General features: G+C 37.2%; 1 protein-coding gene across 2 annotated transcripts; it reads right to left on the reverse strand.

Annotated features, from left to right (window-relative positions):
- Positions 1 to 1,004: 1,004 nt before the first annotated feature.
- Positions 1,005 to 147,757, reverse strand: LOC149805451 (ATP-dependent RNA helicase TDRD9-like). 2 transcript variants are annotated; one of them, XM_089950041.1, is made up of 37 exons: positions 147,499 to 147,757; positions 135,488 to 135,581; positions 132,160 to 132,345; positions 123,403 to 123,624; positions 115,453 to 115,575; positions 112,833 to 113,072; positions 99,957 to 100,060; positions 96,771 to 96,826; positions 89,933 to 89,990; positions 89,075 to 89,159; positions 88,350 to 88,407; positions 86,746 to 86,850; positions 84,698 to 84,795; positions 82,996 to 83,127; positions 82,057 to 82,219; positions 72,464 to 72,527; positions 70,140 to 70,203; positions 66,097 to 66,198; positions 65,387 to 65,500; positions 64,634 to 64,741; positions 56,006 to 56,109; positions 53,293 to 53,370; positions 52,041 to 52,160; positions 45,984 to 46,092; positions 43,194 to 43,301; positions 39,162 to 39,308; positions 38,491 to 38,580; positions 38,067 to 38,189; positions 34,060 to 34,191; positions 27,306 to 27,470; positions 26,138 to 26,208; positions 22,963 to 23,169; positions 20,344 to 20,482; positions 15,198 to 15,313; positions 10,565 to 10,631; positions 8,393 to 8,556; positions 1,005 to 5,570 (listed from the first exon to the last, which is right to left on the reverse strand). In XM_089950041.1, the coding sequence occupies exons 1-37, from the start codon at positions 147,672 to 147,674 to the stop codon at positions 5,444 to 5,446; spliced, it is 4,419 nt and encodes a 1,472-aa protein (XP_089806167.1). In that variant the 5' UTR covers positions 147,675 to 147,757; the 3' UTR covers positions 1,005 to 5,443. The 2 variants fall into 2 exon arrangements, with proteins under 2 accessions (XP_089806167.1, XP_089806168.1); XM_089950042.1 differs by lacking the exons at positions 1,005 to 5,570; positions 8,393 to 8,556; positions 10,565 to 10,631; positions 15,198 to 15,313; positions 20,344 to 20,482 and having other exon boundaries at positions 22,959 to 23,169.
- Between the last annotated feature and the right edge of the window lie 140,601 nt (positions 147,758 to 288,358).

Raw genomic sequence — 288,358 nt, forward strand, 5'->3', positions numbered from 1 at the left:
AATTGGAGCTGACTCAGAGCTATGGAAACCCGATTTAGATAAAGTTAATAACAAGTCAAATATCTTTGTATTCTTTAGATTATAACTCTTCTGTAGAGTAGCTGCTAATGAACTTGAACCAGAAAGTATGTGCTTCATAAAACAAATTCAAGTAATCAGAGGTTATATACAGTAACAATTCTCTCTCCAAGATTGCGTACAGTAAAAAGAGTCCCTCAAAAGGACTGGCACACAGTAAAAAAAAAGAAGAAAGAGTCCAACAAAGGGACTGGCATAGAGTAAAGAGTCCCTCAAAAGGTGCATGCAGTAAAGGAGTCCCTCCAAGGGACTGGCATACTACTGGCTGAAAAGATTTCCATGAATCCAAAATAAGACTATTTCTTCCTTCTAATTACTTAGTGTTGAAACCCCTCCACAGTGACAAGATTTGCAAACTGACCACTGTGGTAACGATATTGTAAGTATTCAGCACCATTTTCATTTAAGACTGCCAAAAATCTTTACAAGTCTTTCTGTGAAAGCCCCATGGCAATAAAAGCATCCATTTGGTGCAGATATTATGTTGAATATAAAAGGTTAAGTTTGTCACAATTATCCATACTTTTACATTTAAATGTAATGTCTTGCCATCACTGAAATAGATGGAGGACTGCAAAACTGAATTAAAAGCCTACAGTGGGTCATATAGGTGAATGAGATGGTGCCCAGTTATGGTTTATGTCAGAATAACTTGAACCCACTACACATTATAGTATAGCAAAAATAATTGATAAAGCAGGATATAAAAAGTTCAATTAGACCTATTGCATGGAAGCCAAAATGTAAGACATGACAACGAAGACATTACTGTCTGACTTTCCAAAATACATAAATTAAAGAAGAGAGAAAGAGAGAAATCAAGAGACTAATCTATTATTAGACTGATTGCAGTAACAGATTGACCTTAGTCTCTCTTTTCCTTCTATTAACTTTTAATTTTATACAGATACAGAAAAAGTGCAAAGAAGGAAAACTATAATGTTTATTGACCGAACTTGTCAAATAAAAAACTTCAATAACATGTTTACAAGTAAAATGCACTTTCTGTGCCTTACAATTAAATCCCTCATCTTGCAATAATATTACATCATTATACTATTCTAAATGATATGAAACATACTGATGTACAAACGATGAAATGATGTGCTGGCAGATCTGGCTCCACCATGTTTTAGGAGTATTCAAAGCAGATCCTGATATATGCTGGCACAATGTGCAACTGCCAATCAGGATCTATGTTGTTAGACATGATTATTACATAAGTATATACAGTACACTAAAGTACAGCATTCAGCCAACAAAAGGAGCATCTAGCTAGATTTACTAGTACATGATGCATCAACATATCTTGGTCTATACTGTCTACCTACATTCAAAAGCAGAATAGATCATAATGTGAATGGATGGCAGATCTTGCTCCATGATATTTGTACTTGGGTGTGTTCTCTACACAAACATGAGGTAGTAATTTATAAAGAGGTCTCTTCCACTCAGATGCCTCTGATTTTATACTGCAGACAATCTTATGGTAATTGTTTTTTTTAAGAACTTTTCATCTAACAATTACGATAATTAATGAAGAAACATAAATCAGTATACTAATACACAAGATGCATTACTCTTTATTCTGCAGCCTAAGAATGTGAAAACAATTTTAATGTGATCAAAATGCCACACTGCCTGCCTGCCTGACAGTGAGTTGCTAGATGTTACCATGACAACAGTGTGTAATTTTTTTATAACATGATCATGTACTTGAAATGCTTAATTACATAATTATTATCAACTCAATCGATGAAGAGGATGATGTGCATAAATATTATTTAATGCTGGATTTCCACACTTTACCAAGACTAAAATCCCACCTAATTAAAATACGAGATGTAAAGGACATGGAACAAAAAGATAAAAAATAATAATAGAAAATAGTAATAGTCTTATGTAAGGCTGCAAAACTTTAAAAAAAACTGAACAGTTTTCTCGTGACTGTTTTTAAAATTGTTTTACCAGATCCTTTGTTGCAACAGGCAGTGGGCATTCAACAGTTCAGATAGTACCCTTGCAAACACTGTCAAAAAATAATGCTACAGTAATGAAAGATAAGATATTTCCAAACAAAGCTGTAAACTTACCACTGTTTATCACCTATTTTTATGACAGCTAGAAAGTTATTTCTTGCTCTTGCAAGAGCAGTGTGCACTGAAAAAAAACAAAAATCCCTGAACGGGACTGATGCTCTAATTTGTCCAAACAGAATGTACAGGGATCCAAGCTAAGACTCCATTTTAACTGCTGAGTGTTGAAACCACCCACGATATTTTTGAGCTGTAACAAGATTTTCAAGATGGTCACCTTTTTCATTTAAGTTAAACAAGTACAAAAACTGTGTACTCATCCCACATTTATAGGGAGCACCTTTTGGAGGAGCAGTGCTACACAAGTTGTACTATGGATGGATGTATATAGGCCATCAGAGCAGTGCTACCCAACTTGTACTACTGGATGGATGTATATAGGCCATTAGAGCCTTGCCAGCAAACTTGTACCAATGGCTGGATGTATGGCAGGCCATTAGAGCCTTGCCAGCAAACTTGTGCCAATGGCTAGATATATTCAGGCCATCAGAGCAGTGCTACCCAACTTGTAATTATGGATGGCTGTGCCAATGGATGGATGTATGGCATGCCATCAGAGCCATGCCAGCAAATTTGTGCCAATGGATGGATGTAAGACAGACAACAGGCTATCTGAGCAATGCTAACAAGCTTGTGCCAATGGATGGATGTATGACAGAAAATAGGCCACAAAAAAGCAATGCTAACAAGCTGGTGCCAATGAATGGGAGTTTGACAGAAAATGGGCCATCAGAGCAGCGCTAGCAAACTTGTGGGAATGGATGGATGCATGACAGACAACAGGCCATCAAAGCAGTTATTACAGACTTGTGCCAATGGATGGATGTATGACAGACAACAGGCAATCAAAGTCGTTCTGGTCCATGTTCAATAGATCAAAAAGAAAAAGATGATTCACTGCAAACAGGCAAACTGTACATAGAAACATCCTATATTGTTAGGAATACAACCTATACTTGTTTATTACCTTTGATGACATATGAATTTCAGTTTAGAATTTCCAAGACTTGATGTTACATAACAAACATAAATTAATAATTACTGTAAGAAAAACAACAATACAAATTTTCTGTCTGTCTGTACTTTTCACTGGAAATAGGAGAGTGTAGTTTTGTTAAGGAAATGGCTAGGTGACAATGGTAATATAGTAAGTGAGTTATGGTACATTTGTAAAGGAAGACACTAATGATAACAGAGAGCACTGAAATTAAAAACTTGATGTTTTTTCATCTATTCAAAGATCCATAAAAAATGTAGGTCCAACATTTATTGGCCATACTTCAACTAAACTAAGATACATGAAGTGATAAATAAATTCTGCTCAAGTTATATCAATATAGAACTGCACATAAATTTTTTCTTGGAATCCAATAATAATAATAATAATAATAATAATAAAAATAATAATAATAAAAAGGGAATTATTGTGTGGGAACAAAATGGGTGGGTCAAATAATTAGAGGTCATAATTTTACTAAATGATAATGCATATCAAATGCTGAAAAATCAATCTATATACTCACATTATAAGTTGATGTTTATTACTGAAAATTCAAATAATGCATAGTAGTGGTCATCTAACAAAAAGAAAATTGGATAATTCTATGGTAATGTTGGGAACTCTAGATCTTTGCAGCACATAAAAATACTGTCAATTCAAATATTTTTACAATTTCATGCAACTTTTGCCATCCATAAATTATATATATATATATATATATATATATATATATATATATATATACACACACACACACACACACACACACACACACACACATAGTATGCATAGTGTTTTATCTGTTTCACAATGATATTCATCACACAGTATTTGTATTTAGTTATCTGGATTTTAATAAGAAATTATTACTGGTAAATTAAATACTATCCACCTCAAATAAAGTGAAGTGTCCATCAATGTTATTTACCATGGGGGTTTACGAACAAGTATATTGATTCCATTTTCATGCAAGTCTGAACAACCTGTATTTGTATTAATATTTAGGTTCTGCTGTAAAACACCATGTTTGATGCAACAGAATATTTGTTTTCATTTGTATTTTCCTTTTCTTACATTAGATTTAATTCCTAAGAGCTATTTTCAAAGTTTCTGCCAGTGCCCGTGGCCTGACAAGCCCTTGGCATGTAAAGGCAGCCCTCAATTTATTTTTGAGTTGACAATCCTTTTGATTGAGCCATGAATTTAACACTTGTTCAGTGCCAAGTAGAGTTCTATAACTTCCTATGCATGTCTGACCTTAATCCCTTAGCTTGTAAAGGAAGCACCCTCTTTGTTTTCTCATGTAACAGCTCTTTAATGGAGATAATGGTTTGATAATTGCTCAGTCTAGTATTCTAATTCAGGTTTCTTTTTTAAAAGTTGTATAAAAATTTGCTTCTTTAAGCAAGCCATCAATAGACTCAATGTAACTGCTATTGGCATAATAGAATCGGCAAATACATTTTGGGATCTTTCATATTTCAAAAGCCTTCTTCTTGGTGACCTATATTTCTACTGGCAAATTATTCCCTGTCTGTGTATGCCAAGCCCATTTCTCTGAACAGTAAATTCTGACCTGGCATTAACAGTCCCACTGCTTTCTTCCATAGTCAGTTAGGTTGATCAGTGCATGCTGCATGTGTACTGATGCTTATACTGTTGGTATTAATTCAAAGGTAGGTAGGAATAACTCAAAAATACAATTATGAAAACAAGTTTACATTGTATTATCATAAATAATGGTGAACATTTGTATTAATGTATATAAAGCAATGTATGGGAACAAAATGAAAAATGATTGTGAAAACAATGAAAGTATCTTTTCACAGCAAAATGATCTGCCCATGTGATGCAACGTAAGTACTGTCTGTACTGTATGAGCTGCCCATAAGTAAGGTGCAATACCCAAATGGCAGGTCAGTTTGAATCAATAGTAAACAATAGTGTGTTTATACACCTGTATGAGGTAATAACGGTTGACTCCTCGCACATTTATCTGGAGCACTTTTTGTCAATTTAGAAAGAAATGATAAAACTTAAAATCTGTAGTTAATGAATGAAAACATTTGACATTACTTGTGTAGTTATGTACATTTAAACAGGCCAACCACACTGGTATTAGTCCTTTGTTACACAAAATGAATTGAGAAAGTAGCAGAAAACTGCATAGTTATAACAGAAACCCAACAGACTATAAGCATGTCAACATCTGTGACAAATGAATATAATGACATCAACAAACTGTCACTCCAAATGGTCAGCAATAAAATCACATTTTGTCCAGTTTGTCTTCCTGATCTTTGTGCTTCCGTGTCTCCAAGTGAAATGCCAACAACTGAGTGGTGGTACAGTTTACGCCACACAGTTCACAGCGTGTGGTATTACGCTTAGTGTTGCTGAAAGAGTGAGAAAAAAAAAGTAGAATCAAAGTGAAAAATGGGTGCCTCAATCAGGTTTACAGTAGTCCCCCTCTTATAAGGCCACCCCTAATGCAGCAGGGAAGTGGCCTTATAATGCGGGTGGCCTTTCTTGAGGGGGATGACAAATGCGAATAGTAAATACATATGGAAAAAAGTCACAAGTACATTTAATTTAAAATATTTAATATTTTAATTAAAAAATCACATGCATGATGTGAAATAAATGTAGAACAAACTTTGTCATCATTTGCAAAAGAATGCTATGAATAACCATTGATACAGTTTTAAAACTGTCTTTATAATTATGCTACAGTTCACATCACGTCACTTTGTTGGTAACAGTCTAAAAAACAAACCAGTCTCATCACATTAAAAATGTCCTTGCTGTCATATCCCCTGCATATATCGTTTAGTCTTTTGTTCCAATCTTCGACAATTTCATTATTAACTTCAGCTGATTCGCTGCTAATGACAGAACACTTGATATTGTGTCGCACTTGAAATCTGTGCAACCATCCGTTACTTGCGGTAAAGTCGTCATATCCCAGTTCAACTGACAAAATTTTTGCTTTTTCTTGTCTTTCAAATCAGGATACAAACGCCTTATTGGCTCAAACAATCTTCCTTTCTCCGTCCATTTCACTTTTCCACTTCTGCAGAATTGTTTAATTATCTTTCACGTTATTGTTTATCTGAGTCTTCCCGACGTTAGTTTTCTGCAAGGATCCTCTATGACCCCCCCCACCCCCTTGCCGTCAGTTGAATTACTTTCACGTTCTCCTCTAAACTGAGAATTTTTATTTTCCTCGATGATATTTTGATCTTTTTGCAGTAAGTTATTCATGTTGCCAACTAAAATACTGATAAAACAATTTTGTATGCATCTAAACAAATTGCCGTGTGTTTTTAAAGGAAGTGATCTTGTCACGTGATTCGTTAGTCGCAGTCTGGTACCCTATTGTTTTTATCCATTTCTTGAAACTAGGTGAGAGAAGCCAAAACGGCTTCAATATGTACCATTAACATCACGCAGATTTGACCTCGCAGCCGCTAGGATTCGTAATTTTGACAATTATTGTCAGTAGTAATAGCCACTGATTACCAGAGTGAACAAGCTCAACATCTTACTAAGGGAAGCCATAAAGGCTATTAAACCATTTTCCTGCTGACTTGGGTATTGTACATCGATACTGCCACTTCTCAACTGTTACTATTGTTCAATAATTGTATTCTTAACAATTATCAGTGACTAAACCGGACATCTTATGATAACACAGCAGTAAGGCTAATTGGATTACATGTACGTACCCTTTTGTATGGATTAAAATTTGAGTCTTTCTCGGTTTTTATGTAATAAATTTGGCTTCTCGTGAGGCGTAAATGATATATTAACCTTAGTGGTAAATGTACTTTACTCAACACTTCTTTCAGTAACGAAAACCTGACATCGGGAAACAGAAATCGGATTATTTAACACACGTTATGAATACAATACTGGTTCTGGATACATATTCAAATAAAATGCGGCCGCTTGTGAGGGGTACATTTTATGATTTTGCACTAATATGCTGGCCGCTGGTCGCGTTAGCCGGGTGGCCTTTCGCGAGGGGTACTTTTGAACACAAACTCGTCGGTGCCAATGGATTCTGGCCGTAAGGAGCGGGTGGCCGCTGGTCAGGGGGGCCGTTCAAGAGGGGGACTACTGAATTGTTACTTTATGACAATTTGTATTGTTATAGGAAGCTGCACCTCCTCATGGTTTTAACAAAATTCAGAAAAGAGCTATATATCATTCCAGCAGTTTCTTTAAGAAACATCGGACCTTTTGTACCAATATCCCTAAAAATTATATTTGATAAATGACTGTACAAATCATTTGCCCCCAAATGTTTATGAGATCTAAAACCACTATCAAATGCTTAAGGTAAATGGCAAAATGAAAACCTGAGCCCTACATCACTGCCAGCCACTCAACCACCACCCCAAACCTTTTAACTTTAAATGCAACACAAAAACTAACTCCAAACTGAGAGTAGTCAAACCCTCCCGTAATAGCATAAAACATATGGTAAAAGTTTTTAATATACGTTTATGATGCACTCAATAATATTTTACTTCAAAGCCAGTGAGATGGAGATTTTATCTGAAGAAAAGAAAATTTATTTTATAGCTTTCCTTTTTATAAATTATTTTTACGATTAATTTAAAATACATAATTTATTAAAATGCAAAACATTGCTATTTCCTTCTTTTTTACCACTCTCATTACCAAACAAAAATATGCATATATATATATATATATATATATATATATATATATATATATATATATATATATATATATGAATGAAAATGCAATAAACCGACAACGAACAGTGCAGAGCTAGTATCTAGCTAGACTGAGCGCTTTTGACTCATTAATGAGTCTTTTTCAGAGGCAAATACAAAACATAGACAAGACAAACAAATAAAACAGAAAACTTTACACGGTTGTTTCTACAGGAATTCAACCTTTTAACTTTATTATGTTTCAACTAGTTTATTTCTGCCTGTTGCTGATACTGGAAAATATTTGTATTCACAAAATGGATTGAGAAAGTAGCAGAAAATGTCCATATAAGGCAAAGGAAAAATTCAAAGTCATTCCAACTGGAAACCAAAAAAATTCTGGCAAATGCTCTGTGAAGAAATAATAAAGGTCAGCAAAAACAGTGATACTATAAGATAAAGTTTTTGACCAGTGAGGATTGTAAGAATTGAGTCCAATTCAACTGACTGCTACAGTGCTATGTACATACCTCTTGACAATTTCTCTCAACATCTTGGCATGTTTTTTAAGGGGATTCTCTTCCTGGCAATCTTCCTCCACTTGTACTACTATTGCCTTGTGCAGACTAAGCAGGTCTGGGCAGTCTGCTATAGTCCCTTCCAAACCGTGCTCCAACCCATCCTCAGGATCAACCTTCAGTTAAACCATTCAAATTTCAGTTAATCTATTCAATAGCAGTCCTTTAAATTGCCATGAGAAAAGAAACAATTAGTCTGATTCAAAGCATTTATTCTTCTCCTTAAGTATAAATTATTAGTATTTATCTATTTAACTGTTTAAGATAATTTAGTTATTCATAATACAATTGTAATTTGATCTGATGGAAAATTTACATCGTACAATCAAACATTTATTATCCTGACGTAAGTTTCATTCATAAAACTAGTCACCCAGGTGACTGAATTTTGGTCAAAAAGTTACTGTGAATAGAAGTGTCAAGATTAAATAGATGTGAGAAAGCATACTATTTGACTGTATACAGTATGTATCAATAATTAGTAATTATTAATTGCATGTAGACATTTGACACAACTAAGAGTGGAGAAAGTAGAAAAAACAAAAATTTTATTAAGATACTTTAATTAAATACTAAAGTTGATGACCAAACTGTACGTCATGTAAAATGAAACAAGCTTGAAGTCTATGAAGAAAGAATAAGATGCAAAGGAGAATCATTTTGTGTGTGGTTTTGAGAACACTAATATTGAAAGGCATTTATCATGAAATACTACTAAATCATAACTGATCATTGATTGATGGTTTATTTCACAGGCAAGGAATACAGTGCCTTTGGTTGACAGTTATGAGTCTTTAATCATGTTTCATTAACCTGGTATTTCAGTGGCATTTGCTTTGTGAAAATCATGTGTAAGAATGAACTTTCTCCCTTTGTATCACACTCTTGATCTCCTTTCTTGTCCTAATTACATTTACATTTACTATAAAAAGATAATTTAATTATTCATAACACCAATGTAATTTAATTGCAAGAGTACTCAATTGTGTTTTTCTTTAAAAATTTCTATCACTTTTTCTATGCTGGCATTGTGATAGTCAAATTAATCACATTTACTGATACATGTACATTGTAAAAAGTTAAATCTGGTTGTTTATGTACTCCATAAGAGCAAATACTCAAGATTGACGTGGTAAGGCAGCTGGAATTTTAATGCAAAAACTTCCAAATTTACCCCTCACAAGTGGACACATAATGTAGCTTACACAAAGAAATCTCAGTAATATTGATTGTTTTCTAAATTAACACAGACATTTGTTCCAATATACCAATTAAGTACATAACCTTGATCCATACAAAATGGTAAGTAATCCAATAATTCTTACTGCTAAGATCCTTTAAGGTCAGATTATTTTCTCCTGGATAGTCACTGGCTATTGTTATAAATGATAATTATCAAGATGACAAAAGATAACAACTGAGAAGAACTGTACTGTTCGGAATAAGTCATTGTGATATCAGGTTACCACAGAGATAAAATGGTATGCTGACCATAATGGCTTCTCTCCCATTGATTACAAAATGAATCTGAAAAAGTACCAGCCTAAAACCAGTCAGTCACATGAGAAGTTCACTTCTTTTGTAAACACCAAGTACTTCTGTGTAATAAAAACAAAATGCTAAGGAAAGAATAAGCAGCTGCAAAAAGTGCAATTCATCATTTGCACTTTCAGTCTGGACATAAAGTGCCAGCAATTGGAGAACCCTTTGGTCACTGCTGAGAGTGATAAATCTGCAATCAGAGAGATTCAAATAAACATCATCAGTTCTACATGTTGCTGCAGTGGGAAAATGGAATGGATGGAGAATGTAGTTACAGCCAGGTGTTTGTACTCTGCAAAGGTAGATTTACACCATGACTGATGATTTAACTTAATTATTTTACAAATCATTAATAGAAGTTTTATCACATCGATTACATAACCTGTCTGTGATTTTGATATTTCAATATTAAATATTCTTATTGACCACCTTTCATTTCATGATCTTGCTCAAACTTTCTCAGGTATATTATTAGTCATGAAGTACATGTTTTGCATTGGTCAATATTCAACTTCTACTGTGATACGAGCACTTAGGTAAGCATCTGAAGAAAGCATTAAGATAATAAAGAGCAGGAACTACCTGATTCCACATGAACGGCCTGTCAAAATGCTGCACATTTACTGACTCTCTTCTCCTCTGGACAAGGCTGTAGCAAAATGACACAATAAAATACTAATTAAAAAATATGTTTCAATTCATTAGCAAATTACAAAATAACATATAAAACAAGGTATGGTTTAGTTCAAATGACAGAAATTTTTTTTCAGTAAATGTCATCATGCCTAAGTGGATTATAACGAAAACTGCACAAAAGTATTGTTAAATTTTTCTCAAATCATTAATTTAAAGTTGTCTTATTATATAACTTAATATTATTTTTAAACCCAAGAACAAAAGAAACCATTGTGTGCAAAGTGATTTGTTGATATGTGCATCTTTAAGTGATGACTGTATTATCACCATAAGATTCACTCTAATCCATCAACATGACATAGTATATGTCCACCCCATGTTTAACAGACTCTATCAAGATAACTGAAATTTTTGTGGAGAAACCATTTTTCTTCTTTGGTCACTGACAAACTGACCTTTACCCTTTTGACCCCAAAAATCAACAGGCTTCTTCCTTACCCACGTGCAAATTATCCCCAAAGTTTAGTCCAGGTATGTGACATAGAACTAATGTATTGTGCTTACACCATTTTCATTCTTTCTGAGACCTTGACATTTGACCTTTTGACTCCATAATCAGTAGGACCATACTTGACTCCAAGTGCAAAGCATTTGCAAAGTTTGGTAACTGTAGATGGTGGAAAACTAGAGTCAATGTGTGGAAATGACACTGGTTGTTGTTGTTGTTGTGGGGTTTAACGCCATTTTTCAGCACACGATTGGCTATTCATGGCGGCCAGTATTAATGGTGGAGGAAGAACCCGGGAAAACCCTGGAAAGAACCACCGACCCACGAGAAGCTACTGGCAAGCTTTCTCACATACCCGCATTGGCCGAATCCGAGACTTGAATCCACGCAGACAGAGGTGAGATGGCAGTGATCCGTAACGCAGAGCGCTTTAGACCACTAGGCCACTCGGGGCCCCGGAAATGACACTGGTAACAGATGGATGGACCTATGGACATTATATTATTAAATGCTTATGCCTTATGGCAGGTGTATAAAATCAGCTGTATTAATAATGCTAAAATTGTTGTGCTATACATTGCATTATGCTACAAAACAAAAAGGACAATAACTTTTACAGAAAGAGCAGGAGCAAAATGATATGTTGATATGAACAATTTCAGGTGATGACTATACAGTAAAACCTGTCATGAGCGACCTCTGCTATGAGCGACCACCTGTCATTTCCGACCACAATCGTAATGCACGGATCGATTTTACTATATAAATGCTCTGTTATGAACGACCACCTGCTGAACGTGACCAGCGACCGCGATTTCTTGGCAAAATATGCATTTTGACACTGCTATGAACGAACGCATCGCCAAACAAACAAAACAGATTGACACCACTGACCGTAACTTAATCCTTTGTAAACACTAGAGCTCGGGATAAATGTAGTATGCAAACAAAGTGCACATTAAATAACATTATAGTTGAACAACCATATATCGAGATAAACACCTCTAACCATCATTTAATCCTTTGTAAGAAAGACTGCATAAATAGTAAATATTGCTCTAATAAAGTATTTAAAAAGAATTTGTCTTGCTACAGTACCAGTTTTGTGAAATTTACAACTCTAGCATACGGTGTCATTTGTAAACTGCAGTAAACCAGACTAAAGTACATGTCACTAACCGCCATTGTAGTGCCAAAGTCAGGTGAATAGCCAGTAAGAGTAACATCAAAGGGAGTAATGATGGATATACGCAGTCAATTTAGAGGTTTGTATTTTTTCTTTATCTTTATGAAAACTCACAAAATGCCGGTAGTCCTTATGTCCCAGTGAGAAATCGTTTGAAAGGGCTTCAGTGTACGTTTGAGTACATCATTTGTCTTTCCAGTTAATCCATAATGCCTGATGGGTGAATGAGCTCATTGTCTTTAATACTAGTAAGTGAGAATCATTTCCGGATTTTTTAAAATTATTTTTTATTTCTTTTGTTAGTGTTTCACCAAGCCACCATCTGTTTACCTGGGTGCAGATGGTCACAACCTTTGTTTATCGAGCTATAACGCTGTTGATTTAAACTTTGTCTCAGAATGAATGTATTGTTTCTTGATGAGTTAATTATGTCTTTTGGTTTCATTCATTGGTACATAATATATATTTATTCCACATTTCCCCAAAACCTGATCAAAACCGATAGTCTTTATAACGTCAACACTAATAACAATGGCAGAACCTCTGCTAAAAAAAAGAAAAATTTTAAAACTGGAAGAAAGGATTAATGTCATTGAAAGAAATGAAAAAGGGGAGACCACTCGCAAAATAGCAGTCAGCTTAAGCGGCCAGTATTAATGGTGGAGGAAGAACCCGGGAAAGAACCACCGACCCACATTTAAAAGAGATTAAAGAATATGCTTTACAACATGATCCCAAAATTTTGTTTCTTTGCTCAGAAATGGTGATACATGTTCAGACCAAACAGCTGAGTAAAAGATGTCAACAAAGAAGTATAATGGATTTCTTAAAAAAACAAGTGAATAAGTGTATAGAATAAGATATATACATATCTAACTGTTCATTTTTTGTACATATTAATGTGATGTTGAAATATAAATTTTATTCTCGTTGTTTGATAGATATATATCTTTATTATATAAAGATATTTTGAGAGGAATGCATGCAATATTTAACAAGATTTATGAATAAAGGATATGATACATGTACAGTGAGTATGGGTATTATTTATTTTTCAACAATGCTAACTACTGACCCTGAAAACCAGTCCATTTTCACACACCTCTTATGAGAGACCACCTGTCTTGAGAGACCGCTTTTGGTTGGCAGAAGGGGCGGTCTCTCATAACAGGTTTTACTGTAATACATACCAAGTTGCATGGCAACCCATCGAAAAATGCAGGACTAGTTCCACTAATAAGATTGTATCAGCATTAAGCGCCAAGACAAACACTGCCATAACTCAAACCGGAATCCCTCAAAATAGACTGATGTTCTACTGTCCTCAATGAATTTCCAAGGAATTCAAGATAAGACCATTTTTATCTTTTATCTATGAAGTGTTGAAGCCAGCAATAATACTGTTCAGCAATAAAAAGATTTTCAAATTAGTTCCTATGGTGGACATGTCTTATGTCAGAGTGGCATAATTTTCATTTAAGATCAACAAGACATCAAAAACAGTCATCTTCTGGTGGAAAGCCTATATGGATATGCCTTTGTTTTGGAGGAGTAACAACAGCATGATTTTCAAGATGGATGCCATGGAGGCCATATTGGACATCACTATGGCATCAGTTCAAGGACTAACCAGACAATACAAGAAGTGTTGGTGAAAGCATAAAATCGATATGACCGGACAACAAGGATAAGTAGCAATAGCAAACATTTTCAAAATGGATATTGTGGTGGCCATATTGGATGACAGATCACTGCCATGTTTATTTATGACCAAGCAGACATCATAATAAGCTTTTTACAGAAAACCCCATGTTGATACAACCAGCCATACTGAATACTGACAACAATATTTTTGAGATGGCCACTGAAGTCGCCATATTGGGTATGCAGGCATCAGTATTTTTGCTTATGACCAACTAGACATTGCAAGAAATTTTCTGTTAAAACCCCAGGGCAATATTACTTTTTGTTCAGTAGAAGAGGTAATAAAAATTCAAATATGGCTGCTGTGGCATGATATTGGCACCATTTTCATTTAGGACCACCGAGACATTATAAATAGTCTTTCAGTGAGTGAAAACCTCAGAAGGAACAGCGATAACAATATTTTCAAGACATCCATTGCAACGGCCTAACTGGACATCAGATCAGCACCATTTTCATTTAAAACACCAACCAGAGAATATAAGAAGTCTTTTGGTGAAAACCTCATGCCAATATGCCTTCCCATTCAGGAGAAGGAGCAATAAAATTATAATCCAACTGGCACCCTTTTCCTTTCAGCCCAACTAGACATCATAAGAAGCCTTTATGTAATGTTGATATGATCATCCAGTCAGGAGTCGCAATGACAAGATTTTCAAGATGACACTTCTTGCAGTCATAATGTACATCTGAGCAGCACCATTTTCATTTAGGACCAACCAAACCATAGGATGAATGTGTGTCAAGTCTCATGACAATTCAAAGTAATTCCAATGGAGTAGCAATATCAAACTTCTGGAAATGCATGACAGAAAAAGGACCATGGATGGATGACAAAGGACCATGGATGGATGACAGACAAAGGACCATGGATGGATGACAGACAAAGGACCATCCCATAAGTTCTTCTGGTACATGACCAGTAGACCTACCAACTGATTTGTCAATCATCAACATGCACATCTTCATGCAATCATCATTCTATTTATGAAATTTCATGGTAATTCGTCCAAAACTGCGAGACTAGTGCTACCAAAACTGCCTGTCAGCCAGCAAGACATCAGGATTACTATACATCCCTACCTGTATGTGAGGTGAGGGTATAACACGATTCAAAATTTCACCAAACCAGTGTTTTGTCTTGCCTTGACAATTATACAAGTTATTTCTAAGGTACTCACTCAAGTAGTTTTTGCCTTGCAGGTTCCTGGATTTTGAAGATTGCCTCCTGCCCCCAGCTGGCAACTGATCCCTGACTCCCTACAGCAATGTTGATAGCCATCCTCACAGCATTTATCTGCAATTTTGAACATCACACATTAACATTTATTTTAAATTTATTTAATTAAAATGTTAACTAGCAATGGAATCCATCCACACATACCCAAATGTTTTCTGCACCCAGTGGCCACACAGACAGTCATATGCTTGTTAAATCCTAAAAACCACAGAGACAGTCACATGCTTATTAAATCCCAAAAGTCACAGTCACATGCTTTTTAAATCCCAAAAGTCACAGTCACATGCTTATTAAATCCTAAAAGGCACAGTGAGTCACTTGCTTGTTAAATCCTAAAAAACCACAGAGACAGTCACATGCTTGTTAAATCCTAAAAGTCACACAGTCACATGCTTATTAAATCCTAAAAGGCACAGTAAGTCACTTGCTTGTTAAATCCTAAAAATGACAGTCATATGCTTGTTACTGAGTAATGTACCAACTTTGTGATATGTCAAATCTGCTGCATGAGAAAAAAAAGTAAAATGAAATTTAAGGGTTTATCTTAGTCAATGACCTGGATCACAAGTTCAGGTCAAATACAGGGTCTGAATAAGAGGTGACTTATCTAGGATTATACATGATAGTCATCCAATCAACAGCAAGAAGCAAAATGCTTTCTACTAACCCTCTATGTAAATTTGACAAAATCCTGACACATGATTTTTAAACACCACAGTTTCTTGATCAGCTGATATAGTTAAGTTTCTCAGAGATGTATAGGCTGGCTATTTCGAGGTGTGCAAGATGATTCCTGTCATGCAACTTTGCAATAAACAGAGGAACTGAGTGCTTATTTTAAATTAAATTATGAAACAAGCGGAAAATTTCTATCTTTTTCATAACTTTAATGTGAAATAAGCACAAATGTAAAATTCTATTTAGCACACAATAATAAATACAGATTTTGTTTGATGCAGAATGTATGTAGTGAAATGACTCCATGAAATACCTTACACAACATGTCACATACATAGAATGCTGATATTGATATACTACCATAAAATTTAAGTCATTAAAGGTTTGACATCACCGAAGCAGCAATAAATCACAATATTTTCTGTGGTTTTACTTTATGATGATACAGGCTTACACTATCGATACTAGACGATGAACATTTTCTAGTAGTCTAACTATGCCTTTGAAGGCTGCTTTTACATGTACAAAATAGGTCTTCTTACACATGCTATATCAACTTTATTAGCTGTTACACACCTCTTTTTAAAAATACAAAAAAAACTTCAGTCTCTCATGCAACAGCAGCTGTTAGACCTTGCAGGTTTAAACGCATCACAACACCAAATTCCTTAAAAAGTTTGTTCTTTTGTTTGAGGATATTTTTGTTGTTGTTCTAGGGTTTAATGCCATTTTTCAGCAAAGATAGGCTATACATGGTGGCCAGTATAACTGGTGGAGGAAGAACCCTGGAAAACCCAGGGAAGAACCACTGACCCACGAGAAGCTACTGGCAGGCTTTCCCACGTACCCATGCCAGCTGAGCCTTGGACTTGAACCCATGCAGACAGAGGTGAGATGGCAGTGATCCAGAACGGTGAGCGCTTTAGACCACTCGGCCACTCGGGGCCCACTTTTGTTTGAGGAAATCAAGCATGTTAGTTCAGATAAACCAAGACTACCTCACCTGTGTTGGCACTAAATCGGACACAAGATATAACACTAAAATTCTATCATTGATTACAAAGCTCACCACTACTGGTATGAAGACTGTAATAATCTTCAGCAGGCACTGTAATCATTAATTAACATGCAGAAATTTTTTTCATAATAAAGCGATCATGACAATGACATGCATATCCTTCCAAATGGGAAAACATTATAGAGAACAATATAAAAGAACAATATTTTTTATCGTATGAAAGTAGAGGTAATATAATAAGTTGACAAGAGTCCACTGAGTGGACTAATGCTCTACAGTTTCAAAATAATTTTGAGGAATTCAAGATAAGACCATTTCTTCGTCATTCTTGAATGTTGAAAAGATCTCTGATATTCTTGTGTGACAAGATATTCAACCATACTCCATGTAAGATTGGCACAATTTTCATTAATAGGACAAACTAGACACAATTAGAAGACTTTGATGAAAACCCATTTTGATTTGACCATCCATTCAGGATAATTAGTGATAAGATTTTAATATGTTCATTGTCTTGTGGTAGTGATATGACTTTCTGTCTAGGGGTTAGTAAGATTTTCACAATGGCCACTGAAGCAGCCATATTTGTATCAGATCAACACAATTTTTCTTTAAGACAAAACCAGAAAAAAATAACAACATAAGAAGTCTTTAAGTGAAAACACCATGATGATATAACCAGCCACTGTGGTGGCCATGCTGTATGTCTGGGCAGCAGCAATTTTATTTAGAACCAGTTAGACAATATAGGAAGTCTTCTGGTGAAAATCCATTCCATATCACTTTCTGTTCAGAAGGAGATGAGATAACAAGATTTTCAAGACGGCAATGATAGGCTTGCGATCAGCACCATTTGTATTGAGGTTCAAGTAGACGTCATAAAATATCTTTTACTGAAAACTCGATGTTGACATGACCATCCATTCAGGAGGAGCAGTTAAAACCAGATTTTCAACATGGCCCCTGAGGTAATGGTCACTCATGTAGTTGTGAACTAAATGCAAACACTTAAACTTTGCGAATAACAGGTGAAATATAGGTCACAATGAGCTTCTTCTGATGTATGAACAAGGGGTAGTAGTAGAGTTGTACGTCATCATTAGTTTCATGACTTTAACATGAATGGTGCCTGAGAAATGAACAATGACAAGTCGGAGTAGTGTAAAATATTTTTAGATTGACCTACTTCTACAATGAAGGCATTATGATACATCCCCTCACCAAGATGCATCCTCTTTCATGATTCTACAATGAAGGCATTGCTTATGATACATCCCTTCATCAAGATGCATCCTCTTTTATGATTCTACAATGAAAGCATTGCTTATGTAACACCCCTTCACCAAGATGCATCCTCTTTCATGATTCTACAATGAAGGCATTGCTTATGATACATCCCTTCATCAAGATGCATCCTCTTTTATGATTCTACAATGAAGGCATTGCTTATGTAACACCCCTTCACCAAGATGCATCCTCTTTCATGATTCTACAATGAAGGCATTGCTTATGATACATCCCTTCATCAAGATGCATCCTCTTTTATGATTCTACAATGAAGGCATTGCTTATGTAACACCCCTTCACCAAGATGCATCCTCTTTCATGATTCTACAATGAAGGCAATGCTTATGATACATTTCTCACCAAGATGCATCCTCTTTCATGATTCTACAATGAAGGCATTGCTTATGAAATATCCCCTCACCAACATGCATCCTCTTTCATGATTCTACAATGAAGGCATTGCTTATGAAACATCTCCTCACCAACATGCATCCTCTTTCATGATTCTAGATAGGTCACAATGTCACCTTGGTGGTCATGAGCTAAATACAAGAACTTAATGTGTGTGTGTGTGTCTGTGTGTGTGTGTGCATGCATGTATGTCTCTCTGGGACTTTTGTCTGTAGACCTGAGTGGTCTAATTGTGTAATGATACCTTAACGATATTAAAAATTGTTGGACCTAGTTAAAAGATTTGCTTCTTCTCTGTCTCTAGCAACAATGAAGCTGGAAGTTTGGTTGCACTGTCAGTGTGCTTTGCTTCTGAATTAACTAACAATGTTCTTCTCTAAGTAGGTGATATATGATGCCATTGGTGACAGATCCAAGGTATAAAAAAATGCCATGATCATAAAAAATGAAGTTCCCTTGATACTGCTAAGCTAGTTAGAATACATTTCTACAAATAAATTATTTCATCTGTAATGAGCATTTTATTCACATATAGTGCTTTTAACACAAATTTAACTTTGAAAAAGAAAAGAAAAGAATTTAAATTTTGGGTCCAATCTCTATCAAGATTGATGTAATAAATATATTTGTATGTAGAGTGAGCAATTAATATATATGACCAATACCTGAATGCAAATTTTCTGAGGCTGCAATCTTGACCCCAAGATTAAAATGGCATGAATATGAATGAATTACCTTAGCTTCATAAAGATTCATGTCAAATATAAAGAAAATCCATCAAGATGTTTAGGGAATACAATCATATGAAAAGAACTTGATGCAAAACCTGAACACAAATTCAGAATGAATGTGACCTTGACCCCAGTGTCACAGAATAGAAAGCAAGCATATTGCTGAATTATTTATCTTAGCTTCATACTGATCTAAGCCAATATAATGAACATATATCAAGGAGTTTAGGAAATATTAAAAAATGAAGTCTTTAACCAGAACCGTAACACAAATTTTCTATAGGACTAAGATTTTGACCCCCAAATTAAAGGGTGGGTAAGCATATTAAAGAATAAATTGTCTGAGCTTCATAATGATTTTTGCCAAATCATTGATGGAGATTAAAAATATATCAAAGAAAAACTTGAACTAAAATCTTAACTGTTGATGGCAATGCTGCCAAACATGGCTTGCTTACCAGTAAAATGGTCTTCACAAAAATGATATCTGTCACAAGTGACTAGACCAGAAGCCCCAATGTATGCCTTACCATTGCTCTCTGTGTTAACTTGAATGAACAAATCAAATTCTTTTTATACAGAAAATAGTTCATAATTCCTGTAAGATACAATAAGCAATATTTCTGTTATAGTGCCAGTGCCTGAAATAACTATTACAGTTCTATCAAATGGGAAGAACAAACCACCTGTGTATGTCCCATTCACACTGTAGCAGAAGCCCATGGATGAAGTAAACACATCTGCTTGACAACTATGCAATCAACAGTATTCAATAACAGCTCATTGGCTAAATTAGTGAAACATATAAACATAATTTTAAAACCCAATAAAACCCAATTTTTCTAAAGAAATTAGGGAGAATTCTTCCTCACTGGCATATCCACAAATTTAAACAACCACAAAACTAATGCTTTCTGTAAAATCCTGAAAAATGATATCCATGAAAATGAAAGAATGCAAACCTTCTGAATATCATCAATGTCTATGCTGACATCAAAAGGAATTTCCATATCATGATCTTGAAACACAGGAAAGCCAGTCACCGGATCTGCACCAAGACCGCAAAGAGCACCTATGTAACGAGTCTTCTTGGCATCAATCCTAAAGACAGGAAAATTAAACCAATTAACACTGGAAGCAGCATTATAATACAATGTGTCTCATTAACTGTGCTATGCTTTGCTGATAAAGCCATGAAATGGCTTCTCAGATTGTCCCAGGCCCTTGAAAATCCCCTTTTCCATTGCCTGTGACAAGTTCATGGAGTTGTTGATAAAGCCACGAAAGGGCTTCTCAGATTTTGTCAGGCCCTTGAAAATCCCCTTTCCCACTGCCTTTGACAAGTTCATGAATTTGTTGATAAAACCATAAATAAAACTTCTCTATTTGTGCCAGGTCCCTGAAAATCCCCTTTCCCATTTCCTGGAACTATTTCATTTCAACATAAGATGAATTTTGATGTTTTTCTTTTGGTAACTTTCCATCACTAGCACTGTCAATGCCATTTTGTATGAAATATGCAGTGAATTTATGTGATTTATTTTGTTCTTTACTAAAGATGCTAAGTCAAGGAATAGAGAAAATCTGAATGGACAAGTACCAGTAACAGGGTTCACACAGCTTTGTAAGTAAAAAACTCAGGGACTTTCACAAATGTGTGTAATAATTTTCCTAGACTTGAGTCACAAAAAATAATTTTTACAACAAAGTGTTTTTCTCTTTAATTTTTTTCCAAATATCTCTAAAAGAAAGAGCCTCAAATTATGGATGGAACATATACTGATTTTTCTCGCCCACGGTCTAACATACTGAGTTAAGAATCCAAGCTACTGTTGAATCAATACTGCTGATCAACATATTTCAGAATATTTTGCCGTGTAATAATTGGCCTTCCCATAAAAATTATGGGTCCATAATGGCTGAGTGGCCTAAAGGCTTACATTTAACAATTGCTGCCATTTCACCACAGCCCAAGTTGTTTGAGTCTTGGGCTCAGTCAATGTGAGAAAGCTACTAGTAGCTTCCTGAGGGTTTGTGGTTCTAACCAGGGTTCTCCCAGTTCATCCTTATCTGTGATGAGGTGTGTGTGTGTGTGTGTGATTTGGATTTTTAATGTAGCTTTTAAAAAAATTCAGTCATATCGCTACGATGTCTGCAGTGTGACCATTCATAGCACTGGGGCATCATGCTGCAGTCACATTATCCTGACACCAGGCTGACCAGTCCTAACACTAACCTCTTAATGCTGAGCACCAAGTGAGGCAGCTGTTAGTACCATTTTGTAAGTCTTTGGTATGGCTTGACTGGGGATCAAACCCACAACCTTCCGCATCCAAGGCAGACATTCTAACCACTAGGCCAATACAGCGGTCTCTGTGGGGAGGTGTGTTAGTGTTTAATAGCAATGTGATGGGGGTAAATATTCTTCAAATTTATTTTCTTTGTCATATACATTCTTCAATCACATTAATATTAGGGGAATAGCTATAGGAGGATGTTCATAAACATCCATCCAACCTGTTCTACAGGTACCCTTTGAGGTATAAATGGCTGGAATCCCTGTATAAAGGATAAACTGATTTTCTAACATAACATCAAGACAGCAAAACCCCAAGTCATGTAATGAGTGATGCTGCTACATCAAGAAAAATCCATATGAATCCAGTGAATGCACTTATACCACTCCCATGGGGAAGTTGTGCTGACATCAACTAGGTCTGGTGGTCATCTGGGCAACAGTTACTGGTCTCACCAGTTTCAATTCTTGTATCTGTGATGTAACATCCTAACAGAGAAGCTCATGATGGTTGAGTGTGCATAACAGCTAATGCTTCTATAATGTCTCAGTTTGACAGCTGTCACTTTTGCATATGTCAAGTAGATGACTCATTAGGTTCATTTTGTCATGCTAATAAATCTATGCCAACAAAGATAATAACAGTTATTCTAATAGATACCCCCTTCTAAAAAATGCCCTACGCCCATCTTTTCCACACAAAAAGAAATTCCAATCTTATCGAGGTTTATTGTTGTGTATATATCCATTGTGGTATGTTCAAATAATAAAAACTATTAGAAAAATCCAAAAACTTTTCTGTCAAACAACGATGTACAGTATTCAATCCATCTACCACCCCCATGACATCTTCTGAAATAACCATGGTAGCTTTCTTGGCAAATAGTTCTCTGCATACAAAGATGGATCAAATTAAATCCTTCTGTAAGTTTAATTCCATGAACAGTAGACATATATGTTAGATAATAAAGATTGTCTTTTATACTGTGCATGTATTAAAACATCTAAATTATGGTACCATACACATTATCTTTAATCTCCCTTCCCCTTTAAGAAAATCCTCCTAGACTTCTTGCAGTGGGACTGGGGTGGGGATGGGGTAGATATTCTGTCCTAACTATTGATTTCTAGTATGGATTAGGAACAAAGTGTACTGTAAACTGTTTCTGTATTACTCATTAGTAAAACTAGATAATACTTAATAAATACAAATAAAAACAATATACTCTCGTTATACTACCATGGCCAATACGTAACTTGGCATACAATAATCTCAGTGTATTACCTTATTTCTGCCATGGGACTGAATAGCAAGCAGACTAGTGCAGGAAGACCAGGTATGAGGGGCATGATGGTGCTATCCCGGGCAATCATCGATGTCCCACTGGGGTTTAGTCCCACATAGCCTGCCACCATCATTCTTTGATGATGATCCTGGGGCTCGTCATCAATGGCAACAGAGTTAACGCTGTCTGGATCTATTTTCACATTCCTTGAGGGGAAAAAAGTGAAAAATTAAGCAAACATGACCAAGAGCACTGTCCCATCACTCAAGATCACTAACTGCTGGCTCTGATTCATAGCTCACTTTTTAGCATGTGTCAGATCAAGTAGCATGTGCTGCACATGACTGATGTAGAATGAACATCTCTGAAATAATGGTACTCATTTGAAAATTAAAACTAAGTTAGTTACACAAATTTATATGGAATGTCAGAAAAGTTCATGCAAACTTGTTTTTGTTACTCTATTTATCTTACACTCATATGCAAAATATTTCCAACACTGCATTTTTTAAAACTTTTATCACTTGAATCATATATAAGTACTCAATGTGCTTTATTATGCATCAGTAGAAAGAACAAGCTTGATATGGCATAGGGATAGAGAGTCCATCAAAATGAGAAATCCTCATAGACTATACAAATGAGATGTACCCTATAACTCAGAACAAAAGACAAGTGCAATCTTGAATTTATTATACACCCGTCACTTTCTAAACAATTTTAGCTTTACTTGGCAATTGAAATTCAAAACAAATTGAAATTCATGGAGACTGAATAATATCAACAAGCTGACATACTTCCCCCAAAGTTTTGATCTGGGTATATGATACAGAAATACAGAATGAACATCTGTACTGAACACCAGATCAACCATGTACAATTAAATAGGTATACAGTAAATGTAATGTAATAAAATATTTCTGTCCAGTGTTAAATTAGCAATCTAGTAATGGTACCATATATATCTGCTTGTAAGTCAGATCCAATTGCAAAGTGAACAGACCCAGTTCTGCTGTTGCTTTATTTTATTTGACAGGACAAATCAGTAGAACAAACGACACAAACCATGACCTGCTGGCTCATTAGGTGATGGCAGCTGGACTGAGGTATATATGGCAAGTACAATTTGCATGAACAGTGGAAAATTTTGCTGAGTTTACACAGTACAGTGGAAGTTAAACAATATTATGCATATATCTAACAGGGCTACACCAGATACTCTGATACCCAAGTAGGAATTAGGTACATCTTACACTCTAGTCCAAACATGTGACACGAGTTCTCAACAAAAAAGGAAACAACTCTTGACAATATGGAAGACACTTAAGATTTTCTTCTTGCTAAAGTAAATTTTACTTATTTAGTCTGAGGCTCTTACTCTTTGTTGTACATCACGGAGATCAGTAGAACAAACAACACAGACAATGACTTGCTGACACATCATGTGATGGCACATCTGGGTTTATACTGTTCACATTTGGACTCGAGTATATATGGTAAGCATGATGTACATGTACAAAGGAAAATTTTTGCTGCTGTTTTAAACCTCTGTCTGACCAATGTTTGCAAAGAAAAAAGCCACAGAAATTTTTCAGTATATTTGGAACTGATTTTACTAATCAGTGTAGTAGAAGTTAACTGACACGATGCTTAGGATACTCTAAGTATGAAACTAGGTATATCTTAGACTCCGGTCCAAATATGTGACCCAAATTCTCGACAAAACGAGGTGACAATTTCTGACAATACACAACATGTTACTAAAGATTTTTTCTCACTAAAGTAAATCTTACTGCATCAACAGGGACTCTTATTCTTTCTTGTACATTGTGTGTATATGAAGTATGTATACAAAAAAATGTGTATATCTATGATTCATGCCAAGTATCATGAGAACTTGTGAAATCATTTGGGAAATATATGCAACTTAAAAACCTTGACAAATTGCAGTCACAAAAGTAATTGGCTATCTCTCACTTCCCACTATTGTGGGTTTTATCAAATATACAAAAATCTGAAACATTACTGCAATAGCCTCAAAAACCATCCACACATTCATTTTTCAATCTTAAGTAGTTTTTACTTAACTGTGCTAACAAGAATTTTGTCCAAAAAATGTGTGTAAAATCATTTTTAAAATTCCTGCAATGGCCTTAAAATCTAATCAGACAAACCTACACTAGGCATAAAACTTCTTCCTGGGAATGTTCCTGATAGACAATTTTTAAAGTCACATTCTATGATGTAAACAGGCTGATAAAACTAATGTTACAGGCCAGATCTGGCTCCAGGGCTATAGGTTTCACATGCCTGAACAATATATTAATAAAAATATGTCAACCAAATTTTGTTTTTCAATCTAAGTGGTTTTACTTAACTGCAAGTAGACATGATCTAAGAGATAATTCTGTTGACTTGTTTGACCATAATTTCAATGCAAGTCTATTTGGCCACTTTTACAACCTGAGACCTGATTGTTTGTGTGGCCTAAGTGGATGCAGGTTTAAACCCCAGGCGTGTCATGGCAAAGACTTTTAAAACTCGTATTAACAGCTGTCTCACTTGGTGCTCAGCATTAAGATGTTAGTTAGGACTGGTAGTCCTGGTGTCAGGATAATGTGACTGGGTGGGACATGCCACATGCCCAGTGCTAAACATCACTATAAACTGCCACACAGTAGACATTGTAGCTATATGTCTCTGACTAAAACTGTTAAAGCTAGGCTACCACCCACCCCACACACACCCCCACACACACTTGAGTCCTAAATTTGGTAGCTGTTGCAACCCAATGGTACCCATAAAAACTCATTCTAGATGTGTTTGGCTGTTAGCAGTACAAAACTGAAGACCCCCTTTTGATCAGCAAAACTGAAGACCCCTAGGGACCAGCAATCCAAAGACCCCTAGTGAGAAGCAAATCTGATGACCCCTAGGGGCCAGAAAAATTGCTAAGTTTTCAGAGTATATGCAAAATAATACAAGCCAAAAGGAGTTCACAAGTTAGAAGTTTATAATTTGAAGAGTCTGGTACTCAGAAGTAACAAGTTCCACTGTGATCACAATTTTGGGATTCCAGAAACATTTTGGGCAATTTATGAAGTAAGGTACTTATGACATTAGGAAAGAGGCAGATCATTAAATTGAAAAGATCACTGGACAGAGAGTACCTACCTTAAACGACCAACATTTGTGATACTGTAGAAGTTCATTTCATACGGGTTATTTGGTCCATTCAGGTTTGCCTGTAAGAAAGAATTTTTCAAAGAAATATGGATTATCTTTCAGATTTTCACAGGTAACATAATATGAATCAATATATATTATTTTGATGGTATAGTCTTGGGCTCAGTCAATTAGGGTATTTGAGAAAGCTTGCAAATATCTTCCTGTGGGTTGGTGGTTCCTACCCAGATTTACCTGGGTTCTTCCTCCACCAGTTATACTGGCTACTGTGTAGAGCCTATTGTGTGATGAAAAATGGTGTAAAACCCACAACAAAAACATTCTGTTGTCCAAGCCAATCTTTATGTTATAAAACATTATCTATATCAGAACTGGTTCAGATCTGTAAACAAATTTCTGGGTAGACTTATCACCAATGACAGTACACATTATGTTACAATATCTATATCAGAACTGGTTCAGACCTGCAAACAAGTTTCTAGCTGACTTATCACCAATGGCAGTATACTTTATGAAACAATATATTAGATCTGGTTTAGACCGGTAAACAAGTTTCTAGCCAGGCTTATCACTAATGGCAGTACATGATGAAAATACTACAATAAACAAAAAGAAAACAAGGTCACATATGCAACTCGAGTTCTTTATTTGTAATAGAACACTGACACATCATGCAAGCATTATTTATTGGCAAGCAAGGATATCATGCAAACCAGTTTACCTACCTAGTCCACTTCCAATATGTAATGTACTTGCTGGGTGCATCACTACATAATTATGATAATAATGGTATTTAAATTTTACTCACAAAACATTCATGAAACTTTATCATTTTCATTAGTACAAAAATTATCTGGACAGAGAGAAAAGTTTATTTTTTGTGTCTGGATATTTAGGTCAATGATGGTACATTTGGATTTGCTAGCATGGCAGATAAATCAATCCCTTAGAAACATAAATTATTTCTGTCAATTCTGCAATAAGAACAGGATTTCAAAATTATAAATATTAAAAAATATATACAAACTCTGAAGCCAAAATTCTCAAGATAATAAACAAAACAAAATCATTTTTTAAAATTACAATTCTGTCATAACTCATGAAAACAAATTAAATGACAACCTTTTTTCAAAGTCACATATGCATATGAGCTTACCCTAGAGCCTCTTTTCTTGCTTTGTATTGGGACTCTATTTGTGGTGTCCATGGAAACTGCCAACCAATCATAATCCCCTTGTAAGCAGCTGTCTTGCTTTGCACTGAACTCATCAGGTTTGTTCATTGCATAGGAAGCCTCATTTAGACGTTGTTCATGATTTTGCTGCAACAAATTCAAGTTCTTAGTATTGAGTAAATCTGTCTAAACAGGACAACTCTTGAATCAAAAGATTGTGTCTGTACTAGAAATATGTCCTTTATACAGAAGTAGATGACAAAAGTGATAGGATTTATAAATTAACTGCAGTTGTGACCACACTGGATATAAGAGAAGCACTATTTTCATTTGGGACAAACCAAAGAATTTTGGTAAAAACCATTTGCCAATATTACCATCAATTCAGGAGATTTCATGACAAGATTTGCAACATGTTCATCATGCCTGCCATATTGGATTTCTGCAGGGCATAGTTTTCATTTAAGATCAACTCATAAGAAGACATAGTGGACATATTTGATGTCAGATTGGCATAATTTTCATTCAGGACTAACTAGACACTGTAAAATGTCTTCTAGTGAAAAACCAATATTGATATGGATTTCCATTTGAGAGAAGTGGTCAAGAATTCTTTGAAGATAGCTGCCAAGGCAGCCATATTTGAGGTTAGATCAGCCCCATTTTCACAGATGACCAACTAGATAAGATAATTAATCTTCTGCTGAAAACTCCATGCCAATATCACTTTCAGTGGGGGGATCACTTGTAACATTTTCTTTTAGGACTAACTAGACATCACAATCAATCTACTGGTAGAAAACAATAACAAAACAATATGTTAATATGACCCCCCCACATTCTCAGTAACAATAAAAGATTTTAAGATGTCTACCATGGTGACTATACTTAATGTGTAGATATTGCTCTCAAATGTCACTGGACATCCAGTCTTAATGAAGTGTACCAAGTTTACTTATGTCAAACATACAGTCTCTATAGCGGTGATAAGCTGAGCCAATCAACTGAAACAGCACCTCACCAATAAGCATAGATCTCTCATTATCAGTCTTACAAGAGATCTTGATCACATAAGCCAATATTCAAAGTTTGATCAAAACTGGATAAGAAATAAGGCCTCCAGACTGGTAACAAGTACAGCCAATCAAAATCAAGATCACCTCATTAAATATGCCTCAATGTTCGTCTGATCCAAGAGCTTGATGATGTGTGATAGCAATAATTTTTGATGATGTGTGATCAGCAATAATTCTTGATGATGTGTGATCAGTAATAATTCTTGATGATGTGTGCTCAGTAATAATGTACAGAGGACTAAAGACAGTAATGGATTACTGTTGGATTCAACATTACTCAAGAGTTCAGGTGGCATAAAACAGGTCAGTTTGGTATCAGTACTTAATATTTGTAGTTTTTCAGGTGCGTGAGCTGCCAATGTTAAAATGTCAAAATGTAAAGGTCCAAAATTCAGTAATAGATGGAAATGAGAATTTCAGTGGTTCTAATCAAATTCAAAAGGACAAGAATATGCATTCTGTCATTCCTATAAAGTTAGTTTTTAGGGAAACATTCCATATTCAACCCTGACTGAACCAATCTTGATTAATTATGGCAATCAGTCACCAGCCAAATTCTACTCACAAGCAGGAAACAATTTCAATTTAAAACAAAATAAATTATATGACAAACAGGTCTGATATTTGGAGTATGTATAACCATCACTGATGCAAGTGTCAACACAAACATCACTTCTAGCTGGGGAATGTACGAGACCACGGGGTCATCCTTCAGGGGCATAAAGTTCAGGATCATGAGTAATAACTTGGAAACTATTGAGATCCCCACCTTTAACTAAAGATACACTGTATACTACATATATACTATATATATATATATATATATATATATATATATATATATATATATATATATATATATATACATACATACATATAACTACATATACACTTACTGGACATGATAGATAAATTCAGATATACAACTAACATTTGACTCAGTCTATTCTTACAATTCCTTCCTTCTTCCTCAGACTTACTTCCTCAGACTTGACCCAAGTGGAACAGATTTTGAGAGTGGATGGGACAAAGTTGGTCAGTTGGGGACAATATGTGTTGCAAACACTGCCTCTGGATCATGAAAAAGTAGTGTTATGTATATCTATTCTGTGTGTTTCACTTTTGGCATGTCTTTGTAGATTGCATGTGCTATAAATAGGCATTGAATTTTTAAAAAATTAATTGTTGTTGTTGTTGTTGTGGGGTTTAACGCCATTATTCAGCACACGATAGGCTATACATGACGGCCAGTATTAATGGTGGAGGAAGAACCTGGGAAAACCCCAGGAAGAACAACTGACCACTGAGAAGCTACCGGCAAGCCTTCTCACATACCCACATTGGCCGAATCCTAGACTCGAACCCACGCAGACAGAGGTGAGATGGCAGTGATCCATAACAGAGAGCGCTTTAGACCACTCGGCTACTCAGGGCCCCCAAAATTAATTGTAACAAATGAACCTGTGTACATGTTTGGGGTGATTTCCCATTAGCTGGTTCAGGCAGTGCTTCTGTTGTTATGTGGGATATTCTGACATAGGCCATGCAGGAAGTATGGCAATATGGGTTGAGTTAGAAACTTTTGCAATGTTGAGCTGTAAAAGGCTATATAAGGACAAGAGTTAATTATTTCCTATGTTGTTTTAATATTGGTCTGCAGATATGTTTAATGTTGTGTTTAGATATAATTTGAAAGGAAACATTTCTTGGATTATTCAGAGGACTTACAAAGTGCTCATATTACTGTTTGGACTCAAATATTATTCTAGGACTATTGTGAATATATTCAAAGGAGTTAGTTTAAGATCACAGAGTCAGTACAGCAGGTATATAATGACCTCTTGTAGCTCGGCTGGTGTGATGCTCAATTCGTACATAATGGACAATTAAGACTGGTAAAAATGTTAAACTCTGTCAAGTATGACTAACAACTGCATATATGCCAAGAACAAGCAACACTTGACACAAATGTGGCACTTCTAACAACATAAGGAATAATCACTTGTGTTCAATGTTGTGTAATCTCTGCTTTTTCTTAAAATACTGCTATAGTACCAGTGTTATTAATGTTAACAACTCAAATTTTGGACTATGTTCCATAGTAGCTAAGACAGGAAATAGAAACAAATAAATGTACAAAACATATACTCGCTTATATGAACCACTGCAAACTGCACATAAAAGATCTGCCATTGCATAATGTGTTGGCAGATCTGGGTTTGTGAAATCTGTTAGGAGTAATGAGTACCACAAACAACACAGACCCTGATCTGCATTCACATTATGTTATGGCAGATCTGTATCTTTGTTGCTTGTACTTTTGACTTGACTTTCAAGTGATTACATTTGGTACTAACATCCATGATGACAAAAATTTATATACTGACAGCACAGCACATGCATTATCCAATTTAACCGAATTATAAGTTTGGTATTATGAGTAAGTGAAATTTTCAAGCTCCATCCAACTCTTTGTAAAATTCCGTAAAACGTATATAAAATAAAAGGTAAAGGAAACACATTAAAACTCTTAGTACATCTCAGTACACCTGGTCAAAATTTGTTAAATAAACTGCATTCTCTGAAAAAGATTCAAAATTCTTTTTCAGCTGATACATTTTCATTAAGTTGCTTCTGTAAGACCACATCAAAGTAATTCTATCTCACAAGGTGGAAGTTGACACTCTGGTCATGGTTCATTCTTCAGGAGATATGCACAAGTCATTTATGTGTGTCCGCTCCAAGATCAGCACAATATCACCACATATCTGCAATATGTTCTGCAAATGGATGCAAGTGGGTTTGATTTTTAGAAGCTTGTTTGCATAGTTCACATTAATTGGGTGATTTCAGGGCAACTTTGGTTGCTTCATCTTTTGTGACCCTTACTACAAATGTGACTAGGCAGCCAATAGTACATAATATTTTTTCCACAATATATGAGCTATCAGGGTTCAGTAAAATGTGGAATCAGTGGTCAAATTTAAGATTGCCATGGTTTTGAGTGTAGAAAGGAAATCTTAGGAGTAATGAGTACCATGATTGCTCCGAATTTAAATGTTTTAGTGTTTGCATTAATATCTGAGGTGATGATAACTGCAAGTAAATTTGTGGAAATTTTATTCGGTGTAGATTTATTCCATCAATTTCTTTGGTTTAACACAGTTCTCACTCCATCTTTCTCAATGTCTAAATGTATTTGATTTAACCAAAAAAATTTAATCAATGAAGGGTTATGTTAGGATTAAGGTCATTAGCTTTTCATTACTGACGTGTTTATATCTTCTGGGTGAATTATTGCTTCAGTGTTAATCTTGACTCTTTCATCCCTTGCCATCTGCTGTTAATACTGCTGACCTTGCCTAGGTAAAATCACACTTGCATTCTTTCAGACGATGGCAATGTGTGTGGAGCTTAGATGTACTCTAACTTCCAAAATCTGGACTTAAAACTCGTAAGTTGCTCCAAAAATTATGTAATCTGAAGTGGTGTAATCATCAAAGAAAATTTCACTTGCCCCCTCACACATACACATGCACTAGCTCTCTTTAAAAAAGGTGAAATGAAGTAGACCTACTTCTGCATTAATGTCATTTAGTTATACCTAAATGACTAAGTCTTGGGACACACTTAATTATTTTCAATTTTTTTAGTGACCTATAAATTATAGCAATTTTTTATGTGCTATAAATTTTGGGATACCTTCAAATTTACTTTCTAATAAGTGACTGATGTATTTTATCGATCATTTGTTATGGGACTATCATCGTGAACTATTACATGGAAATGTTATAAATGAATTTAAAAATCTGTTTGAAAAGTCAATAAATATATTTATTTTTTGTTTTCTAATCCTTTCAACCTAGTTAGAATGTGTAATTTTATTAGACCATGACAAGAACTGAGCATTATCGCAATACTGTGCCCATATTAACAGTAAATTCTTCCTTTTGTGATAAAGATTAAAACAGTTAGTTGAAGCAATACTGCAATTACCTAATACTGACCTGTTACACGGCTATGGTAATTATGCTACTATGGGGAGGGAGGGAGAGAGAAAGAGAGAGAGAATGTACTGAGGTCAAAAAGAAAAGCATGAATACTAGGTTAGAACATTATTAATATGGTTGGTCAGGGGGCAGTTAATTTAGTATTGCAATATGTGCACTGCATCTCACCCTGCTCAATTCACTTTTGATTTTACAAGGTTTAAATAATTACCTGGCCTGGACTGCTATCAGGAAACAAAAGACAAATCAGTCAATTATAAACAAAAGGAAATGCCAAAACAATCAGCTGGCCAAAATCTAAATTGGAATGAATACTGTGTGGAAAATTACAATTTGTTTATAGCTGAAGCACAAAACTCAAATAATAATAATAATAATAATAATAATATTAATAATAATAATAATAATGAGGACTTTGTATAGCGCCTAATCTTTTGAAGCTCTAAGCGCTTTACAACATTAGACAACATGTATAAGATAAAAAACATATAATGATATGATTACAAAAACAAACACCATGAAACTAGAACACATTAAAAAACATGCTGAGAATATTTAAGGTAGGAAACATTATTAGGTCTTTAAGTTTGTTCTTGCAGTCGAAATAAGTGAGTTTTGAGAGCACTCTTGAATGTGATAACTGTGTCTTTGTGTCTAAGTTCAGTGGGCAATTTATTCCATGTTGCTGGGCCCTGGTATGCAAAAAAAACACTGTCCATATGACTTTGTTTTCATAGTGGGAATAATAGACAAATGATGACATGTGAATAAATGCTGGTTAACTGCTTTATATAATTAAAGATGTATGACTTTTCATATAATTTATATCACTTTCTTGCATCACTTACATCTCTGAAAAATGGTAACTCCTGAGCATGTGAGTCAAAATAAATAAAATAACAATGGATGTCTAACTAAAATGTGACTTGAAAGAATGCGATTTGGTAAAAATGATGAATAAATCAAAATCTGCATTTAGTATTTTGGGGAATAAACAAGGATATAAGTGATGCAACATACAATTTGTACTGTGCAAATACTGTATTGTACACTTTAGTACAGGTGTCCTGGTAAACTCCAAGTAACCCATGAATTATAAAGTATTTCTTTACTTTTATTTAATTTCATGTCGGAGGAATCAGAAAATATGCATGATGCACAACAATAACATAAAAGTAATCACAAAAGTTTATAAAAGTTTATTTAAGTGGTAAATCAACAAGAAATGGTAACTGCTGTGTGATGTGTGGCAATCTTTACAATTTTATCATGACATTTTTTTTATGTTTCTAAGTGTTGTGACATGAAAAATGCTATATATTTTACATGCATACAAGTCTTGGTCAAGAAAAAAAATGCTATCATTTGTTCCCAAGTCTTAGTCATTTAGGAAAGCAGTATTCAATACATGGTTTCAATACCTGGGATCATGAAAGTAATAAACTAGACATCTAGCATGTATCTCTCAAGTCATGGCTTTAATCTAAGATTTAAAGACATACAAATGTAGTCTCTGCCAGTTTCTCAGATTTCATCTACCTCAGAAGCCACCCTACATGGTTAGTTAGCCATTAGGACGAAGTTAAAAAGTGACACACTATTAACATTTAGAGAAGAATGAAGTTTAAACTAAACAACAGATGTAGCTACCTTTGACAGGAAACTCTCCTCTGCCTCATCAGCAATCTCATCATCGATCATCTTTTGATTGATGAAGATCTGACGGCCTGCTGATGCATCAATTAGCTCCACTCGCAGAATGCCATGAACAATGGAGTAAATCTGTTGGATAGTCATAAAACACTGAATGCAGATGCTTGTCTGAAAAGATTTCTCTACAAGTACAGACATTTCCGCCCAAAACAACCGCTTTTACAATTTCTCATTTCAAAACTTTATTGCTTTTAGGTTCTTTTTTAAATTAAAAAAATAATGACTATCATGAGGTCATTCATTTTTTTTGCATCATCTTTTAAAAAGCTCAACTATTTATCTATTAAGCTTTTACAGATTTTGCCTTTTCACTCTTACTATCTTTTGACTACTTTAGCTAATTTAAAAGAAAAGTTTATACGCTTGTTATCCAAGGTTCATTTTATACTACACATGTATCTAAGCTAATGTGAATCTCGAATTCAAAGGAATATTTTGTTATGGTTCAGTTTATGTAAAAACTAGGTGCAAGAGTGTGCATGCAGTTCAAATGGTAATGTATGTTAATGCTCGTGTGTGAACATGTGGGGAAAATTTATTCAACCAAATTTAAAATTTATTCTTACATGATCAGTTTTAGCTGGTTTGATGCACTCTACTTTGTGAAGCCAGACATAAACAAGGAAACGGGATCTACTGCAAAGAACTGTCTTTTTTGTTTTAAAAAAATCATATAGCAGGCATTTAGTAAGTAATTATGAACATAACTGATCATGATAGAATCATAATTATTCACTTTTTGATGTGGCAAATGTTTTCTACAGCTCCTCAAAGGGCCTTTTGACCCATGGGTTCAAACACTTACCTAAAGCTCAGTAAATCTTATCTCACAACCCTTGGGTCCATACACCTGTCTCATGCTCAGACATTATTTGCTCATAGCACAGAGAACAGAACCTTTGGCTTTATACATCTCTTTCATGTTCAGTCAATATTAACACAAAACATAGAACTGAACACTCAGGTTCATGCATTTCCCTCAGTTTCATGCATTTCCCTCATGCTCATCCGGTATTAGCTCAAAGCACTGAGAAAGGAAGCCATGGGTTCTTACACTTCTCTCATGTACAGCCAATGTTAACACAAATCACAGAGAACAGAGCCCTTGGAGTCATCCATTTCCGTCAAGCTGGCTGATGTCAGCTGATGGTACAGAGAATGGAACGCTTGTACATATACTTCCCTCATGCTCAGCCTAAGTTATCTCACAGCACAGAGAATAAAACCCTTTGGTTCAATCCACTTTCCTCATGCTTGGCCAATGTCAGCTGATGGGGAAGAGAAAGGTTCAATCCACTTTCCTCATACCTGGCCAATGTCAGCTGATGGGACAGAGAAAGGTTCAATCCACTTTTTTCATGTATGGCCAATGTCAGCTGATGGGACAGAGAAATGTTCAATCCACTTTCCTCATGCTTGGCCAATGTCAGCTGATGGGACAGAGAAAGGTTCAATCCACTTTCCTCATGTTTGGCCAATGTCAGCTGATGGGACAGAGAAATGTTCAATCCACTTTCCTCATGCTTGGCCAATGTCAGCTGATGGGACAGAGAAATGTTCAATTCACTTTCCTCATGCTTGGCCAATGTCAGCTGATGGGACAGAGAAAGGTTCAATCCACTTTCCTCATGCTTGGCCAATGTCAGCTGATGTGACAGAGAAAGGTTCAATCCACTTTCCTTATGCTTGGCCAATGTCAGCTGATGGGACAGAGAAAGGTTCATACACTTTCCTCATGCTTGGCCAATGTCAGCTGATGGGACAGAGAAAGGTTCATACACTTTCCTCATGCTTGGCCAATGTCAGCTGATGGGACAGTGAAAGGATCAATCCACTTTCCTCATGCCTGGCCAATGTCAGCTGATGGGACAGAGAAAGGTTCAATCCACTTTCCTCATGCCTGGCCAATGTCAGCTGATGGGACAGTGAAAGGTTCATACACTTTCCTCACGCTTGGCCAATGTCAGCTGATGGGACAGAGAAAGGTTCAATCCACTTTCCTCTTGCTTGGCCAATATCAGCTGATGAGACAGAGAAAGGTTCAATCCACTTTCCTCATGCTTGGTCAATGTCAGCTGATGGGACAGAGAAAGGTTCATACACTTTCCTCATGCTTGACCAATGTCAGCTGATGGGACAGAGAAAGGTTCATACACTTTCCTCATGCTTGGCCAATGTCAGCTGATGGGACAGAGAAAGGTTCATACACTTTCCTCATGCTTGGCCAATGTCAGCTGATGGAACAGAGAAAGGTTCAATCCACTTTCCTCATGCTTGGCCAATGTCAGCTGATGGGACAGAGAAAGGTTCATACTTCCCTGATGCTTGGCCAATGTCAGCTGATGGGACAGAGAAAGGTTCAATCCACTTTCCTCATGCCTGGCCAATGTCAGCTGATGGGACAGAGAAAGATTCATACACTTTCCTCATGCCTGGCCAATGTCAGCTGATGGGACAGTGAAAGGTTCATACACTTTCCTCATGCTTGGCCAATGTCAGCTGATGGTACAGAGAAAGGTTCATACACTTTCCTCATGCCTGGCCAATGTCAGCTGATGGGACAGAGGCAGGTTCATACACTACTCTCCTGCTCAGGTAATGTTAGCTCACAGCACAGAGAAAAGTCTTAGAACTATTTGGTTCAATACACTTCAGTCATGCTAATCCAATATTAGCTTTCACCAATGACAATAAAGCCATAGGTCGATCCACCAATGACAATGAAGCCATAGGTCGATCCACTTCTCTCATGTTCAGCCGATGTTAGCTCACAGCAATTAGAATATAACGCTTGGGTTCATCCAGTTACCTCATCCTTGGCCAATGTCAGCTGATGGCACAGATAATAGTTTATACACATCTCTCATGCTCAACCAATATTAACTCACAGCACAGAGAATGGACCCTTGGGCTTACACACTTCACTCATGCTCAGACAATGTTACCTCACAACACTGAGAATAGAGCCCTTGAGTTCATCCACTTCCCTCATGCTTGGCCAATGTTAGCTCACGGCACAGAGAATTGTTATTACTCTTCTCATTTGCTCAGTCAATATTAACCCTTGGGTTTATATACTTCTCTCATGCTCAGTCAATATTAACCCTTGGGTTTATATACTTCTCTCATGCTCAGCCAATGTTGCATCACATCGTAAGAAAATAGGATTATTGGGTTCATACACTTCCCTCCTGCTCATCCAATGTTACCTCACAGCAAAGGGAATGGAATGCATGGGTTCATACACTTCTCTCAGGTTCATGGACATGGGTTCATGCACTTCTTTCATGCTCAGCCAATGATAGCTCCCACTGCTGAGAATAGAACCCTCAGGTTCATTCCCTTCCATCATGCTTGATCAATGTCACCTGATGGCACAGAGAATGGTTTAAACACTTCTCTAATGCTCAACCAATATTAGCTGGAACCTTTGGGTTCATATAATTTGCTCATGCTCAGCCAATGTTATCTCACAGCAAAGAATGGAACCCTTGTGTTCACACTCTTTGCTCTTGCTCATCCAATGTGAAATATTTACAACAACACAATTACTGAGCTCACATCAAAATACCCAAACAAACAGCCTGCAAGGTAAAGCTATTGTAGGTCAAAAAACAATTATTATCTCCCTGGGTGTCATACACTATGATGCCAGAGCACTATTCATGCAAATATTAAAACTGTATAAACATTTTACTTGTTGTGTCCTATGACACTGAAATAACAAGTGATGATGTAGTAATTTAATGATCACAAATTACAAGCTTCACAATAAATGCTAATTTTACAAAAGCAGACACTGTTAAGAACTTTCACACAAAATTTTAACAGTTTTCATTCTATAACTGCCATTGGACATAGCATGACTTTGCCTCAGTATATAATACTGCAGATGAGACATATATACATGTCTACCAATCAATTAAGATCACTGAAAAACCCACCTGGGCACATATTCTTGGTACTGCTATCAAGCTCCTGAAGATCTCCAAAGCCTCCTGTGTCCACTTGCCATCTGGACATTTGATTGGAGATGGCCTAAGTCCCTTCAGGCGACACTCTACTGCCTATAAAAAGGAGTTAGTAACAAATTTTCTAAAGGCTACTGTAATTTTTTTTTTAAGTTTTCAAGTTATATGACATGAAATATATTTCAACATACTGAACATCAGAGTTAATTGCAGGAATTTCTTTTACAAAATTGATATATTGGTACTCTTGTATACATCAACATACGTTGACTGGCATGAGCTCTTTATCTGGTCAATTGTGTGTGTGTGTGTGTGTGTGTGTGTTGTTTTATATTTATTTTTACTGTAAAAAATGGACTTATTAACTAAAAAGTAATTCTTTCAATAACTGATGTACCTGAAAAGGTATCTGAAGAAGTTCTGATGGAAGTTCTCTCAGTTCCTCTTTTGGAAGTTCTGTAGAATTGCCATAGTCAACAAAGAAAACCTAAAGAACAATTCAACAAATGATGATGCCAAATGGTGCAAAATTTATTGCTGCTTTAACCATGTATCTTAATTCAATACTGATATGATCTAATTCACAAGGAACATAATGTATCATATTTCCACACCTATATATTCAATAAAATTGTCTGTTTTTGCTCACATTAAAAACTGTACACCTCATGAAGGTATATTATATTTATGATTTACTGATCATATGTTTAAAGGAATTACTTTGTTTTAATTGAAATGAAATTTAAACTTAAGCTTTATATAAAATAATTCTGCATAAACATAACCCAATCTCATTAAAAGAAGTATGAAGATATTTTGAGAATGTCAGAAGACTTGCAATAATATTAGAAATTTAATTTATTTGTACTTAAGAAATCTATGATCTTTAATGCTTAAAATACTTTTATTTAACATCAAGATTTTAATTTAGATGTATTGACTTTGCAGTCTGAAATAAATAATTCCTGTCTTTATCTTCTTATACTATACCCAACAGTCAAGGGAGAGAAAGGATAACATGCATATGAACAGGCAACTCAATGCAAGTTCTCAAAATATTCATTTTACCTCCACAATATCCCTCCAGACATCTTTGCCATTTTCCTTGGAGCATCGTCTGTCCAAAGACTGTACCTTGGCTCTATAGTATTCTACTGTTTCGTCTTTGTAAGGAGCAACACAAAAAGAACCCACTCTCACAGGTCCCCTTATAGGCTGAAATTTTTTATAAAAAAGTTTAAATTGTGCTAAAAAATTTACAAAAGATAATTTCTAAAAAGAACTAGCCACATCAACACCAATTATGTAACTATAATAAAAATTCTTGTTTACTTAATAACCTGAATGGAAATTGTTAAACATTGATTTATTTGCAGTAACTTGCAATTAAACTATGAAACAAAGGGTCTTTTCTAAACTGAAAAGTGACACATGCATATAGGTTATGCTATGCCAGCACCACTACATTAATGTTTTATTCAGGTCTGAGAAAAATAGGACATGTGTAAAAACATGCTCATGGTGTGATCATAAGGCTATGAAGAAAACCTCAAACCTTTTTTACTTTAAGATTCTTGTACTTGATGCCTCCAAGCATACTCTAATAAGAGAAGTTCAAGCCTACAATTGTACACTTCTCCAACATTCTAAACAACATCTTAGAGAAGCTGCAACATTGAAGAGATTTCTTGATCATTTGTGAATGATTTTCTTCTTTGATTTTAAATTCTGTTTCTTCATTAGAAGTTTCCTTTCTGTTTGACTTTCATCTTGGCTTTTGTAGGTTTTACCTACTTGATTAATATCACTTTCAGAATCAGAGCACTAATTGGATCTTGTCACCAATCATGCCAGATAAATATAAAATGAAGCAGAGAAGAACTTGTTGGTCTATCACTAAGGTCCTATGGGAACCAATGAAGCAGCTGGGTGTGATACACACCTGGGTGTTTTTGCCAGCATTCCCTCACATTCGTAATAATTCATATGTACAATTATTTATCAAGTCTCCTTATTTTATTCCAACATAAACAACAAATGTAAGAGCTTGCCAAAAATAACTCTAAGTGTCCTCTAAAGCTTTGATGCATACTCTCTCAAATATGCTGCCTTACTGAATATGGCATATGACTGGATCAGTAGGACACACAGACAGAAAAACTTCCAAGTCATGTAGATGCTTAGGATTTAATAGATTGAGAAATTTACTAGTTCTGCTGAATTGTCACTAGTCTGTTCCACAAATCAATGCAAGACTTGTATCTATATAAATAATGCTTTTATTTCATAGCTCATTTTAGATTTAACTGACACTTATGTTTGGGTGTTAGGTCAGAGCTCACTGCCTATCAAAAATGTCTGGTACTGTTCAAAACTGCACAGTGTCAGCATAGGGTAGTCACTTACTACAGGGCCTAGCAAATTTAAATGATCTTAAATTAAGTCCAATCCACATAAAATTAATAGGAAGACAATTTATCTTCTTTGAAATTGCAAGCATAACATTTAATATGTCTTTAATTCATCGACAGATTCATCAAGCAGAAAGCATGTCAACATTGTTATTATTGATAAAGATGAAGATCTAGGTGATTTCTTTAAAAAAGGAACCTTAACAAAAGTTGTCCAAAAGCACAGAATTAAATTTTTTCCACTTTTCTTGCTGGTAGTGTAGCAGAGAAGAATGTTATCATCATTCAACAAACATCAGCTTCTAAACATGACAAAAATGCACCAAATTTATCAGACAAATACACAAGTTTGAATTCTAAAAGTGTCTGAAAATTATCTTTGTCATCTATGAAATATGAAAATGCATAATTAATGAGTGTTAAAAAAAAATCTTTTAAAAATAAATCTTGCAGTACTGCCTCTGAAATTGAGGATAAATCACCTATGATTCGATTCCCTTCTACTCAACCAGGTCCCTCTGCATGTTATGTGGATGATCCTGATGAGAATAATTTTGATAACAGTCAAGACAGCCTACCTGTATCTGAAGAGGAATCTTGTAACTGCTTTGTATGTCACAAGCATCAGCCACCCGCACTTAAATGTTGTGTCAATCTTGTGATTGTAAAATGGACACAATGTGAAAATTGCCAATGCTAGAAATACCTTTCAATTTGTTGTGCAACATCAGTCATAATGAGACATAGCTTATTTCTTCATCCACATTCAAACAAAGTTAAATAATAATTTTAAAAAAAAATTGTACTGTTGTTATTTATGAATTTCAACTAAACTGATATTTGTATGTTCCATTTTATCACTGGTTCCTTTTGTCTTTGTGGAAATATTCAGCCAGTGCAAGCATGGACATGCCTTCTTACATGTAAGTTAAAATTTAAGTTTATTATAATACGTGCATGCTACCATACCTAAGTTAGGCAAATCTCACAGTAATATTAAGTTGTTTCCCCATGCTACATTATTCTGGGTCAGCCACAATATGCAGTTCTACATTTACATGCTTTGAATGACAGAATTTTTAATAGGAATAGAAAGAGGGAAAGTCACAGAAACTTCACAATTTGTAACCATGCAGAACTAATGACACAGTTTTAATATGCATTGATAACAACATTAAATACTGCTAAAATACAGTATTGCGGGCTACTATGGATTTCAACTGCATTGTCTGACTGACCCAGTTGCCCTTACTGTTAAGGATTGTCACTGATGATGTTCTTTCCTGCTAACTATTAACTATCAGTCATGCAGCAGGTGTCAGTAGCCAGTGCAATGTTCCCATAACCTAAGTATAACATTACTGCAAAGGGTGTTTGTAGCACAGAATAATCTTTTCAGCATTCCTACTGTTGTGCCTTATTTATTTATCAGTTTTGCTTTCCTTTTCCATCTAAAAGAATGAATTAATTAAATGCATCTTTTGATGCATGCAATGTTTGCAACATGTCTAAAACTTAAATGTTTCTCAAGATAGCTCTAAAAAATAAACTCTAGATAGCTGTAAAGGAACGTAACAAGGTTCTTGATACATGTCCAACATATTTCAATGCAGTCATGTAGGTACATTAATTGATTAAAATAAAATACTGTTCTAATAATGTAATGCTAAATGAGTTTTCCCAAGGTTTGTTCATTCCTGATGATTGAGTAATCAGCACCTTAGCTGTTTTCCAGATGGAAATTATCAATTTCTATGGACTTTTACAACAGCCGCCAAGCACTAAATTGTGTCAAGAAAAGTTGACACTGAGTCTAATTGCTGCCAGTACAAGGGTAGTTCACATTTATTCCAATACTTGGCACTTTCACTGTGATATCATAGTATGATATCCAATCCAGTTTACAGTGGATCCCGTCTCAGATGGCCAAGTGTAACAATGTTGATGTAACATACTTCAACATCGATTGTCTTCCATGGTTCAGATTCCTCAGTGTATCCTTGGGAAAGGCACTTTGCTGACATCTTCCTTGCCATGATGTAGGCAATAATATGTTATAAAATTGCTGTTGAAAGCAACAGAACCAACCCAAACCTACTTTGTACATCAGTTTCTCAGAAATAGTATGAACTACCAACAAAGGACAAATTCTACACTATCACTAGACATAATGTGATATGGCACTGCATCCAGAGCTCTCTATTCTTGTTAAGTTTTGATGCATCATTGGAGATGACAATATGATACTGTACTTGATTCAGAACCCTATATTCTTGTAAGATAAGATGAAGTTCCCTTTATGTATGTTAATTTCTAATTTTAGTAATGGTGGCCATATTTAATGGTGGATCAGCGTCATTTTAATCACTTTCAACACCTTAATCCTGGAATGCTTTCCATCAACTTTGGTCAAATTGTGATGATAACATTTTTTATATGAAGGCATTTAAAGGTTTTTCTACTTTTATTATATAATATATTATAAATTCCATGGTAGATCAGCATGATTTAAACAAAAAATTTAAAAAGATTTATGCAAAGATACTTTGCCAAATTTAATCAAATAAATGCTGTTTAGTTGTTTCCAAGAAGTTACAAATACAAATCATGAACAGATGATGCACTACACACATGGACAGAATACAACATAAGCTTATTTGACCTGGTGAGATAAAAACATAATGTTTACCCTCAGGTGTTGACCTCTATTGATGTTCAGAGATTCCTGAACCTTGTACATCTGCTGGTAAGTTTTTTCATCCTTGTACTGGGCCCAGAAATGTCCACAATCCATCACCTAGGAAACAATAAAATTCAAATACATAAATGAATGTAAAATATTTCAGTGGCAAGTATAGAGAGGATATCTGCTTGAAACAGATGAATAATGACTATATTTCATTGAGTGGGTGAAAATACTCAAGATGAAATATATATTTTAATTCACTTGGAGCAATCAGATTTTCTTCATATTTTATGCTCTAATGTCCTGGCAAGCAATATGTATAACAGAAAGAAGTAACTGATTTCTCACTGTATCCTGTGAACTGTCAGTGATTATCATATATGTTCTGCATTATTTTGTGCATGTTAACACAATAAATATCAGCATTAACATAATTCTCCTAATTCAAGGTAAAACAGTGTAAGCATATTGTGGAATTTGAAGCTGGATTGTATACTTACCACCAGACTAAGTGGGCATCTAAATTAAGCTAAAATCTCTTGGCTATAATATTATCATTGTCTACTAATCAGGAAGTGAAAAAGTAATTAGACTATTCAGTGAATTATCAAGTTATTTCTTTGGAAAACCCAGCTATTCACAGCCTAGCTTAAAATAATATGCTGTAAGCTGTTTCCAGCATCAGTGTCAAATGTTGTTGCTGTTGTAGGGTTTAATGCCATTTTTCAGCACAAGATAGGCTATACAAGGCAACCAGTATAAATGGTGGAGGAAGAACCCAGGAAAATCACGGATAGAACCACTGACCCATGAGAAGCTACTGGCAAGCTTTCTCACATAACCACACTGGCCTAACCTGAGACTCGAACCCACAGACAGAGGTGAGATGGTAGTGATCTGTAATGGTGAATGCTTTAGACCACTCGGCCACTTGGGGACCCCAGTGTAAAATGTAGAATTTGTATACTATCCCTGTCAGTGCTGTGAAAATATTTGGGGAATTCAAAAGACAATGGGGGCCCCGAGTGGTCTAAAGTGCTCTCCATTACGGATCATTGCCATCTCACCTCTGTCTGTGTGGTTCGAGTCTCAGATTCAGCCAATGTGGGTATGTGAGAAAGCTTACCAGTAACTTCTCATGGGTCGGTGGTTCTTTCCAGGGTTATCCCGGGTTCTCCTCCACCATTAATACTGGCTGCCATGTATAGCCTATCGTGTGCTGAAAAATGGCATCAAACCCTACAACAACAACAACAACAAAAGGCAATGATTTAAGATGCAATATTTCAGGCTGACAAATACTTTTCCATTCTCTTCAAAAATAGGCAGATACACAAAACATTGACATGTATCATATAAGGTGAATGGTAATTCAATGCAAACAAGCAATACCTGATGCAATCATAATATCAAAACACTGGAAGGCCACTGACAAGTCATTACCTGGCTAACAAATAATATCTTTTTGAAACGTAATTTGGACTGAATGCAGATATGTAAACAGAAATTTCTTAACTGGCATATTTGCAGATTCAGAAGAGCATACATTATTTTACAATAAAAAAAATATTCTTACTTATCACAGTTTAATCATTCAAACGTTTAAAGCAGAAATCAAAGTCCTTTCAATGCTGAGAAATCAGGTACACTTTCAGTTTAAAACTGACTGTAGGTCAGAAGCCAATGTCTCCATACTATCTTTGTATTATACATGTTCTGAGTGCAGAAGAACAAAATATGTATTCATAACATGAATCCCCTCATGATTTTGCATCCCTGGCAAATTACATACTGGTATGGAGAAATATGCAAAATCACTCAAGACTGAAATCTAGGTCACAGTGCCAAACTTTTGATACAGTAGAGTTCTCTCCTTCAGATGCATCCACATACAAATTTCATAAGTATAGGTGAAAATTGGGTCCAAGATACTGTGTTGTGAATGAACAGTTAATACCACACAAATCAATCAAGGATAATAATTAGGTCACACTGACCAAGTTTTTTGGTTTGATTTAGATACTCTCTATGAGCTGCATCCACAATGAGATATAGCTGCATAGTTACCTATTTTTAAGAGTGATGGGGAAATAGAGTCCAACACATTTGGGTGTGGTGGGGCGTAATGAACAGCCGACCAAAGAATGAAGAAACAACTGAATGAACACCTGAACAGATGACTGCATGGAAACTATGCATTTTCAGTCCATTTCCTAACAATTTCACTGAGTTACTAAATAGTATTCTGCTGGAAATAGCATGTCTCTACCATATTTAAAGTGAGTTACCCAACAGCAGTCAGCTACAAAGTAGCATGTCTCTACCATATTTAAAGTGAGTTACTCAAGAGCATTCAGCTAGGAAGTAGCATGCACCTACCATATTTAAAGTGAGTTACTCAATAGCATTCAGCTTGGAAGTAGCATGCCTCTACCATATTTAAAGTGAGTTACTCAACAGCATTCAGCTAGGAAGTAGTATGCCTCTACCATATTTAAAGGTGATGCATGTAGTGTTTCAAATTGTTGTTACTGAAAAAGCATTGTATCTAAATTTCAACACAAGTTTCAGAATCATCTCACCCAAGAATCAAAATAGAGCATCCAACAGATTACCTATTTTTTCAAAGTACATACAATGTATCAGATCCAAAAGAACCATACTCACACAATAGCTTATGACGATACATGTCTCACAATCAGTCTGATGCAGGCTCAACAAAACTAAAATAAACAGAATAACATTTGTAGTGTTGATAACACACTGGTGCTGAAACATTAAGATCAGACTCACCTCTGTGATTTCCAGACAGACAAATTGCTGAGTGGCAGGTGGTGGTGGAACCTGAAAGGCAACTCTCTGTCCTCCAGCCTCCTCTGTTACCATGGCAGCATGAGTCAGTCTAGAATGAAAATTTTGCATAATTACAAGCCATAATGGACAATCCAATACTCTCTATTATCACCCACTGCTGTTTGTGACTTTCCTTGTGTTTCACAAGTACACATAAACAAAAATACACCATCAACAAAAAGAAACTCTGATTGGCTCATTTCAAACAGTGTGAAAGGTCATGTTGGGTCAAAATGTTGAGAAAGGTGATTTTGTTGTTAAATATTTCTCCAAAAAATACTTACCCAATCACATTAACAACAGTAAATTAGTCTTGGCAACCTCTGAAAACAACCCTTCCTAAAAGATGAAAAACATCTATCCGTCTACATATATCATATCATTCCTAAAAGATGAAAAACATCTATCCATCTATATATATATAAATCATATTGATAGAGGGAAGTAACTCCTCTTGTCCAGCTATGTGGTCACCTGTTCCCCAGATGTTTTTTAGTTTAAGTCTGAGCAAAACCAGTAACAAGATGCTTGTGTTTGTGTGGAATGGTAGAAGGGATTGACAGTAATATGATCTAGTATTTTCTGAGAAACATAATTTACAAAAATAGTTATGTTCTGTATCAGATACATTTCCGAACCACATTAACATTAGGAGAATATATAAGGAGCAGGAAATGCTTTAACATCCAACATCTACCCACATCACTCTGTTGGATGACAATGACAGCTCGACTGAGAGGATGCATGTCTCCTAACATGAAGTTAGTTCAAGCAAAGGTTATACATGTGCAAGGGTGATTCCTGTGGTATCCACACATTTGCTGCTGCCTTACATTCAAAAGTTTTGAGGGCAAATCCAGCGAAAGTTGCAAGGTCATGCCTTTGGACTGAAGTTGTGCTGTCAGGAATGGGACATGGTAACTGTCTGGGTAGCTGTCAGTGGCCCAGCAAGATTTAGCTCTCTTTTTTGTGAGGCTGAATCACACCATGAAAAATTAACTGCTTGAGAAAGTAGACCGACTCCACTACATCTAGAATTACATTGCATTACATTTTAGGCCAGGCTTGTGAAATTCGCTTGTATTTTGTCAGCTGGAATCTTCATGAGTTCTACCTGATCTGGCGACAGTTGAGTACACTGATCTAATAACCAACTTTAGCCAAGTGACCACCATTTGTGGGGTTATATCTTGCTTGCTTGCCTTAACCAGTAGGAAGATCCTTTAACAGCCACTGCTGACAATCTTAGTGTGCCTCAGCATATGAGGGTGTATACCAAGCAGCTTCACCCATCTCCACAGAATGAGGAGAGAAAGCAGCTTCACCCATTTCTCTGGACATGGATGGAATAATGGTGAGCTTGGTTATTTCAGCATCATGGGGTGTCCATGGTTTTCCAGGGTACATTTGTCACCAGAATAAGCAGACCATTGATTCACGATGTCCTATTGGAGAGATGCAAATCATCACTAATGAGTTAGCAAGGACACCGAGTCTGACCTGGATGTGTTGGACTTGCATGTTTATATGATAATGTGCACACCAACCAAGGTAATCCCATCAAATAATGCAAAGGTCTAGTGATTGCACCCCAACTCCCATCTGAAAAGGTAGTTCTCTATGATCAAATTTTCAAGCAATATCAAGAACTGTTTTTGTCTGATCCACCCTTGTGTGGCAAGAGTTAAAAATGGCCCTCATTTCCAGGAGATTTGCAATTAGCCACATCTTGCAGTGCCCACTTGCCAATAATGGTGACAAAGTCCAGTACCATGTGTGTCCCCTAACAAAATAAACTGGCATCTATACTGAATGAATTTCTGATTGTGGGTTTTTTAAAGGTGTTCACACGCTAACCACTCCCTGTCTTGTCTTTGAACCTGACATTGCCAAGGTACTGAGCAGATCAGGGAGCTGAAGAAACTCCCTCAACAAAATTTAATATCCTGGCAGATGCCCTCTCTAATACATAAATGATACTGTCAATGGGACAAAGACTAATCAGGTTAATACAGGTTATAAACTCCATACCTAGATGAACAAAATGTTGTGAAATGAAAATATTATAAATCTCAACACTGACTATCCACCCTTAAATGTGAATGAAGTAGAAAAGGAATAGGAGTTTGGCACCCACATGAGATTGACAAGTGGATGGAAGGGATGGCAAATCATTCACAGTTGGCAGGGAAGCTTGGGGGAGCAGCGGTCATGTTTTCTCTCGCCCACCCTCCAGGACAAGCTGGCAGAAGTTAGGAGCATATGGCCACCTATACCTCACCTGGCCAAAATTACTTGTGGTCTTTCTGTCAACAATCATCCCTTCCCTGATATACCCCCCACCCCCAAGGATTGTGCAGTGATAGGTGTTAGCATGGAGAGCTGACTGGGCAACTCTGCGCTGCATATATACTATTTTTTAATGCAGGTGGTGGAGGGCATTCCCATGAAGGCAAAATTCTGTATATCTGTTCAATTACCACCTTAAAAGTAAATTCACTCCTTTCCAGGGTTGAAATGGAATGTTTAGGCATGTCCATGTTGGCCCCCTTGTTGATCAGGGTTGTCCTCCTTCTTTGTGCTCTCCATCCAGGTGTACATCATTCTGTACAGCACTGATGATGCAGAATTGTCATCATGCATTAGAAAAAGGTCCTACCTGTTGGATATGCTAGTGTGGCCAGCCAAATCATGTTCAACACAAAATGTGATCAGGCTGGGGAATGCCAGTCCAATGAGGTCAGTTGGGCTGGGCCAACCAGCTGGACAGATGACTCCAATTGTGGTGCCAACTTGCCATGAACTGGTATCTATATGGTTTGCTAGGTGCAGTCATTGAAGATACGGGTCTGCATGGTCTATGGTAAATGGTAAATAACTTGGTGGATGGTTTGGATTGCAAAGTCAGAAGGTAATCCAGAATACCTGGCTTCAATCTTCTTAAATCCATCCATCTTGCTTCTCGACATTCTAGCTGAAAAAACTTGCTATGGAATGCATATCATCCACTATTCCTTTATAGGTTAGTTATAATCAACTGGCATGCCTCTGACTGGAGTGATCATTCCCATTGGTAGTGTCTTAGGTATCTTCATTATGGGTGGAAGCATTATTTCAATGTTACCATAATACTGGTCAATGATTCTTAATTCGGATGAATGCTTCACACTCTGTGTCTGAATGACTTATAGCATGTCTTTTTTCATGTTCCTTCAATTGCCTTTTTCAGACACTCGAACAAACATCTTCTGCCCCACATTACACAAACACATTTTTATGCAGGCAGGGTATGTCCTGTGGGCTTCCTCCACAACATTAAAAGCACCTGCACTTCTTGCAATTGACTGACATGAGAGAAAGAAGGAAAAATAATACACAAGTGCAAGAAATATACAAATAGCTCAATAGGCAATTATGCATTACCAAGATGAACTTTATCTTTCAGGGAGAGATTTGGAGGCTGTAGAGTTAATGTTAATGTGATTGGGTAATGTGATGGATAAAACTTGACTAGTGTATGCTGTGATTGGTTCAGCAAAATTATTCATGATCAGGAAAACTGAGGAAATCTCAGGAAAGTCAATCACAGATGATAAATGTGTGTAACAGACTTGTGATGATGTGTCTGACACTAAATCATTAAATATGATGCTGCAGTAGACATTTTAAAACTGCCTTTTCCATAAATCAAAATTTCCTTCACTTTAACTCTTATGGTACAATATAATTTTTGTAGTATATGATCCCCCTGCAGTGCACCTGCTTTTAAACTGCTTGTATTTTAATTATAGTACATACTAGATCAACAAACTCTAAAATGAAAAATGACTGCTAAGTCTGAACTTTATTACAAGGATCAATTCACAAAAGTAACTATCATATTTACACTTGCAGATGCAAAAACAGGTAAACATTTCTGACTCAAAACCACTCACCGCTATTTCCAGTAACACTGAAGTCACAGCTTCAATAATCTCATCTACTTCAAAACTTTCAAAAGTACTGTCATAAATTATTGTCATGAAGACTATCACATAACAAAAACCTTTAAAACTTCTTTCCAAAATGCATGTTAAAAATATGAAAGTCTGCTTGTTCCTGAGTCCAATGTACCAATCAAATTTTGTTCGACAACGATTCTTATCGAGCTGAATGACTCAAATGTGCAAAAAGTTGCTTATTTGAATATCGCATATGCTGTGACAAACACGATGAGACCAATACTGATGGTATGACTTACACTGCAACAAGCACTTTACAGGTTAAGCCTAAAATGATTTTATTGAAGTTTATATTAATAAAAAAAGCCAGGACTGCCACAAGATAAAATGTGACAAACCCTCCTGCATAAACTGCAAATTACTTATTATTTCTATCTTATAAAATATTAGCAGTTCTAATTTTATCAAAGTTCAGGAGTCACAAATCTGACGTGAACAATGTGCATAAATATTAAAGGAAATATAATAGGACTTGCAAACATACTTGTAGCCTTCAAAGATTCAAATTCTTTTAAGATTTCATTACAGTTCTCATACGATGAATCATTACTACATACATACACAAGGATAAATGAATCAGAAAATATCGTGATGAAGATATCTCACCTGATAATTGTCATGTGAACAATTACTGAACATTTTTTAAAACCACATTTTCTGATTTCCATAATGCATAAATCTGTGGAAAAATCAAATATTTACTTACTTATTAGGTAAGTTTGTTTTGACAAATCAATAATAAATAACAAATGAGTGTCTAAATTTGTGACATTTCAGGAATGTTCGAATTTTGCAATTTCTTACATAGTGGTAAAAGCTGCAAAAAGAAAGCAATGAAGAAGTGCCCCAACATACAGTTGTATCTTTAAACGATGGATCATAAAAAACATCAATCGTAATATACTAAGTCCACAAAATGCTATGTTTTGTCTGCTCCATTATGGCATCGTACAACCAGAGTGTAATCAACGAACACAAGGCTCACCTCTACGAAGCTTTTAGTAGCCTCCAGTACAGACTGTCAACACTATCATGAAATAAATAAGTTCAGTCTAAAATGATTCTGACAATGGAATATCGGCCCATTTTATAATAAAAATATTTTGTTTTTTTAAATGTTGCTTACATTTTAACTTTCAATTCTTTAATCATCATTATATAGCCAATATTATGATAAAATACAATTAAACTACAGGCATAAAAAGAACACATGTACCTACCTATATACATCATGTGAAAGGGCATAAATGACATAAAAATGTAGATGCACTATAAAGAACTGATAAAAATCGGAGATTAATGCCAGATTTTTTCTTCCAGTTCTATGTTTTATAAATTATTTTTCTTAAATATGCTTCAGAAACTATTCCCTACCAAGGGGTTAGGTGCTATGAAACCCATTCCAAACATTTACCTAGGACCTAGAAAGAAGGGTTGAAATTCAGTAAGGCTGTACATATGATTATGCTTTTATCTGTGTACATCAATGCCAAAGCTGAAAGTTGTATTATACTCTCCTTAACCTCATAGTGGAGAACTACAAACCTAAGTTGCTTGAGCAAGAAAAATAGGTCACTGGTACCTGCTTTTGCCCATAGTGAGTAGTACCTTCCAAGATGAAGTTCCATTACTATATATATAACAGTAAGAGAAAAACTGACATGAATGTGAGAACTTAATTTAATCATTAGAGTATGAAATGCTGATCACTATCACCTCCTTTTGCCTGTCCCTCCATACACCCATAATGACTGTACATATAACAGTGTCAAAGAAACTAAGTCAAAAGAGTAAACAATATCAATGTCAAAATACTGACTAGCTCCTAAATAGCTTGATACTAAATGAAGTAGCCTTGAACTGTCGGTCAAGTTAAAGCTACTTGTGACAAGGTCATGCGAAGTAAATCCTGTAGCAATTTCTGCATGATAAATGTTTTGTTCATTCCCTGCATAACAATGACATAAATAAAATACAAAAATTAACCACAGAATACCTGTGTGTACGTAGTCGATTAGGTCCTGCTACCTTCTCTTGTTCTAGCTGCAACATATTCAGCATATCTCTCGTTTCTTCAGCTGAATACAGCTCAATGGAGATTGGCATTCTCAGCTGTCTGTAAGTAGCAAGTACTGGAAGAACTGTTACATTGCATACTATGAAATTTGTGTATGACAACCAATAAAGAGGTCAATCAACAGTGGTCTGTATAGACAGGTGGTCATTTCTATATACAGGCATACATTACAACAATAGATTAAATTTAATATGATATTTCATATATAGGGAAGACCAGACAAACTCCAATGTATGAAAGACAACAGTAATATGCAGTATACCAGAATCCATCAGAATAAAATATAAAGATCCTAGCCAAAGCTATACTGGGTCAATTCTTACAGGAAAATTAGAGGGAATCACAAATGGTAGTTGTCATGGAAGAGTGTTAGCAAAATCAGGTTAAAGTATACTGAAGCCCAGAAAAACACTGATTTTCATATCATACTCATAGTTAAACCCCTACAGTTGTCCCTGTGAATGGCTTTTACCCCCATTTTTTCTTCAATTTCTTGTATTCTGACATCTTTAAGGCACACACACACACACACACACACACACACACACACACACTTTTTCACTAATGAAGATGCTCTTTGCATTGACACAAACTTATACTTTTTGGATTGATCAAACATTCTAAGTCAGGTTTTTGTTTTCAACCTTGTGAAATTAGTTTTTCAGAGCTAGTAACAAGTGTGAGGTAGTGAGGAATATTTGTAGAACTTAAAGGAAATAACATACATAGAACCAGACTAATACATGAGGAATATTTGTAGAACTTAAAGGAAATAACATACATAGAACCAGACTAATACATGAGGAATATTTGTAGAACTTAAAGGAAATAACATACATAGAACCAGACTCACACATGAGGAATATCTGTTGAACTTAAAGGAAATAACATACATAGAACCAGACTAATACATGTCAGAGGAATATTTGTAGAACTTAAAGGAAATAACATACATAGAACCAGACTAATACAGCAGCTGACTCCCATTATTATATGAAGAAAACAATGATCAGAGATTATGATTTGAGTATTTTTCTGTACCAAATCAAAAAGAAATTATTCTGAACATGACTAAAATAAAAATCTGTATATGAAGATGACTGCAAGATAATAATCTGCCTGTAGATGTAAACTCTCTTTGTCTAATCCATAGTTAAAAATTAATACAAACCTCATTTTTAGAGCCATAAACACTCCTGGGTGAACTTTAGATGTCATATTTGGTTTCCATGGAAACTGAATGTATGCCCTGAAAACATAATATAAACAGAGTAGTTTTCCACCCGAAGACAAAGCTACATATTTGAAGACTGCTTAACTGGTTCATCACTTAAATGATTTTCAGAGTTTGTAGTGTTTCCATTCAGACAAAGAATAATACTCAAACACTGCAAGTTTCAAATATATAATGAATAAATAATACTGAGGTAAATTTATAGCATGTAATGTGTATTTATTTTATAAGTTATAAACCAAATACCAGCAAAGACAGACCAGACCTAGACTTCCAGCATTATCTGATAAACTGAAAAGAGTGGATACAAAGCCAAGTCTTTTTTCACCTTAAATAATCCTGATTTCTAATTAACAGGTTCATTATACATTAATTTCAATCCATATTTACCCATGCTTACTGCAATTTCAAGTGTGAGCAGCATCCAAGATCTGCCATAACATTATGCACCAGCACATCAGGGTTTATGACGTTCACTTTAAATCATTAGTGGAATAAACAGTAGTGACCTGAGCTGTACATTGTGCACTGGCAGATACAGGTCTATACTGCTCTCTTGAAATCACAAGCAGAAAATACAATGTGAAGTCTGACATGGCTTCAGTTTCACCATCAGTGCCACAATTAAAATGTATAACATCGGATTGGTCAATTTATGCCACATAAATTTCAATCAATCAGATCATTAGATTCAACTGTGTAAAGTTGGGTGTGCTTTAAAAATGGGTATTTATAATAAATAAAGAGTGGCTGGATAAACAAAACCGGACTGTACACACCATGTACACTCATGGCATCCAATTTAAACTATTGACTCACAAAGAAAGGATGGATCAACAAAACTAAACTGAATTTACTGTATACACTTGAGGTATCTCATTTAAACTATAGTCACAGTCCTAAAGTTAACATAAATTTCATCACAGCCATAAGGACCAGCAGACTGAGAAATTTATTAATCCTGCTGAATCTTCACTTGTCCTTTCTACAAATGCTGACTAGTGGCAACTGAAACTTTACACCATAAGACTAATGAAATAATGAAAACTACTTGTTCAAAAGAAAATTCACAAGCCTCAGGCTAGCTGACAACCACTAATTTCAAGCCCTATAGTGAAATAATGAGGCTGGATAAACAAATCAGACTGAATATACCATGTATGTACACTCATGGTATCTCACTGAAACAATAGTTTCATAAAAAGAAGTCGGATAAGCAAGAGCAGACCATGTACACCAGGCATGTGTAACTTTCTCCATGGTGTGGACCAGATAAACAACTTTTAAAGCCACACCCTGTGATGTAAAATACCAGTAAACTGATAAAAACCAGGTTGTGGGCTAGATATGCCTGATGTACACTGATGGCATCCTATTTAAACTAGAGCAACACAAACCATAGGTCAGATAAAGAAGACAATACTGTATTAACATGTACACTCATTTAATTTAAATTCAAGTCACAAAAAGAGGTCATATTAGCAATGTACATACCATGTAGAACAGGATGTCATATTAAACTAGCCATATATAAAAAGGTGGGATAAACAAGACAAGATCATACACAATGTCCAATCATAGTCTCCTTAATTCATAAATAGTATTTGGATATAAAAATCCAGACTGTAGTACCAAGTTCACTCATGGTATCATATTTAAACTATAGTCACATAAAGAAAGGCTAGATAAACAAGCCTAGACTGTAATATCAAGTCACTCAAGGTATACTACTTAAACAGTCACATGAAGAGAGGATGGATAATCAAGACTAGACTGAAATACCAAGTCACTCATGGTATCCTATTTAAACAGTCACACGAAGAGAGGTTGGATAAACAAGACTAGCCTGTAATACCAAGTCACTCATGGTATGCTATTTAAACAGTCACATGAAGAGAGGCTAGATAAACAAGACTAGACTGTAATACCAAGTCACTCATGGCATGCTATTTAAACAGTCACATGAAGAGAGGTTGGATAAACAAAACTAGACTGTAATATCAAGTCACTCATGGTATGCTATTTAAACAGTCACATGAAGAGAGGTTGGATAAACAGGACTAGACTGTAATACCAAGTCACTCATGGTATGCTATTTAAACAGTCACATGAAGAGAGGTTGGATAAACAAGACTAGACTGTAATACCAAGTCACTCATGGTATGCTATTTAAACAGTCACATGAAAAGAGGTTGGATAAACAAGACTAGACTGTAATACCAAGTACACTAATGGTATCCTAATTGAAAAGAGGTAGGATAAATAAGACTTGACTGTATAAACTATACACAATCATGGCATGCTATTTTGACTATAGTCAGATAAATAGTGTGATATTCAGACAGAGATCAGAAAAACAAGACCTGACTGTATGTATGACTACTGTACAAGTATGACTACTGTACAAGTACACTCATGGTATCCTACTTAACCTATATTTAAAACAACAGAGGTCATATAAACAGGACAAAAGGGATTGTACAAATTCCTGTCAAACTAGCAGTGTTCATAACTTTAATATTCAGATGGTTAGTAAAGTTTCAGTTGTCACAAATGAGCTAGTGAAGATTAAATAATTTTTTAAGCCACTAGTGCCTCTGTCTGTAAAGAAATTTCTGTTACATTCTAGGCACTGAATAGATGTATATACCGTGTTTCTTCAAAGAAGACAGTTGGACTCTTGTCACAGCACTTAAACTGGTCTTCCAATGCCATCTTATACAGCAAACCTTGATTGGCTGGCAGGCCCTTCACCTGAGATAAGACCATACAAGTTAAGTCACTTCACTTAAGGCAAGACCATAAAAGATAAGTCAGTCTGTTAATGTGTTGTAAACAACAAAGAGTTAAAAAAAAACACCTTTAATATTTAGCTTTCTGTTCCATGAAACATTATCTTGAGTTATAATTTGATATCTCTATGGCACTGCAGTGGTAGTCTTGAATGCGAAGTATTAACAGGAAATTGGTTATTTTATTAAAGATTTAAAATAACTCAGATATGGGGAATTCGTGATTTTTTTTGCATGCGGCATGAATTCATGAATCGCTGAAAAAGTCGTGAAATTTATGCCAAAATCATGAGGGTTGGCAGCTATGCATAAATGCAGTCTGCATTTTCCATATTAAATTATAGTAATCTTAAATTTATTACTTAAACTTTATTGAGAAATATGTACTGGAATCATGTTTATTTTAGGCTGTTTCAAGAGAAATATGTACTGGAATCATGTTTATTTTAGGCTGTCTCAAGTGAAATATGTACTGGAATCATGTTTATTTTAGGCTGTCTCAAGAGAAATGTGTACTGGAATCATGTTTATTTTAGGCTGTCTCAAGAGAAATATGTACTGGAATCATGTTTATTTTAGGCTGTCTCAAGAGAAATATGTACTGGAATCATGTTTATTTTAGGCTGTCTCAAGAGAAATATGTACTGGAATCATGTTTATTTTAGGCTGTCTCAAGAGAAATATGTACTGGAATCATGTTTATTTTAGGCTGTCTCAAGAGAAATATGTACTGGAATCATGTATATTTTAGGCTGTCTCAAGAGAAATATGTACTGGAATCATGTTTATTTTAGGCTGTTTCAAGAGATTTAAGGGGTCAACAAATTTCAAAATAAGCTAAAAGCCCAAACAATTAATAAAGAAAATGAACTCTGATTTTATGTCTTGTACCCCTTAGAAGGCAGAACAGTATGAAAGTAAAAGACTTGAAGTCTTTCTTGTTATCAGTCATTAATAGTTATTCTGACTTGAAAAATTTGTATGGTTATGTTTTCAAACAAGAGACCCAAATGGGCATTAGATTGTTCACCAGGCTGTTAATTGATTCAAATCTGAATGCTATGGCTTCAACAAAGAAAAATGGATTAGCATATATTTTGACATTTAAAAGATTTTGCTATTTATCAATATTGCTCAAATACTGTTCAGCAGTTTATGACAAGTTACTGAGGTCAACTTTGCACAGATCACAGTATATCAGGAGTCCATCCACCACCCTGCAAATCCATCCCTTCAAAGTGAAAAAAGGTATTGATGTTTACGACTTGTTACAGCACTATAAAATGCCATCTGATCACCCAAATTAAAATCAGACTAGAGCGTTCTCCCTTTGAAAGAAAGACTGGTGCCAAATCCCATCATTCATCAGTTACTACTAGAATGAAGTACATGCTCTTCCAGGGATGTAATTGTGGGGAGGGCTTGGGAGTGTATACCTATATTATGACTGGGTGAGCATTATGAAAGAAGTATATTAGTTTCTTTTTAAAATATATTACCAATCAAAAAATGTTTAGAAAATAGTGATCAAAGAATTTACATCCTCTTACCCCACTGCTAACCTATATTCTGAAAATAACATATCACTAGTGTGTTTAGGTCTTGTAAGAGATCTTGTTAAAGGAGAGCAAAGATCAATGATGAGGCACAGTCTTAAGAAGAAAAAAATTGTTGCTCCCACAAATCAGCAGAGTAACCCACATCATTATGATGCTGCAGAGCAACCTGGGTACATAAGTAGCCTGCTGGTATATACCCCAAAAGGTCAAATTAAGACATCTCAAGTCTCTCAGACTGTAGCTGGAGAATGTCTTATAAGATTGTGATCACACAGCCTGAATAATGTCAGACAGCAAAGGAGCAATTTGCTGGACTGGTAATGAGTGGCTGCATGAAAGATCCAACAAACCCACAAATCCAGGGCAAAACATCCCGAGCATAAATATTATCCTTTCCTTCTCTCAATGTCATGAACAAGCAAAATCTCCCTCTTTTGATCTGCTCAATGCATTTCAGATACAACTTCATTACCTTAAAGAGATCCTGAAAATGACCTTGTGAGTGCTCCTGTGAAGAAAAAATTTTAAAAATAAAAGATTTCCCATGAATGTAAGAGTGTTCTTGACAATGAATGCAGGATCCATTATGTGAGAACTAAACCATGGTGACAACCAGTAAGACACGAATTTGACTGTTTTTGCCTGTTAATGTTAGGGTGACCGGAAAATAGGTCTTACAGGAAATCTGAGTCAGCAAACTTTGTAAAGTCACTTTCCTTTTCAGACAATGGGCTAAAGACTTCAGCAAAGACATCTCAGAATTGGTTAGAAGTCAAGAGCAGTCTTTGTTCTAGTCAACATACACCTATCTATTATTGATAAAATGTGTCAGAAATCATCGAACATTAACTTTCATATAGATCAGACTAAAAAGAAATGAAAGTTAGAAATTTATGGTATGAAGCCTTTTAAAGGACTGATGTTTAATCTGCTCCAATGGAATTAATCTTGTTATTTGCCCTCAAAGTAGTGGGATTTCTTACCAGAGCAAGTCTGTCCACTATCTACTGGCAGGAAAGTATCTTTCTGTGGGCTTGTTTTTTTTACATGTTCAGCAGTTTTGGGTTGAGATGGACAACCTACAATCATTGTTGTTGCAGCAGGTATGGAGATGACAGAATTTTGCAAGGTGTCTCTACTGTTCGATTCAAGCTATCATTGTCTCATGATATCTCCCACTTATGGGGACCAATCAAAATTAATCTGCAATCCAATTCTTTGCCTTCTGAATGACCCTGGAAAACAGGTTGATGGTGTTATGGATTTATACAGGTTTAGACCTCTATGCTGGGATGGGTGGGATAAGATCAGATCTGTCCCTGTTGATAACAAACATGATCATTCTGTATGATCACCATCAAACATGGCATTATGATAGGACAGTAGGGGTATTACCTAGTCACAGATAAATATTACATAATAATGTTACAGTTGGGGGGGGGCCTTTGTGGTCTAAGGTTGACATTGCCCAGGGTGGGAGTGGGAGACAAGCGCCCCAATCCTCCAAAAAATGCCCCATACGGCTTGCGTCTCTGACTGCCTCTGTCAACTAAAATCCAGCTCCTGGCCTTCCCGAGTGGCTCAGATTTGAAGCCCGGCAGACCATGTTTTCTACTAACAGGAGAAGGGGTGAAGGCGGCCCACTGGTGCCTTAAAACCAGTTGCTTTGGGTAGATGGGACTCGTAAACCTTGGATGGTAGCTCATCTAGGAGAAGGAAAACTCCGATTCCAAACCTCTGCTGCCTTATGGCTATACCCACTCATGGGAAAGGCTAAGGGAGTAAACCCCAACAGAAAATCCGGAGATGGAGTCCCTAAGGCAGTCTGACATTGACTTCAGTGTCATTCCGGCAACTCCTGCAATGCCGTTGGTGCCAAGCTGTATTGGCATTCGTCATTCCCTTGGGCACACCAGCTGCGTGGAGAGGGGGGATCTGCTGCATGGACAACAGCTGATTCTCCATACCACCCTGCCCAGGCTTCATAGCTCCACTGGAGAGGACACTCCTGTGTCATCATACGGCGTCAGCACAACACGAGAAGTAGCAGTTTACCGGTTCTAAGTCAAAGCTCAATTGGCGTAGAGCTTGGCGCCAGAGGTTACTTCTGATGGTGGGAGAGATCACCAGGTCTCACTGGACAGCTACTGCCCGCCTCAAGCTGGGCAGCCCCCAGTCAGTAAGGTGCTGCCTGCCATGGCCTGCCTGCTTCACTGGGTGCGTGGAGCTTAGAGAACCATCTCGACAAGTGGGCCACAAAACTCCGCACCAGGAAAGATTAAAAGAAGAAACAAGAAGACTCCAACTCTTCGTTTTGCAACCTGGAACATCAGGACCATGTGTCCTGGATTGACCGCTGACCTACAGCAGATCGACGATGCACGGAAGACTGCCGTCATTGACAGAGAACTCTCCTGACTGAACATTGACAGTGCCTGCCTCCAGGAGACCTGACTGGCTCACAGCGGCACCATCAGGGAAGCCAATTACACATTCTTTTGGCAGGGGAAGCCCTCGGATCAACCTAGGCAGCATGGTGTAGGCTTGGCTGTAAAGAACACGCTAATCGCCTTCATTGAACCTCCATCATCAGGTACTGAGAGAATCCTTGCCCTCCAGCTGTCAACATCCTTAGGCCCGGTCAACATCTTCAGCATGTACGCCCCAACCCTCTGCTCCACCTACGAGGAGAAAGACAAGTTTTATGAGGCTCTGGATCAGGCAATATCCAGTATCCCCAACAATGAAAGCCTTTACTTACTAGGAGACTTCAATGCTAGAGTGGGAGCTGACCATGAGGCCTGGTCCACCTGTCTCGGCTTTTACGGAAGGGGCAAGATCAATGAGAATGGTCAGCGACTGCTGGAGATGTGCTGCTCCCACAGCCTATGTGTGACCAACACTTTCTTCAAATGCAAGGAGATCCACCAGGTGTCATGGAGACACCCACGTTCACGCCACTGGCACCAGCTAGACCTCGTCATCACCAGGCATGCAGAACTGGCCAGTGTCCTCCTCACCCGCAGCTACCACAGTGCCGATTGTGACACGGACCATTCCCTCGTGGCCAGCAAGGTGTGAATATTACCCAAGAAGCTGCACCATGCCAAGAAGAAGGGTCACCCACGCATCAACACCTGCTGTGCAAGCAACCCAGAGAAAACACAGCAGTTCATCAGCAAACTGAAGGAAGCTCTCACCAAAGTGACACCTGATGACACCATTGACTCCAAGTGGTCCCATATCCGTGACTCTGTGTACAATTCAGCCATCACAGCTTACGGGAAGAGGGAGCGAAAGAATGTCGACTGGTATGAGGCAAACTGGGAGGAGATGGAGCCTGTGACTGAGGCAAAGAGGAAAGCCCTCCTGGCATACAAGGCTGCACCTAGCCCCAGAACACTACAAGCCCTCAGGATTGCAAGGAACAACGCCCAGAAGACTGCCCACTGCTGTGCCAACACCTACTGGCCGAACCTTTGCAACAGTATACAGACAGCTGCTGACACCGGGGATACAAGAGGAATGTATGAGGGTATCCAAAAGGCGACTGGCCCCCACAGCTACAAGACCGCCCCCCTCAAGTCCAAGACAGACGAAGTCATCACAGACCAGGGGAAACAACTGCAGCAATGGGTTGAGCACTATCTTGAGCTATATGCAACCCAAAACAATGTCACTGGAACTGCCCTGGATGCCATTCCAGAAATGCCTGTCATGGAGGAGCGAGACACACAGCCCACCCTGGAAGAGCTCGGAAAAGCCATCGATTGCCTTGCCTGTGGAAAGGCTCCTGGAAGCAACGGCATTCCGCCTGAAGTCCTCAAGAGCGGAAAACCAGCACTGCTCCAGCCCCTACACACATTCCTCTGCCTTTGCTGGGAACAGGGATACATCCCACAGGACATGCGTGATGCCAACATTGTCACTTTGTACAAAAACAAAGGAGACCATAGCGACTGCAACAACTATTGGTGCATCTCCCTTCTCAGCATCGTTGGAAAGGCTTTCGCCTGTGCTGCCTTGACGCGCTTGCAAATCCTAGCCTCCCGCGTCTACCCAGAATCCCAGTGTGGTTTTCGAGCCGGCAGGTCAACTGTAGACATGATCTTCTCACTACGTCAGCTGCAGGAGAAATGTCATGAGCAGCAGATGCCCCTCTACATTGCCTTCATAGACCTGATGAAGGCGTTTGACCTGGTTAGTCGGAGTGGACTCTTCAGACTCCTGCAGAAGATCGGCTGCCCCCCACGTCTGCTTGCTGTCATCATGTCGTTCCACGAGAACATGCACAGCACAGTGTGCTTCAATGGCGCAACATCTGAAGCATTCTCAGTCATCAGCGGAGTCAAACAAGGCTGTGTCCTTGAGCCGACGCTATTTGCTATCTTCTTCTCCATGCTTCTCCAGTACGCATTCAAAGACTGCAGCGAGGGAGTGTACATCCATACCAGGGCTGACGGCAAGCTGTTCAACATCACCCGTCTCCGTGCTAAGACTAAAGTCACAGAGATACTCATCCGTGAATTGCTCTTCGCTGACGATGCAGCCTTGACATCACACACAGAAGATGGACTGCAGCAGCTGGTATGCCACCTCTCCCATGCTTGTAAGGAATTTGGACTGACCATCAGTTTGAAGAAAACGAATGTCATGGCGCAGGATGCAGACTCCCCTCCCTCACCATCGATGGGTACAACTTGGAAGTTGTCGAGAACTTCACATACCTCGGGTCTAACATCTCCAGCTCACTCTCCATTGATTCTGAGGTGAACGGCAGGATTGCCAAGGCAGCAGCAGTGATGGCCAGACTTAACTGGAGAGTCTGGAACAACCCCAACCTCACAGAGAAGACCAAACTGCGTGTCTACCAAGCCTGCATACTCAGCTCACTTCTCTACAGCAGCAAAACCTGGACCACCTATGCAAGACATGAGAGGAAACTCAACAGCTTCCACCTGAGATGTCTGCGGCGCATTCTGCACATTCAGCTTCCACCTGAGATGTCTGCGGCGCATTCTGCACATCCAGTGGCAGGACAAAGTACCCAACACAGAGGTTCTAGAACGTGCCAACATGAACAGCATGTTCTCCATTCTCAGCGAGAGGCGCCTTTGCTGGCTTGGCCATGTCAAAAGAATGGACCCAGGTCGCATTCCCAAGGACCTGTTATATGGGGAGTTAGCAGAAGGTGCACGACCAACTTGATGACCACATCTGCGCTACAAAGATGTTTGCAAGAAGGATATGAAGATGGCAAACATCAATGTCAACGACTGGGAGAGCTGTGCAAACAACTGTTCCAGCTGGCGCCTAGCTGTCAGGCAGGGAGTTCAAAATGCAGAGGAAGAGAGAAGAATAAAACAAGCTGAAAAGAGAGCTAGAAAGAAGGATAGACAAAAGCTTACTTTGGAGCTACGCCATCGTCTCCCATAGACGGACGGATGCCAAGATGGGGGTGGCATTACCCAGTCCTACTGTATGATCAGTCAAACATGGCATTATGATAGGTCAGTAGGTGTATTACCTAGTAACAGATAAATATTACATAATAATGTTACATTGGGGGGGGGACGTTACCCAGTCCTACTGTATGATCAGTCAAACATGGCATTATGATAGGTCAGTAGGGGTATTACCTGGTCATAGATAAATATTACATAATAATGTTACAGTTGGGGGGGTATGTTACCCAGTCCTACTGTATGATCAGTCAAACATGGCATTATGATAGGTCAGTAGGGGTATTACCTAGTCACAAATAAATATTACATAATAATGTCACAGTTGGGGGGGGGATGTTACCCAGTCCTACTGTATGATCAGTCAAACATGGCATTATGATAGGATAGTAGGGGTATTACCTGGTCACAGATAAATATTACATAATTATGTTACAGTGGGGGGGGACATTACCCAGTCCTACTGTATGATCAGTCAAACATGGCATTATGATAGGATAGTAGGGGTATTACCTGGTCACAGATAAATATTACATAATTATGTTACAGTGGGGGCGGGGCATTACCCAGTCCTACTGTATGATCAGTCAAACATAACATTATGATAGGACAGTAGGGGTATTACCTGGTCACAGATAAATATTACATAAAAATGTTACAGTGGGGGGTGGGGGCATTACCCAGTCCTACTGTATGATCAGGAATCTTGATGACAGCAAGGACATTACATAGCTATTATGTATAATCATATATGACATAGTTGTATAACAGTGGGGGCATTACTTAGTCCTTCTGTATGACCAGTCAATTATGATGTAATGATATCACAACACTTGCATTACTTAATCCTGCTATATGACCAGTCAAATATGATGTAATGATATCACAACACTTGCATTACTTAGTCCTTCTATATGACCAGTCAAATATGATGTAATGATATCACAACACTTGCATTACTTAATCCTGCTATATGACCAGTCAAATATGATGTAATGATATCACAACACTTGCATTACTTAGTCCTTCTATATGACCAGTCAAATATGATGTAATGATATCACAACACTTGCATTACTTAGTCCTTCTATATGACCAGTCAAATATGATGTAATGATATCACAACACTTGCATTACTTAATCCTGCTATATGACCAGTCAAATATGATGTAATGATATCACAACACTTGCATTACTTAGTCCTTCCGTATCACCAGTCCAAAATGAGAGGACCGTAAAGGTGTAACCAAACCCTTATGTATGATCACAGTAGAAAAAAATATAATGATATCACAGCAATAGAATTACCTAGCACTTCTGTATTACCATAGTACAAAAAAATGACAGCTTTACTAGACTGTTTGATAAGTCAAACATGACATAATGATATGACAGCATGTGCTTACACTCTCAAAACAAGTTCACCTTAAAATTATTTGTCAGATCAATCTCTAATATGACTTACCATGACAGTATTTAGAGGGTCACATCCTGACATAACCTTCAAGGACTCTTGTTCATCAATCTCTCCTCGCACAAAGTAGTTTGGATAGAAGGCTGCACACATCACGAGCTGTTAAAAATAATAATATGTATACCAGGAAAGAAGCTAAAGCCCTACTCCTAACACTATATAAAGCCCTACTCCTAACACTATATACACAGACAACTCTACCTACAAACTGACTGTAGAGAGGTTATGACATAAATATTTTTATGTTCAATACATGTTATTTAAGTGAGTTTGCTACCGACATTTTTTAGCCTTTAGTGGCAAGTCCTTGATACCTGATAAAAAATGTCACTTCAAACTCCCATCACAGACACGTAGCTTCCACTTGTTTCTTAATTTAAAAGTGGCAAATATCTTTTGGCCTGAATCTGATTTATCAGGCAGAATGTAAACTGGTGAAAATGTACTATCTCCTATCAGAATGTAAACTGGTGAAAATCTACAGGTCTTTTTAAACATGCATTTCCATTTTGCAATCGGCACATATTAAATGTAAACATGACTTGCAACTATTTTAATTAGTCAGCATCATGTCAATCAAGAAAGAAAAAAATCCATCAGGGAAAATAAACTACTTTGGTTTTTCTAGCCTATTTGCACTGTTAGCCAAAGCTCAAAAAAAGATATATACGTAATTCAACTTGTTTTAAATATTTCACAGGAAACAGTCACTCATGTAAGATTCTCTAGATGTTTGTTTTGCACCTTCAGTAGAAGTCGCTCCTGATCCTCAGACTTCTTGTAACCAGGCACTTTTTTGGGCTTGGAGATGTTTAGTCCCTGCAACCTCCTTTCCAAGTCATTTATCAACACTGCAACCTGAAAGTAAGTAAAAGATGACAAGATTTGGTGCCATCAAAGTGATTATTATCTATAAATATTGTACAGCAGGTTATTATGTGGGGTGTATACTTACATTATATTTTAAGACAAATCAGTCTTTCACAAACGCTTGTGAAATCTTCATAAAAATGTACATACCAATAATAATAACTATAACTAGAGCAACTGCAGTGACTCACCATCATAAATCCTCAAATTATTTTTTGCTTATTCCAACCAAATTTCCCCTCATACTTACTTCAACCCACAGACAGTGACGTAGGGGTCATAATGTAAAATAAAACACATATTTTTGCATCTTCCTAGAAGGGCTGAATGATTTGAAAATAATTAAAATTTCATTATAACTTAAATTTGTACAAATCTGAGCTTTGACCCCCTCATAGACCCCAGGGGTGGGATCTGAGAATAAAAGCCTCTTGCAGATGGCTACAGCGAGTGGAATATAACTATTAAGTTTTGTGAATTTCCACCAGGCAGTTTAGGAAATGTGGTAATAAACAGATAAGCAGACCAAAGGATGGTGTCTCAATACAAATACTTATGCATTTTTATCTCTCTTTACATCTTACCTCTCTCAGTCTTCGAATTTGAATGTATCGCATATCACCCCAGGCATATTCACTACGACCACTTCTCTTGAACTCTCCCCTATTCTTCAGGTCTTCCCAGACCTAAGCAAATATTTTTGAAAAAAACATATGAGAATGCACTGAAAGCCAGAATTAGTAAATGATGTACTCATGCCATGTCTATAATGTTCACTACACAAGAATGGACTCTATCGCTACTGTGCATGAAACACAGCGACTTACTTAAACTGACAAGATTAACACCTGCACTCAAAGAACTAAAGATCACTGTACCTTACATCTTTGATGAGTTTCATCAGAAATTTAAACACTTTTGACCATGGGGTAAACAAAAAAAAAATTGTAGAGTGTGTGTGATTTGGATTTTTAACATAGCTTTAACACTTTTTTAGTTATACTGCTTACAATATCTGCAGTGTGGCAGTTTAAAGTGATGTCCAGGACTGCGGCATCATGCCCCAGGCATGTAGCATGATGTCCCACCCAGTCACATTATCCTGACTAGGCCGACCAGTCATAACACTAACCTCTTAATGCTGAGCACTAAATCTTTGGTATGACTCAGCCGTGTTTCGAACCTGCAACATCCCACGTATGTGGCAGGTGCTCTATCCACTTAGGCCACTGTACTAGTGAAAGTATTATTATGGGCAAAGACAAATTGAAATAATGCATATATGTAGTCTGCAGAGGTGGCGTTAGACGTATGCGGGGCCTAGGGCCGACCTTGACCGCGCAAGGCCAGAGTATCAGTATCTCGATTGGTATGCTACTGCAAACACTGATTATGTCTAGACTAGATCAACTTTCATGATTTGGCACACGAATTTAGTTTTTCATTATTCATTAAAAAAATCCTTTTTGTGGACAATAGGTTTAATCGAAATAATATCATGATGACAATGCCTTTGGGAGGGGCCCCGAGTGGCCGAGTGGTCAAAAGCGCTCTCCGTTACGGATCACTGCCATCTCACCTCTGTCTGCGTGGGTTCGAGTCTCGGATTCGGCTAACGTGGGTATGTGAGAAAGCTTGACAGTAGCTTCTCGAGGGTTGGTGGTTCTTTCCGGGGATTTTCCGGGTTCTTCCTCCACCATTAATACTGGCCACCATGTATAGCCTATCGTGTGCTGAAAAATGGCGTTAAACCCTACAAAAACAAACAAACAAACAAACAATGCCTTTGGCCTAATAAACTGATCATTATTGTCATTTTTCAAATAACATGTAAGACATGCATTAAGAACAACAATTTGCTTGAATGCAAGTGTACTCTGAACGTTGATGTCTTGGTCATAACTCGTTTCCAATTTTCCGGAGAATATAGCTTGACAAACTCATAAGGACGACCTTAGGCCTGAAGTGCAGGGTCCCCTCAAGAACAGGACCTGGGGCGGTCACCCCACTTACCACCCACAAATGCCGTTGACAGTAGTCTGAGTCAACTGTTAATCTGCAAATACTGTACATACCCAACAAATTAATCTGCAAAATTTTATCATATAAAAATGTTAGGGATTGAAACATACTAGAATTATTAAAGAAATTTTGAAGAAATGAAAAGGGGTGTATACAAAACAATGAGCCATAACTCTACAAACTGATATTTAAAATGCTGGCAATCAAACTTGTGCAATGTGAAAGGTTATACATTAAAGTCACTTGAAATTCTGTTATTTTTGGCACTAAGTGTGCAAAAAGCTAAGCTGAAGACTATGTGACATCACTCAAATAATTAGTGAAATTGTATATTACAATTAATACATGGATAAGTGGACATTTAAAATTCAACTCATCTCTGGCTTCATCAATATAAAGATACAAAATCGTAAGTAACTGAAGTCCACAAAGTTAAAGTAATGCTGCAGAAGCCAAGTAACTGAAGTCCACAAAGTTAAAGTAATGCTGCAGAAGCCAAGTAACTGAAGTCCACAAAGTTAAAGTAATGCTGCAGAAGCCAAAATAAAGCTGACATAAAGTCAATTTTAAAGCCAGATTTCAGACCATCTGAAATCTTGTTAATATTAAGCTGCATACCAATTTTAGATTTTCAACAATCACTATTAGAATCATGCTATGAAAACTTAAGTTTTGTCATCCAAGCAATCAGGGCCCATAACTCTTCCAAATAATGCCAATGATTGCTGGAAATCAAATTAATTTAAAGATCTCGTATAACAGAAAGCTGTTTGCGAACAATACTTGGCAAAGTTAAGTTGGTTGCATTCCAACAATACTTGGTAAAGTTAAATTGGGAAACCAAAGAATGAACATGCAAACAGAGGACATGTATCCTGTAAATCTGCAGTTCTTAACCTTTTTGGCTGTGACCCAGATCAGGTTTGTGGTGTCAGCATTACAACCTATCAAATGCTACAAGGGTAGGAAATTTCAAATTATTTATGTTGGTCTCAGCCCAGTTTTGGGTCTCTACCCATGTGTTAAGAACCACCAAATGATAACCTTTAATGTTAAAAATCAAGGCCTCATGAGTGTAAGATATATGCTAAATTTGACTGAAATCAAATAATTCTGTGAAGCTGTCTTGCAAAAACAAGAGTTAGGGGGCAAGCAATAAGTGGATTATAATCTTTCAAAACGACAACTTGGAGTATGTTATATCAAACACGATCTCATTAATATAAAATTGAATGACCAGTTAGACTAAAATCCAACAATCCTGGAAAAGTTGTGCTGTAGTTAGGAGGATGGGAAATTAGGGTCAATAATTTCTGTAAATGCTGTTGTAACAAGTTAAAATCGAACAAATCTAACCCCATTAAGATCTATTCAAATCTAATTAAGATCTATTCAAATCTAATTAAGATCTATTCAAGATGATGCTCAATGCAAAACTTGGCAGAAATCCAACGATTCTTGATAAATGTTTGTGGTGGAGACCAGTAAGCTGAACAGGCAATAAAAGGCCATAACACTTGAAAATGAACTGAAATTCAAATTCATTATGGGTCACATCAATTTAAAGCTCTGAATCAAATCAGGTTAAAGTCCAATATTTCCTCTGATTGTTCCAGATCCAAAGGCAATCAGGCAACCATGTGGCAATAACTGCTGACAATATTAATGTAGAACTAATTCAAGACCTTATAAATATAAAGCTCAATCCCAAATTTGGTTGAAACACACAATCCTTGTTAAGTTAACCTCTGGAAATTAAGGTTAGCAAGCTAAACAATCTGGGGCCAAAATAACCTCATAATGATGAAATAAAAGACACAAAATGAAACACTAACAAGGTCAACACCAACCAGATTTGGTTTCAAATCCAACTATTTACAGTAAAGTTATCTTGCATAAAGCAAACTGTTAATGGATGGATAGACCAAAGAACAGCCAATTTAAATACCAGAGGGCTCCATTCAATTTGTGCCCAATTTTTTTCAAACTAAAGAGAAAATAAGGGTTCTGAAGAATGTGGTATTTTGCATTCATTAATGTATTCCTGTTTACTTAACCTAATAAAAACAACTGTCTTGAAAAAAGGAACACCTCGTTTGTAGTGAAACAATAACACCAAAAAAATCCACATTCATATGCAAAAAGCAGAGACATAATACATAAAGTTTCCGGAAGTACATATGTCTTGTGTTTTGAAATGTTTAAAGATCCATCAAAAGTTGGTTATCTTGAAAATAAAAGTAATTTTTACTGAAAATTAAACAATTTGAAAATGCATTTTATTGACAATTACTCTAAACATGAATAAAGATGAATTTTAAATCATTTAACATCACACCTACCTACTTGTTCTATCATTCTCATTGCATATCCAGGAAGGTATCTGCCTTTTACATTTTCAGAGAACCTTCAGTAACTGGCATGTGTTTTTGGACCACGCTGTGCATTAATCATTGATGGAGAGGAGTTATAAGAGGTTCTCAGATATACAAATATTTTGAATGAGAAATTTTCCAAATAAAAATACTTATGAATTATAATAGCTGAAGAATTTTTTTTTAAAACCCACAACACCATGACTACATACAATAGAAGCTATACATACCCTGTAGGCATTTAAAATTGCCAGGCAATCACTGAATGATCCATCAGCCCAGCTCAACTTCATCCTGTGAAGTACAAAGTAGGCAATTTGATAACAAACACACAACTGCTGCAAACAGTACATATTACTTCAAGTTCTGCATCTTTTATGAGTTCCTGTAACCTATGACCTTTGATAATAAGCCCAACAGCTTTTGTGGCATGAATGGCTGCTATGTGCCATTATGGGATATTTTGTAAAGGACACTGTACAATAACATCTTCATGGTTCATACAAAAATCTCAGGACCAATTTTAAGGACTTTTTAAGAACCTTTTATAATTCTTTCAAAGGTTTACTTTAACTTATCTACTTTTAAAATCAAAATCTGTATAAAAAAAAAATTAACTTTATTCATGTCGAGTTCATTTTCCAAAATTTCAAAATAAAGTTTGTATTTAAAAAAAATATCAACATATGGTAAAGTAAAAAAAAGTCACTGTCATTATCAATTTCTGGTTGCATGCAGATTTTTCAAATCACTGTATTCTATTTTCCAAGCAATGTCTGAGCCCTAATTTTTACTTCTTCTACCTTGCCTTTTAATATTTATTCTAAATTACTTAATTCACTGAAGCATTTTCTTCGGATCTTTTGCTAAGGCAGTTTCACTGAATGGTAAATGTTAATTGCCTGTAACTTCTGCCTTCTGCTGTTAGCTTTAACTATGAAAACTTATTCAGAGAACTGGCCCAAAGTTTGATCGATTTAATCAATTACAAATTTTGGAATTGACTGATGTCATTTTACTCTGAATCTGTCTTCAGAAAAGAAATCATTAATGGTTGCTCATATGAATCCAAAGTGCTAATGATTGGTGTATTTTACCTCTCATATGCAAGGAAAGGGCCAATCGGGTCAAGTGTCAAATTTTAGGTTTGGAACTTTCCCCTATATCCATAGCTGCAAACCCTCCAGGCTCACGATTCGTGAAAATAGGGATAAATTTTTTTAGTGAATTTTGACATGAATTCGTGAAGCGATCATCAACTTTGGGAATATTTGTTGGAACAAATGTTTAACATGGTCTCCAGCTGATAAAGGTTGACTGTGTTCAACAAGAAAACTCAAAAACTATGCTTCAGCATTGATAGCTTGTAGGTCTTCCATCGAGAGCTGAAATTTGCTGCGAGTTCTTAATTTTCCCAACCTCTATGTGCCTTTTGCTACCAATGTGCTTCCTCACATCCTCCCTGAAATCATGCCCAATGCTAAAATTTGTGGCACACTGCGTGCAAAAAGCATGATGTATCTCGGTGTTTGATGGCTGAATGCAAAGCCAATTTTTGGTATATTCCAAACTAAACTTCACTTTTTGTGCAATATATTTCTTTTTCCTTGTTGGTGAAGACATTTTCAAGATGTGGTACCGAATGGTAATTCAAATCAGTGTTTGTGGCGCATGCGCAGAGCAAAATTCCGGTTAGGCCCCAGTTTCTCTCAAAAGCAATTGTAAAACAACTCTTATACATATAGATTAATATATGCTAAAATGCTTGCTACTGGGCCAACAGTACCAATCAGCTAAAGTTCCACTAATATCATGACCAGCAACTGCCAAAATCATGACTAGAGCTTAATGAGAAATCAGTTTTTGTAATTAAAGATTTTAAAAAATTGAGAATTGGTGAATTCATGATTTTTTTGCATGCAGCGTGAATCAGTGAATTGTTGAAAAAGTCGTGAAATTCATGCCAAAATCATGAGGGTTGGCAGCTATGTATATCTATTACCTTATTACACAAAAACACTGCTTTGGGTTAGCCCCACTGAACCCTCTAAGTATTTGGGATCTCTGATCCATTTGCAATTAAAAAAGCATTTTCCAATCATTAAAGCAGATGATGAAGTCAAGATTCATTCAGGTTCATTTGCCTTCTGCATTGACTGGTTTACCAATAAAGACCCCTAAATTATGCTTTGGGAAGTTCAAGTAAAAGTGTTTCAGTCTGGCCAACAGACCATGGACATTACCAAAGGTATCCTAATAAACATAAGGCATGACAAAATGAAGGATCTCAATGATTGTTAATTCTCAATGTTTTTCCCTGAAATAAATGAACAGTTAAAAATGAAACAGCAGTAACAAGTCAGTTAGTAGCATAATTCATAGGTCTTTAAAAGGCTATAAAAGCAAATTTCAAAGAATTTTTCCAGGTTTTTTTCTTCTAATTTTATTAAGATCAGATGCCAAATTCAAAGGTTGTCAAGACCTTTGCAATCAATGACATGCTTTCTCTTTGAAAAGCAGGAAGATAATGAGTCTGTTCAGGTGTATAACTTACCTATAGGCTTCAAGTTTCTTTTTGAATGGTTTTGCAAAAATACTTTTCAGAGACATAGCAGCACCTGGAATTAAGAGTTGACAATGTCCTAACTGTTAGAAGTAGAAAATGTGCCCTGTTAATAAAAAACAATGCAGAGTTTATGCAGTTGGCAATGTGTGTCATATCGCTACGATGTCTGCAGTGTGGCAGTTTAAAGTGATGTCTAGCACTGGGGCATCATGCTGCAGACATGTAGCATAATGTCCTACCCAGTCACATTATCCTGACACCAGGTCAACCAGTCCTAACACTAACCTCTTAATGCTGAACACCTAACGAGGCAGCTGTTAATACCATTTTTTTAAGTCTCTGGTATGACTCGGCCGGGGTTTGAACCCACAACCTCCTGCTTCCGAGGCGGACACTAACCACTAGGCCACCGGAGCTGGCAGAGTTGACAATGTCCTAACTGTTAGAAGTAGAAAATAAACCCGTGTAATCAAAAGCAATGCTGAGATCATGCAACATTAGTAAGAAGTAGAAAGGATGCTATTTATTTAGGTGGCAGGCATATAATATTTCCCCCCAGTCATCAAAGAGCATAAACAAGATCACAACATACTGTCCATAATCTTTGTAAACTAATGTCTGAATCATAAATTCTAAAGGTGATCATCTGAAAAAATGTAAGACCCAAGTCAATCCAAATATGAAATAATTTAGGGATTAAATTTCCCTTTCCAATTTGAACAAAATAATCCCTCAAAGGAACTGGCAAACTTTTGGTTGCAAAATTTTTAACAAAAATATGAATCCAAGACTAGTCTGATTCTTCTTTTAAAGTGCTGAGTATTGAAATCATCTCTGATATTGTTAAAGAAATTCTAACATACTAAATTTGGTAACAAAACTACTTTCTTGTGTTAGAGTTAACATGTTCATACGCTAACAGCAAATACAGAAAAAATTCTGTTTTATCTATTGACCTTGAACTTGATATCAAGGACAGAAATTCATTCAACCTGTCCCACATACAATCAATATATATAAACACATGCTACATTTGGTAAAATCTAAAAGTGAAATATTTCTTGAGAAAAACAAAAAATAAAGTAAATGAAAGGATATTATTCACAGTATTCTTCAGCTATACACCAAAACTGGGTCAAATGCCTATGATCTGACCACAATGCTGTACCATTTTCATTTAGCACAAGAAAGACAAATCCTTTTGGGAAAAACCCCATGTACATATGACTCGCACAATCTTTACATCATTGAGTTTTCACCAAAAGGCCGATGTTGATCCCAAATGAAGAAGAAGAGTACTGTTAATATTTTCAAGATGGCCACCATGGCAGCCATATTAGAAGCTGACGGGCACCATTTTCATTTACGACCAACTAAGAAATCTTTTAGTGAAATCCCTGTGTTGATATGACCATTTATTCAGGAGATGTAGCAACAATAAGCTGTACAATGGCAAGTCTGAAAGCCATACTGAATCTCAAATTAGCACCAGTTTCAAATAAAACCAACTAGATATCACAGGAAGTCTTATACTGAAAACCCCATGCCGATACGACCATTCCTTGATGTCATAACAAGATTTTCAAGACGAGTGCCATGGTGACAATATTGTATGTACCAAAGGTACCATCTCCATTCAGAAGCAACTGGACCATAGGATTAAATGTTTGTAAAATTGTGCAGCAGTTTAGAAGGAATAGCAATAAAAAACTTGTGCTAGTGGGCGACAAAAGATGAACAATGGATAACTGACATTTGCATAAGCTCTTCCGGTCATGCTTAGGTTTCCCCCCCCATCTGTCTGTCTGTCTGTCTGTCCTTCTCTCTCTCTCTCTCTATATATATATATAAAACTTAAAACTGTTCTGTACAATGAAGAAAGTAAACTTTAAATTATGTTTCTCTGATAATACTTACCCAATCACATTACATTATGAATATTAGCCTGCTACCTCGTGAATCCAGCCCAACTAAAAGACAAAAATCATCTTATTGTCTATTTTTAGATAGACAAAGAGCAGTAACTCTTGCTCATTACCTCACCTTGATACCACCAGGTGTCACCAGTTTTTAGCTGAATGAGACATTAATGTGGATGCTCACATGCCAGGTGACTGGGAGGGTTTTTAAGTAATATTGGTGGGTAAGTATTCTCAAAGAAACATAATTTACTTAAAATTTGCTTTCTCCTTTGAATACATTCCCCAATCGCATTACGCTAGGAGAACAACAGGAGGAGGAGATGCTGAGCATCTGGCCTCTACCTTGGGTATCCTTCTGGAGATGAGTGGCTGGATTCCCAATATGAAAGATAACCCATTCTCCTAATGATATAAGCAACACAGCCTGAGATCCCTTGATCTGGGACTCATGCATATCTATCTATCTATCTGTCAAGGCCAAGTGGCCTAAAGCACTCTTCGTTACGGATCACTGCCATCTCACCTCTGTCTGCGTGGGTTCGAGTCTCGGATTTGGCCTATGTGGGTATGTGAGAAAGCTTGCCAGTAGCTTCTTGTGGGTCAGTAGTTCTTTCCGGGGTTTTCCCGGGTTCTTCCTCCACCATTAATACTGGCCGTCATGTATAGCCTATCGTGTGCTGAAAAATGGTGTTAAAACCCTACAACAACAACAACTATCTATCTATCTATCTGTCTGTCTTTCTATCTATCTATCTATCTATCTATATATATATATATGGCTTAGAAGATGAAGTTGAGATCTTCTCACCTACCAAAATTTTCATAGGCAAAACTAGCAAAGCTAATGGACTGTGTTGATTGGTTTAGTTGGGTCTGGTGACCATCTGTGCTGCTGCCACCAGTCCTACCAGATACAATGTTTGTCTCTGCAATGCTAAATCTCTGAGGTAAAAACTCTGGAAGGTTGACTCTCATGCCATCCAACAGCTTCTCGGATCAAAACATTTGATCAAAACATTTTAACGTTCGAACGAGAGGCTCACATTAATGGTTCTAACCTCATGATGATATTCTGAACTTGAGAGATCTCAGAGTACGCCAAGCATATAACCCCCTTCAACCACGAAGCAAGGACTTTAGGGGTGATGCCTTGTTTTCTGACCTTGACCGAGAGGAAGCGATATTTGCACATGTCACAACTTGTCTCTCTGTGTCTCAAGTAGTGCTTGAGGGAGCAGACCTGAGGCTACTCTGATCTGGTAAGATATCAGAGTACAACAAGCAAATGACCCCCTTCAGCCAGGAATAAAGGGCGTGAAGCATCATATCCTGTGTTGAAACTTAGGAGCAGTAAGCCACATGAGAAGAGGCGTTGCTTGTGCCACAATTTGTCTCTATGCATCTCAAGTATTACATGTGGGTGTACACAGGATCTTGCATGGATGCTTCTCTAGTCTTGTCTATGGACATGAGAGGATGAATGACAACTCCTCAGTTACCTATGGACGGCAACTGATTCTTGGCAACTAGGTCTGGTTGTGTAAGGAGGACTACTGAATGATCCAAACTGAAGAGAAGATAGTTCGGGTCAACTGAAAGGGCATGTAGCTCACTGTTCCTGCATGTGACAGCTAAAGCTATCAGGAAGCATTCCTTGTATGATAGGAACTTTAGCGAAACATGAGCAAGAGGTTCAAATTTGCTTGAGTTGAGCCAAGTTAGAACCCAAGACAAATTACATTTTGGAAATAATGTAATGGATTTTGGTGGATGAAGATCAAAATTGTCTAACAGATCTGGAGATCTTAATCATGCCCAATGTCACAGCTGCAATGATGTTGGAATGTGTCCAAGATCCCTAATCCCTGAGGGCACAAACAGAATCTTGCATGGTTGCCATTCTCGACCTGGTTTTGGAAGAAAGCAAGCAGGGACACTGGTTGATTACCAACAGATGGTAATCTGTTACTGGCTATGAATGGTGATGGTATCTTGAGAACCATCAAACCCTCGGATCTGAAATAAAGAGAATTCTAATGAACACAAAGAAGGATGCAGCCCTCTTACTCTGCATGCTGAAGATAAAAGCTATCATGGTCTGCAAGATAGTGACTTTAGCAATGCGTAGGCTAGAAGTTCATAAGGGTTCGAATCTAGCCATGTTAAAAAAAATCAATTGGATCCTTTTGGATACAAATAAGGGATATTGGTCAATGAGACCAATATTGTCTAAAAGATCCAATAGGTCTCTATCCCACACAAACATGTTGCCATGATGCTGGAATTTGTCCAGTATCATCGGGTGGTAGCTTTTGGTAATGAATGAGGTCGAACTGTTTATCCTCCAAGAACAGAGCCAGAAAACATTGGCCAATTGAGGGATAGAGGCACACAGATAGGCAATATAGATAGTTACTCTTGAGAATCTCTCCACAAATTAAAGTTTGAATTGTCTGACTCGCAAGACTGTACTGGTAAAAGTTGCGCATGTAGAAGAAAAGATGGTCAATTCGGATTGGCCGGAATCTTCCTGGATGTATTATCGTTGGGAAAAATATATCAGTGATACAGGGCTTGTGTCCTCAAAGAGGGGCTATCCGAGTCATCTTGCCATTGTGGCCCTGTAACTGTAGCCCTGTAGAAGTAGTATCACATGCCCAGAATCCCTCTCAGATGGCAGACAGTGCACCTCAAGGCCCAAGCTGCTGTGTTTGGTACTGGAAGGAAAAAGGTGGGTAGCTGTTGACTCCACCTTGTCGCCAAGCGGTCCATCATCGGATGCTCTTGAAGTGTGTGAAACCAAGTGATGGCCAACTGATGGAGGGGACATTCCGTGTGAAGGAGATGAACCCTTCTGAACTGATTCTTGGCAGCCAGAAGGTGGCTGAATTGTATGTTGATACTGAGATTATTACACCCATGTAGAAAAATCCCAAATCAGAACACTGGACAAGTGGTCTGGTAATTCCCTGTTTGAGGATATAGGTCACCACCCATGTTGTCAGATTGAAAGAAGACCGTTTTGCAACCCAGTATTGATCTTTACAGAAATGAAAGGTACTATCGTCAGCCTTCCTTTCTAGGATATTAATGCACAGAGGCCATTCCCCCGGTGATGCTAACAGTAGTGAAGGTCAGTACGTAGGTATTCCCACCATGTGCACTGGCAGCAGTACTTTACATTATTTCCACTTAGGGTTCTTCAACGGGATTCCAATGGTCAGCCAGCCTGGATTGTTCAACTGACATGGGAATGATTGAATTTCAGGTATGATCATGACTGCTTGATTAAGAGGATGTAAAATGAGGCGCCAATGACAAGGCTGAATGGGGTCAAGTCTGCTGCCGTATAATAGCCTAGACGTTGCAAGAACTCTCCCGATGAAATCCAAGTCTTGATGGAAACGGACTAGACAAGTTCGATGATTCTGTGAGTGTGAACACATGGGGACACACCTGATTCCAGCTTGTTAAGATGTCCGTGCTGAAATGGACAAAATTTTGAGATGTATGATGGTCTTAATTTCCCAGTTCATGAAAAAGCCTGGATGATCTAGCAGAGAAGAGAGATCGTTCCACTTTGGAGTAGGTTAGAACTTACCAGGTGTTTCTTTAAGATACTGCCTAGGTAAGCTACTGTCAAAGCAGATGACAATGCCCCGAACAAGGAGACAGTGGAGTCCCTAGTGTGAGTGAAAGCCCAGGGGTTGATGAGGAATGAAGGGAAGAACGATGAGTTCATAATGGTGTGTTAGTAAATATGGAAACTAGTAACAGATGGGGTGGATAAGGAAGTGGAAGTATCCATCTGTCAGATCGTGACTAATGGCCTACTTGCCCCATCTGACGGGGAGAAGGAATGACATCGCTTTCTCCATCTTGAATATGGTGAGTTGTTTTTTTGTGGGGTTTAACGCCATTTTTCAGCACATGATAGGCTATATATGGCGGCCAGTACTAATGGTGGAGGAAGAACCCGGGAAAACCCCAGAAAGAACCACCGACCCACGAGAAGCTACTGGCATGCTTTCTCACATACCTACATTGGCTGAATCTGAGACTCGAACCGGCGCAGACTGAGGTGAGATGGCAGTGATCCGTAACGGAGAACGCTTTAGACCACTCGGCCACTCGGGGCCCCGAATATGGTGAGAAGACTCTAGTTGATGATAGGCCTCCAAATGCTGTTTGCATGCCAAAAACAAGTCTAGAGCAACTCATTGGGGAATTGTCCTTAACACAATCTCCCACACCTCTTATGAGCAACCGTATCCTCTGTTATTGAAAGGCATCCATCTCCTGATCTGATGGTGTATTGTTTGGATGGGGAAGGGGATTGTTGATGAATGAAACCTGAAGCTCCTCTGACTGACCTGGATCAGCACACACACACCCCTGAGGGAACAGGGATGTCTAGAGAGCTCAAATCGGTTTAACACAGCCACTGTATTATTGCATGATAGGGGTTGATGTGGGTGTACATGTGACTATTGATGACTCATCACCCTTACTGTGCAGAGGGTTCTCATCTGGCTTGGCTTCAAGCTCAACAGAAGTACAGCAGTGCATATGTTTTCCGACCCAACACTGCATATTTAGCTCCTTCCCTTCAATGCCAAACCGGTTGACCTTCATGCACACGCATGTCATGCATGTAGTAAACAATACTCTTGAAACGACACGAGAGGAAAACAAAGCACATATGAGCAAATTAGTATGTGACTAACTAGCTAATAGTATAAATCATCTAACTCGGCAGCCCATACTACATATTATAGATGCTGTATATCAGAAACAATGTATACATAACATAGCAAAGCAGGAGTCATGGCAGACTTCCATGCTTTGAAACTGCATATAGATCGATTAAATATTCTGAGGAAATGACAAAAAAGACACAAACTAAAGCAGGATCTAGTAAAGGGTTGAAATTAATAGGTCACTAAAACACTGATGTAATAAACAGACCAGTAAATGTGTCGTATCATAAACGTATGTCCTATATTAAGCTTAAACATAATGCATAGTTAATAGAGAAGGGAATATGTGTACTATAAACTGAACCAGACTCATGGTAGGCTACCATGCTTTGATACAAGAAACACAACCAAGTAGAAACTAGCAATATGTTGAAATTACTAGGTTGATGAAACAAAACACTTCTGCAACCACATGTTATAGACACTGCATAACCATGTATACATCACATAAACAAAACAGGAGTCATGGTAAACTTCTATGCTCTAAAGTGGCCTGTAGAATGTTTAATTGATATATGCTAAAATGACACAAGACACATAAACTAAAGCAGAAACTAGTAATGTGTGAAATTACTATGTTGTTAAAAACAGTCATAACTAACAGATTAGTGAAACGTGCCTATGGTGCTGTTTAAAACTTATGTTGCAAGCTTGGTAAATAATAATTCTATCAAAACAGCATGAAATACAAATAAATTAAGCATAATTATCAAGTAGCACTTCAGAATTTGCTATTAAGAGCTCCGTAGTGGATGGAGTAAACGAATAAAGTCAAACATATGCTCAGCAGTAATGACCTTGTGTATGATCAACGATAGCATAGTGGGACAGTGGTCCTACATGACAAAGTACCAACAAGTGACAAATCTCTCAAAATATTGGCAGAAATTGTAAAATAAAGCATATAACCTGCAGTAGATCAATAAATCTGCATTATAAATGCAAAATCAACATTGGATGGGTCCACAGGAAATGGGCTAGATTGTCAGAGACTATTGCATTGCGTGTGTCTCAGGACACAGTGAAGCTAAAAACTGGCAACACCTGGTGGCATCAAGGGGAGGTAATGGGCAAACGTTACTGCCCTTTGTCTATCTAAAAATAGACAATAAGACGATTTTTGTCTTTTAGCAGGGCTGCATTCGAGAGGTAGCAGGCTAATATTCCTAACCCAATGTAATTGGGGAATGTATTCGAAGGAGAAATAAATTAAAAACTGATAGGCTGATTTGTGATTTACTCCCCCAGAATAAAAGGTTTTGTTTGTTGGTTTGTGGTTTTAAGGCACAGCAACACAAGTAGGTTATTTAGTGCCAAGTCAATTGGACTACAGGTTTTTGGCTACGGATACACCATGTTGGTCAATACTGGTTGATCCAATGGTCTCAAACCTGCACCCTTTTGTTCATATTTCAAGTACCTAAACCACTGAACCACCTCACATTCTGCCTCCGTTAACTGCCTCTTATGAAATGCTGGAGGACACATTAATACTGTTCTTTATGTCCATGCAAATTGGTGATCATGGGGTGGTGTGTTCCTCAACAGGACTAATGCAACCTATTAGGACTCTGACCAAATGACACAGGAATATATAAAAGTTACTTATTAATCAATGTGCAAATTTGATGATAACCCATAAAGATGGGCAATATTTGTGAAGAATATCTTAAAAGGTAATGTAAGAAGGACAAACGACTTTGTGACCAATAATTCAGATCTCTGCAATTGTGAAACACAGGTATCTATCATAAATGAGTGATAGAGGAAGGTCACTGTGACCTTCTTTGGTACTAAGGATCAGTAGAAGTAGGGGTGCATCCATTTATCAAATTTCTTGATTGGAACATAAACAGCCTCCAATAAATGAAATGTTACATGTAATACTAAATTTTTAAAAAGTATCACAGAGACCTTTTTCCAAAGAAGATGTAGAACTTATTCAGATGCATCTATTCACCAAGCTTCATGATTCCTGATAGGATAGTATGCATATAACATGTCAAAAACTTGTATGGTCATGGACTAAATGCAAAAATGTAACGAAAGTAAGTAAAAAATAAATTGCAGGTTACAATGTGCTTCTCTACTGTAAGAGTGTGGTTGTAACAGAGATGCATACGATCATCAGTTTCTTGATTAGTACATGAACAGTTCATGAGAAAATGAATAAAACACAAAATTTTATCCAAGTCAATCAAGTATAAAATATGGACCAGAATGACTGACTGATGAAATAAGGGAGTCATACTCATTAAGGTTCATATCCACATAAACTTTAATTATTCTAGATGGATAATATCAAAGCATGTCAAACGACTTTGGCCATAAACTAATGCAAACAAGAGTCCCTCAAATGGACCGATGCTCTACTGACTAAAATTCATTTCCAGAAATTCAAGACAGGACAATTTATTATTTCTGACTGCTGACTGATGAGACTATCTATGATATTCTTGAGAGCTAAAATTTTAAAATAAACCACTGTGATAGCCATACTTGATGTAAGATAGGCACCATTTTTATCTAGGTCAAACTGGACACCAATAGAAGGTTCTTGGTGAAAACCCCATGCTGACATTAGCCCAAGTCAGTAAAGCATGAAAATATAGGTAACAGTGACCTATATTATTTATTATTGTGTAGAACTCAGCAAGATGCATTAATCAAGAATGTAACCCAAACATAATGTACAAAGTTATCCCCCTTATCCCTTTGCCAGCATGTAGCTGCAATGAAATCCACTCAAAACTGTTGCTAGAACTTAGGAAGAAAAAAAGAGCTGAGATTCAATGATTGTATACAAGTATATGCTTGTCTATGTCGGGACACCATCCTTGACAACTGAGGTAGAACAATAGCTCTCGTTTACTTTGTACAGGTGAGCTAAATGCATTACCAATAATAAGACACTCCTCCAGCAAGCCAAAGACATGTCCATACACTATCAGCTTGCCAATCCTGATGTCCACTGGAATATGTGCCAGGACACGGCCAACAAATGTCAGTTCACCATCATGTCGCTTTCGAACTCCTCCCACCTGATTGGTCAGCGCTCCCACCTGCAGAAATTCAATACAAGGTATTTAGTAAGAAAACTGAGCAACACTATACCAACAGGATGTGATGTGATGTAAAGACATGGATGACACTATACGACACCTACAGGATATGATGTGATATGACGTAAAAGACATGTTTCATATGATGTGATGCAAAAGGTATGGGTTACACAAAATGACACCCTTACAGGGTGTGATGTGAAAGACATGAGCTACACTATACGACACCTCCATATATTAGTCACCAGTATAAAAATATGAAATAAAAATTCTAATCCTGCACATAGAGCAGAACTATAACATTTCACAGTGGCAAACTGAACAGACAACTTCCATGGCCTAGTGGTATGCCTTGGATGCAGGAGGTCATGGGTTCGAACCTCAACTGAGTCATACCAAAGACTTATAAAAATGCTATTAACAGCTGCCTTCCTAAGCACTTGGCATTAAGAGGTTAGTGTTATGACTGGTCAGCCTGGTGTCTGGATAACATGACTGGGTGAGACACCATGCTACTTGTCTGCCTGCAAGGCAGCATAATGTCCCATTGCTAGACATCACTCTAAATTGACACACTGTAGACATCATAGCGATACGACTGATTTTTTTTAAAAAGCCATGTTAAAAACCCAAATATATATATCTCTCTCTCTCGCACACGTGTGCGCACACGCACGCACGCATGCACGTACGCACACACACACACACACACACGAACAAGATGCAAGGCGATGACCTGTCAAGAATTTAGCCGCAATGAGAAGAACACTACAAACCTCTTTCAGCATCAGAATGTTCCTCTCTATGTCATCAAGGTTGGGAGGTGACAGGGCAAGGGCTAATATCGCCTTGGGTTCACCCAAATCCAGCAGCTTTACCTGAAGAATCAGACTGTCAAGAGGGCTTCTCTGAAAATACAGGTACGTACAACATGATTACTGTTTCTCAAACTGTACACGTGTTTGTAAATCTAAACTACAGGCAAATTCATTACACACATAACAAATGCAATAATAAAATGTAAAACATTCTAAACATGTATCTGAAGATATTTACTAAGAATTCATATTTTTCTCTAGGCATTACTGACTTTTGTGGATTTTAAAAACCAAATGAAACACACATCGACTTATGAAGAAAATGGGACCCTTGTTCCCTCAGTGGTATATTTACTAGTTTCAGAACCTAAGAAAGCACAATCATCTGCAAAACAATGAAGTGATTTCCATGAGGAAATAAACGTGAATACAACATAGACGGAGTTATAGTGAATATAATATTTTCCTTTTAGTTAGAAACAGATTTGCAATTGATGGATTAAGAATGAATACTACAGAATACTAAACTATTCACTTGTAAGTTACAAACAGATTAACAACCAATTTATTCACACTGTGTAAAATAGTAACCAGGGCTCAGTAAATCAAATCTTCTTAATTTTATCATAGATTTTCACTAGTCAATCCTTACTGTTAGACAAATTTTCTAAATAATGAACTTGCTAATATGGATAAAATCCAAATATATTATGGATGCCAAAAAATCCTTACAAAATGTCAGAATAATGACTTTAACTTTACTTTTCAGCACCAATTAGCACTAAGAGGTTAGTGTTAGGACTGGTTGGCCTGGTGTCAGGATAATGTGACTGGGTGGGACATCATGCTACATGTCTGCGGCATGATACCCCAGTGCTAGGCATCACTATAAACTGCCATGGTGCAGACATCATAGAGATATGACTGTAAAATTGTTAAAGCTACATTAAAAATCCAAATCACACCAATCTGTTATGTCATTACTTAAGTTCTTTCACAATCATATGCACAAAAGGTACAAAGAACCCTAAAAATTTCTTAACAACTATAGTATGGCTTTGTGAATGTCAGTTTTATCCAAATACATTTTTATTTACATTCTTTTTATTACCATCAGTACCTTGATATAGCCTTAAACATGTGAATAAATTAAAGTCCATGTAAAAAAAAATATGTTTGGTTCTCTAATATCTGACTTTAAACAAGCTTTTGATTATCAGAATCCAAAGACTGTCAATGTATCATTTGCAATGCTATGATCCTTGGTCCTATATTTTCAACACTTTCTGAACCTAACAGCTCAAGCTCTGAACCAAAAACCCAGATATGATACACTTGGGAGTACACTTACATCAACGAAATATACACTTAAATTTATATACTTCAAGTACACTTATATCTATTTACTTGGAGCACACTTATATCCATATAACTGGAGTACACTTACATTTACGAAATGATACCTGGAGTACACATAGATCAGTAGTAATATACCAACATTTTTCAAGTTAAAGTAACTGTCAAATTTCAGAGCATGAGTTAGATGCTAGACAATTCTGGAGATTTGGGACCTGGTCTTTCACACTACTGAAGATATATACAATGAACATTTAAAACAGACACTTAATAAGCAACAAAAATATATCAATTTAAAACAAACCTGCATTTCTGGCACACTGTAGTCTGGAATACTATCCTGCCAAAACTTGCGAGTGATCAGTCTATAAACACGACCATTGGAAACACGACCAGCTCGACCTGGTTTGAAATTTATACTAAAATAGTTATGGGCAGTATTTCAAGAATATCAACTTGAACATTTAAGCACAGGTTAAAATATAAGCCTCCAAATTCTAAATTTTGTATGTCCAATATGAGGCACAATTATGTACACTTTCCTTCCAAAATCAACTTATTAAATATGCTCATTAAAGGCCTTGTTAAATTGTACTCCATTGGGAAATTATACGATTAATCACTAAAATATATGCTGAGCCTGCATTTACTTTTTGCTAGAAAGTGAAAATCTTTAACCCTGTGCTGACTCTAAAAATACCATAACATTGACCATAATCTATATTGAGGGTGGGTGTATCTGCAAAAGCAATCACTATGTTGATCTTCTGCCTATATGGGATTGGCAAAAATTGTGCCTATTGAGGCAAATGAATTTTACTATATGATAACAGAAAGAGTTATGAATCAACAATATTCGATACCAAAGAAATGCCCAATGTTTTAGAATTGTGTGGAATGTCTACTGAATCAACAGAAACAAAGTTCAATAAGTGATCTCTGAAAGACAGTGTGTGGCCCAAGATGCAGGTGAAACTAGGAACTCCTAGCATATCAAAAAGCAAGAATTATGGCTTTTGAACAATTTTAATAGGAGATCTTAACATAAATGTCATCCTGAAGCCACCGCTATGGTCACCACTGGAGAGGTGATACAGTACCCTCTCATAGTGCCTCACACTCAAAATCAGTGTGTCATGAAGTTAGTACATGATACAGCAAATATGACTCTTAAAAATGCTCTTAAAACCCAAACATAAATATTTTGATGTTCATAGACACCACAGATTATACTGCCTTACAGTGGGACTGTCTAATAATGAAGTGCATCATGTATTTATTTTTACTACCACTTTATGAAAAGGGATCCATGAGGTTATTTGCTTATACTTTGAATAGTGTTATAATGGAGGGCATTATAGTGAGGGAGTATTATATCTATATATCACCATTGACAGGCCAGGCCATAAATAAGTCTCAAGCTTCACAAGTTTATGAGCATTGCTTAGATATTATTATATATATTCTCACATAATTAGACCAGTTCCAACTGGATCAACAAATGACTTTGTGATGACAGCATTTTACAAACACCAAAGTTTCACATGCAAATTGAACACATTTTTCTTATAATATAATTGTGTGTTGTAAGTACTCTAAACTACCATATTATGCAAAGCCTTATAAGAACATTCATGAAAAATTGGTAATTACCTTCAAATCAAATATTAAAAGTGGAAAAACAGAAATATGTTCACAGAGCATTTAACCAAGCTGTGCGGCCAATGTGGGTATGTGAGAAAGCTTGCCAGTAGCTTCTCGTGGGTCAGTAGTTCTTTTCGGGATTTTCCCGGTTTCTTCCTCAAGCATTAATACTGGCCGCCATGTATAGCCTATCATGTACTGAAAAATGGCGTTAAACCCAACAACAACAACAACCAAGCTGTGATGACAGATGCATGGAATGACATGGAAAATACCAGATGTTCTTTCCACATTTATGGCTTGGCACAGAAAAGCCAATAATTATCAGAAGTTAGTGAATTAGTGATTACATGGTGAGAATTTGTGTTGGATAAATGATCACATGTCTGGGCTGATAATTTTATTCTTGATCTCTCTGTTCCTTGACTTTTGAGAATCAATACAGCATATATTATTGTAAATTATTACTATGGTAAATGTATCTTCCTATCAGATCACATTGTTTCATTTCTCATTTCTACCTATAGCTTTATCATCTTCATGGTTCAACAAATTTGTTTTGATGCAACTGATATAAAGCCTGCTGTACCTTTTCAATGTAATAACAGCTGGATCCAGAACTTTAAAATGTAGGACCCAGACCTCAACCTTAAGAAATGTTCAGCTGCTGCATATGATTTGCTATAGCATGGTTACAGTCATACAGACCTTTTCTCTGTATGCAGCTTGCCTTGGATGTCCACTGGACCTGCAGACTGGTGTAGTTTGTCTCAAAGTCACACACTTGCTGCTTGGTTAAACAAAAGTCTATCACTGGAACAGGAAGTAAAGTTGCTTTATCACTAAGTTTATATATTCTGTACCATAAGTAATAAGAATATACACAGTGAAATTTGTCCAAAATAGATCAAAAGGACATAATAAGTTTGTGAAAAATAAAAAAATATGTGCCCTTTTGTGGGAGTCTTCCTTCTTAAGCTTTGTTAACATTTATGTTATTAACCTTAAAATATAAACTTTGTGATAAATCAAGATTAGATGACATATGGACATCTCTACTAAATCAATTCAAGTCATGAAATATGACAACTGAAAACAAATGACAGGTTCACAAAAAAGGGAGAAACCAATTTTGGGAATAAAATGTTCAAAAAAAAAAAAATTGCTTAACCAGAATGTGCTAGAAGTCCTTCCAAGCCGTTTTATATCGATTCTCTCTGCAAGTTTATAGTGATATAATACACACATCTAGCAATTGTTCTCACAAAGATGGCATCATAATGTAATAATCTACCTTTGTGCATTGATTTTACAAAAGCCGACATCCTTAATGACTGTACAAAAGAAATTCTACTTCATAAATCTTCCCATGATAAGCATAAAGCTTCAAATTTCCCTTTGCACTGTTATGTATATTTAATTTGTTTATTTGTTAGTTTTAAAAAAAAATTGTAATTTCATTACATACTATTGTAATGTAACATTGTATGCTGGATTTGACCTTGTCCAAAACTGAGTTCATTTCTGCTTGACGGACTGACATTTTTAATTTTATTTATTGTAAACAACTAATACATAGCAAAATTATTCTCTCTGTGTAATCAGGATCATTATTAATAGAAGAGGTAAATATGTTTATCTGGGTCAAAGTTTTGATGTTTCCTAAGTGAATTATACATAATCCAGGTTACTGTTTTGTAAACATCAGGAAAGTCATTTTCCATTAGGTAATGTTTATTTTATATAGAAAATGCTAATTGTGACCTGAGGTCAAGTAGAGAATTATATTATCTTGTGATTGTGAGGACATTAACATCTAGCACTTTCAAATTGTATATTATATGTTGTGACAAGTAGTTTTTGGCTGTAATCGTTTTTGTTCAAATTACTGAAATCAAGTGGTTATTTTCTCTGGAAATACAAAAGTACTCTGATAAAATTCTTGGATAAAGACATTCATTGGAATTTATACTGAATTTAAACCTGGAATTATATTACTGTGATTCAACAAAAAAACTGTTGACACATCAACACTCTATAAGCTATAACCGACACATCATCGTCTTCAGTTTTTGGATTTCTTCTGGACTTGTATTGTGTTTTATTCAGGACTTTAAACTACTAGGACTCGTGTCTGCAATTCTTGGAATTATTTTGGGATTTAATTCGCAATACTTTAAATATTTTTTTCTCATTTTCACTCTGTATTCTAGGGAAATAAATATATTTGTTAAATTTGACAAAGCTTGCTGTCTTTCGCTCTTTTCTGTTACTTATTTTAAGAGCTTAGACTCATAACAGCACAAACTTACCATATTTTATATCTGGCACCGTAATTGAGCTCTCAGCAATGTTAGTTGACAGGATAACCTGAAATCATAAACTGTAATACATTAATAAAGAGAAAACTAGAACTGTGACTAGATATATTTTCTAATCGCAAGACGTAGGAATTGTTAAAGTATGAAGACTATTAAAATAATTAGGTTTAATTCATTATCAAAATTATCCATAATTTATTATCCAGATGTTCACTGCAGTGATCCTCCTCTGGCATGCACCTGCACACCCCGATAAGTGACCACCCAGCTTTTTTACAGCCAAAACCCCACTGGCACCAGAAAGTTTATGTTCAACAGAACCCTTTAACTTGGTCACCCCTCTAACATGGCCATCAGCCAGCATATTACACTGTAGAACAAAAAGTTTAAAAATTGACCACTCACATGCAGACTAATATTATGGCTGGAAATCTAAAGCTTATTTGTTCATTTTTAAATTCTGCACAATCATTTGTTCCAACATTTCCACAAAGTATGTAACATTAATTGATACTAAGAGGTACTTCATCCAATTATCTTTACTGCTGTGTGTTCAATGGGTACCAAATTTTGCCACTTTGATAATTAAAACTACTATTACCATCAATAATTATAAAAATGACAAAAAGTATGAGCTGAGAAGCAAAGTATTTCTCAGCTCAAGTCAGTATTTTGTTAAATTATACATAGAAAATTGTTAATGGTTTCCAACTTACCTTTCTGTATCCCTCCGGTGGAATGTTGAAAACTCGAGACTGTTCTTCTAATGTTATCGTTGAATGAAGTGGGATAATAACCAACCTGAAATTTTAAAGATTAAATCCATCTGAACTTAAATGTAGCACTAATTATCAAATCTATTCAGAGAGTATTGTCAAAGAGGATGTACCAACATGCTTAATATGAAATAAATGATTTGAGCAAGGTATTCATAACTAAGCAAGTAAAACCAATTTAGATGAGGCCATTATGTTTACTACTGCACCCATATCTGAGCTCAAAGTGATACCATGTTTTATTCAGAATCAACTAGACATCATAATTAGTTAGAAACCTCATGTTAATAAGACTTTCCATTCTGGTGGAGTAGCAATTACAAATTTTCAAAATTACTACTGAAGTGGCCATATTGGATGTCTGAGCACCACTATTTTCATTTATGACTAACTGGACATAGGGATGATTATGTGTGTAAAGTTTCATGGTAATCTTTCAAGTAGTTTTTATGAGAACCAATAACAAACTTGTCCTAATGGATAAACATGTTGCAGGTTAGATGACTGATAACATACAAAAGGCATATGACCAGTAGAATTAAAAAAATCTATTAAAAAAATTTATGTAGATATATGGTGGGGCATGCCAACCCATCCACCATAATATAGCAGAAGTATAAACAACAATCCAGATCTTTCATCAATAATACAATCAATATTTTTTTGTTTAGATTTCATTCCTTGAGATTTATTATGTCATTTATAAATTTTTTTCCACTCAGAATAAAGGAAGCACTTGTGCATATGCAACAGAAAAAGAAATTAAATACATAGAAAGATGGAGAGACAGACACTTACTGATGATCCTGTGCCAGATTCTGAAGTTCCTCATCAAGATCGATAATCTCTCCAATACCTAAAATTAATTTCTTACAGTTAAGATATATTCCTCATTCCTCAAAGAATCCTGTAAAGCAACTATCTAGATTAAAAACCACAGACAGACAGACATACGTACGTACGTACATACATACATATATATATATATAAAAATATAAATAAGGGAAGTAACTCTTACAGATTAAATACTCTTACCCCTGCTAAGTGGACATGTATACTAGAACCAGATGTTTACCAGTTTAAGCCTTAGCGAAATCTGTAACAGTATGCACATTTGTGGGCTATGGTGGGAGAGGATGATATTAATGTAATTGGGTAACTATTTTCAGAGAAACTTAACTTACTGAAGAAAAAAAATCCTTCCTCCATTCAATACATTACCCCCATCATATTAACATTAGAACAGGTAAAAATTCTGCTGTTTTCATGGATAATAACATACAAATTATATCTATGAGCAGGTCCTATGCTACAAGGAGTAGGCCAAAGAGCTGAAGAAACTCCATCACTGAACTGAACATCCTGTTGGCTGTCAGATGCATGAATGACACAGATAATGTATTTGGGTGGAAGATGAACCAGGTTGATATGCATCAGAAACTCCATATCTAGATGAATGAACTGTTAAGAAGGGATAAGATCCAACTTCTCTACACTGACTATCTGCTAAGAAGCTTGTAGAGAAGCTTGTTAATATTATCAACTAAAACAGAATTTACCATCACCATGAAAAGGATGAGGTTGATGCAGAATGGAAAGGCACAGAATTGGTACACTACCGCTTGGCAGCCAATGTAAAGGAAACTGAAAAATACTGTTTGAATCTATATGTGGCTACACTTGTTGGTCAGATCAAGACTTTTCACAAATTCATTACTCTGCAAAGATGAATGGACCTTGTTTTCTCCGTCTTGAATTTTGGGTCAGTAATAAAGTGACTGAGCCTGCTATGACCAGTCTCAATTTCCCATTGGTTTTGTTACCCGGTTCTGGTTTCCAGACTACCTCCACCACCTGTTTTACAACCCAATGCCTTTTCTCATCCTGTCTGCCTTTGTGTGTTCATTTTGTTTTCTCTCCCCTCTGCTGAACTACCTGCAAAAGTTATGGGCATATGGCTGCCTATAATTCACCTAGTTACAGAAAGGTTATTATTTCTGAGGATTAGCCCCCAGTTTTTTTGACAAGGATCATCCATTCTGTGGTACAACTGATGAGGTTGTGAAGAGACCTGGGCTTGCAAGGAGAAATAAAGTGGCAAGAAATTCCTGCCTGCTTTCAGACCTTCTCAATCTGGCACCTGAACACAAGGACAGAACCAAATGGAAAGAGCAAAGGGTTGCCATACTGTTGGATTTAAGAGAAGACTGCCAGAGAGCATATCTTGTTAATTGATCAAGGTTCCATGAGGCTTTTTGAAAGTAGCAGGCAATCGACTCAACAACAACAACCCCCCCCCATAAAAACTGGTCTATAAATTGCTGTGGTCACAAGTCTTATACAAGAGACACCTCATGAATTTTGACAATCTTTGCTGATTGCAGCAAAAACATGAAGGACTGATGTTCATCATCTTCATCTGCATCCAATGAAATGATTTACTATTAAATAATAACTCCATGTACGTGCATACAAAACATGTCACTGCATTATATACATTACTGGGTCGCATGTACAACAAGGCTTTAGGCATTATATTTTCAGCTGTTGGGGCAGCCATTGTTTTTTTTACTGAAAGTGGAGACGATACGTTAATGTCGGAGTCAATCCAGTCTGCTTGGGCTGCCTGTGTTGGGCAGTGTGGTAGCTGTATAGCTGTTGAATTTGTTGGTGCTATTCACTTTTGAGCTGTGAAGTGTTTGAGCTGTGCTGTCTGATGTGATGGAGCTGTTGTGGAAGCCATTATTTGACTGTTTGATTTTTATGTGTGTATGTTGGGGAGCTGTCGGTACTGCCTCTATTTTCAGCTGTAGAACTATGTGGAGGTGTGGTCCTAGCCATGCTGCTGGTTTGGATACCAAGTAGTGATTCTATACGACCTGGTATGTACCTGGTGTGCTGCTGTCGGTAGTAACATTTGGCTCGGAGGAAGATAGTGGTTAACTCATATTGAGTGATTAAAGCTCAGGACCAACGGGTCTGCAGGGAACAAAGGGGTCCTAGGGCTCTTTAGGCAAGCTGGGTGGGTAAACCATTTGCAGTGGCTCCTTGACCATCTGACAGTAGTGGCTGTCAAACGGATACCAAAAGATATCTCCCACCTTTGCGTTACTTATCATTATCACTCTTTGAGCAAATACCATCATTTTTGCTATCGCAGCAAACACTGTCATTGTTATTTGTGTGAAAATCATCATCATTGTTACTTTGATAGTCATGGTCATTTATTTGAAAACCCTCCCTATCATTATTTGAGTGAAGATCATCACTATCGATATCTGAGTGAAGATCATCACTATCGATATTTGAGTGAAGATCATCACTATCGATATTTGAGTGAAAGTCATCATAACCATTACTTAAGTGATTATTTATTGTTTTTGTTTTTAATTTCCAGTCATTAGTCATCCATGTTGAGAGATCCAAATATCATTCTTATTTAATTTCAATTCATTCATTATTGTTGACTATTCTTTTTAAGTTAATATTGTGATTCATTTCAGTTAGGAACAATACCATTTTCTTTATATCAGTTTCATTTTGTGTGCATCATAGTGTTAAATCCATTGTTGGAATTGATGTCCACGAGCTTGGTGTCAAAATGTAATATGTTTCAATCACTACGTAAATAAACATCTTGTTTACATAATCGCTCTTAGTGTCTTCACAATAATCTGACCCCAACCTGTATCATCCTGTTACAATGATAACAGTATTGACTGCCAGAGGAGGGAGGCATTCAAGCAGTGGCAAAATTATATTCTACTGTTCAATTACCACCAAAGAACTTAACTCCATCCTTTCTATGGTCCAATCAGAATGATGAAATAAGTCTGTGTCAACCCCTTCATGGACAGGGTCACTCTCCTCTTGCATGATGTGCATCCAGGGTTATAACATTCGATTTGATGATGGCGTGTTCTCAGCATGCTTAATACCGTCATTACCTCATGGATATGCTACTATACCCAGTGGTGTTATGTCCAGCACAGAGAGTGGTCCACCTTAGGAATGTTGGTCCGACTGATGAAGTTTAACTCATTCAGCCCCCGAGGATTTTGTCGTTTTTGCCTGCAATGTGCGTAGGAAAGACATCTGGGGCTCTATTTCTGAATACATCGTAATACATCAGTTTTCAACAGATTTTCCATGAGACTAATGCCTAGTTGTATTAGAAACATCATTTTCCATTGGTTATTTTGCTTGCGCATGAGCAGAAGGTTACAAGTTGGAGTTCTTTTTTTTTGCTTAATGGACCCATCATTTTCATATGGAGACAGCTCTTTATTCCAAATGCCCACCTTATCCTAGTTTTTGCAAAGTTTCACCTGTCTGTGTGCAGTTCAGACCAGTCTGCCTTAGATCTGAGGCCAAAAGGTCTAAAATCCAGACACAAAATCGCATTCCGACCATGAGCGAACTTTGGGTGAAAAAAAAACCCGGGTCCAAAAAATGAGGTTTTCCCCTCTGTATTTTGTAGTGCAACTAGAACTTCCTGATTATTTGGTATCATTTTAGAGCTATATCTGTCTGCTTTTTTGTAATACCACCCATGTTGGTGTATGTTATGACCTTGATGCTGCAGAGCTTGGAAACAGGGTACAGTCTCATCACGCCTACAGATGGGATTGGGGCCAAATCGGTTAATGTTGTTTCAGTGGCAATACGTCCTTGCACAGGTAGGGGCTAGGACTTGTGCCTAGTGGGCTGCCAAACTGAGGGGGGCGGGGCAGGGGGTGGACAAAAATGTCCCATTTCCCCCAAATTGCTTGTAAAAAATAACTTTGAAGATAGATCTTGTTGAATTATGTGCATTTTCTACATTTCCAGCAGAGCTTGTAAGGAATCACCTGCCGTAGCTTTGATGGGATCAGAAGTAATCACTGCTATATGTGCCATTCTGGGTATCTGCCAAGAGTGGAGGCAGAATCTCAACATCTCCCATAAAACTCACCAAACATTCTGAATTTTGATGGGTACTTTGTGTCTGGATGATTTTGAATGTGCCCTTTCTTTTCAGCCCTTCAACTACCTTTTAAAGATGTCGGATCACACATCTTCTGTCCAATAAGCACTCATACAACGGGGTGTGATGATGTACAGTTCATGCAGGCAAGGCAAAATTTATGATTATCCTCAACAATTGTATAATACTAACATTTCTTGCACATACTCAACATCTCTGAAATTATCAAGAAAAAAAAGTGCATACAATAAGTAACAAACCATTCAATATGGCAAACTAGCATTAACAAAACACAAGAAATGCATTAAAAAAAAACAAAGTTTAAGAATGCAATACAAAAATACCAGTAAAACCTGAGTATCACATTCTGACATCAAATGGACAACAACAATCAGCATTAAATAAGAATAAATTCACCGGAAAAGACACATATGTTGTATATCAACCTTCTGACTTCTTAAATCACTGGAAAAAAATGTTGGATGGTCTGAAAATATGATAAATTGCAACAGATTCTCAGAGGCACAGTTATCAGTTTGAGCGAAAGTTTATACTGGTAAATATCTGGTATATGGGTGGCCACCTAGCGGGAACAAAGGAAGTTAATCTATACGAGTTACTTCTGCTTGTCTATATGATATACAGATGGAAAGATGTTTCTTCATCTGCCATGGAGGGCTAGATTTTGAGGTAGTAGAGGTGTGTGTGCGATTTGGATTTTTAATGTAGCTTTAACAATAATCCAGTCATATCTCTACGATGTCTGCAGTGTGGCAGTTTATAGTGATGTCTAGCGCTGGGACATCATGCCGCAGACATGTAGCATGATGTCCCACCCAGTCACATTATCCTGACACCAGGTTGACCAGTCCTAACACTAACCTCTTAATGGTGAGTGCCAAGCAAAGCAGACTTCCTAATGTTAATGTGATCAGGTTTTGTATTTGATGGAGAACCTATGTGACAGATGCCCAAACATGGAAAAAGATTCCTTGGTAAGATCCAATACAAATTTTAACATTCAGGTTGTAGTAAAGAATTGAATCTGGTTATTTTGCCTCACAGTCAGGGACATGTACCACAAGATTAAAAGGTCTGGGCCAGCAAGGCTGGTCCATAAATGGCATCCTGCAGTGATTTCTATAGGATTTTCATACACATTTTCACATGTATCATTTTTGTAAGATTTTTAAAAATAATTTTAAGACACGGCATTTGATAACAGTCCCTCTAACTAGACCTCTTATAGAATGCTTAAGCAAAGATGTGTGAGAAATATCTTTTAATGAACAAAGATAAAACCAGAAAGGTAGTGATCATGTCTTATGACATTTGCAATGTGTCATATGCATTAGAACTGCACATTTTTTTTACTAAAAACAGCATGTCTGCCATGGTACAATCTCATATTGTTGTTGTTCTGGGTTTGACACCTTTTTCAGCGGGGCCCGGAGTGGCCGAGTGGTCTAAAGCGCTCTTCGTTACGGATCACTGCCATCTCACCTCTGTCTGCGGCGGTTCGAGTCTAAGATTCAGCCAATGTGGGCATGTGAGAAAGCTTGCCAGTAGCTTCTCGTGGGTCGGTGGTTCTTTCCGGGGTTTTCCGGGTTCTTCCTCCACCATTAATACTGGCCGCCATGTATAGCCTATCGTGCTGAAAAATGGCGTTAAACCCCACAACAACAACAACAACAACAACCTTTTTCAGCAGATAACAGGCTATACATGGTGGCCAGTATAACTGGTGGAGAAAGAAGCCGGAACAACCTCAGAAAAATAAACAACCCACGGGAAGCTATTTGCAAGATTTCTCACATAACCACACTGGCTACACCTCATGCCAAGTGGAGTTGGTAAAATGCTTTTAATAATTAGATAACTGCAAAAGTCACTCAGTAAGAGCTTGATTATGGCAGCTGATCTAAATATCAAGCACTTGCATGATCAGATTGATCTTTGTTAATATTAATGAACATTAAAGATTTTCTTGTACTCATTACGAACTGCATGCATGCTTATTTTTGAAGGTGGGGCTGAGGGGAATTCATTAATTTGTGCAGGGACTCACAGGTCAATGAGAAAACACTGACCACATACTCTTAAACATTACTATCCTCCCTCTTGCCTTGAGATTCCCATCCACATCTCACACTGCTAAGTTCTAACACTTAAAGGTGGTAAAAACTGTGTCACATTGCCAGTGTCATAGACAACTGAAGGTAATTTACAGGATCAAATGTTGCTGAAAAATTAAGGATAGCCACCATCAAGAATCAAACCCAGTGTATGTATTTCAAGGTCAGATGCTCATACCACAAAGCTGGAAGGTCTTGCACAGTTATACTGGTTAACAAGTAACCTAGTATTTCTGGACAACAACTGTCCACCAGATAATATTATTAATATTATCATACTGTCACCAGTGTACACTCAACAACACCATACAGTAAGGTACAGGATAACTATGACATTTACAGTGGCCACCTCCAAGTGATAATAAACAAACCTGAAATATTTCATTTATAAAAATTTGTTTTGGCACATTACATATCTCTGGAACAGATGTAAAGACTAATGGATAGATACTATATAATTAATGTTCCTTTGCTATTTGCTGAATTGCCACAGTGGAATTAAAAATCAAAAAAAAATGCTGGAAATTGAACTTACCTGGCAAAAACACTAGAACAGTTCCTCTGACTGGGGCAAAATGAGTCTTGCTGGCCCTACAGATGGAGAGAAACCAATAATTAAAATTGTTGTACCAACCGTTTGACTGGTTAAAATACTTCTTGTGAAGTTATTTGCTTATAACCAAAGAAATTCTGTATTCATGTGTCCTTGTATGGTTTGACATTATTTATATACAATATTTAGAATAGAGTTCAGTCATTATTCTTGATATTTGTTATTTTTTTTTACAATTTGTAATTATAAGAACTGAACTTTACATTTTAGAGGATTCGTAACGTCACAAAGTTTTGAAAATTGATTAACACTATGTTACAGCCCTTCATGCAATGTGTAATGAGTTCTGCAGTTTCAATGACCTCATGAATCCTGTAATATATAAATTTTAATTCTCGAAAAAGCACAGAATTCAAAATTTCATCAAGTTACTTTATATGATCAGTTTTTAGCTGAGAAGACCTGTTTGTCATGTAACTGGTGGTTCTGAATGTTTTGGTTCCATGCAACAAACACTGTTGAAAACGGTTACCTAACTGTTTGGAAAAATTTTTGGTTGTACTGGAACACTAATGATGTCTGAAATATGCAAAGTTTGGTTGGATCAGAAGACTAATGATGCCTGAAATATGCAAAGTTTTGGTTGGATCAGAAGTCTAATGATGCCTGAAATATGCAAAGTTTGGTTGGATCAGAAGTCTAATGATGCCTGAAATATGCAAAGTTTGGTTGGATCAGAAGACTAATGATGCCTGAAATATGCAAAGTTTTGGTTGGATCAGAAGTCTAATGATGCCTGAAATATGCAAAGTTTGGTTGGATCAGAAGTCTAATGATGCCTGAAATATGCAAAGTTTGGTTGGATCAGAAGACTAATGATGCCTGAAATATGCAAAGTTTGGTTGGATCAGAAGTCTAATGATGCCTGAAATATGCAAAGTTTGGTTGGATCAGAAGACTAATGATGCCTGAAATATGCAAAGTTTGGTTGGATCAGAAGACTAATGATGCCTGAAATATGCAAAGTTTTGGTTGGATCAGAAGTCTAATGATGCCTGAAATATGCAAAGTTTGGTTGGATCAGAAGACTAATGATGCCTGAAATATGCAAAGTTTGGTTGGATCAGAAGACTAATGATGCCTGAAATATGCAAAGTTTGGTTGGATCAGAAGTCTAATGATGCCTGAAATATGCAAAGTTTTGGTTGCCTGGAGAGGTTAATGATGTCGAACGCAAATTGGTGGTGCAAAATATAAGTTTATTCCTAAGTTTCATATTGCCACACAAATTATTAGTAGTCACTATATCTTTCCACACAGATTAATAGTCACTGTATCTTTACACACAGATTAATATTAGTCACTATATCTTTACACACAAATTAATAGTAGTCACTATATCTTTCCACACATTAATAGTCACTGTATCTTTACACACAAATTAATAGTAGTCACTATATTTTTACACACAAATTAATAGTAGTCACACTATATTTAAAAAAGGACTTTACTGCAATTTTTTTAATTATTCTAGCTAAGTGATACAATTTGGATTGCTATTGTAATAAAGTTGGAGTATGCACATTTGGTTATAGCGCCCTGTTTTAAGGAATTCTTAGATTTGTGTGATTACTTGTATGATTATTGGAATTCGGCGCAATGGAAATATCCTTAGCCCCAAATAATTAGCCAATTATTATGAGCAAACTTCATAGAGTGAAGTGTTAGTGAAGTTCCATGATGCCATGGTTCACTAGCAGTGAATTTAGGCCAAAACCGAATGAATGTCCCTGGAGTAAGATAGTCCATATTAAAATCTAGTGGCGTACATTGGTGGTGTGACTGCAGTGGCAGTATTTACAGTAGGAAACCGGTAAATTACACAAGGAATAAATAAGAAGGGACTCAGCAGATGCCATTTATGTCACCATGGTGGCAAATGTGGTGCAGTTATATTGGCGAAATGAGCTTGGAAAGCATACATTGACTGGCCTAAGGTGGTGGAGTTAAAATAGTTCCCAGTGTTAGGGGATACTCATCTATTTTCTATGGCTGGCAGTATGGAAACCTGATGAAGAGAAACCATGCAGATGTGCGGTTGATAAGACATTTAGCAGGTTTTTTTTTAACTGTGGTCTTGCATTAATTAGAGTAAAGTTTATGTATAAAAAGGACACATTGGGCTTTCCAATTTACAACTGAAGTTGAATAGAAGTGTTTGGAAATTTGGGGTAAACTTATGACTTCTAACGGGAATCATGCCAGGGTTTGACAACTGCTCTGTCAAGTAAAGACCCCTGGCTTGTAACACTATCATTTCTACACTTCAAAAGTTTCATGAATGCAAGTTATAAGTTATCATTTACATTTATTACATTGTTACCCAACGAATCTTAAATGGCTTAAATCTGGCTTTTGATACAGACGTTCAATCCACATTTCTGTACCACACACCCAGACTGGAACAAATGAAGTGTTTCCTTTTGATGTCTGCACATCAATGTTATTAAATGCACTGACAGGAACTTTTACAAACCCATTTCATTTTGAATTTCATTCACATCGTAAAGCTAAATCAACATGGAAAGTGTAAAAGAGTGGGTATGCAATAAATACACAGTTGCACCCATGTCTTGTTCCTAGCAGCTGAAAGAACTCACCTGATATTGCTTATGAATAAGTTTTGGCCTGACAGTCTTGACATATCCCTAAGCCATATCCAACTCACTCTTTCTGCTTGCTTGGAACAAAGTACTATTGTACTTTTATGTATAAATCAAGTCAGTCATGGGTTAATTTACAAATAGGCAATAGTGTTTGTAAGCCGTGGCAATAATTGTCAGTCACCTCAGAGTGCTGTGATTGCATCAAGCATTTTTTGATCACAGTTAAAAGCCATTCACTGTCTTATTATAAAAAGTATCTTCAGACAGGACACTGATGCTACCTTTCAACAGTAGCAATCAAGCTGAAGTATTTTTTCAAATATTATACATATTCCCAGAAATATCAGAAACAGAAATGTACACTTGTACTCTTACACTGCCAAATATCATTTCAATGAATTTATGAAACTACATAATTTGGGTCAATATTTTAAGGTCAATATTTTTTAAGGACATACCTATTGTATCACATGTTAATAATCCTCTGAATTACAATTCTTACCCTTGTTCTTTTAATTCCAGCTTGTCAAACTCCTGAATAAGTCGAATACAGAGGTTACGAGATTGAGGTGAAATCTCTGGTAAGGCCTCATCTAGTGGTGGGATCTGAAGAAAAAAAAGATTTTTTTCTGAAAATTATTCACACATATTAAAATCAGTTCTCCAATTACTGTGTGACCCTGCTATATAGCACGCTCTCCATTATAACACGAATTTGTGGCATGGCTCCCAAAATTTTATATACATGTAATTTTCTTGCACAAAAATAAAAATCTTTCTTAAAGTATGAAAAAATATAAAAAGTTTATTATCATTTTGGGGTAGAGATTGTGCATGAATAATACAAGACGATCGTGGCGTGGCTCCTTAAATTTTATATGTATATTTCTCGTACACAAAAAATGTTTTTTCTTCTTAAAAGTACACAAAATAACATGTAAAAAGTTTATTCTGGGATCGCGTAGGGCTTTGCAAATGTCGCAAATGGCTATTTCTGTTTCCTTGATGGAGGCAAAATATACCATCTGGCGATTATTTTTACTGGCGACAGTGTTGGCTGTTTAAACTTGTATATAAAACCATTAAGAGTGGAGAAATTCATAGGCCCCATAAAAGGAAGCTGCAAGCTTGATATAAAATGCACTGAAAGTTATCTGTTGTTACATAAACAATTTCTTTGTCCATATTGACAAACCATCTTAACAGTGTATTGTTATATCATAATCTGCTTATGTTGACGTCAAGCATGAGTATTGCATGTTGTGAGATATCCAATTTTTTGTTGTTGATATTTCTGGTAGTGGAGATCAACAGGACGAGGCACTATCTCGTAATCTATCTTTCGTCAGATTTTTGGCTGTTCACTAGTAATTAATATATTTACACAGACTGACATTTGTATATAGATAGCAAGTAAAATTCCTCTTCTTCTCACTCAGAATTAAATCCTTCAGAATGCTTGCATTTTCTGTACTAATCCTTGTCATCAGACCAGAACACCTGTATCTACATTGTCCGTTGACCCTTTGTTAAATTTCTGATGCATGCGTGGAAGGCAACATCACTCTACCACAAATGTAGCCTATAATGGCTATTAAAACAATCAAATATCCGGGATATAATTTGCAATTACATAAATTTACATAAAACAACTGGTGTCATTTATGGCTCATTGATTTCTAGGTCAATAAAAATATTTTCCAGAATCTGCAACAAGTTGATATAAACTAGCTGAAACATAATAAATTTAAAGCTTTAATTCCTGTAGAAACAGCCATGTAAAGCTTTGCAAACATAACCGTTTTTCTGTTTTGATTGTCTGTCTTGTCTATGTTTCTGTATTTGTCTTTGAAAAAGACTCATTCAAGAGTTGAAAGCACTCAGGCTAGTTAGATAAAAAATTTTGCACTATTCGTTGTCAGTTTATTTCATATATATATATATACACACACACACACACACACATACCTGCAAACAGTAAAGATCATTTATGCTACAATGAAAATGAGGATTGTTTTAAAACATTACATTAATGAAAAGAAAAGATTACCAGATTATATTAAAATTTATTGTTTATTTTTAACAAGTTTTTGTACATGTTTGTGCCATGACTATTACACATCATGAAGTAAACAATTTATACTGGCATGATTACTCAGAGATATTTGTTTTTAAATTTGTAATTGAATTTTCAAACATTTTTCAAAATATGTAACCATGATAAATAAACCTGTAAAGCACAAGTTTTACTATCTGCTGAAAGTGTTAACATACATGTACATGAACCAGCTGGTGAATCATAAGAATCACCCTTGTGTGGAAACATCTCTGTTCATTAAGGGCTGTTCCATTTAAACATACATGCTACCCAGGGAAGGCAGGTTTTAAAAAATATATGAGAGGGTACTACTTTTATTTCATAGAGTTCATATTAAAATGATAAGGAATTTCTAAATTGTATCTATGGGTGTGTACCCCACTTTAAAGGTGCCTTCCCTGGGTCCAGTGTATGTTTTAATGGAACAGCCTTAACTTTATGACAAGAAAATTTGTCATTTATTTGTTTGGAAGGATCAAGATAGTCATGTTTTTTTTTCATTAACAGGAAGACTTGTTTCCATGTTTTTATATGACATGCTAAATTTCATAAAGAATGTCAGATGTGTTAATCTGAGCTGTGCTCAATTATTCATACAAAACAATTTTTCTTTTCATGCTTTAATTGCAATGAGTCAGCAACCCAAGATTTCTAAATTAATAATTTTGAATAAGGTGTTGATCATGCCTTTGGTATTTAAGCTGCCATTGTTTACCTGGCTTTAACGTGTCAAATGATAAAAATATTATACTTTATTTTCTCTGATGGAACACACAAACTCAAAACCAATTAAACCTGGTAACATAGGATAATTATAGCAAAGCCTTTGGAAAATATAATAATTAGAAATTTGAATATGCAAATTAAACTTGAACCTTCTAACACAAAGAAAATGTTTTAGCAAAGATTGTAATAAGGTTTTTACAGCTTGTTTTATCAATTATCCTGTGCTGTGTGGACCCTTATACCAGAAAATGATGAAAACCCTGATGTGTATATATATGTAAATGTAAATAAAGTTTATAAATTGCACTTATGTTACTTTGGTAAACATTGTATTCAAGATTATAGTTTTAAATATAATGTGCACTTCTGTAGGACTACCTCTTGCAGACCAGCTCCAGTCGAGTCATCATGTTTATGTTTGTCATAGTGTACATGGGCTGGATCCACTGCCAGATTACAGGTAGCCAAAGTGTTTCAATACAAAATACAAACCTAAATCTGGCTGTCACACCGAGTTAACATTTCTGGTCAGTATATTAAAATGGAAATTTGGCTGCAACATTAGTCTTTGTTAAGTATGTGCATTTCTGGCTGAGAGTCAAAAACTGGCACATTTTAGTGATGACTGGTGCTTATAAAGTTGTTAGGGGTAGGTAAAGAGTATTTAACATGCCTAGGTGTATATTGCAAAACCATGACATGCATACACGATTGCTACAATGTCTACATTATACTTTACTCTTCTCTTTTTTCATAACGTTTAGCACATCTGAAATGCTATTAGCATGGACAGTTACTCCTCTGCCATAAATGCTATTCTACAACCACTCTGTATTCCTGTTTGTATGAGATGAAAAATGTGATAGACAAGTTCACCATACACTGATCTATTCTACTAAATTATGCATGGTTCTGTATGTCTTATTATTTCAATCTGGGAAGTGGTCTAAATAATACTTCAAAACAGCATTCAATTTAACATCTTTATTTCAAATTCTATTACTAAAATGATTTCTTACATCATTGTTAAAATGTTGTGTTCCAATCTTTAACAGGCTAAAGACAATAAATTGTCCAAACTTCACTTAAGAAATTCAAGTTTGTCAAGAATATGAATGACCACTGCAGTTTGAGACCCAGTAAATGTCAAGAATATGAATGACCACTGCAGTTTGAAATCTAGTAAATGTCAAGAATATGAATGACCACTTGCAGTTTGAAACCCAGTAAATGTCAAGAATATGAATGACCACTTGCAGTTTGAAGCCCAGTAAATGTCAAGAATATGAATGACCACTTGCAGTTTGAAACCCAGTAAATGTCAAGAATATGAATGACCACTTGCAGTTTGAAACCCAATAAATGTCAAGAATATGAATGACCACTTGCAGTTTGAAACCCAATAAATGTCAAGAATATGAATGACCACTTGCAGTTTGAAACCCAGTAAATGTCAAGAATATGAATGACCACTTGCAGTTTGAAATCCAGTAAATGTCAAGAATATGAATGACCACTTGCAGTTTGAGACCTAGTAAATGTCAAGAATATGAATGACCACTTGCAGTTTTAAACCCAGTAAATGTCAAGAATATGAATGACCACTTGCAGTTTGAGACCCAGTAAATGTCAAGAATATGAATGACCACTTGCAGTTTGAAACACAGTAAATGTCAAGAATATGAATGACCACTGCAGTTTGAAATCTAGTAAATGTCAAGAATATGAATGACCACTGCAGTTTGAAACCCAGTAAATGTCAAGAATATGAATGACCACTTGCAGTTTGAAACCCAGTAAATGTCAAGAATATGAATGACCACTGCAGTTTGAAACCTAGTAAATGTCAAGAATATGAATGACCACTGCAGTTTGAAACCCAGTAAATGCCAAGAATATGAATGACCACTTGCAGTTTGAAACCCAGTAAATGCCAAGAATATGAATGACCACTTGCAGTTTGAGACCCAGTAAATGTCAAGAATATGAATGACCACTTGCAGTTTGAGACCCAGTAAATGTCAAGAATATGAATGACCACTTGCAGTTTGAGACCCAGTAAATGTCAAGAATATGAATGACCACTGCAGTTTGAAACCCAATAAATGTCAAGAATATGAATGACCACTTGCAGTTTGAAACCCAGTAAATGTCAATATGAATGACCACTTGCAGTTTGAGACCTAGTAAATGTCAAGAATATGAATGACCACTTGCAGTTTGAGACCCAGTAAATGTCAAGAATATGAATGACCACTTGCAGTTTGAGACCCAGTAAATGTCAAGAATATGAATGACCACTTGCAGTTTGAGACCCAGTAAATGTCAAGAATATGAATAACCACTTGCAGTTTGAAAACCAGTAAATGTCAATATGAATGACCACTTGCAGTTTGAGACCTAGTAAATGTCAAGAATATGAATGACCACTTGCAGTTTGAAACCCAGTAAATGTCAAGAATATGAATGACCACTTGCAGTTTGAGACCCAGTAAATGTCAAGAATATAAATGACCACTGCAGTTTGAAACCCAGTAAATGTCAAGAATATGAATGACCACTTGCAGTTTGAAACCCAGTAAATGTCAAGAATATGAATGACCATTTGCAGTTTGAGACCCAGTAAATGTCAAGAATATGAATGACCACTTGCAGTTTGAGACCCAGTAAATGTCAAGAATATGAATGACCACTTGCAGTTTGAGACCCAGTAAATGTCAAGAATATGAATGACCACTGCAGTTTGAAACCCAGTAAATGTCAAGAATATGAATGACCACTTGCAGTTTGAAACCCACTAAATGTCAAGAATATGAATGACTACTGCAGTTTGAGACCCAGTAAATGTCAAGAATATGAATGACCACTTGCAGTTTGACACCTAGTAAATGTCAAGAATATGAATGACCACTTGCAGTTTGACACCTAGTAAATGTCAAGAATATGAATGACCACTTGCAGTTTGAGACCTAGTAAATGTCAAGAATATGAATGACCACTTGCAGTTTGAGACCCAGTAAATGTCAAGAATATGAATGACCACTTGCAGTTTTAAATCCAGTAAATGTCAAGAATATGAATGACCACTTGCAGTTTGAGACACAGTAAATGTCCAAAATATGAATGACCACTTGCAGTTTGAGACCCAGTAAAGTTAACCAACAAGCTTTGAACAAAAGATGTTGTTCATGACAACTCTATCTAAAGCGAAGCTAATACAAGCCGTCTTGACCCTAACCCTTGTATCTACATCTACATTTGCCATCTTACTGATCACAAATTCAAGTAGATGTACCTAGATCATAGCAACAGGCTCATGGCAGTGAACGTGATTTTGAAAACTGAATACTTTGGATAACTGACATATTGGTTGTTCAGTTACATGTTTGACATTAATATTTACAACAATGACAAATGCTCAATCTGAAATTCCATAAACATCAATAAACAGCATCTATAAATGGCATAATTTCATCTCTGGACATGTACTCTGGTAATTTAAATTACTGAAACAAAGATAACAGAAATAACAATAGAACCAGTCATCACTAAAATGTGCCAGTTTTTGACTCTCAGCCAGAAATGCACATACTTAACAAAGACTAATGTTGCAGCCAAATTTCCATTTTAATATACTGACCAGAAATGTTAACTCGGTGTGACAGCCAGATTTAGGTTTGTATTTTGTATTGAAACACTTTGGCTACCTGTAATCTGGCAGTGGATCCAGCCCATGTACACTATGACAAACATAAACATGATGACTCAACTGGAGCTGGTCTGCAAGAGGTAGTCCTACAGAAGTGCACATTATATTTAAAACTATAATCTTGAATACAATGTTTACCAAAGTAACATAAGTGCAATTTATAAACTTTATTTACATTTACATATATATACACATCAGGGTTTTCATCATTTTCTGGTATAAGGGTCCACACAGCACAGGATAATTGATAAAACAAGCTGTAAAAACCTTATTACAATCTTTGCTAAAACATTTTCTTTGTGTTAGAAGGTTCAAGTTTAATTTGCATATTCAAATTTCTAATTATTATATTTTCCAAAGGCTTTGCTATAATTATCCTATGTTACCAGGTTTAATTGGTTTTGAGTTTGTGTGTTCCATCAGAGAAAATAAAGTATAATATTTTTATCACTTGACACGTTAAAGCCAGGTAAACAATGGCAGCTTAAATACCAAAGGCATGATCAACACCTTATTCAAAATTATTAATTTAGAAATCTTGGGTTGCAGTTTGAGACCTAGTAAATGTCAAGAATATGAATGACCACTTGCAGTTTGAGACCCAGTAAATGTCAAGAATATGAATGACCACTTGCAGTTTGAGACCCAGTAAATGTCAAGAATATGAATGACCACTTGCAGTTTGAGACCCAGTAAATGTCAAGAATATGAATGACCACTGCAGTTTGAAACCCAGTAAATGTCAAGAATATGAATGACCACTTGCAGTTTGAGACCCAGTAAATGTCAAGAATATGAATGACCACTTGCAGTTTGAAACCCACTAAATGTCAAGAATATGAATGACTACTGCAGTTTGAGACCCAGTAAATGTCAAGAATATGAATGACCACTTGCAGTTTGACACCTAGTAAATGTCAAGAATATGAATGACCACTTGCAGTTTGACACCTAGTAAATGTCAAGAATATGAATGACCACTTGCAGTTTGAGACCTAGTAAATGTCAAGAATATGAATGACCACTTGCAGTTTGAGACCCAGTAAATGTCAAGAATATGAATGACCACTTGCAGTTTTAAATCCAGTAAATGTCAAGAATATGAATGACCACTTGCAGTTTGAGACACAGTAAATGTCCAAAATATGAATGACCACTTGCAGTTTGAGACCCAGTAAAGTTAACCAACAAGCTTTGAACAAAAGATGTTGTTCATGACAACTCTATCTAAAGCGAAGCTAATACAAGCCGTCTTGACCCTAACCCTTGTATCTACATCTACATTTGCCATCTTACTGATCACAAATTCAAGTAGATGTACCTAGATCATAGCAACAGGCTCATGGCAGTGAACGTGATTTTGAAAACTGAATACTTTGGATAACTGACATATTGGTTGTTCAGTTACATGTTTGACATTAATATTTACAACAATGACAAATGCTCAATCTGAAATTCCATAAACATCAATAAACAGCATCTATAAATGGCATAATTTCATCTCTGGACATGTACTCTGGTAATTTAAATTACTGAAACAAAGATAACAGAAATAACAATAGAACCAGTAAACCTTTTTTCTTTCATTATTTTTTATCTTGACAATTATAAGGGATTCATCATTTCTAAATTGAAAGTAAGATCTTTTTAAAACAGGCCAATTTTTGAGGAAATGCCTTTCATATGTGTTAATGCCTTGGACTCACAGAGGTAGATGCCTGAAAAATAAGAAAAGAACTGATAGCACTATTAAAAATTTGAACTATTATGGGATAAACCCTAAGATACGCATACTTAAATCTTGAACATAATGAGTCAGGGCTCCAAACATGGTTACCAGTGTTATAACTATGTTTCATGTTCTGATACCAAAATGTAACCCCACATTTTAGAAGATGTGAACAAGATATTGTAATATATGACAAATAACACACTCTTCATTGTAACTTATCTACATGCAACATAACATGTCAATGTACAAGCTGAATGGCTTTAAAACTATCTGCTGCTGAAGGAAACTCTGTCAACATCTTTGTATTATAAACATGAATCCCCTCACGAATTGGAATGGTAGTGCAATCAGACTAATACCATACAGACTTTTGTTGATATGCATACACATTCAAATTTTTATCTTAAAAGTTTTAATAACATTACCTAAAGAAAACTACTACTGTTTGACTTTGTACCTGTTGGCTACTTTCTGGATTACTCCATTCCGCATTAATTACTGATCTCTACTTGGCAGCCCTTTTTTTTAACAGCAGCACTTGAATCATTGATGGCAGTTTCTTCCTCAGTAACCTTAAGTTCAGCTTTTGTATCTTATTTGTCAAAATGAATAGAAGTTGGTTTGTAGTAAAGTCACCAATTGGTCCACCACAGTGTTGCTTGATATGACAATACAGACACTTTCTAGGATTTCTGTCTGGAAAAAGGCAACAAAATGGCATCTAGGCTATGATAGAAGGAGCAGCCATATTTTGAAACTTAAAAGTCTTTCAAAGGGAAGCACACTCTACTGACCAATAAAAATTTCTAGGAATCTAAGATAAAACCATTTATTCTATTTCACTGCTGAGTGCTGAAACTATTTAGTTATTTAGTGGTTTATCACCAGGGCATTGAAATAAAGTGCCTTGCCCATTTTGGCATTGATTGGGTGGGTGGGGGTAAAGTACTTTTAAGCTCAAGTGTGTGCACCAGAGATCTAAAGTTAGGTGCGAGGACACGTCCAGTGATTAAATAAATACTGCAAGGGTTTACCCATTATCAAATTTCTATGGTCAAAAATGTTGCAAAATTCCTATTCAGTTTCTTACAGTAACATTCTGTACTATCTAAAATAAAATAAACTGAATAATAACTTTATAAAATAATACAAAAAATGACTAAAAATATTTTGTCTCCTCATCACTGCTGGCCTAATAAGAGTTATTATTCCAGGCGAGGATAAGGGGCTGTCATTTTTTTATAACCCATCCCCCAGTTTCAGGGTGTACCTTTTTGTAACCCTTCCCCAGTGTGAATGTATACATTTGCTTAGTACCCCCCTTCAAACACTGTCAATTTTTTCTCTTATGGAGTGAAATGGGAGTTTCTTTAGTAACATGGTCTCCATATCTGCATGATCAAGTCCCTGTTTTCAAGCAACAGATTTGATCATTCACTGTGTTTGATAATCTAATTCCATACATTTTGGAGTTACATTTTTTTGTCCAGTATTGCTAAAAATATTAAAACTGTACATTGCAAATACTGGATGCAGATGACACAGTTCTGACTGCCATGCATCATCCATCCTGGAAACCAGAAAAAGGCACAGGGGCTAATCAAGTTTCTTACAATTTACTTATCAGTTATATATGTACTATAAAGAAACTACAAGTGATGACAATTGTCTCCCTTTTCACACAACTTGTTGTTTTTGTTGTTGTGGGGTTTAACGCCATTTTTCAGCACACAATAGGCTATGCTTGGCGGCCAGTATTACTGGTGGAAGAAGAAATCGGGAAAACCCCAGGAAGAACCACCTACCCACGAGAAGCTACTGGCAAGCTTTCTCACATACCCACATTGGCCGAATCCTAGACTCGAACCCATGCAGACAGAGGTGAGATGGCAGTGATCCGTAATAGAAAGCACTTGAGACCACTCGGCCACTCGTGGCCCCCACACAACTTGTATGGCCCTGATCAGACCCAATTAATATGCAACTGAATGGTTCACTGCCCTCTCACTGGCCAACTGAAAATGATGCACTGCACTTATTTATAACTTCTCTTCTTGATGTTTTTCATTTTTAAAATTGGTAAGGGGCCACAAAAAATTGGAAAGTGTGCAAATACTATCAGTTGTTTCTTGTTGGCTCTGGCAAATAGGTTTTATTGTAACTTTAATAAAGTTTTTGTTATTAGGTGTGTATGTACTACTTGGTCTTATCCCCACCCACACATATATTCAAACATCGCCCCCTTCAATGTGTACAAACAAAATGTACGGTCCTCAAAAAACAAAGTTTAATCCAAAGCCAATATAAGATTCACATTGAAACTAACGCAAGTGAACTCAAAAATGACCACTAGTGCATTCATTATGAAAACTATTCAGGTGAATAAAAAATAGGCATGAAATGTAAAGCAGCAATTATGTTATATGCTGTGTATATTTTGGAGATGATAAACATACCAAAAATTTGGTGAAATGTCCAAATGTTTAGCAACCTGACATGCACATAGCAAAATCTAAACATTAAGTAAACAATGTTTAATTCAATTTGCTACTATGGTATCATTGTGCTTACATTTTTTTGAGAAAATGAGATGACTGGATACTACAAAGAAAGTTGCAATAATCATCCACTTGTATACAAGCCACAACCGACCACATTGTTAGTAAGTACTTGCATGGTTATGACCAACACCAATGAAAATAAGAACTGTTACCTCTTAAGAATCTGAAATATCAACAAAAACTCCTAACACTTTTGACTTAGATTACCAAAGTTACATTTAATTAGGTATGGACAGTATCATTTCTATGCAGAAATAATTGGAAGATTGGGTGAATCTATTACTAACCAACTCATTGATTTCATGATAATGTTCTCATTTTTGTTCTATAACTTTAACTTCCTTCCATATGTTTTAGCCATTTATTACAATAGTTCCAAGATTTCTTTTAAACTGTCACAGTATGTAAACAAAATGCAACTGAATCCATGAAACAAGTTTGCCAAAATTGTCACATAAGATACTTCATACAAACATACAAGAGTAATGCCAATGACATTATGCTCTGCACTTCTTCCATTGCAACTTTAAAGTGCGATCAATCAGATGCTTTCCTCTCATAACCATTAAATAGTCAAATTTTGTCAAGCTGTATTCCAAAACATCAGAATTATCTATTGGAACTAAACTTGGAGTTAAAATATCCAATGGAGACTCCATTACACACAAGCATTGGTTTTGGCCCTTTAATCAATAAACTATAGTGAAATCTGCCCATCATTTATTGTGTGTGTTGGTTATCTTGAGTCAACTGGATGAAGACATGTACATGTTACAATGGCTTTTGACTGATAGAAACAAATCTATGACAACATTTGTAGTGATTGAATAAACGTAATTTCAATACCCTTTTAACACTTTTTGATTAGCTTATTGAAAAAATAACAGAACTTACCTCTAAGGCTGTCCATTATTTCTCTAGGCTTTGCTTTCTCAGCCAAATACTGACTTCTTCCCCAGTCAAAAACATGTTTCACTGCCATAACTGTCACAATATGGCTATATTCGGCTCTTTTCACAGCACGCATTGGCTCTGACTGATGCAAACCAAGTCTCACAAGACTAAAATTAATGTGGCCGCATAATTTATACTTGAGTTATTTAAAAAATGTGCTAGTTTTCCTTATGATTGAGAAAATAAAGACATAGATTTCCATTTTTTTTTGTGATTAGTAAAACTACAAATGCAGGTCATGTGGTAGGCTTTCCCTGACCTGTTTATAGCTGACCAATGACAATGTTTTATAGTCTGTTGTCTGTTCAAAGGAAATAGGCCTACTCCTGCATAACATAAAATACAAATTTAATGACTGGATATCTAAAATGTAAGTTTTTTATTACATTTAGCTAGCACTTTTAGACAGACCTACTGAACCAGTTATTTCAACCACCTATAGAAGCGATTTTATTGAATAAACAACCAGGAACAGAAGCAATTTTAAATCCAAACCATGTGATATGTTTTTAAAAGTGCTGTCCCCAGGTCCCATGTACGTTATAATGGAACAGCCCCAAACATAATTACAGTGCATCTGTCTAGGTAAATTTGCAATTTATTTACTTTTCTTTCTAAAATAAGCTCAATCCTTTATTACAATAGTGTGAGCAATATTTATTTGATGTGATATTTTTAAAGGCAGACAGTGCTTGACTAACTCAACATGGTCTTTCAAGGTAATCAGCACAGGCTAAGTTTTGATATGCCAAACATACTGGTAGTCACTATGCTTTCTCTAGGTACTTATAAATTTGCAATTTATTAACTTTTCTTCATAAATAAACTTGATTCTTTGTTTTCTTTCTCATTTTAAAAGATAGTATTTGCTACTTCTGTGATACAATACACAGAGCAATGTTTAATTCACTCAATGTGGTGTTTTTGAAGGTAAATATTAACACCAGCAAAATTTTTGATGTGTCAAACATCATCACAATGCAATGTCTTGGTGGATTCTAGATAGGACACAGATGTATTTTAGAGATGTCAATGAGGTGAACTGTAAAACATCCTTTTTAATGGTCATGCATATAATTGGAAAGATATTCTGTACTTTCAGTATTTTATAAAATAACAAACATGATGTTAAGAATGAACAATTGTTATCCACAAATATTTCATTCATGATGCCTACTACAATCATTATCGAATAAGGTCAGTCATTTTCTGTGAATGACAGATGTTAAGAAATGTAACTACATGTATGTTAAATGGCATTCTGACCAATCTATTGACCAAGTATGTTAAATATGATTCAGCATAATAAATCATAGGCCTTCCCACTAACTGGTATGAAATGTAGCTGGACAATTGTTCTGGAACAGAAAGATTCAATCTGTAGGAGTGGACTGGTTTTCTGCCACAACCAAATTTGTTACTCACTATTTTGTCTGTTTATTAGTCCCAAGCCTTTTGCTATCAATACACATTATATCTTCAATTGGGAATATTTCACTTTTTCTTCTTACAAATGTTTGAAAATAACCTATATGTTGGGGATCCCTCTTTTCCACATGAAATTAAATGGTTAATTACACCTGATACAATGTTATTACCTCTCCAAGTTTATAAATATCTTCTACAAAGAATTCTGACACTTTGAATGGTTTTCCCTCTACATTCACCACTGGTGCTGGCTCCAGTTTATCTCTCAAAGGAAGGGCAAAATAGTTGGCAAAGAGAGAGGACTCAAATGTGGCTGACATAAGAACAACCTTCACATGGCGGGAATTGGTTCGCAAGAGTTTGCGCACAACAAGCAAACAGAAATCTGTGTCCTGGTCTCTCTCATGAACCTGAAGTGAAGTAGGTAAAATTGTAAATGGCCATAAATATGATGTAAGAAGATTGAATATAATGAATCAGTAGGGGACATATGGCTACTATCTCAATCTGCAAATCTTCATTTGAATTTACTAATCTACTTTTTGGTCTAATACTGTAAATTAGAAACATAACATGTGGGTTAGCCACGTTTTTCCCTATCCCCCCTCCCTGTGGGGTTTATATGTCCACATGTTATACAATTTGATTTTTACTCGTACTACCACATTGCAGTAATATTTTAAAAGACTCATTTCCTATTTCAAAACAATGTACCAAGTTCAAAATAGTAAACGAGTCTAATGTTGATTATGTAGTTATGTTTTACATGTTAGCTAAATTTTTTGAAGTTAAAAACTGATAAAATAACAATAGCACAAGAACAACATAATAAAATCAGCATTTTCAATTTAATAGATCACTAATTTATGAAGAGTAGCAATGTTGTTGCATTTAATAAAATCTTAAATGTTGTTGCATTTAATAAAATCTTAAACTGCCATATATATAATGTCAATAATATTAAAAGATGATTAAAAAAAATTGTAATTAGAATTTTCAGTATCGTCACTGTCATGAAAAACATTCATAACCTTGTCTAGGCATGCTTCATTTACAGTTGAGGGCAGTGATGCTGCATCTGATTTGCTATTGTAGTTGGATTCAGAGCTAGATGAATCGACTTCTAGATGAATTTCACACGGAATCCATAGCAAATGGTAGTTGGTGATATTCTTTCCCAAGCTGATATACCCTAAGTGGCTATAGTGTTTATTGTAAAATTGGAAGGTGTGTAGTTCATGCCATATTGCGATTATTTCCAGGTATTTTATTGACTTTAAATTAACAGATAGATTCAACTTTGTTCTTGCACTTATGAAAGAAAGCTTGTGGCATCATTGTGGAATGGATGCGATGACTCAAGGTGAGGAAACTATCTTTGAATGGAGCCATTTTGGTTGAAATGACTCTGCTGCTGTATGTCATTTCATCAAGCAGAACACATTGATTGAAATTTAGACTGTTTAATGATTCAATGGTAAACAGAAAGGATGATTCACCATACCCAACTATTTTATATTATGGTCATAATGAAAAGCCAACAACACAGACTTGGGTCATTTTTTATTCTTTATGAAAACCTGCAGGTTATGTACATCTGTGGCTAATCTAATAAATTTCTTTACACACAAAAGAGAAACCTTGGGTAATACATGTGTATTATACTTGTATGCATGTTATATTCACTAACTTACAGTAACCAGAAACTGAACAACACAAAGGTTTTTTTTTACTACCTGTGGTCTGCTGATCAGGAAACTGAACACAGACAGTGACCAACCTGTGGTCTGCTGAATAGAAAGCTAAACAACAAAAATATACTGATCTACTTCTGTCCTACAAATTAGAAAATTTAACAACATATAGATTCTGAACTAATTCTAGTCAACTGATCAGAAAATGGAACTATAAACAGACACTGATCTACTTCTGGTCAAATGATTAGAAAATTGAACAACACATAGATACCAACTACAGGTTCACTTATGAGGAAACTGAATAACACATTTCACACCTTTGTCATATGTTCTCAGTTAATCAATCCAATGTGCACATTGACCCTGCTGCACGTTTAGAAACTGAACCTGTCCTTTTATTTATTCTCAAACAAATTGCAGGACTGGATATATTCTACTGAGCGTGAATTTCTATGGCACTTTGATTAATAAACTCGTATAGTATGACATGTTATGCATATCTATATTGTGTTCTTAATTTTTTGTCCATGATTGCCGATTGCACTTCAAGCTAATGTTCATTTGTAAATAACATGTTTACATGGCTAACTTTTGTCCGTGAGGGAATTCCAGAACATTCTACTGGAGTAATTTAAAGAAAGTAATCATTCCTATTAGATATCAGTCTTTGGGAAATTTATTATCAGAATTTACAGTTGTGTTCAGATATAGTTAGTGAGGAGTTATTTAAATCATTCATTGGAATTACTAAAGTGCACACTGACTGGATCAATTATTGTGGGATCACAGAGAACTCATTCAAAGACATTCTTGATTACATCACTGTGGTACATCAGAACATTCAAGACTTTTGGAATTCATTTGGAACATTCTATACAACTGGACATGTGATAGAACATTTAGAATTATTGGGAATTAACTTACAATACTGTTTTTTATATTTAATTTTCACTCTGTGGCTTAGAGAAATAAATTCTTTGTATGATTTGACTTAAACTGTTGGTTTCCCTTTCTGCTATTTATTTAAGAGCTACAATGTGTAAACTCCAGTATATTATCAGGTGTCAGTTTCTATGTCACTGTGATTACTGACCTCATCCAGTACGACATGTGTAAACTCCAGCATATTCTTGGCACTGATCAGCTTTTGTAGCAGGACACCTGTTGTACAGTACAAAATCCGAGTGTCAGAAGAAGCAGTTTTATCCAAGCCAACCTGTAAAGAAAATTTCAAGGGCATGTAAAATGTGCAAGGCTGCTGTCTTTTAAGTATTCCATAATAAATATATTCTAAATTTTAATAAAAATAACAACATTTTCATTATTATTCATGGTTAAGATATGATTAAATCTTACAAATATTAAATTCTCTGTGGATCCACTTGCTTCAACTGTGAACAATGACAAACAGGCATGGCAAACTGTCTATTTCACCTTTATCTTATCAAAGAAGTTCCTCTTTCCCCAAGAAACACTAGCACAAAAACTGTGCTGTGCTATAAACACAACACCATAACACTCCTGTGAAGTATGCTGTGCTTTAAGCACAATGCCATGACACTCCAGTGAAGTATGCTGTGCTTTAGGCATAACACCATGACACTCCTGTGAAGTATGCTGTACTTTAAGCATGATACCATGATACTCCTGTGAAGTATGCTGTTCTTTAAGCACAATGCCATGACATTCCCGTGAAGTATGCTGTGCTATAAGCATAATACCATGATACTCCTGTGAAGTATGCTGTGCTTTAAGCATGATACCATGATACTCCTGTGAAGTATGCTGTGCTTTAAGCATAATGCCATGACATTCCTGTGAAGTATGTGCTATAAGCATAATACCATGATACGCCTGTGAAGTATGCTGTGCTTTAGGCGTGATGCTATGACACTCTGTGAAGTATGCTGTGCTAAAGCATAATGCTGTGACACTCCTGTGAAGTATGCTGTGCTATAAGCATAACACCATGACACTCATGTGAGGTATGCTGTGCTATAAGCATGATACTCCTGTGAAGTATGCTGTGCTATAAGGATAATGCCATGACACTCCTGTGAAGTATGCTGTGCTTTAAGCATAATGCCATGATACTCCTGTGAAGTATGCTGTGCTTTAAGCATAGTGCCATGATACTCCTGTGAAGTATGCTGTGCTTTAAGCATGATGCCATGACACTCCTGTGAAGTATGCTGTGCTATAAGGATAATGCCAAGACACTCCTGTGAAGTATGTTGTGCTTTAAGCATAACACCAAGACACTCCTGTGAAGTATGCTGTGCTTTAAGCATGATGCAATGATACTCCGGTGAAGAATGCAGTGCTTTAAGCATAATGCCATGACACTCCTGTGAAGTATGATGTGATATAAGCATAATGCCATGACACTCCTGTGAAGTATGCTGTGATATAAGCATAACACCTTGACACTCCTGTGAAGTATGCTGTGCTATAAGCATAACACCAAGACACTCTTGTTTGACACGCTATGCTACATTCTTTCTTTATTTAACTTACCTAAAATTCAACAGAAAATTTTAATGTTACTGCTTTTTGCACCAAAATCATAGTATTCATAATACTAATGAAAGGTTCACAGAGTTGTTGAAACAAGAAAAAAAGAATAATGTAATAAATAATGCTCCAAAGTTAAAAACTTCAAGATTAAACAACTCTCCACCAAAGGAGTAATACACAGTTTACTGCAATAAAAAACTAAAAGATAGGAAGCAATTATATTAAAAACACATACATATACTAATGATATTCACAATTTTTGTCTTCAATAAAATCTAATCCCAACCTGTCTTCATCTTGTTACAAAAGGTCTTATCTAATAAAGATGCAAGCTAATTCCAAAAGTCATTAGTAAGGTTCTGCTGCTGAAACCCAAGCTCTGGAAGATGAGAATTCAGGGGCTCTGACTCCATTAGTAATATTGTGGAACACTGGAAAACAAAACTCATTCACGATTTCATCCATATAAACCTTCATTTAAATATGGTTGAATTCCACAAGTCCTAATAAAATAATGCTGGAAAATGGATAATAACCCCTGTACATGATGGAATCAAATACTGGGAGCCAAAATCATTAAAAACTCCATATTATGTATATTTAATTTGTATTGTCTACATGCTTTTTTAAATTCATTATATGCTATGGATAATTGTAGTTTGGACTTGACCTTGTCCAAATCCAAGCTTATTGTCAACCTAACCTGAATCATTGATTTTGGTTTCGTAAACAACATTTTTATCTCAATCTGAGTCCAGAACACAAAATTCCCCATGAAGTAGAGTCTACCTGTTGTTTACCACATTTCATATTATAATTTTAGTAACAGACTTAATTATAACTAAGATTTTGTCTTGTAAACATCTGGAACCTTCCAGAATTAAATTTTCCATTAGGTAACAGTTTTTTGTTAGAAAATGCTAACTGTAACCTGAGGTCAAGAAGAGAACTATATAATCTTGTTGATCTAGAGATCAAAGAATTAAGCAGAACCAGTAATATTATTGTTGTGTCCAGTATTTCATTTGAGCTGGAATTTATTTATTCAAATTATTTAATTTAAGTTATTCTTCTCTTGAAATATGAAGTGCTCAAATATAACATTCTTGGACATAGAGACTTCGATTCTATAGTAAAAGTTCAAATATCATTAGACTTTATTATTGTGATCCAATAAAGGACTGCAGGCACATCACCATTAGGGCTGTCAACGGGTACTCGGGTACCCGACCGTATTGAAAAACCCGGGTACTGAAACGTAAACGCGGGTACCCGTAAAAAAAAATCGCCGCACTCGCCAACCACTTCAAACAGGTGTGACAGCTATGGCTTTAATTAGAAACCAGATCCCTGCTTAATATAAATAAACAATACATCAGAGAGTCTGTTTGGATTAATAAAATTCATTGGCATTGTGCAACAGGACAAACCGTTATCCCCGAGGCATTATATACCAAGGTTAAAACATAGCATTGTTCTACAGGTAATAAACCTCTTTGTAGACGATAACTATTGATTGTGGGTGCTAAATGATCGTTACATTGCGTGCTCTTTTAATGAAATCCAGATGGATACCTTTGATTTCCGAACACACGTCAAAGAAATCCCACAATTTATATTACGAACAATTATCACCTAGACATCTTGAAATCTTCGTAATGCCTCAAAGTAATCTTTGAGCAGCTCGTTGTTTTTCTAGTCGACTAGCTCTGCTAATTTTGAAAGTTAGCCATCATACATATACCGATATTTCTTCTTTCGATACTACTACGTTTCTATCATAACTATCTTAAGAATTATAATTCCAAAATAATATCACTTCTGGGACTGCGTGGTCACGTGGTATAACTGGGGCATAATAGCCGTATTTGTTATTGCCATTTTAGAAGAGCTTCATGTGTCGAACAAAACAGTTATTATATCGACTCTTAGTAATATTATCTCACTCTCTCACTTGCACACACACACACACACACACACACACACAAAGACGGTTTTAACGCATTACTCTTGACATGTGGTAAAGCTGCTTTACACGCATGCGTGGGTAATTCAAATCTGCGGTCAAAAGCCGATGAATAAACGTGCTCTGTTCTAACAAGGACTTATACTTTAAAAAAAGGTGAGTGTTCTAAAGGATTTAACGCGGCTGATCACAGTGATCATTAAAAGTTGGATTATACCTACCATCTGTGTACAATGGTCATTCTAAATAAATTTATTAATTAATAGCGTGCGGTCAGATCATTCGCAGCTACATCGGTGCGGACGCATCAGACCGAGTAGTGCATTACACGGTTAGCCTCTATCGCCATACAAAATATTAAAGAAATGGGGATAACAATTAGTTGGTCTACGGTTGTACATGTCATTCATGTGCTAACGGGTACCCGTTAAATTTCGCAACGGGTACCCGGGTTGGTTTTTTTGTGATTTTTGACAGCCCTAATCACCATAACACAGGCTGGTACAGGCACATTAACACATCCATCATTGCATTTATTTTGAAATACCACTAAAGTTTATTCTGAACTTCAATCATTAGCACTTGTATTGGAAATTCTTGGATTATATAGGATTTATTTTGCAATCCGATAAGTTCTTTTTATATTTTTCATTTTGTATTCAAGGGAAATAAATTATTTGTTGAATTTTACCAAGCTTGTTGCTTCTCACTCTTTTCTATTACTTATTTTAAGACCTTAGAGTTGTAATAATATATATAAAGCAGCACATGAAATCTGATTGAAATCCAACAAATTTTAGTAATGTTGCAAAAACCAAAGTCAAGAGGATGAAAAGTCAGATCTACAACTCAGTAATAATGTCCTGGAAATAATATTTGATTCAAGAACTCATCAATATAAACCTGCCTGCACAATTTTTATGAAATCCAATGATTCCTGGGATTGATAATGTAATGCTGCAGAGACTAAAGTTAGGAAGACAAATACTGCTCTTCCACAGAAGGCTGGAAACCAAACTCATTACGTCAACTTTGGTTGAAATCAAACAAATATTAGTATACATTCTTCGGTGGAATCAAAATTAGGAGGAAAGATAATAAGGAGCCATAACTCTTGTAAATAATGTTACAAAGCATTAAAAATCAAATTCTTTCAAGATCTAATTAAAAAAAAGTCTTATACCAGATTTGCTTGAAATCTAATAAACTTGCTAGTGCTACGAGAACCAAAGTTAGGAGGATCTACAATTATGGGGCACAATTCCTGTAAATGTTGTAACAGACTGCTAGAGACTGAACTCTTTTAAGGTCTCATAAGCATAAGCTGCACTCCAAATTTGGACGAAATCTAGTTATTCTAGGCAAAGTTAAACTGAAACTGCTCTATTTTTGAAAAAGGATTTCCAGGAATTCAAGACAAGGCCAAATCTTGTTTGTTGATGTTGTTGTTGTTATCTTGTTTAACGCCATTTTTCAGCACAAGATAGGCTATACATGGCGGCTGGTATTAATGGTGGAGGAAGAACCAGGGAAAACCCCAGAAAGAACCACCGACCCATGAGAAGCTACCGGCAAGCTTTCTCACATATCCACATTGGCTGAGCCCGAGACTCGAACCCACGCAGACAGAGGTGAGATGGCAGTGATCCACGACGGAGAGCACTTTAGACCACTCCGCCACTCGAGACCCCCTAAATCTTGTTTGTAACTCCTGAGTGTTGAAACCATCTCTGATATTCTTGCGCAATAAGATTTTCAAATTAGATACTGTGGTGACCATACTGGATGTAAAATTTTCATTTAGAACCAAAATATACCATAATAAGTCTTCTGTTGAAAACTGAATATCAATATGCCTTTCCATCTAGTAGCAGATTGCTGCCATAGTGGCCACATTGGCTGTCAGATCAGCACTGTGTTTATTCGGTACCAACTAGACATCACACAAAGTCTCTTGGTGAAAATCCAATGTCAGTGTTACTATCCATCTGGGATAAGAAGCAATAAGATTTTCAAAATGGCAGCTGTGGTGGCCATATTGGATGTCAGCTAAGCACAATTTTTCTTCAGTCCAAGACATCAGACTTAAGACATAAGATGACTTTCCATTTAAAAGTAGCAGTGGAAATGCTCTACAGTCCAAAGAGAATTTTCAGGAATTAAAGATAAGACCATATCATCTGAATGTTGAAACCATCTCTGAATGAGTTTGATTTTCAGCAATTTACATTACAATATAGAAGAGTTATATCCAAAGACTGCCCATCTTCATGATGGTTTCTTAAGCATTATGCTACCAAAGATACGATTGGCACATCTGCCATTTTGCAACTGATTCAAGCCATTGCTACACATTGCCAAAAGAATAATTCTGTAAATGAATGCGACAGAAAACAATGATGTAACATCTCATTCACATATTTGTGTTAGCTGTCTTCAGTAAACTGAATCCAACCTGGCTTCATCTTGTTACAAGTTTTTGAGAGGATGTGTATTTACTCAAACCATTGAGAGACAAATTATCCACTTCTACATCTTTTACAAAGAGTCTAACTTGCTAGAGCAATTCTTTCCACCTTTGGTTCTGTGACTGATTTCTTCCACAGCCTGTCTTCATATGAGCCAAGTATGCAGGTTCAGCAACTCCTGGTAAGGATGCAATACTTGCAGTTAAGATTGTTTGTGCTGGCAAGAATGAGGCAGGATAACATGGGAAACTCCAATTACAAGATAGTACTGTGATTGTCCTGCTTTGCACAAGCCTTAGTGAAGGCAAACAATTATCTTTTCTGTCTACATCATACAGAAAAAGGGTGTCACCAGTTTTTAAACTAGGTCGCCATCTAAACTGGTTGGATGATTATGGACAGCTCATGATGGCAATATGGAAATATAGAATGGTTATGTTGGGTCCATTAAAAAACCCATGCGCCCAAACTTACAAGCCAAAATGATATGACTGGACATGTAGGGGAACTTAAATGAAATCAAGACAAAACTGACTCATGCCTAGACTTAGTTAATTGGTATTTATTTCTTAGAGTGTTGCTAACAGTAGGCATTACCAAAATTTTCAAAGATCAATATTTCATCATAGATTGTTATTCATGGTGCATTGATCTACTTTAAAAAGAAAAATTAACAAAATACGTGACTTATTATGCCCTGAATGATGTTGGATTCCAAATTTCCTACCATTTTCCATCACAATATGATTAATATACTCCACTCCTTCAATAACTCGCACTGGGATTACTCACAACCCTAAAAATAATTTGGGGGTAGGCATGGATGCCATTTTCTACAATTAGAAAATACCAAAACATTTGGCCCTTTTTATTGAACATTAAGAAAATTGCAATAAAAATTAATAACAAAACTTTGCTATATCACTTGCTTTATCATCGAAAATGGCAGTTAGTACCCTTAAATTTTTAATCAACATCATGAAATTCTCAATTTTTAATAACATATTACATTTGTTAATTTTTTTTCTCCAAATAACATTCTCCATACACTGTAGATAACAATATTCAATGAAATTTTGATGAATATAATGTCACTAATGCCTACTGGTGACAACAAAATTATAAAACCAGTCAACAGCCATCAAAACAAACCATTATCCTGCCCCCACCAGGTTTCTTGAGATACAGCTGGGACGGTTGCCGTCTCTTAATTTTTTTGTGAGATCCCTCACTTAATTGCATCCGCACTAATTGTGCAGTCAACATTTTTTAACGCTGTTGTACACAAATTATGTAGGGAGAGGTCTATCATGGTTTAGTTTACTAAATTGGATCATGATTTTATGTCCAGCAAATAGGGACTAATTATTATGGTATAAGGAAATATAGGATCTACACTTGCGCCCGCATTATAAGCAGGTTCATGGGTTATTCAGACATGCTGAAGCATGAGAGTGGTGTATTATGATTGGGTAATGTATCTGAAGAAATAGGGTTTCATTATAAACCCATAAATGTCCCTTTTGATCATGTAACAACATTTAGGCATGGGGTTTCATTATAGAGCCATAAATGTCATTTTTGATCATGTAATGATATTAGGCAGATAATATTAATGCAGAATAAAATAACATACAATGGCAGATAGGAAAATTATTCCAGCAAACATAACTAACCTCCTCCCAGCTGACTCAGAATTCTTATAGGAAAGTCTTTATTGAAACACAAGCAACTACAAAATGTCAACAGAATGATGGAAGTGATTTTCATTTTGATAACTTGGTTTGAAAGACTGGTAATAAACCCTACTGAATATTAAAAAATACTGAATTTAGAAACTTTATATTATTTGGGCAAAAGCATAGTTTGCTGGATGTTTTATAAAAATTGTTTCTATTTTTGACATCAGCACGTCTTTCCAATACTTGAAGTTTGCATACTGAAAAAATGTCATCTTAAATTTCACAGGACAGTGATAGTTTCTATATTATCTTACACAGGAAAACCTCAAGGAGAAAATATTTCAATGTGCGTGCCTCTTTCCTTTAATCTTGCCTAAAATGTGTTAATATTTTCATCACAAACAGTATACCTGATATCCGCAAACAGTGCCCATGTTCCAACTGCGCTCATGGCATACACGTCTAGCAATGCTCATGGCAGCAATTCTGCGTGGCTGAGTGACAACGATGTTACAGTATTTTCCCTGCTCAGCATAGTGATCCAAGATAAACTGTGGCACCTGAGTTGTTTTACCAGACCCTGTTGCTCCCTGGATTATAGTTACTTGGTTGGACTCAATGGTGTTAACTACCTAAAACACAGAGAGATAAGAATGATAAGCTTCTTTTGAATAATTAATTTACAGGAATACTGATGGCCTAACAAATCAGATTAGTGTAAAAAAACCTCAAAAAATCTCATGAAAAGTTTGTATTTTAATAACTGTACACTTTACTGCCTTCATCTTTGCTTTGTATTCCATTTTTGAGCAGCACAAACTTATATTGGCACTATGCTGACGTCACACACACAGACAGACAGAGACACAATATCACCTGTCAATTATATTTGCTTATTCAAGTGTCCAATGGGCCTCAAGTCAATCTTGCCTGGTGCAATATGTGATCAATTATATAATGATACTGAGTGTGCTATGCTTGTCTAAGATGTCTGCTAACCTAATGGTAAGGTCCCAGTACTGACTGCATACAATGTATAAATTCAATGTTGTAAGGGACTTAATCTTATTCTTACAAAAACTATTTAAAATTCATTTTTTAATATTAACAATCCAGTTCATTAACATGCTTCCTGTAAAACTTTCTTACAGCTAATTTAGTGTTTCACATTTCAAAACCTTCTTTGTCAAGACGATTCTATCAAATCAGATCTATTTTTGTGGAGTGATTTTTGAAAAGAAATAATTTTAAGGTTTTTATCATTTTAGTTATGTGCCCAAAACTTGTGGTGCATAAGAATTTCTTTGTACAAAGCATACTAAGAGCAAATACACTAAAATGGTTTCATTTTAAATTTGGACAAATTTTGTTGAGCAGACTTTTTAAACAGTTTTTCTATTTTTATTCATGGTGGATAAACTGAACGGCTGTTAAGCATCATCCTCTGTACCAACTTGAAAGCCGTTCATACTGGAATGCTTTTAGACTTTTTAAAATGAGTTTTCTACATTTAGTCATGGTGGATAAATTGAATGGCTGATAAGCATCCTCCTCTGTACCAGCCTGAAAGCTGTTCGTACTGGAATGCTTTCAGACATTTTTAAAACAGTTTTCTACATTTAGTCATGGTGGATAAATTAAATGGCTGATAAGCATCGTCCTCTGTACCAACTTGAAAGTACTTTGTACTGGAATGCTTTCAGATAAATTTGGCTGAAACTGGATCATTGTTCTATTTAGAAGCTGTTTATTAGTGTCAAATATTGATCTACAATGGCTGACACAGTGCTGTATTTTGTTTCCAACTTTTGCATGGGTGAAAGTTGGGAAAATCCACAATACAGAGAAGTAGGCCAGGAGTCAAAGGGGCCATTTAGGCCCACATGTGGGTGCAGGGCAAAGCCTTGGTGAGGGGTCTAGAAGTGCAAAGCCCCCTGGAAGCCATAAAAGGAGTAATTCTGACACTATATTTTTGCATGAAAATTTAAACCTAATAATCCAAATTCTGATTCTTTAATATGAAGCATACATCCATTGAATCATTATTATATACATTTCTCAATGTAAATTGTGAAGCAAAAAATGTGCTTCCTTGATCTCAATGCATAATTATCCAGACAGCAAACTAGATAACAGATGCTAATAAAATCCTGGTACATGTATTTCAGAAATGCTTTAATACTAACAGTAAGCATCAGAAAAAGAAACATGTACCTGCAATGGATAACTATGATCAGATATTTTGAACTTTTGTAAAGTAAATTAATCATTGATAAAGTTATGGTGCTTGGTGTTTTTATTTTTTATTCAGTACGAATCCATTGAGATCAAACTGATCATTTCTTTCTTTCTTTTCTAGATGACTGTAAAACCAGAGTGTTCTAACCTTGAAAGTTAGTCACCAAATGTATGTATTGTATAAAGATGCCAAAATAGACAACATATTTTCCTCCATACAGTTGTTGTTGTTGTAGGGTTTAATTCAGATCATCAATGAATGGTGGCCAAGTGGTCTAAAGCGCTCACTGTTATGGATCACTGCCATCTCACCTCTGTCTACGTGGGTTCGAGTCGCGGGTTCGGCCTATGTTGGTATGTGAGAAAGCTTGCCAGTAGCTTCTTGTGGGTCGGTGGTTCTTTCTGGGGGTTTCCCGGGTTCTTCCTCCACCATTAATACTGGCCGCCAAGTATAGCCTATCTTGTGCTGAAAAATGGCGTTAAACCCAACAACAACAACATTAATGAATGATGGTGCATTGGAATAAGCAATGACTGAATAGACATGTGTTAAAAAGGCTCTGATAAACAGAATGTATTGAATGACTTAATCATAAAGTGCAAGAGTGTAGCATATGCATCTTTGATATTAAATAATTAGCCAAGTTAATGTCCAGCTTTACCGATGTTTGTAGATGTTGTAAATAGTTCAGTACATGTATTAAGTTTTAATAATCAGTCTTTGTTCCTGAAAATCAGCATTTTTGTCATAAGCAGTCAATATTTTTGTACTCTGGGGTTGGTAGCTATGCATTTATACATTTGTAACTGTACTGAATTGTAGAGGTGAAAAAAATAAATTCTGTTATTGTCTGCAAAATTAGCATGGGCAAAATTCTAATCATGCTGACTGATGACTGCCAAAGCAAGATAATGCAACAATATATTTTTTTAAAAGCTCTTTGTAAGATGCAAAGGGGGGGGGGGAGGAGGGAAAGAGAAAACAATGGTAGAATTATATACATGGAGGTATAGAATTGGACGAGATGTCTCACTCAAACAATTCAGTGCCCTCTATCTTTCTTATGAGGTATAATAATAATATGGTTTAGCGCAATATATAAAACTTCCCAATTTTATGTTAATAAAGACAAATGAGAAGTTCTTGAAACTTATAGACAGTAAAATCACTGCATAGAAATGCTCAAGATGATGGCATAAAAGTTAGAGTTTAGAGTAAATGTTCACTGCTTTCAGAAATTCTATAATACAAGTGATGTTTATTGTATCAAAAAGTTCCTTCATGTCATGCACATTGTAATAGTGATCACGTGTAGGTTGCCGGTTGAAACATTCTATCATAAAGTGCTTAACAGTGAATGGTTCATTGCAAGAAACGCACTCTGGTGGGTCTTCACTGCTTAGTATGTGCGAGTGGGTTATATGCATATGACCAATTCAAATTCTTGCAATGACTACCTCCTCCCTACGCATGGTTCTGTAGGAAGGAGTCCATTCTCCCAGGGTTGGCTTGATGGCGTGAAGTTTATTATTCACAGCATCATTCCATGATACCTGCCACTTCTGATGTAAAGTCTCTTTGATACTAGGTTTAAAATCAGTATACTTTATTTTAAAATCAGATGGTTCTTGAGATAGGGCCATTTTAGCAGTGCAATCTGCTTCTTCATTACCTATAATACCAACATGGCTAGGTAACCAGCAGTATACCATATTGTGGGAGGTACTCAGCTTAGTATGTTTGAAGAGAATATTTGTCAATAATGGGTTCTCCAGTTTTTTACTGTATAGTGACTGAAGTACTGATAGAGAGTGGAAAAGATGATGCTGTTTAAAATACATTTGTTTTCAATATATTGCAGCACAAGGTCCACTGCTCTGATTTCAGCTGAAAAAATTGATGTGCCATTTGGTAAGTGAACTGGAGGTGTGTGATTTCCACAGACAAAGGCTGCAGCAGCCCTTTCCTCATCCTTTGATCCATCGGTGTAAATTCTTGTGTCGTTTTTAAATTCGGTGAGGAGTTCATGATAAGAGTTGTGAAAAATGGAAGGGTTTGTGTCTGACTTTTTTCCATCGTGTAGGGTAAAAAGTACTTTTGGTTGTTTAAGTAGCTATGGTAGTTTTTCGGGGATGGACATTTTCTGAATTTTAGAAAGATCAATTTTTGTGCGGTCAAGGCTGGATGATATTCTAATGCCAAAGGAATGTATGGCATTTGGTTTATTTTTGTACATGGTTTTGTATTTGGGTTGAAAAACTGCTGAAAAAGCAGTGTTCAGAGGGTTTGACTTTAATTTGAGAGCATACTGTGCGGAAAGCATTTCTCTACAATGTGATAAAGGTGGTTCGTTCACTTCAGTGAGAAGGCTTTCACATGGGGATCTCTTAAACGCTCTCAGAGCAAGTCTTATTCCTTGATGATGAATTGGATCAAGCATTTTCAAATATGACTTTCTGGCTGAACCATAAACAATGCAACCATAGTCCAGTTTGGAGCAAATAAACATTCTATATAAATTGAGGATGACTTTTATATCAGCCCAGTCAGTGTGCGCTACTACTTTAAGTACTTTATGCATTTAGCTATCAAGTTCATTTAGGTCTGGAATAAAAGATTTCTGTCGAAGATAATACCTAAACCTTTGTTTCCTGAACAACTGGATTAGGTGTTCTGTCCAGTGTGAGTTTAGGTTCATCATGATGTCTTCGTAACTGACAGAAATGCATACATACCATTTTTGATTTCAAGAACTTGAAACTGTTAGTACTGGCCCAATTTTGAATCTTGTTTATATTTTGCTGAAGTTGTCTTTCAACTGTATTCATGTGCTTTGATCGATAACATATTAGAAAATCGCCAACGTATAGTGAGCAATCCATTCAAGGAACCAAACACTTGGTGATGCTATTGATTTTGATGTTGAAAAGTGTCACAGACAAAATACTGCCCTGGGGCACACCCATCTCTTGCTCGTGCAGATCTGAGAGGGTAGAGCCCACTCGTACCTTGAATTCTTAGTCTGAGAGAAAGTTTGATACGAAAGAGGGCAGATGGCCTTTTAATCCCAAATCGTGCAGGTCATTTAGTATCCTGTACTTCCATGTTGTGTCATAGGCCTTTTCTAAATCAAAGAAAACTGCTACTAAATGTTCCTTCTTGATAAATGCATCGCCAATAAATGTTTCCAGTCTAACCAGATGATTATTGATGCTCCAGCCATATTAAAAGCCACTTTGGAAAGGAGATATCAAATTGTTGGTTTTCACGTACCATCCAAGTCGAGAATTGATCTTTCTTTTCATGGTTTTGCACACAAAGCTTGTGAGTGCAACAGGTCGATAGTCAGCAGGATCTGCACTATCTTTACCTGGTTTTGGGAGCTGGTATTACTGTTGCTTCATTCCAAATTTTAGGTACATTACCAGTAATCCATATATCATCGAAGATTTTCAAAAGAAATGTTAATGATGATTCTGGATGGTGTTTCAAAAACTGGTAATGTGTTTCGTCAGGCCCAGCAGATGTATCATGGGCCTTGTCAAAGCCTCCATAAGCTCCAATAGTGAGAACAGTCAGTTATAGCTTTCCGAGTTATTGGATGTGAATTTTAAATTTGAATTTTCTTTTTGAGCTTTTAATCTTTGGAAGGCTTCTGAATAATTATATGAGAAACTGTCAGCAAGAATATTTGCTATGTCATGTTTTGAACTAAAACTGTTATTGTTCAGTTTCAGATGTCGAAATGTGTTTTCTCTTTCCGTTTAAAGAAGAAACATATTTCTTCAATGATGCTCATTTACTTTCTTCGATTGTGCAGCGAGCTTTGGCCTGGACAATATGTAATATACTTAAGTTTTCGGGCATCGGACGATTGTAAAAAAAATTCAATGCTTCTCAGTGTTGTCTAATGGCTTCCTTACATTCCTTAGTGACCCAAGGTTTTGGGGTTCTTTTACAGTTCGGTGAGGACTTGGGAATGGATTCTTCTGCAATCTTGATTAAAACAGAAGTAAAAATGTTGAATAGGGTCATTAACATTGAAAATTGTATCCTCACTGAGCCTAGTTTTACAGAGTGTTTCAAACTTATCCCAGTGGACCTTCTTAATATTCCATTGTGGAATTGCGTCATCAATTGTAGAGTTAATATTTTCAAGGGAGATTGGACAATGATCACTGCTGTGAATGTCATCAGCGACCTTCCATTCAATGTCCAAAAGCAGCGAAGGAGAACAAATTGTCAAATTGATGCACAAGTATGTACCCATTCCTGGATGTAAATATGTTGGTGTTTTGGTGTTATATAGACACAAATCGTGTCTAGAAATGAAGTCTTCTACTTTGTGACCTCTGTCACTTATATGATTTGATCACCATAAAATGTTATCGGCATTAAAATCCGCGAGTAAAACAAATAGTGCAGGAAGTTGTCGAACAAGATTGTCTAATTCGTTTGGTACTAGGTTAGTGTTTGGTGGTATGTAAATAGAACAAAATGTAATCACTCGATGTAGAGTGAAGCTTACAGCAATGGCTTGCAAATTTGTGTTTAAAAGGATGACTCTATTTGGGGCTCTGTTGTTCACAATAACAGAAACTCCTTTTGAGGCCCTGTCAACATTTTGGGAGTAGGTGTTAAACAGGGATTAGTTTTCAAGTGTGATGTTACCTGTATCTTTCAAGAAAGTTTTCTGAAGGCATAGTACTTCAGGATTATGTTCGTTTAAAAGCAGAAGAATACATGGTAGTTGGCTTTAAGTCCTCGACCATTCCATTGTATGATGGTGTTTTTCATTATATGTTTAAACTGATGATTGTCGAGCTAGGTTAGACCTTTCGTGGAGGCAATCTGTGAGGATATTTCTATGGAGGAAGTACGGGAGTGAAATTTTTGTTGGTAGGTCTGGAGCTACCTTGAGGACATTGTTGTTGTTGTTGTTGTGGGGCTTAACGCCATTTTTCAGCACATGATAGGCTATGCATGGCGGCCAGTATTAATGGTGGAGGAAGAACCCGGGAAAACCCCGGAAAGAACCACCGACCCACGAGAAGCTACTGGCAAGCTTTCTCACATACCCACATTGGCTGAATCCTAGACTCGAACCGCCGCAGACAGAGGTGAGATGGCAGTGATCCATAACGAAGAGCGCTTTAGACCACTCGGCCACTCTGGGCCCCTTGAGGACATTGATGTTGTTGTTGTTGTTGTAGGGTTTAACGCCATTTTTCAGCACAAGATAGGCCATATATGGCGGCCAGTATAACTGGTGGAGGAAGAACCCTGGAAAACCCAGGAAAGAACCACCGACCCATGAGAAGCTACTGGCAGGCTTTCCCACGTACCCACGCTAGCCGAGCCTTGGACTCGAACATACGCAGACAGAGGTGAGATGGCAGTGATCCGGAACGGTGAGCGCTTTAGACCACTCGGCCACTCAAGGCCCCTTGAGGACATTGAAAACTGGCGGTTGTTGAAAGTTTTCTGTGTGGAGATTGCGATTTTTTGTGGCTTGTAGTGTGGAATGTTAGTAGCTGCTGTTGAATCTAGCTGATCAGTTTGAGTTTGTCCATCCTTGGTTGCCTTTGGACTGGTTTTTACAACAGCTGAGAAGGTTGGGACATGTAGATGGGTTCGAGATTCAACCATCTTTCTGGCCTTTGGGAAGGAAATGTTTGACGTATATTCTACCCTCTGGATCTCCTTCTCTAATTTCCAGGTCTTGCAGTCTTTATAATTGGCATGGTGACCTTTACCACAATTTTCACAATGGGGGTTTGCACCACAGTCTACTTCTCGATGACACATGAAACAGTGTAGAGGATCTGGAATATACACTTCAACTTTAACCTGTAAGACGCCAAATTTTACTACCTTAGTTAGTGTTGGTGTGTTAAAGGTAAGTGTGATGGTGTTTGTGTCATGCAATTGTGTACCATGTTTGATACAAATTCTGCGAATTGCAGTAACACATTAATTCCTCATTCCCTCGAAGATTTTAGTGTCGCTGACCCATGCAAGGTCTTGGTAGTGAATGACACCTCTGGATAAATTTTCCTGATGTTCTCTGTCTGCACCTTGCGCTCACAACCAATGAGCAAGCTACCTGATTTGAGTTTTTTCCACGCTTTTAGGAGTGCCGACTTGGCCAAATATAGTCTTTTTGACTATAAATGGGGATAGCACAGAAACTGGTTTTGTAGGATCTTTTGACTGAATAACCATAAAGCGTGGGAATGATTCCACGCCACATGGTTCTTCATCTGAGTCCATTTACCGTTTAGAACATTTCAGTTGATGTTTTTGTTTTCCATTATGTCTTGTTTCATATTCATCACCCATGTTCACCCACCAACCAACAAGGGGACACCTTTCAAGTGCCAGGAATACATAGATGGTATACATGGCAAGTTACAATACTTCCCGATTGACCCATTAAGCCACTGCCTTCAAGGAAGTCTTCTGAGAAAGAGAAAGGAAAAATAAAGAGGTAGATGGTAGAGGTAACAGTGGTATCAAGAGAGATACAAAGAGAAAGATAAAGTAAATAAAGACTTCCTAGGGCTCAGCATGACCAGCCAATTTGTCGAGACAGGGCCCATCCCGACCACCCGTTTAGAAGAAGTAGAGGCCAAAGTAGTGTATTGCATCAGAAAGCCTCTGCTCAGCTACCATGATTCTTTCCTATCCCGACACGGGACGCAACCATGGCAAACAGGTTGCCTCTTTTGACACGCTGGGCAAATTCTACAACCCCCGACCTGTGTGTGTGTGTGTGTGAGGCGATTAGGGTTTGGTGTTGATTGAGAATGAGGATTATTTTACACTAGAACAAGGATCAGTGCCTATTTTTAGCCCCTTTGGAGCCCAGTGCCTATTTTTAGCCCCTTTGGAGCCCAACTAAAAAGCCTAACTTGGACATGCTGACCTCATCCTTGAACTGGGATATTGGCAGTTTTCCATCATAAGCATGACTGAAGTCATACTGTCTGTAGACTTCAGTGGCATTTTCTGGGATCAGATCTGTTGGCATAGCTATCCCTCCTGCAGCTGAGCTGTCCACTTCCAGGCTCTCTAGGCCCCCTCTTATATGGCCACAGGCTCCAGCACCTTCCTAAAAAAATACAAAGGAAGGCGTAGTGATAACACATTTTTAACAATTTCATGATGAAATTCTAATCATAAAAATATTCAACTAGAAAGGTGTTTATGAAACATGAATTCTGAAAGTGACCTAAAGGTAAAACTTTACTGGATGGCCAAATGAACAAAGGAAACACTACATGCTCCTACCAGATTCATGGTGGGGCATTAAAAATGTATATCATACTATATAAATAAAATGGTGTGGAGATTAAAAAAAGCAAAATTTTATGTTGAGAAACTTGCATGGTCTTAAAATGCAATGATTTAGATTATATTAGTATTAACTGATGAACAGCCGATTCCACTCACATGCCAATAAATAAATGGCTGTTCTGAATTCCAGTGAGTTATCATACTGTGAATAGCTGTGCTACTTAACCCGTACTTGCAGCTTGAGAATAACACCTGAGTAATTTTCATCAAATTATGTGTATAAAATCATTTAAAAAAGTGTGCATAAAAACATTATAATCCAGTAACTCTAAAAAAATCTGTCTTTTATATTGACAACATGATCCATTAAGCATAAGCAATAGATCCGATTTTGTGTCTCATTTCACTGGAAAGGTACTCGTATGCACTGCCTGCTGTCCAAACATAACCATCTGTGCACTGAAACTTGCATGATATTCTCAACGAATACTCAATTCTGTTTGCAGGGTTTTGTTTTTTAAGTCCTAAAGAGCCAAAACCAAGCTGGAATCACAATGAAAAATATTTCAAACTTTATCCAGAATTCTCATTTTTGTTTAAACAAGGACCCAATCCTTTTATAAAATATTCGAATGTATCAAAACCGATAACCTTGGTCAGTGAAATAATGAATCTTTGCTATATATGTTAACAGAATACTTCACAGGATGTACAGTTAACAGCTACTGTATGGTCTCTCTCTTAAAATTGGTTGAAATATGTGATAATTTTGGATCAATCATCATGATATGGAACATTTTTCTTTAAATTATTGGCAACATAAACTATGCTCTTCTCCAGAATTAAGCATAAACAGAACATCTTTTAATGCTGATGTACATTTTAAATTCTTCTTGATATGTGGCATCAACAATAATAATTTCAAAATGTACACTTTTGGGTGAAAAATGATCAAGAAATATATAAACTGCCTTTCTATGATGATTCAGGCAAGAATACAACAGAAAGTCAGTGCTAAACATATACATGGACACAATGTTTTAAATGAAGAAAAAAAACAGGTGTCATAGGTAATGAACCAAAACTAAATGAAAATATATACATCATTTATACATTGTTACAAAACAAATAAAGCTTTATAAGTTTTATAATTGACATTTATGCACACTGCATGACAATACAGTTTAGGATAAATAATTTTTGGCAATATCCAAGAGAGGGGATTTTTAGCATATATATCTATAATCCACGAAATTTACGTAACCACAATGGGAATGAAAACCACCGGCAATTTAATTGTTGATTTCATTCATTAAAAGTGGTACCATATAAAAGTCAAATACATATTTGGGAAAGAAAGAGGGGCATATTTTATCTATATAAGTTTCATCTGGATCTGATTATAGGCCGAACATGGCTCTTACTGTACTGACTCCTACTGTATTATCACATTTAACTGATGGATGTCATAAAATGACAATAAGTAATTAATAATTTTTATAGGGTTAACTTTTAAGTTTCATCAGTTCTGATTTGGCCAAAATCTATGGAAGGTAATGGTATGATAAAATACAATAATGAGTTTAGTTCTAACAATGTGTGTAGTTGCTGAGAAGATTTCTAATTCATGACTTTCTTGGAAATGTATATTTTCTGTCCTGGAAATATGGCAAGTGTTGCTATTACTAATGCAACGATATGGTACATAGAAATTTTCTTGTGGAATAGCATGTGGACTGATGAATGAACCATTTGGGTTGGTAAGTGAAGAAGTTTTCATTTGCAATCATATTATTATTATGTTTTGATTCAGCTTGGGCAGTTTGGGGGTGTTTGATAAAGTTTGAAGAAACCAGTCTGACGGAATGCGTTTATAGTTTGTTGCTGCCTTTACATTTTTTTTATAGCCAGTGATGTGTATAGTTTGTGTGTCTGGAACAGTGTTTACTGTAATAGTTCATTCCATTCCACAAAGCATCCCAATTTTTATCCTATTTGTAGCAGAGTACAAATTTTCATGTCAGCATCATTAGATGTAGCTAAAAGTACCTAATTCATTTCAAACAAAATATTTAAAATGAATTCAGTACTTTAAGCTACATTTAATGATTTAATGATGCTGACATAGCATAATACCAAATAGCTCAACTTCATGTGCATGCATGTGTCTATTGTTCTCAAAATGTTTTGTATGGTGTGTTATCAGAGTTAGAGAGACCTTAAGTTGCTCTATGCGTGAATTTCGTTTTGTGATATATATATATATATATATATATATCTTCTTGTTGTTTGATTTTATAACAACTCCATCAGGCAGAGAAGAAGACAACAGAGGTTTCTTCTTTTTAAAAGTAGTTCCTAGCACATGGAATGACTGAGATGAAAAGTAGTTTCTAGTATGTGGACACTATAACTCAGACGTCCTGACTGAGACAACTAGAGATAAGAAAAGTATGGTTAGCAAAAAAGCTAGATTTCTCTCTTGCATATCTCATGGTCAAAAGATGAAGTTCTGACTGCTAATGTTATGGTTGTAGTTTTGACTAGGATTCACTCAGTGATGAGGATTAACTGTTAGTTACACCCACTTCATGCCTCATTCCTTATGTCTCGCCTTTAGCTACTCTGTGGATTGACCATGGATGACCAGAATATGAAAAGTGGGAACACCCTATGGAGAAATTTTGATACCCACCCAAAGTAGTCCAAGTTGGCTGGCTCCATGTGTGCTTCCAAAAGGCACTTAGCTTCCATTTCCTCACCATGTTAGCAAAACGATGTGTTAAAAATGCCAATAAAACCAAGAAAACTGCAATGATAGGTCTCATTTCAAGAATGAACACAATCTTAATGCTAATGAGTTAAAGTGAGAAAATTTTTACCATAAAAAAACTGATGGGCACTATTATGATGTTGCTAATTGTATAACAATAATGTACCAGATGAAAGAACAGTACCTGTGAGGCGACTCCATGCAGTGATAGAAGCTTTTTCTCTTCTTCCTCTTGATATCGTGATGCATAGTCATATCCATCATGCAAAATATGCTGGCTGCAAGGTATAATTTAGTAATCATAAAGTTCAAATTATTTTTCTGTTTTCTCTTTATAATGTTAAAAAAGTCAACTGACTCATGAAACTGCACATTAACCAGAAAACTTAAAAGCAAATACAGGGTCATGTCAAGGAAACACAATTGCGGGATATGTGCTAATTTCAAATAAGAGTCCCTCAAAGAGACTTGATGCTCTACTTGGGAGAAAAGAATTTCCAGGAATTCAAAACCATTTATTTTTTAAACTGCTGGGTGTTGAAACCATCTCTGATATTCTTCATCAACATCAAGATTTTCAAATAAAATGCTGTACATATTGGATATCAGCTTGGCACCATTTTCATTTAGGTCAAGACATTTGAAGTCTTTTGGTGAAAACCCAGTGTCATAAAGAACAGTTCATGGGAAGTAGTGACAACAAGATGTTTAAGGCAGTTAAGGCATGTGCAACTAGCACCATTTTCATTTAGAACCAACTATGTATCACAAGAAGTATATTAGTGAAAACCCCATGTCATCAGTCATCCATTTAGGTCAAGTTGAGATAACAATATTTCCAAGATAGCCACTGAGCAACCATACTGAGGGTTAGTCACTGTCATCAAGGACCAACTACATGTAGACACCATCAGAACTTTTCTGATGAAAACCCAAATGTAAAAATACTTTCAATTTAAGAGAAGCAAAATCAAAATTTTAAAGCTGGTGACATCATTTCAGCACCATTTGAAATTAGGATCAAGAAAACATTCTAAGAAGTCGATTAGTTAAAATCCCATGCTGATATTAGCATTCTTTGGAATGATGACAAACTGTTCAACCTGGCCACCATGGTAGATATATTAGACATCAGACCATTTTGATGTACCGGTATCACTAATTAAGATCAACTAGATACATTAAGAAACATTCAAGTGAAAACTATATATCAATAAGACCATCACCTTGTAAGAAGCGATAAAAATATTTTCAACATAGCCAGCATGATAGCCATATTGAATGTCAGATCTACAGTATTTTAGTTTATATCCAAACAGACATCACAGGAAGTCTTTCAGTGAAATCTCAAAAAGGACAATTGGTTCAGAAGAAGTAGGTATAACAAGCTTTTCAAAACTTATTACGTATCATTGCTTTGAATGAAAATGTTTAAGTCATTGACAAGTTTGTGAACAGTGGCAATGTTTAAGTCAGATTTTACTGGCTATATAAAACACAAAGCATGATCATTTCAACAGTCCAAATAGTGTTCAAGTGTGATTCATTTTTAAAGCTGATTTAAGCAATGAGCTATTAATAGTATCAGCAAAGCCCAACAAAAATAAATTTCAGAAGTGGTTAACAGAGTCTTACTTTGTGAAGCACCCCAGCAAAATAAAAATAAGGTGAGTGAGTGATGAACACTAATGACACTTGCATTACCATCAAACCCCCTAATGAATTTATATTTGAATTGTAGCAACTGCAACATTGTGTGACAAATTATGAGATCATATTAAAAAAGGAAAATTTTGAGCATATGGAAATTAGAGTTTGGACTGTGTAATTTCAGTCAGGGTTTGTGATTTTTTTTAATGTTACCAGCCCTGGGCCTGTATCTAAAAAAACGTTTTCTTTGAGCACTATAATGTCATGAAATTGGAGATCTGATTAGCACCATTTTCATTACGTCCAACTTAACATTGCAGTGTCATTTAGAACCAACAAGACATGAAGCTTTAAAGATAACCTCAGGATAATATAATCCTTTTTAAAGATGTTTGTCGGGGTAGCTATACAGGGTGTAAGGTCAATTCCATTGTCATTTAGAAGCACCTTGACATATTTAAAAGTCTTTTATTGGAAACCCCAAATTATTATGAGAATAGTGATAACAATATTTTCAAGATGGATGACATTAGGATGTCAGGGCACTATTTTAATTTAGGGCCAACTAAACATCAAAACCCTTCCAGCAAAAGCTCGGTGTCAATAAGACCATCCATTCTGGAGAAGAAACCAAACTTTCAAGAGCCACCATGTAGATCAGCAACATTTTCATTTACAGCCAACTAGATACTATAGTCATCTTGATATGAAGGATTAGAAGGAGTAGCAACAACAAGATTTTCAAAACTGTGGCCATATTGGATGCCAAATCAGCACCTTTTTCATTTATGTCTAACTAGACCCCACAAGTCTTTAAAAATAAACCCCTTGTTTATAGTAATGTCTGTACAGGAGATGTAGCAATAAAAAGATTATAAAAATGGACACTGGTATCCATATTGGATGTTCAAACTCATTATCATTGAGGACCAAGCAGACATTAGGATGAATGTGTCTGAAAAGTTTAATGGAAATTGTTTATTTAGGAGAAGAAGCAATAACAATCTAATAGGTGAACACATGATGCACAACAGACCATCAATGGGTTTATGACCATTTTGCTTTCACACCTCAGTGTTACTATCCAAATTCTTTTCAAATTTTTCAACAAATTTGGTCCCAAGAAAATAACTGACATGTTTGATTATTTTATTTACTTTAGTCTGTAATTTTTGTGTGTACTCATTTATCTTTAATTTTCACCCATCAGTTACCATTGTTTTAATTAATATTTTATCTTTTTGTTAATTAACCTTGTTTTGAAATTTATTATTCACTGAGTTAATGCCAAATTATTTCTGAAATGAATGTAGTATCTAATAGGGGTTTTTCCCTGAAGGTGGCGCTACAAAAACCCACTTAAAATGGCTGATGTTTACAGCTGGCGTCAAAAGGCGCATGCATGAGAATGGAGTAGAGGCATCAAAAGGTGCTTGCATGCAAATGGAGTAGAAGCGTCCAAAGGCACTTGCATGAGGTAAAGGGATAACCTGGGCTTTCCTTATTAGCTGGGAGCCCAGTGATTTACCTGGCTACTTTTACTTTACACCTGGCTACTTTAACAAAAACCTATATCTCTGATGGGGGAGGTCCCCCAAAACCCCACCTACTTTGGCAACTCACCTTCCAACTTTAAATCTAATGGAAGGCCATGAATAATTAACATGAACTCTAATTTGTCAAAACTGTACTTGTCCAAAGAAAATCATGCATAATATTACACAAAGTCCAGTGTACTGGCCTCATTAAAGGCAACTAGTAATGTAAATACTGTATACTTAACAGGTGAGTGGGTATGGTATGTCCCACTATAATGCATAGGATGTAATAAGTTAAAAGTTATAAATTAGTAACTTAAATGACTATCATTCAAATATTCAGGGGCAATTTGTTTTGTGTAAAATGTATAATATGAGTTAAAATGGGCAATTTTATGTGCAATAAATCACAGAACCGAGATAATATTACATTGTAATCATATTGTTTCATTATGAGTAAGCAAGATGCAATGAGCATTATGTTTTTATATACATGGGGCTATGTGTACAACTGGTCTTCATGCAGTCAGACCAGTCCCTTGACTGACAGTCACATTACATGTATACCTGTAACCCAATGGAATTCCAAAATGTTCAAGAAAAACATATTATGAAATGATTTATTCGCTTGCTTAAATCTGACATCTTTTCATCAATGCATGAAGTTCTCTAAATATTAATCCACCAAAGTATATATATTCTGGTAGCATCAGTCTTTAATACCCAAAATTACTTGTCATAAGCTGCTTATCTTAAATAAACCTTATATATAGCATGAATGGGATATATATTGAAAATGAGAACTATTTCCACAGGGATTAACTACAAAGTAAGATTTCATTAAAATTAAGAAAAAGACACATTTTAAAACTAACCAATCAGGTAAGATATACGAGCACTTGCAATGTCACAAGATGATACTTTGTTCAGTTCTACTAGATTTCACAACTATCACTAATTATGAGTGTTAAACCAAGTATAGGGTAACATAGTAAACATCGGATTCTACAGTGTTAACAAGGCTGTAACGTCTTTCTATGACAAATTCAAGACAGAAGACTGGGCTGTGCTCAAAACGTTTTATTCACTCTCATCTCGCACATGTTGCACTCTTTTTATATTCTTTTGACAAGCGCTTACAACAGTAATAAGGGAAATAATTCGTACAACCTTACTGTGAACTAGACTAATACATGTACATATGCATTACGTTACATCTCCCTTCTTAAAATAGATTTTCTCCATTAACTTGCTTGCTGGCACATAATGTTAATATACAATTCCTTTGTTATGCTATGAGCACTTTCTTTCAAGAGTACTAAATTTACTACCAATAAAATCTGACTAGAATTCTCAGCTTTATACATGCAGAATCAAAATGAAATTTTTCTTTAATATAGGAATGGTCAGCTTTCCTAGGTATCACTTGCAAATGATTTACTAAAATGAATTATTTAAAGTTCTTTCTGTCTTAACTCAATTTTCTATCCACTCTTATTTTCAACTTTGCATCAATGTCCTAGGAATTAACATACATTCATATTTAAGTGATATAGTCTTTCAAATACACAGGTTTCTTAACACTTCTCCCTCTAGATGTCTGATAGTTGTCTGGAGATCCGCCATTATTATTCAATGGTTGTTGTTCGCTCATCTTTGGTCTAGACTTGTTCTGAGATGTAATATTTGCACCACTACTGGTTTTTTCAATTTCTTGTGGTACATGAATTTTTGTTTCTGTTTTGCATGCTTCAGACGGCATGAGAAGTTCTGGTGTTTGCGATTCAGCGGGTGTTGGGTGTAGATTCTGAATATCAGGGTCTATGAACTTTTCATTTGTAGCTCGCAGATGCTTTCTGTTCCTGCGATACACACTACCATCTTCTGTCCGAATCTTGTAAGAGCGAATGTCAACTTTTCCTTCTACGTATGCCTTTCGCCATGTACCATGTTTGTCACTGGGTTTAACCCTAACAACACCTCCAGTGTGTAATGGTTGCAAATCCTTTGCACTCCTATTGTAGTATTTTTCTTGTTTCCTTTTGTTTACCAACAACTTAGATCTGGTACTTTCCTGTGACTGTGTCCTTGGCATTAAGAGTCTTTTTGACATTGGCAGTAAAGTTCTTGTACACCTATTGAACATGCATTGTGCTGGTGATGACTGCAATCCTTCCGTTGGTGTATTCCGGAAATCCAGTAGCGCGAGGTAGGGATCTGATCTAGATTGTACTGATTTCCTCATTAATTTCTTCACTGTTTTCACTGCGTTCTCCACTCTTCCATTTGATTGAGGGTATCCTGGTGAGCTATTTTTGTGTTTGAACTTGTAAGAATGGGCAAATTCTGAAAAATCTTTTCCTGAGAATGGTGGTCCATTGTCTGATACAAGTTCATTTGGTATTCCATACCTGGCCATGTGAGCTTTCACTTTCATGATGACTTCTTTGGCAGTCTTATTATAACGTCTATCAACTTCAACAAAATTTGAATAATAGTCTACTGTGACCAGATATGCTTTGCTGTCAAATTCTTCAGCAAATGTTCTTGCTGATACATTCTCTAAAAATTCGTCATCATCTAATTATTCCGAAGCCTTCCAAAAATTGAAAACTCAAAAAGAAAAGTCACGTTTAAAATTCACATCCAACAACTCGGAAAGCTACAACCAGCTGTTTTCACTATCAGAACTTATGGAGGCTTTAGACAAGGCCCATGATACTTCCGCTGGGCCTGACAAAATACATTACCAGTTTTTAAAACATCTTCCAGAATCATCTTTAACATCTCTTTTAAAACTCTTCAATGATTTATGGATTACTGGTAACCTACCTAAAATATGGAAAGAAGCAACAGTAATACCATTTCCCAAACCCGGTAAAGATAGTGAAGATCCTACCAACTATCGACCTATTGCACTCACAAGCTGCATGTGCAAAACAATGGAACGAATGATCAATTCTCGGCTTGTATGGTACCTGGAAACTAACAATTTAATATCTCCTTTCCAAAGCGGCTTTCGTTATGGACGGAGCACCAACGATCATCTGGTTAGACTAGAAACATTCATTCGCGATGCATTTATCAAGAAAGAACATTTAGTAGCGGTTTTCTTTGATTTAGAAAAGGCCTATGACACAACATGGAATTACGGGATACTAAAAGACCTGCACGATCTAGGTCTAAAAGGCCGTCTGCCCTCTTTCATATCCAACTTCCTCTCCGACAGAGAATTCAAGGTACGAGTGGGCTGTACTCTCTCAGATTTGCACGAGCAAGAGATGGGTGTGCCCCAGGGCAGTATTTTATCTGTGACACTTTTCAATATCAAAATTAATAACATCACCAAGTGTTTGACTCCTGGTGTGGATTGCTCACTATATGTTGATGATTTTCTCATATGTTATCGGTCAAAGCACATGCATACAATTGAAAGACAACTACAGCAAAATATCAACAAGATTCAAAATTGGTCTAGTACGAACGGTTTCAAATTCTCAAAATCAAAAACGGTATGTATGCATTTCTGTCAATTACGACGACACCACGATGAACCTAAACTCACGCTGGACGGAACACCTATTCCAGTTGTTGAGGAAACAAAATTTTTGGGTATTATCTTTGACAGAAAACTGACCTTTATTCCACACCTAAAAAACTTGAAAGCCAAATGCTTAAAAGCACTTGACCTACTTAAAGTAGTAGCACACACTGACTGGGGTGCTGATAGAAAAGTCATCCTGAATTTATATAGAACGTTTATTCGCTCCAAACTAGACTATGGTTGCGTTGTGTATGGTTCTGCCAGAAAATCGTATCTTAAAATGCTTGATCCAATTCATCATCAGGGAATAAGACTGGCTCTGGGAGCATTTAAAATATCCCCGTGTGAAAGCCTTCTAGCTGAGGCGAATGAACCACCGTTATCGCATCGTAGAGAAATGCTTTCAGCACAGTATGCTCTCAAATTAAAATCAAACCCTCTGAATCCTGCTTTTTCGGCTGTTTTTCAACCCAAATACAAAACTTTATACGAAAATAAACCAAACGCCATACCTTCCTTTGGCATTAGAATATCATCCAGCCTTGACACTACAAATATAGATCTTTCAAAAATTCAGAAAACATCCATCTCCGAAACACCACCCTGGCTAATTAAACAACCAAAAGTACGTTTTACGCTACACGATGGAAAAAAATCCGAAACAAACCCTTCTATCTTCCACAACTCTTACCATGAACTCCTCACCGAATTTAAAAACTACACGAGAATTTACACTGATGGATCAAAGGATGAGGAAAAGGCTGCTGCAGCCTTTGTTTGTGGAAATCACACAACGCAAGTTCGCTTACCAAATGGAGCATCAATTTTTACAGCCGAAATCAGAGCAATAGACCTTGCTCTGCAACATATAGAAAAGAAACACATTTTAAACAGTATCATCTTCTCCGACTCGCTATCAGTACTCCAGTCACTACACAATAGAAAACTGGAGAACCCATTATCAAAAAACATACTCGTCAAAAATACCGAGCTGAGTATCTCCCACAATATAATATACTGTTGGTTACCTAGCCACATTGGCATTAAAGGTAATGAAAAAGCAGATCGCGCTGCTAAAATGGCCCTTACTCAAGAACCATCTGATTTTAAAATACCATATACTGATTTTAAACCTTGTATCAGAAAGTTCTTTCGTCAGAAGTGGCAGGCATCATGGAATGATGCTGTAAATAACAAACTTCATGCCATCAAGCCATCTCTAGGAGAATGGACTCCTTCCTACAGAACCATTCGTAGGGAGGAGATAGTCATTGCAAGAATCCGAATTGGTCATACTTATATCACCCACACCCACATACTAAAAGGTGAAGACCCTCCAGAGTGCGTTTCTTGCAATGAACCATTCACTGTCAAGCACTTTATGATAGAGTGCTTTGACCTACAACCTACGCGCGATCGTTATTACATTGTGCATGACATGAAAGAACTTTTTGATACTATAAACATCACTCGTATTATAGAGTTCCTGAAAGCCGTAAATATTTACCCTAAACTCTGACTTTTATGCTATCACCTTGTGCAGTTTTATGCAATATACATATACCGTCCCATTTTAATAACTATTCATCATTTTTACATCTCCCGTTGATCAGGAAGCTTTATTTTGCACCGTTATCATCTTACCGTTTTTAATTTCTACCATTTGTTCTTTTATATCGCTGGTCGATATAGGACCTTTTATACGTTTTAAAAGATTATAGAAATAACACTTTGTTTGGCGCTAAATAGCCTAACAGTGCCGATGCGCCGTTAAAAATCAATCAATCAATCAATCAATGCTGTCAAATTCACATAGGTCTACACCTATCTTCTCCCATGGCCTGGTAGGCACATCGTGACTTATGAGTGATTCTTTCTGCTGCTGAGAAGAATATGCATTGCATGTTTCACACTTTGTAATGTAGTTTTCTATTTCGCGATTCATGTTTGGCCAATATATAGCTTCTCTGGCTCTCCGCAGACAGCCTTGTATTCCTATGTGACTGGAGTGCAGCCTTTCCATTATCGAACCTTTCAGTGTGGCAGGGATCACTACACGGTCACTTTTTAAAATCAGGCCATTCTGTAATGTCAGTTCCTCTCGGAAAGGAAAGTAATACTGTAGTTCTTGTGGAAGTACTTTTTTTTCTTCTGGCCATCCTCTTTGAATGACTTTTTTCAACTGTCTTAACTGAAAATCTGTTTGAGTTTCTCTCTGAATCTCAGTGATGCGTTCCATAGAAACTGGTAGATACTCAACCATGCTCACACTTTCTGTTGCTTTCTCTGTGAATGAGCGGGTATCAACCTCAAACACTCTATCGCTATCGCATACTTTCTTGTTACAGGGCAAATATGCACAACTCGATGTATCAGCCATGTACATCTGTGTACCTTGCTTGTAGACTACCATGAAGTCAAATTTCTGCAGTTTTAACAGCATTCTTTGCAGTTGCTTTGGTGCACTAACTAAAGTTTTCTTGCAGATTATTTCAAGTGGTTTGTGGTCACTTTCTATGACTACTTGTCTCCCGTAGACGTAGTTCTCAAACCTTTCCTTTCCAAAAACTATTGCTAGTAGCTCTTTCTCAATTTGTGCATAATTTACCTCAGTCACTGTGAGTGCACGTGAGGCAAAGGCTACTGGGTGCCCCTCTTGCAGCAAACAAGCCCCTAGCCCTGTTTCCGATGCATCACATTGAAGAATAGTGTCCTTCTCATGGTCAAAGTACCTTAGAACTGGTGCTGATGTCAATATCTCTCTAATTTCATGAAGGCATTTATCATGAATTTGATCCCAATAAAACTCGACGTCCTTCTTGATCAACTGTCTTAATGGCTCTGTCACTTCCGATAGCCTTGGAGCAAACTTATGAACATAGTTCACCACACCTAACAGTCGCTGGACTGCCTGTTTATCGGTCGGTATAGGCATTTCTTTGATTGCCTCTACCTTTGCACTGTCAACTTTCAACCCTTCTGCAGAGATCACATGTCCCATGAATGTGACTTCCTTCTGCCTCAATTTCATCTTATCTTTGTTCAATTTAACATTCTTTGATGCGACATCTCTCAAAAAGTTTACGAAGCTTTCTGTCGTGATCCTCTGTGGCCTTAGCGTCATCTTCACCACTTCCCCAAACTAGAATATCATCATGAATTGCTTTCACACCTTGAATCCCTTCCAAAGCTTCATCAATTCTCCTCTGAAATTCTTCTGGCGCTGGTGCTATACCAAATGGCATTCTCCTCCATCTGTATCGTCCCCATGGCGTTCCAAATGTGATGAGTTTGCTAGATTCCTCATCTAACTTAACATGCCAAAACCCATTTTTTGCATCCACAACTGTAAAAATTCTCGCCTTGCTCAGGTCTGGCAGAACATCTTCTATTGTTGGAATTGGGTAATGGTTTCTTTTCAAGACCTTATTTAAAGGTTGTGGGTCAATGCACAGCCGTATTTTCTTGTTGTTCTTCATAACCACCACCATGCTAGAAATCCAGTCTGTTGGTTCTTTCTCCTTAGTCAATATTCCAAGTTTCACCAGTCGATGAATTTCTGCCCTCAACTTCGGCTTAACAGCTAATGGAATTTTCCTCACTGGCAGTTTTACTGGTTTGGCTTGTTCTGTCAGTTCAAGGTGGAGTTCTCCTTCCAAGAGACCTTCTCCATTGAATATGTCTTCATATTCCTGTATGAGGTTTGGTGTTGTCTCTACTGCCATGATATGTTGTTTATTTACAGTAATTAGTTTCATTTTCTGTACTGCTTGGGCTCCAAGTAGGGGTCTTGCCTTCCCTTGTACAATTACAAACTCTAAGATGTAAACTTTCTTATTCTTTGGATTTGTAAGGTGCAATTTTCTTTTACCCAAGGCTCTTGTTTCACTGTTGTTATACATAACAAGTGTCACATTGTTCTTTCCCAGGTGCTTCAATTTGTCATCATGGCATATTGTCTTATAATCTGTTTCAGAAATTATATTAACTGTTGAGCCACAGTCTAATTGGAAATTTATCAGACTCTCACCTAAAGTCATTTTGGCAAACAATTTCTTTGGGTATGTTTCTATCCCATTAACTTCTACTGTCAACACAAATTCATCACTTTCACTATCAAGACTTGAATTATCATCTATAACTTTTACCCCTTCTTTCTGCTTGTATTTCTTTTTGTGCGCTTCCCATTTTGGAGTTTTATGCTTGCACTTTACTGCAAAATGGTTCTTTAACCCACACTTTACACATATTTTCCCTACGGCCGGGCAAGCTTCTTTCTTTGCTTCATGTTTTTTCCCACAGTAGTCACACTCTCTTTGCAGCTGACTTTGCTTTCTTGACTTTTCACTCTTCACGACACTTCTTCCTGATTCATAGCTTTCATCTGTTCTTGCGTTTTTTCGTTTGCTCGAGAGATATCTATGCAAGTTCTTAAGGTTAACTTCTTGTCTTGCAACAGTTTTCTCCTGGTGCTGTTGTCTCTATTCCCAATTACCATTCTGTCTCGCAACAGACTGTCCTCTAAATCATCGTAATTACACGTTTGTGCTAGTGACCTTAGCGCAGCTACGTAGGCATCAATGCTCTCACCTGCTTCCTGTTGTCGACAATTGAAATTGTACCATTCATAGGTTTCGTTTGTTTCTCCTATACAGTACTTTTCAAATCTGTCAAGCACTTTGTCAGGTTTATCTTTGTCTCCATCATTCTCAAATGTGAAGGTATCAAACAGTTCTATGGCGTCTGGCCCTAAACACGTAAGGAGAATGGCTATTCTCAGTTTTGGCGCTTTTTCTGCCAGCCCCGTAGCTACTTCATAGTTCACCCAGACTCTTTTGAATTTTTTCCAGTTTGCAGACAAATTTCCCCGAAGCTCCAGTTTCAGCGGAAAAGGTATTGATGATGTAGGCAAAGTTGCCATCCTTCTGACACCATGTAACGTCTTTCTATGACAAATTCAAAACAGAAGACTGGACTGTGCTCAACACGTTTTATTCACTCTCATCTCGCACATGTTGCACTCTTTTTATATTCTTTTGACAAGCGCGTACAACAGTAATAAGGGAAATAACTCGTACAACCTTACTGTGAACTAGACTAATACATGTACATATGCATTACGTTACAAAGGCCACGTATAGGGTAATAGCTGACACTTATTTGTTCTATCAGTTATATACATACTGGTGCTGATTTATAAATATTTTTCTTTACTTGTAATAACTAGTTATTCATTCTATTTTGTGTATGACGTTTAGGCAGTAAGACGTAGCACCAAAAACATAAATAACGTGATACGTCTGACTCTTACATTGTAGGACTCAATTGGTAGCCATTTCATCGCTAGTCTAGCAGAACCCCCATCACCTATACTACATTGTGTATTACTAATTGCTGCCCATCACCTCAACTATATCATTATTTTAATCAATTCTTGAAATGTTGTGTTTGTACTATCATAACCTTTTGTAGTCTGGCACATGCTCTTTTTCGGGAACGATCGGCTGCTGAGTTCGTGGGTCTATGTAATATCCTTTTGTCTTGCTTCGGGGGATAGTATTCACAATAACAGACTTTTTCCCGATTTTAAACCATTCATCTATTTGGCCAGTTGTTATTTCCCCAGTCAGTCGACTCATTATTTTAATTATATATATATATATATATATATAAAACTTATATAACCGAAACAACTATCAGAATTTCTTTTTTTTCCTGCAAACTTTTCTTTTAGTAAATATCCCTCCAACATAAAAGAGCTCCAACAAAAGGGAGGTTATAATATTCGCTCCCGTCATGCAGATTGTTTTGAAGAACGTTTTGTGACATTCACCACACACATCAATAAAGGTCGCTTCTGCAGTTTGTCAGTCCGATAAATACTTGCAATAATTCTGATAGGTTTAGGTTACATTACCATTAGGCTGAAAACCCATTTATACAGTGAACCTTAGCAGTTGCGTGCGGGGATCATACGGGAATATCCATTGTCAACAGGTATTCATCGAAATATTACTTGGGGGTCATATGAAAAATCCTATGTTGAAATGGTCCATTGGTTTAAGATGGGGATGGTATTATTGGATCAAAAGTGTTTATGGAGTAACGTGTTTATTGGCTCAAACGGGAATGGTGATGTTAACATTTCTATCTACAATCCAACATACACTTTTACATTACAGCAACCACTTTTTAATTACTATCCAGCACCAACCTCCAATCGAATAAAAAGGGTAGGGGAGTTTTCAAATACATGCGAGCGAGCACACACGCACACACACGCGCGAGTGCACAAACACACACACACACGTACACAATATTCTCACCTTTGACCTCGTGGGTTCGAGTGTCAGGCTCGGCCAATATGGGTATGTGAGAAAGTTGGTCAATAGCTTCCTGTGTTGTTGTTGTTGTTGGGTTTAACGCCATTTTTCAGCACACGATAGGCTATGCATGGCGGCCAGTATTAATGGTGGAGGAAGAAACCGGAAAAACCCAGGGAAGAACCACCGACCCACGAGAAGCTACTGGCAAGCTTTCTCACATACCCACACTGGCCGAATCCTAGACTCGAACCCACGCAGACAGAGGTGATATGGCAGTGATCCCTAGCGGAGAGCGCTTTAGACCACTCGGCCACTCGGGGCCCCAGCTTCCTGTGTGTCGGTGATTCTTACCGTGGTTTTCCCCAAGTTCTTCCTCTACGAGATTTATTGGCCGCCACGTATAACCTAACAACAGCAGTAGTATAAGGGGTGAGATTAGCGACAATGGGAATTAGCATTAAAAACACCCCCTGGGTAAGATTAGCGACAATGGAAATTTAACATTAACCACCCTGGGTAAGATTAGCGACAATGGAAATTTAACATGGGCAAAAAACCCTGGGTAAGATTAGCGACAATGGAATTTAACATTGGATAAAGGAAAAAAAAGGAAATATTGAGATTAGCGACAAAGGCATTCGAACAATGGAAAAAAAAAATATCGATTCTAGGGACAAAGGCAATTTAACATGGGGAATAGAGTTTGGGTCTGTCTAGGGACAATGGGAATTGAACATGGGAATAGAGTTTGGGTTTGTCTAGGGACAAAGGGGAATTGAACATGTTAGAAAAAAAAAAACTACTTTAGGGACAAGGGGAATTGAACATGGGATTTCTTTTTAAAAAAAAATTTTTTATAAAGGGGTAGGCAATCGAAAGGCTATCTCTTTTCGAGAAATGTGGGTGGCCCTGAAAAGGGCCTTTGGATTTATGTTAATATTAATATTAACATAGACGGCATCTGTCACATCTTCTTCTTCTTAAACTCCTTCTAACTGCAGGTCCATACACAAATACCCTCTTGAGGCATCCTTGTCTTTCTATGTAAACTCTTCTCATCCATAGACTAGTATCTGTCCTATCAACAACAGTCCACTTGGACCGGACATACATGAGCATGTCCGTTCTAAACATCATTGAAGACACAAGGTTGGATGATTCAACTGTGGTCCACATCGTGAGGCGACGAGAACAGGTGAATCAATGCAGTGAACTGCGCTTATTTATAGGTAGAGGAAGGATTGAAACGGATTGAGTTCATTCACCAATCCGAACACGCGTTACAAAATTCAGTCAGTCCGCATCCAATCCGAAGAGAGCAGTCTGTGACGTCATGTGGTCTATATAGATTCGCTAGCGCCTGTGTGCTGTCAATCTATGCGACAGTGATTCAACATGACGGAAACTCAGAAAACGATCCATTGGGGTGCACCAGCAGTGGAGACCGCCCAAGGGAACCCGGACTTACTTTCAGAAGAGGTACATTGGGATTTTGTGGATTTTCTTACCTCGCAAGAATTTGTTCCGGAACCTTCGTCTCATTCTTCATTACCGCAAGTGGAGAATTTTAGACAGAGACAGAAAGAAGAATTGGAGAAATTTATGCAACGACAAAAGGAAGCGGAACAAGCTTTTCTCCTACAGCAACAGCAACAGCAACAAGAAGAGGTAAGAAAAAAAACAACAACAACAAGAAGTAGCAGCAAAGAAACAAGAGGGTGAAAATCAAACGGCTACGGTACTGTTGGACATTTTAGCGGAGTTAAGAAGTCTGAAACAAATGTATCAGACTTCTTTATCACGACCGAAGAGAATACGACCTTCCCGAGCTAAACACGCCAACCCTGTGACTAAGCCTATCGTACCACCCTTAGTGATTTCAATCCAATCATCATCATCAGAAGTAGGCCTCGGCCGTGGCAAAGGCTTAAGACAGTTAAAGTTGATTGCTTAAACTCACCCCTACACCAAAAAAAGGCCCTTTTCAGGGCCACCCACTTCTGTCGAAAAGAGATAGCCTTTCAATTTGCCAATAACTCAAAAATCAACAAAAAAAAACATTTTACCCTTATAGTACATGTCTGTGTATGAGTGCGTGAGTGTAGCTTCTTATTTTAAAATCAAAACTCAAAGACACTTACCTTATATAATTAATGTATTCTTTTCTCCATAGTTACAATCCAATTCACAATTCACAACAGAACACTTTATACATTACATTCACTTCTTCTGTTTCTTTATTCACTCTCTCTTTTTTTTTCAATTTCTTCACCGTCACAGTCTTTTCCTCCTCTTCCTCCTCACTTTCATCCCTTCTTCTTTTCTTCACCTGGCTGCTTTCTTCCTCTGAAGAATCTCTCTCTTCTTCTGAAGAATCCCTCTTTTCTTCCGACTCCTCTTGTTTCTTTTTTGGGCAATCTGGAGACCAATGTCCTTTTTCTTGACAATAATAACAGGTATCTTGACTTTTGTCTTTTCTAGCCCCTATTTTTGTTCTTTTTTGACGGTCTGGACACTCTGAAGACCAATGCCCTTTCTTCTGACAGATATAGCAAGTATCTTGACTTTTATCTCGAAAGGAAGGAGAGTAGTCCGTCGGCTGGTCTGAGGAGAATTTTCTAATGACCCCTTGCAAAGCTCTGATGAAACGTTCCATCTGGGTAGTCTCTTCCATCGTTGTGCTCGGTTTGAGAGTGAAATGAATAGTGAAAGGACAAGACACACACCCTTTTTATATACGCTGGTTTGCCATGACTATAAATTAGTCTATGGTGTTTAAACTTCAGTCATTTGACGTTTTGCACTCAAGATGAAACGATCCTATTCATTCGAGAAGAAAGAAGAAGAAGAAAGTAAGAGGCAGAAACGTGATCCATCGCCTCAAACCAGAGCTGAAGTCTTGGCACAAATTCATGCCAGTGATTTTGAAGAGGACATGAGTGAACCAGAATCCGAACCCTCTAAACAAAGTTCACCACTCTTAGTCAACCCTGAAAAGTACTATTCCATTCGAGAGACGGAAAAGCGCTCCTCTAGAAAATTTAGAACCACGGCTTACACCTACACAGTGAAGTTTAAAGATTTCAAGTCCGACGTACCATTGGAGAAAGCAGAAGGGTTTATCACCGAGATGTGGGATTCTTTGATCACCGCACTCAAGCGACAATGTCAACCTAAAGAAGACGATCGCTTGACACTATCCATAGATCACGACAGCTTGAAATCCCCTGTTTGGATCGAGTTTAGCAGACCCGCAGAACTAACCCCTTCCAAAGTCATGGACAAGATTCAACACGTACAACAATCTAATGACCAGTTTGACATCACCGATGGTAAAGCCACACTGAAAATGGCCCACGTCTCTACTGCTCAAGGGACCGGACAACGCAATAAGGTGTTATTGGTGAACGACCTTCGCAACACCAAAAAGAGTCTCGTCCAAATTCACAATTCTCAAGACCAGATATGTTTAGCCCGAGCCATCGTGGTGGGACGAACCTATGCCAACAAGAACGACACGGTAGAATGGAAAAGAGCCTGGAAAACTATTCAACGATCCGACCGAGCCAAACAACAAAACGAAGCAGAACTCCTGTTGCAACAAGCTGGTCTGTCCACAGATACACCCTGTGGCATTCCTGAGATGCAAAACTTGCAAGATGTCCTAGCTCCACTCTACACCTTGAAAGTGCACCCTCAAGAAATGCGCGGACCTCTGTTGTTTCGAGGGAAAGACTTTAAGGACGGAAAATACATTCATGTCTATTATCACGATGACCATTTCGATACCGGTACCACTATCACTGGATTCCTGGGATACAGTTATTACTGTGAGAAATGTGACTATGGCTATAAAAATCGAGAGCAACACAAACATTGCGGATGGAAATGCCCAGGATGTTTGGCCTCTCCACCCTGTCTGAGCGAAGGACAAGAAAGAGTACAATGTCCTGCTTGTCTGCGCACGTTTGTCAGCCCTGCCTGTTACCAACAACATCTGAAGACGCAAGGTTCACAGCAGAAATGTGCTTGTCAACTGCTGAGATTGTGCCCTGCGTGTCGAAAAGGCCTACGTACCAATAATACCAAGGCACACGTATGTTCAGGAAAGAAAAAATGTCACATTTGTCACCACATCGTGGACTTGGAACACGAATGTTACGTGCAAAAATACCAACCCCCACCAGAGAAAGAGGACGGTCACAAGAAGAAAGGCAATTTCATCTTTTTCGATTTCGAATGCATGCAAGAGACTGGCATTCACATTCCTAATTTCTGCCAGTCACCACTCCAACAACAATCACAACCAGAACCTCATTTTGGGCGGAGACACGCCTCTGACGTCCAGTAACCCCTCGGACAGCCACAGAACTTTTGGGCGGAGACACGCCTCTGACGTCCAGTAACCCCTCGGACAGCCACAGAACTCTGGAATTATGAGTCACCAAAACCAATTTTACTTGACCTTACCCAGTGACAGTTCCATGGAGGTGTTCCCCAACAACACGTTGTGCTGTTGCACGGCCAAATTACCTCAAGCCATCCAGTTAGATCACGAAGCCCATTGGGAAGTGGCTTTGGTAGAAATGATTCACCCTACACAAATCCAAAACATCACCGAAAAGCAAAACACTTTTGAGGTCGAAATCCTGAACCAACAATTACAAGAAGTCATGAATGACATCGGGTTTTCAGGGGACACAAGACTCATCGAGCGTGCGAGAAGTGCATTCAAGAACCTATCTTCAGTCATTGCCCTCACTGCAGCAAGATTCCCGGAGGGCGTGAAAAAATCTTTCTAGGACCGAACACGTTAGCCGATTTTGCCCAATGGGTCTTAGATCCCATCGACAAGACGTGGAGCCAAGAGGACATCGAACGTTACGGAGATTGTCATCGTCATGCCACGGTGATGGCTCACAATTTCTCCGGATACGATGGACAGTTTCTTTTGAGGTACTATACGGAACATGGCACCGAACGTCCTAAAGTCACTTTGAACGGAGCCAAAATCATTTTCATGCAAGTGGGACAAGTGCAGTTTAAAGATTCGATGTGTTACTTGGCCATGCCTTTGAGTCGAATGCCTAAAACGTTTGGAATGACAGAAATGGCTAAAGGTTATTTTCCTCACTTTTTCAATACGGAAGCCAATCAACACGCCGTTCTACCCCATTTGCATGAGGCTCACTATTACGACCCCGACAACATGCGTACCGAACAACGAGAAGCTTTCTACGCTTGGTACCAGACTCACGCCTCCGACCCTTTCGACTTTCAGGAAGAAATGCTAAAGTATTTTCGTTCTGACGTGGACATTTGACGGCGTTGCTGTGGAAAATTTCGAGAACTGTTCACGGAACACGGAGGGGTCGATCCTTTGAAAGAAGCTTGCACCATTGCCAAAGCGTTTTCCTTAGTGTATCGACAACGATTCATGCCTGAAAACACCGTGGCTGTCATCAGTCCTCAAACGACCCACTATGTCAAACGTCAATACTCGGTCAAATCCCTACGTTGGTTACATTACTTGTGCGACAAGGAAGACAAATGGATTCAGCATGCCCGCAACGGAGGGGGCGAAAAGACCATCGGAACGTATTCGGTCGATGGCTGAGACTTAGAAAACCCCAAGATCGTGTTCGAGTTTAACGGTTGCTTATTTCACGGATGTCCCGTCTGTTACCCTGACCGTGGCACTAAAAATCAGTTTTTGCAACGAACCATGGAAGACTTGTACCAGGACACTTGTCAGCGACGCCTAAAGTTAGAACAGCAAGGATACCAAGTGGTGGAAATGTGGGAACACGAGTACGATCACCGTATGAAAACCGATCCCGAGTTTAAACGTGCCGTGGAAAGTTACAAGCTGATGGACCCCCTAAACCCGAGGGATAGTTTGTACGGAGGAAGGACCAATGCCACCTGTTTGCTGTACCAAGCCGACGAAGAGAAAGGAGAAGAAATCAAATACTTGGACGTGTGTTCGCTGTATCCCTACGTGTGCAAATATTGTCCCTTTCCTGCAGGGCACCCACAATTGATCACGGAACACATCGACCTGAAAAACATTCGACAATACGAAGGCTTGATCAAGTGTAAAGTTTTGCCTACCACGAACCTATACCATCCCGTCTTACCTCACCATTGTCAAGGCAAACTGATGTTTCCATTGTGCCGTACTTGTGCCGAAACGTGCAACCAAGACCAACCTTGTCAGCACACCCAGGAAGAACGGGCCTTGACGGGAACCTGGATCAGCGTAGAATTGTTCAAAGCTCTGGACATGGGATACCAACTGTTAGAAGTGTACGAAATTTGCCACTTTCCCAAGACACAACAATACCACAAAGGTGACCCCACGCAGAAAGGCATTTTCGCCGACTACGTGGATGCCTTTTTGAAACTGAAGCAAGAAGCCAGCGGCTATCCTTCCTGGTGTCACACTCCCGAAGACCAAATACAATTCAAAGAGAAATACTATGAACAAGAAGGCATCTCTTTAGACCATATCGAGAAAAACGAAGGCAGGCGGTCGTTTGCCAAAGTGATGTTAAATTGCTTGTGGGGTAAAATGGCACAACGACCGTGTTTACCCAAGACGGAATATTTGACAGAACCTTCCCGCTACTTTCAGATGATTCACGACAAAACCAAATACATGAAACACGTGGACGTCGTTCGCGAGGATTTGATCTTTGTCAATTACGAAGAAGATCTGGACTTTGTACAAGACGACCCCTTTGGAAATGTCATCATTGCGGCTTACGTGACAGCTCATGCTCGCTTAAAATTGTACGAAGCTTTAGAACTGTTAGGGGAACGTGTCCTGTACTTTGACACGGACAGTTGCATTTACATCCATCACCCGAGTCAACAGCACCCTGACATCGAAGGAGACCGTTTAGGAGCCTGGACAGACGAACATCCCGACGACAAGATTCTAAGTTTCGTCAGTGGTGGTCCCAAAAATTACGGCTACGAATACCGGGACCCACCAGGAGAATTGCACACAACGTGTAAAGTGAAAGGATTGACTCTGAATTATCGTACCAGTCGTGTGGTGAACTTTGGGGTATTGAAAGAAGCCTTGCAATCGGGAGAGGATGGAAATTTTAAAGTGACCACCTATCAACCGAGCAAAATTGTACGTTTACCCACTCACCACATCGTCAGTCGACCCTTGGAAAAACTATATCAAATCGTGTACCAGAAGCGAGTGCGACTTCCCAATCATTTCACCTTACCGTATGGACACGTCGGTATTGGTCTGTATATAAAAAGAAACCCTAGGCAAGATCGATAGTTCATTGTGACTACCAAGACCGAGCGAACAAGATGAATACTTTCAGAGAAACACAAAACAAGTTTAGACAGGCACAATTCAAGTGTGGGGCTTCTGAAGTGGAATACGATTGTGAGCCTTGCGACTTTTCAACCTGTGTTAGTGACGGTGCCAGAAGAACCCGTCACCCAGGACGGGACTGTCCTGGACAGGCCTGAAAGACCCTTTCGGGAGGACACTTGTGTGACCTTACCCCCTACTATAGAACTGGTTAGAACATTACCCAAAACATGTTGTACAGACATTTGTGTTTATTCCACGTTAATGGTTATCATGTGCCTTTTATCCTTATACTTAAGCCTTTGGCTTTTATGTATTTTTGTCTTTCGTATTCATGTTTGAAACATTCAATAAACGTGTTCTGAAAAAAAGTATATAAACTCTTGTCTTGTTTGTTTTCGTGTCACAAGTGACATTTCTCACACTATGGCTACCTCTGATGTCTCTGCTCCCTCTTCCTCTACTGTCAAAGTCATCGACGAACACTTAGATCGTGCCAGTTGGGAGGCTTTGTATCTTCGCCATCCCTTTAACATGCTCATTGCTGGACCTAGCGGTTCAGGCAAAACCGAATTCGATAAACGTTTGATCGAACATAAACATCATTTGATCGATCGGCCACCTCAACGGATCGTGTGGTGTTACAAAGAGTGGCAATCGGCGTACAGCCTCTTGCGAGAAAGTCAAGGCGATTCCATCGTGTTTGTGGAAGGCATTCCTAAAGAAGACGACGGCATCGTCTCTGACTCCCGTCTAACCCATTTGGCCATTTTTGACGACATGTTAGGAGAAGACGAAGAAGAAATTAAACTGTGGTTCACGCGCAAAGGGCATCACCGTAATGCCAGTGTCGTTTACATCACCCAAAATTTGTTTCAACAAAGTAAAGCCCATCGCACCATCAGTCTCAATGCGCATTACGTGGTCTTGTTTAAAAGCCCTCGAGATAAATCGCAAGTGCAAGTCTTAGCCAAACAGTTAGGAACGCCTTGGATGACTCAGGCGTACGACGATGCCACTCAAACTCCACACGCCTATTTACTCGTCGATTTGAAACCTACGACCCCCGAGGATTTGCGATTTCGTACCCACTCGTTTCACCACTGGTGCCAGGACGGAGGGCCTGTCCTGTACACGTCTCCGTCCTCGACTTAATTTCACTCCACAAAAAAAATCTATAAAAACCTCAGACCCTTTTCGTCTGCCTCACACAGCGTCAACATGACGTTCCTTCAGTCGCATCTTCCCGTCAAATTGATTCGTGCCTTGTATGGCATCAGTCGAGAAAAAAATCCACAAATACGAGCTCGTGTCTTAGAAGCTAGTCTCAAAGAAGTCTTACGATGGTTCACGGTGACGGCACGTCAATTACTCCAAGGAATCATTCAGATTCCTCATCAAACCAAACGCTTTTTCGATCGAAACAAAGTCGCTTTATTCCAATTGGCCGATCCCCGCATCGACACTCAAACCAGAAAACAAATCATTTTGAAACCTGGAGGGAGCGGTACTCTACGAGGGGTCATCATTCGCTCTCTCTTAAGATGGGATCCTAATGCCCCCAAACTTCTCCCCAAGAAAAAAGTCCAACGAAGCCCCAAGAAGAAGAAAAAGACCAGGTCCCCAAGAAGAACTTCTCCAGTGGCGGGACCCTCCTCTGACCAGACACCACCCCAGAAAAAGAAAAGAAGCCCCCAGAAAAAGATACAGAGAAAAAGTCCCCAGAAAAAGAAAAGTCCACAGAAGAAAACTAGTCTCAAGAGAGGCACTTAGGCCAGGACGCAACTTTACACTCGCAAACCACGACCTGCCACGGCGGTGACCGCATCTCCGGCAGCCTCACGTTCATCCACTTCTCCGTTGATGACACCAAGAACTGAAGAGTACTTGGAGAAATTGATCACACCAAGAACTTCTCCGTTGATGACCCCAAAAATTACTTCCCCAGTGGTAGGACCCTCCAATTTAGTGGCAGTGGCTGCTGCTCACAAAGTACCTTCTCCCAAAATCAAAGTCCAAGAAAGATCGGGCATGTTACAAAGCAAGAACTGGCTCGATTTAGTCCGTTACGTACCCCTGCACGACGTGTCATGCCTGTCCTCAAATTGATACGACGTAAAGACAATCAGTGGCGACGCGTTCCAGTATAAAAAAGGTGTGTGACCAAGTAGGGTATCAGTGTTTTTTGGTGCTCCTGAAGACTCAAAGATGTCACCCTCCAGAAAACCCCAAGGAAAGAAAAGAAAAGGACTACCACCACGTTTAATCAAACATGGGGACATGTTATCTGTCCTGTCCAAAGCTTCTCCACCTCTACGAAAAAAACTCATTCAATCGGCCTCCAAAGAGGTCATCGATACCGTGTGCGAATGTTGTTTGAACGTCTTGAAAGGCACGATCCCTTTGTCCAAACACCAGAAACAATGCTTAAGCAAACATCGCCACGTTCTTCGCCAAATGGTTCAAAAGAAAATTCCCATCGGACAAAAGAAGAAGATGTTGGTCCAACGTGGATGAATTTTACCCCTCTTGTTAGGCCCATTACTGAAAGGAGTCTTGGTAACCATGTTGGGAGGACTGGTGGGAGCAAGATAAAAAGGCCCTCGGAAGTCCAAAGATTTCAGAATCGACCCCTGACAACCCCATGGAAGGACGAAAACTAGCTTTAGTGCCTTACAAACGATGGATGGAATACCATCGGTGGCAAGAACAACGCACCCTGCATTTACCTCCCAATCCCCATTTGAGCGAGATGTCCCAGTTACAACACGAATTGCAGTCCTTGATGGATCGCCAAGATTTGTCCGAAACAGAAAAATCGCAAAAGTACGGTCAACTCTTGCAACGACTGCAACTCTTTCACCAGAAAGCTTTAGACGAAACAGCTCTACCCACTCTGAAAGATTTTAAGACCTTGATGAAAAGTCCAGCACCATCACCAGTACCAGTACCACCACTACCAGTGACCAAGACAGAAAAAAGAGAAGAAGAAGAGGAAGGGTTTCAAACTCCACCAGAAAAAGTACGCAAGTTAACAACACCACCTACCTCCAGAATTGGATGGATTAAAAAGATGATGACCACCCCTTCTTCATCACAAGAGAAAAAGAAAGTGAAGACAGAAGTGAAGACAGAAGTGAAACAAGAACCGATATCTCCCGCTCAGACATCCTCCTCTTCGACACCTATTGCCGGTCGCACACGCAAAGCATTGCAATCCAAGAAAATACCCCAAGAGAAAAAGAGTAGCATCCTCCAAGAGTGGGTGTCTTATTAACACACCAACCAACACAAAAAATGGAAAAAGTCTTAGCCAGCATTTACTACGATCCCTCCCATCATGCAGGTTACGCAGGAGTTCAAAAATTGTATCGTGCTGCCAAAACGCGACTGAAAAGTCTCCGTTTACCTCAAGTGCAACGATGGTTACAAGAACACTTTACACAAACCCATTCGACGCAAGTTTGCCAGAAGTCGCACCCGAGTGGAAGGCATCAATCATCAATGGCAAGCCGATTTAGCCGATGTCTCTCATTTGGCCAGCTACAATCGTGGCTACAAATATTTGTTTTGTGTCATCGACGTCTTTTCCAAATTTGCCTGGGTCGTGCCCTTGACTTCCAAATCGAGCAGCGAGTTAGTGCGAGCCCTGCAACGAGTGTTGAAACAAAGTGGCCGTCACCCTCTTCGATGGCAAACGGACAAAGGCACCGAATTTCTGAACCAAGTTTTCCAAAAAGAATTAAAGAAACGTGACATTCATTTTTTTACTACCGAGAATCCCGAAACCAAAGCCAGCATCGTGGGACGTTTTCAACGCACTTTGAAAGAACGCATGTGGAAATATTTTACGCATCACCACACTCTGAAGTACATCGACATCTTACCGCACCTGGTGCAAGCGTACAACCAATCTTACCTTCGAAGCATCGGACGTGCCCCGCAAGACGTGACTCCCGACAACGAAGTGTTGGTGTTTGAGCGCCTGTTTGTTACGTCCCCGACGAGGGCTGTCCCCAAGAAAAGTGGAGTGTTGGACGTAGGAGATTGGGTGCGCATTGGCAAAACCAAACGCACTTTCGACAAAGGTTACTTACCTAACTGGACGACCGAATTGTTTCGCGTCACTGGACGAGTGCATGGCCGTCATCCTGCCGTCTATAAATTGGAAGACATGAACGGAGAAGTGCTCAAAGGAACGTTTTATTTGCCCGAGTTACAATGTGTCACCAAAAAAGAAGACGACGTGTATGACATCGAAAGCATTCTCGAACGCAGAACCCGTAAAGTGGGCAAACGACGTGTCAAAGAAGTCAAAGTACGTTGGAAAGGATATCCACCCAGTTTTGATTCTTGGATCGACGCTTCGCAAGTCATCGACTATAAAAAGAAGTGACCATCATGCCCTTTCACACAGACGCAGCTACGTCGACCACTCCTCCTTCACCTAGTTCTTCTGTGCAAGATTTACAAAAACAACCCTTGTGGGTGTGGTGTGGAGAACGTGTGCCTAAAACGCAAATCGTCTTTTTCTGCCAAATCTTCGTGGTGTATTGTGTCATCGGGGCAGCCATCGCCAATTTGAGTTTGCAACAAGGAGACAAACAATTGTGGACCATTTTATTGAGCAGTTGCATCGGTTACCTGCTTCCCAATCCCTCCCTGAAATTCTCCTTGAACGGGAACCACGGGAACCTTGTGTCCAGTGCCAGTGCCAGTCACCACTCCAACAACAATCACAACCAGAACCTCATTTTGGGCGGAGACACGCCTCTGACGTCCAGTAACCCCTCGGACAGCCACAGAACTCTGGAATTATGAGTCACCAAAACCAATTTTACTTGACCTTACCCAGTGACAGTTCCATGGAGGTGTTCCCCAACAACACGTTGTGCTGTTACACGGCCAAATTACCTCAAGCCATCCAGTTAGATCACGAAGCCCATTGGGAAGTGGCTTTGGTAGAAATGATTCACCCTACACAAATCCAAAACATCACCGAAAAGCAAAACACTTTTGAGGTCGAAATCCTGAACCAACAATTACAAGAAGTCATGAATGACATCGGGTTTTCAGGGGACACAAGAGCATCCAACAATTCACCCTTCAATATCTACACCTTGAAAATTCCGGCAGGGTTTTATTTTAGTGGTCAACATTTGGTGGACACCATTACTTCCAGGTTCGAGTTAGCCTTTGGCAAAGCCCTGAACAGAGTCAAAAAAAGTGTCACCCTGGAGTACCATAAAGTGGCTCGTCGCTTACTGATGAAATTTCAGGATACCCAAACGTTGTCCATCAGTTTTAATCGTGACTTGTTTGATATTTTAGGTGGAGACACAAAAATGGCTCCAAATTTTAAACCGAAGATCAACAGCAATACGGAATTTTACAAGTTTTTTCGATTCCCTGTAGAACTGAACCAAGGACTGAATTTGATGTTCATGTACTCCGATGTGGTGGAGTATAACGTGGTGGGACACACCTCTGTGCCGTTACTGCGTGTCATTCCTTTCAAAGTGGATAGCACCACAACCAGTGACCAGGAAGGTGGAAACACTTACCACGTCCACCGGGAATTTGTACATCCTCATTATTTGCCTGTCAGCAAGTCGTATTTGGACACGGTCAACATTGCTATAAAAGGAGATTTGGGACAAAATATTCCATTCACCAAAGGGAAAGTCACGGTGAAACTCCATTTTCGAAAACGGTTCTCTCACGACTCGTAAGTCATGTATCCAGTGTATCGAGGGGTTGCTCGACAGCGAGGACACGGTTTATGAGATATGTTAAAATCGGCCTTTCGTTCGGTGGCCCCAGTGTTGAAACCGATGGTGACACGCGGATTGCACGCCTTGAAAGATGCGGCACTGACGCAAGGCAAAGAATTTCTCCAAAATGTCATCATCGACAAACAAAACCCTAAAGAAGCCTTCATGAGGGCAGGCAAAAATGTCTTGCTGCAAACAGGCAAAGACCTTTTGGGCCGACGCGAAACACCTATAAATGCCCTGCACGCTACCGAGTCAGGCATTCAGCAAGGACAAGGCAGAAAGAGACGACGAAGAAAAAACCTTTCACCAGACTTCAAGCTAGAAAGGCAAAGAAAAGAAGAACCGTTCGAGACTTAGACGTTTTCGATTATTGAGACACAGCAAGAAAAAATGATGCACCGAGAGTCTTGCGCCTGTTCCAAGACGGAACTGGATCTGTTTGCCATGCCACCCACCATGATGACCATGCAAGAATCCCAATGGGTGGAATTTCATCCCGTCTCCTCATTGACCGATTCCGCTCCCATCGAGTTTGAAATCAAAGGACAGCCCGAAGATTACATCGATTTGAATAGCAGTTACTTGTACTTGAAAGTCAAAGTTCAAGATAAGGATGGAAATGCTATAGACACTGAGCCAGTAGCTCCCGTCAACAATTTCATGCATTCCTTGTTTAGCGGAGTGGACTTGTACTTGAATAACAAACTGGTCAGTAGCAGCATGGATACTTACCCTTATCGAGCGTACCTGGAAAATCTCTTGACGTACGGAATAGACGTCAAGAACACTCATCTCAATGCCTGTGTGGTATGGGAAGCTGACGATGCAGGCGAATTTGAAACATTCAAAACTGATACAGCCAAAGACCACAATGCGGGATTTGTAGAACGAAGAGACAGAATCAAAGACGGACTTAGTTTAGAACTGATGGATCGTTTGCATTTGGACATGTGGTTGCAAGAAAAATATTTGCTGAACAGGGTGGATGTCCGCCTGAGACTGAATCGGAGCAGTGCCGCTTTCCATTTAATAGCTGATAGTGATGATAATTACAAAACCAAAATCCAAGAAGCCAGACTCTACGTACGCCGTGTGGAAGTGTTACCTAAAGTGGGAAACGACATCAGTCAGACGTTGAGCAGAACGACCGCCAAGTATCCGATCCGACGCGTAGAAGTGAAAACCTTCACCATTCCTAGGGGACAGCGATCCATGATTGAAGATCATCTGTTCCAAGGACAGTTACCCAAACGTTTGATTGTTGGTATGGTCGAGAATACAGCCTTCAACGGAGCTATCGCTAAAAATCCTTTCTACTTTCAACACTTTGACGTGTCCAAGATCGAAGTCAGTCGCGATGGCAAGACCTTGTGTACCCGACCTTTCGAACCTAACTTTGACAAGAAGAATTACTTGAGGTCGTTCTTGTCGCTGTACGAAGCCACGGGACAGTTAGGAACCAACACCAGTCACGGCATTACGTACGAGGATTATGCAGGAGGCTACGCTTTGTGGGCTTTCGATTTCACTCCAGACCAAGGCAGCGACGAGGGACATTTCCACCCTATAAAATCTGGCCAGATTCGTGTGGAACTTCAGTTTGCAAAGCCACTGGACGAGACAGTGAACGTCATCCTGTATGCAGAATTCGATAATACCATAGAAATCAACAGTTTGAGAGAAGTCATTCTAGATTACTAGAAGCTATGGAAGACTGTTATCCCTCTTTACCTAGTGGAGAAACTTTGAAGATGGAACGTGAGGAGACCGTGGAAGGACAATCCCAACACAAAGACGAAAAGGACATCATGATCAAGTCGAGATGTCCAGAACAAGAACAGCAATTGGTCTCCTACTGTGCTACATACCTGGCAAACACAATTACGACATGGATGAAGCATGATTACTATGGATGTCAAAACATCAGTCAAGAAGAAAAATTCAACGAATATCTGGACGAAGCTTGGAGTCTGTTTAAAAAAGACGTGTTACGTTGGTGGTATAAAGACTTGCGTGAACATTTCTGTCCTCCATTAACGATTCGAGACATCCATTACATCAAAACCCTCTTTGACAAATTCAAAGAGAAAGTCGAGATCGAAATTGATCACTTATTATCAGCAAAAGAACATTTAGTGACTTATTTTGATCGTGATTTTTCTAGAAACGATGAGAAAGTAAATCGTTGATTTTGTGACTAGTATGCTTATTTTGTTGTCTTAAGCTAGGAAACGTAGTGTCCATCCATGACTCAATGACTTGCAACAGTGGAAATCACAATTTCATTCACAACGTTGCCAACCCTGTTTACAGTAGAGTGTAAATTGAAAAAAATGTTTGATGTTATATTGTTGGATTATTGTTAAAAAATGTTAGAGTTGTTGGTTAGTGTTAAGTGATTTTTGAATAAAAAATGATGTGTTTTGAAAAAAATGCCTTTGTGATTTGTTTGGCTATAAGAATGTTTGATTCATGCTCTTTGACTTCTTACTATCCCTCTCATGACACTCATTGAATATTGCGGCTCGAAAACCGTGGAGGGATGTTTTCCTTCACGTCCGCGCTTTGACTTTAAGAACCGGGTTGTTTCCAGTCTAACCATCCATTGTCGACTCATCCTCCTACGAAGATGTGCTCCAAACTAGCTAAGCTAAACGAAGCCTACGTGAATTTGCATAGGGTCAGACACAGTCTGATACGGAAGCCAGAAGAGTTAGAGAATGTGAGAATGCTAAAAGTCACTGAAGACTTGATAGAAGAACTCTTCAGAGAAGAAGCGAACAGGGAGAAAGAAGAATGGACAGAGAAGTACAGACTTCAGAGACAGCAGCAACAACAACAACAACAGCAGCAGCAACAGCAGCAGGAACCTGGACCTGAGAGAGGCTTTGTCGATTGTCGTATCGACACCAAAGAGTTCTTCTTCTCTTTCCGAAGAAGCAGACCTATCGCCAGAAAGTCTATCCTCAGAGGACATCGCATTCTTAGAACCTAAAACATTGCCATAGCAAACAAAAAAAAAAAAACAAAAAAAAAAAAAACCAGACCTTTTCAGGGCTACCCCAATACTCTAGAAAAGAAATAACAATCAATTTGCCAATGTGTGTAGGTAGAGTAGTGTGAATATAAACACTATCTCTTTTTTATAGTGTGAGGGTATGTGTTTGTGTGTTTGTGTTTGTAACATCTCACGTACGTTGGTGTGGATAGTAGATTAAGATCATGTTTTTTGGCTGTTTGAGGTGTGGGGAGAGTAGATTTGGGGGGTTTGATTGGATTGCTTTGCGTATGTGAATAGTATATTGGAGTGATTAATGAAAAAATTTTTTAGAATAGGAATGGGTAGTATAAAAAAGTGAGTGAGTGTTTCTTTTAGGTCCGCGCGTTGTTTTTTGGTCATGATCTAGGTAAGATCAATTTTATGTTTTTTAGGGGGATGTTTTCCTTCACGTCCGCAGTTTTAGTATAAATTGAAACTCGTTCGGCAGTCCATCTACCCTTGTTGATTTGTCAACACCAGAATGAACACGAGACTGGCGAAACTGTTGGAACTTCATGTGCATCTGGAATATGCCAGGCGTCTGTTGAACGAACTGGCCGCGGAGGCCATTGTGGAAGAAGGAAGGATGAGAGAGGAGGAGGAAAGAAGAAATAAAGAAGAGGAGGAGAGAAGATACAAAGAAGAGGAGGAAAGAAGATACAAAGAAGAGGAGAGAAGATACAAAGAAGAGGAGGAGAGAAGATACAAAGAAGAGAAGGAGGAAAAGGAGAAAAGAAGAAGAAATTTCAGAATCCCAGAAACCGAAAATGGGGAATCTGAAGCCACATATCCTGCCTCTGCTCTCTCCCCCAAAAAAGTAAAAAGCAACTGGGGAACAAGATGTGTATGTGGCGCCAGGCCTGGAAGGTGCCACAATTAACCAGGTGTCCATGAAGTTCCAAAAAAAACAGCCCTTTTCAGGGCTACCCAATACTCTAGAAAAGAAATAACCATCAATTTGCCAATGTGTGTGTGTGTGTGTGTGTGTGTGTGTGTGTGTGTGTGTGTAGGTAGAGTAGTGTGAATATAAACACTAACTCTTTTTCATAGTGCGAGTGTATGTGTTTGTGTGTTTGTGTTTGTAACTGCTCACGTAAGTTTGTGTGAATGGTAGATTATGGGTTTCTTTATTGTTTCTTAGCGTATGTGAAGAGTATAGTTTGGGTTTTGTAACCGCTCACGTACGATTGTGTGGATAGTAGAGTATGGATTTTGTTTATTGTTTCTTAGCGTATGTGGAGAGTATAGTTTGGGTTTTGTAACCGCTCACGTACGATTGTGTCGATAGTAGATTATGGATTTTGTTTATTGTTTCTTAGCGTATGTGGAGAGTATAGTTTGGGTTTTGTAACCGCTCACGTACGATTGTGTGGATAGTAGATTATGGATTTTGTTTAATGATTTGCGTGTGTAAATAGTAGATTTGTGGTTTGTTTATTGTTGCTTCACTTATGTGGATAGTATATTATATGAAATGAGAAAAGTAGGGGATGTTTTCCTTCACGTTCGCGCGTTGTTTGGTCATGATCTAGGTAAGATCAATTTTATGTCTTGGGGATGTTTTCCTTCACGTCCGCGCTTTTCGTATAAGAACCCACAGTATTCGTCGTTCAAACCATTCTACAAAGAAGATGGCTTCGAACCACCTTGACAAAATGCAAAAATTACAAGACATTTTAGACAATTTAGGAATAATGGAGCAGATGTTAGTGAGACTCAATGAAGACCACTATTCCTATAGTCCCCATCGACTAAAGATGGAAATTAATAACTTAAGAAAAGTAAAGGACATAATAAGTGGTGTCATGAAAGAGATAAAGGAGGAGAAGGAGGATGAAGAGGAAAGGATAAGAATACGAAAATGGAATGAAAAAATTGAAAAAGAAGAAGAAAATGAGAAGAGGAAGAAAGAAGAGGTGGAAGAGAAGAAGAAAGAAGATGAGGAGAAAAAAAGAAGAAAAAGAGTGTAGAAGAGAAAATAAGAAGTTGGTGAAGAAAAAGAAGAAATTAGAAGCAGAAGAAGAAGAAGAAGAAGAAGAAGAAGAAAAACCAAAGGCTCTTTTCAGGGCCACCCATATTTCTCGAAAAGAGAATGACTTTTCAGTTGCCTACCCCTTTTTTAAATTTAAATTTAAATTTAAAAAAAATTTTCAAAAAAAAATCCCATGTTCAATTCCCCTTGTCCCTAAAGTAGTTTTTTTTCTAACATGTTCAATTCCCCTTTGTCCCTAGACAAACCCAAACTCTATTCCCATGTTCAATTCCCCTTGTCCCTAGACAGACCCAAACTCTATTCCCCATGTTCAATTGCCTTTGTCCCTAGAATCGATATTTTTTTTTTCCATTGTTCGAATGCCTTTGTCGCTAATCTCAATATTTCCTTTTTTTCCTTTCTCCAATGTTAAATTCCATTGTCGCTAATCTTACCCAGGGTTTTTTGCCCATGTTAAATTTCCATTGTCGCTAATCTTATCCAGGGTGGTTAATGTTAAATTTCCATTGTCGCTAATCTTACCCAGGGGGTGTTTTTAATGCTAATTCCCATTGTCGCTAATCTCACCCCTTATACTACTAACAGCACGTTATATTTTCATACCCCACCCAACCCCCACTCTGCTATCACATAAGAGTGGGTGGGATGTAAAAAAAATAAGGGACGAAGAGACACACGCTTTCACACACACATGCTATCACGTGCACGAGAATGGAGTGGTTATTTTTGTTGACACACTTCTAAACCCTCACACAACAAACACACATAAGATAGAATACGTTAAATGGTTTAAGTTTTAGCTGTAAATAACACAGACACACACAAACAAGCATGTGCACAAACACAAACGTAGAAAGGATTAGTATCTCTTCTCCATAGATCTGGGTGGCCCTGAAATAGTCCCATGGGTTTCTACTACCACTGCAGTAGATGTTGTCGCACCTCCCAGGTCGGGTACCGAATGCCGCATATATCTTTGGTAGTACTTTCCATTTTACTTCATTATGTCTGAGTGGTTTTATGTATGTTTAATTGGTTTTGTTTGTTGTCTTTATCTCCACGATTATAGGTTATGTATAATCGTATTTTGGACTGTAATCCTGACTTGGGACATTGATATTGTGTTTTGTGCGTGATTTTATGTGTGTGGGGGAGCGTTTGTATAAAGAAACAATACATATTTAATATTTCACTATGAGTGTGGGTTAAATAGTAGGATCATTGTCAGTTGAAATAAACATATTCATTCTGGTTAGGGTATATAATTTTGGAATTCCCCCATAAAAATAGCTAGCTTACATAACGTTTATCATATTCTTTATCATAATTTTGGGAATAGATTTTAACTTGAGAATCTATAATATTCTAGAGTGGAGAATTCCATTAAGTCAGAATATTTCTAGAAACTGGTAATTGCGACCTTGGGTAAGTACAGGCGTTTATAATCCTGTTGAGAAATGACCCATTCCTGTGCTAACATTTGAAGCAGAAATCATTTGTATTAGTAGTGAAGTGGGGCGATAGGGCGTCAAGGGGAATTAGCATTACAGGACCCCCTGGGCCTGTATAGCGTCTATGTAAATTTAACATGGGAAAAAATCGTGGGCCTGTATAGCGTCAAGGGAATTTAACATGGGAATATATTTTGGGTCTGTATAGCGTCAAGGGAAATTTAACATGGAAATAAATTGTGGGCCTGTATAGCGTCAAGGGGAAATGGAACAGGGTCGGGACCCTATTTTAATATGGTCCCGACCTGATGGGTCCATGGAAATGGAACAGGGTAGAGGGATAGAACACACACACACACACACACACACACACACACACACATAAAATAAAAAATGGGGGAGGCAATTGAAAGTCAAGGTCTTTTCGAGATATTGGAGTGGCCCTGGAAAGGGCCTTTGGTTTTCTTCTTCTTCTTCTAATTTCTTCTATTTCTCCACCAGCTTCTTATTTTCTGTCCTACACTTTTTCTATTCTTTTGTTTCTTTTCTTCCTCCTTTTTCTTCTTTTTCTTTTCTTTCTGCTTCTCCTCCTCTTCTTCCTTCCTCTTCTCATTTTCTTCTTCCTTTTCAATTTTTTCGTTCCATACTCTCATCCTTATCCTTTCCTCTTCATCCTCCTTCTCCTCCTTTATTTCTTTCATCAGATCACTGATCATTTCCTTTACTTTTCTTAAATTGTTGATCTCCATCTTCACTCGATGGGGACTATAAGAATAGTGATCCTCGTTTAGGTTAACTAACATTTGCTCCATCATACCCAAATTGTCCAGGACGTCTTGCAATTTTTTCATTTTATCAAGTTGGTTTGAAGCCATCTTATTTTTTATTCTTTGTAGAATGGTTTGAACGACGAATACTGTGGGTTCTTGTACGAAAAGCGCGGACGTGAAGGAAAACATCCCCTAAAACAAAATTTATATTACCTAGATCAAGACCAAACAACGCGCGGACATGAAGGAAAACATCCCCTACTTTTCTCATCTCATATTATCTACTATCCACATACGCGAAGCAGCAATAAACAAACCCCAAATCTACTATCCACACACGCAAAGCATTAAAATGAAACCCAAATCTACTATCCACACAGACCAACTTAAGCGCTTACAAAACCCAATAATCTACTATCCACACAAACGTACGTGAGCGCTTACAAACATAAACACATACACTCACACTAGGAAAAAAGAGTCAGTGTTTATATTCACACTATTCAACATACACACATTGGCAAATAGATTACTATATCTTTTCTAAAGGTTTGGGTAGCCCTGAAAAGGGCTGTTTGTTTTGAACTCTAGGGCACCTGGTTAATGATGGCACCTTCCAGGCCTGGTACCACACACACATCTTCTACTCCAATCTCCTTTCACTCTTCTTTTGACTGGGAGCGCAGAGGGAGGATGATTGGCTTCAGCACCCCAATCCTCTGTCTCTGGTATATTGTAAGTCATCCTCTCTCCTATTTTCTTTTCCTCCTCTTCCCTCTGTCTTCTCTCCTCCTCTTCCTTCTTTATCCTTCCCTCTTCGACTATGGCCTCTGAAGCCAGCTCATTCACTATACGCCTGGCATCTTCCAGGTGCATCTGGAGTTCTAGAAGTTTCACAATCCTTGTATTCATTGTCTTGCTGTTAACAGGTCGACAATGGGTAGCCCAACTGACGATTAGTTTTCAATTGATACTAAAAGCGCGGACGTGAAGGAAAACATCCCCCTAAAACAAAAGTTATATTACCTAGATCATGACCAAACAACGCGCGGACCTAAAAGAAACACTCACTCACTTTTTTATACTACCCACTACTAATTTAAAAATTTTCATTTTAAAAAATAATATACTATCCACATACGTAAAGCAGCCAAATCAAACCCAAATTTACTATCCCCACACTTCAAACAACAAAAAACATTATCATCACCTACTATCCACACAACCGTATGTGAGCGCTTACAATGGCACACACACACACACACACACACACACACACACACACACACATTTTTTAACTAAGCAAGATAAATAATTCATGTGCTTATACACGCACTTCTATTTTTTAACTTCTTATAGGCAATCGATTGTTATTTCTTTTCTAGAGGTATGGGTAGCCCTGAAAAGGGCTGTTTTTTGTTTGCTATGGCTATCTTTTATATTCTAAGAATGCGACGTCCTCTGACGATATACTTTCTGACGATATGTCTGCTTCTTCGGAAAGAGAAGAAGAACTCTTTGGTGTCGATACGACAATCGACAAAGCCTCTCTCAGGTTCAGGTTGCTGCTGCTGCTGTTGCTGCTCTCTCTGTTGTTTCTGAAGTCTGTACTTCTCTGTCCATTCTTCTTTCTCCCTGTTCATTTCTTCTCTGAAGAGCTCTTCTATCAGGTCTTCAGTGACTTTTAACATTCTCACATTCTCTATCTCTTCTGGCTTCGGTATTAGACTGTGTCTGACCCTATGCAAATTCACGTAGGCTTCGTTTAGCTTAGCTAGTCTGGAGCACATCTTCGTAGGAGGATGAGTCGACAATGGATGGTTAGACTGGAGGCTACCCGCGGCTTTAAAGTCAAAGCGCGGTCGTGAAGGAAAACATCCCTGTACGGTTTTCGATCCGCAACGTTCAATGAGTGTTATGAGAGGGATAGTAAGAAGTCAAGGAGCATGAATCAAGATTCCTATAGCCAAACAAAAGAAAAAGGCATTTTTTTCTTCAAAACACAGCATTTTTTATTCAAAATCACTTAACACTAACAAAAAACTATAACATTTTTAACAATAATCAAACAATATAACATCAAACATTTTTTCTTCAAATACCAAACATTTTTGTCAAGTAACACATTCATTTGGACAGGGTTGGCAACGTGGTGAATGAAATTGTGATTTCCACTGTTGGAAGTCATTAGGCCATTGATGGACACTACGTTTCCTAGCTTGAGACAAAAGAACAGTATAATGGTCACAAAACCATTTATCTACTTTCACATCGTTTCTAGAAGAAGAACGAGGATCAAAATGAGTCATTAAATGTTCTAAGGAATAGCCCAGGCTGCGATGATGCAGAAAATACACACAATATTGTGCACACACCAAGGAATCTGTGCCTTGTAATTTCACATTATTGAATCGGGTGGTTTGAGCATTTCTTCTCATAAAGTCAATGATATCGTCTTCCAAAGGAGGCAATCCATAGGAATCGAAATATTCCACACATCCTTCTTGAGGAAAGTAGACGGCTACCCAGTGGGTTCCTGGGAGATGACTGTCGTCCGTGTTGATCACATAAGCTTGATGATTTTGAGGTGTGCGATGAGGGAGTTCATCTTTAGCACAGACGACAGGATTCCAAGAAGCAGTGTACGAACTGTGGTTCAAAAGATAATAAAGTTCCCAGGTATCCATGTGTGTGTTTTTCTTCTTCTTCACAGGTAATGATAAATGATCAATTCGGTCCTGACTTTTTGCTTGAAAATGTCTGACAAGTAAAAAGCGTTTAGCTCCGACTTCTTATTCTGGTCCAAGAGAGATTCGATGCGACGGCACTCCAGAGACGTTAATGGAGGAGAAGAATGTTTATCTAAGCCTTTATACCACTCGTTCAACACGAATTCTATCTCGATGAGACCCCAAGCTTTGTCCAGATATTCGTCTAATTTTTCTTCTTGACTCAACATCAGACATTTGTCGTGTTGAATTTGACTGGGATGATCGTTGTGACATCCATAGCACTCTTCCTTGATCAATTCTTTCATTATATCTGCCAGGAATGTAGCAAAACAGGAGACTAAATGGGCTTCTCGTTCTTTCCATCTTGACTTCATCATGACAACTTCTTCGTCTTTGTCTTGGGATTCTTCTTCCCCGGTCTCCTCACATTCCATCTCCAAAGTTTCTCCACTAGGTAAAGAGGGATAACATAGCTTCTAATAATCTAGAATGACTTCTCTTAAACTGTTAATTTCTAGGGTAATGTCAAATTCTGCATACAGGAGGACGTTCACTGTGTCAGGTAGAGGATTAGTAAACTGAAGTTCCACACGAATTTGGCCGGATTTTATAGGGTGGAAATGTCCCTCGTCGCTGCCTTGGTCTGGAGTGAAATCAAACGCCCACAAACCGTAGCCTCCTGTATAATCCTCGTACGATATGCCGTGACTGGTGTTGGTTCCTAACTGTCCGGTGGCTTCGTACAGGGACAAGTACGACCTCAAGTAATTCCTGTCACCAAACTTAGGCTCAAACGGTCGGGTACACAGTGTCTTGCCATCGCGACTGACTTCGATCTTGGCTACGTTGTAATGATGAAACAGGAAAGGATTTTCGTTGTGGACTCCGTTGAAGGCTGAATTCTTGACGATACCAAGGATCAAACGCTTGGGTAACTGACCTTGGAACAGATGATCTTCGATCATGGATCGCTGTCCAGCAGGAATGGTGAACGTTTTTACTTCCACGCGTCGGATCGGATACTTGGCGGTCGTTCTGCTCAACGTTTGACTGATATCGTTTCCCACTTTGGGTAACACTTCCACGCGTCGCACGTAGAGCCTGGCTTCTTGGATGATGGTTTTGTACTCGTTAGCATGGGCCAACAAATGGAAAGCGGTACTGCTACGATTCAGTCTCAGGCGAATATCCACCCCGTTCAGTAAATACTTTTCTTGTAACCACATGTCCAAATGCAAACGATCCATCAGTTCTAAACTACGTCCTTGCATAATTTTATTACTACGTGTGTTAAACCCCACATTGTGAGGATCGTCATCTGCTGTGAGGGCTGTATCGTTAAACGTGTTATCACCCGCTGTATTAGGTTTCTATGCCACGCAAGCATCCAGATGAGTATTCTTGGCTTCTTTTCCGTACGTCAAGAGATTTTCCAGGTAGGCACGATACGGGTAAGTATCCCTGCTGCTGCTGACCAGTTTGTTATTCAAGTACAAGTCCACTTCGCTGAACAAGGAATGCATGAAATTGTTGACAGGAGGTACTCTAGAATCGCCTCCTAGATTGGTATTTTCCGTTTTTATTACTTTGACTTTCAAATACAGGTAACTGCTATTCAGATCGATGTAATCTTCGGGTTGACCTTTGATATCAAACTCGATGGGAGCGGAATCGGTCAAAGAGGAGACGGGGTGAAATTCCACCCATTGGGATTCTTGCATGGTCATCATGGTGGGTGGCATGGCAAACAGATCCAGTTCCGACTTGGAACAAGCGCAAGACTCTCGGTGCATCATTTTTTTTCTCTTTCTCAATAATCGAAAACGTCCAAGTCTTGAACGGTTTTTCTTTTCTTTGTCTTTCTAGCTTTAGACGTGTGAAGTCTGGTAAAAAGGTTTTTTCTTCGTCGTCTTTTTCTGCCTTGTCCTTGCTATGGCTTCAAGGAAGTTGGAATGCCTGACTCGGTAGCGTGCAGGGCATTTATAGGTGTTTCTCGTCGGCCCAAAAGGTCTTTACACGTTTGCAGCAAGACATTTTTGCCTGCCCTCAAGAAAGCTTCTTTGGGGTTTTGTTTTTCGATGATGACATTTTGGAGAAATTCTTTGCCGTGTGTCAATGCAGCATCTTTCAAGGCGTGCAATCCGCGTGTCACCATCGGTTTCAACACCGGGGCCACCGAACGAAAGGCCGATTTTAACATGTCTCCTAAACCGTGTCCTCGCTGTCGTGCAACCCCTCGGTACACTGGATACATGACTTACAACTCGTGACAGAACCTTCTTCGAAAATGGAGTTTCACCGTGACTTTTCCTTTGGTGAATGGAATATTTTGTCCCAGATCTCCTTTTATTGCAATGTTGACCGTGTCCAATTGCGACTTGCTGACAGGCAAATAGTGAGGATGTACAAATTCGCGGTGGACTTTGAAAGCACTGACACGCAGTAAAGGTACGGAGGTGTGTCCCACCACGTTATACTCCACCACATCGGAGTACACAAAGATCAAATTCAGTCCTTGGTTCAGTTCTACCGGGAAACGAAATAACTTGCTAAAAGAATCGTTGTCGGAAATGATTGGCAATTCGTTTTTCTTGATCATGGCCATTCTCATGTCCATGGCCCCGCCCAAGATGTCAAACAATTCAGGACAAAATATAATAGACATGATTTTACCTCCGTCAAATTTCATCAGGAAATGACGAGCTGCATTGTGGTACTCCAGGGTGACACTTTTTTTGACACTTTCCAAAGCTTTCAGAAACACGACATTAAATCTGGAGGTAATGGTGCTGACCAAATGTTGACCACTAAAATAGTAGCCTGGGGGAATAAACAAGTGGTAGGACCACTTTTGAGTTTTGTCATCATAGCTTTTGTGATCATATTTGACATGGGTATTCAAGTACTTCTGCACTGGCTCGTCATCAACTTCCACCGTAAAAAAATTTTGATTGGGAAGAACATTGAGGACTTGTGTCGGGTGAATGATTTCTACCAAAACCACTTCCCAATGGGCTTCGTGATCTAATTGGATGGCCTGAGGTAATTTGGCCGTGTAACAGCACAACGTGTTCTTGGGAAACACCTCCATGGAACTGTCACTGGGTAAGGTTAAGTAAAATTGGTTTTGGTGACTCATAATTCCAGAGTTCTGTGGCTGTCCGAGGGGTTACTGGACGTCAGAGGCGTGTCTCCGCCCAAAATGGGATTGTTGTTGTTGGTGTGGTGACTGGCACTGGCACTGGACACAAGGTTCCCGTGGTTCCCGTTCGAGGTGAATTTCAGGGAGGGATTGGGTAGCAGGTAACCGTTGCAACTGCTCAATAAAATGGTCCACAGTTGTTTGTCTCCTTGTTGCAAACTCAAATCGGCAATGGCTGCCCCGATGACACAATACACCACGAAGATTTGGCAGAAAAAGACGATTTGCGTTTTAGGCACACGTTCTCCACACCACACCCACAAGGGTTGTTTTTGTAAATCTTGCACTACGTGAAGGAGGAGTGGTCGACGTAGCTGCGTCTGTGTGAAAGGGCATGATGGTCACTTCTTTTTATAGTCGATGACTTGCGAAGCGTCGATCCAAGAATCAAAACTGGGTGGATATCCTTTCCAACGTACTTTGACTTCTCTGACACGTCGTTTTCCCACTTTACAGGTTCTGCGTTCGAGAATGCTTTCGATGTCGTACACGTCGTCTTCTTTTTTGGTGACACGTTGTAACTCGGGCAATAAAACGTTCCTTTGAGCACTTCTCTGTTCATGTCTTCTAATTTACAGACGGCAGGATGACGGCCATGCACTCGTCCAGTGACACGAAACAATTCGCTGGTCCAGTTAGGTAAGTAACCTTTGTCGAAAGTGCGTTTGGTTTTGCCAATGCGCACCCAATCTCCTACGGCCAACACTCCACTTTTCTTGGCGAAATCTCTCGTCGGGGACGTACCAAACAGACGCTCAAACACCAGCACTTCGTTGTCGGGAGTCACTTCTTGCGGGGCACGTCCGATGCTTCGATGGTAAGATTGGTTGTACGCTTGCACCAGGTGCGGTAAGATGTCGATGTACTTCAGAGTGTGGTAATGCGTAAAATATTTCCACATGCGTTCTTTCAAAGTGCTTTGGAAACGTTCCACGATGCTGGCTTTGGTTTCGGGATTCTCGGTGGTAAAGAAATGAATGTCGCGTTTCTTTAATTCTTTTTGGAAAGCTCGGTTCAGAAATTCGGTACCTTTGTCCGTTTGCCGTCGAAGAGGGTGACGACCGCTTTCTTTCAACACTCGTTGCAGGGCTCGCACTAACTCGCTGCTCGATTTGGAAGTCAAGGGTACGACCCAGGCAAATTTGGAAAAGACGTCGATGACACAAAACAAATATTTGTAGCCGCGATTGTAGCTGGCCAAATGAGAGACATCGGCTAAATCGGCTTGCCATTGATGATCGATGCCTTCCACTAGGGTGCGACTTCTGGCAAACTTGCGTCGAATGGGTTTGTGTAAAATCTAGGTAGCTTGTTCTTGTAACCATCGTTGCACTTGAGGTAAACGGAGACTTTTCAGTCGCGTTTTGGCAGCACGATACAATTTTTGAACTCCTGCGTAACCTGCAGGACGCGAGGGATCGTAGTAAATGCTGGCTAACACTTTTTCCATTTTTTGTTTGTTTGTTAATAAGGCACCCACTCTTGGAGGATGCCATTCTTTGTCTCTTGGGGTATGTTCTTGGATTGCAATGCTTTGCATGTGCGACCAGCAATAGGTGTCGAGGTGGAGGATGTCTGAACAGGGGATATCGGTTCTTGTTTCACTTCTGTCTTCACCTTCTTTTTCTCTTGTGATGAAGAAGGGGTGGTCATCATCTTTTTAATCCATCCAATTCTGGAGGTAGGTGGTGTTTTTAACTTGCGTACTTCTTCTGGTGGAGTTTGAAACCCTTCCTCTTCTTCTTCTCCTTTTTCTGTCTTGGTCACTGGTAGTAGTGGTGGTAGTGGTGATGATGCTGGACTTTTCATCAAGGTCTTAAAATCTTTCAGAGTGGGTAGAGCTGTTTCGTCTAAAGCTTTGTGGTGAAAGAGTTGCAGTCGTTGCAAGAGTTGACCGTACTTTTGCGATTTTTCTGTTTCGGACAAATCTTGGCGATCCATCAAGGTTTCCAATTCGTGTTGTAACTGGGACATCTCGCTCAAATGGGGATTGGGAGGTAAATGCAGGGTGCGTTGTTCTTGCCACCGATGGTATTCCATCCATTGTTTGTAAGGTACTAAAGCTAGTTTTCGTCCTTCCATGGGATGTCAGGGGTCGATTCTGAGATCTTGGGACTTCAGAGGGTCTTTTTATCTTCCTCCCATCAGTACTCCCAACATGGTTACCAAGACTCCTTTCAGTAATGGGCCTAACAAGAGGGGTAAAATTCATCCACGTTGGACCAATATCTTCTTCTTTTGTCCGATGGGAATTTTCTTTTGAACCATTTGACGAAGAACGTGACGATGTTTGCTTAAGCATTGTTTCTGGTGTTTGGACAAAGGGATCGTGCCTTTCAAGACGTTCAAACAACATTCGCACACGGTATCGATGACCTCTTTGGAGGCTGATTGAATGAGTTTTTCTCATAGGGATGGAGAAGCTTTGGACAGGACAGATAACATGTCCCCATGTTTGACTAAACGTGGAGGCAGTCCTTTCCTTTTCTTTCCTTGGGGTTGTTTAGAAGAGGGATGTTTTCTGGAGGGTGATATCTTCAGGAGCACCAAAACACTGATACCCCTACTCGGTCACACACCTTTTTTTATACTGGAACGCGTCGCCACTGATTGTCTTTACGTCGTATTAGTTTGAGGACAGGCATGACACGTCGTGCAGGGGTACGCAACGGACTAAATCGAGCCAGTTCTTGCTTGGACAAATCCAGTAAACTTTGTAACATGCCCGATCTTTCTTGAACTTTGATTTTGGGAGAAGGTACTTTGTGAGCAGCAGCCACTGCCACTAAATTAGAGGGTCCTGCCACTGGAGAAGTTCTTGGGGTCATCAACGGAGAAGTTCTTGGTGTGATCAACGTCTCCAAGTACTTTTCAGTTCTTGGTGTCATCAACGGAGAAATGAATGAACCTGAGTCTACCGGAGACGCAGTCACCGACGTTGCAGTTCGTGGTTTGCGAGTGTAAGGTTGCGTCCTGACCGAAGTGCCTCTCTTGCGACTAGTTTTTTGTGGACTTTTCTTTTTCTGGGGACTTTTTCTCTGTTTCTTTTTCTGGGAGCTTCTTTTCTTTTTCTGGGGTGGTGTCTGGTAAGAGGAGGGTCCCGCCACTGGAGAAGTTCTTGGAGACACAGGTCTCCTTGGGGACCTGGTCTTGACACCGTGGCTCTTTTTCTTCTCCTTGGAGCTTCGTTTGACTTTTTTCTTGAGGGGAACTTTGGGGGCATTAGGATCCCATCTTAAGAGAGAGCGAATGATGACCCCTCCTAGAGTACCGCTCCCTCCAGGTTTCAAAATGATTTGTTTTTTGGTTTGAGTGTCGATGCGGGGATCGGCCAGTTGGGTCAAAGCGACTTTGTTTCGATCAAAAAAGCGTTTGGTTTGATGAGGAATCTGAATGATCCCTTGTTGTAATTGACGTGCTGTCACCGTGAACCATCGTAAGACGTCTTTGAGACTAGCTTCTAAGACACGAGCTCGTATTTGTGGGTTTTTTCTCGACTGATGCCATACAAGGCACGAATCAATTTGACGGGAAGATGCGACTGAAGGGACGTCATGTTGACGCTGTGTGAGACAGACGAAAAGTGTTTGAGGTTTTTATAGATTTTTTTTTAGTGAAGTTAAGTCGAGGACGGAGACGTGGCCTTAGTGGTGAAACAAGTGGGTACGAAATCGCAGGTGATCGGGGTTCGTAGGTTTCAAATCGACGAGTAAATAAGCGTGTGGAGTTTGAGTGGCATCGTCGTACGCCTGAGTCAGCCAAGGCGTTCCTAACTGTTTGGCTAAGACTTGCACTTGCGATTTATCTCGAGGGCTTTTAAACAAGACCACGTAATGCGCATTGAGACTAATGGTGCGGTGCGCTTTACTTTGTTGAAACAAATTTTGGGTGATGTAAACGACACTGGCATTACGATGATGCCCTTTGCGCGTGAACCGCAGTTTAATTTCTTCTTCGTCTTCTCCTAACATGTCGTCAAAAATGACCAAATGGGTTAGACGGGAGTCAGAGACGATTCCGTCGTCTTCTTTAGGAATGCCTTCCACAAACACGATGGAATAGCCTTGACTTTCTCGCAAGAGGCTGTACGCCGATTGCCACTCTTTGTAACACCATACGATGCGTTGAGGTGGTCGATCGATCAAATGATGTTTATGTTCGATCAAACGTTTGACGAAATCGGTTTTGCCTGAACCGATAGGTCCAGCAATGAGCATGTTAAAGGGATGACGAAGATACAAAGCCTCCCAAATGGCACGATCTAAGTGTTCGTCGATGACTTTGACAGTGGAGGAAGAGGGAGCAGAGACAGCAGAAGTATCCATAGTGTTAGGAATGTCACTTGTGACACGAAAACAGACAAGACAAGAGTTTATATACTTTTTCAGGACACGTTTATTGAATGTTTTAAACATGAACACGAAAGACAAAAATACATAAAAGCCAAAGGCTTAAGTACAACGATAAAAGGCACATGAAAGCCATCAACGTTGAATGGAAACAAGTGTCTGTACAACATGTTTTGGGTAAGGTTCTTACCAGTTCTATAGGGGGTAAGGTCACACAAGTGTCCTCCCGAAAGTGTCTTTCAGGCATGTCCACGACAGTCCTGTCCTGGGTGACGAGTTCTTCTTCTTCTGGCACCGTCACTAACACAGATTGAAAAGTAACTTTTTTCCTTGAACAACTCTCGTGCATACTGGGCCACTTCTTGGGTCCAAGCCTCAAAATCCCATTATTTCCAGGCACGGACATCTGTCCAATGGGGGTGTAAGTCACAAGCTACACACACATCGTCAAACACGTCTTCGGTAGCTAAAAGTTGACGAATCTTTCTTTCCCGTAGAGGTCGAGAAGTATCCAGATGAAAACACAAGGCTTTGAGCAAAATGAGTCTTTCGTGACCATTTAAGGACATTTGGGAGGTAAGTACTAATCGTAAAGAGTCCACAAGGAATCGGCTGGTAAACGAAATCCCAGAAAACAAGTCACTAAGACACACACCACTTGTCGACCCAAACTGATTGGATACAGTTCTTGTAATAAGTGATGGTAATGATCCACGGTTTGAATATGGTCATTGAGTTCCTTCCACGGGATCTGTTCAATTACATGTGATAAAAGTAGTGGCATGGCAGCCTGTTTTTATACTCTCTTTGTTTCGGAAACAATACAAGTACTTTCTACCCAGAGATCTTCGTTCTTCAGTTGGGAATCTAAATCTTGCATACTGTAACCTAGACTTCAGAGTTCGCTTAGAAGTTTCCTCTTCCTCTAAGTAGATTCCACGTAAAATATGTTGGTAAGCCTTTAACTTGTCTTCTTCAATGTGTTGCACTAGGTGAATCTCGAAGTAACCAAAATTATGAACACGTGGATCATCGGGGGCCTGGAAGTATTGAACAAGGTCTGACCATTGAAACAATTTCTGACGAATCAGTTCTTTTATTCCATTCAGGTACCAGTGGTTAAACATCTGGTGACATAACGGATCCAACTGTTCTTTACGTTTCACTCTGTATTTTGACCAGCTCTCGGTAAATGCGTTCTCTCAACTCCACAGGCAAAGCACGAATGTTCTCTTGTAAAGTATCCATGAATAGGTCAGTCCGTACAATTCACAATCTTCTCCTAGAGCAAAAGTAATCCACATAGTGAGTAATTTCTGGTCACTGCCATTCAGGGTAACGTCCAAGAATGTCACTGAACTCTTTTGATGTAAACGGTTTAGAGTAATATAATAGGATGAATGCACCCTTGACCCAGAGAAATCGAACACATTGGTTGACTTTTTTCACTTTCGTCTTGTGAATTTCTCGGCACAAATGTTCTACAGTTACCCATTGAGATTTCACTCTGGCAAGCCCCTGCCAAACTTCCTTGTAAATCTTCTCTTGCAGTTCTTTAGGTAATGATTCAATATCGTTTATGAAATGAAGTTTAAATACTGGTCTCGGTGATGTCCAACATTTGACTCCTAACCAATTTGGTTTCTTCTTCAACGACATGGCAAGTTACTTCAATGTCTCGGTCCCACTAAGGGTAAGTATTGACAATGCGGTGACCATCGAGGATGTTCTACGTAGGCCGAATCTTGCGGTTCCCAGTGGTGAAGTGACACACCGCAACTGAAGCACTTGACTTTATCCCCTTCGCCCAAGTAGAAAAATCCGGCTCTGGCTAATTCTTCGGGGGTCGGTCCTCCCAGATACTTAGGCCATTTTCCTTTGAACGATTGAAGACGATTTTCAAAGTCGCAGCATTCCGACAAACGCACAGGAAATGAATATTCGTCTTTCACAGGCTCGTTTCGATGAGGGTTTGGTGACATGGACAGGAGTTTGCTCAGGGCTGGATGACATCCGTAGGTAGGTAGACGTGAAGGTGGACATCCACCTTTAAAACGAAACCCAGTAAAGTGTCCAAGAGGACGAGCGTCATCGCTTTCGCATCCCTCATGTTTGACACGCATAGCATCACTTTGCATGATAGGGGTAGAGAGAACAAAGTTCCCATGATGCTTTACGGCATCGCTAAGGTCACAACGTACAGCATCGTTCCCATCGCAAGGCTCACAATCGCATTCTACTTCAGAGTCCCCACACTTGAATTGTGTCTGTCTGAACTTGCTTTGTGTTTCTCTCAAATTATTCATCTTGTTCGCTTGGACTTGGTAGTCACAATGAACTATCGATCTTGCCTAGGGTTCCTTTTATATACAGACCAATACCGACGTGTCCATACGGTAAGGTGAAGTGATTGGGAAGTCGCACTCGCTTCTGGTACACGATTTGATAGACTTTTTCCAAGGATCGACTGACGATGTGGTGAGTGGGTAAACGTACAATCTTGTTGGGTTGATAGGTGGTCACTTTAAAGTTTGCATCTTCTCTAGACTGCAAGGCTTCTTTCAATACGTCAAAGTTCACCACTTGACTGGTACGATAATTCAGAGTCAGTCCTTTCACTTTACACTTCGTGTGCACTTCTCCTTGTTTGTCCCGGTATTCGTAGCCGTAATTTTTAGGACCGCCACTGGCGAAACTTAGAATCTTGTCGTCGGGGTGCTCGTCTGTCCAGGCTCCTAAACGGTCTCCTTCGATGTCAGGGTGCTGTTGACTCGGGTGCTCGATGTAAATGCAACTGTCCGTGTCAAAGTACAGGACACGTTCCCCTAACATTTCTAAAGCTTCGTACAATTTTAAGCGAGCATGAGCTGTCACGTAAGCCGCAATGATGACATTTCCAAAGGGGTCGTCTTGTACAAAGTCCAGATCTTCTTCGTAATTGACAAAGATCAAATTCTCGCGAACGACGTCCACGTGTTTCATGAATTTGGTTTTGTCGTGAATCATCTGAAAGTAGCGGGAAGGTTCTGTCAAATGTTCCGTCTTGGGTAAACACGGTCGCTGTGCCATTTTACCCCACAAACAATTTAACATCACTTTGGCAAACGATCGCCTGCCTTCGTTTTTCTCGATGTGATCTAAAGAGATGCCTTCTTGTGCCCGGTATTTCTCTTTGAATGTCTTTTGGTCTTCGGGAGTGTGACACCAGGAAGGATAGCCACTGGCTTCTTGTTTCAGTTTCAAAAAGGCATCCACGTAGTCTGCGAAAATGCCGTTCTGCGTGGGGTCACCCTTGTGGTATTGTTGTGTCTTGGGAAAGTGACCAATTTCGTACACTTCTAACAGTTGGTATCCCATGTCCAAAGCTTTGAACAATTCTACGCTGACCCAGGTTCCCGTCAAGGCCCGTTCTTCCTGGGTGTCCTGACAAGTCTGGTCTTGGTTGCACGTTTCGGCACAAGTACGGCACAAAGGAAACATCAGTTTGCCTTGGCAATGGTGAGGTAAGACGGGATGGTACAAGTCCGTGGGAGGCAAAACTTTACAGTTGATCAGACCTTCGTATTGTCGAATGTTTTTCAGGTCGATGTGTTCGGTGAACAATTGTGGGTGCCCTGCAGGAAAGCGACAATATTTGCACACGTAGGGATACAGCGAACACAAGTCCAAGTATTTCATTTCTTCTCCTTTCTCTTCGTCAGCTTGGTACAGCAAACAGGTGGCATTGGTCCTTCATCCGTACAAACTATCCCTCGGGTTCAGGGGGTCCATGAACTGGTAACTTTCCACGAGGCGTTTAAACTCGGGATCGGTTTTCAAACGGTAATCGTATTCGTGTTCCCACATTTCCACCACTTGGTATCCTTGCTGTTCTAACTTCAAACGTCGCTGACAAGTGTCCTGGTACAAGTCTTCCATGGTTCGTTGTAAAAACTGATTTTTAGTGCCACGGTCAGGGTAACAGACGGGATATCCGTGAAATAAGCAACCGTTAAACTCGTACACGATCTTGGGGTTTTCTAAGTCTCAGCCATCCACGGAACAATTTCCGATGGTCTTCTCGCCTCCTCTGTTGCGGGCATGTTGAATCCATTTGTCTTCTTTATCGCACAAGTAATGTAACCACCGTAGGGCTTTGACCGAGTATTGATGTTTGACATAGTTGGTCGTTTGAGGACTGATGACAGCAACGGTGTTTTCAGGCATGAATCGTTGCCGGTACACTAAGGAACACGCTTTGGCAATGATGCAAGCTTCTTTCAAAGGATCGACCCCTCCGTGTTCCATGAACAGTTCTCGAAATTTTCCACAGCAACGCCGTAAAATGTCCACGTCGCAAAGACAATACTTTAGCATTTCTTCCTGAAAGTCGAAAGGGTCCGAGGCGTGAGTCTGGTACCAAGCGTAGAAAGCTTCTCGTTGTTCGGTACGCATGTTGTCGGGGTCGTAGTCTTTAGCCTCAGACAAATGGGGTAGAACGGCATGTTGATTGGCTTTGGTATTGAAAAAGTGTGGAAAGTACCCTTTAGCCATTTCTGTCATTCCAAACGTTTTAGGCATTCGACTCAAAGGCATGGCCAAGTAACTCATCGAATCTTTAAACTGTACTTGTCCCACTTTCATGAAAATGATTTTGGCTCCGTTCAAAGTCACTTTCGGACGTTCGGTGGTATGTTCCGTATAGTACCTCAAAAGAAACTGTCCATCGTATCCGGAGAAACTGTGAGCCATCACCTTGGCATGACGATGACAATCTCCATAACGTTCGATGTCCTCTTGGCTCCACGTCTTGTCGATGGGGTCGAAGTCCCATCGGGCGAAATCGGCTAGCGTGTTCGGTCCTTGAAAGATTTTTTCACGTCCTCCAGGAATCTTACTGCAGTGAGGGCAATGACTGAAAATAGGTTCTTGAATGCACTTTTCGCACGCTCGATGAGCCACGCAGAAATTAGGAATGTGAATGCCGGTCTCTTGCATGCATTCGAAATCGAAAAGATGAAATTGCCTTTTTTATTCTTGTGACCGTCCTCTTTCTCTGGTTGGGGTTGGTAGTTTTGCACGTAGCATTGGTGTTCCAAGTCCACGATGTGGTGACAAATGTGACATTTTTTCTTTCCTCGACATACGTGTGTCTTGGCATTATTGGTAAGTATGCCTTGTCCACACGTAGGGCACAATCTCAGTAGTTTACAAGCACATTTCCGCTGTGAACCTTGCGTATTCAAATGTTGTTGGTAACAGGCAGGGCTGACAAGTTGAACAATGCACTCGTTCTTGTCCTTCGGTCCGACAGGGTGGAGAGGCCAAACATCCTGAGCATTTCGATCCACAATGCTTGTGTTGCTCTCGATTGTTATAGCCATAGTCACATTTCTCACAGTAATAACGGTATCCTAGGAATGCGGTGATACTGGTAATGATATCGAAATGTTCATCGTGATGATAAAGGTGAATGTATTTTCCATCCTTAAAGTCTTTCCCTCGAAACAACAGAGGCCCGCGCATTTCTTGAGGGTGCACTTTCAAGGTGTAGAGTGGAGCTAGGACATCTTGCAAGTTTTGCATCTCAGGAATGCCACAGGGTGTATCTGTGGACAGACCAGCTTGTTGCAACAGGAGTTCTGCTTCGTTTTGTTGTTTGGCTCGGTCCGATTCTTGAATAGTTTTCCAGGCTCTTTTCCATTCTACCGTGTCGTTCTTGTTGGCATAGGTTCGTCCCACCACGATAGCCCTAGCTAAACATGTCTGGTCTTGAGGGTTGTGAATTTGGACGAGGCTACGCTTAATGCTGCGAAGGTCATTCACCACTAACACCTTACTGCGTTGTCCGGTCCCTTGACGAGGTGAAACGTGGGTCATGTCCAGTGTGGCTTTTCCATCGGTGATGTCAAACTGATCATTGGATTGTTGCACGTGTTGAATCTTGTCCATGACTTTGGAAGCGGTCAATTCTGCGGGGTTGCTAAACTCGATCCTAACAGGGGATTTCAAGCCGTCGTGTTGTATGGAAGGTCTCAAGCGATCGTCTTCTTTGGGTTGACATTGTCGCTTGAGTGTGGTGAGCAAAGAATCCCACATCTCGGTGATGAACCCTTCTGCTTTCTCTAACGGTACTTCGGACTTGAAATCTGTAAACTTCACCGTGTATTTGTAAGCCGTGGTTCTAAATTTTCTGGAGGGAGGCTTTTCCGTCTCTTGAATGGAATAGTACTTTTCAGGGTTGACTAAGGGTGGTGAACTTTGTTTAGAGGGTTTGGATTCTGGTTCACTCATGTCCTCTTCAAAATCACTGGCATGAATTTGTGCCAAGACTTCAGCTCTGGTACGAGGCGATAGATCAGATTTCTGCCTCTTACTTTCGTCTTCTTTCTTCTTATATGAATTGGATCGTTTCACCTTGATAGCAAAATGTCAAATGACTAAAGTTTAAACACCATGGACTAATTTATAGTCATGGCAGACCAGCGTATATAAAGGGTATGTGTCTTGTCCTTTCACTATTCATTTCACTCTCAAACCGAGTAGAACGATGGAAGAGACTACCCAGATCGAACGTTTCATCAGAGCTTTGCGAGGGTTCATTAGAAAATTTTCTTCAGACCAGCCGTCGGACTACTCTCCTTCCTATCGAGATAAAAGTCAAGATACTTGCTATATCTGTCAGAAGAAAGGGCATTGGTCTTCAGAGTGTCCAGACCGTCAAAAAAGCAAAACAGGGGTTAAAAGAGACAAAAGTCAAGATATCTGTTATCATTGTCAAGAAAAAGGACATTGGTCTCCAGATTGCCCTAAGAAAAAAGAGGAGAGAGAAGAAGAAGAAAGGGATTATGGAGAGGAAGATGAAGAAGAAGAGAAAGAAAGTAGACAGGTGAAGAAAAAGAAACAGGAGAAGAAAAGAAGAAGAGAAGAAAGTGAGGAGGAAGAGGAGAAAAAGACTGTGACGGTGAAGAAATTTAAAAAACAGAAAGAGCGTGAACAAAGAGAAAGAAGAAGTCTATGAACTTTTTAAAGTGCTATGTTGTGAATTGTGAACTGGATTGTAAATATTTATAAAAGAATAAATTAGGTATAAAAGGTAAGTGTCTTTGGGTTTTGATTTTAAAATAATAACCTATACTCACGCACTCATATTCAGACACGTACTATAGGGTAAAATGTTTCTTTTTTTGAGTTATTGGCAACTGAAAGTCTATCTCTTTTCGAGAGACGTGGGTGGCCCTGAAAAGGGCCTTTTTTGGTGTAAGGGTGAGTTTAAGCAATCAACTTTAACTGCCTTAAGCCTTTGCTACGGCCGAGGCCTACTTCTGATGATGATGATTTGGTTGAAATCACTAAGGGTGGTACGGTAGGCTTAGTCACAGGGCTGGAGTGTTTAGCTCGGGAAGGTCGTATTCTCTTCGGCCGTGATAAAGAAGTCTGATACATTTGTTTCAGACTTCTTAACTCCACTAAAATGTCTAACAGTACCGTGACGGTTTGACTTTCACCCTCTTGTTTCTTTGCTGCTTCTTCTTCTTCTTGTTTTCTTACCTCTTCTTCTTGCTGATGCTGCTGTAGGAGAAAAGCTTGTTCTGCTTCCTTTTGCTGCTGTATAAATTTCTCCAATTCTTCTTTCTGTCTGTCTAAAATTCTCCACGTGTGGTAATGAAGGAGAAGGTGACGAAGGTTCTGGAACAAATTCTTGCGAGGTAAGAAAATCCACATAATCCCAGTTCACCTCTTCTGAAAGTAAGTCCGGGTTCCCTTGGGTAGTCTCCACCGTCGGTTCACCCCAATTGATCGTTTTCTGAGTTTCCGTCATGTTGAAAAACTGTCGCATGGATTGACTGCGCACAGGCGCTAGCGAATCTATATAGACCACGTGACGTCACAGACTTCTCTCTTCGGATTGGATGTGGGCTGACTAAATTTTGTAACGCGTGTTTGGATTGGTCAACGAACTCAATCCGTTTCAATCCTTCCTCTCTGTATAAATAAGCGCAGTTCACTGCATTCCTTCACCTGTTACTCGGCGCCTCAACATGTGGACCGACGTGCAATCTTCCACGCTTGTATCATCCATGATGTTCAGGACGGACATACCGATATATGTCCGATCCAAGTGGACCGTTGTCCACAGGACAGACACCAGCCTATGGATACGTAGGATCTATGTGGAGAGGGAAGGATGCCTCAAAAGAGTGCTAATCTATGGTCCTACAGTGAGACGAAGTTTAAGAAGAAGAAGATGTTGCAGATGCCCTTTATGTTAATATACCTTAATATTAACATAAAACCAAAGGCCCTTTTCAGGGCCACTCCAATATCTCGAAAAGACCTTGACTTTCAATTGCCTCCCCCATTTTTTATTTTATTTGTGTGTGTGTGTGTGTGTGTTCTATCCCTCTCCCCTGTTCCATTTCCATGGACCCATCAGGTCGGGACCGTATTAAAATAGGGTCCCGACCCTGTTCCATTTCCCCTTGACGCTATACAGGCCCACGATTTATTCCCATGTTAAATTTCCCTTGACGCTATACAGACCCAAAATATATTCCCATGTTAAATTCCCTTGACGCTATACAGGCCCACGATTTTTTCCCATGTTAAATTTACATAGACGCTATACAGGCCCAGGGGGTCCTGTAATGCTAATTCCCCTTGACGCCCTATCGCCCCACTTCCCTACTTGTATTGCTTTGTTCTGTTTTTTTTATATGAGCGGAATCATTTATTCAAAAATTATTATTCTCTCGAATGACAAAGTGTTCAATAATATTCTTGGGCAGGAACATTGAATTGGACTTACAGTGAATTCAGACAAGGACATCTTGGAATATATTATCGTGATTCATCAAGAGACTGTTGGCATATCTCTACGTCACATGTTACTAAAGGCACATCAACACATTCAGTTTTAGATCTCATTTCGAACGTCACTGGAATTTAATTAGAACTTTATTTATTCTGACTGGTGATAGAACTTTTTGGACTATTTGGGATTTAATTTGCTGTACTATACGTTCTTTTTTAATGTTCATTTTTTATTTTCTAGGGAAATACATTATTGGTTGAATTTTACAAAACTTGTTGGTTCTCGCTCTTTTATATTATCCTTACTTTAAGCGCAAATAGTTGCAATAGTGGAGACCACAAGCCTAAAGCTAAGCTCGTTGAAATCTTTTCCCGAGTCTTCCTTCTGGTCATCCACCTCTTTCTCCTAAGTAATACAGTCTGAATGAGCTATCTGGTGCAATTTATCATAGAGCTTCACCCATTTTTTTATTCGAGCGCTGAAATTGCCTCTCCTATTTCTCCTGATTCTTAATCCTTCTCCCTTTACCACACTTTGCCTTGATCTTGAGGATTTTCTCATACATCACCTCTCTGATGAAATGTTTATCAATTTTCAGAGAGGTGATTTCCCTCTTCAAGTGCCTTAGATGGGGGTAGCACCCCATCTTTTCAACCCAACCATGGTGGCGCTGAACTCCTTCCATCAAGCTAATGTTTTATTTTAGCTTGCCCACTTTGCAGTGTTCAGCCACTGATCTTTCTTGCCCGATCGACGATGAATGATACGACTACCGATCCGATGTGATCTTGAATTATACCTAGCGTTTAGCCTTTCGACCATTTGCGATGAGATAAATGTGCGCACGGCACACTACCTCATTAGTTAATTGCTAGGTTAGATCCTGGAGTGTCCGAAGGAGGCCAAGTTTGAAAAGGCTTGTCCACATGCACAAAGATGCAGAGGAACATGAGTTGAAACGCCATAGATGTAGTTTTAGCCCAATTCTGGCCAGTTATCTAATCCGGGATGTCCCTATCGGCCATTTATGTGTGAGCTACATGCTGTATTTCGTTGTCAAGCTCTCATTTCAGATCTTATATAATCTGTACCAATTTTGAAATTTTGTGTACACAGTGTACTTAAAAAATTCCGGAAAAGGTCAATTCAGGATATAATTAACCCCTTGTTGTTTTATTGATCTCGTTTTCTCATGAGATATTAGCAAGAACTTTATTTTTAAAAGGATGTGACATTTGGATCACATTTATGGTTAGATAAATTATTATCTCCGGCTGGAGTCCCCAAACGTCACCAGAATCCTTCTGAAATATAATGGATGCACTGTTCAACAAATTTTGCCCAGTTATCTAATTCGAGTTGGCCCTAAGAACCGCATGTGCATAAGTAGCACTTTGTAATTGAGATAAAGGTAATCAGTTTATATTTTATCTAATGCATACCCTTTATGAATTTAGTGCGCATGGTGTACTTAATTGTTTTCCCAAAAAATTGATAAAAAACCGGGTAAATGCAATCCAGTAATGTTTTAGTGATCTTAATATAATGTAATATGCGTAAAAGATTTTAGGCCGGTGGTTACATGGATCAAACTTGCTTCTTAATAGAGCTGTTGACAAAATGGGTTTTCTAATCCGAAAGAAAACCCCTTAGGCAACTGTGCAATTCCTTAGGCCCTATAAGACCTGATGTGAACCGTCTGTCGGCGGACACAGAAACGGTGTCAGTCGGATGGACGATTCAAATTTCCATCTGGCCCGGATCTTTGAGCTGTCTGGATCAATGGGATCAAATACTATATGGTTTCTCATTGGAGACCAGAGGGTGATGCAATGGTTCGGCAATTCGTATATCTCAATTAGAGAATTAAAGATCATCGTATCAATGGGATTTTTCAGCTACTATATATCTGCTCCAGTTTTCTAATGTTTCTGGTGCCCTTCTGGCACTGTCTCTTGGGTTTCTTGATATCTGGTCACTACATTTTAGTCTCTTTTTTGCTGTTAAGACCGTCCTGAAGTCATCCATGTGCCGCCCAGCCTTGTCCTGGTCCTACTTCACGTCATTTAATCCCAGGTTACCTGCCTGGTGAAGGAGTTACTGGACTGTGTCTTGCATGAGTTTTATTTGTTTCCAAGGATATGTTGTCGCGCTCGTCTCCGTATGTGGTTGACGTTGAAAGAAGTGGGGGGAATTTTACACGCTGCCGCCTTTTGAATTCTGTTCGTCTGTTTTCCCGGATCTTTTAGTGTTGGTTGAGATGTTGCTTGCGCACTAGGTGGGTGGGTGTTCTTCTCCACCTCTAGACTTCTTTTTCCCCCTCCTCTTTCTTTTCTTCCTGTTACGAGTTTAGGCTAGAATAAACAGTAACACAAGAAAGAGTGAAAACAACAAGCTTTGAAAAATAAAATAATTTATGTTCCTGGAAGAATTCTGTAAAAATGAAAAACATGAACTTACGGTTTTAAGAATCAAATCTAAAAATAATCCAAGAATAATCCACGAATAAATTTTTTGAACTCCTAATAATAAAATGATCTAATGATCTCAAATTCTATCCCAACGAAAGATTCAAGATGGAAGACGATGATGTATGCTGTAATCTGTAGTGTTGAAGTCTACGGTTCCTTGTAGAAACAAGAACTATCACTCCGGTTTTGGAAATCTGAATACATTTTATTAAAAGGTGTCCTTGTTCAACAGTTTCATAATGGCACATGTATTTTCCAGGAGAAAAAAAAAAGAATTAATCATTTTGAATCAAAGTAATTTGAAATAACTCCAAACGACACAACACCTTCCAGTTTAAAGGAAAAAGCCCAGCTGAGAATATCTCTCCAAAACAAAGGTGCTATCGTATTCAAAACCGAAAAAGGGGGTCACGTGATCATGCTCCAGAATCTCGTTAAAATTATTTACTTGTTAAAGACCGTGTACACCCAGTGTAGCCCTGACGAAAACCTATCATTTTATTCTAAAAAATAAAATTAAAAAATTTGTTTACATCTTAAACTCGTAGTCCCATCATGACGTCGTCAACAACCAACCATTTTAAAATAGAAAATGAACTTATTTACATGGTTGCTACTAATTTTGAATCAGGGTCAGGATCTAGGTCAACACCTGGTGTTTACAAAACGAACTGTCAGGGTCAAACTATTTTCTGGAAAAGTACCATATCCAGTGAATAAATTTATATTATAATAGCATGTAATGAAAAACAAATAAAATTTAAAACTGACAAACGAACAGTTCAATTGAAATAATTATATATTAAATCAGATATAATTAAATCAAATATACATAACACTTCCTGCATACCTTTCTTGTCAACTTAGATGCTGTAGTTGGTAAAGGTGTCATGGTAGTCTGCTTCCTTGCTTTAACTTTCGTAGCTGGAGGTGGATTTGGTGGTGGAGGTGGTTTGTTGTTTATGCCCTATATTCGTATTACACACCTTTGGATTGTGCGTTCGGCTGTTGAGTCAGCACTGGATGCTCCTTCCGTGTCTGAAATTTTCATTTCTTCGGTCCCTGGAGGCTTCTAGCATGGTATCTAATCTTCCCAAATCAGTAGAAGAGTAGTTATCTTCTCCTGTGCTCTTATGGCCCATCCTGAGGCTACTGCCAGGCCCAAGCCTTTCAGTGCACTCAGTGCTTAGTCTGGTATCATATCCATTGTCAACGCGTTTGATTCTTGTGTTCTCTTCTTTTCGATTGATGGTCTGACTGATGATGATGATGATGATCTTTAATTAAAGATGTTTGCGACCGTTCGATCATGTACGTCTGTTCGCTGTACGCACAACTTTCTCTTTAATTATTGGTCGAACTAGTGTGTGGCATCCGCTCGATGTTTTAATGTGTGCATTGGACGCTTTGCAATTGGTCACATCCAGTACCGGCAACGGAGGACAAGGGTGAAGACGGCTCTTGATTACCCTGAGTAGAGAATTTTGTAATGTTTTTTGTCACTCTAACTGATCCTTATCTTCATATATAATGGTAAAATTTGCCACCCAATTCATATTTTACAAATTCCTCGGTCCAGGCAGCATCCATGGCAACATAACTTGCAACCATCCTCCTCAGCATCCCATAGTTCCTCAAGGTCAGGATATGAAAATCAACACACATCCAGGCAGAGACAGCCAATCACGATCAGGATTCTGGCCTGTATGTATCAGCTTTATACAACAGTGTGTGCTTTGTGTAAGGGTGTACCACTTGTATTCGCTTATAAGGCGGGTTCAACTGTAAACAACATAAACCCTAATCTGCTGTCACATAGTACGCTGACAGATCTTGTCCTGTGTCGTTTATTCTATTGATTAATGCTTACAAAATGCAAATATTCAGATATGCTGAGGTTGGACCTACAACCAAATAATTAGCCAGAGCTGAATTTGTCTACTTGTGAGAAGGAGATAAAGTCAAGTGTTTCAGTTACGGTGTGTCATTTTACAAATGGGAGCAGAAAGACTCGGCTTATCTGGAACATGCTCTATGATCTCCGCACTGTCACTACCTCTGGTGGGATCCTAGAAGTATCTCATCTTCATGGACACTCTAAAAGAGAACATTCGTGGTTTGCCTCTGAAACTAAGGGAATGCACTTACAGTGAGCTCGTCAAGATACGAGTGTAACGTGAATAACAATTGCATCCTTTACGACACCAATGTTTAAAACCACTGGTACCCGAATGATCTAAGAAGACTGATTCTTTTGAAAGTGTTTAAATGGTGAGACGTTGATCAACTACCCGAGAATCAGAATATTTTGGATGCTACGACTTCTACTTACAAGGTGATGATTCTGCAAAAAGTTCCAAAGGAAGACCAATTACTTCCAAAAAACACAATGCTGTGAATAACTAATTTAGAAGAACACATTCAAAACTTTGCGGGAACGGATTTACAGAGTTTGTCAAGATACAGTGAGACGCAAACTCAAAATGTATGTCTATTTTTAAATTATGCTCTTTTCCAGAGTAAAAGAAGACTGATTATTGAAGGATCTATTTCTATCACAAATATAAGCGAGGGTATTGAACATCACCATGCGACGACAGACAAAAGAAGATTGATTATTGGAGGACACTATTTATATCACAAATATAAACGAAGTTATAAAAGCTTAGCACCATGCTACGGCCTTTATTAGTACCGTTGCAGCAAATTCAGTGGAAGGAAGTCCTTGACTTTAGTCAGACTTGAGACGGATAGCCCCAAACTTTTACTTTTGTTTCCATTAAATTCTGGGACACTATGTCGTGTGTGTTTATTTATATATATATATATATATATATATATATATATATATATATATATATATATATATATATATATATATATATATATATATATATATATATATATATATATATATATATATATATATATATATATATATATATGTGTGTGTGTGTGTGTGTGTGTGACTACGTTTCTGGAATTTCGTTCACCAGCAGATTTGTTGTGGACTATGGTGACTATTTATGAATAGTTCCCGCAAAGACATAATGGTCACTGCACCTTTAAATATGAACGACTCATGCTGTTAAAAACGTTGCGCTGTCATATCGATACTTCTCAACCTCTCTGTGAAGAAAATATTTTTAACGCCTTATTGACTTTTGATGCATACGAAGATGTGTGTGTAACTTGCTGGTTATACGAACATTGCAAAGATGTACGTGACTGAAAACGTTTTGGCTTTGATGCTCGGACGCAAGAAGTAGCTGAATATGCCAAAGATCTATGTTACTGATTTGATACAAAAAGTGGACTTAAAACCCAAAGTGAACGTGACATTCAAGCCCATGTTAGGAACAGCAGTGGATGAACCCGACATAGGAAAACTAAGTTCAGGATACTACCGTCGTTCGCATCGAAAGGCAAATCCGGGAGAAAAATTAGAGATTGTGCGTGTTGTAGATATTCAAAGACTACAAGGACGTATACCTAGAAATACTAGGGCACACTACAAGGACGTATACCTAGAAATACTAGGGCACACTTTGATCGACAATGTTGTATATTGACGTGTATATATTCCACTTTGATCATTTTGCTCTGTATTTTATCCATGTACTTAACCGTTTGGCTCTAATGTGTTTTTGTACTTGATGAAAAGCTGTGAGTTTGAACACCTGATAAATGTGTCTGAAAACTATATAATTTCTTGTGTGGTTCATGTCATTTTCAGAATTCTAATCACCTTCGCTATGGCTATCTTCTTTCTCTTCCTCTGCTCTCAAAGTCATTGACTAAAAGTTAGATCGTGCAAGTTGGGAGGCACTGTATCTTCGCCATCTCTTTAACATGTTGGTTGTCTGACAGAGTGGTTCAGACAAAACCGATCTGTAAAAATTTGTGACCGAACATAAAGAGTATTTGACGGATCGTACACCCCAAAGTATCGTATGGTGTTACAAAAAGTGGCAATCGGCTTGAGGCCTACTTCAATAAAGTCAAGAAGAATCTATTATCGTTGTCGAAGGCATCCCTCACAAAGATGACGAGATTGTGTCTGACTTGAGACAAACATATAAGTCATCTTCGATGACAGTTAGGAACCATGGCTGAATTATGCGTACGATGGTGCCACTCCAGCACCTCAGGTATATTGACGACCCTTCGATAAAACTTACCACAAGAAGGTAAGACTCAAGAAAGAAAGAGAGCTCCTGCCATCAAGAGAGAAAGTATTGCTAAGTACGTACTCCAGAAAACCACACAAACGTGTTCGAATCGATTGTCAAAAGGGATTCGGGAAAAAATGGTCACTTCTGTCTGAATACAGCCAATTTATCCCACAGGGGCTTGTTATGCCATGTGTAATATATCATGCGCTGATAAATTGTGTTAAATCTACGAACAAGAACAATAAAAACAAATAAAACTAAGGGTACTATACATTTATAGCGAGTGTAGGAGGAATGGTGGGCTGTACACCTGTAAAAAAGAATCCACCATATATACAAGGTGGTTTAAATGTTAGCTTATAGGTATAAATACTCACCTCTGTTCACAGTAGAATGTGGACAAAAAATACACACTCAATTTTTGGTCCTTGGGTATAGATACTAATTTTATAAATATTAAACTATAACTAGGTGTTGACCAAAATTAAATTCAACCAACATATTGAACGTACTAATTAATTTGGAGTAATTTCTCATTGGCTGGTGGGGTCAGGTGGTTCTCAGAAGAACTATGTTATTTCCCACTGGCGCCTGGATTATGTCAGGTGGGTTCTTGGAAGAATTAATTTTTTTTCCCATTGAATGGGTTAGGTCTCGTTATTGTGAAATATTAGATTATGTATTTTGACTTAAATTATCGGATCCTCTTTTACAGAGCTTTTACTTAGACTTACTAAAGTTATTTGATAATAGACTTACCTTTTCCCTGAATTTGAAAACGCTCCAAATACAGTAAAATACCTAACCGATTCATATTGTGGTACGACTGGTGGGTATAAGTTGAGAATGCAGACAAGCCAAGAAACACCTTTCTATAGCATCCGTTAGCTATGGCAAAAGTTACATTATGATAAGCTCATTATTTATCCGAAGGGACGCAACACTCACGGCAAAAATGAAGAACTCTTTCCGAAAGGCCTTTATTCTCATAAACAGTACCTTTGAACGGATAAACCAGTGTAAAAAGTGTCGCATCCTGCGTGATCTGCAATGTGTATACTATTTAGGAAGTGTAAATGAAAGTATTAATTGATCTTAAGTTCGCCTCTAGTGTTTCCATACATTTTATAACGAATAATCATTCTCTACGTAAAGTTTAATCCAAGTCAATCGATATTGTGCGTGTTGAAATGGACAGATTAAAGAAAGTTACTGAATTCATTGCTTAGATACGTTGTATAGAATTCTAATAATGGAAATTGTATATTGCATACACATGTATCAATTAGAAATATATATTTGCATGAATGTCTTTTTGTCTCTATATTTTGATTTTTTTAAAACAAAATCCAGTTTTCATTTTCATAATCGAGCTTCCCTCCTCATTTTTAAACATTAAAGCAGCAGGGAGGGCGAACAACCTCTAATTGGTTCACCTGTATTTCGTCAAATTAAGCCTTCCTACAAGATCACAAAAATCGTTTAAAAAATGCGATATCTAGCGTAAGACAACTCCGTCGATGACAAATTGTCTTACCTGTTATCGCCGATATGTTTTTTTTTTCTTTGTCGCATTGAAGGAAAAATGCGCGATCGTCAGTGAAAGTTGACAGCGTCTCCCCCTCTGCTGCTATGAATTAAAAATTGCTATACCAAATAATGATACATTCGGAATCTTACACAGCTAGACTAGCTAGAGAGCGAGAAGAAGCACTTAAGAATATATATCCCTATAAAGGAGGATTTTTAAAAAAAAATGTGCAATCGCGGCAACAAGCACAAGTTGAATTCGCGGCTGGCACAGAACAATTATTCAAACCGGTTACAACAGCTACTGAAAAAGTCGCGGCGTTCACTGAAAGGACTTTATTGGGAGATATTGAGGACGAGGAAAGAAGAAAAGGTATTCCTTCAATATTAAAACAGACCGCTGAGCAAGCTGAAAAAATAGCAGCAAGAACCAAAAAAAAAACAAAAGATTTTACGAGATCTTCCAACTGACATAGCTGCAGCAAGACCGCCCGGAGAGGTTTTTGTAGATGCGTCAGAAACGCTACCTGGAGCCGAAGCTCCGCCGGAATACAAACCTAGTAAAGCAAAACTCAATGAGGATGTGGATAAAATGTTAAGATGAAAAATTACGATACCGCGGTTGATCTTGTAGGTAAATTTAGTGATTATGAAAACTACCTGGAGCCGGGTTCGCCATTGTTAAAGTATGACCAGTGGCAACGGTTGGTGTTTACTACACATAAAGATATTAGTCGGGTCACGGCAAAATACGAAGATGAGTTTGAACGATTTAAGAAAGATGTTGAAGCAAGGAGAGTTGCAAGCCCTGTTGTGACTGCAGATCTGTCAACACCATTAAAAACACCCCCGATAATAACACAGCCGACTAGCATGAAAAAAAAAACATCTGGCAAAGGTTTCGGAAGTGGTTTTATTCCCTGCCCTGATAATATTTTCAATGATGTTTCGCGGTTAGAAGTTCTCATAGGAGGAAAACGAGCTGGGAATAACTCACCAGAAATAATTAATGAAGCCGCTGATATTTGTCGGCGCTTATTTCAAGGTGGTGTCATGGATGCTAGTATTTACCAAGAACTCGTTGATGAACTCGTTGACGATTACAGCAATTAAACAGTAGTAAATAACATAACAAGGTCATATACAACAGACATTATACACCCGTGCAGGTCAGAGCAGTAAACTCACGATTACCAATCTATAGAGCAACTTACGGAGACGGACTCGGCGATGTGGTTCAGGGTTTACTTGCGGGGTTAGCACCAAAAGTGGGTCCTCTTGCAAAACAGTTATCAATGAAAGCCATTATTGTTGTTGGTGAAAAAGCTACTGGTGAATTGTCGATGTTGCTGGTAAGGCACTCTCGGCAATCAAAGAAAGACTAGCGCGATTAATGCGACGAAAATCACCACCGGTGAAATTACCAAGCACCGAAATTATGCCCGCGGATGTTAGTAAGGTGATAAATCAAGCTGCAAATCAGAAACTAGCAGCGTTGATAGATCAGGAATCTGACGTACAAAGAAATATAACAGCGAATTTGATAGCAGGAAGTGGACTTCGTGTGCGACGACTATAATCACCATTTGGAAAATAGGCAATTGTATAAAATGTTCAAACGCATATCCGACCCAGCATTTAACATAGATGAGCCAGTCCAGCGAGATAACTCAGTGCTTGATTATCAGTTTTATTCCTATGATGCAAAGAAACCAGACCAACGAGCGCGTTTCGAACTTCAAGTTCATGATACAAGTAGATATTTCCTGCCCGCTGAGGCGTTTATTGAAGTAGAAGGTGAACTTGTAAAGGCGGATAATACTGCATACAATCCCAATACACGAGTTGGTTTTGTCAATAATGGAATTATGGCACTGTTTAGTAGCGCCATATATATGATTGTTGAAAAAATATCGAATCGATTCAGAATGATGTCGATGTTGCTACAACAATAATTGGTCTAGCAAGATATTCTGACGATTACACAAGATCAGCTGGTCCATCAATGATGTTTGCCAAAGATATTACCGACAACGCCGATCATATTCAGTATATTAAGTTACGAACACCACGAAATACTGCATCTGATCCACAGCCAGCTGGCCCTGTATACGAAGCTAGACCAGCTGATGTTTTTGATATTATGAAAGGTATTAGTGAGACTTACAACGTGGGATTTTTAACACGCCAAGCAATGTTGTCAGGAACACGAAAAAGTGTTTCGTGCGCGATTCCACTCTCTCATTCTTCGGATTTTGCAGAGATGTTAGAAAGGTCATCTTTGGAGCCAAACACACAGTTGTGCTCGTAAGAAAAGGTAATGATAATGATGCGATCTGGCGAGGAGCTGGTGTCGATGCTGGTATGGTAAATATAACAAAACTTTCATTGTGGATGCCGGTATTAACTCCATCGGTCACAGAAGAACCGCGAATACTCTCTTTTATGAATCAAGGCGGTAAATCACTGTTATCGTGGTTAACAGTAACCACAGATACTATCCAAAGTTCCGTCAAAGATATATTTACTTGGCATATAGCATCACAACAAGGGGTTTCTGCGCCACGACATATTTTTATTGCGCTGCAAGATAATCGTCCTGGCTAACAATCAGGAACGTTCGCATATGATATTTGACAAACTCGACGTTACCGAGGTTTCGTTGAGGATAACGGGCAACAAGAACCGTCTGGGGATATATTATTAAGTTTCACACATAATCATGTGGCGCGCGCATATAATCGCTGGCTGACGTTTCTGTCGCGTAATATAAATATAGATACTGGGACTCAAATATCACAGTTTGATTTTACAAATTTGTACCCGATTTATTACTTTTCGCTGGAGCATCTTGATTTATCCAAACAATCTGTCGTTGATATACACTTCCGAGCTCGTGTTGGTACCCCACCAGTTCTCGCGACTGGTCCGCCAATTGTTTATGGCACCTATAAAGCAATCGCGGTCATTTTCAGTGACAAAGCAATGTTACTTGAAGGCATTAGTGGTCGAATGAGAGTTGTTGATGCACCAGTAGAAAACATGTAGCATTGTTTTAACAATGTGTAGACAATTAGATCAATCGCGTTAATTATAAAAATGACATAGAGTCACGTTAATGTCACTCTGACTAATGGTCAGGCAAAAAAATTACAATCAACAAACGCGAACGCATGTGGGGCAACGATAACACTAAAACAAGATCAAATCGCTAATGGTGGCCCAAACAAGTTATCGCTGACTAAAACCCAACTAAAACATTTCAATAAAGCGAAGCAAGCGAAAACTGGAACTCAACTTGATTTCGCTCCAAAAGTCATCAAGGATATGGTTAAAACCGGTGGTATATTTCCACTTCTCGCAGCAATACCAGTACTGATAGCTGCTGCTGCCCCAGCTGTCGCAAAAGCAGCCTCGTTAGGAGCTGTTGGAACAGCTGCTGGAATGGCATTAAAGAAAGCAACTGGAAAAGGATACAAAAAAGGACAATCCGTGAACGTATACGGCCTAAGACTTCCAGGAACTCTGCCCTCATGGTATCCCAAACGGTTTTAACACCGATGTCAAATTTCAGAGGTGTTTTTATGAGAGATCAATTACCACAACAACCGAATAATCCAGAAACTGGAATTATTAATCTCGATAACAGCGATGGTCCAGGAACTCACTGGGTTGCTTACGCGATACATTCACGTGGAATTATTTATTTCGATTCGTATGGGTTAGCACCGCCAGTTGAATTCCTCAAATACGCACGAAGCACTTCCATTCCAGTCTGATATTCAACGCTACCAACACAAACACTAACCGATCCACCAATATGTGGCCGTGAAGTATTAAATGTTCTTGACGTGATATCAAAATCGGCCAAACCACCTCACAGAGTCGTGCACAAATATACCGCGGGTCGATTTAAACAATCGTTAAAGAATAATGGTTGATATTTACGGAAGATCTCTCATCGAAACAAAGACAAAAAAACGCGGCGACGTAGATTTATCAAAATATGCGACCAAAGATGAAATCGACAATGTTTTATCGTTATCCGGGATAGACCCAGACGAGGTTGTTATTTTTCAGGACCGACACGGAAAACTAAAAACCAGCGATATAAAAGGGCATGAAATAATTCGTAGGGTTATTGGAGCTACTCCGGGTAACATCCCTGTGTTCACTGACAGCGGAAAAATCAAAGATTCGCTGATATCAATCGCGACCTTAAGAGATGATACGCAGAAAGCTGCAGGGGAACGCGTAAAAAAGACCGTTGATACAATGACAGGTGAACTCAGCATGAACGGTAACAAAATAGTGGTTTTAAGAGATCCAACATCCCGGAAGATGCCGCGACGAAAAAGTATGTTGACGTTAACCACAGCGCCGTTGACGGTAAATTATCCACGTTGCGGGCCGAGTATGATGTTCACGTAAACGCGTTTGCAAATCTTCGCAGAAACTTTAGAAAAATTAATGAAACCGCAGAGGAATTCTTTGGTACTCCATCCACCGCTGATATGAAACTTTCTGATATCAAAACGAACATTGACACGATCAAACAAACACAGCAAGATATCGTAAGTGGGATTCCTGAGATCGTTAACAAAACCAGTTTGATTAAAATCCCATCTGGAGTTACTCCCGGGCATATTACCAACATAGTATACACGGTATCATCTGGATTCGCAACATGGTCTAAACAAAATAATACTATCAAATATACCGCAACAGTCACTGGCCTGTACAGAAAGTCCGTGTTCAGTGACGCTAAATTTGAGATATTTACAACGTATCCCTGGCGACATCCCACCGACATGTTTTCCGGGGTTTTGACTATCATATTAAACAAGGGAACCGAAGAAACATTTATACTGGAAGCAGCCGATAAGAAATTAACCGCAACATCTTACTGGTGGTGTATGGAATTTGTAGCTGAAACGCCTCAATTGGTTACGCGTAAAATAACAAAATGGCGTTAAAAGTAAAGTCAGAGTGAACGACAACATTAGATGCGCAGCAATATAGATACGATCAAGTACGCGAATGGCAGTCAGAGTTAAAAAATACCATTGACAAATGCACAATAAAAGTAAAAAAATACAAGCGGCGTGTAATCGTGTTGGATGCTATAGTATACTCAGTATCCGCGTTAGTTGCACCCACTGGAGTAGTATTATCAGCGCTAACACCAATAATCGCAGGAACAATTACCGTTTCATCATCAGCGGCAATTGCAGGTGTTTTTAATATAATCGCGAAAAAAATATCTTCATGCGCGCTAACAAAATTGCACGATTATGACAAAGTTAAACACGCGGCCACGAGCGCCTACTCGAAATTATCGTCGCTGATATCATCAAGTCTCGATGATACAGCAATATCAGATTCCGAATTCGCGCTAATGGTTAAGATATACGAAGACTTCACCAGTCATTTGAAAAGACAAAATATAAATAATGACGGAATTACTTCAACAGATAGCTGCAAATACAAATCAGACAGCCGCGAATACAAACCCCGTGAAAACCTCAATGATAACAATAATCTCGACTAAACAGAATTTAGTATTAATTTTCCAACTGCGATTCCAGTGAAAGAAATCGCGTTAGCACAATTACGAGTATATTACAGCTGGCCCAATATCAGATCAAAATCATTTGGTAGATTACCAGCAAATAGTTCGTTTGCGTTTGCAAATAAAAATAAACAAGATGGCACTCCCGACTGGAATGTCATTTGGTTACCAACCGGGTCTTATCAAATCGAAGAAATCAATGAGGAATTACAACGTCGAATAAAAAATATCACAGGAAAAGAATCCAAGATAACAATAACTGTTCATGAACCAACGCTGTCTTCTGCAATCGAGATAAACTCTCCAGACTACGCCGTGGATATATATCCGAGTTCGATCAGAACAGTGTTAGGATGGCCTAAAATCCCACCACCGGCACCACCGATACCACCAGAGCCCAAAAAGTCTGATTATATCACTGACAATAAATCATACCACGAAGTTAAACCATCATACAAAGAATTGTTGTTTGGAATAAAAAATTCAAAATTGAAAGAATGTTTTACTGCCAATTTTGATGGTTTAGGATTGAGCAGAGATCAGGCCATGTACTGGAGTTTTGATTTAGACCCTCCCGTGAAAGTAGGAGAGATAACACATACAGGTTATTATTTTAAATTACAAAATATTATTAGATATTTTGAAGAAATTAATCAATTACATAAAACACAACTACAGCAAATACGGCAGCGCTTCCAAGAACATCTCTTTGATACATCGCTACGAAGTAAAATCATCACGCGAATAGAAATATTAAATCAAATTGTATCCGACATGGAATATATTAACCAGCGTGCAATTCAGATAATAATTGATAAGAGTAGTATTAAAGATAAACAAACATTTCTAGATTCATTCTTGTTAACAGAGGCGAATCTACCGAATTTTAAATTTCCCGGGTATAATGCAACCGAGCTAAGAAGATCCGTTAGTGATCTCATCAATGAATTCTTTGATGACATACTTGCACAGTGGAGAAAAACACTACCGGAGCCAACTATTCTCCGATACAACAATAACTCACAAGGAGAAGCCGACATGTGTCCCCGGAAATCGTAAAGATAACCGAAGTGGTCGCGGTCAGTCTTGTATGGGATGTAATCGATGGCAGCTACAGCACGGACACGACAGTATCAAATCAATCCCAGCAAGGATTTGTTCTTTATTCATTCACCCCGAAAGATATACCACCTGGATTCTGATTGTGCAAGAGCCGATCAATCCTGTCTATCTATGATGTCATAATCCGTGGCTATCAAGAATAAATTTCAAATTAACAGACCAATCTGGTCACCTTCTTGCTTTACGAGGTGAAACACTACATATTAATTTGCTTGTGAAATCATAAAAATCTACGATTTTCAAGGATTTTCGATCCTAAAAATCTCATCTAAGAAAACAGTCAAGGCGGATTTTCTTGAATTATTTTTTACTGACAGACCCTGATTTCTAATTAATCAAGCGAGTATTATATAATGTACCAACATGTAAAGGTTTTCATACACGACAAGCAAGTACTTGAAAACTACATCATAAAATATTTACACAGTTTCTAGTCGGCTAAGTTGATTTAGTTATTGATGTATACGGTAACGAAGACTTCTTATTGACCCAATCACAGCTGGATAAACTACAGCGAGAACGGATTTCTATGATCACGTGTAATAAAGATCAGATTCTAAATTACGCGCATTCTTGCATTAAATCTCATCGACTAAGGGAAATATTATCTGTATCAGATTGATGCAAGTAAAAAAAAAATATTTTTTTTTTACCGTCAGTGCAACCCGACTGACATTATACTTTCGATTTCATTTCCAAGTACTTGACTTCATTTCTAGGTATTTACTTCCTTGATCGTTTCACAATCTGACATATATTTTTTTAGTTGCCTTGCGCGAGTATTAATTACTTTCTTTGCTTCATATTCTTGGGATAATTCCAACCTAATTTTTTCAATTGCACGAGACAACGAAACAAATTCATTTATTTGTGCTTCTTCTACTGTAGCCAGCGATTTATATAACTCCGTCTGGATTTTCTTTATAAATCTGTACTGAGCAGGCAAAATATAACGCCCTGCGCATTTAGCCTCATGTAGTGTTTCAAAATCAGACATGATTGTTTCAGGATTTAGTTCATCAGATATATTAATTCCGTTTTCTTCTAACTTTTTAATGGCATTAATTACATCATTGATATTTTCGTAATTCATATATATATATATATATATATATATATATATATATATATATATATATATATATATATATATATATATATATATATATATATATATATATATATATATATATATATATATATATTAAATAGACTAAAAATAAACAGTAGCCATGATGTGCGGTTATCAATCATGAGTCTTGCACTGGCCTATGTGTACTCCACGAGGTCCTTTAAGACTTTTATCTCGGAGATTTTATCTCATTTGAGAATTTTTGTCTTACAGAACCTTTCGATGGTTTCTAGGCATCCTCGTGATCGTTTTCTTTTTGGCCGCATTCTTTCTGAATGTTTTGTTTTTGTGGGACTCATGTGACGTAGAGCTTTATGCATCCAAGGCTACTGTTTATTTTTGGGGGTGCCACACAAACATACCTCCAGCGAATTCTCTAAGCGAAAGTGAAACGAAACGTTAGCGTATTCAGAAGGCTGTCTGTGTACTTTTCATGTACATACCCCCCGAGATCAAATCCCTGGGGTGAAAAACACACCTCTACGATTTGACCTGGAGTAGATATGTACACGAGGGTCCTGCTGGCGCCCCCCCCCCCAATTATTATAAAACCCTATAAATTGGGACCGTCGACAGTATGTCCATGACGAGACTCGAACCGCTGATATTTGATATAGTCGGGTACGAGAGTCAGCCGCTCTACAACTGCACCATGGTCTTATCTAATAATATAGGATTTAAAAAATATCATACAGGTAACTATTGACAGACAGTTAACAGCTGAATTTAAATTCTGAACATTACTGCTAAATTTAAGTGCTGAAACATTACTGTGAAAATAACACTTACCTGTACTGACAACTGTTGATTTTATCAAACGCGGCGAAAATAGACTGCGGTGCTGTGTGTATACAATAAGAGGGTTACAATTGGCTGTAAAAAAAACAACTGTATACAGTTCTGCTCGCTGGATAATATTACCTGCAAGGTAGTGTGTTGCGCAATTACCTTGACGAGTCAAGGGAGAGATAATTGTATCATTGACTTTTACACAGTCGCTGTATAGTTATCTCCGTTATCTGCATCCAAATAAGAAAATAAGATCCAATTTTTGTACTTGTATGAAAAAGCTGATTTGGTCACTTTATCTGCCACACGTGGCACCCTCGCGGAGTTAATACCGAAATACTTGGCAGCTGAGTTCATTGACTGAAATATTTTCTCTTTGCCGGTCCTATATTTAAAGATTGAACTGCCTTAGGTTTTTTATTTCCCCTCCCAGTACTCCCCCGTGTAGAATTTTCACTAGGTGTGATAGCCTGTAAATTTTGAAGAGAGTTATCAAGTTTGTTGTTGTTGATGTGATCAATCACAAGACCGTCTTTGATCTTTCCAAAGGAACATTCAAGTACAAACCTGTGATTATGATAGGCTTTACCTCCAGCAGTAAATCTAAGATAACCAGCATTATCAAAAACAACAACTGGTTTTTTCAACCTACAGTGCCTAACTATTCCATCACGATTCGCTTCGTAATTCTTGATGATAGGATGTGGGACAAATTCTTGATTCATTTTATATAATAATGTATTTGTCTAACTTATAATTAGTCTGAAAACTTAGTTATATAATCGCGCTCACATTTTAGCGCATCATTGTTATTTTTTTGTTATAATATCTTTTAAGTTCACGGTATATTTATCCATCGCACCTTGCACATAACTGTGTTTTACCCCTGACCCCAACACCACATCGCAGACACGGTATTGGTCCTAAACTCCCTTTTCGAATGCTTTGAGAATGTTCCCCGCAGAATTCTTTCCTGCAGGATTTGTTACAAGCAGTTACAGATCCCATTTTAAACCACTTGCACTGATTGGTTTGAGACATTATATATATATATATATATATATATATATATATATATATATATATATATATATATATATATATATATATATATATATATATATATATATATATATAATATTTCTTATTTAAATGTTTGTCTTAAATATAATATGGAGGAATTTGAAAGATTATCTGCAATCAAGCCCTGGAAAGCTTCTAGATTCGATCTTGACAGACTAACCTCTGACTCGCGGAGACGAGCCCTGACTGATCTGATTGATATTATCAGGGATGCCAAAAAAGAATTTCGTAATGATGGAGCATCTCACATATGGTCTACATTCAAAATTATACGCGACACTGACGAAGACAAGGACGCAACAATGAGCGATGCACGAGCGAAAACAATTATCAATTACCTCTTTGATAATCAGAAATATCATTTCAGAATAAAGTTTATTGTGCAAGCAGATTCCGATACTTGGATTATCCGTGACAAACGTGATCCTGCCCTTGATAATGGAAAAGCCGCTCTGTTAAGTAAAGATTCCAAACCAAGAATGTTGACTGGGATTGATAAACCATATTACACTCGATCGTATCCTGTAACAGCGGTCATTTATGGAATCTATCCGATAAAAAAACCAAAAATCAATAAACTTTCCCCAATGAGATTGTCAAGGCTAAATTGTGTAGCCGAGCGAGTAATCGAACATTTTAAAAATGCGAAGCGTAGAAACTGTTTAAATGATCTGCGACGTGAAAAAATGAACAAATTGGCTGAATCGGTTAAGGATACAGGAGCGTCAATAAAACGATGTCGTGAATTATCAAGTAAATTAAAGTTTCCAATGATAGCAAAAACATTAACGAGGGAGGTTTTATATGAATCAGCGAATAAAGGAAAAGGAACACCAATTGAAATTATTGACCACAACGCTCACGCTTGGACCACCGCAGTCACAATATTTCCACGAAATCGTGTTGTGAGATATTACTTGTCAGGTGGAATGTTTGATGCTATCAGCCGGATAAGCAAAAACGACCCTGTGTCGGTGTGGTTGTTTAAAAGTTCCGAAGATGGCGAGTATGATCAATTTGTAAGACCTAACGGCGAATTATATCGTACAGAATCTCTCCACGAAGAAATGAGAAAACTCGCACAGAGATATTCAGAAAACACTGAGCAGTTATTAACTAATTGTTTTACAGTTTCCTCAGTTGCTGCCCACGCCGCTCGAGAAAGAAATTCATGGAGACCAACACGCGCTGAGTTCCTTGAAGATGTTCAGTTAAGTTGTATCGAATACAGACATGACGGTTTGTGGAATACCAAATATGACCACAAGGATATCATTTCTGTGGACATGACTGCATGTTATCCGGGAAGTTTTCTCGGGATGGGCGAGTGTGCTGGATATTTTAAAAGATTTGGTCATCCTTGTCATAAGATGGCAAGAGTATCAATTAATGGTCCATTACCCGATTTTTCCCTGACAGGATTTGCTCGTTTAGTGTCGTTTGAATTTACTATGAATCTTCATCCGATTTGTTATATTTGGTTTGGCAGACATTTTTCGGAGAAACGTTGGGCACCAATAGTGTTATTACGATATATGCTTGACAGTAAAATATTGATATCGTTGACGGTCAGTGAAGCGATCATATCATACCGAAAACAGACTTCGGTTTAGTTACCAACACCGGAATGTATCAGTGTAGATGAGGTCATTGAAGAATATGCGCGAGAGTGTCCAAATGTTTCTGCTGATGTCATTGTTAATGATGCTCCTAATATTCTTAAGATTAAACTCAGCAACAGTGAAAAAACAACAAAAGATCTCGGTAGAAGAATAATTGGTAAATTTACTCAAGGTGGTGCATATGATCATAAACGGCATCACTCATAATTGATTATGGATGATGTTGAATTAGATTTTATAATTGCTGATGCCGCTGCGAGAAATATATTTTGTAATCGGGAAGACGCTTATTTGTCTGACGGAACACGGTTGGGTACAATTGTTAGTTACATTAATGGAGAATCACCTCAGTACACACATTTAAGATCTTCGATGCTGGCTTATGTTTCTATAAATTTACTATCGCAAATAACTAGATTTCCCGACACTGCAGTTAGAGTTGCAACGGATTCATTTTATATCGATAAAAGATATTCAGAATTACTGGCTCGTTTTACAAGCAATGATGAATCATGGGGCTCGTGGAGAATAAAAAAGGAAATGTTACATTGTTATTGTGAATCCGCTGATGTTGCGGTTAAAGATAGTTATTGCAAATCAGAATTATTAGAATTGTCGTCGGCGCCGTCTGGGTATGATCCAGTATCCAGACACAAAACCGTTTATTTGAACGGACCTGGAGGTTCTGGTAAGACAACTCGAGTGTTCGAATTATTTCGACAGAATTCAGATATGATTGTGCTAACACCAACACACAGACTCACCATGGAGATGAAACAACGAGGAGTTAATTCTTGTACTTATCACAGCTTTTTCAAATACAGCGGTGGTGTGTGGACTCCTGACCGAATTGAAGAGAAATATATCCCAAAAGTTATTATTTGGAATGAAGTGTGCACAGTGCCGTTAGAAACATTAAAAACGTTTCTTGATTGGTTATTAACAAATAATACTGCAGTAGTTATGTGCGGCGATCACGGTCAGCCACCTCCGCTTGTTGGACCATCTCCACACGATTGGTTGAAACATTTTGTTGATTATTACGAAGTAGTGACTGATGATCACAGATCTCTTGATGCAATGTTGAAGGAATTTAAAACATTAATCATACTACAACCGAATAAAATTCAATGTGAAATAATGCGCAAAGTGATTTCAGAAACTTGAATAAGCGACTTTTGGAAAACGTGGAGACCAAACGATTTGATAGTGGCAAGTAGAAAGATAGTCAGAGACACACTTCAACAGCAGTTATTTCAATTACACAAGAAAACATTTCCAATGTTGCCAGTGCCGTTGTGTTATAGAGCAGCTGATACACGACTACAAAATATTGACGTTGATATACCAGGACAGTCAGGGGAAAAAAATCTCGTATTAAATGATATTGTCACAGTTGATGTCAATGTTGTTGAAGATACGCTGCGCGCTGACCAATCCCCGTGGACGCTAGGATACGCAATGACGATTCATTCATCTCAAGGACTGACTATTACTGATACAGTTGTTTGGATCGTTGATGATCGAATCGAGTGGTCAAACTTAGTTTACTTGGCTGTGTCCAGAGTCAGAAGAATATCTCAACTGCAGAGAATTGTCTTGGACGAGTCAATGGCTGATGACAACGATAAATGTCAAGTCGATATAATAAGAAAAAATTAACTAGTTACAAACAAAGTGACCAAAAAAAAATAATCGAGAATTTGACCTTGATGTTGAATTTATCATGACACTGAAGCAACAGCAGAATAATCACTGTGCGAGCTGTAATTGTATAATGTTGTGGCAGTATCTGAGTAATAATCCGAGACAATTCACCGTAGATAGAAAAGATAACAGTCGCGGTCATACACGAGAAAATGTGATGCTGACCTGTCTTGAATGTAATCGACGTCGGGGTGCTAGTTAAGTGATCTGGGTGGTAATTGTGTGTCCTCGGGAATTACTTGTAATTGTTCACGTGTGAATCCACGTTGAGGAGCAGTTGAATCCAGTCTATAAATTGCGGATCTACCTGTAGATCTAGATATCTTGTGTGTGGTAATACTCCAGATAGGATCAGTCGCTCTCTTTTTACCACCTTCAAGTTCACCTGGTTCATATAAATATCTCACAGTGACATTACCCAGTATTGGTTGTGCTGAAAAATCACGTCGCTGTGGTATATTTTTTTTGGTAATTGCATTAATAGGTTTCATGTTGGTTGTTCGAGTTATTTCATTATTTAATGCAGTTATCACGCTTGGTAATCTTGCAACCCATTTGCGAGATCTCTTGTCCTGAATGAATTCCTTCGCGTACTGATATCCAAATAACCGCTCAGCAAGTGTTCGATTAAATCGCTCAACAATTGCCTGATCACGGTGAATTTCAGTATGTCCTCGTCTGATGGTGACGTTATGTTGTTTCATCAGCGATGATACCGCGCCCTGAAATTCTTTTGCCAGGATCAACTTGTAACAACTGTGGCCATTGTAGAGGTCCTCGTTGATAAATTCGTTCAAAAGCAGAAGCAACCTCAGATGCTGTTTTAGTCATTAACGGTTCTACATCTTTGTATCTACTTGCAACATCAACTACAGTTAACGCGTACTTGTATGTAATTTGACGTCTTCGGATTTTAACGGTATCATGTGGTAGAAATAATATATCAGCTTGGTGAACTTCATTAGGAACACTAACATCAAAATGTGCGAAGTGAATTTTCTTAGGGCGCGGTAGATAAATTTGCCATATTGCCTGTTTGGATAACCAGTCTGCTGCAGCATCACGTGTGACTTTTGCTGCACTGGCAAGTTTACTAATTGCTGTGCTACCCCTCCAATATCCTCTTGGGGAATAATAAATCGACTCCATTATATTTAATTACCAGCACCTAGCGCTAATTTACCTTTAATTGCGGATTTTATTAACCAACTAGCTAACCTCTCCTTGAAAGATTTATCAGTAATGGAATTTATCGCGTGAATTAATTTCACATCCGCGAGATGCATGTCTTGTAGATTTTTACTTTTATAAGCTACATCATCAGCGTGACACGCTTTATCAATATCGTTTATCGGATACTCACCTGGTTTTGGTTGATCTTGGTCATCAAGACTGATATCAAGTCTGGTTCCAGGACCACAGTAATTATATCCTGGGAGATGTTTTTCTCCTGGATATTTAGCCCACGGAGCTCCTGGAAGTTTTATTAACTTGGCGGCAATATCACCTCCTTTTTTTATACTTGGCGCTGGCTTTGACTTTGATTTTGGTTTTGACATTGGCGCTGACTTTGGTTTTGGCTTTGGTTTTTCACCTGACTGCGTTGACTTGCCAGTGGAAATAAATTTAAATTTCTTTGTACCGCATCGCTCACACTTACCTGTAAGTGCTGATCTGTTATTTTTTGTTGTAACAGTTGTTGTATCTGTTGTTGGGGTACGTGCTCTACATTTTAAACAATATAAATCCATATTTATATTATATTATATCTAATGGAAATCACTCACTTTTCTGCAACAAGGAAACGAGAACCAGTTAAGCATCACGTAGCGCTACCAAATTCTGTTCGTATGATTATAATTGGACCATCTGGGAGTGGTAAGACACAGTTGTTACTTAATTTAATAATGAAGTGGATGAAGTGGGATAAGTTGTATTTGGTAGCACCATCTGTGGACGATCAACGATGCTACGAAGTGTTAAAAGATTTTAATGAAAGTGCAAAGTCATTAAATGAGAGTGGAGATAATGTTGTTGAATTTATAACTGACATTAATGAAGCGCCAAGTATTGATGATATTGATGGATTTATTAATAATTTAGTTGTTTACGATGATGTAATGTTGGATAAACAATCAAATCCAGCTAGGATATTTTCCAGAGGTAGACACAAAAACACAGATGTGATTTATGCAACCCAAAGATACACCCAAATTCCTAAAGTGATCAGAGATAACTGTAATATTCTTACTGTCTTTAACGGAGTTGATACACGTTACGAAATATTCATCAGACTTGGTGTAGCGGTGATATGGATATGAATAAGTTTAGAAACTTCTTTCCACGAGCGCAAGCTACTCCACACGGATTTATAACAATAAATTTACATGATCCTCGAACACGGTATCGAATCGGGTTAGATAAAATTTTTGGATGATAGCAGCAGAGGGGGAGACGCTTTCAACTTGTCACTGACGATCGTGCATTTTTCCTTCAATGCGACAAAGAAAAAAAAAACATATCGGCGATAACAGGTAAGCCAATTTTCATCGACGGAGTTGTCTTACGCCAGATATCGCATTTTTTTTTACGATTTTTGTGATCTTGTAGGAAGGCTTAATTTGACGAAATACAGGTGAACCAATTAGAGGTTGTTCGCCCTCCCTGCTGCTAGTAAACAAATAACATCTTACAAAAGCAGCATTTTTGCTTTTCAAAGAAAATTGATAGAATTGCATATTGTTAGTTAAAAATAACAAATTTATTGAAAACAAAATTGAAGGTTTCATTAGTTTTAAACGTTTTCTTAGAACTGGTAAAGACCATGAACGTACAGAAAACCTGACAAAATACCGGGGTGTATACAAAATCACGAGGAAATTTAACATGCCATTTTCTTTGGGTATATGAAAAACTGTATTAAAAATGTTTGTTCCACTTCCGGTGTTTGCTTTCCTGTGCTGATCAAAAACAATTATCTGATGTAGGCAAAAATAAGAAAAAATTATTTTTTAAAAAAATACAGCAAGTTGATTCATTACTTAATACAAACAATCTTCGTTATGGCATGTGCTATCCAACCAATCGCGTATACTCATGTCCGGATGCCTTTGTAAGGAGAATCGGAGTGTTTAGGGTGCACATTAGAAAGAGAGGATACATAAGGAACTACACTGAGGAGACTATTAACAAAACTAGACCCTTTTGATGAGGGGCCCTGATGAAATATAAAACCATGAAAACCAACAAATCCGTCTCCTTCGTGGTCACTTTCGATCTCGATGCCCCAAACTTACAACAGATTATTATGAAGCATTGACACCAGATCGAATCCTCCAAAACGTTTGAATAACAACTTTCAAGACCGCATATTCATGTACACACTTCTGCAAAGAAAAGTTCTGCTTAATATGCAAACATACGTCATATATCAAGTGGTTTCAGCAGTGTGACGGCAGGAGCTGGCTTCACTGTCAATCAGAAGAGCAAAACTTAGTATATATATTCTAACATGTAAAATCTGTGCCGTTAAATGTGCTGGCGAACCGTTGATTTCAGGAAATGAATGAATTGATAACAAGATCCACATTTGTCCACACAAAAAAAAAGTCAGAGTCGACTGGCTATTCAGACTAATCCCTCCAGATGCTAAAGATTGAAACTAACCTGGGCTGGACCTATATAGAATGCACATGTAAGGAGCAATAATATATACTGTAATTGAAATTCAAGGGGAGTTGGGCCTCAGTAAAAACGTCTAACCTTCCCAATGCAGTCTTATCAAAACTGCAGTCAGGTATCAGTTTATCACTTGTATGCAATTTGTGATATGCTATTTACCAAGTAAACTCGTTACATCTACTGCTATTCATATGTCTATTCTTCTTCTTCTTGATACTACTACTACTAATATTATTATTATTATTATTATTATTATTATCATCTTGCCCATTATATCGCTACACCATTCGCTTGACATATTCCCTTTAGTATATCCATACTTTACCTGGATACTATTTCTTTAGTAATTTTTGTAGATGGTTTTAAATTTTCCCGGTTTTCTGTCGTTTTAACCCAGCCTGAAATTAGGTCAAAACAATTTGGTCCTCTGTTCCTTCTTTTGATATGTGCTAAACAACTTTGTTTGGCTGACAGCTACACAAAAAAGAGATGAAGTTTACACATTTTAAGACCGTTTTTCATTTTTGTCTTCTTTCTTTCCTCTGTTTTGATCCCTCATTTGATGATTTTACCTGTCATAGAAACATGTAGGAATCAACAATTTTATTGGCCTTTTTGTATTTACTGTTTGTTTTGTGGATGTAAGATGTTTTCTAATTGACGAAGAGCTTGTTAAGTAGTTCACAAGGTTGGAAACATCTTCTGTTTTGCGCAGTTATCAGTTTTTGTACACACACACACACACACAGGATGGAGAATGATAGTTGTCAATATTCAACAATAAGTTACTCAACGACTTTACATAAAGGAAAGTAGATTTGAATTAACAGACTTAACAAGATAAAAGATGACGAGTTGTAATGCTTATGAGTTATGGATGAGTCATTTAAATAGAGTTGTATGTGGCATGAGAGTTTTTTACTAGACTGGTTGTCTTTAAAATATATTGTACCAGTCTCAGAGACGCGAGCGACATACCTATGAGCAACAGAGCGGAGGAGCAGCGATTGGTTCGAATTCAAATAACTGTTAACTTTCAGTTGATCATGATGAATGCTAAAATATACCATAACTTTACAATACTTAACATTAATTTGACTTCAATTAAATTGAAATCCAAGGCGAATAAATATAATCATTTTGCAGAAACTGTATTCGTTGAATAAATTAGTGTCTTTAACGTTGCATAATGACGAAGTATAGTCTTGATAAACCCTTTATTATATGTTAATAAAACACATCCAGTTAGGTCAGTATATAAAATAATTAAAGAGATCTATTTTCATTAAAAAGAGATCAGGGAAGCATAATACCACACAACTATATCTGAGAATTCGATCCATGTAACTTCAAGCTGAGTTCTTGCCTCAATCAAGGGTTTATACATCGCTTGTGATACAAGGGAATTCTAATTAGAGTCTAAAAAACTAACTCGTAAGCTGACAAAAGCCATACAGCAAACAGATAGTCTAGATAGAAGAATGCTCAGAAGAAATTGAATCTTAACTCTATTTTTAAAGAGTATAAATAAGGGCTTTCATGAACAAAACTGATGGTGGGCATGTTACTTGTTAGTGATTACAGAAATAAGTTTGCTTTTAGTGGTGACAAACACTGGCACTCTTTACATTAGGAAAAGAAATACAAAGATGTTCCATAATTTCATGAGAAATAGTTATCATACTGAATCATTGTTTGATACTGTTAACAGTTACGGACCAAGACTACTAAAGCATATTCAATTAAAAGAAACAGAGTACTATTTTTTCAATTGTTTGTTTGTATTTTCGAGTTTTCATGAACTTTTTTTAAAATTTTGGTGAAGTTATTTAAAATTTTGAGGAGATTGATATTTAAAATGTCTTCATTGCTTAAATGTTCTTATTTGCTGAAAGGCAGTATTACCCATGTAATTTCATGGTTAAGTAGATGCAGCTGAATATGATGGTGACGATGATGTTCTTTATTTTTTTAAAACGTTACTCGTCAGGTACACAATGAATTTAATTTAGGACAAGGTCAAGACAGAAATACAGTTATACATAACATATAATCATGGTGAAAATCAAGCAAATAATACAAATTAAATTTACGCAACTATAGAGAACGAGAGAAAGAGAGTGATTTCTCTACTTGCATGTCTGTCTGTGTGTATTTCTAACGAGTTAATTCCCTTATATCATTACGTCATAATTCACAAACGAAGTGACTCGCTAATTATTATATTTGCAAATTGCTTCCTTCCTTTGTTTTCTATCTAAATTCTTTATTCTAAAGATGGAGGTTCTGATGAGTTTGCAAATATTTCATTTCCGTCCTTGTATATCCTTAAAAAAAAACAACACTCAATTGTACATATATTTCCGATCACTACGTGCTGAATGAATCAGATCACAAAGGTTAACATTTCAAACTTTGTATTATTTATCTCCATCTTTTCCTTTCTCCATGAGTAACAACGTTTCTCAAGTAGTTTCCATTTTAGGCCCAAATATCCAGTAGTACTCGACGAGCGGACTTATTGCCTTCCGTATTTAAGAAGTGAATTCGCACCGAAATTTCTTATGTTAAGTTTTGTGCGTGACTCGTATTCAGCACAGTGCCCTAGTTTGGACTATATCAAACTAATTCTGTTTTATGAATTGAACAATGGCCATTCACGCCTCCGTGTTGGCGCATTCGTAATATTACAACGATATTTCAAATTAAGCTTTGTGACATGTATAGAGGAGTAAACAAAACATCGTACCAAATTTGTTAATTTGTGACATTGGCAATTGGATGGGGAGAACAATTAATCGTGAAGAGACCATGACGTATGTTGTTTATTTAGTGCTTTTCTACATAGCATCAAATAATATCTCTGAAGGTAGGACAATTCAAGCCATAATTGGAAGAAGTGCATCATTTTCATTTACGTTCACTAATGCGACAAAAAATAATGTTATATTGATATTTCATGATACATCACCTATCTTTACGGTGTGGCCAAGTACACGTGCATTTACGAGATGTGAAAAAGCGAAAAATAAACGAATTTCTCTTGACATATCTGCAGGCAAAAAAATTATACTGAATTTAACCTTCTCGAATATCACACAAGAAGATCAGGGCATATACAGGATGAAACGAGAATGGAATATGGAGGAATTCAAAGATAGTATTGTTCTGCAAACATTTGGTATGTAGCTCTTGCTAGTATTAATTGGGCGTATTTATTTACTGAAGGGTTTTTGATGCTAGGATAGAGTGGGTGTATTTGTTTATTGAATGGTTCTTGATTCTATGATTAACTGGCTGTATTTATTTATTCTTGGGGTTCTGTCAAAAAATGTAGCAAAAGATTTGCTACAAGCAACATATATCTAGTTCTGCTTCTTAACGATCTTAATCCCTACCCCTCTGCGTCTCCCTCCCCCCCCCCCCCAGTTTATTCTAAAGCTCAACGCCAATCCGATTCAATGCTAACTCCATCTGAAACGGTAAAGAAGTATTCACACTGTATTTTGTAAGAGCTGATCTGCTAAGCTCAAGTCCCCTACATTTCTTCAAGAATAGAAGAGACAGCTTGAAATGTTTTTTATTTTTATTTTTTATGTTTTTCGTACAGTTGCATTTATCGTAAAAGTACTTTTAGTTATATTTCCAGATCGGTACACCCAAGTCTCCTAGCATGTTCCTTGTTGGCTCGATTTAAAATGAGACTACCCGATGTAAAACAAGCTATTCATGTACTTGTATCAGATTTACAAGTGCCTGCCTGATGTAATACTGTGTTATTCATGTACATGTATCATACAGACAAGTGATTAGACCGCTCCGGTGGCCTGAGTGGTTACAGCGTCCGCTTCGGATGCAGGAAGACACGGGTTTGAAACCCGGCCGAGTCATACCAAAGACTTATAAAAATGGTACTAGCATATGCCTTGATTGGCACTCAGCATTAACAGGTTAGTGTTAGGACTGTTACCATATGTCTGCATGATGCCCCAGTGCTTGAGATCACTATAAACTGCCACAATGAGGACACCGTAGCTATATGACTAAAATTGTTAAAACAACAACGAACACTCGCGACTGTAAAACATCAAATAACACGTTTTTTACTTTTAAGTTAAATAATATCACCGTTCTATAGCTGAAATATTATATGTATAAAATTTTGAGAAAAATATGCATCATTACTTCACAAGGTCATTATCGTCATAAAGGTGTCAACATATCGATAGCATGGCATATTATATCTGTCCAAAATTTGAGCTTTTAAACAGTCACATAGCACGGTAGGTTCAAATTCATTCACATTTGTATGCGGTGATTCTTTTATTTAGAAATACATTAGGCATGATAAATTTAAAAACAAAAATAACTGAAAATATAGTGATGACATAAAAGTCAATTCATTCCAGATATCAACAACTGAATAGACTTTGTCGGAAAGTCGCAGATCATCACGTGTGCAATCAATTGAAATTTGCAAAACTATTGCGCAATATTTTCACTACGACGGGCACATTTCATTCGACGACTTAAACCTTAAAACCAATCGATTTTTTTGTTGCTGTTGTTGCTTCTCGGATTTTTTTAAACAATCGATTCAAAACATGAACATTCTATAAAATGTGTATTCCAAACATATAAAGGTTTTGAATCGAGCGGGTATCTTCTGCTGAGAGACAGAGAGAGAGAGAGAGAGAGAGAGAGACCAACATACTCACATAATGAAAACCCAATGCTTAAAACAGTGGAGCTACAGCTATGTCGAGGGGGTTGGAGTCTCGATAGAGTAAGTACATAATCAGCGTGTGAACATGTTGTCAGGCTGATGCCAGCCAGTTTCACAGCGGACTGTGACAAAAAGTGAGTAGCCATTCGATCTGGCAAGTTGAATTTTAAGATATGTCGAGTAAATTTAATATACAAATTTTACATTTTTATGCTATTAAAAGAAATAAGAAAAGCTACGTTAAAAATAAGAACGTGAATTGTTCTAATCACCACTTTTGATTCCGAGTCATACGAGAAGATAAATAACTCGGGTTTAATCTGCAGTCACTATATGCTTGTAATTCCAAATAAAGACTCTTCGACTCTTTTGCGTCTATGCGACTTCTGATGACATATGCTACGTCCGATTCCCAGTATCAATATCTTGTGGCATTTTGGATGCCTGGACGCCACCAGAAGCTAACAATTCAAACACAGCAAAGGAAAAATTGAACTGTTCAAACGAAAACGACGGTTGAGTTACATAATTGCTGGTAATACAGAAACTGGATGCATTCTAAGCATTAAGAATGATATCTGAGACCGTAACTTAGTAAATGGTTATACGAGCCTCTCAAAATGTAGCAAAAGTTGTCGAATTCGTTTCGCGCACGAACGGTTTTAACACAATTTGCATCAACATACACAGTCGATATATCCTGAAAATGTGGGTTCTGATAAATGTAGTCAGCCATATTGGTTATGGAGTTATCGAAGAGTTCATTTTTGATACAGGACTAAGCAGTTATGAGATCCGTCGTGTGCCACGATACAAACGCGTGGTCTACTTGTTTGGCAAAAGTATTGTCATTATTGCGTTTATTTGTGCTTTTTATTCATGATATAAGTAATGGCCTCTATCACCGATGACCTGTGCCCATTTTAGCAAGCAAACCACATCATATGTGCAACCCGTAGATTATTAATCCACGAATGTCAAAATTGTTTAAACTTGATTTTTATTGTCTTTAAATCCGCCAAGCGGTTCCTTATCTGTGCTCGGAATAGTCGGAGAGTTTTCCATTTCCGCCAACCTAATCACGAACTTGGCTAAGCTAATTATTTAACCTCGATTGCCATCGAATACAGTTTACTAATCGTGTTAAGACTGCTTTTTGCCGCTGAAAGCAGTTCTGTGCAGACACGTATTTGTTAATATAATCGATTCGAAATTAATTTGCTAGCACCACCAGAGACACCGGTTACTATCGACATATCCCCGAGAATATTTCCCATTGTTGCGCCTACAAGCCCGCAAATAGCAGATACAACCAAACACAGGGCGTTATCTGGGTGATTTCATCTCGCAGATTTTGCCCCGCTTCGATTATTTTTTTCATGTCGGTAACATTGAGGGTCCATAATAGTTCTTCTATTAATAATCACGTATCACAATTGCACGACAAGCAGACCCTGTCCTGAATCATCACGCCAACTACCATATTACCCTTTTTTTTGGCACAACTGTCATACAATTATAAAAAGATCTCTGCATGAAGAATATTTAAATTTTCAACAGTTCTAAGGTCATTGGGTTTACCATTACAGTCATTAAAAAATATACTGGTTGCACCTCGATTTGTATTTTTATGCCTAACATCATTATATTTTAATGTATACGAGGATCTCGTAACACCACTCTGACGCACATCTTCGTCGACAAGTGGGACAAAATTATCAACATTAGCATCCGCTGTCAATTGATCTAACACCCCGTCGGTAAATTCCGCAGCCTCATCATCACGGTCAGAATCTATCACTTATCCAATAAATCTGGTCTTAAACAGAAACACCTAAGACGGCTAAGAAGCCGGCCGGAGATATGTGAAATGCTACGAACTGAATTTCATCTTTAGTTAACAGTGATATTGCTGATGTTAATACGAAAGATTTAGTACCGTTTGTATGTTTATTCGCGGATCAATGCTGTTAATTGACTCTGTCCACTATAATAACCGGATACAATACCTAAATACGATCCAGACTAAATGCTGTTAAGATGTTAGATTTAGGCTTATAAAAACCATTTAATTCACCAAAATCATTTCGACCAGCTATTATTTTACTACCATTCAGTTTATATATTTTTTCACTGGTTATTATTAAGTATCTTGTAAATGAACTTACTACGCGCAGTTTGTCCATCTACGTATTGTTTTGCTTAGCATTAGTATCATCAACAAACTCCGTGATAATAAGCAACCGACACACCAGCGTCGCAGATTCCCCCTGTTTTCAGTGATTTCAGTCAGGATCTTTGCGATAGCGCCTTTCAACTTGACAATAATATCTTGAATGTGAATATTAGATGCTTTTAAGTTTCCTTGTTTTATCTTCAAAAGTCACAAGCTCACCTGGGTCGACACCGACAACAAACACGTCTAGTAATTCTGTCAAATCCGCTTGGGTGGCAAATCTGTTCAGATCCACATCATCACAGTGTCGTCGGGCTGAGTTACATCCGTAAATATTAATATACATTTTGTACAATATTAAACGTACTTTAATGTGAAATCAATAAATGTTTGTAGGGTTGGAGAACACTCAAGTGCATGTAACGATTCAACAACAAGCTGACCGTACATGGGACCATTGAACCGAGTTTGTACCTGTATAGTTAAATAAAACAGTGGTTGTTGACCACTGTTCTTTGATTAATAATTATAGCTTCAACGGGTGGCCGAAGTCCATACGAGTCAAACTACAAATAATGTTTTGGTGTCACCAAGTATGAGACCCAGTGAGTGCCAGAACCTGTTGTCAAATCCAGGCTGACAATACTGGTTTCACGTCTGCGTGGCATCATCGATCATTTTCATTTTGCATAAAGACACTGCAAAATTTTGGACTGATTTTGTAATCGCAAGTAAATCAAGATTGGTCAACGGTGTTGCCTTCTGTGTGTTGTACCTTGAAATCGAAGACCTCTGTCCGATAGTATTCGACGATTTGTTCCTGGCAATTGAAGACCTTTTACCTTTCTTACTGACTTACTAGGTCTTCAATGCACTATGCGATCACCAATCGCCTTTTTAGCACCATCGCAGATGCAGTTCCCACAAACGCTGCAGCATTTGCAACCGCTGCAGCCGCTGCTACAAACAACGCTGAAAGCGCTGCAAGGAATCAAAGTATTCAACCTTTTTCTTGCATTTGTGTCACCTCTGACTTAGATAACTTTAACGTCACCAAAGTGTTATTGTGTTTTGCCGAATTAAACTGAACGAGTTGTATTTGCGTCAACCACCCTGGGACATTTTCCAGTCAGTTTTGCCGACGAAAGTTTCAGTGTGACTGGACAATTTTTTTATTGTGATAGGAAATTATTATTTAAGAATATAACATTTTCCATCGAGTATTTCAACAGGTGCATCAATGATGTTCATTTGGCCACCAGAACTCTCCAACAACAGAATCTTGTGAAAAAGAATCACAGCATAACATTGATAATCTCCACCGCCATCACCGATACGTACATGAAAAATACACATATTTACAACACCATGCTGCATCACAGCATTAATTTTGCGTAGCACACGAAATGAGTCAACCGTCTCAAAACTCATTATTGGTATTGCATTTATGACGCTCGTCGTATCATCATTGATATCTTTAAAAAGGACATGCATCAATACGCTATATGTATCGCTGTTCATGATATAATTGGTGAGTAGCCGGTGACAAATCGATGTGGCCTCATTAATGACTTCTGGTATGTTGTTTCCTGTACGAATTGATCCTACGAGTGTTTCCAATCGATCAGCAAGGTAGAGTAGAAAGGATCACACAGTCCACCAAGGTGCTTCCTTTCTCTTCTTCATGTGTGGTTGCAGGTGTATATTTTGATAATTGTTGCTGGTCTCACTTTTTGTTGTTGCTTTATCCATTTATCTTGTTTTTCCTGTATGAGAAATTCAGGTACTCGTTTTTGCTCTAGCCACTTGAATAATAGTTTTCTTTTTCTTCTTCTCTCTGCATAGGTGTACAATTTACTGTTGCTCCATCCACCTCTGTGGTTGTTCCGGTAGCTGTTCTTTCTGAGCGTCTTTACTCCAAGCTGGATGTTCTTGATATTTATTCTCTTCACATTCAGATTCCTTCCACTCTACACCTGTTGCCTTTGAGCTCAGGACCTACATAGTACGCTGGTAACTTTTTAATAGTCGTCTTTGCTGTTTATCTTGCTGATAGTTATAATCTTGAAACGCTTTTTACGAATTCGATCCTGTTCATCTTCTGTTCCCGTTAGCGCCGCTACTTGTTTAACTGTTGCTTTTGTTGCCTTGGCATTTCCTTTTAATCGGCTGTGGAAATGTTTGTTCAAAACCCGCTGTGAGGACTTCTCGCGCAGTTTATCGCGACAGTAACATACCTTTGACAATTTTTTTGCCTTTTATAACATTACGAATCAGTTCTCGGTGTTCATGAGCTGCTTTATGGCATCGCTTTTCATACTCTGCGCAAACATGTCACGAAATTCTTCCCACGAATGGTCGATGGCACAACACGTCCGATGAATCCTTGCAAGACCACGTTAGTCAGTGCCACGAAATATCATCAACATGTTACGATTGTAATGAATATATATTACTTTAGTTACGTGTTCGCATCGTTGAGTCAAATAGACGGCATTGTGCCGATCTCGTGAAAATATTTACACGACAAAGATGAATATCACTTCCCGGCTTTTGAAATGTGGAGATCATAATATATTTTGGTCAAGTAATCACTTGGGCATGTTTTTGGTGTTCCTTGGCAATACAAAGCTATTGTAACTATACACTTGTCTTTTGCTTTCTTCTCTCTGGATAAATTTAAGGCAAAGGAGAAAAAATCTGTAGAATTCATTCTTCTCAGTGGATTGAAAATGTTTACTTGATAAAGTTTTTTTAAAAATTCATATTTAATTGCTAATTAGCAGTTTTGACAATGACACCTGTTCCGTTGGTCATAATTCTCAAATCCATTTGACGACCAGGTTTATGTTATATTTTCCTGCACAAAGATGTTTTTGATCAAACACATTTTGAGGCAGCTACTTTGCAACAGAAAGTTTCTATTACGTAATAACAATCAGACCTTAAGTTGTGAATTGTAGATGTTTCTAAAGCAGCGGATTCTGACATTTTCTGTATCACCACTAAATGTCCGTTTGAAATGAGGCAAACTATCAAAGGCAAGAATTTATATGTAGATTATATGCTACTATTTTTGTTTCCCAGTGAAAAACATTGCATTACATGTTACGTTCACCTTTCATTTTCAGACACTAATTATTGTATAGCCACAAACAAGTCTCTGGACGGGGATACGAAAGTCATTGGTATATATGCTACTTTCTATAATTCAGTAAATAGTTTAACTTAAAGTTCACTGGCCAAACTCCAACAGTTTCCTATTTATATCAGATTTGCATTACATGATTAAAAATAGTTATACTCGCACAAAAAAAAAGAAATTATCAAGTGTAAAGAAGAAATAATAATTTAATTACTCGCAATAGAAGTATACAACGCTGTTACTTCCCCTTAGTTACGATTTCCCACCTATAGAGGACGCAACCGGAAATGACGTACATTTATCCCTACAAGACGAAGTACATGCTTCTTGTTGTCGTAAAATAAAGCACTATAAACTATGGATAGGGAATATTTTAGATGAAACTAATGAAAACTAATTTACTGTTCAGCCTTTAATCGATATGCGTGCATGACGCACTAGATTGTGTTGCTTTCAAAACTGTTTATTTTGAAAATTCCCGTTAATGCAGGTAAAAAAAATTAATGCTGGCTTCCCTGTGTCGGCAGACTTTAAAAAAAGAAAAAGATGAAAGAAATCGGCACACTTAAAGAATCCAAAGAAACCAAACTTGACTTCCTTTTGTCGGCGGACTTCAGAAGAAAAAATCGGCATACTAAAAAGATACCAAAGTCAATTTTCCGGGGTTGGTTTGCATTGTAATAAAATAACCTATGTATTTGGTATCGTGTCGGTAAGTTTAAACAATGAGTTTATTGCTCCATGCCAGCTGTGTTAATACCCGGGCTTCTATTTGTTTGCCATATGTAATCATAACTGATGTTTGAAGCGCAAATATTATACACAATAATAACTTGCTTTAATAATACTTTTATAACCCATGCTAGCAAACAGATTATCATTTGCACTCACATTGAATGTATTTTAAAATAATGATTTTTTTGAATTATTCGCGAGATACCAACTTATAGTTAACATGGATACAATACAATCTGGGTCAGTTTGCAGTACGTAACTTATCATGCGTAAATGGCAGGTGCCTTCAAGCAATCGGGTGATACTTTCGTCTCATTTGCGATTATGTTATTTGACATAAGCGATACACACTATACTAGGGATGCATACGCAAGCCGGCATCTGCTACATATACGGAAAAAAGAAGGAATATATGATAACAATGCAAGGTTAATTTCTTTCATTTTATTTTTAAACAAGTGTATGTTTATCAATTTATTTTTTACCGTGAGTGTGTGTGTGCGTGGTGGGGGGGGGGGGGGGGGCACAAATTAAACACAAAATTATTTCCTTTCTAATTTGTACGGACTAATGGAGCAAATATGATTGACGATATTGACCAGTAATGACAAGCTTCCAATTTACGCGCGCAAACGCTAAGACAACTTGAAAAATAAAAACAATAAAATTAACTGGTAAGAGCTTCATATTGCAGCAACTAAATACTGACAAAATGCTCAACATTATTCTCTCTCTCTCTCTCTCTCTCTCTCTCATGTGTAATCTAGTATGTATTGTATGCAGCTGTATTACAACGTGAAGCCTAAAATTAAGTATATTTGTTATAATATCTCATGTACACTACCCTTAGCAAAATGTATACGTATTATGTAGAATATTATCTGTTACGTATTTTTGTTTTATAAATGATTATTGATAATTTGACCGGAAGACTTAAATTGAGAATGTCGTTGTGCAGATGCATATATTTGTTAGCATAACAAATGTATATAAATATTTTAATTAGAACAAGCAAGATATGTCAGTTTGTGTTTTCTCTCATAAATATGTACGTTACGAAGTATGTTTATTTTCTTTCAAAGAATATCAAAATAGTTTGTTTAAATTTAGTTTTTTTTCCCCCTAAAACCTATCTTACATAGCATCTACTTTTTGGTTGAAGAAAAATAACGTACAAACTATTGTTAAGTTTGGCCGAATTGTATTTTGAGTTGGGCCTAATTGTCTTTGGGCCAAATTCACTATAATCCGGCATATATGATACAACTTTCTCATCCCTCCCCTATTCGATCCCACAGGTTAAATACACTTTTTCTGGTAAACATGGTTTTTCGGAAAAAAAGAAAGAACGCTTTTTCCCCATCATCACTCTTTTGGTTACATCCGTATACAACACAGTGCACCATATTTACTGTACAAAAGCACAATCGTACGCTATATCACATAGACATTTACGTGGGGAAATTAAGCACTTGAATGGCTAGGTTGAATAGAAGGGATACATGTACGTCATATCCGGTTTTGGCACGCGGAAACTACCGATTGTTTACGGAGATTGCCGAATCATTTTTTCATGTTATAAAGCGGAGTTTTAAGTCTAATTAAACATTTTTATGGTGTGCATGCATAACCAGTGCGTTTTGTTTATAACTATAATAATTTCACACGTTTGTACAATATAGATGGCCGGTGACCTTTAATCGTCTACCCTTAATGTGAATGTTGCATAAGACCATATTTGACATATATAATAAATAAAAATATACATAAAGTGACAATAATAGCATGGCATAATATATAGGGTTAATAATCTTTGCCGATATTAAAAACAACACCTGTAATATTTTTAATTTGCTTTCTTTGGCCAAACATGCCTAAACTTTATTTGAGTAAAAGAATAAAATGAAATCCGTCGAAAAATTTAATACTGCGTCAGTTTAGCATCTTTTTACATTCAGGATATTTAATCAAAAATATTTACAACACCATTTCAATAAACACTTTTTTAGACTTTTTCGGTGACACATTTTAGAACATTGTGCTTTTCCCCATGGAAGAAAATCATTTCTTCAAACAAAGTCTTTACTCGGTAAAAATTCTTCTGTCAAAACTAAACACAGAAGTATTCTAGGTTTGCGTTGCACAAACTTTAATGTTACGTATGAGGATAGTGCTTTATAATGCGTGCTTAATTTTTGTCTGTGACTGAGGAATGTGGATGGACTTTTGACGTACCTGACCTTCTATGATTCTAAGTAGTAAACGAGAGAGAGAGAGAGAGAGATAGATTTGATGAACGAATAACTAATCAGTCTGTGGAATTAGTTCCTATTTTAAGATCAGTTTCTTGAATCCGTCTGTTATCAGAATGTATGGTTCTGTTCAAATATAATTCTAGAAGAATTGTTTATTTAAATCATTTATTGGAATTAGTAAGTGCTCAGTGACTATATTTGCACGTTAGTTTGTGAGTTTTGTTAATTAATTCAAAGACATTCTGGATTGGACTATTGGCACATCAGGATATTCAGTATACTGGAATTCATTCGGAACGTTCTAAACTTTGGAAAGCGAAAGCTACTAAGACATTTAGGATAATTTGGAACTGAATTTACAATACTGAAAGTGTCTTTTGAATTTTTACTATGTATTCTTGGGAATAATTTTTTGTTGAAGTTTGATTAAATTGTTAGTTTCACTTTCTTTCTGTTACATATTTTAATAATAATAATAATAATAATAATAATAATGAGGACTTTGTATAGCGCCTAATCTTTAGAAGCTCTGAGCGCTTTACAACATTAGACAACACCTATAAGATAAAAAACATATAATGATATGATTACAAAAACAAACCCCATGAAATTAGAAAACATTAAAAAACATGCTGAGAATATTTAAGGTAGGAAACATTATTAGATCTTTAAGTTTGTTCTTGCAGTCGAAATAAGTGAGTTTTGAGAGCCCTCTTGAATGTGATCACTGTGTCTTTGTGTCAAAGTTCAGTGGGTAATTCATTCCACGTTGCTGGGCCCTGGTATGCAAAAGACATAGAATCGTAACTGGAATTGGGTCCTTTCTGCGATTTGAATTTGCTTAAGACATTTCGGAGATATTAAAATTGCCTTGAAATTTAAATTGACTTTATTACGGAGTTTTTGTTGTCCTTGATAAAGATTTTTAATTTCACACATTTGAGAAATATTTAGAGAAACTGCAACAAGCATTCTCAATATCATCTAATTTAGAGAACATTGTTTCAAACACTACCCAGAAGGGGTTAGAGTGTATGAAAAAGGACGAGTTCCTTGACTTGCCAGACCGTATGATCTTTCTGAAGGGAAAGCATTTTTAAGACAGCAAGAGATAAAGAGCTAGAGAATATTTTCTGTTTCGTATTTTAAGACTTTTAATCGTATCTTTAGATCATGTCGTATCTACAGCTGTAGTTGAAGATAATTATTCAGGTTTACAGCAATTCAATCTTGCGATCCATAACAATATTATGAGAATAGTTATACCCTAGATTAACATCTTAAACGTGATCATAACTTTAACCTCCCATAACACATTTTGCATTGATAAGGTAGCTGTGCACAGCACTGACTCTTTAAATTTACCTAAAAATCTGACCTAACAATTAAAATATGCATCAGAGGTCTAAATTAATTAAAGTCAGTAACAATTAGATCGTGAACATTATATATAATTTATATTCAGTCAGAAAAAAATAGACATAAAATTAAACTGAAAACCTAGGAGAAATGTGCCTGCATTGCGGTACCCCATGACCAAAATATGCAGACATCTTATAAAATGAAACTTCAGTTAAAAACTCTCAAATAAGGCCGATTCTTCATGTTGCATTATTGCTGTAAGGGTTTCTTTGGGAAAAGAAAAATAAAACAATAAGAGTTTATTCAAACCAGATTACGAATAGTAGAATTAGATGTTTTTGTTTCTTATCTATAAATCGTAGTAACTGAAGAAAATATATTCTAGGTGATCAGTTATTAGTAACCATGCCAGTGGTTGCAGGGACGGGAACAGGAATAACTGTTTTAGTCGCCATTATTATCACTTTAGTCATCGTCGTCCTGAAGAAAAGACCACCTGAGGGTATGTTCCATTAGCATCATTCTTTAGTTCAGTGCTATATAATACCGAGCTATGAAGCTTGTGAAGACATTTTAGGCAAATAAGACATGGTCTGGATATAAATTACCATTACTGTTTCATTTTCATTTTCTTATTCCAGTTACGAAAACTAGGATGCGAGAATAAACGAAATTTGTTAAAATGTTATCTACATGACACTGACTTTATCTATATATTGATTGTCTATGTTATCGTACGTCATGTCAGGCAAATATTATGTTTTATAAGTATAACGAAATTATAAACATGGAAGGAGAAAGTAGAATATTAGCATGAACTGTAAGCTGTACATATTAAAGCAGACCTCGGTCTCATAGAGATTTTGCGACTTACTTCATTCTGAATTATTTTATGACGTTGAATGTAAAGGAGTGTGCCTTTCTATTTTATATCGTTTGCATAAAACGGAAATTAGCATTCACCCCAAGCCTTTTTTAGTTAGTTTGTAATAATTTTGCAGACTATATTAATACATATCTGGCGTAATACATTGTGTATTTAGTTATATTATTATATTGTTATTTTTTTTATAATTTTTATTTTTACAGGCAATCCTTTTGAAGAAAACGAAGTTCCTGGGTAACACAGTATCTATATCTTTATACACGCAAATACCTCACACTCTCGTACACGCACTCTTCATAATATCTAATTAGTACCTAGTCGTAGACCACTTTGTTATGTATATATTAATTATTATAGAAGGTGTGATATAAAACCTGTAGCTAGAGTGAGTTGACTAAGTTTCCTGTATAGCTGACACCCTGTAAAAGAAATTGTGGTGACATTAGAGAGCTTGTTGATAAAAATAGGAAATGCTGACACTGAAGCCAACAATGTGGCAACCATACTATTGATACAAATGCAGAAAAACGTTAACTGAAAGATATTCATCATAGAGGGCTAGTATTCATCACAGAGGGCTAGTATTCATCATAGAGGGCTAGTATGCATCATAGAGGGCTAGTATTTATTATAGAGGGCTAGTATTCATCATAGAGGACTAGTATTCATCATAGAGGGCTAGTATTTATCATAGAGGACTAGTAAGCAAAAATCACACCGACTTTATACAAGAGAAAATAATTATTGGACTTGAAAAGTACATCAATTCAAATAGAAAACAAGTGTCCTCCTTAAAATCTTAAAATGATGTACAGTTTTACAAAGGAATACGTGTACTTAACACATTAACAAATGCTAGTAAATAGCTAACAAATTATTATTATTATTATTATTATTATTATTATTATTATTCTTAAAATCAGAAATGTTTCCAAAAATTTGGATTTGAATTGAAAATCTGTCACTAATCTTATATGGCCACCAAGTTGGCATACGTGACACGTGTCAAACATGTGATTAAAGGCTCACAAATATAACTATATTTCTTATATTCAAAATCCGTTTGTTGCAAATACAATTACATTAAAAAAAAAGAATAATGTTTTGAATTATTTTGTTATATAAAACGAAAACATGCTGTTATTAGCAATATATTCATAACAGGATTACTCCCGAATTTCCGTACATTTCTTTCTGACGAAAACTACGAAAGTACCAGTACAGAGAAAATGTACCGTGGTACATACACCGGAAAAATATGGTAAAACGCTATACGTGGTTATACCGCGCACCACTCAAGAGTGGAGGTATTGGCCACATCAAATGGGTAAACATGAAGAGCTTATTTATAGTGGAAAGGTTATTACTGGGACCTAAGTGTTTCTAATTACAACTTTTATTTCGTGCTATGTTCACAAAATGTTTAAACTTATAAAACATAAATGGACTCTAAGAATTTTAAATGACCTTTCACTTATGTAAAATTGACACTTTGTACACTTGTAAAGTAAAACTATAAAAACTTAAACATCAGTGAAAGGTATATAGTTCATGGTTTGGATTGTCTTCTGCGAAAGACACATTTTTGTTCCCGAAGATCCATGCAATTTTTGTATGGGATTTACGGTAAGAGAAGTTAGTAATCATAACATGGACCGATATACAATTTGTGCCAAGTATTAATGGGAAATAATTTCTTTTCGTGAGTATAAATTTGTGTGGTTTGACTTCTTGTACCTAGAATAGCGGATAGAAGAGGACTCTTATTCCCAAAGGAGGACCATTCAATGCTTGGGTATTTCCATTCTTGGTTGGAGGAACTTTAAATTAAAATCTACAGTTAATGGTATTCCACGAATACTAGATATTTCAAAGTGCATTATAATCATTAAAAAAACCTTGATATTTTGTCTGAGACAAATATTTATAAAACCCATTCATGTATCACAGGCCCTAGAAGAATTTATTTGATATGAACGATCATATAATTGGAATGACAAAGATCGTCCTTGACAAATTCACACACAAACGTATATTGGTAGATATTTTAAATCTAATGAAGAAGTCGATATGCAAGTAAGGAGTACTTGCACACACTATTTTATTCTAATCTGGATATCGGGCTACTTGTAGCATGAATAGTAATTAAACTACAGACTTAACTGGTCTTCAGGTGCTGCATTCGAACGAAAACACCACCACATACACCCACCTCATTACACAAAAACACCCACCCACCCCATAACTGTACTGTATTTGTGACCGGATACTTGCATTATTTAATTTGGAACAGTAGACTACAGTAGATATAGACAACTGTTATTTAGTGTCGGAATTGCATCACATGATTACAAAAACAGCTTTGCTCATTTGAACTATTTTACCGACTATAATGCTGTGATTGGATACATTTCTATGAAATTCTGTCATTCGAGAGACCGGTTTTTGTCCACATTCTACTGTGAACAAATGTGAGTTTATTTACTCCTATAAGCTTAAATTTAAACCAAGCTTGTATATATGATGAATTCCATGTTACTGGTGTACAGCCCACCCCTTCCAGCACACCCGATAACAACTGACCAGTACCCCTAGTTTTATTTTGTTGTTTTTGTTCTTGTTCTTGGTTTAACGCCATTTTCAGCGCATGATATGGTATACATGTCATGACAAGCCCCTGTGGAATGAATTGGTTGTATTGAGACGGAAGTGACTATTTTTTCCCAATTCCCTTTTGGCAATTGATTCGAAAAACGTTGATATAGTAAAATCAAAACATTCAAGAAGGCGGGGTAAGGAAAAATGCACACGATCACAGCCAATCAGTATAGAGAATACAGCGAAAGATTTTCATTTGGACTAATCAGTATGACATAGAGTGGTATGTTAAAATGTTGTCATTTTAAACTGCACACACTATATGTAAAATGTAACGACTATGTGATATATCTGCGAGAGGTTGCATTTAAATAACGTACATTGTGTAACTTATATTTGTTGAATTAGGTTGCGTCAGAGTTTGAAATTTTAGCATAATTCTTATACGTCTTTAAAAGAATCAGCCTTTGATCAGACTTGTACGACACTTACCGGTTTACATTGATACAAACCCCAAATGAATACCTTTTAGGATCTTTAGATACTAGTACCTGTCATCTTTAATCTAATAAAATTGTCTTGCGAGTTTTTCTGGTTAAACGAGGTAGTCCCTGAAACTATTATATCCATCTAAATTCATAACAACATCACAATATCAATATGTACAGCTAAAGTGTGTCAATTTTTGACCAAAAATCATAACACACACACACACACACACACACACACACATATGGTTCATAGTTCTTTTGTTTGTCCGTTATAATCTAATCATGAAATAAAAAATATCTAGTCGTGAAGAAATATCATATAAAGAACATGAACAACAAATGTAAACAATCAAACAATATTTGATTGTTATTATTTTAATATGATTTAATCTTGAATTTATTACTGAATATATTAAAAGAGCTGAGTAATGTTCAACTTTTGCGAGATTTTAAAAAGCACGATAATTCAAAGAGCAATTGTCTTTCCGAATCAATAGAACATTTGACATAGACAACATCATTTTTCAAGACTGGATCTCTGACGGAAATTCCTATGTGATGTTACATAGATGACTCATGGTTAGGTTAGGCATCGCTTTTGATGAGAATGTGTAGAATGTTTCCAACTAAAGTGTGTTAATTTCACCATTAAGCGTATATTTCTAGAAATTTTGAATCTAATGAAGAAGTGGAGGTAAAAGTAACAACTATTAGCACATACTACTTTATTATAATCTAGATATTGGGTTACTAGAAACACGAATAGTAATTAAACTACAGACTTAACTGTTCTTCAGATGCTGAACTGTTCTTGTTCAATTATTTTCTATTCTTATTTACACTTGATTTCACATTTAGACTTTTCTTCCATTTACAGGGCTGAAATAATCACAGAAGTGGTTCCAGCCGATATAAATAGCACCATTCCTAGCGCGTATGAAAGACTAAGGAATTTCAGGGAGGAGAACAATCCATATCTACAAATGCAAGGTACACATCTTTGCTCGAAATGTCAGCATTTAGAGTTCAAAATTTGCAAATATGATCTTATTTCCATTCAAACTGGAGGAACAAGTAAAAAAACGAATGAAACATAATTTGTTCTTTCATTTGGAAGGGGTACTTAAATATTAGTTTGGCAAAAACGACAAATAAAACATAGTTTTAAAGTTTATTATAATTTATCTCACCATTAATAATACGTTTGATTTTATTAATGATATACCTGCTCTCTTTCCTATAAATATATTATTTATTACACAAAACGTCTACAGTCAATACAGTTTATCAAACAAACAAGATCGATCATCATCGTACACATATTAGATTTAGTTATTTCAGATTAAACGATATTTTGAATCAAGTTCTCTGTCTGTCTCTCTCTCTCTCTCTCTCTCTCTCTCTCTCTCTCTCTCTCTCTATATATATATATATATATATATATATATATATATATATATATATATATATATATATATATATATATATATATATTATAAGACCAAGGTCAAAACTATAAAGATATCTTTCTTCCACATTTATTTAACGTGATATCATTTTATATATGTACCATTATTTTCTGCTCGCGCCTTATGTTCTTTTCAGAACATTCAGCAGTCAGCATTCGAAACGATTCAAGGTAACTATAACTATTCTATCGAGCATCACCAAGGTAAGTTCCGTAATGTCAAATAAACGGGTTTTCTAGTGTTAACAACACAACAGGGTATAACACGTCTATGTACGATTGTAATTTATTTAAATATCAGGTAGATCTCTAATGTACAGTTGTATTGTCGGAGTTTCTATCATGAGCCCGTCGTGGTACACAGACAGCCATAATGGTATTGAAAAGGCACAGGTGCCGCAGGAATAATTGATATCGATCCACCTAGTTCCAAAATTTGTGAAAACCCAATCAGTATGTAAGACTGCAACGTTTGCGTTGTCGTGCCTGAGCTTCATAACTACTGTTGACGGCGTAACAAGTTAAACTGATTGCGTAAAAATTCGTTTGCCTACGTCAGTCTGTTCAGGCCAACGAGAATTGTTCTTTATGGCGACAGTGTGATGTCAACTGCGTACGATGCAGATTCGATTGAAATGACAGAACGGAGTAGGGTGTATACAAATCCTAATCTTCGAAAGTAGGTAAACAAATTCTCTATTGACTCACTTCACTAATTGATTCTATATCGCATGTGCTCGAGGAAAGTTCAGTGTTAGTCCAGGTGGAGCCACTATTTGATGTAAACACAAACGACTTATTTGCAAGAAGACCAATAAACGATCGTTATCGGATGTTATGCCAAATGGAATGTTCGCTCAGCGACGCAAGTTCAATCTCAAGCGTACGTGAATCTCATGCGATGATCGGTCTAGAGAAAGTCACATAAAATTCAGGTTTCGCTGATGAGATTGTACTCATTGAGCGATCCTCTGAGTTGTATTTACAGCAACATTTTTCATTACGACGCATATTTAATTTAAAACGTGAAGTGTTTCAATGGAAATTGCTTCATAACTCATCATCAGCATTTGAACTTCATTCGTCCTATACATCATCGATGTCTTCAATGAGTTCATGCATCAAGAAGGGAAACGTCTCCGAGTCCATGATAATACTGGTGAGCAGCCACCGTCAAATCGATGCAGCCGACTTTTGGTGCGTTGTTGCGCGCGCAATCTGACCCCACTAATGTTTCCAACCGATCCACGAGTTCATGTACATATTGTTCGTCCACAAACACGTTTTAACTGAATTTATTGTCATACAATCTGTGGTCGCTTCACTTTCACGTGTAAGTGCATGACCACCGAGGCCTTTTCCTCATTTGGGCGGTTCCTCCACTGGTGGGGACAAATATAGCTATTCTTCCTTGGGAGGCACATCCGTTTGTTTAGCCTCCAGATCATAGATACTTGGAATGTACATTTGGTTTGGCATTTTCTTCACCTATGGTTCGATAGAGGTTAGCAAGTTTCTCAGGTTATTGTTGTGTTCCCATGTTAAAAAACGGCAGTGGTTTTTGCGACTTTCTTTGTTCCACAGTTTCCGCGGTCATGACTGAAATTTCTGTTGTTGGTCCGATCTATGGTACAAACTTTCGTTCGAATCCCTCTGTGAGAACTTGCGTATTGTTGCGACTATTACATTCCTTTGACACGTTTGTACCCATTCATCTACTTGGGTAAAAGGTATAGTTGATCACGCGCGGCTTCGCAAGGTGATTACAAGTCTCTGTTATGATATCACTGGCGTATTTCGTCATTGTTTATGGTTATTACATTTGTTTAATTGTTTTATCAGATGCTTGCGTGCGACACGTTCATGCCCACTTCGGCTCAATCCTTGCATGGTTCACCAGGCAAATAAATAGTGAGGTAACTGTAGACCTCAACAAACATATTCCGAAACTAACCCCACGAGTAATCAGTGGCACACCAAGTCCAATGAATGTTTGCAAGACAAGACCAAGTCAATGTCACGAAATATCATTAACATTTTACAATAGTCTCGGACTACCTTAATGTAACTGTGCGGATCGTTGGATCACATAGGTCACATCTATGTTTTTCTGTCGGCCTCTGCAAAACGTTCTCGCTGGATTGTGTTGAGTTTATTATCACATTATATTACACAACAAGCTTATCCTCACTTTAATCAAAGTTGTCAATGGTAGGAGCTTCATCGATTTTGGTAAAGAAATCAACGGTGTAAGATTTACTTCTTGGTGACGACTGAAACCCTACTGTAAACTATCTCGGTACATCATAACACAGTTGATCGTCAGCTGATGGTACAATTATGTACAACCGATCTCACGTTAACTTTCTCAGAATCATACTCAACAGCAGTGGGATTTTCCCTGATTTAGCCTGGCCAATAATCAACCCACAAACTGAGTTCAGAAACATATCACCGTGCTTGGGTAGTTGGGCTTTCAGTGAGCAGAAGAGTCGATGACGGTTGAGAAAGATCTTTCTCTTTTTTGTGATGCCATGTTGAACGTTACTTGTTGTATAACACAATTTTTGCATAAACCAACCATGTATTCATATTGTATGCGGTGCCGTATCAAAATCTGTACTACGAATCCAGCTCGAATTAAAATACGTCATGGATGAACTGAGTTTACCGGAACTTGTGTTCGGTGTGGAGCAAATATCTCCACTTTCAGTACAAAAAGTTGGCTGTTATGTCGCTACTCCACAAATGAAAATACCATGGACACCATGGAGCAAATACTCTGGTGAAAAGCATATTCCTGGATATAATTACCATGGTCTGGTACAGGGCTTGAAATACGGCTTGATTCTAACATCCAGCGAAAGTCTAAGTTTATGAGTCCTAATAACTCAAGTGTGTCAGACTTTCATATAAGGTTTGGTATTTATATTACACGTTGTCGCGCAATGTTTGACGTGTGGCAGGTTATAATAGTTTATAACAATGGGACATCATGCCGCAGACATATAGCATCATGTCCCACACAGTCACATTATTCTGACACCAGGTCGCCCAGTCCTAACATTAACGTCTTAATGATGAGCGCCAAGTGAGGCAGCAGCTAATACAATTTTTATAAGTCTTTGGTTTGACTCGAATGGGGTTCGATCCCGCGAGCTTCCGCATCCGAGGGGGACGCTCTAACCATTAGAATATTCTCTGTTCACTTCATTATCCACATTTGGTGGCCTACTCAGGATCAGCGACTTCAGCTTACTTGAACAATATCAAATAATGAATTTTCACGTTTTCCTCTGATGATTGGCCAGGTCTAAGAAATAACCCAATGCTCTGGTAGATTGATGCCAGGATTTTTTACACATATATTATTTCAAAATAAGGCCAATTGTATGTTTCAATCTGTGAATAGTTTGCCATCGATATAATTGTTTAATATATTCTCACACATAATATTTTCTCCAATATATTGTATAGAAATATAGCCACAACAATATTCTCACAAAAATATTCTCTATGACATATATTATCCTAGCTATATTCTCACCAGAAAACAGTCTCTGTATAAATGTACTATTGCAGCATCACTTTAGGCTCACACGGGGTGAGGCTCTCTTCAGTATCATGTACACACATTTAAATAAAAACGTACGAGTGATTTAAGGTAAAGTTATGGAATATACAAGGCTTTGACGTGCATCAAAGCCTGAAATCTAAAACGCTCATAATGATACTAATCAGCGCAATCGAATATATGCTTTACTTTTTGGACAACCATCTAGCGCATATGCAAATTTAATACTTGTTTTCGTTTGCGCTCATTCCTAACGAAGAGTAAAATGACTATAGATTGTGTTCTTTGTTCACGTGTTGTGTCTGTAGCCATAAGGGCCCAGAAGCTCAACTTCACAGTATCACAAAAAATGCCTTCTACATAAAAAGAAACAACTATCAAACGAATATCGACTGTCGTTTGTATGGAGGCGTATGTTCTTTATGTATTGTTTTGATCGCGTGTTGGAGCTTTATTTAAAAGCGAATCTGAATATTGGGATGAAGGTAGCTAAACATAGAGGAGGTGTATAAAGAAAGTCGAACCACAACAACAATAATAACAACAACAACAACAAAAAACAAAAAACAAAACAAAACAAAACAAAAACAACAACCTATGGTATTATTTTATTAACGGGTTCTATCAGAAAAAGGATTATAATATAAATGACTATTACCGTGCATTTGCTTTATTCGTTAATTGGTTCTGTAAACTATAATCAGCCCACTACACTACTAAGATCATGGAAAGTTCCAGCTGCAAAGAGCTCTTCGAGATTACTAACAAGCTAATGTCAAGGAACAAATCAACACCACTTCCAACTACCTTCTCTCCAGTCGACCTTCCGGACATGTTTGCAAATTTCTTCCGTGACAAGTACAAACCATTAGAGATAAGCTTGACACCACAATTTCAATTGACTCGTCGTCACCATGCAGTTGGGATACAGAATTTGAGCGGCAACCATTAGCAGCATTTGAACCTGTCTCTATGGATTTCGTACGTACAATTGTGATGAAGAGTGCACCAAAGTCATGTGAACTTGATCCAATTCCAACATCACTGCTGCTTGAGTGCTTAAATCCAGTATTGCATTCACTAACTGATGTTATTAATACCTCTCTCTCATCCGGGGAAAACCCATCATTTTTCAAAACTGCCATTGTAAAGCCTCTGCTGAAGAAACCAACACTAGACCATAACGATTTAAAGAACTACCGCCCAGTTTCTAATCTCCCATTCATTTCAAAAATCTTAGAAAAGGTTGTTCTATCTCATCTTGTATCTCATCTAAATTCAAACAGTCTTTTTAGCAATGTACAATCTGCATATCGCCCTTGCCACAGTACTGAAACTACTCTTCTAAAAGTAGTTAATGACATTCTCTCTGCGTTGGATAGCGGAAAGATTACAGTCCTCACCCTCCTTGATTTGTCTGCAGCATTTGACACAATAGACCATGATATATTACTTCACCATCTCCAGCATGTATTTGGCATTCATGATACAGCCTTACTGTGGTTCAAGTCCTTCTTGGTCAACAGGATACAAATTGTATCTGCAAATGGAATACACTCCAGCCAAGTTGATCTATGTTGTGGTGTTCCACAGGGATTTGTTCTTGGACCTGTTCACTTCATTCTGTACACTCATTCGCTCTCAAGTGTCATAGATCATCATCCAGTGTCTCACCAATTGTACGCTGATGACACCCAAATATACAAATCTAGCCACCCAACTGAAGTTGATGCTACCATCCAAGGTGTAGAGAGGTGCATTTCTGATGTGAAATCATGGATGACATGTAACAAGCTGCAAATGAATGATGATAAAACTGAGGCCATTCTGATCACAACACAAAGCCTTTCTCATTCACATCCTTTACCTCAAACAATAAATATCAGCAACACCAACATTAAATTCACACAATCAGTACGAAACCTAGGTGTTACTCTGGACATTACTCTCACAATGCACCAACATGTCATGAACATGTGCAAGGCTGCATATCTTGAGCTGAGACGCATTTCTGATGTGAAATCATGGATGACATGTAACAAGCTGCAGATGAATGATGATAAAAACTGAGGCCATTCTGATCACAACACAAAGCCTTTCTCATTCACATCCTTTACCTCAAACAATAAATATCAGCAACACCAACATTAAATTCACACAATCAGTACGAAACTCAATTCTGTCTGGTTCAGCTCAATATCTACTCCAGAAACTTCAAAAAGTTCAATACACAGCTGCTCGGATCATACTTAGAGTACCACGATCAGAGGACACCTCCCCGCTGCTCTGTACCCTACACTGGCTATCCATTCGATCCAGAATCAAACACCAAATTTCTTCTCCATGCTATGTTTCACTGTCGGACTCTATTCCAACATACCTATCCGACCTCACCCATGTGTACACACCAGCAGGATACTTACACTACTTTTCTGACAATCGTATACTCATTATTTCCACTATGAAAACAAAGTCATATGGACAGCGTTCTTTTGCATACCAGGGCCGAGCAACGTGGAATGAATTGCCCGCTGAACTTAGACACAAAGATACAGTGATCACATTCAAGAAGGCTCTCAAAACTCACTTATTTCGACTACAAGAACAAACTTGAAGACCTAATAATGTTTCCTACCTGAAATATTCTCAGCATGTTTTTTATTTTTTAATGTTTTTTCTAATTTCATGGTGTTTGTTTTTGTAATAATATTATTATATGTTTTTTTATCTTATAGGTGTTGTCTAATGATGTAAAGCGCTTAGGGCTTCTAAAGATTAGGCGCTATACAAAGTCCTCATGATTATTATTATTATTATATTGTGTTCTTGTATGAATTCATAATGTTGAACGTTGACAAACATCATCAGAGTATGAAACAATAATTTGAAACACACCAAAACATGAAAGTACTAAAATCAACATTGGATAATTTTAAAATGTAAAATGTGTTAGCGTCGTTATTCATGTTTCCACTTGACGAAATATTTCAGCACACAACTTCACAGTATCATTTACAATAGAGAAAACGAAGACTACCGTATGTACTTGCTTATAAGTTCAATCCAACTGCAAGATGAACCGACCCAGATAAACCTCCTCATAATAAACCGGCAGATCTGGGTCTGTGCAGTTTATTAGTAATCAGTAGAACAAACAATATAGACCCTGATCTCCAGATCCACTATGCAAGGGCAGATCAGGGGATTTGTTGTTTGCAGTTTGACTCGACTTATAAGCATGTGCATACGGTAGATCTCGCCCTCTAGCCGACTATAACACTGAGAAATACAACTGATTGCAGCAATTGTCGAAGAACTAGAAAATGGGATTACGTTGTACAGTTATGAATTTTACCCAACTTTTATCGCAACGACAGGCATAAAGAATATGTTATATTTTCCTTAAAGGGATAAAAGAATTTTAGGACATTGCTAATGTTACCTATCGGAACTCTCAAGGCAAAATGATATCTATGTATGAGGTGTACGGTAACGGGGTCATGCATTTAACCATCCTAAATTGAATATCAGTTGTTCTAAAAAGCACTGGTATAGTTTAACCAAAGTCTATTCAGTCCTGATTATTGAATGATCTGCATCATAACTGTCATTAAATAAAATCAGATGAAAATTATGTGATCGTAGTCTAATACATGACACCCATTACTGAAATAGTCGCTAGCGAATGCCTACATAACCTATATGGCTTGTGCAAAATTATAGTGCTTGATAGCTAATCAACACTAAATATAAAATCAGTAGATCATGCCTAAGTGGACATGTTATTTATGGTTTTTAACTGATATAAATGTTTCGCTTTGATTTTATTTTCCTGCAGTGATTCATGCTTGCTCCCATTGCACTGTTTCTTTGTTTCCTTCTTTTTCCTATGACAGATTGTTGATAAATGACGGGAAGCATTATCTTAAAATAACCCTGCAAGCAAATTGTTTTAAATACTGCTATTTCAAACGGTTGTTTACATATGTCATTATCAAGCTCAATCTTGTTTATCATTTCATTACTTCCTCAGGCTGTTTAGTACATTGTTTGCTCGTGGCCTTTTGAAAAGTCCCATTGTCCCTAGATTCTGTGTGTGTGTGTGTGTGTGTGTGTGCGCGCGCGCACTTGCGCTCTCAGGGGTGTGCACGCACGCGTGAATGTATATCATTTCTTCTCATGAAAGGACTCCATATTGATTCACATGTAAAGCATTTTTGATATAAAAATATTTTGCTGGTTACCTGTTTAATTGTTACATCTAATTTGAACAAAAATGGCGTACGTCTTTTCAAAGTTTAGTTCAAGGTTAACATGCTTGCAAGAAGTCGCATGCTATCATATCCATTTGAAATTCATGCCATATAAGCTCTGTATTTGAAGTATACCGGTTTGGGAATATAAGCTACGTGTTATAAATAGAAAATACTATGGTGTATATCTGAATATTTCTAGTGAGCCATCCTTAATTTCCGTGTCTTTTAATATAACATTTAAGAACTCGGAGAAGAGCAAGCATAAATATGGCAGGTATTTCTCCAAAAATGAAATCTGGCGCAGTTTCATGATTACATTGTTTTGTAAAACTTAACAAATATTTTAATCATCAAAGTTAGACATGAAAATGTGAGAGGAACCTACAATATTACGAAGTGAATCCAAATAAACCTGCAAAAAGTTTTATTAAAGTCCAGAAGAATGAAACGTTCCGCATAAACTTCAGAACTGGAATTGTACTGATCAGCCAAGAATAGTGACGTTGTCAAAATAGCGTTAATAATTTCACAATAGTTCCAGAATAATATTATAGTCCAAAACTGATCACTTTTTATTTCTACTGAACAGTCAAAAACAAATCTTTTTCCTCTCAAAATATAACACAAAAGACGTCTGCAGACTTGATGTCACAACAAGAACACAAAAAATAAGAATGATTCCAAATCAGGAATCAATCTGATTCCTCAGTTCTCTCCTTATATACACCTTCAATAGTATATTAAGACTGTATATGGCAAAATTCGCCACTTGACAGATCTTCCTATTCAGTCTAATATTTTAAAATACCTATTCATGTCAATTAGCTTCTAATATATCACATGACTGATCTGTCCAATGGGAGAAAGGCCGAACTTATCTATTTTCATTATTAGTAACTGTGAACACACACGCAAGCATCTATTTATAGATCCTATGCATTTTTATGCACATACGAAAACCAGTTATAGATAATTACTACAATTTACAATGACTAAAATTAATTATTTTTAGACAAAATAATGTACCAGGAGTTTCAAAAAATTGATATACATAATATGCAGATTAATAATTTCAAAGGTCACAATGTAAAAGATCCCTATTAAACTCTTAGAGGGATGTTATATTTAGGATACGCCCTGTCTAATCTGCGTGTGCGGAAATACACTGCAGCAGAGTTTAAAGTCAAGTAACAATAACGAATATTTTGTTTATCTATTGAGTACATAAGCAAATGTATGCTTTATGGTGTTCTAATTAGTAATCAGAATTGTTTCCATTTGAAGTACTGTCCATTATAGTTATTAAAAGCTACGATATATTTTTTCCATACCATTCTTACTCGTACATTCGGATTGTATATTATGAAATAAAATGTGTGCCATAAAACTGTTTACATTTATATAAAAAATATGTCAGCCACAATACGAATTAGTCAAGATCATTTATTTGATTGTTATTGTTTTTCTTGGATATGCGTTACTTCATGATAAGAGACACAATTTTAGGAAACAAAGTCAACCGACCCTTGTATACAAGTCAGATAACTGAAAGGCTGTTACTGATCACAGACCAAGAATTTGAGAATTAGATATGATATTATAATAAATCGAATAAAGTTTGGATGTTTCTGAATGAACACTTACTGGGCCTTGTCACACCTATTGATAAGCAGCGAGACATGAAAATAAAAGGGGAAAATAATCCATTGATCATCGTGCAAAATTAATATCTACTGTTCTTAAATTCTAGGTCTGAAGTTGGAAAGAATATTTTTGAAACTGCTGGAAATAATGAGAGCACCAGAAGTAGCCTAACTGAGGTTGAAATAGATATTTTTGAAACTGCTGGAAATAACGAGAGTCCAAGAAGTAGCCTGACTGAAGTTACTTCCTACTTAGAAGTTCTAGGTGGATCAGGCATGTCTCCAACCTTATTCAATAACTTTTTAAGCCGATAATATTTAAGTGTAGCTGGGGAAAAAGAATAATTCGTAAATTTATTCTTTTGCTTTTTATTCTATAACTATAGATAACTGCATGTCAGCATTAACATGCTTGCGGAATATTAGTTTGAGAAATAAAAATCATTTTTATTTTGTATATAATCAAATTTATTCCATTTGTTTGTGTTTTCTAAATCTATGACTGTCTATGGGAGTGTTTCTAATGTGAATTAATTGGCTGACATATAGAATTCTAACTTTCATTATAATCTTTTGAACATAAGCGCGATCCACAACTGTAACTGCAAGTTTTCACAAAGAAATATGGTTTTTTTTAAAACAGATTCATTTGTGACCGGAATGATTATACTAATCGATTATCATTTCAGATCTTACAGTAGAGTGCAGAGAAGAAGCCAGTGCCAGGTTAGTATGGCACGTGTAACTGTAAAGATATATTGAAAAGGTATACCAATCAACTTTCAAATGTATAGGCCAGGGTCGACATAAACGATTGCATTGGAGACTGCATATGAACACTGAGATTAAAGATGCATACTTCAGGCGAGCACATATGCCCACTCAAAGCAAATATAATGATTTATCTAAATGTAAACATAAATGTCATTAAACGCTGATACTTGCATACATTGATACATGTGAATAGTGCTATTTAACGTTCTGCGTTCAAGTGAAAAAGAATAAATTGGCTATAATTTCATCTCCTATAAGAAATAGATTACACAGTTTATATAAATGGTAGTGAAAACAACGAATCATCATGGAAACAACATAGATATATTAGAGAAGGGAAAGTGATAGCAAGAAAGTCAACTTTTCTAAAGGATTGATTGGTGCGTTAGTCCAGGTACTGGATATACTATGTGTACATTATTTTCTCGTTTTATTTCCAGTGGAAAAACCTAAAGTAGATCGAATTCGATGCTATAGCTCTCTGTACCATATTCAGGCAAACATAACAAGAAGACATAAAATTGAAACTAATAAGAACCAGGTATACAACATTAAACCAACGACAGGACAGCAGTGACTCAGTGGTTACTGTGTTGTAGTTGCTACAGGAAAGGGGGTGGGGTGAAGATTCAAGGTGCCCGTTTGATTTCCCTATTATTTGAGAATTAGATATGATATTATAATTAATCAAATAGAGTTTGGATGTTTCTGAATGAACACTTACTGGACCTTGTCACTTCTATTTATTAGCAGCAAGGCATAACAGTACAAATGAAAGTATAAAATGGATCATTTGCAAAATTAATATCTCATAACTATTGTATTTCAGTTCTCGGACTGAAGTTGGAATAAATATTTTTGAAACTGCTGGAGATATGGACAGTTCCAGGAGTAGCCTTTCTGAAGTATCTTCCTACTTAGAAGTTGTAGGTGGGTCAGTCTTGCCTCCAACCTTAATCAATTTATTTTTGAGTAGATAATATTTACGCGTAGCTGGGAAAAGGAATAACTCTTTAATATCTTTAGTTCAGAACACATTAGCAAATGTCTGTAGATTATTATACTGTTTCTTGTTCTTTTTCTACAACTGAGCATAATTACACGCCAGCACTGTCAAGATTGTAGGATATGAGCTTGCCAAATAAAAGTAATCTCAATTTTGCAAATAAACAGATTTAATGTATATTTTAGTCTTTTCTGACACTGGGAGAGTTTCTAAATTAAATTATGTGGCAGAGATGCATAACTCCATCTTCCATTTGACTCTTCTGCATCTATATGCACAACATAGTGGTCATTACCAGTTTGCAGTCGAAATATGTTTCTAAAGTCTTTTGTGAATGGAATAATTGTTATCATTAATTATTGTTTTGAATTCACAATATGGTGCGGAAAAGAAGCCAATGTATCTTGGCCAGAATTACAAGTTTTCAAAGAAAATATCTTTGAAAAGGTCTTTTGTGAATAGAATAAATGTTATCATCTATTATCACTTCAGATCTTACAGCAGGAAGAGAAGAAGATCGTGCTGGGTCAGTATGTCATGTATAGCTCTAAAGACATAATGCAATGGTATTCCAGTCCAACGCATTAAGTTTAGTCCAGCGTTGGTGTTTAAAAAATGCAGATAAACACTGAGATTAAACGTGCGTACTGCAGGAGAGCACATTTCCCAAATCAAAGCAAATAGAACGAATATATCGAAATGTACATTAAGATGACATTGAACAATGTCACTTGCGTGCTTTGATGCATTTGAAAACTGCTATTTAACGTCTTGTGTTCATTTGAAGAGGAAAATAGATCATAAATCATGATTCTATCGCCCATAAAAAGTAATTACACACATTTTAAATAAATATGAGTGAAAGCAAAGAATCATCATGGAAGCAGCATGGATATATCATTTGATGTAAATAGGTAACAAGTAAATAGACCTTTCTTGTGTTTTATTAGGTGCACGAGTCTGTGTAAGAAGTATTGTGTGCCTTTCTTTTGACTAGTCTTCTTTGTTTCTAAAGTAAAAACCGGAACTCGATCTAATCGATATTATAGATATCTGTATCATATTCAACCAAATAAAATATCTAGACATACATATATCGATGAATAGTCACCGGATCAAGACGAAGAAAATCCATTTTAAACACTTGGAGAAATTTTGTATTTTGGTAATACCCTTTATAATCTACATGTGAGGAAATAGACTTCATTAGAGTTTCAAGTAAACAAACCGGTGAGGAATCGGACGTTACTAATTCGAATTCATGAGCAGATGTACGCCTCCTGGTCCTCGGATTAATGATAATAATATAATTGTTTTCATTTGAAAGCAGCGAACCATTTATTTTTATGCCTTTCTTCGTCATACTTTCGAAATAAATATTATGAAATGAAAAATATGCCATATAACAAATTAGATTTTTAAGAAAAAAATCCAACATCAGCCACAATACGAATTAGCCAAGATCATTTATTTGATTGTTGTTGTTTTGATTGGAGATGAATTTCTTCAATATAAGACCTGCACTGCTAAATAACAAGAAATAATTAACACATGCATAAAAGTCGAATATTTGAAAGTTTCTTAATGATTATTGATCTCTGAATTAACATTTTAATATGATGTTTTCATTATGAATTAAATAAAATTTGGATGTTTCTAAATGAACAGTTACATGACCTTATCACTTCCATTGATTAGGAGCAAGACATGAAAATACTAAATGGATCATCTAGTAAACGTAAGATCACATAACTGTCGTACTTAAATTGTAGGTCTGAAGTTGGAATAAATGTTTGTGAATCTTCTGAAAATAACGATAGTCCCAGGAGTAGCCCGTCGCTAGTCGGAATAATTCTTTCTGAAAATGCTGGAAATAACGAGAGTACCAGGAGCAGCCTGTCGGAAGCTTCTTCGTACATAAAAGTTCAAGGTGGGTCAGGCATGCCTCCAACCTTAATCAGTCTCATTTTAAGTTGATACTATTTACGTGTAGCTGGGAGAAGGAAAGAAGGAATAATTCTTTAATAACGTAAGTTCAGACCACATAATAATCTGTAAATTATTGACCTGTCTTTTTTTTTTTCTTCTTCTGCAACTGAGCATACTTACATGCCGGTAATTATCATTCTTTCAAATTATGAGTTTGCCTAATAAAAGTAACCTCTATTTTGCAAATTAGAAGATTTATTAAATTTGTCTTTTCTGACACTGTGATAGATTCTAATTTAATTTATTTGGCAGAGATGTAATATTCAGTTTTCCATTTTAATATTTCACATAGGCGCCTATCACAGTCGTTAGCAGTTTTCAGTCCAAATTGGTTTTCAAAAGTCTTTCGTGAATGAAATAAATGTTATCATTGATTATCGTTTCATGTCGACAAATGACTGCGGAAAAGAAGCAATGCATCATAGCCATAATTACTAGTTTTCAAAAAATATTTAAAATAAAATAAAGGTCTTTTATGAATAGAATAAATGTTATCATCGATTATCATTTCAGATCTTACAGCAGAGGGAGAAGAAGACAGTGTGAGGTCAGTATGGTATGACTAATTTTGAAGGCAAAATACAATGGTATACCAGTACAAGTATGAAATGTTAGGCCAGCGTCTGTGTAAAAAGACTGCATAATGTTACCGACTGCAGATAAACACTGAGATTAAACGTGCATAACACAGGGGAATTCATTTCGCAAGTCAAAGTAAATAAAAGGAATGTATTTAAATATACATTTAGATGGCACTGCATAATGATACTTGCATACTTTGAAGCATTTGAAAACTGCTATTTAACGTCTTTTCTTCCTTTGAAAAGGAAAATAGTTAATAATAATGCATGATTCTATCTCCCTTAAAAGGTAATTACACATAATTTAACTAAATGTGAGTGAAAACAACGAATCATCATGGAAGCAGCATGGATATATCATTGGAAGTAAATAGGTAACAAGTAAATCGACCTTTCGGATTATTTATTAGGTTTATGATATTTATTTATTTAACCGGAAATTGTACGATTATATATATATATATATATATATATATATATATATATATATATATATATATATATATATATATATATGCGTGTCTGTGTGCGTGTAGAAAGAGAGAGAGAGAATATATATACCAGTGTCAATAATAGTTTATTTTATGTTTATAAAAGCAGCGACACCATTTATTTTATTCCTTTTATCATCATACTTTTGAATTATATATCATGATATGAAAAATGTGCTATATCACTATTTAGTTTCTTAATGATTATTGATCTCTGAATTAACATTTTAATATGATGTTTTTATTATTAATTAAATAAAATTTGGATGTTTCTAAATGAACAGTTACATGACCTTATCACTTCCATTGATTAGGAGCAAGACATGAAAATACTAAATGGATCATCTAGTAAACGTAAGATCACATAACTGTCGTACTTAAATTGTAGGTCTGAAGTTGGAATAAATGTTTGTGAATCTTCTGAAAATAACCATAGTCCCAGGAGTAGCCCGTCGCAAGTCGGAATAATTCTTTTTGAAAATGCTGGAAATAACGAGAGTACCAGGAGCAGCCTGTCGGAAGCTTCTTCGTACATAGAAGTTCAAGGTGGGTCAGGCATGCCTCCAACCTTAATCAGTCTCATTTTAAGTTGATACTATTTACGTGTAGCTGGGAGAAGGAAAGAAGGAATGATTCTTTAATAACGTAAGTTCAGACCACATAATAATCTGTAAATTATTGAACTGTCTTTTTTTTTTCTTCTGCAACTGAGCATACTTACATGCCGGTAATTATCATGCTTTCAGATTATGAGTTTGCCTAATAAAAGTAATCTCTATTTTGCAAATTAGAAGATTTATTAAATTTGTCTTTTCTGACACTGTGATAGATTCTAATTTAATTTATTTGGCAGAGATGCAATATTCAGTTTTCCATTTTAATATTTCACATAGGCGCATATCACAATCGTTAGCAGTTTTCAGTCCAAATTGGTTTTCAAAAGTCTTTCGTGAATGAAACAAATGTTATCATTGATTATCGTTTCATATCTAATGCAGAGTGCGGAAAAGAAGCAATGCATCATATCCATAATTACTAGTTTTCATTAAATATTTAAAATAAAATAAAGGTCTTTTATGAATAGAATAAATGTTATCATCGATTATCATTTCAGATCTTACAGCAGAGGGAGAAGAAGACAGTGAGAGGTCAGTATGGTGTGACTACTTTTGAAGACAAAATACAATAGTATACCAGTACAAGTATGAAATGTTAGGCCAGCGTCGGTATAAAAAGACTGCATAATGTTACCGACTGCAGATAAACACTGAGATTAAACATGCATACCACAGGGGATTTCATAAAACAAATAGAAGGAATGTATTTAAATATACATTTAGATGGCATTGCATAATGATACTTGCATACTTTGAAGCATTTGAAAACTGCTATTTAACGTCTTTTGTTCCTTTGAAAAGGAAAAGCAGATAATAATAATAATACATGATTCTATCGTCCTTGAAAGGTAATTACACATAATTTAACTAAATGTGAGTGACGACAACGAGTCATCATGGAAGCAGCATGTGTATATCATTGGAAGTAAATAGGTAACAAGTAAATCGACCTTTCGGATTATTTATTAAGTTCATGATATTTATTTATTAACCAGAAATTGTAGGAATATATATATATATATATATATATATATATATATATATATATATATATATATATATATATATATATGCGTGTGTGTAGAGAGAGGGAATATATAATTGTTATCGTTTAAATCTCTGTCAATAACAGTGTCAATAATAGCTTATTTTATGTTTATAAAAGCAGCTACATCATTTATTTTATGCTTTTTGTCATCATACTTTCGAATTATATATCATGGTATGAAAAATATGCCATATCACTATTTAGATTTCTAAGAAAAAATGCAACATCAGCAACAATACGAATAAGCTAAGATAATGTATTTAATTGATATTGTTTTGTGTGGAGATGTATTTGCTCATGATAAAACACATACGGCTAACTAGAAAAACAAAACCGATCCATGCATATGAGTCAAATATTTGAAAGGTTTTACTGATAACATGACCTCCGAATTAACATTTTGATATTACCCCTATCCCTATTAATCGAATCAATTTTGGACGCTTTTAAATGAATATGCACTGGACCTTGTCACTTTTTATTTATTAGGAGCAAGTCGTGAAAGTACAAATGAAAATATTAAATGGATCAATTTTCAAAATTAATCTCACATTAGCTATTGTATATACATTGTAGGTCCGAAGTTGAAAGAAATATTTTTGAAACTGCTGCAAATAATCATACTGCAAGGAGTAGCCTAACTGAGATTGGGATAAATATTTTAGAAATTGCTGAAAATAATGAGAGTCCGAGGAGTAGCCTTTCTGAAATTGTGATAAATGCTTTTGAAACTGATGGAAATTATGAGAGTCCGATGAATAGCTTGTCTGAAAATGGAATTAATATTTTTCAAACTGCTGGAGAAAATGGGAGTCCAAGGAGTAGCCTTTCTGAAGTTGTGATAAATGCTTTTGAAACTGATGGAAATGATGAGGGTCCGAGGAGTAGCCTGTCTGAAAATGGAATTAATATTTTTGAAATTGCTGGAGAAAATGAGAGTCCGAGGAGAGGTCTATCTGAAAATGGGCTAACTATTTTTAAAACTATTTGAAATGATGAGTGTCAGAGGAGCAGCCTGTCTGAATTTGGGATATATTCTTTTGAAACTGCTGGAAATGATGAAAGTCTGAGGCGCAGCCTGTCTGAAGTTGTGATAAATTCTTTTGAAACTGCTGGAAATGATGAGAGTCCGAGGAGTAGCCTGTCTAAAATTGGGATTATTATTGTTGAAACTGCTGGAAGTGATGAGAGTCCGGAGAAAAGACTATCTGAAGTTGGGATAAATATTGTTGAAACTGTTGGAAATGATGAGTGTCCGAGAAGCAGCCTGTCTAAAGTTGTAATAAATGCTTTTGAAACTGCCGGAAATTATGAGAGTCCGAGGAGTAGCCTGTCTGAAATTGGGATTAATATTTTTGAAACTGCTGGAAATAATGAGAGTCCGAGGAAAAGACTGTCTGAAGTTGAGATAAATATTTTTGAAAATGTTGGAAATTGAGGAGTAGCCTGTCTGATGTTGGGATAAATGCTTTTGAAACTGCTGGAAATGATAAAAGTCTGAGGAGCGGCCTGTCTGACGTTGGGATAAATGCTTTTGAAACTGCTAGAAATGATGAGAGTCCGAGGAGTAGCCTGTCTGAAATTGGGAGCAATATTTTTGAAACTACTGGAAAAAATGAGAGTCCGAGGAGAAGCCTGTCTGAAGATGGGATTAATATTTTTGAAATTGATGGAAATGATGAGAGCCAAAGCAGTGGACTGTCTGAAATTTCTTACTTTGAAGTTCAAGGTTGGCAGGCATGCCTTTACCTTTAATTAATCCCTTTTAACGTCAATAATATTTACGTGTAGCTGAGGAAATGAATAATCATTCAATAGCTAAAGTTCATAATACACCAGCAAATGTACATAGGTGGAATTGTTGTTCTTGTTTTTGTGTATTTTCGCTATAACTGTGCACAATTACTTGTGAGCACCACCATGTATTTTGTGTGCAAATAATACAATTTATAATATTCATTTGTCTCATCTGAAACTAGAACTATTTATAGGAGCATTTCTAATTTGAATTATTTGGCACAAATTAATAATGTAAAAATCCATTTGTATCTTCTAAACACAGGTGCGCATCATAGCCGGAATTACAAGCTTTCACACAGAAACTAATTTTTTTATAAAAAGTCTCTGGAGGACAAAATTATTATTCTAATCGATTTTCATTTCAGATCTTACAGTAGAGTGCAGAGAAAAAGCCAGTGCCAGGTCAGTATGGCACGTGTAGCTGTAAAGACGTATTGGAAAGGTATGCCAATAAACTTTCATATATTTAGGCCACGGTCGACATAAACGATTGCATAGTGTTGCAGAATGCAGATGAACAATGTAAGGTTAAGGATGCATACTACAGACGTGTAAATTTTCCAACTCAGAAAATATAAGGGATTTATTTAAACACACACATGGCAAACTGTTTTTAACGCCTTGTATTCAAATAAAAAGGAAAATAAATGATAACACATGGTTCAATCGACGATGAAATGAACACATTTAAATAAGAGCGAATGAAAACAACATGGATATATTACTGAAACAAATTCGAGCCACATCTTTGTTTTTCATTTCGTTAAGATTGTCATACATTTACTTTTTTCATTCATTGTTCTTGTCATTGTTTGTTAAGTGCATATGCGAATGAATGTTCAATGGATAAGCAACATGATATATGAGATTCAGTCTTATGCAGAAAGAATGATATTAAGATCTTCTATGATGCTTTGAAAACAATTTGCGGACCACAGTCATCAGGAACATCTCCAATACTGAGTGCTGAGAGCGCCATGCTCTTCAATGACAAACAAAATATACTTCAAATATGGGCAGACCACTTCAGCAGCGTCCTCAATCAACATTTATCTGTTAGTGAGGAGGCAAATAATAGATTGCTTCATTTGGAAATCAACATAATACTTGCTGACTGAAACTGCAAAAACAACTGACCTGATGTCAAATGCCAAAGCACCTGGAATAGATGATATACCAGTAGAGGTTCACAAAACTGGAGGTTCGCAGATGGCACATAAACTTAATTAATTTTCCAGTCAATGTTGACTCAAGGAACCATACCCCAGATGTTCAAAGAGACAACTATCGTCCACCTGTGCAAGGCTGAAGACAACAGCCAGTCATGCGACAACCATCGATACATCACCTTGTTATCAACAGATGGCAAACTTTTTGCCAGAATTTTGCTGAATCGTCATTTGCATCACATTGATCAAGGGATCTTATCAGAGTCCGTGTTCCTTCAGCAAGAGGGTCATGGACATGGTGTTTGCAGCTTATCAGCTCCAGCAGATATGTCAAGAGCAGTACTCCAACCAGTAAATGACAGTCATCGAACTGACAAAATAATTTGACGCAGTTAGTTGTGTGGGCCTCTGAAAGATCACAGTAAAGTTTGGTTGTCCTGAGAAAATTACCATGATGGTTTGGCTGTTCCATGATGGCATGTTCGCTCGTGTCGTGGAAGACGGCGAATCACCAGAACCATTCACAGTAAACAAAATGGAGTCAAGCAAGTCTGAGTGTTAGCCCCAACCCTCTTCAGTATGCAGACAGAACTACCATTAAGTATTGATATAATGTATATGATGCTTTGAAAAGAATCTACTAGTCACATGCATCGGAACCATCAACAATACTGAATGCTGATGGCACCATACTGTTCACTGACAAAGACAATATAATACAAAGATGAGCAGAACACTTCAGCAATATTCACAGTTAATATTTATCTGTTAGTGAAAAGGCTATTGATCCTCCAACGCTGCCTGAAACTAAGAAAGCAGTTGACATGCTGTCAGACGACAAATTACCTGGAGAAGAATCTCCAGAGGTTTGCACATGGCACAAAAACTTAACTCTTCCAGTCAATATAAAAACAAATAACTATAGCCCAGTCCTGTGCACCACATCTATCAGGGGCTCCTGTCTGATAGACGGTGTGGCTTCCGGAAAGGACCAGTGACCACAAACATTGTTTCTACAGCTCGTTAACTCCAGGAGAAATGTCAGGAACCATACTCCAGCCTGAACATGACATTCCTCAATCAGACAAAAGTGTTTTATATGGCCAGTCATGGGGTCTCTGGAAGATCGTATCAAAGTGTGGTTGCCCAAATGAACTCGTCGTAATGGTTCGGCAGTTTAACGATGGCATGCTCGCTCGCGTTCTGGACCACAGTGTATCATCTGAACCATTCCCAGACACCAATGAAGTTACACAATTTACCTCACTCCTCGTCAATAAGATGTTCACTGCCAAGATTACTGACGCCTTCCGTGACTATGGCACTTGGATCGATATCATATACAGAACTGATGGCACGCTCTTTACTCTGGGGAGACTACGGGCAAATACAGAATATAGGGAGTAACTGTTTGCGATCTCATATTTGATGAGAACTGTTCACTGAATGCCAAATCTGAGTCTGAGATACTATAAAGTATGGACTATTTTGCTTCAGCTGGCGATAATTTTGGTCTTACAATCATTACTAAAAAGACAGAGATGATGCACTACCCAGTATCAGGAAAGCCTTATTTAGACCCTACCATCACAGTGAATGGTCAAACCACCTGGCAGTAAACAAGTTTGCCTTTTTCGGCACTACACTGTCACGTGCATTTTACGTCGATTACGAAATATACGCCAGAATTACCATATCAATCGTGGCACTGGTCAGACAAAGCGCAAATGTGAAGGAGCGTCAAGGCATTAGTCTGCAGAACATACTGGACGTCTACAAAACCATTTTACTGTTATCCATGATGTATGAATGCGAAACCTGGACGGTACACATACTCTTTGCCAAGAAGCTGAATCAATTTCAGATGAAATGTGTGGAGAAATGGATGAGGATAATATAGCAGGACAAGGTCTCTGACACTGATGTTCTCACACGGGCAGTCATTCTAAGCATCCACACTCTGCTGCTGAAATCATAGATGGAATGGGCAAAGCACGTCACCAGAATGTCAGATTCGGAACTGCTAAAGAAGATCTTCTACGGCGAGCGGAAAGAAGGAGAGCAATCTCATGGAGGTCACAAGAAATTCTTCAAAAACTCCCTTAAGTCATATTTAAAGCATTTCAACATTGACTTTGATTACTGAAAGTTCCCTCTAATGATAATTCCACCTAGCGCAGCTGCATCCATACTGGAGTTGCAGACTATGATCTGAGGAGAATTGGAGAAGAGCAAGCAGGGGGAAAGCTTGGAACTGCATCACGTCTATTGATCAATAAACCCCAGATTACAACTCTAGCCCATTGTGCCACAAACTTTCCAGAGCAAACATTGGTCTGATCGTCCGCTTACGTGCTCACCGAAACCAAACCAATTAGTCATCTTATTGTCATCTTCGAAATCAAAGGACATACACTAGTTTAAAAAAGAATCAGTTATTTGAAACTGCAAAATATGAATCAGGTAGTATTTTCCACATATGCATTCTTTACTTTCTATAGTCATAATAAATTGTTTAGACTTGATCGTGTTAAATAGTATATTGACATGTATTATTGTCGATGGATGGGTGAATGCAGCCATGTATGTATGTATGTATGTATGTATGTTTGTACAGTTTCAGTTCTTTTTTTCAGCAGGAATAATGAATTTTAATCAAACAGTCAAAAATAGTTTTCATATTCAGTTCCATTTATTTTATACTCCGAATCAAGGTTTGAAATAACAAGATTGTTTCTTTGAAATGGTTGTCACTTCTAATAAGAGTCCAAAGAATAGTAAACCTGAGACTAAGTTCTAATCCGCACCCAAAAGTGTGTCAGCCACCCACCGCAAAATAAATATTTATGACTATTTTAAAATCAAAAAGAAATTATTATTAATAATTCGATCAACTAACATGCAAGCAGACAAACCAGACAAACACACGAGCCAACAAAAGTAAACTTTAGAATTAATCATTCGAATATGTGATGTGTGAAAAGAAATAGATTTTCCACACATGTACGCCTTTCATTCTTAAGTCGACGCCAGTTATCCATACATAAACCTGTACAGAAATATAGACGTTGCCAATCACAAGCATCCTTATCTTAAGCGCTTTACTGCTATTTAGAAAAAGAATGGATACAAAAACGACAAGCTGTTCGAAGCGATGGAATTGACATTCTTGTGGGAATGCATGCCTGCCTACATCCTTGTTTCTATTCATTGATCCATAAATAGATAGGTACACAATTCATAAATAAATATATACATAGATACATACATGCATAGAAACTGTGTAACAAAAAGTAGAGGCAACACAAAGATGTACATAAAGCATACTCTTCATGGTTAAAAGGGAGAAGAGTTTTTAAAAATTCTCGCTGAGAGCTATTATATTTAGCTAATGCACCAAATTTATATTTGAACAATTAATTTGCGTCTGAGTTTGAAGTCCAAAAATGCTACTTCGTGGTCTTCAAATGTAATATATATATGATCCGACTTAACGTTTTCTAATCTTATAAGCAATATTGTACATAATTCTCAGGAAATCTATTGTTATCTTCAAACATACTCCATGGCTCTTCTAGTCAAAATAGATAGTGGACAAAACTATGTCTTAATTTATAGTGTTGTCAACTATTGTCAACATTTGCATTGAATGCAATTATATTTTTATATACCTTTCGTTCCTATCCTTTCGAATTATGTTATTAAATGAAACTTAAAACCTTCTGATTGGTTGTACAAGATGTAACAACATCAATAGCGACAATATGAAGTAGTATATATATATATATATATATATATATATATATATATATATATATATATATATATATATATATATATATATATACATATATATATATATATATATATATATATATATATATATATATATATATTCTCAATTACTTCATATGTAATTCTTCTTCATAAGAGAAACTTCATTAGAAACACTGCATTGGACGTCAAACATTTAGAAGGTTCCTACTGATAATAAACAGTTAATTAAAAGATATAAAATATGATCTTCTTATAAATCGAATGCGTTTGTACGAGCACGTTCTGGGCATTATAACTATTATTGACTGGCAACATGAAAATAATTGATATTCAGATATTAATGGCTCTAATACCCCATAATTATGTTTAAATCTATTTTTGATAAAGGAAGAAAGACTGTTCCACCCGCTGGGAATCACGATGTTTCTCACAAAGACGAGGGTTTAAAGAATACCAGGACCGAAGTCCATTCCTCATTAGAACCCCATGGTTGGTAAAATATGCCCCATCTATGACTAATCAATTTTTAATAATAACGTGTAAACGACGTCATTATTCCGTACGGAACAATCATAATAATAGAGCACAAGTATTTATGACTCTATTATAAATTTTTACCAATTAATGCCACAAACGTGCATGCAGATGAATGGGTTTACCAAACATATATTAATTTTTTTTTCACAAACATTCAGTTTGTAGACCAGTATCTTTTTTCCATTGTAACTCTTCTTTTGTTTAAATTAAACTAGTTAAACTTATCGTATTCAGTGCACTTATATATAACAATGTTTCAAATTTAAACTATCTGGCAAACGTGCTTACTTTAAATTGAATTCAATTACTTTATAAAGGAAGCACACGTCGTTCATACTTAATGGTTGCAGGTATAATGTTTACAAACAAGTCTACTGTGAGAGATTTTTTTCCCTCTCATTCTCATTTCAGATCCCATAATAACACGCAGATTAGAAGCAAAAGCCACTGTGAACCACATTTTTCGCTATAAAGACATTGAAAAGGCATTCCAGTCTATGCATGTATGTTTAGGCCAACATTGAAATTCACGATCAGAAAGTGCTGTAAATTGGAGATGACAACTGTGAGATTAATGGTGCAAGCACCAATCAACGAAGCTTCAAAATTCAGACGAAATTACAACGATTTATTTAAATATTCATGTAGGTGTCATCCGACGTTGGCACTTGCATTCTTTTATACGCTAGGAAACTGGTATCAGATAATCTAAGTTTTTAGTTCCGTCTGTCGAAAATAGAAAAGTCAAAATTAAGCTAGTATCAGGAAGAAAACACATTGAAAAAAAAATCCCCAAGACAGTATTCTGTCACACATAATATATAATATATACAGTTTATGACAAAGGAAGAGATAACAATTACTTGCGCGCGCGTACGTGTGTGTGTGTGTGTGTGTGTGATTTGGATTTTTAACGTAGCTTTAACAATTTTTCAGTCATATCGCTACGATGTATGCAGTGTGGCAGTTGATAGTGATTTTTAGCACTGGGGTATCATGCCACAGACAGTGTGGCAATTTAAAGTGATGTCTAGGATTGCGGCATCATGCCACAGACAAGTAGCATGATGTCCCACCCAGTCACATTATCCCGACACCAGGCCGACCAGTCCTAACACTATCCTCTTAATGCTGAGCGCCTAGCAAGGCAGCTGTTAGTACCATTTCTGTAAGTTTTTGGAATGACTTGGCCGGGGTTCAAACCCACGACCTCCCGCATCCGAGGCGGACAATCTAACCACAAGGCCTCTGGAGCGGTACGATTAATTGCAATGAAAACAAAATGGACTTACTATTGATAGCAAAGAGGTGAAAGAAAGAAACTTAACTTTTGAAGGATAGATGCATAAATCGCGAAACCAGTTATCATTATCTCGATATCGCAATTTCCTCATGTAGTAACTTAAGCTCAATCAAATCTGACATGATAACAGTCTATTTGATATTCTACTAGAATAATAACCATACAAACACGTCAAACAAACTGGCAATAAACCAATACACATTTAACTGAGCATACGAACTACAATCACTCAGTGGTTACTGTGCTGTGCATGCAGTCTGAAGGAAGAGACCGAGTCCTGCTTATACCAGGCCCAATAAACCTCTGTGTTGGTTCTCTGGGCACGGCAATTTAATTTACTTGCCTCGCCCCAACCTTTTATGCCTCAATGAGAGATTAAACACCAGACCAAAACCTAAACAATCAAATATACAAATAAGCATCAAGAACAACAATAGCAATAAAATTAAGGAAGAAATTTCTCACATCTTAAAACAGGTTTAGATTCCAAGTTTGATATTCCAAAGAAAACAATTAAAAAAAATACTAATTGGGTTATAGGAATAACAATGTAATATTTAACATAAATCAATGACTGGAATATGTACAAAACAAAAACGCAGTATGTCCACATATGTATTCTTTTATTTCTACAGTCATCGTAAATTGCCTAGACATTATCATAAGACAAGTTATAGGAAATGTCCATTGCAAAGACTATCAAGTAAAGACAATAAATCAATGCCAAAAAAATGCATTCATATATGTGCATCCATAGCAGCCTTTCTATGTTAGTGAAGAGATGTTGCTTTTTCTTATTGCACATTTTGTACCCTGCGTTTAAAGAAGTACAAAATGATATTTTCAGTGTAGATTAGAAGAGCTGTCGACGTTTGTTAATTCTTGTTATAAGAAAACATACCTATCTGTGATGAGTCTTTTGTTGAAAGCTTTTTTAATAAAAATCCAGTGTTTTAGAAAACAAAAGCAGGTCCGGACCCTTAATTTTGTTTACTCCCAAAACTGCAAAATGAATGATTTGAATCTCTGAAGTACGAAAAGATATAGCATTTCCACTTGTGCAATCTGAAGTACAAAAAGAAATAGCATTTCCACTTGTGCAATCTAAAGTACGAAAAGAAACAGCATTTCCACTTGTGCAATCTGAAGTACGAAACATAGCATTTCCACTTGTGCAGTCTGAAGTACGAAAAGAAACAGCATTTCCACTTGTGCAATCTGAAGTACGAAAATAAATAGCATTTCCACTTGTGCAATCTGAAGTACGAAAAGAAATAGTATTTCGACACTTGCAATCTGAAGTGCGAAAGTAGATAGCATTTCCACACGTGTAATGTGAAGTACGAAAAGAAATAACAATTCCACACGTGCAATCTGAAATTCGAAACTGGCGATTCTCATATGGGTGGACATTTTAAATGTTATTGCCGTGGAAACATCGCAAAAGTGTCAGGACTCTGTTACAGCTTATATGCCAATAGAGATATCATCTACCAGTGCTTGTAACTCAGCAGTGAATAAAAACTATTTCACGATCGTAATTTCATGTAGAATCAAGCCTGTTTGTTTGAGATTGTCGATCAGGAAACTAAGACATAATAAACTGTGTAATTTCTTCCAAATATTTCTTGTAGTTCTCTCTCTCTCTCTCTCTCTCTCTCTCTCTCTGCTTAGAGTACAAAAGTGACTGATGTGCAAGCCGGCCGTCTACTACAAAACATTACAACTGTAGCTGTATAATTATCGCAAAACGGTACAACTGTCAAGATATAATTGTACTGACACCCTAATTGGTGATATAGGCAGCTGTGGATTAAATAGTTTCGGTTTTACCTTAGATTTTTATCTAAATAATTCGGTTCTCTCTAAAAAGCCTTTCTTAGAAGACAAGATATGATCTTGCATATTCCGTGCTCTACGTACTAGTTATCATGCAAATCAAATTAAAGCAAAACATTTAATCTTAATGAAGATCCCTAATGAAAATAATTACAGCGAAACATGTATAGTCTTAATGAGGACTCATGAAGACAATAATTGAGGTAGAACATTTAATCTTAAATAGTACTCATAAGGACAATAATTGAATCAAAACATTTATAGTCTTGATGAGGACTTCTAATGACAATAATTCAAGCAAAACATTTATAGTCTTGATGAGGACTCCTAATGACAATAATTCAAGCAAAACATTTATAGTCTTAATGAGGACTCATGAAGACAATAATTAAGGTAGAACATTTAATCTTAAATAGTACTCCTAAAGACAATAATTGAAGCAAAACATGTATAGTCTTGATGAGGACTCCTAATGACAATAATTCAAGCAAAACGTTTATAGCCTTAATGAGGACTCATAATGACAATAATTGAGGTAGAACATTTAATCTTAAATAGTACTCCTAAGGACAATAATTGAAGCAAAAATTTATACTCTTGATGAGGACTCATAATGACAATAATTGAGGTAGAACATTTAATCTTAAAGAGTACTCATCAGGACAATAATTGAAGCAAAATTTATAGTCTTGATGAGGACTCCTAATGACAATAATTCAAGCAAAACATTTATAGTCTTAATGAGGACTCATAATGACAATAATTGAGGTAGAACATTTAATCTTAAATAGTACTCCTAAGGACAATAATTGAAGCAAAAATTTATACTCTTGATGAGGACTCATAATGACAATAATTGAGGTAGAACATTTAATCTTAAAGAGTACTCATCAGGACAATAATTGAAGCAAAATTTATAGTCTTGATGAGGACTCCTAATGACAATAATTCAAGCAAAACATTTATAGTCTTAATGAGGACTCATAATGACAATAATTGAGGTAGAACATTTAATCTTAAATAATACTCCTAAGGACAATAATTGAAGCAAAACATTTATAGTCTTGATGAGGACTTCTAATGACAATAATTCAAGCAAAAAATTTATAGTCTTGATGAGGACTCCTAATGACAATAATTCAAGCAAAACATTTATAGTCTTAATGAGGACTCTTAATGACAATAATTGAAGCAAAACATTTTTAGTCTTGATGAGGACTCCTAATGACAATAATTCAAGCAAAACATTTATAGTCTTAATGAGGACTCTTAATGACAATAATTGAAGCAAAACATTTATAGTCTTGATGAGGACTCATAATGACAATAATTCATGTAAAACATTTATAGTCTTGATGAGGACTCCTAATGACAATAATTCAAGCAAAACATTTATAGTCTTAATGAGGACTCATAATGACAATAATCGAAGGAAAACATTTTTAGTCTTAATGAGGACTCCTAATGACAATAAATCAAGCAAAACATTTATAGTCTTAATGAGGACTCCTAATTACAATAATTCAAGCAAAACATTTATAGTCTTGATGAGGATTCATAATGACAATGATTCAAGCAAAACATTTATAGTCTTAATGAGGACTCATAATGACAATAATCGAAGGAAAACATTTTTAGTCTTAATGAGGACTCCTAATGACAATAATTCAAGCAAAACATTTATAGTCTTAATGAGGACTCCTAATTACAATAATTCAAGCAAAACATTTATAGTCTTGATGAGGATTCATAATGACAATGATTCAAGCAAAACATTTATAGTCTTAATGAGGACTCATAATGACAATAATTGAAGCAGAACATTTATAGTCTTAATGAGGACTCCTAATGAAAATAATTCAAGCAAAACATTTATAGTCTTAATGAGTACTCGTAATGACAATAATTGAAGCAAAACATTTATAGTCTTAATGAGGACTCATAATGACAATAATTGAAGCAGAACATTTATAGTCTTAATGAGGACTCCTAATGACAATAATTCAAGCAAAACATTTATAGTCTTAATGAGGACTTCTAATTACAATACTTGCAGCAAACATTTATAGTCTTATACTTTTATACTTTCATATTTAGCGTCGTGTTTATTAATTAATGTCATTTTCAGTTTTCTCTTCTTATTATATAACAATGAAAATGACTAAATATGACCAAATATTTCAAAAATTAATGCACTTTTGATATCTGCATTTTAGTTATTAGACTGAATCATATTTTGATTTTATCCATATGCGACTTGTTGAAGTTGTATATTACGAGCTCATAATGAGACAACAGGTTAGTTTCTTAGGAGAAAACTGTGCGCAAACGCCGTTTAAAAAAACAAACTGTTTGAAACGAATGATATCTAAGATAGAACAGGAACCTTTCTCATAAAGTATGAAGATTTCAATGTCCGTTTGACAGAAACAAGTTTATTAATTTGACAAGAATATTGTTTAGTTCTAGTTGCTTGGTAATGAAATCTTGCGGAAATACTCAAAATAACTATTTTAGTTACAATAATTTACCTTCCATTTAAAGCAATCCTTATGTTTACTGCACTATATTAATTAAAAACATCGTTACACTTAATATTAATTTTTACCGTCTTCTAATCGTTAGTATTTATTTCAATAATGTTTCTTTTTGTTGGGTTAAATTCTTACTATTTGTTTATCAGAGATTGATTTAGTTATTTGTCAATTTATCAGATCATTGGGTGATATCATATATCACAGTCTTGATACTAATGTAAATCAAGACCACTGTGCAACAGTCGGAGGTAAGCACTTTCTTTCAGGTTATGTAAATTTAACAGGAATTTATAAGATAATTCAATATTTCAATCAACCTATACGAAGGCTGTGGATTATTTTGAATTAAAGTTACGTGATGCAGAATCAAATATATTGTTTGAAGAAAAAAATGTTCATAATATTGATTTCATATTTCTGGGAAATGAGGCTAAGGAAAAGGAAGAAATTATCTCCATGTCCGTAATAAATTTCCACTATCCACAGACTTACAACAGGGCAGCAGTTTTAATAAATTTAGTTTTTTGCTGACGCTTTATAAAAAATAAATTAAAGAAAGAAATCAGATCAAAGACATTTCTGGAATACTATCTATATTGAAATTGATTTACCACTATGTCACGCAATTTGAGATTTCGGTGATATTCTTGATAAAGGTTTAGATATGAATAAGTTTATAACGTTTTAGATGGTGTATCAACAAACGAAAACACCACTAACAGCAGCAGCAGCACACCCACTAATATGGACTTCATTACAATCATCATCATCGTCATCATCATCAACCAGCTTATTAGCCCTCAAATGAGTTTTGATTTCTAATTTCAGGTGGAAGGAAATGATCGTCGCTTCAAATGTATTGCAAATATAGTAGCAAGCAAATTGCAACGTCATTCTCAGAGTAAATTGTTGCCTCATTTTCTCTTGATAATCCGATATATTTATATTGCTACTGAATCGATTTCTCTTTTGCCAATATAGACGTATTATTGTACTTAAAGTTAACACTTTCCTTCAATATTATTATGATTTAAGAAACACACTAAGCTGTTATGTCCATTGTTTTTTTTAACTTGATCCACGAGACGCAGCTGGATATTATTGTCATCTTTGATGCTGTATATATCACACGCTTGAATATTAGGTTGTGTCAATTTAGCTTACCTTATATTGCAAACTCAAACGTTAAAAGACAAAAAACATGTAAATATTGATTTAAAATAAAATATACATAATTTATTAATTCAATATAATTTTTGCTACATATATTTCATGTGTGTTCTTTCGTCACATTTCCTAATTTTATATCAGTAGTAGAGGGGATGGTTTTGAGTCTGTGGGAATTTAAAATTAGGGAATAAGTGATTCAACATCGAAACGGAGGGGACAGTATGGAGTCTAAGGGAAATTAACACCATCGGTTTATGGGGTCGAACACAAACTTAGACTTAGTAGAAATTTAGGATTAATTTAGGGCTCTGTGGAATTAACATAAGTACTGGACTACGATGGGGTACGACATGAATGGATTAGTAATGGTTTTGGTTTGGTATGGTATGGGGTCCTAAAGGAATTACCATTACTGCACTACTATTGGGCCCTATCAGAAATGTTACATGGTTGCAACAACATAGAGCCCTGTTGGAATTTAGCATTATCACACAATTGGTACTAATAGGGTGGGGTCTGCGGAAATTTTAACATTACCGCATAGTTCGGGAGGCTGTGCATCAAATGGAAATTAAATATTAGGAGCCACTATGGACCCTATGGAAAATGATCAAGGAGATATTAACTGTGAGCTACTACACCTTTATAAATGCACAGTACGACATAAGCACCAATGTTTTCACACCATAGGCATAGTGGTCGCTGATGTTATGGGTTAGTTAACTCAGTGAAAAACGCAGTTAGTTCCACAATTAAAAGAGATGGAGCCAAAGTTTAGACCAGTATTATGTGCAAGAGTAAGAAAAGGGTGTTGCTATGGTTACCATAGCCAGTGCAATAAGTGTATGTACAACGTCGTGGCTAGGGTATGAGTACAGGCAGAGGACAACAACCTACCGTAGGCCGTTATATAAAAAGTTTAACATTGGTGTACGTTTCCAAACCAAGGACAGGCACCTGGAAAAGGTATTTATACAAATGTGGTCGCTATTGTATAAGTACAGTAAGTGAACAAGGACCTAAGAGATGCTGCCAGATAAAAGGCATAAGGTGTGTGTACGACTTCCAACAGTTGACAAGGATATAGAAAAAGTGTTTGTACAGAGATGTGACAACACTAGGGCACAAGGACCAAAGGAAGTCTCTTAGGTCAGAGCAGAAAATCTCAGTGTGTACGATTTGAAACAATGGATAAGGATCTATGAGATGTAATGTTTCAAAACCTTCACTAATGCAAATACACGTAGAGGACAGGAATCTAAGGAATGCTATTATAGAAAGGTCACAACCTTTGCGTATAATTTCATAACAAACACGGATGTATAATGTTCATTAATACTAAGCTCTGGCAATTGTAAGCGTACATAGGACATGGACCAAACGAAGGCATCTATATAAATTGTATAGTCTTGTTGTGTGGCTTCAAACAGTGCACAAGAGATTTAAGATATGAATTTATTCAAACCCTTTTACAAAGTCCTCGAGATCCTACAGGTAGCGGACAAGGACATAAGGAAGGTCGCTATAGACAAGGCCGAATTTTTGGGTATGATTCCAAAGCATTGGCAAGGAACTAAAATATGTAGTTAATCAAGATCTTGGTATTGGATGAGTACATGCAGCGATCAAGGACATGGCAAACGTCTGTGTACGATTTCAATCAAAGCAAAATGACCTAAGATGCACACTTATTAAAAATCCTGGCGCTTGAATATTAGCAAAGGACGATAACCTAAGGAAGACTACTAAAGACAACGCATGATACCTGTATATGATTTCAAGCAATGGACAAGGACATATGATATGTCTGTAGTCGAAACCGTGGCAATTGTATTAATATAGTCAGAGAAAAAAGTGTTAAAAGAGTTTAGTATAAAAAAGTTGTGAATATTGTGTATCATTTTCAGACCGTGAACAAATATCTAGAATACAAACGAGCCCTTGATGATTTTATGAGAACTGGCAGTAGGGAAGGACCTATGCAAGGTTTCTTTTCAAAAGCCAGAGTATTGTGTTTGATTAAATAAGCGTGACTTTTGTGAATGATTTATAGTTTTGGAAAATGATCTAGGATAATGTATTTATCTAAAACTGGTGATTGTACGAGTGCAGGCTGTGGGCATTGAAATATGCAAGGTTTCTATTCAAATGTGTGGGTATTTGATTGCAGATGAGGGGAAACGTATATTAGTGACTTTATGGGGCAGATATGACTTTCGTATATTGATTCAAGCTATGAACAAATGTATAGGATAGTTATGTATACAAAAGCCGTGACGGTTGTAAGAGTCTGGACAGCCGATGATATAACTTCATACAATGAACAAGGCCCTTGAGTAGGATACAATATAGAAATGTGCTCGTTTTTTAAAGATATTTTGAACTAGTGGATAACGATCATGCATATGTTTCTATAGAAGGGCTTGGATTTTCTGTTAGTACACACACTGGATAAAGACCTAGGAATTGTTTGCATAAAATAGTTCTACAGAATAGAGTGAACAGGGACCTAGGACATGTTTCCATATAAAGGCTGGATATGTACTGTACGTGTAGAGACATTGGACACGGAACTAGGTATATTTACATTGGAAAGGCTTTGTAATTTATTTGATTACAGAAGGTGGATAAGGATCATTTTAAATTACGGTAATTAGCAAATAACATGGATATAGCTTTTGATCAACTCATACATTTGACAACTAAGCACATATTTGCATATAATTATTTCAAATCATCGATTCGTCCTAATAATAATATTTACATATTTCATGTCAACAGCAAATTATAAGCATCATTATGATATAGTTATATTTTGTATCTGACATAATAAAATTCTCTGTAGAAACAAAAATGAAAGAGATTAATGTCTTGATATATTTGTTCATAATAGATTAAAGTGTAACCCTTGTTAACAATATAAATCAGATTTAGGTGACTTATACGTGGGTCATAGTATATCCTCTCTCCCTCACTATCTAGTGTATAGTGGATTCATTTTAAACCAAAGACTTCCAAAATGTCAAATTCTTCAGAGAATAAGTAAAAAAGGAAATATGTTAAGCATCATACACACTAATAGAATTATTGTTTCTCAAAGGAATACAATAATATTACCAGCTTGTTCTAGATATACAGAATGAACATGCCGTAACTTTAAAATATTATAGAAACTCGGGTTTCTAACGCAATTCATTTAGATTGGCAAGTTTGTCAACGTGCACATAGCGTAACCTGAAATTTAATTTTATGACCTTTGGGTCATTACATTGCTGGATAGAATTTTATGATTTATTTTATCATTTTATTGCTGGAAATAATTTCATGACTCTCTGATCATTACATTGATGAATATACAACTTTGCTATGTTCGCTCCCCTCATATTTCAGTGTAATGAGCCTACTGAAGTACAAGTAAACACCTGCTGTATAATTTCCTGAAGCTATTTATTTTAACTGCATTACTAAGTATGAAAATTATTGTAATATCTATGCATAAGTAATATATTTTTTATATGCTTTAAAGTTTTAAAGATTATGTCTTGTAAAGAAGCTTTGCAATGTGTTCGTAATTTATGTTTGATTGCCTGGCAAAGCTTCTGTGCTTAATTATGGATATAAGGAAGAAAAGTGCTATTCGAAAGGTTGTGTTTGCCTTATAAACTTAGCAATGTCTTCATTAATTTAGCAGCAAGGGTTGCGTCTGCTTGTTGTCCTTACTACGTTTTAGTAACGGAAATATTTTTTTATACTATATTTATATTACTGAACGTGTTGTCAACAGAAGAACATCATTTATGAATTATGTTAATGTGACGAGCATCAATTAATGAATTGAGGAATGTGTATTCGCTATCAATGTTATTACTAGATTAATTAGATATTAATAACGCACATTGTATTAAATAAAAGTAATTAAATTAATATACAAACCCTTGCACAACATGTACATGTAAACACTTGAAGTGGGAATATGAACGGATAATTTTGACAAACCGTTAGAAATTTATAGAGGTAGGTGGATCATCATGCATATATCACATTAAAATTATCACTGGACTATCAAGACACTTTTCTTTGATAATGAGGAACTGAGTGATAACGTACCGCAAAAGAAGAAATATGAATATCAGGACCTGATAAATCACAACCATCACTGTAGTATGTTTCTTTAAGTTGTTTTACCAAGTCTTACGATGAATGAATATGCAAAAGCTGTGTTTGACCCCAAAAGTGAAAAAGCGAGTGAACACGTCATTGCATCCACTGTATTTGCTTCATAGTGACCCATGCCAAGTACGAAGAGAATCTTAGCAGAGGTTTAGGAAATAGATTCAACGTTAAACAAAACTTACGCGAATTGTTGATGATGAAAACACGATAACAGTGACCGATATCACTAATTTCCAACAAAAGGGACTCGTCATGAACACGAAATTGTGGCCTGCTGCCCTTATTTGTCATCATGTTGTATAATGCTTTTAGGAATACAAATTGTTACCATGTTTAGTTCCCGTTTACAAGGACATACATGTAGCTAAGTAATGCTTTATGTGTCTCGATGTTAATGCAGGTGACAGTGAGCATTGTCATGTATCACGAAATAGTGGTCAAATATCACAATTTGCAACAATACAAGTTTAACATGATTGACCCGACATCAAGGATATGATTCACTTTGTACGACTGGAACTAAAGAACAGACGTGATTCATGGTTAGCCCTCTAGAAATATTTACAGAGATGATTCACATTTTTTTTTATTCTTGTTCATAATGAAATTGTATGCAGAACAAATTATAACATCCTAGTGGTTTGATAAAATTTACAAACTATTTGGAATAACCATACTTTAGAAATTGATTGCATGTCTATTTTAATTTGCAATAGTTGTGTGTTTTTAATTTTAATGTCTCCTGATCAAGGAGAGTGTGTTTGCATATGATAGGGTAGGCCTCTGAATTATCAATATTGTATTGCAATTGTCTAAATAAATTATTCTCATGTTTTATTTCTGTTGCATTTTTGTTCCCGTCTGCTGTTTTCAAATACTACTGGTGGTAAAAGTGGCATTCAAATTCTTTGGTAATTATAGGCCACATGGAAATGGTCACATGATATAAGGAGATAACTCCCCTAGTTCATTTTACTGATTAATGTTCTCTTAGAAGGAGTTACATCCCCTGATTATCTTGTCAAGAGAGAAAAAGAAATGGGGAGTGCAACACATGTAGAATGTAAAGCTTTATTTGACAGTGGATTAGCATCATTTGCACAAAACTAAAAGTTCTTTACAGCAAGATGCTTTCTTTCGAATGTGATCATCCTGAGTTCAGATCTTTCGATTTTTTAAAAATGGGTGTTCTGTTGTTAATAAAGGTAGCTATGTTTGGTGGTACAAACTAGAAATTTAGGTGAACATGCTTCAACGGTTTTTCAACAGATGAAATGTTGATTGATGTACAGATGGTGTACTATGGATGGAGAACAGACAAAGTGAAACCGTAAGCTCACTTGACTTAATTTAGAGCTAGGTCAACTGAAACTCATTGAGAAATCAAGTGTGCTATCAAAATAAGTTGGTAAATCTGACCTACCTTTTCAGGTGTGAACAATAGTCCCTAAATGAATAAATGTAGAATCCATTTGATGTTCATGGACTAGCAATAAAAAAGTTAGTTTTTATATTCGGGTGATTCAGATTGACAATTCATTCCTGAACAATATCCCATGTGATTTCTGTTATGGTTCTTCAAGGTGTTCTAAAAATAAACATATAGTTTATATGTGTCAGGCACAGGCACTTGATGTTGGGGTAAACTAATGTGTACCCTCACCATATAACATATGTATGGTGATGGTACACATTAGTTTACACCAGAATCAAGTGCCTGTGGTGTCAGAGAAATTCATGTTTGGGGTCATACATTTAGTACGTACGCAAAATATTAGACATTCTCCTCTCCCCCTCCTCCTTGTAGCATGGTGTACATTTTTTTTAACCCTCCCCCATGCACATGTATGCTTTTGTTTAGTACACTATCCCCCGCCACGTACTTCACAGTTTATAGTTTTAACAGCACGATAAACAGTCATGTCCTTGGCTGTCAAATCAGTTTTGTAATGTGCGCTCCACATGATGCGTTTGATGTTGGCTTAGGATGCATGACAAATGCCACATACTTAGCACAGTAATCTCTTAATCTCACTGTTTGAAAATGATGGACAGTAGCGGTCAAAGGAAGATTCCATCAGCACTTTTGCAGGTACTTATTCTATACGCTGTATCAGAGAACAAAACTATGGACTGTTTTGGAAGCTAGAAAAGGACTGAGCAGGCTATCAACTTGTTGACATATAGAGCTTCCGTTTACAGGTTAGAAATTATACATTGATGAATTCAATAACTAAATCTTAACTTTTTATATCCTTGATGCCTTTTGTTTCTAAATTTGGTAAGGGGGAGGGGCATAAATACTGGGAAAATGTGCGAATACTATAGGTTGTGTGTAGTTGGCTAAGGTATAAATATTTTACTGTTAGTAGCTATAATATAGTTTGTGGGTACGTATTACTTCGTGTTACTTCCCCATGCACAACCAAATGTTGCAATTTAAAAACCGAAAAATGCTCATACGAGTTCGTACATCTCATTCAACTCAAGCTGCTTGAAAACTATTATGTTTGTCCTGTCATGAAGATTTTGGTCACTCTGACATCCCAATTTAACTGCTTTTTAATAACTTTCAGCTGCGGAATGAAAACTTCATTGATTTCATTTGTTCAAAAACGTCTTTAACTTCTAAAATTTCTAACATTCCAACCTAAATTTACCTGGAAATGTTATATAGCTTTATCTACTGTGACATTTGTATGCAGTGGTGTACTGAGTTTAGCAGAATTTATACAGAGCAAAGAATCGCTAAAATATGTGAAACTGGATCTCGATCACTTTTAATAAAAATATCAGGACTTCATCCACATAACCATTTTTATGATTATTGTTATCTCCATCCCATGTTAATAAATTTGTATCGTTTCACAAATCGTCTCCTTATTATTGTACAGGATGTCATTTTAAATGACTGCAATTTTTCAAAGTTTACTCTTTCATTTTATTTGCTTAATCAATTACAAATTCGTTTCATCTATCTTTCTCTTTGAAATATGGGTCTATTCAGCAGAGAATGGGAAACAGCATCTGATGTTACTAATTATATTTGACTGAACCAGGGTGTGTGTGTGTGTGTGTGTCTTCGTCGTTTAAACATTAAAGGATTTATAGTACGCGTAAAAGGCACATCGGACATTTGTTTATCGCTGTGCGGCGGTTAACTTCAGAATGTTTTGCTAGGTTTTGGCATTACTGTACAATGTTTTCTTTTTTTCACTGATTCATCTGCAGTAAAAAGTCATGGTCCGGGAGCAACTGTTGGATGCTTAATAAATGTAGGCAATGTCGATACGGAATTATTTTTTATCACAATGATTGCTGTGCCAGATAAGCAACCGGAAAAGATGTTTTATCCACACGTAATAGTTCCTGGGCTCTGAAGATGTCGCTCAGCGGATTTTTAACGTAACTTTAACAATTTTTAAGTCATATCGCACGATGTCTGCAGTGTGGCAGTTTATAGTGATGTCTAGCACTGGGGCATCGTGCCGCAGACATGTAGCATGACGTTCCACCCAGTCACATTATCCTGACACCAGGCCGACCAGTCCTAACACTAACCTCTTAATGCTAAGCGCCTACCGGGGCAGCTGTTAGTACCATTTTTATAAGTCTTTTTTATTTTGACTCGGCCGGGGTTCGAACCCGTGACTTCCCGCATTCGAGGCGGACGCTCTAACCGCTAGGCCACCTCAGCAGTCCATGTGGGGATAATTCAAGCACATAAAAACCATTGTTCCAAGCGTAAATATTAGCAGCGATACCAATGATAAGTCCTTTAAACATTGTAAATATCACTAGCCTTACCAATGAGTACACATTGTAATAATTGAGTCCAATGCCCCCTTGGCCATTTCAAATTTTCAGCAACTGTTTTAAAACGAGTAAAATAGTTGTCTACTTTTTTGGTTTGAAAGGGGGCACTAATCTAACATTCTTTGCAAGATCAAAATTTAAATTTGGATTTGAAGTGTGAATATACTTTTCACTTGCCAGCTCCATTTCTTTTATTCTAAATTGATGTTCCCTCTCTTTCTCTCGTTCTTCTTTATCTAACTGCATTTGCATTTGTTCTTTTTGTAACTGCATTTGTTTTTCTTTCTCTCTTTCCTGTCTCTCTCCTCTTTCTCCGATTGGAAATGCATTTGGTCTTTCTGTAACTGTATTTTTTTTTTATAACTGCATTTGTCTTTCTTTCTCTTTTTCTTCCGCTTGTAATGCATTTGTTTTTCTTGTAACTGCATTTGCATCTCTCTCTCTCTTTCTCTCTTTCTTCTTTCTGAAGTCCCAGCTCCCATAACTCCAATTCCATCTTGTATTTAAATTCTAATTTCTTTACGTTTGTGTCAGAGTCTGATAGAGACTTACGGATGGAAACCATAGTACTTTTATCAAAAACATTCTTTTCTACCAAATACTGAACCAAAAAATTTCTTATTTCTTGTTTCGTTAAGGAAGACTTTACCTCAGAAAGATCGTATTTTCTGGCAAGTTGAATCAATTCATCTTTTTTGAAAAGATCTAATTGTTCCTGGGTAGGATTTGAACGAAAGATTTCCACTTTTGATAACATTTTAGAAAAAGCTTGCCGATTTCACTAAACATTTCAAATACTTGGGGAATTCAAATTTGAAAAAAAACCACAATGTTTTCTGAAATATTTTAGACAAAATTCATCATTATCCCGGACGAACCTCCATTTCAATGTTATCAGTTCTTTTAATGCCTTCACTAGGTGGCTTAGTCAACGTCAGCGGCTAGAGGTTTTCATGCACAGCATAATAACTGCACTCACTTTTTCTTATAAGCCTTACCCAGTTTTCGTCCTTATTTTTCCAGTACAATTCATGTTACTATTAATTTATCAGGAGGCATCGTACGTGTATTAGAAATTTATACAACAGCTTTTGAGCCTCTTTGACAAATCTGTATGACGTCTTTAGGCGGAATTTAATATCTTCTGTGATGTTACAAACACGCCATTGTTCGGAAAATATGATTCTCGTATTAGCTAGAATCACAAATGCTTTCACAATACTATACGCAACAATACTTGAAGGTTTCTACTCTCTCTATGTATTATATATATATATATATATATATATATATATATATATATATATATATATATATATATATATATATATATATATATATATATATATATATATATGTACATACATACATACATACATACATACGTACGTACGTACGTACGTACGTACATACGTACGTACATACATACATACATACATACATACATACATACATACATATACTGCTAGCTGCATTAGTGTATTGTTCTGAGGGAGGCACTTAATCGTAACTTCCCTTGGGTAGCCCGCTGCGGTGATTCTCTCGAGCGATTCTGTTACTTGTACATGTATATATAAAAACTTGTACATGTATGTATAAGTCTCTGCCTCCAACATTCATGTCTGAAATCAACTCTAGACCGATTCACGGGAAGCAAACTCAACTCAAAACATTACTGAGTGGCATATACCATAATTTTCATGTTTGTTATCGAACGGAAATAAAATATATGTAATCTTCGCCAGTTGTATAATACAGAGAAACAGACTCAAAAAGACGTCCATGTTAAGCAGGGCAAAAGTTTACATACCCAAACATAAATTTAACATTAAGCCGCCATTTTTGACAAGTCAGTGTGGTTAGACTTAATTTAGTGGGCTGAGTTTATGTTTTCTGGTTATATGGCAGTATTTTATTCAGACAGAATACTGGTTCCAATTGTAATATGGTTTTGAGATATGGGAAATGCATATGTCACAGTGATATACAGAGATATGGGAAATGCATATGTTACAGTGATATACAGAGTGCATACTGTTTTGATGATGTATAATTTCCATGTTGAAAGCGGGTACCTCCATTTTCATGTGCCATCGGATATATGGCAGAGTACATTATTAAATATGTATATTAAATGGATGATCACCTTTTTCTCACGATCAGTAAAACAATTGACGTTTCAGTCATATACATACTTGGTAGTCAATATTTTCAATTAGAATGACCGATATGTACTACTGGCAAAATTATAATTGTACGCTTTAGCAAAGATTTAACCTGCTTTACTTCATCCACTGTTTACAGCAATTTTCAAATAATCTTTATACGGGACTCAGTTTTTTTCAATTATTGTCAGCAAAAAGAAAATAAGATACTGCGCAACAAAGCAAACAATTTAATAAAAGCTCATCGTACCCTTAAATATTTTCTGTCGTTTCCATGCATTTTTTATTTTACCACAGTGTGATTCCTGATTCATAAAAGAGTATTGTTTCCGTCATTGTGTATGGTACACAATTATGGCATTATAATGATTATACTAATAATTAAATAATCCTAGTTTAATGACTATCTGTGTACCTCTGTTTATAGTGATTATTTGTTGATTATGGGGAGTCGGTGCTGGTAAGATATTTCTCAGTTAACTAATATCTAGAAGCAGAAGTCATAATGTATAGTATTCGCGAGACTTTACGATAACATGGATTAGTTTAATAAAATCGACCCTCCTTAATTTCGTAAGAAAAGGAATTATCTGGATATTCTAACATATACCTGTTCAGTAATTTGAGATAGAATAATTCTTTCTATTAGGTGTTTGGATTATGTTTTAGTGCATGTTATGTGTGTATGTGTGTGTGATTTGGATTCTTAGCGTAACTTTAACAATTGTTCAGTCATATCGCTACGATGTAAGCAGTGTGACAGTTTATAGTGATATCTAGCACTGGATCATAATGCCGCAGACATGTAACATGTACCCAATCACATTAACCTGACGCCAGGCCGACCAGTCCTAAAACTAACCTCTTAATAATGAGCGCCAAGCGAGGCAGCTGTTAGTACCATTTTTAGAAGTCTTTGGTATAACTCGGCCGGAGTTCAAACCCGCGACCTCCTGCATCTGAGGCGGACTCTCTAACCACCAGGCCACCCGAGCGGTCCAGTACATGTCGTAAAGTACAGCTCTATTGACTGAAAAGGCTTACTGATGAGTCATGCGGACGTGAAGCAAACAACAACAAGAACAAACAACATGCAATTATGAAATTAGGGTCTTGTAAATATTGGGTCATTAGTGATTTGAGGAAAATTGTTGGTGGTATTCGCGCGTTTAAGAACCCTTCATTTGACAGATTATTGTCCTGATGTCCTTTGAAAAAGAGGAAACACGAAACTCAAGCTAGACGTGATCGTGAGATCCAATGAGCGTTAAAATAACAACAACAATAATAATAATAATAATAATAATAAGAAGAAGAAGAAGAAGAAGGAGAAGAAGAAGAACAATTCATAGTCTGTACTAAATATATGTGATTTTTATTTTTGATTGTTTCCAACAGGTAACATGGCGTTAAATCCAAACAGCAACTTCTGTTAAAAGTCGAAATTTAAATATGGCGAAATTGGCACTTTCCCATACATTGCAATTGACAAGTCAACCCGCTATGCAGATGAGGCGTCTAACCAAACTTCTCGAGATATAATATCGTTGATATTATAAAGAGAAACACCATTTTCGTATATGTTACAATTTTATCTTACTTGGATTCCCAAATATAACAGATGTTTCCTACATTTTTAAATTTCATTATAAATAACCCAGAACATATTAGAATAGTCTATAATGGCACTGTGACCTGTATCAATCCAAGTGTGGTTGGAATTTTGATCATAGTTCAGCTTGGGAAAAAACGCATTAAATATAATATATTGAGAAATCATTGAAGGTCTGACCGCATAGCCAAGGCCTGTACACACTTCTTCCCCCGCCACCCACTCCATAGCAGTAAAAAGTAAGCTTTTCTATGTTTCTATGAAATCTTGCTTACTGTTTTGTCTATGTGCACTAATTTTAGACAGCTGTCTTACATGGATGAAGAGGATATTTAAGCTTATAGTTGTTGAATCAGATGATACAGACTAGGCTGATGGTGGTGGACCGGTGGTGCGTTTCCGCATAGGGTGATTCCTGTAAATAGCGATGTATATGCACGAACATACCTTCCTATTGATCTTTTTTCTCTCAGTAAAAGAAAGATGCATAATACAACCAGCCGTAGTTAGCGTTAAAGAAATACAGCTGGTATAATTTAAATGCATTAAATATTTCCATTACTACTTATTCATAAATCGATAGACTTTACAGTCAGAAAAGTCAGCACCACGAACAAAGATAGGATGAATACTAAATTTACAGTAATTACGTGTCGTATTAATTAGTTAGTTAAAACCATTACGTTAAAAAAGCGAAGTTAGTGTTAAGTACAATGTTTATCATTACACGTCTACACGTCCTTTACGGTCTTAACATATAAATCTAGCCATCATATTCGCATTTTCCGGTATGATGCACAGCAATGTTTCATTGATTCTGTTTATCTTGCACTTCCCCGATACTTATTTTAGTTTATGATTGATCCGTCCTTCTTATCAATTGCTAATTATTTAAACTTACGAACATAAGTGCCGTCAATAGAACGCATTGTAAAGCTATCGAAAGACGAGATCTAAATTTCAAAAACTAAATGGATACTTAAATAAAAACTGAGCAGAAATTGAAGGGGTCCAGCGAACGCACGGGTCTAATAAATGTAATTTTGATACCATTTCATTTTCTGCATCTTTATCTAGTTAACTTTGTTATCTTCGATTTCCCCCTTTCTTGTTTCTATTATTGGAACTTTGCGTTTCTTCTTCGAATTTAAATTCCGGGCACATTTTATCATGTATAATGTATATCGCATTAAAATTTTATCATGTATAATGTATATAGCATTAAAAGATGACGTGACTCGACCCGACCCTCAGCGTTCTACCAGTCTTGATGTATGGTGTGGGCACGCGAATGCAAACCGCGGCGGTGGTTAAAAAGATCAATGCATTTTAATGGTGCCTCCGCAGCGTTCTTCGTGTCATACGCACCCAGTACATCACAAATGCAGAGATTAAAGACAGAACGAAGCAGTCACCGGACATAGACACTATCAGGTCAAGACGCTTACATCTCTTTGACTACAATGGTCGAGCACCTCCTTGGACCACAATCGCTGCATTTAAAAAAAAAACAGCAAGGGATGGAAGCGATCAGTGGGAAGACCGAAAAAGCATCTGACCAAGTGGTGGAGCAGGACCTTAAGGAGTTCGACCTCGGAATACTCACCGCATCTACTCGTGGAGACCTGCATCTACGGCTAGGCTGTCTCAGATGGGACGCTAATGATAACGGTGATGGTGGTGATAGTGGTTGTGCTGCTGCTGATGATGATGACCCGACCTTCAATATTTTGGGACACGAGAGCGAGGAAGATATATGCAGTAGTCTGGTTAAAATATGCATTGTCATATAGTTCAACGATCCCCAGGTACTCTATATCCTGGCACAAGTATTATGGGATGTTGTCAATATTAATCTATCTTAAATATTAAAATATAACTTTTAATTCTGCATTAAACGTTTTATTTTATCGTATCTTATAACCCCGTCCATGTTTAAATATATGCCGTTTTAAAACTGCAGTGAAGAAGCCAATGGAGGGCGTGATGTTATATGATTTGGGACTTTTAACGTAGATTTAACAATTTTTCAGCCATAGCGCTACGATGTCTGCAGTGTGTCAGTTTATAGTGACGTCTAGCACTTGAGCATCATGCCGCAGATGTGTAGCATGATGTCCCACCCAGTCACATTATCCTGACACCAGGCCTTCCAGTCCTAACACTAACATCTTAATACTGAGCGCCAAGCCAAGCAGCTGTCAGTACCATTTTTGTAAGTCTTTGGTATGACTCGACCTGGGATCGAACCCACGACCTCCCGCATCCGAGGCGGACGCTCTAACCACTAGGCCGCCGGAGCGGTCCAATGGAGGGCGTGTATAATCAGTGAATGATAGTTAGTGTGGAAGTACCGGTGAATATAAACTGCTCTTAAGAACTTTCAGAATAGACAATATTTAAGAATGGTTTAACTGCAATTTTTGTTACTATTGTGTAATATATATTTTTTTAGTTCTTCATAATAATTTAATTAAATCATCTTGATTTGTGTGCATGTTGTCACTGTGTTCTCCACAAGTAGCATTCCAGCCAATCACTCGTCCATTCTGTGACATAGGCACTGACGATCGTGACAGGCTTTCTTCCATGCGACAGGGTAAGTTTCATGGTGATATGCCTTTGGAAGTCCAGCTAGCTTTCTAGCAAACATTGACTTCACTGCAAAGCCGACTCCGTCCTCATGTGGCTCCTCACTTCCTCTTCCACTCCAAAAGAAGGCGTAGCCAGCACCCATTTCACAAAGTTCGTCTCTCCTGCAAGGCGATTGTCATTTAAAGCTGTAACGTTAATGTTTTACTGGCTATCTCTCTGCGAGTCAATAAACTCTCCTCTGAGGTCTGTTAGCATCATTTCTGTCCAAACGTGCGGAGGGTGAGAGGAACGATCTTCATCTCTTTGTTTGCAGTGTTTCCAAGGCTGATGTAGAGTCCCCACCAGCCGCGGTTAGCTGGCTAGGGAAAGATGGAGATAGCAAGTTTAAGGCACCTTTTCTAGCCCCTTTCTCATGCCATGGAGGTGAGCAGTGTGAAACCTAAAAAGAGCTGCTCAGTCGCTCAGGGGGCTGCCGAACTCTAATGCTTATCCGTGTTACTGAAGAACGACCGTATGGGCTGCCAGTGTACCCACACCTGCCTCTTCGTCGTTCATCCGTCGCCATAGGACTTTGTGGACACGGATGACCAAGTGACTTGCGCAATAACTTGGTTTAAAGTGAGGAAGTGTTGCGCGTCGTTGACCTCACTCTTTCATCCAAGACCATCTGGATCCAGTGGCAAGACATAGCCAAGACAGCTGGAGATTCAGTCGGAGGTGTACGGAAGTGTATGGGGGTGAGTGGGTAGTACCCTGGTGGGGGAACAGTCGTACCGTTTCCAGGGTACCTGATTTACCTTTGATCCCTACATGCAGCCAACTCTCACATGTGGCTCCAAGAAGCTGTGACATGCGCAGCAGTAACACCCCGGTAAACAACTTCGTCTGGCGGGCTAAACCAGGTGAGGGTAGCCGACGGGTCTTAAACTCTTGGTGAATTATGGCTTGCCTACCTAAACATACGGAAACTAAATTCGACGGACTGCGTGGAGGAGACCGAGCAGGAAGGCGATTCATAGCAACGCAATATGGAGTGCATAGAGCATGACGAGGCGAGTAGATTGTCCTGGTCATCCTGCCAAAGTAAACTGAAGCACAATGACACCTTTTCCATGCTGACACCAAAGCTATACCCTCTGTACAACTAGCAGGTTAGCAATTACTGATCAAACCCTCGGCCATATCCTGCTACTACGACGTAAATACGGCAGGTGGAGCAATATTGATTCTTATTGTCTGTCGAACAGTATCCACATAAACCGTCGCACAATGTCAGTTTCCTAAAAGATACACCGATCTTTACAAGCTGATTCTTCTCTTTAAGCATGATGTGAAGACAGTAAACTATTATCGATGTTATGTTGGTACCCAACAGTTTTAGAATTACTGTGTAGGAAAAGCTTATGAAGAAACATGACTTTTAACAGATGAAAAACTCACCCTGCTCATGTGTAGAGATTGCACTTCCTAAAAGAGAACGCATCTCTATCTACCCAAAATCATAAGTCGCTCAGGAGAATTGCACTCATATGGAACGGCGCAAGACCTATCGTATCAATCAGACCATGCTAGCTGATACTGCATCATCACATCTAAATCACCACTAATACACAACATCGCACAGTCGGTCCTTTAAAACTTCATAAACTAATTCTAATTAAATAGATTTTGTTCAAATCAGCACGCAAACGACTTCTAACGAATGCTTCTGGATGCTAATACTGCACATGATGAGTCCCAATCAGTTTTCTAAAAGAAAAACAAAAGAGACATCTGCTTTCACATATGAATATTTTAATCAAACTACATGATTATAAACTTTTAACAATCTCAATGCACCGAGCTATCGGAAACATCGGTGCAACTTTCTTTATTCCACCCATTAGACAACAACGTTCGTAACCCAACTATTCAAACGTAATTGGGATGCGGCGGTTACCCGCCCGACTGTACCATTAATGGTTCTGATATGGTATAGTATGGGGCCCAAAAGGAATTAACATTACTGCACTGTTATTGGTCCCAATCAAAATGTAACATGGTTGCATCAGTATAGAAAATTATAGGAATTTAACATTACCGCACAATTGGGACTGGCGGGGGATTAGGACCTATGGCAATTTGACATTGCTGCATAGTTCGAGAGTCTGTGCGCCAAATTAAATATAATATTAGGAAGCCACTATGGGTCCTCTGGGAAATGATCAAGGAGATATGCAGCCTTATACATGTACAGTACGGCATATGCTCAAATGTTTTCACACTATAGGCATGGTGGTCAATGAAGTTACAATTTGCTTACCTCGGTAAAATAACGCAGTTAATTTCACAAGAAACGGATACAGAACCAAATTTAGAGAAGATTTTGAAAATAATTCAGTTCAAAAGGTTTTCTTCAGTCCGTATTATATGCAAAATGTAGAAAGTGTGTTACGATAGTTGCAGTAGCTAATGCAAGTGGAACAAATATGTACCAAGTCGTGGCGACTGTGTGAGTACAAGCAAACAATAAAGACCTAAGGTAGGCCTTGATAGAAAAGCTTAACATTGATGTACGTTTCCACGCTAAGGATAGGGACCAGGAAAATGTATTTAAACAAAGTGGTGGTGTACGAGTACAGTAAGTGGATAAGGATCTAATTGATGCTGCCATATAAAAGGCATAAGGTTTGTGAATGATTTGCAACAGTTGACAAGGATCTAGCAAAAATGTTTATACAGAGTATTGACAGTTGTGTGAATCAAACTAGGGCGCAAGGACCTAAGGAAACCTCTCACACGAAAGGCATGAAATGACTATGTACGGTTCTAAACAGTGGACAATGATCTATGAAATGTACTTATAAAAATACACGTAGAAGACAGGAACCAAAGGAACGCTGTTATAGAAATATCATAGCGTGTATGTATCATGATATTCATTAATTAAAAGCTGTGGCAATCGTACGAGTACAAATAGCGGACAAGCACCTAAGGAAGACAGCTATGTAACATGTATATAGTTTTTGTGTGGCTTCAAAAAGTGCACAACGTATCTAGGATATGCGTTTATTCAAAACCTTTCACAAAATCCTCGAGATGCTACAGGCAGCGGACAAGGACTAAAGAAAGGTCTCTGTAGGAAAGGCCCAATCTTTGGGTACGATTCCATGCATGAGCAAGGACCTTAAATAGGTACTTACTCCAAGCAGATGTATGAGTAAAAGGACCTGGGAAACGTCTCTGTACAATTTCAAACACAGCAAAGAAAATATTAAAAATTCTGGCGCTTGAATATTAGCAAGGACGGTACTCTAAGGAAGACTTCTATAGACAATGCATGACATATATGTATGATTTCAAGCAAAGGACAAAGATATAGTGTATGTATGTATACAAAACCGTGGCAATTGTTTGAAGATAGAGAAAAGAATAGTTAAATGAGGTCAGTATAAACAGGCGTAATTTTTTGTGTATGCGTTCAAACAGTGTACAAAGATCTAGAGTACATATGCAAACAAACCCTTGATTCTGTTATGAATACTGGCAATAAGCAAAGAGCTAGAGTAGGTTTCTTTTCAAAAGCCAGAGCATTGTGTTTGACTATATAACCATGACTTTTCTAAATGATTTTTAGCTGTGGACGAAGATCTTGGATAGGGATATTCACACACAATGGTGATTGTACGAATGCAGGCTGTGCGCATTGGCGTAGGCCATGTTTCTATTCAATGGTGTGGGTGTTTGATTGCAGGTGTGGAGAAGCACCATATTCGTGCCTTTCTTGCAAGTAAACGTGCATTTTGTATATGAATTCAAACAATGAACAAAGTTATACGATAGTTATGCATACAAAAGCCGTGACGACTGTATGAGAATGGGCAGCGGCAAAGGAATGCTGCTATATGCAAGGCGGGGTTAATTATATAATTTTAAACAGTGAACAAAGGCCCTTGTATAAGATTCAAGATATAAATGTGCTCGTTGTTTAATATAACCTAGATCTGTGGACAAGGATCTTGTATATGTTTCTATATAAGGGGCTTTATTTTCTGTGAGTACGCTGATTGGATAAAGACCTAGGAGTAGGTTTCATTGATAAAACATTTCAGCTTTGTGTATAATTTCAAAGCGTAGCAACGGTCTAGGAACACCTATGCAAAGGGTTGACTAATGTAATGATCAATGATGTAATAAAATGTTATAAAGAATAGGTTTTGCCTTGGTACATGACTGCAAAGACTGGACGTGACCTAATAAAGTTTTTCTATAAAATGGCTGGATATGTACTATACGAGTATAGACATTAGACAAGGATACAGATCCATTCGCATAGAAAAGGCTTTGTAATGTACAAGCAGAGATACTGGACAAGGATCCAGGCACATTTGCATTGAAAAGGCTTCGTAATCTATTTGATTACAGAAGGCGGACAAGGATCCAGGTACATTTGAATTGAAAAGGCTTCGTAATTTATTTGATTACAAAAGGTGGACAAGGATCCAGGTACATTTGCATTGAAAAGGCTTCGTAATCTATTTGATTACAAAAGGTGGACAAGGATCCAGGTACATTTGCATTGAAAAGGCTTCGTAATCTATTTGATTACAAAAGGTGGACAAGGATCCAGGTACATTTGCATTGAAAAGGCTTCGTAATCTATTTGATTACAAAAGGTGGACAAGGATCCAGGTACATTTGCATTGAAAAGGCTTCGTAATCTATTTGATTACAAAAGGTAGACAAGGATCCAGGTACATTTGCATTGAAAAGGCTTCGTAATCTATTTGATTACAGAAGGCGGACAAGGATCCAGGTACATTTGCATTGAAAAGGCTTCGTAATCTATTTGATTACAAAAGGTGGACAAGGATCCAGGTACATTTGCATTGAAAAGGCTTCGTAATCTATTTGATTACAAAAGGTGGACAAGGATCCAGGTACATTTGCATTGAAAAGGCTTCGTAATCTATTTGATTACAAAAGGTGGACAAGGATCCAGGTACATTTGCATTGAAAAGGCTTCGTAATCTATTTGATTACAAAAGGTGGACAAGGATCCAGGTACATTTGCATTGAAAAGGCTTCGTAATCTATTTGATTACAAAAGGTGGACAAGGATCCAGGTACATTTGCATTGAAAAGGCTTCGTAATCTATTTGATTACAAAAGGTGGACAAGGATCCAGGTACATTTGCATTGAAAAGGCTTTGTAATCTATTTGATTACAAAAGGTGGACAAGGATCCAGGTACATTTGCATTGAAAAGGCTTCGTAATCTATTTGATTACAAAAGGTGGACAAGGATCCAGGTACATTTGCATTGAAAAGGCTTCGTAATCTATTTGATTACAAAAGGTGGACAAGGATCCAGGTACATTTGCATTGAAAAGGCTTCGTAATCTATTTGATTACAAAAGGTGGACAAGGATCCAGGTACATTTGCATTGAAAAGGCTTCGTAATCTATTTGATTACAAAAGGTGGACAAGGATCCAGGTACATTTGCATTGAAAAGGCTTCGTAATCTATTTGATTACAAAAGGTGGACAAGGATCCAGGTACATTTGCATTGAAAAGGCTTCGTAATCTATTTGATTACAAAAGGTGGACAAGGATCCAGGTACATTTGCATTGAAAAGGCTTCGTAATCTATTTGATTACAAAAGGTGGACAAGGATCCAGGTACATTTGCATTGAAAAGGCTTTGTAATCTATTTGATTACAAAAGGTGCACAAGGCTCATGTTAAATTATAGGAATTACAAACTAACATGGGTATAGCTTTTGATAAACGCATACATTTGACAACTGAGCACATATATGCATATGATTATTTCAAGTTATTCATTCGTCCTAATTATAATATTTACATATTTCAAGTAAGCAGCAAATTATATACATCATAACGACATAGATAAATATTCTATCTGACACGAATATGGTTCTCAGTAGAAGCGAAAATGAAAGAGATTATATCTTAACATATGTTTTTCTAATCCACTAAAGTATAACCTCTGTTGGAAATTTGGACCAGATTACGCTGATGTCTTAGTATATCCTCTCTCTCTCTGTCCCTAACTATCAAGTGGATGGTGGATTAATTTTAAACCAGAGACTTCCAAACTGTCAAGTTGTTTAGAGATAAAATAAAAATAAAAATATATTGAGCATCATAAACATAAATAGAATTATTGTTTTTCAAAAGAAAACAATATTAACAGTTTTTGTATATATATCGAATAAACTTGCTCTAATAATAAAAAATATAGAAATTCAGATTTCTAAAAACAATTACTTTAGATGGACAAATTTGTTAACGTGCACAGTGTTTAACCTGAAATGTAATTTTAAGACTGTTCTGATCATTACGTTACAGGATATAATTTGATGACTTTCTGATCATTACGTTACAGGATATAATTTGATGACTTTCTGATCATTACGTTACAGGATATAATTTGATGACTTTCTGATCATTACGTTACAGGAAACAATTTGATGACTTTTTGATCCTTACGTTACAGGATATACTTTGATGACTTTCTTATTATTAATTGTTGGCTATATGAAGTTATGTTCAACGTCTTTAAATTTCACAGTGACCGTAAGGACTCTACCGACATACAAGTAAATACCCTCTGGAAATACCCTCTGTATGGCTTCTTTTTTGCATTAAAAACTGTGAAAATCACTATGCTATATGTAAGTATGAGACGTATAATTTTATATGCTTTTCAATTTTAAATGTACTTGTGATGTTAAGAATGTATGCCTATTTCTCTGAAAAATCTGTTAAGAAATATTTCTCTTATGAAGAGGACGGGGAAAGTATGTGCCACGTACATTTGTGGATACGTGAGGGATGAGTTGATCATAGGACACATGAACAATTCTTTCTTTTAGTAAAACCTGTTGATTTTATGTAACTGTAGGAGGTAAAATTATAATTAAATATATCATGATGGTACGCTTATGTTAAAATGCAGGAATGATGTGCAATTTAAAAAATAATGAACATCAAACGATACAGATTTTTTTCAGATATTCAGTATCGCACTAAATATCTTTCCCGTCTCTAGAGGTCATCAAATGTTATCTGGCATAAAGACATTGGCAATACAGAGAATGTGACAGTTTTAGAAAAGCTTGCTAAATATGGGTCAAATTACATCTTTCAATGGTGGATATGCTTGCTCTTTCAGATTATACGCTCTCGTGTGAGTGTGTGGTTGTGTTTGTGCAATATATTAAAAGAAATGCCAAAAACTGTTAAGATTAACAGGACTTTGCAACTTATTCTGACAAAGTGACGATAACTTAATGTTCAGGCTGTTTAAGAGCAGGAACTTATTCAGTTTGAGTTAACTGACCTACCTTTGTAATATAACCGATGTAGTATGTTCAGAAACAATTTTTTTTTCCAAAGGGAGCAAACCCATCTAGTTCAATTTTATGTTAGTAGGGAGAGATATGTGCAAAGTACATCAGATTCTGATTATTTTTTTACTCAAATCAAAACAATATTCTATTTTTATACATGGAATTTAAGAAAATGTATCACTTTGTATTACTATTTTGTCAACGAAGAAAGGACAAGGATAGAGATGACATAAACACATATTAAACAATGAGGACATAAATACACATTAATCTAGGAGGATATAAATACACATCAATCAAGGAGAACATAAACACACATTAATCTAGGAGGACATAAACACACATTAATCTAGGAGGACATGAACACACATTAATCTAGGAGGACATAAACACATATTAATCTAGGATATAAACACACATTAATCTAGGAGGACATAAACACACATTAATCTAGGAGAACATAAATACAAATTAATCTAGGAGGACATAAATACAAATTAATCTAGGAGGACATAAACACACATTAATCTAGGAGGACATAAACACACATTAATCTAGGAGGACATAAACACATACTAATCTAGGAGGACATAAATACATATTAATCTAGGAGGACATAAACACACATTAATCTAGGAGAACATAAACACACATTAATCTAGGAGGACATAAACACACATTAATCTAGGAGGACATAAACACACATTAATCTAGGAGGACATAAACACACATTAATCTAGGAGGACATAAACACATATTAATCTAGGATATAAACACACATTAATCTAGGAGGACATAAACACACATTAATCTAGGAGAACATAAATACAAATTAATCTAGGAGGACATAAATACAAATTAATCTAGGAGGACATAAACACACATTAATCTAGGAGGACATAAACACACATTAATCTAGGACATAAACACACATTAATCTAGGAGGACATAAACACACATTAATCTGGGAGAACATAAACACATATTAATCTAAGATATAAAGACAAATTAATCTAGGAGGACATAAACACACATTAATCTAGGATATAAATACAAATTAATCTAGGAGGACATAAACACACATTAATCTAGGAGGACATAAACACACATTAATCTAGGAGGACATAAACACATATTAATCTAGGATATAAACACACATTAATCTAGGAGGACATAAACACACATTAATCTAGGAGAACATAAATACAAATTAATCTAGGAGGACATAAACACACATTAATCTAGGAGGACATAAACACACATTAATCTAGGAGAACATAAACACATATTAATCTAGGATATAAAGACAAATTAATCTAGGAGGACATAAACACACATTAATCTAGGATATAAATACAAATTAATCTAGGAGGACATAAATACAAATTAATCATGTAGGACATAAACACACATTAATCTAGGAGGACATAAACACACATTAATCTAGGAGAGCATAAACACATATTAATCTAGGATATAAAGACAAATTAATCTAGGAGGACATAAACACACATTAATCTAGGATATAAATACAAATTAATCTAGGAGGACATAAACACACATTAATCTAGGATATAAATACAAATTAATCTAGGAGGACATAAACACACATTAATCTAGGAGGACATAAACACACATTAATCTAGGAGGACATAAACACACATTAATCTAGGAGGACATAAACACACATTAATCTAGGATATAAAAACACATTCATCTAGGAAGACATAAACACACATTAATCAAGGAGAACATAAATACAAATTAATTTAGGAAGACATAAACACACATTAATCTAGGAGAACATAAACACACATTATTCTAGCACATGCTAACTACTTCCTAGCATGTAGAGTATTACATGACACTAAAGAGATAAATAAAATCACCTATGTACAATAGCTGACTTAAGCCATAAACCCAGCTACAAAATAACTATTTAAATATGCACAAAATTTAACCAATAACAATTTTTGCGCATACCAAGTAACGTCTTCTGGTCAGGAAAGATCTTCAAGCGGCGATGACTGACATATTGCAGGTAGTTTGTATCTTGAGAGCCATTATAATTGCATCTGCTTCATGGTTACTTCAGACAACTCCAGAAATATTACGTGTACTTTCAAAGGAAACACTGGTCAACAGTGAAATCATTACTGACTTGAAAAGGCCCTAATCTGTAGTATTTTGGTGTGCCGAACACGAATATAACCGTGAAAAATTTGTATTGGCTCTCGTTTTGAAGATATTCATATACCTCATTTTCTATGTTTCACTGTGTAAATTTCTCCAGTAGGACTGCAGCAACATCCGGAATAATGATGTAACATTGCATAATACCATCATGCTCACATCATCCACAGTTGATTGCATCATTTTCTGATGCAATGCAATACTAATGCCATGCGGCTGCTGAAGTAAGTTGACGTCAGCAGTGTACTATACATGTGTAGGCCTATTATACTAATGCCAGGCGGCTGCTGAAGCTGACGTAAGCAGTGTACTATATAAAGCCCAATCAGATAGGTTCAGCATTTAAAATATTTTAGACGTTGTGCGAGACAGTTCAAGCTACTGTTACATAAAACTTATTATTTTATCCATTTACGTACAATAAAGAACAGTAATGCCTCGAAAGTGTGTTAATACCGCGGACAATTTTTGCTATATTTGTGGGGAAGTGACATTTGCCAACCAGAAGAAAAGTATCAATTCTCAAGTGAAGAAGGCATATCATCTTTACTTCGGATGCAAGGTTGGTGACCAAGACAAGCCTTGGGCTCCGCATATATGCTGTGCTACATGTACAACACAGCTTTCACAGTGGTTGAATTGCAAAAGGTCATCAATGCCGTTTGCAGTCCCAATGGTGTGGAGAGAGCCAAGCAACCACCTAAATGACTGTTACTTCTGCTTGGTTCCTCCTCTTTCCGGCGGAATAACGAAGCGAAAGAAGTCGAGAATAGTCTACCCAAACATTCCGTCTGCATTGAGACCAGTTCCACATGGTGAGGGACTTCCTATTCCAGAATCTCCAGCAGAATATTCTCTTGATTCATCTGACGAAGACAAAGGTGAGTCGACCTGTTCTTCTCCTGGTCCATCAGCATGCAGTGATCCAGATTTTCACTGTGGTGCATCATCAACCCCACACAGAATAACACAGGAAGAACTAAATGACCTGATTCGTGATTTGGACTTATCAAAGAACAAGGCAGAATTGCTAGGATCAAGACTCCAACAATGGAATCTTCTAGAAGAAGATGTCACAATTACTGCATATCGAAAGCGCCACCAGCAATTGGAGCCTTTCTTCAGAAAGGAAAGTAATCTGATATTCTGTTCCGATATTGAGGGCCTCATGAATGCTTTAAAAATCACTCATGACCCACAAGAATGGAGACTATTTGTGGACTCTTCGAAACTGAGTCTCAAGGCTGTGCTTTTGCACAATGGAAACATTCTTCCATCTATTCCAGTAGCGTATGCTGTCCACATGAAAGAGACATACGATAACTTAAGGCAGCTACTGAATTCCATTGATTATAACAAGTACAGCTGGCACCTCTGTGGTGATTTGAAGGTAGTTGCCCTTTTAATGGGACTGCAGCAAGGATATACAAAATACATGTGTTTCTTATGCGAGTGGGATAGCCGAGCAAGGGAAATGCACTACATGAGGAAGGAATGGACTCACAGGCAGAATGTAGCCATTGGAGAGAAGAATATCCAACACCCAGCTCTGGTTGAGGCTCAGAAAATCTTGCTACCACCCCTTCACATCAAACTAGGTTTGATGAAGAACTTCGTGAAAGCCATTGACCGGACTTTGCCAGCATTCCGATACCTGCATGAAAAATTCCCTCGACTCAGCGAAGTAAAGATTAAAGAGGGAGTTTTTGTGGGTCCTCAGATTCGAGAGCTTTTCAAAGATGACCGGTTCAACAACTTGCTGGAAGGTGACGCGAAACAAGCATGGAATGCTT

Source organism: Sinohyriopsis cumingii, chromosome 2 (genome assembly GCF_028554795.1).
Source record: "Sinohyriopsis cumingii isolate HCF-2022 chromosome 2, ASM2855479v2, whole genome shotgun sequence".
NCBI classification, from domain to species: Eukaryota; Metazoa; Mollusca; class Bivalvia; order Unionida; family Unionidae; genus Sinohyriopsis; species Sinohyriopsis cumingii.

Excerpts from the sequence above, each read along its gene's own strand:
- LOC149805451 (XM_089950041.1), bottom strand. The coding sequence starts at position 147,674 with ATGAGTCGACTGACTGGGGAAATAACAACTGGCCAAATAGATGAATGG. Across the intron at positions 65,501-66,096 it reads AAATTCGAAGACTGAGAGAG|GTTGCAGTGTTGATAAATGA; the intron begins GTAAGATGTAAA and ends ACTTACTTTCAG. Across the intron at positions 46,093-52,040 it reads AATCGACTACGTACACACAG|ACTGACTCATGCTGCCATGG; the intron begins GTATTCTGTGGT and ends TTTTCATTCTAG.